The sequence below is a fragment of the Lithobates pipiens genome, unplaced genomic scaffold (genome assembly GCF_037356315.1).
Source record: "Lithobates pipiens isolate NorthernLeopardFrog02 unplaced genomic scaffold, aLitPip1_a1.2 Scaffold_13, whole genome shotgun sequence".
NCBI lineage: Eukaryota > Metazoa > Chordata > Amphibia > Anura > Ranidae > Lithobates > Lithobates pipiens.
The window spans coordinates 130,878,898-131,167,255 of NW_027507718.1; the positions used below are offsets into that span (position 1 = coordinate 130,878,898).

The 288,358-nt window shown below is 41.8% G+C and overlaps 1 protein-coding gene across 2 annotated transcripts; it reads right to left on the reverse strand.

Annotated features, from left to right (window-relative positions):
* Window positions 1-19,379: 19,379 nt before the first annotated feature.
* CELF5 (CUGBP Elav-like family member 5) lies at window positions 19,380-235,827 on the reverse strand. Of its 2 annotated transcripts, XM_077475580.1 has the most exons (13): window positions 235,504-235,826; window positions 160,987-161,069; window positions 63,961-64,009; window positions 61,329-61,457; window positions 60,810-60,889; window positions 58,414-58,560; window positions 49,147-49,291; window positions 48,459-48,605; window positions 48,298-48,363; window positions 30,487-30,564; window positions 23,137-23,280; window positions 22,757-22,920; window positions 19,380-22,612 (listed from the first exon to the last, which is right to left on the reverse strand). In XM_077475580.1, exons 1-12 carry the CDS (start codon window positions 235,763-235,765, stop codon window positions 22,793-22,795), a joined length of 1,458 nt encoding a protein of 485 aa, XP_077331706.1. In that variant the 5' UTR covers window positions 235,766-235,826; the 3' UTR covers window positions 19,380-22,612; window positions 22,757-22,792. The 2 variants fall into 2 exon arrangements, with proteins under 2 accessions (XP_077331706.1, XP_077331707.1); XM_077475581.1 differs by lacking the exon at window positions 61,329-61,457 and having other exon boundaries at window positions 235,504-235,827.
* Window positions 235,828-288,358: the final 52,531 nt, after the last annotated feature.

A 288,358-nucleotide genomic window follows, 5' to 3' on the forward strand; every position in this document is an offset into this window, starting at 1 on the left:
AGCACAGCACAGGGATGATGGGAGCCCCTCATAATAAGCAGCCCCAGGAGGATGTCAGCATAGCACAGGGATGGTGGGAGCCCCTCATAATAAGCAGCCCCAGGAGGAAGTCAGCACAGCACAGGGATGGTGGGAGCCCCTCATAATGAGCATAGCACAGGGATGGTGGGAGCCCCTCATAATGAGCATAGCACAGGGATGGTGGGAGCCCCTCATAATATGCACAGCAGAGGTACAGCCCCAGGAGGAAGTCAGCACAGCACAGGGATGGTGGGAGCCCCTCATAATAAGCAGCCCCAGGAGGAAGTCAGCACAGCACAGGGATGGTGGGAGCCCCTCATAATAAGCAGCCCCAGTAGAAATATGACACCGCTCAACCTCTTCAAACAGGAGGGTACGGGCATATAGTACGGTGTGCTTTTTTTGGACAAGGAAGTGAGCCAAATGAAGAAAGAAGGTCTGTGTGCGCGATTAAAAAAATCGTTTATAGACATATACATGGTCTACTGGTCACATGTGTTGAATTCCTCAGAGATCCATGCCTCATTCATTTTTAGAAATGTGAGGTAGTTAACACTGTCGTGAGCTAGGCGAGTACGCTTATCGGTCACGATCCCCCTTGCTGCGCTGAACATCCTTTCGGACAGGACACTGGACCAGGGGCAAGCCAACAGTTCGATTGAAAATTGGGCAAGCTCTGGCCAGAGGTCAAGCCTGCCCATCCAGTAGTCCAGGGGTTCATCACTAGTCAGAGCGTCCACATCGGCCGTTAACCCGATGTAGTTGGACACCTGACAGTCTAGGCGTTCCCTGATGCTGGATCCGGATGACACCTCTTGATGGGTCGGCTGAAAGAATGACCTCATATCAGAAGTCACCAACACATCTTCAAACCACCCTGTTCTTGCAGGCGCTGTTGGATTGGTACCCGCAACTCCTTCTCTGGGAGTGGGAATTGCTCCTCTGCCAGCGCACGCAAAAGCAGAATGCAGAATTTCTCGAAGCAAGGCCTGGAAGTGCTCCATTCTAACAGCCCTCTGTGACGGCGGTAACATTTCCACCATTTTGTGTTTGTACCGGGGGTCTAAGTACGTTGCCACCCAGTACTGGTCCTTGACCCTTATGCTTTTTATACGGGGGTCCCTATTAAAACACTGGAGCATGAAGGCCCCCATTTGCACTAAACTGGAAGCGTTGTGGTGGCCTGGCTCCTGCTCATCATCCAGGATAATGTCGTCCTCTTCATTCTCCTCTCCCCATCCACGCACAACAACAGGGATCCCAGAAAGGTTTAAAGCATGCTCTTCTTGCTCCTCCTCATCTGCCCCGGCACCATCCTCCTCTGACTCTTCTTCAGACTCCTGTTGTTCATTTGTCTCAGATAGAGTAGCCCCCCCTGGGAATTCATCCAGCATTGCGACTTCCTCATCTTCCCGCTCCTGCTCCTCCACAGCTTGATCAATGACACGACGCAATGCACGCTCCATAAAGAAGGCATAAGGTACCATGTCACTGATGGCGCCATGGCTGCGACTGACCAGTTTGGTGATCTCCTCAAATGGCCGCAGAAGTCTGCATGCGTTGCGCATGAGCAGCCACTGGCGCGGTTAAAAAAACCCCCAGCTCCCCAGAACCTGTTCTGCTGCAGAGTTCATACAGGTAGACGTTAACTGCACGTTTCTGCTGGAGCAGCCTATCAAGCATATAGAAGGTTGAGTTCCATCACGTCGGGCAATCGCAAATAAGACGTCTGACCGGCAGATTGTGTCGCCGCTGAATGTCAGCAAGGCGAGCCATGGCCGTGTAAGATCTTCTGAAATGGGCCGAGATTTTCCTTGCCGCAAGATGTCCTGGACCCCAGGGTATTTGACAACGAATCGCTGCACGACCAAGTTTAAGACGTGGCCATGCATGGCACGTGCGTAATTTTGCCCTGTTTCAATGCGCTAAGCATATTGGCACCATTGTCACACACCACTTTACCAACTGTCAAATTGAACGGTGTTAGCCACTGATCTGCCTCTGAACGCAAAGTTGAAAGGAGTGCCGGGCCAGTGTGGCTCTTGGCTTCCAGGCACAACAGACGCAACACAGCATGGCAACGTCTCACCTGGCATGTCGAATAGGTTCTGGGGAGCTTGAGCGGCGCAGCGGAAGAGACGCTAGCAGCGGAAAAGGAGGAGTCAGCCGAGGAGGAGAGGGAGGAGGATGGAGTAGGAGGAGGAGGAGAAGAAGAGCCAGGCCTGCATGCAATCCGTGGCGGTAAAACCAAATCTACACGGGTGCCATGGGTTACATGCTTGACGGCCGTCAGAAGGTTCACCCAGTGGGCAGTAAAAGTGATATACCTTCCCTGCCCGTGTTTGCTAGACCACGTGTCTGTGGTCAGATGTATCTTGGCACCGACACTGTGTGCCAGAGATACATTCACTTGCCGCTGAACATGGCCATATAGCTCTGGGATGCCCTTCTCTGAAAAATACTTCCTTCCTGGGACCTTCCATTGTGGTGTTCCAATGGTCACAAATTTTCGAAAGGCCTCCGAGTCCACCAGTTTATATGGCAGTAGTTGGCGGGCTATCAGTTCTGACAAGCCAGCCATCAACCGTTGGGCAAGAGGGTTATCCGGCGTCATCATTTTTTTATGCTCGAACATTAGGCCCACGGAAGCCTGCCTTTTTGCAGAAAAACGTGAGCTTGGCGTGATGGAAGGTGGAGTGGAGGACAATTGTGAGGAGAGAAGAGAAGGAGAAGTAGAATACGAGGCTGGACAGTGAGAGCCTGGAGTGTGGCTTTGTGTGTTCCGTTGCTCCCACTGGGCTCGGTGATGGCTGCTCATGTGCCTTCTTAAGGCGGTCGTCCCTAGGTGAGTGTTGGGCTTACCACGAATAATGCGTTGACCGCAAAGATTGCAGATGGCAACACTATTGTCAACAGCGGACACGTTAAAAAAAGCCCACACTGCGGAGCCATGTTCCAGCTACCTGGGAGCGCCAGATGTGACCGTACATGGTCGATGACTCGCTCCTGATACATTAGCAGTCTGCTTTGTCCCTCCTGTGCAATGTAAGTTATTCCTGCTTCTCCTCCCTATCTGCTGGTCCATATCTCCCTCTGAACTCCCCTCCTCTTCCTCTCTTGTGGGCACCCACGTGACATCACTAGACACGTCATCATCAACGTCACCTTCCCCACCGCTATAAGTAGAGATCTCGGAGTAGGCAGCAACACCGGGGACCAACCTCCTCCTTGGGCTGATCTGGGTACTGTCGTCAGACTGCTGAGTGGCGGTTGTTGCTACATCCTCTTCCTGATCCAATGGCAAGAGTGGCTGCGCATCAGAAATGTCTTGATATGGATCGGAAAATAATTCCTGTGACTCAAGCAGAAGGTATGTGGTGGTGGTGGTGGTGTTGGTGGTAGTGTCTTTGGGGGTGCACATAGCAGAGAGTGAAGAAGAGGGTGCAGATCGAGAGGATGAGGAGGGTGCAGAAGAGGAAGGCTGAGTGAGCCACTCAACCAAGTCTGGTGCATCCTTTAAAGTAATTGAACGCACCTTCTGCAACTTCCCACTTTGGATCAAGCCTGTTGCTCCTGCCCTACCCCTACCACCCCTGCGGAAGGGCCTGCCTCTTCCTCTGCCTGTCATTTTTTAAATGACCCTGTGACAAAACTCTCATATACAGAATAGGGCAGCAGTCAGCAGTAGTGCACCTCAACCCTATATATTGTGGACCTATACCAGTCCTTAAGGAATAGCAGACTGTACCTCACTCAACCCTATGTACTGTAGTACACTATACCTTACCAGTCCTTATAAGGACCTTTGTGGAACTAGTAGGTTGTGATTAGCAGACTGTACCTCAGTCCCTATACTGATAAAGGACTGCTGCAGAATAGGGCAGCAGTCAGCAGTAGTGCACCTCAACCCTATATATTGTGGACCTATACCAGTCCTTAAGGAATAGCAGACTGTACCTCACTCAATCCTATGTACTGTAGTACGCTATACCTTACCAGTCCTTATAAGAACCTTTGTGGAACTAGTAGGTTGTGATCAGACTGTACCTCAGTCCCTATGTACCTCAGTCCCTATAGACTACTTCAGCAGAAGGGCAGCAGTCAAGTATAATATTCTTTCTATATTTGGAAGAAAGAATATTATACGTGTACAAGCCTATTACCATACCAGTCCTGAAAAGAACCATTGTGGACCTAATAGTAACAGCTACTGATTAAACTGACTGTCCCTCACTGCCACACACAGCTTCCTGCCTGTCCCTATTTAAACTGACAAAACACAGGCTGCTGCAACAATAACTTGAATAGCACTCAAAGCTATATCCTGTACTACTTTACCATACCAGTCCTGAAAAGGACTTTTGTGGACCTAATAGTAACAGCTAATGATTAAACTGACTGTCCCTGCTGCACACAGCATCCTGTCCCTCTCTCTACACTGACAAAAGACAGGCTGCTGCAACAATGACTTGAATAGCAGTGCCTCAAACCTATATCCTGAACTACACCTAACACCTATACCATACCAGTCCTTAAAAGAACTTTTGTGAACCTAATAGCTAGCGATTTGGGTCACTGCAGTCTCTCCCTGCTCCACACAGCAACCTCTCCCTATAGTGACAGTAGAAAGAATGTAAAATGGCCGCCGGATCGGGTCTATTTATAAGTTAGGGGGAATGTCCAAGTGTCCATGTGCTGTAATGTCTCAATTGGTTGTCCTGTACCACATGATGGATGTGTCATCATAGGTCAAAGTTCTTTTACACAGTAAACACGGAAGTCCGCCGGGCGAACAGCGGCAATAGTCCGCCGATCAGGTGGACCGCGAACAGCCGAAATTCGCTGCAAAACGACCGCCAGGCGAACCGTTCGGCCATCCCTAGTGAGGAAGTGAAATGAGCAATTTACGCCCTTAGAATGCCTGAAGGCGGTGATTGGTTTTCAGGATCCTGTACGCAGCTAGACTTCCAAATAATCTCACACATGTGGTATTCCCATACCCAGGAGAATCAGCAGAATGTATTTTGGGGTGTAATTCAACATAAACCCATGGCATGTTTTGGAAATATATAATTTAAGTGACAACTTTGTGTAAAAAAATAAAATAAAAAAATAATAATTTCTTTCATCATTTTCTAGAAACTTGTGGCAATATTCCATGGACTCAACATGACTCTTAGCGAATAGCTTGGGGTGTCTACTTTCCAAAAAGAGATCATTTGGGGGGTGTTTGAACTGTCCTGGCATTTTATGCCCAACATTATAAGCTTATGCCACAATTCACCCTCTCTTCTAACCACTTGAAGTCCAAGCCTTTTCTGACACTTTTTGTTTACATAAAAATTATATTTTTTTTGCTAGAAAATTACTTTGAAACCCAAACATTATATATTTTTTTTTTAAAATCAAAAGCCCTACAGAATAAAATGGTGGGCACTGCAATTTTTTTTTATCACACAGTATATGCCCAGCCATTTTCCAAATGCAATAAAAAAAAAAAAAACTGTTTTGAATCTTAATGCACAAAAACACAATATATTGACCAATTGTATGGTAAAATTTAAAAGATGATCTTATGTCCAGTGGGCTGAATGAGAAAGAGAACAGATTCCTCCATTCACATCGATCAATGTGGATGGAGAAATCTCTACCAGAAAAAGTGTGTGGTATTCCCCCTATTAGAATACCATCCTGCATCCACCCAGTTCTAAAGATAGGCATACATGCAATATTCTCCTAACAGATTCCTCCATTTACATCAATCGATGCCAAGAAAAGTGAAAAAAAATAAATGCATAGGGTCGATCTGCCCTCTGTCAACCCCAGCACCTATGCTTCAGCATTTATGCTCTTTTTTTTAACTTTGGTGGTGAAATCACCTCCTACAGCACTGGAGTCACTGATTTATGTATGCTGAAAGCAAACCTGTTGATGTCAGAATAAACAGATCAGTGCTGAAGTTGAATGGCGTACCTGCAAAGCAAACAACCATTAAAGAGGTAGTTAAAGAGGTAGTAAATCCCCCCGCCAAAAAAAATAACTAAAACCTTTAAGACAAATACTTACCTTAGAATGCAGCCCCCACATCACACCACTGAGGCGGCTGACATCTTCCCCAGTGTTTCCTCTGGGTTCGCGGGCTCTGACAATGTAAGTGGCCGGAGCTGCGATGATGTGCGTGTCACTGGAGCCACCGGTCATGGGACACGGCTCTGAAGAAATGGCACGGGTGGCCGCTCCTTCAGAGAGCATGCACCGATGACATCATTATCGGAGTATGAAGTAAATATCGTGCAAGTTTAGGAGATATTTACAATACCTATAGGTAAGCCTTATTATAGGCTTACCTATAGGTTCAAACAAACCAGGGGAGTTTACTTCCTCTTTAACAATAAAACACAGTAACAATAAAACATTAACAACTTTTTTTATTGCAATCTGTGCCAAAAAAGAGTAAAAAATATATGTCAACGCATAGGGTCGATCCGCCCTCTGTCCACCCCAGCCCCTATGTTTGTCATATATGCTCTTTTTTTTTTATTGCAGTGGTGAAATCCCCTCATACAGTGCTGTAGTCACTGATTTACGTATGCTGAAAGCAAACCATGTTGCTGTCAGAATAAACAGATCAGTGCTGCAGCTGAATGGCGCACCTAACAATGGTTAACAATAAAACACAGTATCAACAAAACATTACAATATAGTAGTATAGTATACAGTACAGTAAAACAGTAGAATGGAGTACCTGCAAAGCAAACAATGGTTAACAATAAAACATGACATTATAGCAGTATAATATTAAGTATAGTAAAACAGAAAGAACAGAATATTAACTCAATAAAATTACAACTATTTTTGGCTGTTTTATTTTTTTATTTTGAATGGGTTTTTTGGGGTTTTTTTTACACTTTTTTTGCAACTATAAAAAAACTTTAAACGTTCCAGGCTAGGATCTTCCAAAAAGCAATAGCCATCTAAAATCTTTCGAGACACTGTGTGAATATGTGCCCTAGACTGTGCTGTACCCTAATAACAATAATCCACTAGTGTGTGGTAGTAATGGAAACAGTCCTGGATGCTGAGACCAGGTTTGCCAGGACAGGAGGGACAAAAATAGTGTGTGTCACGCCTAAATCAATGTTTGCTACAGACTTATTTTTTTTTGGGGAAAGGGTACCTGGAAGGACATCCAGAAAATACCTTTCATGCAGCAGGTTTACTGCACCTGGATTGGGAAATTGGACCACAGCGCCTTCTAGAAACAAAAGTGCTTTGATCTCTTCCTGGAATTTTAGGAAGGAGCCACTTGTTCCTGATGCTTTGTATTGTACATAAGCGTTGAACAGAGCACACTGGAATAAATATAGAGGCAATTTGTTGTACCAGGGTCTGGCCTTACGGGCACATAAATATGGCCCCATCATCTGGTCATTAAAGTCCACCCCTCCCATGTTAAGGTTGTAGTCCTGGACACAGATGGGCGTTTAAAGGACACCAGTCTCTGTTGCAGTTTGGACTGTCGTATCTGCGTGAATAGAAGACAGAACGAGGTGGGGCGTGGCCTGGTGATGTGCTAGAGCAGACGTGTGCTCTGTGAGCTCCGAGGCCGACACCGAGAAATATACATAAAATCATCCAAAAACTCATATTTTTCCTACCTGAGTGATGGGCCGGCGGACGGGCAAGTCTCTGCCCAAGAAAGGAGCCTCGACGGGGTCGATTAAGCGATTCCTTTCCGTGGAACCGGACGAGGTGGAAGAGCAGGACAACCTAGGCCGCAAGCCGCGGAGTAGAGTGGATTCCGCATCCCGCGATGGGCCGGACCGGAGGTCGCGCTCGCCCGAGTCCTCGGCGGGCTCGGGGGCCGAGGGTGAGTCACATCCTTCCGCCGGAGCGGCGCCGAGAGTGAGCGATCTCCCTACTACCTCCGATCTCGCCGCCATGCTTCTGAACCTCGAGCGGGTCATCAGGAAGGAGGTCTCCGCAGTTCGTTCGGATCTCTCGCAAGTATTGGTTCGTGTTGAAGAGTCGGAGCAACGTCTCGATCGCCACGCGAACGCTATTCGATCCCTCCAGGCGACTACACGTCAACTTGCCATTTCGCATCGTACGACCGTTTACAAGATCGAAGATCAAGAGAATCGTAACAGACGTAATAACGTTCGGATTCGGGGACTTCCCGAAGCGACTGGAGACGACGATCTGTTACCATCCGTTCGGGGCATTTTTAATAGCCTTCTGGGACGAGCACCTGACGCCCCTTTGAAGATTGACCGGGTGCACAGGGCACTCCGCCCACGCAATCTTGCTACAGACGTCCCACGGGACATTATTTGCCGGGTCCACCATTATCCTGAAAAGGAACTGATTATGCAGAAAGCTAAGGGAGCTAATCCGTTTGATTTTCATGGGGCGATGCTATCCTTTTTCCCGGATCTCGCTAAAGAAACCTTGGATCGACGCAGGGCCTTAAGGCCCCTCACGGAACTGCTCCGGGCGGCGTCCATTAAATATAGGTGGGGCTTCCCTGCGGCCTTGATCGCATCTAGAGATGGCAAAACCGCAATACTTCGATTTCCGGAGGAGCTGTCCAAATTCTGCACGGATATGTCCGTTCCTACCCCAGAACTACCTGGATGGCATGAAGGCATCCCGCCCCTGCCCGCTGGGACCGACCAGGGCTGGCAGAGAGTGAGCCGTGCCCGCCGTACTTCTGCACCTGATTGCCGCCCTTGAAAGGGCATCCTGCCCACCAACTTGTTCAGCTTGGTTACCTGTTCAGGACGTCTACTTGCATCTGTGGGGCATACCGCCTGAATGTTTCCTTTACTAAGTTTGTGCGGGGAAGCTGACCGCCTCTGGCGACAACGTGTTTTTGCAGGCCAGGGCTGAGCACCCCTAGGGGGCCCTCAGTCTGGATATGAACATCGCTGCACTTTTGCCCTTTGTCTTTTTATTGGCGTGACATTTCTTCATCTTCCTCGCTGTGCCTCTGGAGCGTATCTGACTCATGGTTCCCCTCTCCCCCCCCCATTGGGTACCCTACCGCCTCAGTTTTATACCAATATTGTTCTGTTCAGGCGCTTTAGGTTTTGGATGATGTTATTCATAGATTTTTCTGCCTGGGTGTCGGCACCGGACCGCGGGGCGCTGCCTTGGACCTTTATGGTGTGGTTTGCGCCCGGCTGCCTGCGTCCCGCCTCCCCCTTTTTGAGCGGGGGCTGCCCGGCGCGGGGCCTCGGCGTCCGTTCCCCCGTTGGGGTGGCGGGCGTGGGGGCCCTGTGGCGGTCACGCAGCCCGCTCTTGCACGGCATAGTAATGCGTGCACTAATGGCTGTTTCTCGACAGCACCTTTTTTGGTTCAATTTGTTTCTCCCACTAAGGTGGGGCCTTGTATTTTTTTGTTGCCTTTCTCTCTCCTGTCCTCTTCTCTCTCACCTTTTCTGTCTACTGCCTCCACCTCCTCTGTTCCCCTCCCCCCTCTCTGGCGGCAGACCGCCTTGGTATTGTATTGATAATGTTGTGGTGAGCGCGGTTCCTCCTCCTGAGACCCCATGGCTACTGTGAACATTGTATCTTTTAATGTACGGGGCCTATACGCCCCAGGGAAGAGACACAATTTATATAGGGAACTGGACCGTTTGCGGGGGGACGTGGTCTTCCTCCAGGAGACCCACCTCACGCAGACGACTCGAGTTAGGTTACACTCACCACAGTACCCTACGTGGTACTACAGCCTCTCGGACATCTCTAAAGCCAAGGGTGTGGCCATCGGGCTTCGTAGGGGAACCGCGTTCACGTTTGAGGAAATGTTGTGTGATCCTGCGGGACGTTTTCTGTTTCTGCGGGGCACCTTGGGCAGCATGCAGTGTACTTTGGCCACCTTATACTCCCCTAACAAAAACCAGGTGCGTTTCTTGGCTTCCACACTTAGCTCCCTGCGGAACTTTGCACGTGGATGCATTCTCCTAGCAGGCGATTTTAATGTTCCCTTGGAACCTACTCTGGACACCTCTAGGGGTGGTTCCTCGCTTTCCGGCAGGGGAATAAGGTATATACGTTCTCGACTCCATGACCTACAATTGATGGATGTCTGGAGAATTGCTCACCCACGGGAAAGGGACTTTACCTACTTTTCCCCGGTGCACCAAACCTACTCTAGAATAGATTTATGCTTCATTGACCACCAACATCTTCCGCTCGTAGTGAAGTCAAGTATTGACTCCTCCCCCATCTCGGACCATGCTCCGATATCCTTAACCATTAGCGTGGCGTCCATACCCCTGAAGGCCACTAATTGGAAATTGAACGAGGACCTTATAGCCGAAGAAGCGGATAAAAAGGTGATGGGTGATAGTTTGGAGTTTTATTTTAAGACTAATGTCAGTCCTGAAGTTTCACCGGGAGTGCTTTGGGAGGCCCACAAGGTGTATATTAGGGGAAAGTTCATAGAATTGGGTTCTAGGAAAAAGAGGGAGCGCTTAACTCAACAGACCAACTTGTTGCGGGACATTACTGACTTAGAACGCCGACATAAGTTGAACCAGACTCCAGCCCTTTTCCACGCCTTAACGGAAAAACGGGAGACCCTGAAGTCTCTCCTTCATTTAGACCACAAACGTCGCGCGCGGTTGGTAGCTCACCGTTTTTATGAGTGGGGCGATAGGCCCAGTAGACTGCTGGCTAATTCGGTGCGACAGCGGAAGAATGCAGCGTTTATTGCCAAAGTTAAGACCCCCTCGGGAGACTTGGTGTTCGAGACACCCCGTATAGCCAAGACATTCCGGGACTTTTACCAGCGCCTGTATCGGGTGCACCAGGGGGACCATGATAGAGAGGCTCGGAGACGCCTTATTGGGGACTATCTGGCCCGCGCCGCTCTCCCGAAACTCTCCGAGGAGGTTTTGGCTTCCTTGGAGGGGGAGTTGACGACTGCGGAGCTTCTGGGCGCCATGAAAGCTATGGCGCGCGGTAAGGCACCGGGTCCGGACGGCCTCACGGTATCGTATTATAGAGCGTACGCTGACATACTGATGCCGTACTTGACCAGATATGCTAACGTGACCTCGGACGGCGGGGACCTTCGCCCGGAGACCACTCATGCACATATCACGGTATTACCCAAGGAGGGCAAGGACCCTAGTGACTGCGCGAGCTACCGCCCTATCTCGCTCTTGAATATAGATGCGAAGATTTATGCTAAAGCTATAGCGAATAGGCTGCTCCCCCTGGTGCCACAATGGATTTCACGGGATCAGACAGGATTCATCCCCGGGAGGGAAGCGCGGGATAACTCTCTCCGCACACTCTCCTTGATGGCATATGTGCGGCGGACTGCCCAGCCCACCCTGTTACTCTCCACGGATGCTGAGAAGGCGTTTGACAGGGTGGACTGGGACTTCCTTATGGCTACGCTGGCGCACCTGGGCATAGGTCCCACTCTGCGCTCCCAAATAGCGGCGTTGTACCACTGCCCCACAGCTCAGATACGGATTAACGGAACCCTTAGTGACCCCTTCACCCTATACAACGGCACTCGTCAGGGGTGCCCGCTCTCGCCGATTTTATTCGCGATATCCCTAGAACCATTTTTATCCCTTGTTAGACAAAATCCGAATATACGTGGTGTTACCATTGGTACGACGGAACACAAATACGCGGCTTACGCGGACGATATTTTGTTCTACGTGCAACAGCCTCTGACCACCCTTCCAAATCTTATGTTCGAGTTTTCGGCCTACGGCGCGGTGTCAAACTTTAAAATCAATATGTCCAAATCGGAAATGTTAAACATCTCTGTACCCGCCAAACAAGTATCCCACCTGAAAAAGAACTATCCCTTTAACTGGCAGCTGAGCTCCATGAAATATTTGGGCATTTACCTAACGCCCTCATTATCGTCCCTTTTCCGCGCTAACTTTCTGCCTTTACTCAACACTCTTAGATCCGATATCCAAAAGTGGTCCCAGCTACGACATTCTTGGCTGGGAAGAATAGGCCTGGTTAAGATGAACTTGCTGCCCAGGGTGCTCTTCATGTTGCAGATGGTCCCGTTTGGAATACCGGTGGGGTTTTTTACAATTTTGACATCTATGGTATACCGGTACATATGGAATAGGAGAAGGCCCAGGCTGAATAGAACACTCCTCATCCGCCCTAAGGGTAGCGGGGGTTTAGCTGTACCAGATTTCAAACTCTACTATAGGGCCGTTGTGCTGACCAGACTCTCTGACTTAAAGTATTGCAAGGGCACGAAACTCTGGGTAAATGTGGAAACAGACCTTTGTGGAGCTGAACCTTCCACGCTGATGTGGATACCGAGGAAGTTCCGAACCCTTTTGCCTACCACGTCCCCACTTACACACTCCTCCTTGATGGTATGGGACTCTATCTGTAAGAGAAATGGCTGGCTGCATAACTCCCCCCTGATGCCCTTGGTGGGTCACAACTTTTTCCCACCGGGTAATATGGACCCTCAGATTCACCCGTGGCGGCTGGGCACTAACACCTATCTCCATCAGTTCACCGGCCCATCCGGGGTGCTACCTCTTGCTTCCATCATGGGTGACTCCTCCATTTCCTACATGGATCGCTGGAAGCATCATCAACTGTTGAACTTTGTTCGCATGCTCCCAAAACCCCTGCGCACCCTGGCGGAGCTTACACCTGTGGAAACCGCATTTGCTGAACCTGACCCGATTGAGCGGCCAGTTTCGTACTTCTATCAAGCCTTGCTGTCCCTCACCTCTATGGGTACCCCCTTTTTTCTACGGTACTGGGAAAGGGAACTACAAATGGAGCTGTCTCCGTCCCAGCAGTCACAAATCCTAACACTGGCTCATGCCTCCTCGGGATCCTCTAAGACATCAGAAATGGCGTATAAACTTTTGACCAGATGGCACTACACACCGGTTGTCTTACATAGGTTCTCTCCCCAGTCCTCCCCGCTCTGTTGGCGGGAGTGCGGGGAGGTAGCCACTCATGCCCATATATGGTGGTACTGCCCGAGGATCCGCCCATTCTGGCTGGCGATCATATACACAATTAAAGAAATCCAGGGATGGGAGGTACCTAATGACCCGTGGTATGTCCTGTTCCATTGCACGGGAAGGCCGACAGGCTCCTACAAGAGGTCGATTACACCACATCTCTTAAACGCTGCTAAAACCCTCATTCCTCAGTTTTGGAAGATGAAGACGATCCCCACCCTCCGGCGTTGGTTGCTCACTGTGGATACCACATATTACATGGAGGATATGACCCTTTCCCTCCGGGGTAAATCTGAGTTGTCAACAAAGATCTGGGCCTGTTGGGTTGCCTTCAAATATTCCTCGAGTTATGCAGCCATAATGTCTCAACCAGAGTGAAGTGAACATGACGCTTGTTTTTACTACATCTACTGTTATTTTGCAATGGGTTGTCTGACGGTGGTCTGCCCCCTCCCCGCCCCCCCCCCCCCTCTCCCTTCTTTTTCTTTCTCTCTCTCTTTCTGTTTATTTTCCTTTTCCTTTACTCCCCTTCTAATTCTGTCTACTATATTTCCTCTTTTATGATAGAAGAGGTGGGTGTATATTTATGTGCCCATGTAACTAACGTTATAATGTTGTAGATCTTGCTATAGGTTTCTATATTGATTGTTATGCTCTGTACACGCTTCTCTTCTTTAATAAACATTAATTAAAAAAAAAAAAAAAAAAAAAAAAAGAAGACAGAACGAAAACATTCCGTTTGTCCTTCCACTTCACTGCAAGCAACTCATTACATTTCAAGTAGACTCTTTCCCCCCAACTAAGTGGGGCATTTACAAGCTGTTGGGAGAAGCCCCGATGATTAGGTTGCACGGTGCCACATGTGCCAATTCCAAATAAAAAAAAAGGTGTCCACGTACAAGAGGTAACCTTTTCCGAATAAGGGTGACACCAATTCCCAAACAATCTTGCCGCTGCTCCCTATGTAGTCTGGGCAGTCAAGGGCAGTCTGGCATGCTTACTGATGAGAAACTGAAAGCAAGGCGGCCAAGAAACATAATCAGAGACTTATCTACGAAGACAGCTTGTTGGGGCATATACAAGGCTACAAATTTTTGGTTCCAGTGATTTATGAGGGGCCGAATTTTGTGGAGCTGATCATATCCAGGGTCACCCTGAGGACGACAGAGTTCATTGTCGTTGAAGTGCATAAACCGCAAGATTAGCTTGTATCTGGTCCTGGCCATGACAGCAGAGAACACAGGTATATAATGAATTGGGTCAGTGGACCAATATGACTCATTCTTTTTAGTAACGCCCATGTTGAGGGATAGGCTCAGAAAAGTCTTATAATCGGAAACTGTGATAGGTCTCCATGCAAATTGTCTGGCAAGGGACAAATTTGGGTTTGCATCGATAAATTGATTGGCATATAAATTGCTTTGGTCCACAATAGATCCATACAGATCTTCTATGAGTAACAGCTCAAAAAAAAACAAGGGGAATTAAATCTGCTGTTTCCACCTGAAATTTGGGTTTGGGGTGAATGGGGGAAGTACAGGTGCTGCAGAATTTGTGGGCTCCCAATCAGGATTTGCAAACGCAGCAGGAAGGGAGCTATCTGCTCTATGGGCTTGTGTTTTAATTCTTGGTGGCTGCAAGACATTACTTGTGCTAGCCACCTCACCAGCTTGAACTGCACTTATGGGATTCGACATGTCGCCAAGTGTTACTGCAGTGCTGGTTTGTCTACGACCGGGATGTACTTGGCCACTGGTGCTCGCTAGTTCACCAGAAGGTAGAGCGCCACTAGTACTGGCACTCTGCTGCATACAAGAATCATGCAATTGTAGCACCTCAGCAACCTGGGAATGGGGTCAGGTACGCCTGACCTTAGCAGGGACCACTACTCTATCATCAGAGCTTTCTGTCAGGGTGCCGCTGCTCTCTACAGGTTCGAATACTGAGCCTGATTCTGACAGTGAGGACTCCCCATTGCTCTCATCTGTCATGCCCAGCATCCTGTAGGCCTCTTCACTAGTGTACCTTTCTTTGGACATTTTAGCCAATAAATGTATAGGTACCTAGTGCCGCAGGTGATGGCAGGTGTTGGGGCTGATCCTGCTAACGCTGCATTTTTGGGAACACTATACTATTGGGGACGCTAGTATAGTTCTAATCTGATCAAAGATATTGATCCTTTCAGACTGTACTAGTAATGGAGGTTTATAGTGTGTGTGTTACTGGCAATCAAAGGATTAAAATGTATTAGTGAATATGTGGCGGGAAATCTGACACTGTCTGGGATTAATGTTAAATGATGCTAATGCTATCTGGCATCAACCATGACATTAATACAGTGATTAGAAAAAATCTGTACACTCTACTAATGACACTGTGACAGAGCAGTGAAAGGGTTAACTGGGGTTGATCAGGGGCTTTATCAGGGTCAGGGTACCCGCCCTATCTGGGACTGCCACTAACGCTATCTAGCATCACCAGTGACACTAAATACAGTGATCAGTAAAATATTTTACACTGTACCTAATGACACTGTGACAGGGAGTGAAAGGGTTAACTGGGGGAGTGAGGATCAAGGGGTTAAATGTGCCTAACTTTTACATCTGCCTGTAATCTGATAACCTCTGACAGTAGATGAGTGTACATGGATCTTACTGGTTTCAGCCAGTTCTGTGCTGATGGCACTGCTGGACATCTTCCAATGTTGATAGGAATAAAGCATGATGTGTCTGATGTAGAAACCTAGAAAAGTGATGGCAGAAAAAGACCAAGTAGTCCGTTGAGTTTGCCTTTTTTTGCTATCTTTGTTGAAGCCATTTACTGTTGACTGTCTCACTACCTCTGTTGGTAGTTTTTTCCAAACATCAACTACCCTTTCAGCAAAATAATACTTTCTAAGATTAGTTTTGAAGTTTACTCCAGTTAGTTTGAGGACATGTCCCCATGTCCTTAATTTTAGTTTCATATTGAAAAAAACTGCCCTCCTGAACCTTATTCACACCCCTGATGTATTTAAAGGTTTCAATCATGTCTCCTCTTTCTCTTCTTTCCCCCAAACTGTACATATTAAGTTCCTGAAGTCGCTCTCGGTATGTTTTATCCCCCAAATCTTTCACCATTTTTGTTATCCGTCTCTGGACTCGTTCTAACTTATCAATATCTTTTTGTAAGTGAGGTCTCCAGAACTGGACACAGTATTCTAAATGAGGTTTTAATAAAGATCTATTTAGGGAAATTCTGCTGGTGATCCTTCTAGTGATGCATCCTAGAATTCTATTTGTTTTTCCCACTGCCCGGTCACACTGTTTGCTCATTTTGCAATCATGTGCAATAAGTACCCCCAAATCTTTTTCTTCTATGCTGGCTAACACTGAAACCCCAATGTTGTACTCTCTCAGGGGATTCTTTTTCCCTAGGTGCATTATTTTACATTTAGAAATATTGAACTGCAGTCTCCACTACGTTGACCAATCTTCCAGCAATGCCAAGTCATGTTCAATGTTACAGACACCTCCAGGGTTATCAACCCTTTTACACCCCTTTGTATCATCAGCAAAAAGACAAACCTTGCCCAACAAACCTTTAGTTATATTACTTACGTAGAGGTTAAATAGAACAGGACCCAGTACAGAGCCTTGTGGTATCCCACTAGTGACTGGTCTCTGTTCTGAGTGAACCTCATTTACAATCACGCTCTGGTGTCTATCCTTTAGCCAACTGCATATCCATTGAACCACCCAAGGGTTAAGTCCTAGCTTGTACAACTTTTGCATTAGATCACTATGTGGAACACATAGTGCTGAAATCAAGATATGCTATGTCCACAGCACCACTCTGGTCCAAAACATTGTTAATATACTCAAATAAATCAATCAGATTAGTCTGACATGACCTGCCCTCAGTAAAGCAATGCTGTTTTGGTCCCAAAGCAGGTTGTGTATTTTTAGGTGATCAATTATCCTACTTTTCAGGAGTGATTTCATTAACTTGACTACAATTGATGTTAAACTCACTGGCCTATAATTGCCAGCTTCTACCTTGCTGTTCTTCTTCTGGATAGGAACAATATTAGCTGTCCCGCCAGTCATGGGGAACTTCTCCTGTTAGAAGAGATTGATTAAAACGATCAGTTAATGGTCCAATAACTATATCTTGAAGTTCTCTTAGAACTCCGGAATGAATACCATCAGGACCCATTGCTTTATTAAACTTTTACCGATCCAGTTCCTCTGCTACCTCTGTCTCCACAAATCCTCAAAATGAACAGTCATTACTAGAGCCAATGTGATTCCTCAACTTGTTTTTGTTAGTGGAATTTATTTCTGTGAGGAATGAACAGAAGTAATTGTTTAAATGGTTTGCTACATCCTAGTCTCCCTCAACATATGTGTTGTGCCCAGTTTTCATTTTAGTGATCCCATTGTATTTTTTCCTTCTGTCACTAATGTACCTAAAAAAGGTTTTATTTCCTTTCTTAATAGATTTAGCAATTTCCTTCTCTTTCTGTGCTTTGGCAGCACTGATAATGTGTTTGGCCTCCTTTTGTCTATTTTTATACTCCTGTCAGCTACAGCTCCTGTTTACTTGAATCTTCCAATCTTCTGTATGCTAATTTTTTCCCTTTACTAGCCTACTTACCTTTTTAGTGAACCATATTTTTTTTCTTCTGTTTATTCTTACCAACTTGCCTGACATATAATCTAGTTGCCTCCAGGATGGTAGACTTTAATAGTGCCCACTGATTACTTACACCTTTCAATTTACTCTAACCTTTCAAATAATTTTTTAAAATCTAAAACTTTTGTTTTTGTATATGATTTTTCAGTTCTTGTTTTAATTTCGTTTCAAAGACATTGGTAATCACTAGAAACCAAATTCTCTCCCACCTCAACATCAGACAGTTGATCCCCATCAGTACTATGTCTAAAATATGGTCACCTCAGGTTGGGCTTTTTATTAACTGTTTTATGGAAACCACATTCATTGCTTCCAATAGATTCCTACTCCTGGTTGTAATATCATTTTAAGAATTCCAGCTAATGTCACGCATGTTGAAGTCACCCATAATAAAAAACACTCCCTTCATTTCCATTTGAGTTATCTCGTCAATCAACAAGTTATCATAATCTTCAGTCTGTCCTGGGGGTTCTGTATACTACACCAATTCTAGGGAAGATCTCTTTCTCTCTAGTTGGAAGGCAGACCCAGAGGGTTTTCAAATATTTCATTTGTTTTTTTGAATTAATATTAGCGTTATACTATTCTTGACATATATGGCAACGCCACCTCCCCTCTTCCCTACCCTGTCATTCCTGTATAGTGTATACCCTGGTATAGTTATTTCCCAGTCCTTTGAATCAGTTTCTTTAATTGCAACAAGGTCCAAGCTGTCCCTAGCCATAAGAGCTGTCAACTCACAAAGCTTGTTGCCTAAACTATGAACATTAGTGTGCATGACATGAAAAACACTACTATCAACTTCTTTATTTTTACCACCAGAAACCAACTGAAGTGACCACCCCATCAGTCGTTAGCAATACAAACCCTCACATTTGTTTCAACCTGCTGAGGACAGAAATGCTCCTCATTAATTACATCTCTGTCCTCATTTCTCAGTTTAAAGTGATTGTAAGGTTTTTTTTTTTCTTTTTTTTTTTAATAACAAACATATACTTACCTCCACTGTGCAGCTTGTTTTGCACAGAGTGGCCCTGGACCTGCTCTTCTGGGGTCCCCTGGCGGCTCTCGCAGCTCCTCCCCACATCAGATAACCCCCTGGGAGAAGCACTCTCCCGGGAATTACCTAGCGGGCGCCAAGTCCAGCATTCGGTGTCCATAGAGGCCGAATGCAGGACCCCCGGCACCCGCGTCATTGGATTTGATTGACAGCAGCGGGAGTCAATGGCTGTGCTGCTATCATAATCCAATAAAGAGCTGAGAACCCTGGGCAAAGAGACAGTGCATCCCCGTGGGTCAAGTTCTAGGGCTCAGGTAAAACGGGGGGGCTGGGGGGGGCAGTCACTGCCAGGTGATGCATTAAGGTGAAAAAAAAGTAGGTTTACAACCCCTTTAAATGCATGTGCTGCATTAAGCTTCCTTCGCCGACCACTGTGTCTATGATCCAATTAGTGGTGTCTTCAAATATATTACTTTTGATTTCGATTTTTCTCCTGTTTGCTAACATTTTGTTATTGATAAAAATAACAATTTTTTTCTGAAAACATTTTTAATTTACAGCATTTTTTCACACCTGCCTAAAACTTTTGAACGGTACTGTATACAGTTACACACATACACACAAACACACTATATTCTGCTATCCTGGAGCATAAAATGATAACATTAAAAAAAGACAGGAAGACACTCAGCCTTAAGAATTATCTTTTAATTCTTTCGTAAATGGCAGCTGTTCTGAACACCTGGATTTTTCTGTCACAGATATAATCTTATACACACCCAGGGAATGTGCGGCCCAGGTGAAGTATGAAGAGGCTGTGATGCAGAGAAAGCACTTGCTCATATGAGCACATGAGGCACAAGTTCATGTGCTGCCCATTCCTCCGGTGCCAAATTAGCACTGAATACGATATGATAATCACTGACAGCCCTGAAGATTTCCTGCTCATGTTGGCGGCAATCTTGGAAACTCTCTGTACAAGATGAAAAAACCAATGGCAATGCGAGCTGTGGAGGTTGATGTGAGACATTTCAGTGCTAAACAATTAGCTGCTTTAACCCTTTTCCTCATCTGGCCTTAACGAGGTTAAACTGTGCTTTGTCTTTCTTATGAAAAATCCTTTATAGCTCATGTAATATATTTACTTGTATTTTGTCAAGTCAAGTTCAGAGTTAAGCCACAAGTCTCATTTTCTATATTCATGGAAAAAAAAAATCTAGTTTATAGTATTCAGTCCTAGACCCTACAGAATTTACGGTGGTATATGTCTCAAGCCTTCCTACATCAGAATGGGCTTACTCACATAACACCGCAATCTGGTTTGAACTCCAACTGGCATTAAATTTAGTAGGAGGCCTGTAATACAATAACTATAACAACACAATTGTGGCCCGTCTGACAGTGGAAAATAGGTTTTACAAGTAGTAATCTGTGTTATCCTCTGCAGCACAAATATAATCTTATGTCTATATATATACACATAGTGCCTTTCAGAGACCCTGCAACAGCGAATATGGGTAGGGGGAAGATGTTTTTCATCTACAGAAGGGTAACAGTGACATCCTTTAGGAAACCTGCACTTTGTGATGCTGCCATCTATTTAGAGAAGAGGGTAAACTGATAATTAGTGATAATTATAGACTGAAGAACCGGGAGAGGTAAAACAAGCCCAGAAGCCCCCCTTCCTTCTTGTGCTTAACCAGGCCAGGGCCTCTTCTTTTCACATCTGAGATAAGGAATGTTTGAAGTATAAAAATGGTATTTACAAGTGACCACAGATGCAACGACCCCTTGTTCTTGGGGTAGGCTGTTACCTCATTACTGCACTGAGTAGACTGAAGAAATTAGCAAAACTTTGCTGGTTTCCATTGCGTTAAAAATAACTTTTCTAATTTACCAGTGACTACTGTACCTCATGCCTTGGGGATGCTATACTACAATATCCCATCTTAATCAAACCTAACTTCTACATATTCCTAAAAACCCCAGTTGGATTTCCTCAATAAGACATTATAAATGCTTAATGTTTACATGCCCATGTGCTTTAGGCCACACTGGCCAAAAAACAAATGTATTTGTCAACTATGTAGCACAGGCAGCCATTTTATTGGCTGAATCAGTATTTTTGGAGAACAGCCAATGATTTCACAGAGTGGTGCCATCATTTTGCAGTAGGCTGATTTGAGCCCATAAAATAGCAGTCTGTGGTGCATACGGGTACAATTTCAATGTTAATCCTGCCATATTCATTACAATGTGCTTAAGACTATTCTAAATAAATTGTAAATCCTTTCTTATCAGTATACAAGTGCAACAGATTTATTTACTAATAAATGGACCTATAATGCAGAATGTCGGATATAGATGCATAATAATGGTCACCAACTGATGCTCATTTTCAGGGACAAGTTTACATGATATGTATTGAACACTACATAGTGCTTAAGACTATACCGTCCTCCTAAAAGTTATAAATCTCATGATTTTATTGTTCTTGCTTTTTTTTATTCTTTTTTTTAAGGTAATATTAACTACACTAAAATCATATGGCTTACCTAACCATGGTATCATGATAAAGATTACAATCTAGCAAGGCCCATGTAGATCATTCCATTAATGCAATTAGCCACTTATTCCATGGCAAGATGTCCCAGGAATCATTTAAAATGCTGGCAGCCATGCACTGGGCAAGAATACAAACTGGCATATAATTATATTGTATGGATTTTATGCATCTGAACAGATGTACACTGTGTTTTTTCACACCAAGCTGAAGTTTGCTATATCAGCTTAGAGTAGGATCAAACTGATGTTCTCTACTCTGACAGACTATATGTCAGCATGTAACGTCTGCCTTACTTGGCCCTTAAACTGTATTAATTAAAACAAATCTTTTATAATTCTGACAAAACCTAAACCCTCTGATAAGCAGTCATAGAAATATTCTCTAAACAGAAAAGCAGCCATGGCGGTTTGGGGAATATGATGTTGGCGAAAAACTTCGCACATCCTGACTTTCTAGTATGAAAGATGCTATGATACTCTAAGCATTCAAGCATTTTCGTTTATGAGACCATTTAGCGCCTTGTTAACACAAAGGGAAATTGGATAGGTAGCAGGTAATCTCTGCCGTAAAAATGAGGCATGGATATCAGATTCAGCTTCTCTTCTGCAGTTTCTTCGCAGAACAACATTGAATGGTTAAGTCCTCCCCAGTCCTGAAAGATGCAGAGCAGGGTTTTGGAGCAGATGCAAAAGTCCAGCCCTTTTTCTGGGGGGCCAGGCGTATGAGCAGCAGACAAATGGAAACTTCCCTGTGAGTGTGGGGGGCTGCTTTGTAAACGTGACCTTTGAACTCTGTTGAGCTCCACTCCTGCCCACCCAGAACACCCTGTCCTCCGCAAATAACCAAGAAAAAAAAATCTAGAACAAAATAAACAATGTTTTAACACCATCCCACATTGCTTGGCCCTCTGGCAGTGAAAGGGGTGTGGTATGTTGCATTGGGCCTCCCCAATAAATAAATATGTTCATATAAATACGTAAACAGTTCTTTGCACTGCAAATCAGTAGACACTCTTATGGTGGGGGGTTTGCCACCTGAAGGGCATCACCCTATACCCCCTCTTGTATTTGGTCATTTAAAGGAGGTCATCAGGTGTAAGTTTGTTCCATCAGGGGTGGTCTTTCTTGGGCGTTCAGCAGACAGACATAGAACACTCACAAGACACAACCTTGTGTTTTAGGTAGCTTGGTTCTTGCTGCTTCTCCCCATAGTCACCTTTTTATTTTTTGGTCCTTGAGTGTGGGTGAGGGACAAAGGTCATGAGGCTCAAGGGTGGGAGGGAGTGTTTAGTAGGAAAAAGTCTTCTTTTTCCCATAATCCTATAGGGAAGGATTCAGGAGTCAAAGGTCCATTGTGTACCTGTGGCATGAAAGATAAATTAGTGTCAAAGATTTTAGCTCCAAAATACCAAAATAAGACAGCACAAAGGGAAAGAAAAAAGCCAGTATCACTGCCTGGTACAATCTACTGATAACAATGGAATTAGTATAAAGGTGACAATACCTGTATGATCAGGAGGGCCTATTGGCCTGTGGGTGGTCAGTATGGTTGGCTTGTGTCCTTGGGCCTCTTTAGCTGGACCTTAAGCCTCTTCATTCCTATTTGAAATCCATTCATGGCTTGGATTGCCGTTTGAGCACTGGATGGATTATCAAAGCTGACAAATCCTGGAGAATGAGGAAGTAAGATATAAAAGTAAAAAAAAAAAAACTTTAAGTATTTAGCTTTCTTTTTTATAATCACTTGGCTTTATATTTCATAGTGACAAATTGCTATCTCCGGCTAATGCAAAGATACACAAAAAAATAATACAGTTATAATGTGCCTATTAAATAATATCAATCTAGCCTTATACTCTGGCTGATTCTATGATTAGAACTCACCAAAACATTTGCTCTGATTGGTCGCTCGATCCATGAACACTTTGGATGAAATGATGTTTCCAAAGGGCAGAAACATTTGTGTAAGCTCATTATCCCCAAACTCTTGGGGAAGGTGATAGATGAATAGGTTACAGCCCTCGGGTCCTGTGAAATGATCACAGATATATATATATTACAAAGACGGATTAAGTCCAGAGAGCATACAGCAAATGTTAAAGAAAGTGTATTTATGAATTAATGCTTTAACTTCTGTGAACCTCAAAAAATACTATACCGTTTGAGCTAAATAACCCTACAGGTATTTCATAACACCTAAATAACCTTGTTGGAAATTGCATTTAAAACCATGGTCATTATTATGGAGGTAATTCCAGCCTTCCCTTTTTGGCTATAACAGCCTTTAGTCATCCAGAAAGGCTTTCCACAAGATTTTGGCGTGTGTGACTTGGAAAGGGAGGAATTTTATGCCCATGTAGCCAAAAGATCATTTGCATGGTCAGATAAGACTGCTGGATAAGGATGTTGGATGAAAAGACCTGTTTGTGGTTGAACTGGATGGACTTGTGTCTTTTTTCAACCTGACTAACTATGTAACTCACTAATTAAGAGGTTAAACCTCTTTTCTTCTAAAAAAAAAAGTGATATCATACAATCCCATATACAAATTTGGTAAAAACTGTTGCGCACAACCTTTGCCCGGTAAGTCTAATATAAATTTTAGGAAGCTGCTCACATATAAAAGTCTTCCCTGCACTCCAAAATCTAAATAAAAAGTGTTTATGTGGCGCTACCTAGATAACGGAATAATTTCTTATAAATATGGGTTTTTAGTGAAATAAATAAATTAAGATAAATAATAATAGTGCATTAGAAAAATATATATATATGTAAAATTGCAAAGGAAATGTTGCCAGTATCAAAGGATACAAAATAAATATGGATAAATATATCAATATGTGCAAATGTGCAAAAAATATGGTTGTTAGAATCCACTAAGAAAAATTGTGTTAAACCCAATAAGGATTAAATCCAATATCGCAAACATAAAAAATTTATTAGATCTACAAAGTATTGAATATGTGTAAATGTGCAAAAGTGCAATACATACAACACACAATCACAAAAAACCTATGAAATAACTAGTGTTGCTCCAAACGAACACAAACAGCAAAGTGCATATAAATCAGACCGTACAAATGTATCCAGAATGTGCACACAGTCCAACAGGAAATGATGACCATGCAAAGTGAATAAAGGTGCAAACTATTCCGTCTCTCCACACTTCAGTGCTTAGGGTGCACCCCTTATTTCCCCCAGCCTCTCACCTCAAAGCAAGGTCCCTAGGGACCGGACAACACTTCAGGAATAATGGACAGTCTTCCACCTCCTCTTAAGTATAGTCACCAGGAATCAGCTTTGTATCTCAAAAACCTTTTTGAGAAAGTCACGTGGTATGCGACGCAATGCGTCAGGGAGGAGCTAGGTGTCGTTCGTCACTTCCGGTCGTGGCCGAGACCGGAAGTATCATTGTTTACATCCACGATTCATTGGATTTTAATGTAAGTGTGGAGATTTTTACAAATAAACGCTGTTTAAATTATACTACACATTGGAGGCCCCCCTTTATTCTCTTTCCTCATTATGGTGCAAATCAGACTGGGAGTTATGGAGATACAAAGCTGATTCCTGGTGACTATACTTAAGAGGAGGTGGAATACTGTACATTATTCCTGAAGTGTTGTCCGGTCCCTAGGGACCTTGCTTTGAGGTGAGAGGCTGGGGGAAATAAGGGGTGCACCCTAAGCACTGAAGTGTGGAGAGATGGAATAGTTTGCACCTTTATTCACTTTGCATGGTCATCATTTCCTGTTGGACTGTGTGCGCACATTCTGGATACATTTGTACGGAATGATTTATATGCACTTGCACTTTGATGTTTGTGTTCGTTTGGAGCAACACTAGTTATTTCATAGTTTTTTTGTGATTGTGTGTTGTATGTATTGCACTTTTGCACATTTACACATATTCAATACTTTGTAGATCTAATTAATTTTTTATGTTTGCGATATTGGTTTTAATCCTTATTGGGTTTAACACAACTTTTCTTAGTGATTCTAACAACCATATTTTTAGCACATTTGCACATTTGCACATATTGATATCATTATCCATATTTATTTTGTGACCTTTGATACTGGCAACATTTCCTTTGCAATTTTACATATATATATATTTTTTTTTTTCTAATGCACTATTATTATTTATCTTAATTTATTTAGTTTACTAAAAACCCATATTTATAAGAAATTATTCCGTTATCTAGGTAGCGCCACATAAACACTGTTTATATACAATCCCATATACACAATCCTATACCCACAGTTGATCCAGAGGAAGGTGAAAAACCCCCGCAAAGCATGATCAAATTTGCTACAGCAGGGGAAAAAATTCCTTCCTGATACCCCGAGAGGCAATCGGATTTTCCCTGGGTCAACTTTACCTATAAATGTCACTACACAATTATATTATGTACATTTAGGAAAAAATCCAGGCCTTTATTAAAGCAATCTACTGAGCTGGCCAGAACCACCTCTGGAGGGAGTCAATTTCACATTTTCACAGCTCTTAGCCCTTGTACACACGGTCGGACATTCCGACAACAAAACAACGGATTTTGTCCGAAACTTGTGTTGCATACACACGGTCGGACAAAGCTGTCGGAAAATCCGATCGTACATAACGTGACAACGTTATTTCATTACGACGTGACTACATTCAGGCTAGTAGCCAATAGCTTTGGTCTAGGAATTTGATCTGAGCATGCATGGTACTTAGTCCGATCGGAATTCTCTACACACAATCGGACAAAGTCCGATCGGATCATGTTGTCGGAAAGTTTTATAGCCCAGCTCTAAAACTTTGTCCGTCAGATATTCCAATGGAAACAGTCCGTTGGAGCCCACACGGATTATCCAACAACACGGCTCGATCAGACATTTTCCATCGGAATGTCCGACAGGCTTAAACTTTGCCCGTCGGATATTCCGATGGAAACAGTCCAATGGAGCCCACACACAGTCGGATTATCCGACAACGCGGTCCGATCGGACATTTTCCGTTGGAATGTCTGGCCGTGTGTACAAGGGCTTACTGTGAAGAAACCTTTCCATATTTGAAGATTAAATCTCTCTTTTCCTCTAGGCATAAAAAGTATCCCCTTGTCCTCTGTGATGACCATAAAGTGAATATTCCAGATGAGGCCTTACTAATGATTTGTATAGGGGCAAAATGATATTCTCTGGAGTCCATACCTCTATTAATACAAGAAAGGATTTTTCTCGCTTTGGAAACCGCCACCAACCAAAACCCCCAGATCCTTTTCTACTATGAATTCCCTCAATTGTACTCCCCCTAGTATGTATGATGCATGCATATTCTTAGCCCCCAAGTGCATCATTTTACATTTAGCTACATTAAATCTCATCTGCCACATAGTCGCCCAATTAAATAATAAATGTAAGTTGGAGACATCCTGTAAGGACGTTATTCCACTGCATGGTTTGGTGTCATCTGCAATGACCGAAATGGTACTTTTAATCCCAGACCCTATATCATTTATAAAGATATTAAAACTTAGGATCCCAACACTGAACTTTGGGGTACACCACTGATAACCTTATACCATTCTGAGTAAAAATCATTAACTCATTGATTACCACCATTTTTGGTCAGAAAGTCTTGGCAACAGTCAGTGGAGATATGGGCAACGGAAAAAAGATGAGCAAATCCGCCTGGGTTTGGTTTGTGAACACTTTTACAAAATTTGCTCAACGTTTGCAAACTTAGTGACAAAACCCATTGAGGTTTTAGGGGAATGAACCTTGGGAAACATGCACCATAATAAAAGTAAAAAAAATAAATCACTAAATCTACCTTCACAAAATTGCCCATTCTCCCTATCACCAGTAACACACACTGACAATATGGCTGATGTGAGTCCACTCTTTTATAGATTAGGGCATAGGTTATCCATTTCTTCAAATTTTTGGCTTGTGAACTTTACAAATCCTTGGGATTCGTCACAGTCCCATGGCAGCAGAGAACTCCAACCCACCCATAATCAGAATCACTCTCTGGAACATCATTAAGTATCTTTACATTCCTGGACAAAGAGAGATACTAAGAGCAGCAGACACTTTTTTTATGCAACCCTGACAATGCACATCAGTATGAATGTTTACATTAAATATTGGCACAAATAGAGGAGTTAGATCCTCTTTTAAATTGTTACTGTTAGCTGTGCCCCAATTGGGAAAGTTCCCCATCATTTGCATCCCACTTTACTGGGGCATACAGAGGGAGAATGATCCTCAATGGAAATAAAAACTGGCTTTAAATCAAGGTGTTTGTGTTGCTGTTTTGTGTCTTTCTTAGGAAACTTGCCCCGACCTTTTATGTCCCAACAAGCAAAGCGACAGAAGCAAAATCTGAGAGGAGATTTGACCCTAACTTCATTTGTGCTTTTAGCAACACAGTGATGTGACCTCTATGCTTTGCCCTACTGGTTGTATACTGAAGGACCAACAACATACTTAGGAGGTCATCTCTGTATTCTCTTCTTGTAAGCAGGTTTTCAGTGTTAGACTGACAGTACGGTGCAATGCAAGCCTTGCATGGTCTACAATACAGGTCTCCACCTCTGAGTGCTGTTGTACAGGTAATTACAGAAAAGCTATATTAAAACAGATTTCAAGCTGTATTTTAGAACACATTTAACATGTTTTTTACTACAAATATTTGACTGAATTAAAAATGTTGTTTCTTATGAGGAAATTCAAGCTCAACTTTAATCAGCTCAATGCTGCACATGAAAGCAACACAATACAGTCTGTAGAGGCCCATAAAGCCTCATACACACGCTTAGATTTTCAGATAACCGAACGTCCGTTTTTTTGTGGCACGCTAGTCTCATGTCGAAAAAGTGAAATTTTTCATACGACAGAATACAACGTCAGAAGTGACGTAATATGTTGAACGTTTTGCATGTATTCTTCCGTTTCTGAGCATGCATAGTCTTGCTCTCTTTTTTTTATACGAAAACCATACTAATGAAATGAAAATCGGACGTTGAGTTCTCATCCGACAAAAATTTTATAGTCTGCACATCCAGCTTTTGTCTGACAAAAAAAAGCTAAATTGGCTGTTGAAAGCACCCTACTAACGATCCGAAAATTGACAGACGGCTTGTCGTACAAATGTTTCCATTCGATTTTCATATCATGTGTACGGGCCTTAAGAGTTAATTATCTCTATTAACATAACCAGCTGCAAGATCATTCCAAAAATGAAGGGCACATAGTTACATAGTAGGCGAGGTTGAAAAAAGCCACAAGTCCATCAAGTCCAACTTATGTGTGTGATTATATGTCAGTATTACATTGTATCTCCCTGTATGTTGATGTCAATCAAGTACTTATCTAATAGTTTTTTTAAACTAACGATGCTCTACGCTGAGACCACTGCCTGTGGAAGGGGTTTCCACAACGTTGCTACTCTTACAGTAAAGAACCCTCTACGTAGTTTAAGGTTAAACCTCTTTTCTTCTAATTTTAATGAGTGGCCACGTGTCTTGTTAAACTCCCTTCCACGAAAAAGTTTAATCCCTATTGTGGGGTCACCAGTATGGTATCTATAAATTGAAGGAATTGATCATATCCCCTCTCAAGCGTCTCTTCCCCAGAAAGAATAAGTTCAGTGCTCGCAACCTTTCCTCATAACTAATATCCTCCAGACCCTTTAGTAGCTTTGTTGCCCTTCTTTGTACTTGCTCCATTTCCAGTACATTCTTCCTGAGGACTGGTGCCCAGAACTAGACAGCATACTCTAGGTGCGGCCGGACCAGAGTCTTGCTTTGTTAGGAGCAACTTGGCATCGCATGCCATTGCTGAGCCTATCATCTACTATGACCCTCAGGTCCTTTTCTATCCTAGATTGTATGTCGGGATCCTAAAGATGACAACCTGTTAAATGTACTGTCAGGGCTGGCCCAAGACATTGTGCTGCCTGAGTCCAAGAATGAAATGCCGGCCGAACCCCCTCCTCCAGTTCCACCCATTAGAAATGCAAGCCTCTGAAGCTGCGCCCGAACATTGCCCGAAATCTTGGACGTCAGTTTGCCTTCCCTCTTAAAGTGCTGCCGGGGTCCAATGAACCCAGCAGGACCCATGGTAGGGCCCGGCCTTGTGTACTGTAAATACTACATTGCAATATTCTTTGGAGTACAAAACTGTACGATATACAGTATGTATACATTCAGATATAAAATACAGTATGTAGGCACAGAGGACACAGCTATAAAAGCAAATACCCTGCTGAGTTCAGACTAACATCCTTTTTATTGAAATGCTCCATATCTTGCTGTTGCACTCTTTAAATTAGTTATTGCTTCCATGGAGATGGGCATTTTATGTATTATACCTGTCACAAAGGAAGCATTACATGTTTAGGTCTTTGAACATGAAATAAAGTAAACCAGCCACAAACCCTGGAAATTCTAAAAAACAAATCCCACAATGGAAACGCAAAGCAAACTTAAGGTAATTTTCAATAAAAATTGTTACCAAAATTATTACCAGATCCAGAGGTAAGGTTGAAGTTACATGCAAATCTTTACTTTTCCTGTAAAAGTCAATCTTGTTCCTTTGCCTCCAGAGCCTGATATGATGGATCACAACACTTACAAAAATGGCAGCATGTGAGAGGGCAGGGCCAAGTTTGCTTATTAAGCAAAACATTAAGATTTGCATATAACTTTAGCTAATCTACTGTTCAATTAAATGCAGTGTTAAGTAACCACCAATGATAGATTTGTTCCCATATGTTCATGTTAAAGCTCAAAACAAATAATACACATATAAAATACATACACAGGAGTGATATTAACTGCAAAGTAATATTGTATTTATTTACATCCAGTCCTAGGAATTATACAGTTCTGTGATACAGCACAGCCATTCCTGGCAGGTAAGGGGACCTGATCTAACTCTCCCACAGTTTAGTAACACCTACAGGTCTCTTGAGTCTGACTAAACAATGAAAAAGAGAAGCAGTAGAATAATGGGCTCATCCCTCTGTCATATTGATTTCTCCTCCTGTCATCCTTTTTATGAGCACTGATTGTTTACTTGTGATTCTTCTCCTTCTCACAGTCTGGTCTCTGCTGTAGAAAGGATTGCAAGATGATTTCTAATTTTTAGCTGCCTAGAGCTCTGCCTAAAGTGGGCAGGTTTGTGAAGGGTTTACTTTAAACTTTGGATTTAGAGGATTGAAGGTCTCCATCAGCACTCTTACCTTCACGTTGCTGCAGAATAGGAGGAGGCTGCGGGGTGCTGTGTGTGACAGGTGTAAGAGCTGCAGTGGGATAAATAGCTGTGGTGTGGAAAAGAAAAGAAAATATTAGCATAGAGGTTGTGAAAAAAGGGCATACGGTTAAATTTTTATCAAAGCAGCAGTGCAAAACATAGCTTTTTCATGCAGAAATCCACAATTACGTATCAAAGGAGAACAAGGGGAAGCAGAAAGGCACCTGCCGAGAGATCAGGGGAAATTCACTCATCCTATTAATTCTGGTGTCAGGAGACCAGCAAATCCCTGATCTATAATCCTACTCCATAGGAGACGATCTAAAGCAAAATGATGTTTTAATCCTGGAGTAGGCTAGATCACATAACAAATGTTAGCCACCTCCCATGGTATGCCCACCTAAAGCGGACCTGGCAGTAAAATTAAAGTTCTACTCACATCGCTTGAACCCCTTTCCCCTTTACAAATCACCCACTATTAGTGGTAAATTGTACTTGTAAAAAAATAAAATAACTTAACTCTGTCTTCTACTAGATAGAGTAAGTGATTTGTCAAGGGGAGGGGCAAGGGCAGTGTAAGCAAATCTTGCATTTTACGGCAAGGTCCCCTTTAACCATTTTGCAGGAAACAGATGTATGTGAAGATCAGGGCACAATTAAAGTGGAACTCAAAATGTCAAAATTTACTATTTTATAGGGAACATCTAAAAATATTAATTGCGCCTAAGCAGTAGCCTGAAAACTGTAACTGTCTTCCGTTACTCCTGAAAAATAGCAGTGCATTCTTTTACATTCAAGTTCATAGCTGTTTGTCTGCAGTGTGAGATCTAAGGCAATATTGCCTTTGACAGCTAGTCTCAGGGGATTTGGTAATTTCACTACTGTGCTGCTCACTGTTCTCCTTGCTGGAGAGAAAGCTGTACCCGATGATCTGTTGGGAAGGATCTCTCTGTTTTTGCTTCATTCATTATATGGATCTGAATGTTCTGCACTTCTACTACATCTTGAATATTCCCCATCAGTTAGCAGAACACCAGTCATCAGGGGTAGCTATTACATTAGGAATAAAAAGCTATACAAGTCTCTACAAGGCCAACTCCACACAGACAGACTGTGCAGAACAAGAAATGGCAAGTCAGTATTAGGCTTAATGTACACAGGACATTTTACAACCTCTCCTGAACGATTTAACTTGACAGACAGTAATTGACATTTAAAAATGCCAGTTTTGCGAATTACCACATTTACACGTGTTTACAAGTTGTTTCAGGTGTTTCAAATACATCTGAATATCCATCCAGATGCATTTTTTTGCTTTCCAAAAAATGCTTCTAAACTCAACTGTCTACTATAAAACGACCCTGTGTACATGTACTGATAAGTTAACATAGAGAAGAGTTCAGGGGCAGCTGAAAAAAACACCCAACTGCTCTTAAATGTCCATTTACCAGAAGCAGTGTACATGAAGCCTTAGAGAACATATTGACTCCAGGGAACCACAGGGAACATATCGACTCCAGGGAACCAATACTGGTGACTTGTCAATTGCCCTCTGCCTGTCTTTTTGGGGACCAGTTTGCACAGTGCAGGTCCTCTGTAAAATAGCTGACTTTTGCAATAATAGGTAACATTAATAGCAAGATCATGTTTGTTTTAAAAATACCTAAAACCTTTTTTTTTTTTAATACATTTTTATTCAGCAGAGACTATATACACATACAGAATATGTTAAAACATCAGATACAACAAAAAACTGCATAGTGCAGTCCGGTCCACAGAACCGCTTCCCCTGTCCAGGGAAAGTGTGCCTTTTTTTTTTAAGTAAGAAAATAACTATATACAACCGCCCCCCAGGTATGAAAAAATATATAGAGTGGAAAATTTCAGCACCTCATCTTATAATTTACAGAACCGAGTCTATACCTCCACCCTCTCATCAACTTTTGAGATATATATATAGCTCCATCTCCATACTTCTTCAGCCTTTACTCGTTCACCCCATCTGTCAGTGTCTTCTTTGAGTCAACCCACCTAAACAAAACCTTCCTAAATTTCCTAGGGGCTCCCCTGGCCTCGTACATCATGCAGTACAGAAGAATGTCAGCGTTCACAACTTTCAACCACATCTCTAACGTCAGTCGTCCCATGTGAATCCATCTCCTAGCTATAACCTTCCTAACTCCAAAGTACAATAATCTGAGGAACAGATGTGGTCAAAAATTCCCAAGAGACATCTCAAGGGAGAGCATATATTGGGAAGGTTGAAGTTGTCTGTTATAAAGTTAGTCACCATAGACCACAATGGTCTCACCTTCACATTCCCAAACCATATGAACAAAAGCACCACCTACCCCCAAACATTTATGGCAAGCAGCGGATTCTCTTCTGTTCATAAAAAATAATCTGAACGGTATATAATACATCTAGTGTAGGTATCGTAACTGTATCATCCTATCCGTTGAAGAGATGACAGAACCCAGATAAGTATCCAATACCTCCTGCCACATCTCCTCTGACAATTCCAGGATAAACATTTCCCAACGAGATCTGGCTCTCGCTTTCAACCCAGAGTCCCCTGGGCCCACTTCCCTATAGTATCTGGAAATTCTTTTGACTGGGTCAGGATCCCCCAGGACCCTTTCCAACGAGGTATTCTGTACCTGTACTTCTCCTATACCAAACTGCGCCACTACCACATGCCGCAGCTGGGCATATCGAAAATGCCAGGTTCTGGGTATCCCAAACAGTTCCTTCAGCTGAGCAAAAGTACACCCAAAAACCCACCCTTCTACTTGGCACCCCCTTCCTATATACCATATTCAGCAGAGTCTCCTGTGAAGTAGCCACCGCAGATTCCAGCAACGAAGTAGCATTAGGGATCTGAGGAAAAAATCTCCAATGCAGGAAGGACAGCTGTGCTGCAAAGAAGTAGGCTCGCAAATCCGGAAGAGCCAGTAACCCCCATTGTAACAGGCAATTTCAGTACGGCCATGGACACCCTGGGGGCTCGAGATCCCCACAAAAATCCCACCACCATAGAGTCTATGTTCTTAAAGACCTGCTTCAACACAGACAGGTGAGTTTGAGAGCATGTACAAAAACTTAGGGAGAAAAATAATTTTAAATACATTTATTTTACCCATCACTGTAAGTGGTAGCTTCTGCCATTTTTGCATCTTCTCCCAAGAGATTGTATACTTGGTATAAAGTTCAACTCCAAAAACCTATAGATGGGGAGCTGTATCTGAATCTCTAGATATTTAAAAGATCCCGACAAGGGAATGGGGCAATCAGTAGGGGCCACCAAATGTTCATCAATGGGAAATAGAGATGACTTGGCCCAGTTAATCCTGAAGCCAAAGAATTCCCCAAATTCCTGAATCAACCCAAAGGCTGGTGAGAGCGAGGGACCTGGATCCTGCAAATACAGCAACATGTCATCTGCATACAAGGATATGCGTTCCTCCAGCTGCCCCACCTGGAGGCCAAAGAAACTATCACTAGACCTCAACTTAGTCGCTAGGGGTTCTATGGCCAGGGCAAACAGGAGTGGAGACAATGGGCACCCCTGTCTAGTCCCACGGAAAATAGGGAAAGGTTTCCTAGATAATACCATTAACCCATAATCTTACTAATGGTTCAGTATGTAGAAGTTTTACCCAGGAGATGAATACAGGGCCAAACCCATAAGACTCCAGAAGCTGAAACAGGTAAGGCCACTCTACTGAGTCAAAAGCCTTCTTCGTGTCTAAGGAAGCCACCGCCCGTGTCCCAGAGTTGGCGTGTCTAGCCTGAAGGTTCAGAAATAGTCTCCTAATATTCATTTGAGCACACCTACCTGGCATAAATCCCATCTGATCCACGTGCACAAGCTTTAGTATCACCGTCTGTAACCTCCCCGCTATAATTTTGGCGAGTATTTTTGTGTCCAAATTCATTAGCGGATCGGACGGTAGGAGTCACACAGCCTAGAATCCTTCCCCCCTTTTGGGATCAGGACCACCAGAGCCTCTCTCATGGAAAGCAGCAGTCTACCTTCCGACCAGGCCGCTTCAAACACTCTCAACAAACGAGGTGCCAAACTATCCCTAAAAGTGTCATACCACTCCGAGGGGAGACCTTCCAGACCAGGAGATTTCCGGAGAGCAAAAGAGGAGATTGCCACTGCTACCTCCTCCACAGTAATATCTTTTTCCAGAATGGTACTGTCTTCGGTAGTCAGTACTGATAGATCAATATTTGATAAGTAGGTCTCCAATGCTTCCCCCTCTCAGAGGTGTACGACACATACAGTTCCCTGTAAAATTGAGCAAAGACGTGTAAAATATCTCCTGAGTCAGAGACTACCGTCCCCTGCCTGTCACATACACTTATATATATGGACATATTCCGATCGGCTAGGTACGGTACGGCAGCATTCTATTGTTCTTGTCCCCAAAATCAAATATACGTCGCCTTTGAGTAATTTCCCCTGCAAGTCCAGCAATCCCTCCCCAGTTGGGATTCTAACATATTCTGCCTCCACCAGTGATACCTCTGCTTCCTTCTCTTTCACTTCAGAGGCAAGCTGCTTTATGAACCCACTCACTTCCATCATGAAAACCCCTCTTAGAGTGGCTTTGAAGGCCTCCCACTGAAGGAAGGGGGAGCCCACCTTGTCATTCTCAAGTACATTTAATCTTCACATATTCCTCCTGTAACCACTAGTGGCATATCCCAGGTTTAGGTCCCAACCTAAGATTTAGTATAATGGGAGAATGGTCAGACAGCGCTCTAGGCAAATATGCAACTTTGCTCACTAACTCCAATCCATCCCCCTCAGCAAGGATAGTGTCTAATCTGGACATTGATTTATGAGTTTCAGAGAAGCAATAGTATTTCTTGGTGTCTGGATGATGAAACCGCCATACATCCCAGAAGCCATAGGTAGACAGCCATCCTGCCAAGGGGGCTGGACTCGTAGAGGATGCTCCCAGCCTATCCATAGCCGGATCCATCACTACATTAAAATCCCCCAAAATGAAAATCCTCCCTTCCGCTAGCTCATATGTAGCTTGTAACATATCATCTAGAAGAGAAAGCGTGAAGGGAGTAGGAACATATAAATTCACAAACGTCAGGTACTTATTCATTATTTTGACGACCAGAATAACATATCTTCCCTTAATATCCAATTTAATCGCCTGTATAGCTATGGGCATTGCTTTAGTAACCAAGGTTAGGCTATAGTTAAAGACTAAAGAGCATTTAGGAATTGAGGCCTCTGACATTCCAGGACATCACTCTAAAGCCACGTACACACAGGAAATGTTCGATGTGAGCTTGTTGTCAGAAGGTCTGACCGTGCTTATGCTGCATCGAACATTTGCTGTCAGAATTTCTGCACACAAATGCTTGAGAGCAGATTCTCAAATTTTCCAACAAGTTTTTGTCCGATCGTGTGTATACAACTCTGTCGCACAAAAGTTCATGCATGCTCTAAATCAAGTAGAAGGAGCCGCACTGGCTACTGAACTTCCTTATTCTCAGCTTGTCGTACGTGTTGTACGTCACCGTGTTCTCACGTTTGGAATTTTTGGCCAACATTTGTGTGACCATGTGTATGCAAGACAAGTTTGAGCCAACCCTTCTTCAGAAAAAAATCCACGGTTTTATTGCCGGAAAATCTGATCGCGTGTACGGGGCATTAGATTGACTTCCATTTCTAATGATTCCAGCACAGCCTGAGAGCAGGTCACCTATCCCCCCATTAATGTAGGGGAGGATACCAGGGCTTCCCTCCCACCAGGAGCCCACCAAAAACATAGGGAAAAAAAGGGAAAAGGTCTGGTGTCACCCACAAACCACCTCCATCCTATATGCAACAAAATACAGGAAATCGCCCCGGGACTTTAAATGAGGTGAATGCGGTTAGCCAACCATTGACAGATTAAATGCAGTCTCAAAATGTATCAAAACTGTTGTACAAACATAAACAACATGAATCATAGCCAAGCCACTGAAATGATACATACAGTAAAGAAAAAAGTTTTTTTTTCATTACACGTATCATGGTATAAAATGTAGATTGCAAAGTACACAGGCATGAAAAGTATCCCAATGTGTTTCACAAGACCATGCTTGCTTCATCACCCTCACTCCTGTCTTCACCTTATTACTGCACTCATCAGCTCCTGCTAATTCTGAAGCCATATACCAATAAAACTCCTTCAGTCTCCTCTCGCATTACTAACTTAATAACTGACATATCAGCATGGATGTTGCACCACTTCCTTAAACTAAATCTGTCTAAAACTGAGCTATTAATATTCCCCCCCGCCCATGCCCCCCTCCATGACTTTTCCATCAAAATCAACAATGCAACCATCAGGCCCTCCCCTCACGCCAGGATACTAGGTGTAATCCTAGACTCTGACTTATCATTTCAGCCCCAAGTCCAATCATTGTCAAAAGTTTGTAGAATTCACCTCCGTAACATCTCTAAAATTTGCCCCTTTTAACAAATTAAACCGCCAAGCTCCTCATTTACTCCCTTATTATTTCTCGCCTTGACTATTGCAACTGCCTTCTCATTGGCCTACCTCTCCATAGGCTATCCCCTCTTCAGTCTATAATGAATGCTGCTGCTAGACTTATCCACCTTGCCAACCACTCAGTGTCTGCCAACCCTTTCCTCCAATCCCTACACTGGCTCCCAATCACCCAGTGAATTTAATTCAAAATACTAACCAAAACATACAAAGCCATGCACAACTCTGTCCTGAGCTACATCACCAATCTTGTCTCCAAATATCACCCAAATTGTCCCCTCCACTCTTCTCAAGACCTCCTACTCTCAAGCTCTCTCATCTTCTCCTCCAATGCTCGTCTCCAGGATTTCTCCAGAGCCTCTCCCATCCTCTGAAACTCACTACCTCCACTGGTCCGGCTATCTCCTACTCTCACTACCTTCAGACAATCCCTGAAAACTCATCTCTTCAGGGGAGGAACCATGTCTCCAACTAATCTCCTACCACTTCCATCAGCTCATTCCCCACAGTTACAGCCTTTTGTACCACCTGCCCCACCCTATTAGATTGTAAGCTCTTCTGAGCGGGGCTCTCTTAATCCTCTTGTATTTTATTGTATTGTAACTGTATTGTCTCCTTCTATATTGTAAAGCGCTGCGTAAACTGTTGGCGCTATATAAATCCTGTATAATAATAATCAGGGGTAGATGCGTGTGTAATTGTCATGCAAACATAAACAACATGAATCATAGCCAAGCCACTGAAATGATACATACAGTAAAAAATGAGTGTATCACAGTAAATAGTGCTGCACTATCTTCCAAAGACAAAGGCAAAGTGCTAAATATATAATATATAAAAAAAAAAAAGTGAGTGCAATCAATAAGAATGTGTGTGGCTCTGCACATATTCTCTGGATTATTTATTCATTTTTATATTTAGTATTTTCTTCCTTTGTGACACAGAGGATTCATATTATAGTGTAATATATCCACTTATTTTCCTTTATAATTAGGGACATCAGTAATTATTTAATTCAACACGTATTTATCAATTTTTTATATATGTATTTATGCTGGGGTTTGGATGTGGATTGACCCCCAAAAGTATATATTTTTTATATTTTTTTTATTTACATCTTATTTCTTATAGATTATATTTTTTATTTTATTTATTTATAATATTTTTATAATTAATTTCTTATCAAGGGATTTTACCCCCCCCCCCCTTTTTTTTTTCCACCTGTTGTTTGGCACCGTTTAATTAGTACATTGCACTAGGATGCTGTTTTGGCAAGATTATAGATTGTCCACTATATGGTTGGATATGTTTTTCTTCTTTGGATGATTTAATCTAACACACATTCTTATTAATTGCACTCGCTTTTTTTTTTATATATTGTATATTTAGCACTTTGCCTTTGTCTTTGGAAGATAGCACGGCACAATTTACTGTGATACACTCATTTTTGGTTGGCTGGCCTGTTCTGAGTGCTTGCAGCTGTTTTTCTGATTTTTATTTAATTTATCTGTGGGTTGAATATTTTTTCCTATTCATTTCTTGCGCTTAAATAAGTTTCTCCTTTTTTGTTTGCTATTGCACAGTAAAAAATGTCATTACACTTATCATGGTATAAAATGTAAATTGTAAAGTACACAGGCATGAAAAGTATCCCATACGCTTTTTGCAAGACCATGCTCGCTTCATCAGGGGTAGATGTGTGTGTAGTACATCAAAGGCTGGATCAAACTAACAAATGCTGAATACCCAGAGGCGGGAGTAATGAGCGTCTGGCTGGGGAGCTGAGAAGGCATAGGAAAACCAACCCAACAGAGCACAAACAGGGGGCAGACTTGGCCGGGATTGGTGTGTTTCACCAAAGATCTCCCAGTATCCAATTATAATGTCAATTGTTGGCTTACCGTATTCACCTCATTTAAAGTCCTGGGGCGATTTCCTGTATTTTACACCGTAAACATGGAAGACATTCTGCAACATATCCAAAGATGAGATATGCCGCGTACACACAACTGGACTTTCCAGCAGACTAGGTCCGATGGACTTTCGACAGAGTTACGACGGACTTCCGAATGAATGGACTTGACCACACAAGGACTAAAGTCCGTTCATTTTAAACGTGATGAGGTACAACGGGACTAGAAAAGGAACTCAATCTCGCCGCTTTTAATCGGTGAGATTGACACCTTGCGAGCCTCGCCGCCTGGTATGGATTTTAAGGGGAACCGCTGCAAAAAACGGCGTGGGGGTCCCACCAAAGTCCATACCAGACTCTTATCTGAGCACGCAGCCTGGTCGTTCAGGAAAGGGGGTGGGGACAAGCGAGCCCCCCCCTCCTGAACCGTACCAGGCCGCATGCCCTCAACATGGGGGGGGTGGGTGCTTTGGGGAAGGGGGGGGCGCTGACGGGATCGTTCTGTCGGACCTATTCTGCTGGAAAGTCCGGTCGTGTGTACGCGGCAATACACTTTCCCCATAAACCCCTAGAAACTTGAGTCCAGGTATAAAAATCTTGCCCATGAAAATTAAAAACTCCAACACAGACATACCCACCACCCTGCACCCAGCCCCAACTTGCCAGGAACTTATATCCCATAACAGTCAATCAAAAAATTAGGTAAATGGATGTGAGGCTTATTAAAAACCCCACAGGGCAACACAACAAAAAACAAAACAAAACAGAAACCCCCCTTAAAAAATAAAAAGAGGGGTTAGCACACTTCTTGCGATGTACAGAACAGTCCCCAGATCCCATTTTGTAGAAGTGGGTTTAACGAGCAATGCAATCTAGCAAGAAGAAAAAGGAATAATTGCATAGTTTTTATCCGAATTTCAAGTCAGACAGGGCAAAGGAGTATATTCCTGAGCAAGGCATCAAGAAAAGGGGCATCATCTATCCCCGCAATCCACCACCCATGGGTCACACTCCCTCCCCCCAGCAAGCAGTAAAGCGTCAGAAGAATACTATGGAGGACGCTGTGATCCTCTTCCCCTCAGACAACCTCTGGCATCCAACCATCCGGAAGCGTCCACAGGAGTAGTGAAGAAGAAAACGTTGCCATTATCTACGATCCGCAGTTTAGCTGGGTATAGCATGCTATAGATCAATTTCAGATCCATGAGTCGCTTCCTCACAGGCTAGAAGCTGGCTTTCTGTTTTTGGGTGGCAGCCGAGAAATCAGGGTAGATCAAAATTCAGAATCCATTAATCTCCAGCTCTGGGGCAATCCTGGCCCCTCGCAGAATATTTTCCAGGTCACAGAAGTGTAGAATTTTCGCTATCATAGGGCGAGGGACTGCACCCTTCGGTGGGGGTCTGCTAGGTACACGGTGGGCCCTTTCAATAGCAAACAATTTAGTGAAAATCCCAGGCTCCATATTTGCAGTGAGCCATCCCTCCAGGAACTCCTCGGGGTGTCTCCCCTCCACGCCTTCGGGGAACCCCACTAGTCAAATATTATTCCATCTCATAATATCCCCCATGTCAGCCATTTTCAAAGCATGTTCAGACAGGGTCTTCTTTGACACCTGTACAGAAGTGTCCGTAGGCCTTTTAGTATCTTCCAAAGTAGCAATACAGTGATCAGTGGCCTTAACTTTTTCCCTTATCTTCTGCATGTCATGTTTCATGAAAGAGAATTCAAGCTTGAGCTCCCCAAAGTGATCTATAAGCTTATTCTGGCAGCCCTGTATAGCAAGCATGATCTGTGTAAGGGGTGGCTCATTCACCCCACCTTCTTCCCAGTTAGATCTGGTATGCTGATCCAGCCTGTCCAAAGATCTCCCCCTCCGCTTTAACTGTGCTTTCTGGGGTCTAGGACTCCCCTGATTGGGATCCTGCTTTCTAATAAGTTCTGTGTGCATTTTGTTGTCTCCTGAAGAGCACGCACTATGTGTTTTTGAAATTTAATGTTACACCTAAACTGCAGTTTGGTTTGGGTTTAATTACTCCAAATTTTGACCTCAGCATCAGTCTGACTAGACTACAGGATGTTCTACCTAGCCACAAGGGGGCACTGGCACTTCTGGCAGGTATGGAAACACAGTCTAGTTGGGTGCTTTAAGGTTACTTTCTTTCGGAACCAGCCCAGTGGGAGTGTCACTCTTGCTGTGCTTTCTGGAAGAGTGTACTTAAGATGCGGACGCCACATGTTTCGGTGTTCCAGTCCAGAAGTATGTTCTGACTACATGGTCCTGGTCCTCCTGACCAGCCCCCAGGACACCTATGGCCTGGGTTGCGGATCCACCCGACTTTACGTCTCGGGGCTGGCTAGCCCGAGGCAAGGAAACTAAAGAAAGGATTCGGAGGTGGTCCGGTGTCATCTCAAGTTGTGGAGAGGCCCAGCAACTTCCAAGTTATCCAGGGGAGGACTCTTCGGGAGAAGGCCACGCAAGGGTTGGCTTCTCAACAAGAGCCTGGTAAAGCTGAAGGACCTAAGTGAATCCAATCTCGTGGGTATCACTGGACCGGCTGCAAGATTCTGGTACCACACGAGTGTTCTATAAGTATTCAAGTTTCCTTGTTCCTGTACTATAACAAATTCTGTGGCAGAGACTTATTCCTACACGTGTTCTATCTTTAAAGTCTGTGGCAGAGACTTGTTCCTGATTTAAGCACCCTGTTGGCTGTTAGGCTTGGTGAGAGAAGGACTATCCAACTAGGGTGAGGATCCAGTTGTGAATGGCTATTCTCTGGATTTTACTCAAAGTAAGAAAGTTCTTTATTACTGACTTTGTCACTAAGAGTACCTGGACATTTTTCACCTAAACCCTCTGATCCTATACTGAGAGACTGTTGTTTAACTATGTTTTTTGCAAATAAAAATCCCTTTAAGCGGATCAGTCATCAGTCACTATAGTTTCTGGGCATCTACCACAGGAAACCCCTAGATGCATAGGAGGTGCAGAAGGTAGCCACTCCTTCGGGGGTCAGTGCTACACACACATATATATATACACACACACACACACACACACACACACACACACACTATATTAACAAAAGTATTGGGACACCTGCCTTTACACACACGTGAATTTTGATGGCATCCCAGTCTTAGTCCGTAGGGTTCAATATTGAGCTGGCCTGCCCTTTGCAGCTATAATAGCTTCTACTCTTCTGGGAAGGCTGCCCACATGGTTTAGGAGTGTGTCTGTGGGAATGTTTGACCATTCTTCCAGAAGTGCATTTGTGAGGTCAGGCACTGATGTGGACGAGAAGGCCGGGCTCGCAGTCTCCACTGTAATTCATCCCAAAGGTGTTCTATCGAGTTGAAGTCAGGACTCTGCGCAGGCCAGCCAAGTTCCTTCACCCTAAATCAGGGGCGGACTGATAACTCATGGGGCCCCCGGACAACAGGAGATCATGGGGCCCCCTGTGTCCTCATCCACACTCAAGCCCCACCCCCAGCTTGCACTGCGTAGATGCCTCAATTCTGGGTCGAACTTGAGATAAACAGTGCACAGGGGGCATCAGGGCAGAGCATGGGATGTCAAGCAAGCACAGTACACAGGGGGCAGCAGGGCAGAGCATGGGGAAACCATGGCAAATTATAGAAGTCAGTAGGTCAGAGCACAGGGGGTCAGCATATAGTAGGGCTCAGGACACATCCCAAGGCCCACAGGAGAGAACTGGGCATACAGTGGGGCAAATAGTAGGGCATGGGATGCAATATAGGAGACATCTTGGGGAACACCACAAGAGCACATCATATGCAGTAGGGCATATCATGGGCACACACTAGGTCATTAGACACATCACAGGGCACACAGCAGGGCATGGAGGCACACAGCAGGGCACATGGGGCACACATCAGGGCATTGGGACACACAGCAGGGCATGGGGCACACATCAGAGCATGGGGGCACAGAGCAGGGCATGGGGCAGACAACAGCGCATGGGGAAACACAGCAGGGCATGGGGAAGACAGCAGGGCATGGGTGGCACAAAGCAGGGCATGGGGCACCGAGCAGTGCATGGGGGCACAGAGCAGGGCATGGGGCAGACATCAAGGCATGGAGGCACAGAGAAGGGCATGGGGCAGACAGCAGGGCACGGGAGGCACAGAGCAAGGCATGGGGGCACAGAGCAGGGCATGGGGCACAGAGCAGGGCATGGGGCAGACATCAATGCAAAGGGGGTGCAGAGCAGGGCATGGGGCAGACAGCAGGGCATGGGGGCACAGATCAAGGCATGGAGGCACAGACTAAGGCATGGGGCAGACAGCAGGGCATGGGGGCACAGAGCAGGGCATGGGGGCACAGAGCAGGGCATGGGGCAGACATCAAGGCATGGGTCACAGAGCAGGGCATGGGGCAGACATCAAGGCATGGGGCACAGAGCAGGGCATGGGGCAGACAGCAGGGCATGAGGGCACAGAGCAGGGCATGGGGGCACAGATCAGAGCATGGAGGCAAAGAGTAGGGCATGGGGTCAAAGAGCAGGGAATGGGGGCAGACAGCAGGGCATGGGGGCAGACATCAGGGCAGGGCATGGGACACAGAGCAGGGCACGGGAAAACTATAGGGCATGGAGCAGAAATCAGGGCATTGGGGGCACAGAGCAGGATGCTGGGCACATAGAGGGGCACAGGACAGCATAGAAGCTCTTTCCTTCCTAGATGCAGAGTAGTGCAGGAAGTGGCTGCAAACAGACCTCTCGTGATGTGCTCCTCCCCGCCAGCCCCTCCTGTCTTCTCGGCCATCTGAGGTGATGACAAATAAAAGCACCTGGGGTGAACGGGAGGGAAGAAGGGGCCGGCGGGGGGGAGAGCATCACGAGAGGTCTGTTTACACTGCAGTCTCTTAGCGGGGAGCAGGGATTTGGGACCCGATCTACCCCTCAGCTAGCTGTGATTGACGAGTAGAAGTGGAAGCTGTCATGGGGCCCAATACTGGCCACAGGCCCTCGGGCAGTGCCCGATGGTCAGTCTGCCCCTGCCCTGCCCCAAACTTGCTCATCCATCTCTTTATGGACCTTGCTTTGTGCACTGGTCCAAATCAGTTGGTGGAGGGGGAATTATGCTGTGGGGTTGTTTTTTTAGGGGTTGGACATGGCCCCTTAGTTCCAGTGAAGGGAACTCTTAAGGCATCAGCATACCAAGACATTTTGGACAATTTCATGCTCCCAACTTTGTGGGAACAGTTTGGTGATGGCCTCTTCCTGTTCCAACATTACTGTGCACCAGTGCACAAAGCAAGGTCCATAAAGACATGGATGAGCGAGTTTGGGGTGGAAGAACTTGACTGGCTTGCACAGAGTCCTGACCTCAACCCGATAGAACACCTTTGGGATAAATTAGAGTGGAGACTGCGAAGAGTTGAAGCTGTTATAGCTGCAAAGGGTGGGCCAACTCAATATTGAACCCTATGGACAAAATCTCCATACACACGATCAGATTTTCTGCAGATTTTTTCCTTCAGAGTTACCAAAACCAAATAATATGAGGTCAAACCTTAGGAGTTTCAATTTGTATACAATCAGGCCGGCCCTTGCACTACATGGTTTTGGTAAATCTGAAGCCAAAAATCAGCAGAAATTCTGATGGTGTGGCTTAAGACTGGGATGCCATTAAAGTTAATGTGCATGTAACGGCAGGTGTCCGTGCTGTGAAAAGTATTTGCCCCCTGATTTTTCTTTTGCATATTTGTCACACTTAAATGATTCAGATGAGCAAACAAATTTTAATACCACACAAAGATAACCGAGTACATAAAAAAAGGCAGTTTTTAACCACTTGCCGACCAGCCACCGTCATTATACTGCAGCAAGGTGGCACGATCCCACAAATCGCTGTAGGTGTACATTGGCTCGGAAACTCGCTTTTGTGGGCGCACTCCCATTGCGGGGAAGCCAGTCACTGGGTCCGGCGGACTTGATGTCTGCCGGCCAACCGGAATCGTTCCCTGCAGTGACAGAACGGGGATCTGCCTATGTAAACAAGGCAAATCTCCATTCTGACAGTGGAGATCACACAGATCCTATCTTCCTGCTAAGCAGGAACATGGATCTGTGTGTTTCTCTAGTCACACAGTCCCCATACAGTTAGAAAAAAAACCTGCAGGGAACACATTTAACCCCTTGATCTCCCCTGATATTAACCCCTTCCTTGCCAGTGTCATTAGTACAATAATATAGCATATTTTTAGCACTGATTACTGTAATAATGTCACTGGTTTCCAAAAAAGTGTAAAAAATGTCAGCTAAGTGTTTGATCTGTCTGCCGCAATGTCGCAGCCCCGCTAAAGTTCACTGATCGCCGCCATTACTAGTAAAAAAATAAAATAAATAAAAAATGCCATAAATCAATCCTCTATTTTGTAGACACAATAACTTTTGCGCAAACCAATCAATATTGGGATTTTTTTTTACCCAAAAAATGTAGCAGAATACACATTGGCCTAAACAGATGAATACATTTTTTTTTTGGAAATGTTTGATAGCAGACATAGTATGTGCACTGCCCTACATACTAAAGACCCCTGGAAGCTGCCCTATGTATTACTGACCTCTGTACACTGCTCTACATACTACTAACCTCTGTACACTTCCCTACATGCTACTGACCTCTGTACACTGTGATACTGTGGTCTGATAATGTTGAGTTTTATATATATATATATATATATATATATAGAGAGAGAGAGAGAGAGAGAGAGAGAGAGAGAGAGAGAGAGAGAGAGAGAGACTATCACTTTAAAAATTTGTAATGCACTTTCTTGTTTTCTTTCACTTTCTGTAAACACCTACTTAACTTCTCCCTTGCTGTTAAGAAGATATGAAAGCTGATTGGACTAAGCTATATGGTCACACCTATAACACGCCTAGCCCTTATGCATATTCATAAGTATAAATTGTTAAACTTGATGTTTGTAAGTCAGAGACACTTCCTTCTTCATTCAGGCACAGTAGAGCTGGAAGTCGGTGTGTGTTGTGTCTCTCCACTGAAGTGTATGATTAAAGCACCTAATATTCTTTTACAAAGATTTGGATCTACTATATCATCTGAATGTCTTGTTTGGAGACTCCCTAACCTGATTTAACAACAGCTTTACATACCAATGACCTCTATACATTGCCTTACCTACATTCCCTATTTAACATTACCCCATTCCCAACTATGTAAGTCATCTCAGACTCTATTTACCAAACCCCCTTAAAGCCACGCTCAATATTTCACATAACTTAAACCATGCCCAATTTCACAGCATTTTCTTTTACATTCCGGTAGAGATATGTGTTTAAAATAAATGTCTGTTTAGACCTTTAATATTTCACCAAAGTCCCCCAAAATAATATTTTTTATAAAAAAAAATACTAAAGAAATAAAATTGTAAAAAAAAAAAAAGAAGAAAAAAAAAAGCTGTTGACAACATCCACTGCCCTACTGACATCAATCTGTGCCCTACTGATACCGTCTGCTGTTCTACTGACATTTTCACCTGCCCTGCTGACACTGTCACCTGTCCTACAGACACTGTCACCTGCTCTACTGACTGACACCATCCATTCTCCTACTGACACCGACCTCTGCCCTACTGACAAGTCCACTGCTCTACTGACAGACACCATCCACTCTTCTACTGACACCAACCTCTGCCCTGACATGTCCACTGGTCTACTGACAACCATCCACTGCTTTACTGATGCCTCCCATGTTTTAATACATTTTAAAATGTGTTTTTATTTATATATAAGAGTGTGTGTGTATGTATGTATGTGTGTATATATATGTATGTATATATATATATATATATATATATATATATATATATATATATATATATATATATATATATATATATATACACACACACATACATATGCATAGACACACACATGTGTGTTTGAGCTTTGAGGTGCATGTATGTATGTATAGTATATGTATAGATAGATGCATACATACATACACATAGACATGCCGCACACCCTTTGAGCCGCACACCCTAATGCAATGGGCTTCACACCCCTATGGTGTCTTGTGTACACTTCCTATGTTATCATGATTATCTCTCCCATTTTTTAAGCTTTAATATTGTGCAGAATAGGATAAAGGCAAGGTTTTGTAGTTCAGCAAAATAGAACTCTGACACCATTTAGTTCACAAATATTATATATGTTACGAGCAAAAATTCCGGCAAACGTTCTGGCAAATCAGCAGCTGATTTTCTGTACCTGCAGGGTTGTTAAAGTGATAAAACATGGAGAATGTGCATGTATTGCAAAGATGTATCATATGTGTTTTTCATTTTTTTTCATTTTGCCCTAACATACACTTTCAGATATCCCATGATTGGCCATTAACTGGTACACACACTTTATACCTGATCATCTATAGATACAGATACTTTAGAAAATGATCCATAATTGTCATAAGAATTACAAAAACTAATACTGTGAGGAAGTTAAACCCCAGTTGTCAATACCTTTGCCAGAACCAATGTGTGGACCTTAATTAAAGCGGAGGTCCACCCTAAAATGGACCTCCGCTCATCGGAACCCCCCCCCCCTCCGGCGCCACAATTGGCACCTTTCAGGGGGGAGGGGGGTGCAGTTACCTGGATAATCCAGGTAACTGCACCCACTTCCGGGATAGCTGTCTGCGGAAAGGGGCGTAGATTACGCCCCTTTCCGCAACTGCCCGTCCCTTTGCGCAAGTGCCCCGCTGCCTGCTGGGAAACACACAGTTCCCAGAGGCAGCAGGGACCGTCCGGATTGCGCCGCGCGGCTCGCGCATGCGCAGTAGGGAACCAGGAAATGAAGCCAAAAGGCTCCATTTCCTGATTCCCATACCCAAGATGGCGGCGGCAGGACCCGACAGACGACCTAGCGATCGGCTTCGGGTGCCGACATCGCGGGCGCGCTGGACAGGTAAGTGTCACTATTTTAAAAGTCAGCAGCTGCAGTATTTGTAGCTGCTGGCTTTTTAAAAAAAAAAAAAAACGCGGAGTCCCGGTGGACTCCCGCTTTAATACTAAAAGCAGAATTCTTCTACTGCCATATTAAAACATATTACAATATGAAGAGCAGATTTTTTTTTATCTACTTGTTTTATTCTACAGATGACTTATAGGGGTTATTTTAGTAAAACTGGAGAGTGTAAAATCTGGTGCAGCTTTGCATGTTAGCCAATCAGCTTCTAACTCCAGATTTTGCACTCTCCAGTTTTAGTAAATCAACTCTATGGCGTGGGAAGTGGTTAAAAATGAAATTGTCATATAATTTGTCCTGGGGAAGGAAATCTATAAACTCAGTTTGGCATACAGCAAGATACCTGAATACTGCTGTACCCCAGGGAAGGAAGGGTGCAGGCTCTCCACTGTCAGTGCTGGACTTTGGGCTATAAAGGAAAGACAAGAAGCAAATGTGAAAAACATGGTGAGTTGGCGATACAGTGGTGAGGGTTACTGCGATTTAACTAAAAGTAAAACTAACCTGGGTATGGCACAATACTATTGGTGTAAATTGTGTCCAAAGCTGGGTGACTGCTGGGAAATGGTACAAGCCCTGGAAATCCATTGGTTAGTGGAGCAACCAGGCCAGGTACTGCAGCAGTACCAATGACTGGCGGAGAATGTAGTCCTGTGGAGTAAATATAAACGGGCAAAAAATATAAATTAATAGCGTAGCTTTAATAACAGCTGTACACAGTTGCTAAGCAACACGTCAGTGTCATTAACCAATGTATTCCTCCCAATGTCACTAAGCAACTTAACTCTTCTCAATGTTACTAAGCAACACAACTCCTGATATTATAAGGCTGCTTCCAGTGTTGCTAAGCAACTGAAACCCTTCTTTATACAAAGGAACTCTGTACACTATTGCAAAACATCTCCCCCTCCCAGTGTTGCTATGCAACTCAATTGCTTTCAGTGTCAAGACGCTACTTGGATTATAACAAAAAAATATCTGTTAACCATCTAATTTTTTTATATAGATGCGGCAAGTCTGGTGATATATATTAAACGGGCAGCATTTTATACAAATGTTGCTATTCTAAAACAATATACAGTCACAGTAAAGATTTTAATTTTATCTCTTGGCACAATTAATATGAGTCATTTATGCCATCGTGGTAAATTTATAGTGTATAGCACTACAGTGCTTTTTACCTTTTTCTTACCTGATGCTGGTGTGATGGGTGTGGCTTGGAGCCCGTTCAGGTTGACAGCTCCTATTTGTTGAATATGGCATGGGGGAAACGCCACGCCAGGGCTCAGATAACTACCGTGTGATGTTGACAGAACTGTTGTCTGCTGCTGCATCAGCTATAATAGGCAAGCAATGAGAATCGGTTGGATGTTATACACACTGAACAAGCATGATCAACTCATAGTTGCAATTTTTTTTTTTAACTATGTGGTTATAAGCAGTACAAGCCATAATTAATTCGTAATCTGCTAAAATCTCCACTCTAAACTTAATTTTTCTTTAGGCAGAGAATGACGAGGGCCGCCTCTGTGGAGAATACGGCCCTTAAAAAAATTGGCTTTTTGTAATGTTAGCTTGTAAACACTAGCCTAAATAGTAGACGTACCAGTAAGCATGAAGCCCTCAAGCCACTTTGAGCTCCAGTGTGCGAGGGCTCGACACAGAGCTTTAAGGCAGTGCTGGCTCTAGTTGTAGAAAAAATGTAAGCATGATTCAAAGGATGCTTATGATTTCTGAAACCCCCTAAAGCTTGTTTAAGCAACAGTGAACACCCCCATGAAGTTCTGTATTAAACACTGTTAGAAGGGCAGATGGGCACTTTGAGAGCATTAAGATATTACTCAAATCTCATGATTACCAAGGCTTCCTTTAAGACTAGTGATTGTTTTTTTTCAAACCTAAGATCAACCAAAGCCCATGTGTTTAGGAGCTATGCTTAGATCCAGTGTAATGATAATCCTCTGGTGATCTTCTCCTTTAGGCTGGGTTCACATCTCCGTGCAGAGCGGCTTACAGCAGGGGTCCGGTGCTGTTCACTGTTTCAGGTCCAATTTCGGTCTGAATTTTGGGCTGAATTCGGACCTGAAATGGACCAGAAGACACAAAGGACTCCTGTGCAAATCGCTCTGCAGCCGCCCCAGAGCTGTGTGTCCATTGAGAGCCGATCACAGGCTCCTGACACGCGAATTGGATGCGGGAAAACCCGCATCCAATTCGAAAAAGAGTGAGTCCAGCCTTAAACATTGTTACATAGTCTGGTTGAAAAAAGACAAGTCCATCTAGTCCTTTGCTATGCTGCTACTACTTGTTAGCCCTACTGGCCTCACTGAAGAATTCTTTAACAGCAAACAATTAGGGAAAGCAGAGCAGAAACTACTGATACACATAAATGCTGCTGGAAGTATCCTGTGTGTCTGCAAATGTTTGTATAGTTGTACAACCATGCTCCTGTCACCTTTAACAAAATCAATGCAAAGCTATTTCACATTGGTAAAATACAATCAAACTCATTATAGCATCATTGGGGTAAATCTAATTCAAGTAAGAGCCTGTACTTATATACATTTTTTTTAATATATATATATATCCATATAGTGATTTTTTTTATGGCCGCTGTTTGTTAGTTTTGTTCTTAACCAAATGCACATAATAAGGAAAATGGTGGGACAAAAGTATCAAGTCAATGGCAGAAAAGGCTGATCTGTTATACACTTGTCTCAACACAAGGGGGCAATCTTTCCCAACAATTCTCAGCCAAAATGAACTCATTCACTATTAGTTGTTCGTTATCTGCCCCAGGGAAGCAGTACCGAGAATTTCTCTCTTCTAGCTGTGACGTACTATGTGTCTCTCCAGCTCTCAGCTGCATTTCCTTCCAATCCCAGCTCAGTCTCTTCCCTTTGCTAGCTGTCTATCTTTACCTCCCCAAGCTGTATATATATCTGCATTTTCTGCTTCATTTTTTCCAGTTGTGCTCCATCAATCACCAATCCATATTCCATTTCACGTTATCACAAGCCCCATCGTTCAACAGTGCAAGATTTATCACTTCTAATTTCCAGCTCCCTATCTCCAGGTCAAAGCTGTACATCTTCCATCTGTAAGTCCTTCTTTTTCACTTGCACTTTGGAATACAAATTATGACTCAATCTCATAGCTCATGTTCGGTTGCCAGTTATGTATAGCTTTTCTAACCCCCAGGATTCTGCGCTACATAAAGTCAAATATCGAAATGCTAAATTCCTATGCTTTCAAACCTAAATTTATCTACAGACCAGGCAATAAACTTGTTAATAATATGCATACCTTACTAAAGCTGTAGAAGTCATGCAGCTTCTCTTTTGGTAGAGCAGTACGGTTGTCACAAAGTGAATTTCTAATAATTAGAGTTGAGCTCCAGGTTTGAGTTGAACATGAGTTTCACCCGTATCCAGCTCGGTGAACAAACTTGCCATATCTGGCCAGTTCGCCAACCTGGGCTGCTAATTGCTGTTTTTAAACAATTATCAGCCAAAAGTCTGTCGTATTGCGACACTAGTATTACCACTGTGTTTATAAACAGACTGGTAATGTCAGGCGATGTCATGACCATATTTTGTCAGTGATGACACCTAGCTTCTTTAGTCGGTTTCTTTGCATACAGCGATTACTCTGGGTATCTGTCATTTGCAACAGGGGTAGTGGTAGATGAACATCATCCACAGGGTTTTTTTTCTCAGGGAACTCACCCCCCTCCCCTAGGCCACGCCTGTTTCCACCCCCACACAACTCCTAGAACTGACCCCTTTAGAGAACAGGTACCCAAGTATAATTTAGAGGGCTATACAAGTAATTTGCTTGGAAATTGTTAATAAAAAGCAATGTAGTAAAATGCACAAAACTCAGAGACACTTCCAGATGATTTAAACAGGCCCATATCCTGCACAGAGACAGGCCCATATCCTGCAAAGAGATAGCCCCATATTCTGCAAAGAGACAGACCCAATTCCAGAAAAGTGACATCCCCATATCCAGAAAAGAGACATCCCCATATCCAGAAAAGAGACATCCCCATATCCAGAAAAGAGACATCCCCATATCCAGCAAGAGACAGGCCCATAACCAGCAAGCGACAGGCCCATAACCAGCAAGCGACAGGCCCATATCCAGCAAAGAGATAGGCCCATATCCAGCAAGATACATCCCCATTTCCATCAAAGAGACATCCCCATATCCAGCAAAGAGACAGGCCCATATCCAGCAAAGAGAAAGGCCCATATCCAGCAAAGAGACATCCCCATCCAGCAAAGAAACAGGCCCATATCCAGAAAGAGACATCCCCATATACAGCAAGAGATATCCCCATATCGAGCAAGAGACATCTCCATATACAGTAAGAGATATCCCCATATCCAGCAAGAGACATGCCCATATCCAACAAAGAGATAGGCCCCTATCCAGCAAATAGACAGACCCAAATCCAGCAAGAGACATCCTTTATATCCAGCAAAGAGACAGGCCCATATCCAGCAAAGAGACATTCCCATATGAGCAAAAGAAATCCCCATACCCAATGTAGCCGACAGTGGACTACAAGTATCTGCATTGCAGACTTACCTTTGCATCTTTACACAGTTACTCTATCCCTGTAATGTTGGGCGTGGGTAACTGACATAACTCCCCTGTGCCAAGTGAAGAGCATTGTAGGATTTGTAGTATCCTGAACGGACATTCTGGAACTATATAACTATTCCTGGACCACATTTCCCATCAGGCCACCGGCTATCCAGGAAGGGATTCTGGGAGGGACTATAAAAAGGGCCAGCAGCCTGCGCTCTCTTCTTCCCAGGTGCCATGCGGTGCACACATCCCTGCTGCTGCTGTGAGAGGACTGTGGCCTACCCCCTGGTGGAAGTGGCAACTTCAGCATGGCCCAGGCAGATCCAACGCTGTTCTTACTCAAGGGACATCACCGCAGAGTCTCTGTATCAGCCGGACTAGCCGACCTACAGTTCCTGCAGCCAGTCAGTTATCACTGATCGTTCATCCAGGGGACGGCTACTCCGCAATCACTCTTCAGGAGGATCCTCTGTTGTTCTTCAGTTGGTGAGAGGGCTATTGCCCAGTAAATACACACCTTGCCCTACTACATTACATATGAACACTGTACACAGACATCTTACGCCTGAAATTACTTACTACCTTGCATACGAACACTGTGTACAGACATCTTACCCCATTGGAATTACATTAAAGATTATTGCTAGTCAGATTGAGTGGTTCTTATCTGCCTACACTCCATCTGCCATATTCAGGATACACTTTGCTTGAGTTCTAACTGCCTTGCACTTTGAACATTGCTGTTGCTGCTATTTAAAAGGACCCACATCCTTATACTTATGAAAACTGGTCTCTCATTAGGACTTAAGGTTAATTACGCCAGCCTGGGATCCCCTATTAATGGTATCATAAAATTACAATAATTACTAGTCCATTTCAGTACCAGTTCTGCATTTGATTGCTGTCTGTTTATGTAACCTGTTATTCAGTAACTCACAGCTCCCAACTGTCCCTGATTTCGAGCGACTGTCCCTGATTTGGAGCAATGTCCCTCTGTCCCTCATTCCTCCTCATTTTGGTCTGATCTATATAGTTGTATATAAAAGGCACATTTTTAACATTCAAAAAGTATTTCCCAGTGCTAAACCTTTCATCCAATTGCTAAATTGCTGCTAAATGTCAACATCCAGTATAAAGGAATGGTAGTGGTAGAAAAAAGCACTTGTGGGATCAACTAATATTTTTTTTTGTATAATTCTCCTTTAAGGGGGGTGTAGCAGGGGTATGTCCTATGCCTACATACGTTTTCTAATAGTTGTACCTCATCCCCATCTCAAAAAGTTGGAAGGTATATGTAACTGAGATTTCCTGCTGTAATTTAATTCTTTCAAGGATCTTCTCACCTGAGTCTTGGCCGTTCAACGAGGACTCAGTTGATATAAATCCTGTCATTTAACTCTCTTTCTGAACTAGTAAAATCAGAGGGTCACAGTATGTTGGTGCGTCATTTACTTGTGTAACCAAAATGTCTGAAACCCAAGTGTTAGGTGGGGTGGAAGGTTTGCAGGGTCATGGAGGCGCAGATGAACAGGCAACTCTAAGCAGCCCCCACAGGGGCAATGCTACACCAGCAAAGAGACATCCCCATATCCAGCAAAGAGACAGGCCTCATATCCAGCAAAGAGACAGGCCTCATATCCAGCAAAGAGACAGGCCTCATATCCTACAAAGAGATAGCCCATATCCAGCAAAGAGACAGGCCCATATCCAGCAAAGAGACATCCCCATCCAGCAAACAGACAGCCCAGTCTAGCAAAAAAGGACACAACACTTAACAGGAGGCTGAGGAGGAGGACAGGCTACCTACCCACATGATCCAATGATCATCCGCACGGCCGCACCACACCTCACTCTCACACAGCGAGTTGACTGTTGCCAAAATGAGCTTCCAGGTGGTCTGCATTGAGAGGTGGAGCAGAGTGCAGATCACTCCACCTTCTGCTCTCTCAGGCTTCAGCCGTTTGATCCCTCCATGGCCTCGCTGCTTTGTTACAGGCAGCAGGCTACACATTAAAGAAAACAGGGAGTGTTCTGGCAGGAAAAAAAGCCCTGCTCATCGGGCAGTGGTTAATTTGGTTGGTGGGTCAACCTCATTGGGTGGGTCTTCATGATTGGCGTGGATCTACATTGCTGGATGATGTGATTGATTTTGGCATTATATCGGGGGGACATATTTTTTTCATTAATAAAGGACTTTTTAATGGTGTTGGTGTTTTAATTAATTTCTTCACTTTTTTGGTGAATGAGTAACAAAGACTACTATCTACCCTGTATTCACTCACCTAGGGGGTGGAAATCTGGGGTCCTCCTCATTATAAAGGGGGCCTCTAGATTCTATGTCTGCCCCCCTCAAACCACCACATATTTTTTGGGAGACAGGATGTTGGGGGAGGCCCTTATTCCCTCCACATCGGAAAAAAGTTTTCTTGCAAGGTGGCTCCTTTTTAAAGAAGTACATCATACTGATCTGCTATTTCATATGAAGGTTTAGGGCAGGGGTCGGCAACCCTTAGATTGTGATCTACCCCTTGACTGCGGGCAGGTGATTCTTGCTGACCCCTGAAACCTGGACAAGAGGGGTGGAATACTTTACTGGAATTTAATTACCGTATTTTCCTTCTGTGGCAGCTGAAAGCTGGCTTTTTCTTTTCACCCTCTGGAATCCATTTAGCTGCCGCAGGAGGAGATTACAGGTGACTAGTTCCTGTAAATGCCGCCTCTGCCGCCCAGGTTCCCCTTCTTTCTCCTTCCGACCCCCTCCCCTCACCACAGCACCCCGGCTTCCCCATCTCTCCTGCTGACTGCTGCAAGAAAACTTCAGGGTGGAGAAGGGGGCCAGTAAATATGTCATTTACCAGATCCATGCTTTTCTAAATGAACACAGTGAATGACTGGTACCAATTACTGTGTTCATGAATAACAGCTTGTGAATGAACAGGGAGACAGTGCAGAGCTCTTCCTGTCCATTCACTCTGTGCAGAAATAGAGATTGAGTGTGTCCTCAATCTCCTTTCTCTGTCTCAAAAGTGAGAAATCAGACTCCCGATATTTCACCCCCCAACAGGGCTTCAAAAAACTGTTAAAGAAATGTAAAAAAAAATATGAAAAACTACTAACACCTCCCACTGCCCTACGGCACCATCCATTGTCCTAATGACTGACACTGTCCACTTATAAGGTAGGGGGGTTATATTTTTGCAGTGACATTTTTATAAATGATATTTTTCTATGTTTTCCATACTATTTAGTTAGGCCTTGCTAGTTAAGTTACAAAAAAAGGATGCTGTGTCCCAGTGATCTTTGATCTCTTTCATGTTGTTCAGGTGGATCTCCACTTCTCAAAGTTTGGTTTAAGGTATTCCAAAAGCATGTTATTTAAAGGATTTGTGTATTTTTTAATAGTGGCCTTTAGAACAGATTTTTTTTCTTTTTCTTATTTTTTTTTTATATTGGCATATGTCTCCCATGGCAGTGCCCAGTACTCACGCTCTTTTTTTTAAACAAAAGCCCATATGTCTTTATGTACAACCTACTTCCTCTTCTATTGCTGATTGATTTTCAGGGGTATAACCCTAAAGTTCATCTCACAGTATTCTAATATGCATTGTGACTGCATCTCCTTTGTATCAAATGGACCATTAGCAATGTGCATGCCTCTACAAATCTCTATACTCTCACTTTGATTAGTATATACAGTATTTATTCAATCCCAGGTTCTTTTTACTGATCTACAGAGGACTACTTAGCGCTCCATCTATGAGAAGTTAATACTGTCTTTAGCCTATGTTAAACATTTATAAGGATGATAAGCTTCAAGTTGTTTAATTACTACACTGTATGTTCATGTTTTGGCTAATGACTCTTATTTATTTTGCAATATAGCATTTTTGTTTATTTGTTGCCATGCGTATACAGTATCTCACAAAAGTGAGTGCACCCCTTACATTTTTCTAAATATTTTATTCTATCTTTTCCTGTGACAGCACTGAAGAAATTACACTTTGCTACACTGTAAAGTAGTGAGTGTACAGCTTGTATAACAGTGTAAAGTTGTTGTCCCCTCAAAATAACTCAACACACAGCCATTATTGTCTAAACCGCTGACAACAAAAGTGAGTACATTCCTAAGTGAAAATGTCCAAATTGGGACCAATTAGCCATTTTCCCTCCCCGGTGTCATGTGACTCATTAGTGTTACAAGGTCTCAGGTGAGAATGGGGAGCAGGTGTGTTATTATTGGTGTTAGCTCTATCACTCTCTCATACTGGTCACTGGAAGTTGAACATGGAACCTCATGGCAAAGAACTCTCTGAGGATCTGAAAAAAAAGAGAGTTCCTCTACATAAAGATGGCCTAGGCTATAAGAAGATTACCCAGACCCTGAAACTGAGCTGCAGCATGGTGGCCAAGACCATACAGCGGTTTAACAGGACAGGTTCCACTCAGAACAGGCCTCGCCATGGTCGACCAAAGAAGTTGAGTGCACGTGCTCAGCGTCATATCCAGAGCTTGTCTTTGGGAAATAGATGTATGAGTGCTGCCAGAATTGCTGCAACGGTTGAAGGGGTGGGGGAGTCAGCTTGCCAGTGCTCAGACCATACACTGCACACTGCAACAAATTGGTCTGCATGGCTGTCGTTCCAGAAGGAAGCCTCTTCTAAAGATGATACACAAGAAAGCCTGCAAACAGTTTTCTGAAGACAAGCAGACTAAAGAAATGGATTACTGGAACCGAGTCCCGTGGTCTGATGAGACCAAGATAAACTTATTTGGTTCAGATGGTGTGAAGCATGTGAGGTGGCAACAAGGTGAGGCATACAAATACAAGTGTGTCTTGCCTACAGTCAAGCATGGTGGTGGGAGTGTTATGGTCTGGGGCTGCTGGCACTGGGGAGCTACAGTGCATTGAGGGAACCATGAATGCCAACATGTACTGTGACATACCAAAGCCGAGCATGATCCCCTCCCTTTGGAGACTGGGCCGCAGGGCAGTATTCCAACATGATAACGACCCCAAACACACCTCCAAGACGACCAATGCCTTGCTAAAAATACTGAGGGTAAAGGTGATGGACTGGCCAAGCATGTCTCCAGATCTAAACCCTATTGAGCATCTGTGGGGCATCCTCAAATAGAAGGTGGAGGAGCGCAAGGTCTCTAACATCCATCAGCTCCGTGATGCCATCATGGAGGAGTAAAATAGGACTCTAGTGGCAACCTGTAAAGCTCTGGTGAACTCCATGCCCAAGAGGTTTAAGGCAGTGCTGGAAAATAATTATGGTCACAAAAAATATTGACACGTTGGGCCCAATTTGGACATTTTCACTTAGGGGTGTACTCACTTTTTGTTGCCAGTGGTTTAGACAGTAATGGCTGTGTTGAGTTATTTTGTGGGGGCAACAAATTTACACTGTTAGACAAGCTGTACACTCACTACTTTACATCATAGCAAAGAGTAATTTCTTCAGTGTTGTCACATGAAAAGATATAATAAAGTATTTACAAAAATGTGAGGGGTGCACTCACTTTTGTGAGATACTGTATTTGCCCTGAGGACACATAATTGTTTAATGTTCATATAGGCTGTAAAAATGCAGCCTACACAGATTTAGTTCAGCTCTACATGTACGTGTGCTTACACATCATACTGAGAATACAGAAAATGATTCACACTTGTAACACCGGCCTAATGCAGTTATATAATTTTTCACATAAAATGTTGCATGCCTGTGATCCATCAAGGGAATTTTTGTTTAAAACCCACTGCACATGTTAGTAGCAGCAGCAGCAATCACTAGTTCATGTTAGTTTACTACCCATACTACCTGTGTTTTCTCACAAAGCAAGTAGGAACACTTACCGCTTGTGCATATGCACTGTATGGACTTATAGGGAGTGCTAATGATGGGGTAAAGATTCCCAGCTGACCAACCATTTGTTGCATCCGGCGCAATGTTCTCTCCTTATCTGTATCCGCAAATTTAACCACAAGGCTGGATGAGGCACCCTGGTAGCATAGGGTAAAAAAGAGTATGACTGTTATTAGAGCAAAGAATGGACACATTACAAACATGTAGTTATGAACTGGTAATAAACAACTATGTTTATGTAGAATAAAAAGGTAATATAAAACAAGTATAATAAATTAGTTTACTTTAGAGTGGAACTCCAGGAATTGTCTTTATTGCCAACCTTCCTCCAACTTAGCATGATGTAACTAGCTTTATCTTATATCTGGAGGAATTCTTGAGATGCTAAAAAACACTGCACTACATACTACTTTATTTATGTATTTATGGATAAATGTAGCTGTGATTTTTCTGGGTCCTGCTCAAGCGGCTTTCCCCTCTGCACACTAAACATAAAGGGTCACTTGCTTGGCACTGCTGCAATTTATAGAACACCTTGTTCTTTCTTCAATGAATTCAATGCGTTCTCTGATTGATTGAGGTGAATATTATGAGATCGAGATCCTTTCTACTTTATCAAATTAGAAAATGCTTGGATTCACTGGAAAAATACAACATATTATTTTAATGGCAGTGGTGCCATAGGGGCCCCCCGTGTTTACTGCGCAGAGGGGAAGCTGATTGAGCAGGATCCAGAATAACGTGGTTATCACTGTATCTAATATGGGCTAGTACAGTAGTTTTCAGCACCCCCAGTGGCCCTCCAGGCATAGGGTATGGATAATTATACTGTGGGATGTCAGACTAATATAAGGTGACAATAAAGGTAAATCCTGGAGTTCGGCTTTAAGGGAAACCTGCATGGGAAGTAAGGTGAAGGCAGCCACTGCTGGCTTCTCCTTCCAACAATGCTAGATATTTTGCTGTCATGCTGACTGACCAAATGAATTACATATTTTAAGTCACCAATCTGAAACAAGTATGCAGATCAGGAGTTCTGAGTTTGTAGGTCAGTCACTCATAAGCTAAGTTACATGCAGCCGGCTAGCTAGCAATTTCAGAAGAAGGCCAGCAGTGATATCATACATATTTTTTTCAGTGTGGTTTTTTTTCAGTTGACTGAGGAGAGGTTTCTGTGTGGCCCGTAAGAAACAGCCAATCACTTTTCAATTACCTAGTGCTTGTTAGAAAAGGACCCAAGAGTTTGAATAAAATTTTGGTAAATTTGGTAATATATCTTTCTATCTTGCGATTTTTATAGACTGCTATATGTAATTGTACAATAGCTTAAAGCGGAGTTCCACCCAAAAGTGGAACTTCTGCTCATTTGTCTCCTCTCCCTCTCCTACCACAATTGCCACCTTTCGGGGGTTCCCTCCTCCTCCCTCCTCTTCTCCCTGTCGCCGGGCCGGTAGGAGAGAGGAGCGGGCCTCACGCATGCGCAGTAGGGGTTCCAACGTGAAGCTGTAAGGCTACACTGCCAGCTACCCTTACACGCAATGGTGGCAGCAGCACCCGGCAGCCGATGGAAACATCAGCTGCAGTGCCAACATCGCTGTACTCCAGGACAGGTAAGTGTCCTATTGTTAAAAGCCAGCAGCTGTAGTATGTGCAGCTGCTGGCTTTTAATTTTCTTTTTTTTTTTTGGGTGAAACACCGCTTTAACTACGTTGTTTAAGCAAGATATCGTTCTTTCTTAAAGATTTTTAGATTTTATTTTAATTTTTTTGTTAAAAGATCAGTAGTTCCATAAATAACAATTCAAATACAAACAAAATCTCTCAATTACAAAGATCAATGGCTTTCAAACATGTAGTTGGAAACATAGTTAAAAAACAATTATAGGCAAGGCAAATCAACAGAGTTTTGACATCATAGAAGCAATGTTTCACCAGCTATGCGTCTTCCTATCGTAGAGATTGTAGGTGAAGTGAAAGGCACAAGAGGCAACAACCATCATATTGGGAAAAATAGTGGAGGCTTGGCCTCCTTGTGTAGTTCTAAAAAGGTTAAATAAGTATCCATTGCAGAAATAAAAGTAAAAAACTAAGAAAAAGAGAGGGGAAACGCATCAGCCCATGCAAGACAAAGTAGAGCAAAGAAAAAAAGAAAGGGGGATAAGGAAAGAGAAAGAGAAAGTGTTGTTGGTATCGTCAGAAAAGGTGAGGAGGGCCGTCTCAGGACTTGCTAGTCAATAGATAGATATCTGATCCATGGATCTCACATCTTATCAAATTATGGAGGATGCAGGTAAGCTAAAGTAACCATAATCCAGTTAAGTTTCCTTAAAGAATTTTAAAACATTACCAGGTTGTTGCTTAGTGTGGCCTGGATATGCATAACTTACTGGCATTGTCTGACTTCCATGCAGGGCATGTATCGCTGCCTGAGCTTCAGCGTGAGACGAAAACTTTACAAAAGCACAGCCTAAAAAACAAAACAGTACAGAGTCTGCTAAGAATTCACTGTTCAAAAGTTAATATTATCATAGTTTAATGAATAAAATATGACTAACTACTTTCCACATACATACATACTGGCATAACACTGTAATCGGAGCTACGCCCTGTGTCCCTACATCCTTCCCTCAAACCTTAACTTAAAGCTGCCTCCTCAATTTCCCACCTGCTATGAAGGGTGCAGTGACTGTTTAATGTGTACAGAAGCAGTAATTTAGACAGAAAGCAGTGCTCTTCCATAGTGGTGGGGATATCAAGGAAAACACTGCATCAGAAATACCTTGCATGGCACAAAGGAATGGACATTCAAGCAAAGGCCTACAAGCCATGGGTCTTTAAAAGGTTGTGTAACCCAAGCCTTTTTTTTCTGAGATCAGCTAAAAGAACAGCCCACTTTCTGAACTTACCTTTGCTGCTTCCATCAGGCCCCCGTAGAACAGAACATTCCTCAATAGATCCAAATGCTTGAAACATGCTGGTCACCTCTTCTTCTGATTGTTGTTTGCTCAGCATCCCCACAAACAGTTTGCGGTCACCTACGGCCCAATATTAAAGTTAGTGCCAGCTGCCACATTCTATACTGGGGTTTACAGATGTATCTGACAATAATGAAAATGCCATTGGTGAAGGCGATATAAAAATATATTGGTGTTATATACTACAAGGGGCCTAGCAAGTGGGGTTTTCAAGACAGGCAGCACATTTCAATCCACCTAACAGTACTTTTCTTACCTCACATTGATTTAGCAAACAGTAATGGTGCACATATACAAGTTGATTACCTTGATAGATTAACCTGCTTTACACACAGGATTCCAATAACCATGAGATACATGTTGAAAAAATGACTCCTTCAACCAATGGATGTGTTCTGCACTGGTATAGTAGATACAGATGTGTGATGACCACCCATCTGTCAACCCCCAGTACAATCCAGATGTTCACCACTGAAGATGAATTCCAGGATCACTAATGATACATTAGGAACAAGGGTACCAAGACATTCATTGGAAAATGCAGTCATTGCACAACTGGACTTGTACATTTTGGCTTGTCACTACACAAATTTATGTCAGTTGCCCAAGCTTGTCTTTTCTAACCACTACATGGGAAATTATTTGCAGATTCTGTTACAATGGCACAAGATGATAACCGACCTGTATATGTGAAAATTTGTTGCCTGGAGGCCCATTAACAGTGGGCCTTATGTATCAACATGGTCTGACCTAGAAATTGAGTTATTCCCCAATAGCCATCAATCAGATTCAAACTTTTAAGGTAAACCTGATACTATTTGGTGGATAAAGAATAGCAATCCCAGTTTTTAGTAAGAACACTTTGATACATAGTATTTGCCCAATTCAAACACCTTAATTCACATCATGACAATCTATTTTTATGCCAATATAAAATGCCATTTATTACACTATTGACTTATATGCAGTACACTGAAAATGAACAGTAAATGACACAATATACTACACACTACACATGCAGGGTTTACTCATGCACATACAGCAACTTCACAACCACTGCAGATTGTAATACTGTGTTGAATGACATTCATATGACCAAAAAATGACAAATGTATTGACTGAACAATATGATAATCTCTCTACATATAACAGCGTGTACATATTCCTCAGGGTGATTAAAATGTATACATTTTCATGCAATTAGAATGGCATTATTACATCTACCACATGCCTGTGGACTTAACACAATAGCACGCACTCATGTGTAATTCATGCAGAGTGGCAGACAAATGTCAGCGACCCACTAAACATTCCACAATATTGTATTGACATACTACACACAGCTGATACAGACCCCCCTTTCTCCCCCACACACATGCTCCACAGAGCATCCTACTCCCTCTACCTCCCATCTTGCATGCTCTGTTGCACTCTCTCTCTCTCCACAAACCCCCTCCACACAGACACACACCAGGCCCCCCTCTCATCCCCAAGAGCCTCTCTTTTTCTTTCTCCACCCCCTGACTGGCAATTTCACATGCCGTCCAGCAACCACGAAGATGTGTGTCTGAAGCTGAAAGCATCATCTGGTTGCCATGACAATAGGCTGTGCCGCCACGCGGAGTGCCAGGATGGTAATGATGAATATTGCAAGGGTTTAAGGAGTGCTCAGCTGCTGCAGACAGTGGTGGCAAAATCAGGTCAGGGAGGCTTGGCTAAGCAGGGGGATGTTGGGACGCCTGACTATATAATGATGATGATAAGTATCCGTGCAATAATAAGAAGAATTTACCCTGTGCAATCTAGCAGTAAATGCATCTCTCTTGAACAATGCATGTTGCAAAATGTAATAGAGAATCCAGACATTCACATACACATGTATACTCATGATCACTCCTCAACTCACTTGAGTACATCAATGTTTAAAAAAAACCTCATAGCATAACTGACTACTCAGTATGCACAGTGATGCTGAGAAACATATAAAACAAGCACATCGCAACAGGCACTGACTACCGACACAATAATAATGAAAGCACTGTCCAGTATTACAATGATACACATAATGACACACACATATAATTACATCATCGTACAATAAGATGGTGCACAATAAAGACAGATTTTTAGATAATAGTGGTTCAAAACCAAGCCTTAGCTCTAATAAATCCAAATCTATAGAAAACAGCCATCTGAAATAAGAGAAAACATTGGAGAGGCCGGATTTAATCATGGATGATATTACAAATGTCTTGATTGAGAGCCACCAATCTGTCCATGAACCATGTTCAATGCTTTCAGCTATAAAATGATGATGAGTCTCCACACAGTGACAATGACCATGGCTCTCAGTATGATTCTGCAGTAATGAACATGCTGTGCTGTATAATGATACAGTGGAAATGCACATTGATGTTGAACACTCTGTGATCTAGGGTGTATAATAATCAATGTTTTACATGAACACACAGGCCCGCATGATGATGGTTCTCTGAACTCAGAGATTCAGGATTGCTTTGGAAGACACTGCTAAGCATTTTCCCAGTTCTGATTGGATACATACCTCCCCGACTTTCGCTGTCTGCGGGCTTCACCTGAATGGGCCGTGCCATCTGGAACCAGAGAACACGCGGGATAAATGACCCAGACTTTTATTTAATACTGAAAAATGTATAGTTTTTTTTTTTTTTATGCTTGTGCCACCTTGCACTAGCTCAAAAAGAAGGGTCATACTTGTCCTGCAAACATCAGACAGGCATAATTTATTCAGTGCCAAAGATATCATATATTTACAGTAATTTGGTCATTTTAAGTGATTTTTAAAACATTTGCAAAACGTGTGCAAAAAAAGTTCAGATTTTGATTTGTCATGACGATTAGAAGTAATTCCATGTCCAACATACATGTACCAAAATAAATATACCATTGTTTTTTTTTTTAAAGCGGAACCAAATTGCACCTGAGCACCACAAACTGAAAGCGCTATTTAATTCATTTTTAGTATTCAAAGCAAACTCACCCATCCATTAATATCTCCTTGCTTTAGTTTGTTGAAAAATCAATTTGAACCCTCCCATCACTGAAAGCTTTCATTTTCAATAGTCATCTTAAGTAAGGGCAGATGATTCATGTATCATTTACTTCCTGTAATCCATCTGCTCTTACCTCAGGAATGCAGGCAGGAGGGTGTGCTTAAGTGAGAAAAAAACCTCCTCCCCTCCTGGGATGTATGACATCATTTTGGCCTAGGCCAGAAACCAGGAAGTAAGTGAAAAATGCAAAAAATTTTTTTTTTTAAAACAAGTAAATGTAATAAACCTTCCTATCTATTTACTAATGCTAGCAGCATAAATAATAAATACAGTTAGTGTTGATTCAGAAAGTTTAGCTCCGCTTTAAGGCATTGTTGAATTCTGGGGTGATACACAAAGTGCAGGAATCCCTAATGTTTAGTACTATGGAGGAATTGCTTTTTGTCCCAATTCAATCTAAGATAACTAGCCCCAATAGGGTATCTGCAAATCCCACTTTGAGTCACGTTTTCCATATTTTGCACTGGAAGGCTGAAATGGTTGTGCTCAAACTACTAACTACTTACTAAAAGGAATAATTCTGTAAATTTAGGCTGTATCTGTGCTGCAAGAGAGCATTTCTGGATGAAATTAACCACAGAGGCATCCATTAATTTCCATGACCTCACCCATTATCCTAAAACAAGGGAGACAACCGTGGAATTATGTTGAAAATGATGGCATCTAAACACCTTCTGCAAATGCATACTGTACTTTACTGCCTATAGATCAGTGAAAACAAACAGATTGCTTAATGTGGATCAGTGTACTTTTGTATATTGGCTTTTTACATAAATAAATAAGGCAGTTCACACATTACCAAGTTCTACAGTATGCTACTAGAGATATGTATATGCAGGATGGATATATATTTGATGCATTCGGTGACCTGCACATTTAATATATTCTCTGTTTAGAATAGACTGATTGACAAAACACTAATCAACAGCTAAGAAAAAAAGAGTAAAATGCGGAATAAGTAATATTCATCATATTGCTGTGCTGCCCCGTGGTGCTGACCCAGAACACATCACCAATAAATAGGCTAGCTTGTCTCTCAAATACAGAATATGTATGAGCTGACTGTGCAAAACAGACAACCTACATAGCAGCTTGGAAATTCACCTGCCTAAAGTGACCTTTGACACATACCACTTTCAAAGCTTAAAGTGAACTGAAAGCTCTAAATGCTTAGTAAATGCTATTACTTGATTGTATTACATCCATAGTATGTGTTTAAGAAAATAAGCAATTATTGAACTTCATTTTGTTCATGACATCTTATTCTTCGCGTTCATGATGGAATGTTTATTGCTATTCTACATGGTTGACAGCTAAGAAATGTCATGCCAGTTCTGCTGATTGCTGCTATTCTTGGGATTGAAAGAAATATGGATAACATACCTAATACGGGCAACAGGAATACACACAATTGCAAGTTAAACATAGATTTCTGCATTGGCTCCGAATTTAATGTGTTACCTTTAATAGATTAAATAGCCCCAAGTATCCATAGGGACTGGTTAGTGTGTTTAGTCTGCATCATCTCTAGGGCTAATCACAATATTGGCTTCAGATCAGTGAGCTTGAATATGTGTAAGCCTATACCATGTGCAATTTGGATCTCATTAGAGAGCTAAAGAAAGAAAGTTCAGTGAACACATGGTTTCTACGCATGATAAAGTTAAGCAATAACAAATGCTACTGAAAAATAAATATACTTTTTTTCCTTAAATTGTATCATAAGCCAATATTTTTATTTTAGATTAGGATAGAGCAGTCATTGGTTAGAAACGTTGCCCTTTTATTGTTGTCTATATCCCCGTTGGGAGATTTATTCTCTCTCTGTTTGTCCTAAAGACCATTGTCACTCACTGGGACATAAAGTGAAGGAGAAATAAACAATTTAGCTGCCACTAGAACAAGAACATAGAAATAGGGACACAATTGGGGTTGCAATAACAGCTGTCCAAGAGGGGATTTTGCATGCCATGGAAAGATTTTTTTTCTCACTTTCCAGTTTTGTTTACAGAATAGGAAGTAAGAGTTCTCCATTGGGGTACAGATGGAAAAAAAGCACCTGATTTTGGTTTCACCATTGCCTCATTCATAATGAATAAATAGAGAAAGAGAACAAGAGCAATAATACTTTTCATGATTTATTATAACATCTCAGATTAATTCATGAACTGAAATGTCCCTCCCTCTGCTGAGAAGAAGCACTATGCCCCTGTCCAGTTTCTAGAAACCTGTTCCAAACAGCTCTGCAACAGGTGTCTGCGTGACTGTCACTTTTACCTACTCAGGACTCTAGGTGTCGCAGAGCCATCTCTAGCTGTAGCCTGATTTCCACAAGATAGAAGTCTGACTCTGTAAGCTTATTCTAAAAAACCCCCTCACAGTGCATAGGAATAAAGCATAAGAAGCCCCATCCTTAGGCTAGATTTCAGTTACTATGTGTGCTCCCCTACCTTTATGTCATGCACCATTCACTAAGACCACATCTCTCTTTACACATTTTGCATACCAATAATGTGGCAATGAAATATACATTTTTCATTCCTTTATTTAGGCTTATATAAGAATGTAAAGCAATAAATTATTGAAAAAGGGTTTGCCTACAAGCACCTTGAAGTTTTGCCAGTAAGGCCAACTAGGAACCAAACAACTACACTATTTTCTAGGTGCTGCATAGAAAAATAGGATTTTTATAACAGCTTACCTGTAAAATCCTTTTTTTTTAAGTACATCATGGGACACAGAGCCATAGTAGTTACTATGTGGGTTATAATTCACCTTCAGGTGATGGACACTGGCATGCCCTAAGACAAAGAGTGCACCTCCCTAATAACCCCTCCCACTGCTGGGAGTTCCTCAGTTTTGTAGCAAAGCATTACACGTGTATACCAAAGAAGGGAGGGACCTCTGTGTCCCATGATGTACTTCAAAGAAAAGGATTTTACAGGTAAGCTGTTATAAAAATCCTATTTTCTTATCGTATATCACGGGACATAGAGCCATAGTAGTTATGATGTGGGATTTCCCATAGCAATGCCAACTGGTGGAGTGCACTTTAACAGGAAAAGGAGGGATTTTCCTCCTTAAACCATAAGCTTGAACAATCGCTTGATGAATCCATTTAAAAATAGTACATTTTGACGCTGCCTGTCCTCTTTTAGGACTGTCAAACAAAACATCTGTTTTACTAATCTGAGCGGTCACTTTCAAATAGACCTTGACCGCTCCCACCACATCAAGAGAATGTAGCGACCTTTCTTTCACAGAATGAGGTTCTGGAAAAAATGGAGGCAGAACAATATCCTGGTTCAAATAAAAACTGGACACTACCTTTGGTAGCAAATTAGGATGAGGCCACAATACAACCTCATCCTAATGATTAATCAAATATGGCTCTTTACAAAATAGAGCAGCCAACTCTGGTGCTCTTCTAGCAGAAGATATGGCAATTAAGACAATTATTTTCCTCGTCAAGAGGACCAAGAGAATATCTTGTATTGGCTCAAAAGGCTGTTTCTGTAATGCCAACAGGACTAAATGCAAGTCCCAAAGGTTCAGGGGTGACCCAACTGGGGGATTAATCCGTGTTACCCCTTGAATAAAGTTACGAACCAGAGAGCGTGAAACAAGTGGTCGTTGAAAAAAACACTAATAAGGGCGACACCTGGCCCTTGATAGAACTCAAGGCCAGCTTAATTTCTAATCCCATTTGTAGGAATTCAAGGATCCTACCTATGACGTATTTCCTGGGGTGCCAACCCCTGGATTCACACCGGGTTACATATGCCTTCCAGACTCTATAGCATATGACTCTGAAGGCCGGCTTCGTAGCATTAACCAAAGTAGAAACTACTAAATCCGACAACTTTGAGAATGTGGGTCTCAATAGCGAAAACGTTAATTTTAGCGCTTGTAAGGTAGGATGGAATACCGGACCTTGCGAGAGAAGGTCTGGCCACAGTGGTAGGGTCAAGGGTCCCTTACCGCTATCTTTATGATCTCGGCAAACCAAGATCTCCTGGGCCACGCTGGAGCCACAAGAATCACCACCTTTCATTTTTGCTTGATCCTGCGTATTACGCATAGATCAGTGAAAACTGATCCCATAGAAAAAACCAAGGCATCTGTTCCGAATGCCATCGGATCCCCTGTCCTTGACACAAAGTAGACGATTTTGTTGCTGAACCTGGATACAAACAGATCCACACCCGGGACTCCCCATTTTTGACATATTGACAGAAAGATGTCGGGGTGAAGGAACCATTCTCCTGGGAACAATTCTTGGTGACTCAAGTAGTCTGCTTGCCAATTCTCTATCCCTGGAATGAAAATTGCTGATAAGCAAGGAATGTTGCTTTCTGCCCGAGAAAGAATATGATTCACCTCTCTGTGAGCCGCAGGACTTTTCGCGCCCCCTTGGTGATTGATATAGGCCCCTGATGTGGCATTGTTGGATTCGTTCCAGACAGGATAATTCCGCAGTCTGAGTGTCCAGGCCTATAGGGCCAGACAAACTGCCTGAATCTCTAGAATATTGATGGGCAAGGTCATCTCTGATTTGGACCATTTCTCTTGGACAGACACTTCTTCCAGGACTGCTCCCCAGCCCAAAAGGCTGGCATCTGTTGTTACCACCTTCCAGGTAACTGGTAACCAATTGAGGCTCTGACGCACTTCGAGAGATAAACGCATTGGGAAGTCCAGAGCTTGGACCTTCTTGTTCCAAGTTGACAGGATACTGTTTTGCAGCAGTCTTGAATGAAACGGCCTTGAAAGAAGCCACCATCTTCCCCAATAACTTCATGCAAAGTCGAATAGAAGGATTCTTCTTTGTTTTGACCAACTGAATCAGTTCCTTTATGGAACTGACCCTTTCCTGGGGCAAAAACACCTTGTTCTGAACTAAATCTATAATCAGCCCCAAGTACTTCAATCTCCTTGAAGGTTTTAAGGAGGATTTCTCTAGATTGAGAATCCAACCTAGGCATTCCAGGTAGCCAACTGCTTTGGTTTAAGTGAGCTACTGACTGATCTATCAAGAGTAGATCGTCTAAGTAGGCTAGTATTGTTATACCTTGAGCCCTTAGCCTGGCTAGACCAAACGAAAACTGAAAATGAAGATTTTCTACCTTGAAATTTAGAATATTCTGGTGAACAGGGAAAATGGGCACATGGAGATAAGTATCCTTGATCTCGATTGACGCCAGAAATTCTCCCCCTTGTAGGATGGAGACTACTGATCGGATTGACTCCATGCGAAAATAAGGAATATTCAAAAAACGGTTTAGATATATGAGACCTCAAATGGGTCTGACATCCCCGTTTGGTTATGGAACTGTGAAAAGTTTTGAATAAAGCACTAATCCTTGCTCTTCCAAGGGGACCACCGATATCACTCTTTGAGACAAGAGATGATCCAAAGCTAGAAAGAGAGACTTCTTTTCCACTGGATCTCTGGGAATGCTCGACCTGAGAAAACCAGGAGATGGGAACTCTAGTTTGTAACCTAGAGATATCAAGGAAGCCACCCATCTGTCTTGACATTGTTCCTGCCAGATCCTTGAAAACTGTAGAAGCCTTCTCCTCACTCGAGTGAGCGGGGGTGCCCCTTCATAAAGATGCTTTATTATTTTGTTTTGTAGGTTTCCTCCCCCAGGTCCTCTTTTAGCCCTGGGGTTTACCTCTTGCACTTGACAGAGAAGGCCGTTGTGACTGCCTGGAGGCTGATGCCCCTGGCACTGGAGAAGGAGCATGCCTAAAAGAAAAATGCTTAAACTTCTCCGGAAAAAGGGGACTTTTCCCATTAGAAATTCTTTGGATATACTTATCCAGATCGTCTTCAAATAACCATTCACCATGAAATGAGAAAATGGGCAAAAGCTTTTTGCATGTTGCTTTGGCCGACAAGGCTTCTGATATCCCGACCAAATCTTGGGCCTGCTGATCAGGAATAACCTGGAGTACCTCCATAAACTGTTCCTTTAAGGACTGAGATACTTCGATTGCTGCCAGCGCAGGCTGAACCTGTGAGCGAAATATTGTCTTTTTTAAAAGGAATTCCAACTTATCTGTTGGACCCTTTAGCATATGAGCATTGTCTACTGGACAATGTTTTTGTTTACAGAGGACATAGCAGCGTCAATTGCTGGAATTCCCCATTTCCTTATAAAACTCTTCCTCCATAGGATAAAGTATTGAAAACTTTTTTTGGAGGAATAAAACTGTTTATCTGGGTGCTCCCACTCAGAATACACAAGCTTTTTTAAACCATAAATGGATAGGAAAAGCCTGAACTGATTGGGGAGGCTTTAGTGAACCCAAACCAGAAGTGGGCTCATCGACTGACTACGCTGCTGCTAATAAAAATGTGGGGCGGACCAATTCAGTGAGAGATTGTTCCAACAACCTTTCCTGCAGACTTGATCTTTCCATATTAGGTTCTTTTGGAAGAGGAAACATCAGACTCTTCCTAGTCCCCTGAGAGAAATTCTGTATCTCTCGCTCCTTGTTCCTCAGCATGAGGGACCTGAGAAAATGGACGGGGACTTGTTACGCTTAGTCCCACTCTGGGATGTGATTAAGCATCAACTTTTTGCTCCAAACTAAAATGGTTGAAGAAAAAACCTCCTTAGTAATATACATAGGGGCTGCAGCATTAAGAGCAGCTGCAACACTTGCCCCTCCTGATGGCTCACTCTGACCAGCCATATTACTCTCAAGGGGAGGATGCCATCTTTACTGAGATGGTTCTAGGCTTCTGTGTGATTGTAGAAGTCTTTCTAGAACCCCTTTTGAAGTATTTTTATCCCCCTTCTGACCATAGCCCAATGCAAAAAGCAGAGGTACTACCAGAAGGAATGCATTCACTTGCTTGTGCAATAGTCCAGCTCCCTTGCTGCTATTAATGCCCAGCCTGATGTAGTAGTAAATGTGTCAATAGAAATGCCTGTGTCACCAAACCTTTAATATGCCAGCTTTGCTCTTGTGTCCCTCCAGAGCCTGCAACAGCAAAAATTGTACTCCTTCCCGTGCTGGAGGACGCCAATGCTGTGCTAAGCTACACCCCCCATCGCCTATGGCTCTTCTCTTTTTTTTAAAAAAAAGAGCTCTTTCCCCCATGCGAGCGCGGGCTCCGATCCTATGGGATCCGCAGGGAGGGAAGAAGGAATGGCGAGGAGGGGTCTGGAAGCCGCCGAGCAGCGTGCTGTTCATGCCATTTTATTTTTTCTATTTCTTGTAGAGCTCTTTCCCCAAGAAGAGGGGAAGAAAAAACAGCACAGGGGGGTGGGGAGAGGGAACCCCCCAGACTTACCGGAGGTCTTGCTGCTGGCTGGAGGAAGAGAAACCTGATTCTTCCTGGACACAATGTGGGCTCTCTGAGAAGCATGAGACGGTAAGTGCTCAATACAGCCCCCAGTGGTGACACATGTGCATGACAACACTTACTAAATTTAAAGGAGACATTCATAAGAAAATTTAAAAAATTTCTTAGAAAAATCCACTTACCTTTCCCACCACAGGGTTTTCTGTGGTAAACCAACAGACCCAATCTTCACCCTTCATGGTGGGTTCGGTTAAACCTTCAGGAGCTGGGGATCCTCGTAGGAAACCCACAATCCTGGACCTGTTATAGCACCACCGCCAGTAAAAACTTTATGGCCTTAATACCAAAAAGTACTGGATCCCGGTGTCCAGCTCTCTAAAGAGAAGTGTTACAGGCAAGACCTTGTTTCTTCAGATACGAGGCCCAGGTACCATTCAATCTGGCCAAAAAGACACTTTGAATGGATCCTGCTGGGTGGCTAGCCCCAGCAAGAATTGCTCCAATGGAGCTCAGCACATCTTCACTCTGACCAACACCTTAGACACTGGCGAAAAAACTGAGGAACTCCCAGCAGGGAGGGGTTATATAGTGAGTGCACTTTTTGTCTTAGGGGTTGCCAGTGTCCATCACCTGAAGGTGGCCTATAACCCACATAGTAACTACTATGGCTCTGTGTCCCGAGATGTACGATAAGAAATAATATAAGGTCAAAGCCATGTTTATACCGTTGGATTTCCGTTCTCCTCCATTAGCCCCCTCCATTTCTAGGCAGTGTATGCACTATATACATATCTGCTTCTATATTCAGCCTGATGCTCAGATTCTGGAAACTGCTTGGTACAATGTATATATATCAGAATAATACCTGCTTCTGTCTGATGAATCTGAAGTACTGTGGTCATTGAACTAAGTATACTCACGAACATCCTTTGTTTGAACTAAAATGGGAGTTCTGGAATATACTCATAGTTTTGCCCATTTGGGTCTTTTCACGAATCTAGTTATATTAAAGGCTAAGTTAGCCTTTTCCAGGAAATAGCCTATGCAGTGATGGGGACCCAGTAGATATGAAAAAAAACTGTGCAGTTTTGTAAAATTTTTATTAATTCTATCATCATACTTGTAGGCTCTTTGGGCCTCCTGGATGCAGGGCTGAAAACTTACAGTTAGCAATCCCCACATCTTGCCTCATTGCAAAGTATTGGACACTTACATACAACATTACAGAAGTAGCAACAAGGCAGGATGTGGAGATTGCTAACTGGGAGTTTTTCAGCCGGGCTTACTGGAAGGCCCAAATGGCCTACAAGTATAACAATAAAATGTAATGAACATTTTACAAAGAAGCATAGTTTTTAATACCTATTAGGGCCTTTTGACTGCATAAGCTGTTCTCTGGAAAAGGTGAACTTAGCCTTTTTTTTTTTAATCAACAAAAAGGTTTTTATTGATGGGAACACAAGGCATTACACAGTAAAAATAAAAGGAAAAAACAAAACTAAAGTAAGAAATAAACAAAGTATTAAATAATAAACCAACCATTGGCTTTTCTCCGTGGCTCAGATCCGAACTTAGCCTTTAAGGCTAGGTTCACTCTTGAGCTTCTTGAAGGGCTCTTGGAGCGATTTTTTGTATGTTTGAAATCACATTAAATTTTTCGGTGTTTTAAGGCTTGAGCTTCTTAATGTAGCCAATGTAAAGCTAGTTATTAAGAAAAGAAAGGGCATGAAGTTGCATGAATAATGTGTTACATGCATTTTCAGTGTCTTTTGGGATCTCCAATTGAAGTGTATAGCAATCCAAAACACGTGAGAAGCTCGTTACTTTTTTCAAGCTTCAGACATCAAGCTTCATCCAATCACTTCATACATTAGTCACTGATGCAGACTTGCATCTGTGGATGTGGAGGCTTAGTGGCTCAGATTATGTGGATCTCTCTTAGTATACTCTGTACTGTTCTTTGTTCGGTACACTCAAAAATAATGAATTTTTGACTTGGTCTTGTCTAGATCTCAAAATTTATTGTAACTCTACTTCCCTGTTACAGTATTATTTACACTGCCAGTTTTTGCCAGTAGCGAAAGAGACTAAGGGTCAAATTTGATTTCACACAGCTGGAATGTCATAAAAAGCTATGTGGCATAGCGCTGCGGTTTTCAATTATAGGCGATGACAACCATGGCAGTTGAATAGATTTCTTGACAGTGGGATGAGGGCTGCGTATTGTTTGAGGCAGTACAGATATAAGTTTGATATATAGACGTCTGACTGGAGAGCTGAGTTTGCAGGTGTAATATACAGGACAATGGGTGTAGTGTAATTTATATCTGTCTTCTATAGCTGCATGTAGCGATATTAGTGAACAGACAGAGTAACAAATTTTGACATGTAAGGTTAATTGGTATGTGTACGAAGGATTTGCTGTCTATAATGGAGGAACTGTGGATTATTTGGGAAGTTATAAGTATTGGGGTTGAGTATAACAAGGATGAATTCATGGTGTGAAAAGTAAGGTTTTATTTAAATTAGTAAATCTGTTCCTAGTATTGAAAAGGACAGTTAAAAGCTTAGTTTATCTTCTGACCATGTATCACACATATTTAGGGTATAACATTACGCAGCCCACCACCCATAAACTGCCCACCCACTCCACTTACCTGAACCAACTGGCTAATTAATTGGCAGATCCATTCCCAGGGGTTTGTGAATGGAAAGCCAATGCAGCAGAGGAACTCATAGATTGCACCAACACAAATGTGGTTATGTCATAGCACTTTTAGTTTATTGTTTGCTTCCACCAGCCTCATTGTGGTAGGCAGTGGTGGAATTATCAGGGTCGCAGCAGTCACATTTGTGACTGGGCCCTGCAGTTCCGCTAATTCAGGGGGCCCCCCCACCCATCAGTCTGCCAATGTGAGGGGGCCCATCTGTCTGCCAGTTCGCTCTGCCGGGGGTGGGGGGCTTTTGCCAGGGAGGGAAGAGAAGGCAGAGCTGAGACTGTGGACATGGACTGCTCCGGCCTATCCAGCGAGAATGAAGGAAGGCGGGGGCAGTCACTGAAAAAGAAAGTCAGCTGACCAGCACACACCAATCGAGTGAAGGGGGAGGAGCTCTCTCCTCTGTGACTGCCAGGGATCCCCCTGAGGCAAAGGCATCCCTGGGCTGCAGGCACCGTGTGACAGAATTCTGAGGAGGAATCGATTGCTTGACCTAAGTAAGTGACAAATTGCCAGTGCAATCGATCCCAACCTCCTCTTACTGATCCCTCAACACCACCGCTGCCACCCCCTCAATATTACTGCTGCCATCCCCCCTCAACACCACCACTACCACCCCCCCAACACTACCGCTGCCACCGCCTCAACACCACCACTGACACCCCCCAATGCTACCGCTGCCACCCCCCCTCAACACCACCACTGACACCCCCCCACCACCACTGCTGCTACCCCCCTCAACACCACCGCTGCCACCCCCCTCAACACTAATGTTGCCATCCCCCCTCAACACCACCACTGCCACTCCCCCAACACTACTGCTGCCACCCCCCTCAACACCAGCGCTGCCACCCTCCCCCAACACTATTGCTGTGATCCCCCCTCAACACCACCACTGCTACCCCCCCAACACTACTGCTGCTCTTAAACGAAAGACCACCTCTCCACCCCTCATTTTTGGATTTTTTTTCATATCCTCTTGTGCAGCGAGCCCCCTCGCTGTCTTCTGGGACCTGTGTGTGTCCCAGAAGACAGCTGGTTATTCACAAACTGCAGCGCGACTCACGCATGTGCAGTAGGAAACAGGCAGTGAGCCGCAAGGCTCCACTGCCGGTTTCCCTTAGTTAGGATGGCAGCGCCTGCAGGGGGCCGACATCACAGGCTCCATGGACAGATAAGTGTCCTTAATAAAAATCATCAGCTACAGTGTTTGTAGCTGTTGACTTTAAAAAAAAAAAAAATTTGAGTGTAGAACACCGCTTTAGGGCAAAACAAATATTTAGACTTTAGAACAATTTTAATATTCTGTATATTTACTTTATGCTTGTGTAACTGATTAAGGCCCCTATCACACACACAGACATTATGTCCGTATTTCATCCATCCGTTTGCGGATGAAATACGGACATACATGCATCCCTATGGGATAGCGGGTGTCTGCGGATGAAACTCCATTTCTAGGTTGTGTTTTCTTAGGCCCCTCTCACATGGGACGAATCAGTAATGATCCGCCCCGTGATGATCCGCTCGCTCAGCGGGGATCGCTCCATTGTCCCCGCTGAGCCGGCGGCGGACAGGGTGGTCTCCGCACACTGTGCAGGGACCGCCCTGTCAGCTCTCCGCTCTCCTCTATGGGGATCAGATGAGCACGGACCGTCTGTCCGTGTTCATCAGATCCGCTCTGCAGACGGATAGAAAAATAGGATTTTCCTCCGTCTGCAGAATCGGACAATAGCGGAGGCGGACAATAGCGGGTGTCTGCGGATGTTCATCCGCAGACACCCGCTATCCCATAGGGATGCATGTATGTCCGTATTTCATCCGCAAACGGATGGATGAAATACGGACATAATGTCCGCGTGTGTGAAAGGGGCCTTATTGTCATTGAGCAATACTCCCTTTTCCATGCTTCAGTTTTAATCAGCTCCACTGAGGTTGCAAAGAAATCATTGTAAGTGCAATGATTCTTAGTCAATGCATTAACACTGGCACAGTGGGCATGGGACCTTGGGAATCTCCCATAATTCCGTCGTATAGGTATTACTATAGATCCCAAAGAGATTATTTTGTACTGGTGCTTCTAGGTTTATCACTTCTTTTTGCCTGTGTTTATGTGTATTGTATTAGTATCTGTTTACTGTAATTGTCCATTTTGTTGGATGAATGAGTAGTAGATGGTGGATAAGTTGAAAGAATGTTTTTCCTGGTGTGTTAGCTTTGTAAATTTTGCCTAATATCTTCACTGAAAAAATAGTTTAAATAATCAAGGTCAATGACAGAAACACCTAGTCAAATGACATCTTGAAAAGACTTGTCCTTCACTCGACTTGTCCTAAAAAAATCACAATATTTTCTTTTCACTGCAGGACTCATTTGATGTGGAATAAGGTTGTTCAAAAGGGATTTGAAAAGACCTCCACAGTAATAAGAATGCACCACTCCATGCCACAACCATGGCCACAATTACAGCTTTGGTAGGTGGCAACAACTCCAGGTGTATCCCAACAATAACCAAATCCACAATAAAAACGCACAAAATGAAGACCACACACCACACCATTTCACAAAGAATAACTTTTTTAGGTTAAATGGGCACAGTCACTCAAAATGTTTTAGAGGGGGAAACCTGGTGGGGTGAGAGAAAATTCCACCTAATAAAAAGAGCATAATGTGTGGCCTGTATTTGATGGATTTTTACAGAAATTTCTGAGGGTTGAACAGGAAAAACTATTCAAGCTCCTGTGAAAATAAAGGGTTGTCTATCAATATAGGTCTCCTCTTTTGCACTTGATATCATCTTCATTCATACGTCTACTATAAGAAAAGTACTTGACAATAGCAGTGCTGGAAAAAAAAAATCAATGCTGACTGTAACATATTGGCCAGAAATATAAATTTGAAAGTTCTACAGCACTACTTGAACAATAATGACATCTAAAAAAATAAGAAATTGTTAAGTGTTTGCCAAATTTTTGGAATGGGTTTGTGTAAGCCTTCTTTGTGTCCAGCGGTGGAATGTGGACTTACTCAAGGGCCGAAGTCCAGTTTTTGGTATGGATGTCCAAAAGGAGGTTTAGACTCTACTATGTGACACTAGTAGGAAGCAGTTGAGAACAAGAAGCACTGAATCATCAGGCAAGAGTACAAACCAGAAAAACAACCACAGATAGGAATGGGGTGAAAACAAGAGCAGCAACTAGATTATACAACATTTCAAACAGTATCCACAGAGGAACTGGCTGACTGCAAGGATAACCAGTGACTGGCCATGAAAGGTTCTTTACAGTTTTACAGTTATGGATAAAACAAAACACTGCCTATCAACACAAAAACATCATCACAACTGTAAAGCATACTGTAAGGAGTTAATGATCTTGCATTACTTTGCTGCCTCAATGCCTTACAGTCATTGAAGAAGTAATGACCTCCAAGCTATCAGGAAATTCTATAGCAGAATGTCAAGGCATCTGTCTGGGATCTAAAAACTCAACAGAAGTTGGGTCATGCAGCATGACAACAGTCTACAAAGGCATAAATTACCATCGGAGTCATTAAAACAGCAGAAATGATATGCTTTAAAATGGCCCAGTCCTGACCTCAGGGTCAACGTTCTATTGTAATGCCAGGGTTCTAATCAAAGCAATGGGTCTCAAACATCTACATGAATCTAAACAGGGTTGTAGAAAAGAATGGGCCAAAAAAAAACTCCTAACTGCCAAATCTCTCTGCCTCAACAGAGAGTTATTATTTGCTTTTCCATCATTATCCTTAGTTGTCTTAACCATTAGATCAATAACAGATATGGTAATGAAATATGTGTGTGTTATCTGTTAAATAAGATTAGCTTGCATTTATTATAATGAGACAGATTGAAGATCACATCATATTGTAAGAGCCATTGATGCAGAAATCCAGAAGTTCCCAAGGGTTCACAAATATGTGCTTATATCTCAAAATGGTGTAGGTACATTTTTTTTTTTTTACAAACATGCCATATATACAGTATATATATATATATATATATATACAAACCGTATATGTATAATTTATGTAACTTATATAACTACAAATTACACAGAACTACATGCAACTCCCTGAGTATTTCAAGGCTGTCAGTCCCACTCTCTTGCTTCCTCATTTCTCTCACTGTCAAAACCTATCTCTGCCTCTTTCTGTCTGTTTGTGTATGTCTCTGTGCTCTGCCCGGGGCTTTGCATCTGTCTCTCTGTATTTCTGTGTCACTGGCTCTGTACTGTATCATTTTGGTCTTGTTCCTTTGTCACTCTGCTTGCTCTATGTATTTAGTTCATCTTAATTCTCTAGTAATTTCATCTTTCTTTTTTTTTTGTTTGTTGCATTTGCTGTTTAGATCTTTTCTTGGCTTTTCCTCTCAATTAGTCATTCTTTCAGCCTCTGGAAAGGCCGGCCTGTGCCCCTCTATGCTAGAATTATCCCTGTGTAGAGAGCTGGTCCCCAGCTGTTGTCTCCCAGGAGCACATACGGACCCCTGTAATGCTCGGAACTGTCCTTCTACCCAAGCTCTGGGAGATCCTCCAGTCTAACAGATGTATCCTTGCTTCATTGAGGGGAAAACATAGCTCACAGATGCTAGGGGTGGGCAATACAAACAGTGGGGTGACAGGAGAAATCTGGATCCCCTTACAATGAAACACAGCGGCTGTTCATTCTCGAATGTATAGAATAGGTGTCTAATCATGGTAGATAATACACAGGGGCATGCCGTGTTTTATCATACAACTACAGATACTAAAGGACATAATATAATGACCAGATGGATATATACATCCCTTAATCATATATCATACAGAAGGCTTTGCAAAATGTATAAGGCTTATGGCGTATTTGTTCCATACTTTACATATGGAAAATGCTGAGCAATGCATGTACATCTATATCTTTTGCAGAATAACAGTAAATCTGCAGATCAGTGTTTAGAACACATATATGCTCAGACAGACATATAAACTCCAGGCTACCCCATACTTTCCCCTCCCCCAGACCTGTCACTCCAGCTATAACAGCACCTCTCTGAAAAGGATGGAGTTACCATAGAAACGGCTATTCACCGCACGGAACCTGACATTTGCTGTCGTCGTGGCAACCAGCACTTAGAGGCACACGCCACTTGTACCTCGTTTTTTTTTTTCAGTTTCTGTGTGTATGCATTTGTGTGTAAAATCCACAGAAGCTGACACTCTATGACAGCGATAAACAGTGAGGGGAATCCTTAGACATGCATACACTTTTCATCAGCAAAACAGAGCCACATTTATATACACAACACCATGAAAAAAATGCACTGTCAGAGCACATTATAAACAGAATCCATGTGGAAAAATGGATAAAAGTAGCTATGTTACATAAATATTTTGCCCTATTTCCCAAAGTGTACATTGAATTTCTATACATCTTCTCTATTTGCTTTGTAAATGAGCAGCACACAACTCCCTCCCAGACAATACTTTAGATTCACAACAGCTTAAAGGAGAAATGATCCATGTTATTTTGCTGGTATAACATTGTCCAACATAATAAGAACCACAATATCATGTTTATCAAATATCAAATGCTGCTACTGGTCTCTTGCTATATGTAATTTCGCCGTCCAATAAAGAGAACTATAGGCGTAAAATAATTAGTTGCTTTTTAGTAGTATTGTTATGTTATCATGGCCATCCATGTATTTCAATAAAGCAACTGTTTCATAATAAAAATAGATTGCACTAAATTATTGAAAACTATTGCACTAAATGAGCTGAATATTTTTTTGGGGGAAAACTGTTTTGAGCAAAAGATCACAAGATACAGCTGAAGTTCTAAGTGATCCTTCTATTAATGTTCTTCAGCAATACTTGTTTTGAAAGTGCCAGGCTAAAGACATAATATAATCTTCATATTTAATACTCTTCTACTAGTAGGAGTTGTAAGGGCAGCGATCTGTGAAGGACAGTCAGTGCTTCCCTGTAGTTAGCCATGAACGAGTTCAATGTATTTTTAAAAATAATCTCTTAAATATGCTCTTGGCTTACTTTCAGACCACCGCCCTGCTAGATATACCTGAAAAAACTCCACAAGCCATCAGGGCCTAAACACTTTTCTAGACATAGCAGTTCCATGCAAGATAGTTTTGAGCCTTGTACACACAATCGGATTTTCCGCAGACAAAACCTCTGACTTTTATCCCAAGGACATTGGCCAAAAACTTGTCTTGCATACAAACGGCACACAATTTTCTGCCAACTAACACGAACGTAGTGACGTACTAGATGTACTACAAGCTGATAAAGAGGAAGTTCAATTGTCAGGCGCCACCCTTTGGGCACATTCTGCTAATTGAGTGTTAGTAGAAGTTTGGTGAATGTTGATTCGCACTTTTCATTTTGTGCTTTTCATTTCGTGTTTGTTTCTGAATGGCCATTCGTCAACCAGACATGTTGTGGAATCAGAGGAGATAACGTGTTATTTATTATTGGCCTTGGAGTTATTGCTTTGACCTAAGTCCAGTCCAGGAACAGGAGGAGGGGGATTTCTTGGACCCAAAATTGGTTGCTTTATTAATTGTGACCAATTATGTCATATGCCTTTGCTGCGGGAGCTCCAGGAGAATAATTCAGATGATTTTCGGAATTATCTCCAGATGACGGACCCCTGCTTTCACCAGCTCTTGGCATTGTTGACCCCCTATATTAAGAAGCAGGATCCCTTCAATAGAGTATTGGATTTAGCCCCCCCCCCTCCCCCCCCTCTCCCATCCTCCCTTTTGTTCTGTACCGCATTTTTGTTAGCCCTATGAGGTTAGTTTAGAGCCTTATGGCCATTAGATCCATCCAGCTATAGTCTCCTCGTATTTTTCTAGTCCTACTAGGGAGAGGATTAGTGTCCGCTCTCAATTAAGTTCTTTTTTTTCCTTTTCTTTCTTTTTTATGCCTTTAAAGATGATGCGAGACTCGTCTTGTTGTTTTATTTTGCCTTGTACACTGTACTTTACACAGAAAAAAATATATACTTGTACCTGCTGATGATGATATTATGTACTGTTCTAACTCTTTCAATAAAATTTTATTCAAAAAAAAAAAAAAAAGAAGCAGGACACATGCATGAGGCTTTTATTTTATTTTTTGGTTGAATAATAATGATTTGATTTGGTATATTTTCTATATTTTTGGATGCATAAAAAGCACTTTTTGGTTAACTTCTATTTGTAGATAGCATGTCTAATTTTATTTGTTTTCTTTCTTTTAATGCACAATAAAAACATTGTGGAGGATAATACTTGGCTATGTGTTTTACTTCAAATGACAGTTTGGGAGTAGGCAGTTACATTTAAAAGAATACAATGTTAAATTGACAAGGGACACCAACACAGTTGTATCTTTGATCTTAAAAACTATGGGATAATGGTGTTGTGGTAACTTACCCAACAAAAGAAAAAGAAAAAAAAAAAGCATAATAATATTATTCTTGATAGTGATATAAAATAAAAGCCTTTTAAAATATGTTTGCCAGAACTCCATCAGTATCACCAGCAAAGCAGCTTCATTATTATCCCATTAAAGAAGAAGAGAATGTGCGCTGTATTTTGAGATTTCATAATTTGCTGCGTCACAAATGTTAATTCTCCATTACGAACGCTAGTTTACAAGACCAACTGCTTCTGGCTTGTCCTTGCTTCCGAGCATGCGTGTTTGTACTTTGGACTTTTGTCCGACGGATTTGTGTACACACGATCGGAAAATCCAACAACAGATTGTTGTCCGTGGAAAATATAGAAATGTGCCATCCAACATTTGTCCTCGGAAAGTTGGCTAACAATTGTCTGATGGACAAGCGGTGAGATTTTCCGGCCAACAGCCTGTCATTACACAATTGCCGTCGGAAAATCCGATTGTGTGTATGAGGCTTAAAAATATCAGATTTCTTAGGCTACATTCACAGCTGTGATTTTGGGTGGAACAAATTGCAGCAGTAGGAGTCTTCTCATTTAGGCTAGTGCGAATTGCAGTGGCAGGAAGCTATTGATTCCTGCTGCGGCACCAAACATTTAGGTGCGGCCGCCGGCCCTGTTCACTGTAATGACAGGTCGCTGGCGGCTGCAGCAATTCACAGATATCCCAGGCTGTGTGCGGCTGCCAGCGACCTGCCATTATACTGAACGGGGCTGGTGGCTGCACCTAGTGGTTATTTGGCAATTTACTAGGGAGTACTACTTAGCAGGGGGTGGTGGTGAAGAACGTACTACTGAGCGGGTGGGGAACTGCTGAGCAGAGGGGGGTATAGGGAATGTACTACTGAGTTGGAAACAAGGGGGGGGGGGGGGTCGGGGGTGGTGGATAGTGTACCACCGATTGTTGGAGGGGGGTGTACTACTTAGGTGGGAATGTACTATGTGCAAGGGGTGGTACTACTGAGTGTTGGGGGAGGAAAGGGAGTACTACTGAGCTGAGAAAATTCTGAGCAGAGGACCTGCTGAGCAAGGAGACTGCAGAGTGGGGGACATACTATCCAGAGGGTACTGCAGATTGGCTGAGCAAGGGTACTAATAAGCCAAGGAACTTATGAGCAGTGAGTACTACTGAACCACCAAAAACATACAAAAAAAACCCACCAGAAACCAAATCAACACCTAACCACGCCTCACATCTAGCAACTTCCTCATAATCACTTCCCATTTGACATCACTTCCCCTTTAAAACAAATAGAAAACCAACACACGCAAAGCATTTGCCAAGCTTCATTAACATTTCAAAAACGCATCACAAAAGCACCCAAAAATGCATGTTAAGCAATAGGCACTTTATTTTGTGTTGCTAATCAATGAAAGTGCACACGAGTATTAAAACTTGTAATGTTTTATAGGGATATGTAATATCAAGGCAATTCCATGTGTACACTATAAATTTGATTGTGTTTTGCCTGCAGAGATAACCCCACAAAAGTAGAACACTTTGTAATCACTAAAGTGTTGGAAAACCAGCAAACCAGCAGTACTCCATAGATCAATCAGGTTCATAAGCTTTCAAATCAGCTGCAGGTAAATTAGTAATACGTTTTTTTTTACTTTTCTGGCAAGCAAAATTCAAATATTATATGTGGCCACAATGAAGAATTTGCCTGGACTGGACCTCCTTTTCCCTTGAGAGTATATATAGTAGAGTGGTACATGGGAAGAGCAGAACCCTGGAGAGCTCAATTATGTGGTGGTAAGATAGAGACCTGTTTCCCTTCAGTCATAGTCCTTTCCTCTATTACATGACTAAACCCAGCTTAAGCCAGGTTTAGTCATGTAATAGAGGAAAGGACTATGACAGTAGCTTTTGGCAAACTCAGAACAGAAGACATCAGAACATTCAGAACACTGACAAATATCTCATTGCAGGACAATTTGAGTCTTCTCACACATTTGTAGGCCTTATACACAGTGAGGGCACTGTTTGGAATTGTTTCCTGCAGCTATTTGGGCGTAAGTCAGAGCAAGGCGGAGGAGCCTCTGCTTTTTTTAGATATGATATGTAAGTGAGAGATACTGGTCCAGGAAGAAAAGTTCCCTTTGAGACCCCCCATTATATTTGTGTCACAGATGAACCAGTTCAGCCACCCATGGACTGTGAGGTTACAGTATATTCTGTATCAGCCATATGGTAATTCACAACCTGATAGGCCCTGTGGTTGCAGGATGACACCAAGTCTCCTAGTTGTAAAAGAGGAGTAGGTAGCCCAACCTCTTTTATTCCAAAATTTACAATAGGCCCTCTGATGCAGGAAATTACTTATTAACCACTGCTACATGCCACTGATTTAGACCACAATGACAAAAACTGGTCTACTTTGAACATTTTCAGCACTAGTTACTTGGTTTACATTTTGATGGTCTAATTGTAGATAATAGTGCTAAATATCAATTACAGAGTCAGAAGTTCCGCGGTAATGCATTGAGATAAACAACATTTTTTATACTTTAAAGCAGAACTAAATGCACTTTGCAAAAAATTTCGAACATGCGGGCAATTTATCACAGACGAGGCATGCAATGTCTCTTCTGCAATAAAATACAGCCACCTGCCTGCTAACTGTCTATAGCAGTGATGGCGAACCTTGGCACCCCAGATGTTTTGGAACTACATTTCCCATGATGCTCAGCTACACTGCAGAGTGCATGAGCATCATGGGAAATGTAGTTCCAAAACATCTGGGGTGCCAAGGTTCGCCATCACTGGTCTATAGAATGCAAACTGAGCTGTGCAATCACAGCTCTGCTGAGACCAGCCATACACAAAGCAAATTTCTTTCTTTTACCATGGGTTGCGGGAAAGAAATTTGCTTGATTCCCCCATCAACACAGACAGTGCTGACAGGGGTATACCTACTGCTGGGCCATTGTCTTCCGCCGGCGGGGGATGGGGGAAGCAGTCCCTGCTGGGAGAAGACAGTGATTATCGCTAGTGACTATAGTGGCTATAGCAGCTGCTAGTGATAATCCAGCAGGCTGGTTGTTCAGAAGTTGATCGATCAATCAGCCTGTTCATTACCAGTTCAAATCTTGTGCGGTTCCTGCTGAACTGGCTGAGATTTTAACCATGTATGGCCGGCCTTACAATGCCAGCACCGTCCATATGACTGACTCCTGCACATGTGAAGGAGCTATGTCATCTCATGCTGGCCAATGAAGATATCCCAGCACTCGGGGAAGATGCCAGTGCCAGTGAGGGAGACCTCACAGACTTCAGACCATTAGAGATGAGGTAAATATAGTGCTTTTAGTTCTGCCTTAACTGCAGCACAAAAAAAGTCAAGTCACCTGGAAGTCTGAAATGTGCAATAGGGCTGCGTAAATACCAGAACTAGATGGTGTATTTAGCTGCTTGCCAGCAACTATAAAACTGCAACAAAAAAAAAAAATACTGAAAATGTTTATGATTTCCTTTTAAATGTCTGACCACATTTTACACAACTGACATTTTCTATTTTTCTATAACATTATTCACACCAAAATATTTCCTTTGCTGTGCAGGTTGGGGATTTAAAGTACTGAAATATTGTTTTCCATGCATTACCATCGATGGTAATATCCTTGCAGGTATGCCTCAGGTCACCTTTGACTTCTGTATTTTTCAGTTCATTAGTGAGAAAGGGGACCTTATCTATCAACATTTTCAGGCATCAGATCTAGGACTGATGCAAAGTACAACTATGTATTTGCGTGTCGGGTGGGGTTCACCTTTTTTCATTTTATAGGCCTGCTGCTAGTTACCAATATTTATTCTTGTATTTATTTTTTCTGTCCTTTCTTCATTCTATAGGTTGATAATTATACAGCTATTTTTTCAAAGCTTTAAATATAATGCATAATGAAGTTCAGGCTATATGTTGCATATCAGGACTATCTGTGATACTATCCAAGGCTACCCACAAATAAGGTATTGGTCCTATGAAATATGTAGTTTTGAATCAACTGTTTGTTTATCTATGAGAGTTTATTCATATAAAGGATATTTTATTAATGAACGTCACTATAAAATTCCATTTGCTGAGCTAAAATATTTTAAGAACAATCTTCGAAGAATGTTTCTCCAAAATGTAGATAAAACCTAAAACACTAAAAACTTATATAACCTTTAACATGTTTACATAATTGCAAAAGTAATTTTCAATCTTTTAAATACACATCCTTCATTAAAATAATACCTAGTGATCCTGTCCTAAAAGTTCTTGCTCAGGTGCTTCCTGTTCCTGCCATCTCTCTCTATCTATCTTCTATGTTGTCAACCTGTCACACGTGCTTCTGGTGGAGACTATAGGTAGATGTGCCAACATTCAATGTGCAGTCAATTTCCACCATTAGCAATGACTTGCAGCCATTGCAAGTACAAACAGTAGTTATAAAGAAGACAGGGAAGATCAACAGCACCAACATACCAAAATGTAAAAAAATAGATTTTTCTAAAAGAAAAATATCATGACACTTTTTTGAGATACACAGGGGTTGCGTTACTAAAGGCTGTTCACATTGCAAGGGAAGTTGCACATTGTAAAGGAATTCTCAAAATGCAACTTCCCTTGCAAAATGATCAGCGTACTTTCCTGTAGTAAATCAACCCTAAAGTGCTAGAGCAATCTGAAGTTCATACAGTTAGGGTTTACATCTACTTTAAGATAACTGAATAACTGTATACCATAGTCACATGCCTGTATGTGGAAGAATTGGAGGAATCAGTTAAATAGTAAGCAATGAATACTGTTTAAAAAGCAATCTTTTGGTCGCAAGCCTGTTCACATGCACTGTTTTATGTTTATTAGTAGCCTTAGGCTAGCTGCTCTAGCTCCATCCCCGTTTATATGTCCTATACAACACTTAGGCATCAATTATAAAATGAGGGGGTAAGGTGCGCTATGGAAATTACAATATAGCTGAAAATGTTAAACTGACAGGATCAAGGGCGTAAAAAAATATATGTATAGAGGAAACCGTGAAAATGTAAAAAAGTAAAAAAAAAAAAAGTGTATATATATATATATATATATATATATATATATATGGAAAATGGATAAAAATGGAATGCATATCTTCATACATTCTTTATATTTATATTTTTTGTTTATATTTGTATTTCTCATGTAATTTGTAAACAATAATCTAGCATTTTGGGTGATAGGCACTTTTATTTAGTTACACATTTCTGTTTAGATTGGTTCTCATATGGCACAGGTGTGCAATTAATAGTAGGCGAGCGCCGGAACTACCACTTTAGCATTTTAGGCATCAATTAGTCTATGGTACATCCTGTGGTCAAAAAAAACCTTTGTGGGCAAAGCTGAGTTCTTTGTTAACACCTAAAGCACTTGTCTGCTCCTTTAAGAGGAGTCATATAAGTACAGTGGAAGAACCAGCACCACTGAGAACATTCCGCTCACCCTTCATTCTCAGGGAGACATCAGCCCCATCTCTGGTCACCTTTGTCAAGCCAGAATTCATTATGCCTTTTCAGCTGGGCCTGCATGTTAGCTTGAGTCCTGAGTTATTCACTGACTGATGAGAGAACATAGGAACCAACACCAGCTGGAAAACTGCAGGCTGAAAATTCCAGTAGTAGATATATAAAGCTCTCTAAAGCCCCCGGAGGCTACTTTTTCATCTACCAACTCTTTAAATCTATAAACACTCATTGATTAAACAATTGTTAAGCACAGCCAGGTTCTAATACAAAGGTATTGAAAAAAAATCAAGCTGGCTTGATAAACCAAAGAGACTGTCTTCTGCAATATTCATAAGTAATACATATAAACCAGCTGTCAAAATTGCTATAATAAACCAAAGGCTGATCCAAAAAACAAAACAAAAAACAACAACAATCCATCTATGGTCAGTTTAAAGTGATACTAAACACACACTGTCTAATTTTCATTATCCCTTCTCTTTATGTATATGATTGATGACACTGTATTCATTTTAATAAAAAAAAAACCCATCTAAGTACCATTTTCATAATCAATATACAGCTGTCATGTGACCCAACTCTTTCCCAGTTTGTCTGCAGCTAAACATCAGCGGGAGAAGCATCTAGTCCTCTTCTGCTAGTTACATGTTCAAAAAAAATACAGAGGAAAAATACATAATCATTATTAAATAAATGTTTTAAATCGTCATACAAATATGTATTTGAACTTATTTTTTCATTGTGGGGTTGACTGCTGAGAAGCATAAAAACCATGCCTTGCCCAAAAATGACAAATTGGCTGATTAAGTTAAAAAAGGCCAAGTTCACAGCTTTTTAGAAATTTTTTGCTATAACAAATAACCAGCACCAGTTACAGTTATACTGTGAGCACACATAAACAATTACCTGACATAGTCAAAGAGGCCTGTCTTTACCATCATCGCCAGACAGGCATTAAACTGACCAAAAATTCAACTTGAAGGCATAACCCATTAATGCAATGTTAATTGCTGGGAAGGTCCATATGCCAATAAAGCTGTGACAAATTAAGCAGAGTGGGCAGGTGGGTGGGCAACACTTCTGAAGGTCGAATTTCCTCAGGCCAGCGAGATGCCTCAGTGGAGTCTTTTTCTACAGTTCAGGCTCTGCCCCTTCACCTCAAGTCCTTATAGCCAATCCTGATGGAGCCACTTAACCGCCCTGTGTTAGGTCAATGGTCATTGTATAGCCATGCTTCCATCAGTCAAGGCTCCCCCTAACGGATTTGAGGGGCTTTCAATACAGGGGTAACGTTCTGCCATTCACAACCTGTTTTACACCCTTCCAGCATGTGTCTATTGTTTGTATGTGCTTAGAATTACAGGGAGGTGAGCCCTTCATCGATTAACATCCCACCCCAACAGCGCAGAACTGTTTAGTAGGCTTGGAGCAGGAGGGAGGGAGTGGGCAGTTATTTGCAAGGGTGTATACACCCACATGTGAGACTCTATAGTCAGTAGTGAACTAAAACTGGAGTATGCTGAGTAGTTGACAATAGATGGTCTACACAATCTCAGGCTGCAGTGGGGACACAGACAAGGCAGAAGGGACAGTAAACAGCAGGATCGCCCAGGTTTTTTGCAGAAACACTTAGCACTTACTGACTAATAAATCGTGTGGCCAAAAGAGAAGCATGGTGAAAAAAATATTTGGCCATACTTATCTTTTTAAGAATGGATGCACAGGGATGGGGGGAATAGTTAAAATATGTGTTTTCAAAATTGTTCCTTCCTAATGCACATTGTGTTTTTTTATTTATTTTTTACAGTGATATGTGGAGAAGTATAGTTAATACATGAATACACTTTTGCAGGACATAGGTGGACATCACTGGTACCAACTACAGAGTAATACGTAGTTACACAATACATTACAAAAAGGCAAACAGTTTCACTAGATGTTGTCAGGAGGGACTACACATAAGACAGGCTGGTTCCTTAGCAGTAGGAATAAGTGTCGTTGAGTTTATAATTTTGCTGTCATTTTGGCAAAATATAGGCAAGGTGAAATTAAATTGTATCTAAAGAGAATATAATAGTCCAGCAGCATACAGTCCTTAGATGTGGTGGCTGCATTAATTTAAAAAAAAAAAAAAAGTTTCACCCCTCCTGTCCTAGGGTGAGAATGCTTACTTGCTTGCATTTCTGTATCTATGGAGAAGCAGAATTATCGCTCTAGGACAAGAAGTGTACAAAGACTACAGAACAAATTCCCCCTAGTTATTTCTATTTCATAGCATTTCCTAATAACATTTCTTGAGAATACTGTAGAGTACTTGTAGTCATGCAAATCCTCAGATTCTGAAACTGATACCTTCAAGTTTGAAGACTGTAACTGCCACCTTTATGGACAGCGATGCAGGAGGACGTTGCGTGAGGGCACGGCACTGTGAAATGTGACATCTGGACTGCAGAAGCTTTGGCAACTGCTCTGCCGCTACACCACTAGGGCAGAGGCAGGTGAGCTGGGCGTTATTTGTTAAAAAATAATGCATCCAAAGGCAATGATTGATTTTATGTTTGCTGGCCTACCACTACACCACCAAGGAAGAGGCATAGTAAATAGGTGTAGTGAAGTAAATACGTTAAAAATAATATTTAATTATTTATTTATAACATGTTTCGTGAAATTTGAGCTTTCACAACTTTGTGACAAGCAAATAAATTTTTTTTATTTGTTTCATAATGTCTTTTGAGTTCCAGTTCTTCATAATTCTACAAAAACGTTAATAATGGACGTGCTATCCCATGCCTTTGTGATTGAATGTGCACACTGCACCCATCCGCACCACTCTCCCTCGAGGGGCCCCTCCAAGATCCCTGATTGAAAAAATCCTCAATTTTTGAGACAAAGTTGATATCCTGTGTCTTGCTAGAGAAAAAGGGCCACTCAAGTTTAATGGCAACAATATCTCCATATACCCTGACTTCTCAGCTGAAGTTCTACACCAACTCATATCCTTTGCGGTGGTGAAAGACTGATTCCGCAATGAAGGCCTACCTTATGCAATGTTCCTCCCTGCTAAGCTGAGGATCATCCATGAGGGTAAAGCTAATTTCTGCTCCTGTCCAAAAGAAGCCATGGCCTGTTTAGATGATCGCTTTGGAAAACAACCCAGATAATGCCGCAATTGATGCTGCTTTCCGAAGTTCCTTTCCTTTGCCTACCTCTCCGCTTGTCCTACCTGCTACTTACTGGAGCACCTAAGGGATGTCTCATTCCTCTGAATAGCACCTAAACCCATACTGCTGTGGATATTCTGTGGTATGCATTTTTCCTATCCATTCATACTGGATGCTCTACATTGCCCCTGCTGCAGACCTGGTAGTTGCCTTAGCCAGTTCTACCACTTATTCTCCCTAAAGTTTGCTCCTGTTTTGCCTTTCATGACTGTTGCTGTCTGTACCTTATATTACAGGTGAATCCCATATCCTACAGGATGGATGCCTACACCTTTCTCGAGAGCCTTACTGGACCTTCTACCTCCCCCATACCAGTAGGTGGTGAGGCTACAGGGTTTTTTATGTTCCCATTCATAACTGTTGCTGGGGGTTTTTTTTCTGTTCAAGGAACCAAAGCTCACTATATTTGGGATGGTTGAGCAGGGTTGGGGGGTGTTTTTTTCTCTGAGCCATTCTGACGCTCAGGTTGCTGAGAATGACTGGACCTTAAGGTTTTTCTCTGTTGTTTTTTTTTTGTTCCTATGGATGCTCCTTCTCTGATGATATTGCACTTTCACCCCACATTCTACTTAAAGCAATGTCATATATGTCATATTTAATTTATTCATGAGCCTCCCTATACTGCTATGCTGTTTATAGTTTCTTATGGCTAAAGTGTTAAAACTGGTTTCTTGGAATTTTAGGGGTCTGAACTCACCACAAAAGCGGTCCCTGGTACTCCCAATTCTTAAAAAATATAAACCCCATATTATCCATCTTCCAGAGACCCACCTCACCAATTCCAAACTGCGGTCCATTAAGCGCTAACTACTCCCGTGGGGTTTCTATCCTGCAATGAATTCCCTCCCAGCAGAAATTCTGATGTTAGGACAGACCCTGACGGGACCCCGATGGGAGATTCATTATAATTACTACCTGTATTGTTTTCACGGTTTTTATATTAGTTAATGTCCCGCCCCCATTTTCCAAAGACTTACTCTCTCACTTGTCCCTTTTATTACTATCTAGATCCCCTGGTCCCCTACAATATGTCGGGGACTTTAATGCTTTACTTGACCCGGTCATGGACCACTTGAGGGGTGGGGGCAGGCCCTATCCCTCATTTGTTGACTGGACTCAAGTGTGTGGCCTTACTGAGATATGGCGGTAGAAGCACCCAGATGAACTTCTCCTGACACTTGGACTCCTTCCACACCATGTATCACACACAGATATGGCATTTACCTCTGCTGATGTGCTCCCTATTGTTCAGGCAGTCTCCTATCTACCCAGAGGGGTATCTGATCATGCCCCTCTTTCTGTAGATCTCCTCCTCCTACAGAGCGCAGGCACTCACATCTGGCATTTTTACACTTGGCTGGAGGATCAGATTGTAGAGAATGAATGCCAGAAAGTTATTGCTGACTACTGCCATGCGAATCAGGGCACTGTTGGGTCCTCCACTGCCTGGGAGGCCTCTAAGGCTGTGCTGAGAGGCACCTTTATGTCCATTACTGGCATTTAACGCAAGAATACCCAACAGCGCACTGAGGAACTGGAAAAAACAATGGTGGTTGCAGAGGCAGCCTATGCTAAGAAACCTGGTACAGCTACGCAAACCTCGTGGCTGCATAGCCGTAGAAAGTATGAGCTCCACTGTTGGACCTTAATAAAAAATCCTGTGCTCTATGTTACCCAGAAGACATTTGAACATGGCAATAAGGCCTACTCGCCTACATAACTAGGTCGGACTGCACCCCCATCTCTATTCCCAGGATCCTGACCTCCCAAGATAAGATTAGTGATGTCCCTCAGGATATAACAGACGTCTATCTTTTTGCTATGACCTTTATACTACTAGGGCCCACTACTCTAAAACCCAAATTGACAAATACCTGACTCAAACATTGCTTCTCCAATTGTCAGACCAAGACCAAGATGACCTAGAAGAACCTCTTTCCGTAGAAAAACTCTTCCTTGCTATTTCGCAGCCACCGACTCATAAGACGCCAGGCTTAGATGGCTTTTCAGCTGAATGATATACACACTTTCGCCACCTCTTGGGTCCTATCCTATTCAACCATCTGACCAAAGTCTTTGCCAATCGACTGAATACGGTGGTTTACGAAATTGATTGAGAGTGACTAGGGGGGCTTTATAACAGGCCACTCAACCAGAATGAAAATCGGTAGACTATTTCACAACCTGAACTTCCCACATGGCTGTTCACCTACCCGTATTATTGTGTCACTAGATACTTGCAAAGCTTTCCACAGTGTAGAATGGCCTTATCTATTTTGCGTTTTACAGCTATATGGGTTTGGTCCCTGACTCATAGCATGGATACGTCTCCTCTATAAATCACCACTAGCCTGTATGAGGATTAATTCCCATGTCACTGAGACTTTCCCAATTACCAGAGGTACCAAGCAAGGATGCCCTCTATCACCCCTCCTATTTTCTTTGGTTATGAAACCCCATGCTGTTTGGATCCATAGCTATCCATCAATTAAAGGCCTTCCCATAAACGATATAGAGGAGCAAATCTCCCTATATGCAGATTATACCCTAGTCTACCTAGCAAATCCCCACAACTCCATCACCAACCTCGAAGCTGAAATTAACACGTTTGGTGACTATTCTGGATTCCGAGTGAACTGAGATAAATCAATCCTGTTTCCTCTAGACCAAGCTGCTATACCGGTCATTCAATCAGACTCTAGACTGCAAGTTGCCACCTCCTTTACTTAGGTGTCACAATTCAACTACCATTATCCCTATAAATAACCAATAATCTATGCCTTTACTGCCCCAACTACAAACACAGACAAAACAGTGAAAAGAGTTGCCCCTGGATCTCATGGGAAGAGCCAATATTCTTAAGAAGAAGAAGATTTACCAACCTAAAACTACTATATGTCATGGCCAATTCCCCTTGCAAAATTTCCGAATCCATTTTTAAAAGTATCTGTATTGCGTTCCTCTGGAATGAACAACCCCTAGAGTTGCACCAGAAACACTGCGCCTCCCATCACATCTGGCAGGACTGGCCTTCCTCAACTTCTACCTTTACTATCTGGCATCCCAGCTTGTTAATATTCATGACTGGCTTCATCCCGACTTTAATAATGCCTGTACCACTACTGAGGGAGCTATAGTCTCTTCATTTGAAACACTCCACAATATTTTCTATTGAGGATGCACACCATGTACAAGACTTTTGAGTGAACATAGGCTCCTTCATCTCTTCAGCACTGGGTCTCCCAAATATAGTCATCCCCAATAATTGTCTTCTGGGCATCTTTGGGGACCTCTCTGTTCCTTCTCAGGCCAAGAGACTGCTTAGTATCCTCTAGTTATATGCAAGGAAGCCCCTTCTACTGACATGGAAGGGATCAATGAACCCGACCCAAAATCTTTGGTTAAAATAATTTGGTCGATAATTCACTGCCTCTATATAAGCTTACTTTTGATATTTAAAAGAGGAATAAAAGGTTCCACAAAGTATGGGGGCAGGTTTACTGCCATTAATGAAGATCACACTGTGAATTTTGTACTATATTACTACCCTGAACTTTGCTATGTTTATGATGTTTGGTATGGTAGTACCTTCCTTCCATGATTGCTACCCATATCAGATATATGCTGCACTGCCTAGTGTAATGTCTGTATGATGCACAATTCCCTTTTTGTTATATGCTGGAATAGGAGCATTCTGTACTTTGTATTGTTGTTCTGTATGTGTGTTTTTTTTATCTATATGTATGTTTGTTAAAAAATGCAAAAAAAATCTTAAAAAATAAATAAATAAATAGGTATCAGTATTTGGTATCGGCGTCCTAAAAAAACTGGTATTGATGCATCCCTAGGATTAACATATTCTATAAGCCATCCTGCTTCTGTTCTGTTCTGGTTCTGCTTCTGGTTCTTTATCTGTTCTGGTGCCAAAGGATAGACCCTCATTAGCCTAACTAATTCTGCACACTCTTCAATTTCTTGTTAATTTGCATTAACACATTTCAAATATCTGGTGCTTATAGGCACTATATTTTCGACCAGCTGTTTTTTTTATATTTTTGCTCTTGTAATGGTCAGTGACAACCTGACGCATAATTTCCTTCCCCAAAAGTAGAACATAATAGTACAACAGATGCAATAGCCTAAAGCATATTTTCTATGTACATTCTGTTTATTATGGAATTCACTGGTAAAAATTCAAATACAAAGCAGATTGCATACAAAACAGGAAAAAAAAAAGATTTAAAAAACTGGAGATAAAAAAAGAAAGAAACAGAGAACACATAAGGCGACAGCTACAGATCATTATAAAGTACTGGAGATTCAGTAAATCTATCAGTCAGTGTTAATCATTTACAATCTGTGACAGTGCAGTCAAAGGCAAGGTGTACTTGAACGATTGCTCTGTCTGCCTATTTATTCATCAATACACACAGACCTTGTCTATTTGATTGTAAGCACAAGGGACCTTTGATTATGTCTCCCAGTATATAGCATAAGAGATGCTATAGGACATTTTTAAGGAATTCAATGGTGTCCTAGGGAGATAAGGAAGCTAAATGAGAAGGCTTCTGTACACAAAGCACTATGCTTGAGTGCCAAGTGTTCTCCGTTCTGCACTGACGTATCACGCCTATGTATACTGCCAGACACACTCCCCAAGGGTTTATTGAATCCTACAAGCACTCCAGCTCAGTTCAACCAACTCTGTCACAAATGTAGTCAAGAACAAATGGGGACACTAAAAGTCCCTTTTTGTCTTAACCATACAGATTTTTCTTCCACAATCTCCAATTATATGAAATAAATTCTAGATTACAGTTAACATTGGATCAATAATATTAGAAAAATATCAGAATATCTAAATCATATGTGTTGGTCATTTTTTTTCCTAATTAAGGTATAAGATAAAGAGTGCAAACATTCTGGGCATGGTAAGGAGAGCTATAGTATGCCTTAAAGTAGAACAAACATTTTTTTTCATTTTGGATAGAGCAAGGGAGAGTTATGACCCCTGTCAGATTTTTTTTTTTTGCCATTGGTGTCCTATTGCATCCCATTGCATTCACTTCCTGTCCCATAGCCAAGCAGGAAGTAAGAGGAAATCCCTGCAAATTAAGTAAATTCCCTAGGGACTCCCAGGTCACCAGCATTAGTGTTCCTATTGGAAGATTTCCCTTCTATTACTTTTCTGGGGACAACCCAAAATGTGGGTTTTTCTTTTACTTTCACTGTTAATGATAATGGTTAACAGAACAAATAGAGAGGGTGAATCTCAGGGGGCACAGACAGCAATAAAAACTTATTAGCATTCTAATCCATCTCCACTCTGTCCAAAACAAAAAAAAGGTTTTGCCTTTGGTTGTACTTTAAAGGGGTTGTAAAGGTTTGTTTTTTATTTTCTAAATAGGTTCCTTTAAGCTAGTGCATTGTTGGTTCACTTACCTTTTTCTTCGATTTCCCTTCTAAATGTTTTTTTTCTTTGTCTGAATTTCTCACTTCCTGTTTTTCCTCAGTAAACTTCACACCATCATCCGAGTGGTGTTTAGTCAGCCAGAACAGCTTACTGAACAGCTTACTGAGGAGGAACAGGAAGTGAGAAATTCAGACAAAGAAAACAAAGAAAAAAAACATTTAGAAGGGAAATCGAAGGAAAAGTAAGTGAACCAACAATGCACTAGCTTAAAGGAACCCATTTAGAAAATAAAAAACTAACCTTTACAACCCCGTTAAGTAAAATATTGTTTACAGGAGTTCCTGGTAAGATTTTATGATCATCACTATTCCTTCAAAGAACTGTCAGGCTAGGTGCAGATAACAAGTAACAGTTCAGGTGTGCTGATTATACAAAGAGTTCAAAGCACATACCATGAGCAGGTCTAAGCAGAGCAGGTCAGCTGAGACTTGTAGTACACCGCTGCAGACGAAGGTAGATGATTGCTGGACCTTGTAGTTCACTGCTGTAGGTGAGGATAGATGATTGCTGGACCTTGTAGTTCACTGCTGTAGATGAGGATAGATGATTGCTGGACCTTGTGGTTCACTGCTGCAGATGAGGGTACTAGTAGAATCAGGCAAAGCGTAGTCTAGGCAAGCTGGGTCATACACAGGTAGATCAGAATCCAAACGGTACAGAATCAGAAGCAAGCAAGGAAGGTCAAACAAGCCGGGTCAAACACGAAAGTCACAGAGCAAATATCAGCTGGATCAAACACGAGTGAACTCTAACACGAGCGCTGACTGAATGCTGATACAGGTGATTTAAACGTGAGCAGGCCAATCACTGTTGTTTCCCAGACACAGGCTGTGTCAGGTGAGTTGTGCTGGGTCCTAAAGGGATTCTAGTACTGACAGTACCCCCCCTTTCTCGAGGGGTTGCTCCTGCACCCCCAGGCTTACTTGGATAACGGAGATGGAACTTCTTCTTAAGTCGGTCAGCATGAAGATCACGAGCTGGTACCCAAGATCGATTCTCTGGACCGAACCCTTTCCAATGAACAAGATATTGTAAGGAATTGCGCACTCGTCTGGAATCAAGAATAAATGCCACTTCATATTCTTGACTGTCCAACATATCCACAGGTTCTGGTTCATTTACTAGGAGGCTGGAATGAACAGGTTTCAACAATGAAACATGAAAGACATTTGGAATGCGCATGGATGGGGGAAGTTTTAATCTGTAGGACACAGGATTAACAATCTCCGAGATTTCATAAGGCCCGATGAATTTTGGGCCAAGTTTTTTAGATGGAACATGCAGGGACAGATTCCGAGATGATAACCACACTTTGTCACCAACTTTATATTCTGGAGCTTTTAAGCGCTTCTTGTCAGCAGTTTTCTTAAAAGCCTGCACAGAGCGGGAAATAGCATGATTTACATCGGACCAGATTTTGGAGAAATGTTCAATAGTGGTGTTGGCATCTGGAACATCAGAGGGCGGAAGATCAAAGGAGCACACACGAGGATGCAACCCGTAAACACAAAAGAAAGGAGAGGTCCCTGTAGATGTGCTGGCACAATTATTAAAGGCAAACTCTGCCCATGGAAGGATGTTGACCCACTCCACCTCATCTTTGGCCATCAGACAACGTACCATCTTCTCTAGAGTCTGATTAGTCCTTTCTGTTTGGCCATTAGTCTCAGGATGATATGCTGAAGAATATGATAATTTAATCCCCAGCTGAGAGCAAAGGGCCTTCCAAAACTGGGCTATGAACTGAGAGCCACGGTCAGAGACAATGTTAACTGGTGCCCCATGGAGCCTGAAAATGTGCTTAATGAATAAAGATGCCAGTTCTTTAGCAGATGGAAGCTTCGGAAGCGGAACAAAGTGGGCCATCTTACTGAACCTGTCTACCACCACCCAGATCGTGGAACATCCCTGGGACAGAGGCAAGTCTGTGATAAAGTCCATAGATAAATGGGTCCAGGGACAGGTAGGTATTGGTAGAGGACGAAGGAGACCGGGGGGCTTAGAGGTACTGCTCTTGCTTCTGGCGCAAACTTCACAGGCCTGGACGAAGGCTAACACATCCTGCCTAAGCGATGGCCACCAGAGGTTGCGAGAGACAATCTCAAAAGTTTGTCTAAACCCTGGATGTGCTGCGGGTTTTGATGCATGTACTTGTTGCAATACCTGCAAACGAAGAGCCAGGGGCACAAAGAGCATACCAGGGGGAGTGGAGGGAGGGGCTTCAGCCTGTGCTGGTAACAAGGCCTCAGAGATGTCAGTCTGGGTAAAAGCCAAAATCCTATCCTCAGAGATAATGGGTTGAGGAGGAAGCGGAGGAGGAGACTCTGATAAAAAACTACGAGACAAGGCATCGGCCTTAATGTTTTTTGGACCTGGTAAATAAGAAATTGTAAAGTCAAATCTGGAGAAGAACAATGACCACCTGGCTTGACGCGAGTTCAGTCTTTTAGCAGAACGGATATATTCAAGGTTTTTGTGGTCAGTCAGAACTATGAATGGATAGCGAGCTCCCTCCAGCCAATGTCTCCACTCCTCTAAAGCTAGCTTTATGGCTAAAAGTTCTCTGTTGCCTATATCGTAATTGCGTTCTGCTGGGGAATATTTACGGGACAAGAAGGCACAAGGGTGGATGGCAGCGCTTACAGGATCTTTTTGTGACAAAAGCGCCCCCACTCCTACTTCAGATGCATCTACCTCTACAATAAAAGGTAGCTCAGGAACAGGATGGCGTAGAATTGGTGCAGAGGTAAAGGCTTTCTTTAACTGGGTGAAGGCTGCCTGGGCTTCAGTAGTCCATTTAAATGTACTAGGAGTCTTCCTGGTGAGAGAGGTGATGGGATGTGCAATGGTGGCAAAGTTCTTAATGAATTTTCGATAGAAATTTGCAAAGCCCAGGAAGCGTTGAACTGCCTTCAGGTCTGAAGGTGGTGCCCAGTCTAGAATGGCTTGAACTTTGGCTGGGTCCATGGTGAGGCCTGTGTCAGAAATTAGGTAGCCCAGGAAAGGTACTTGTTTAACATGGAAAATACATTTTTCAGGCTTTACAAAAAGGGAGTGAGTCTTTAGTCGGGCTAATACCGAGCAGACATGCTTCTGATGTGTTTCAAGATTGGGAGAGTAAATCAAAATATCGTCTAAATAAACAAGCATGAAGCGACCCATCATGTCACGGAAAATGTCATTCATGAAGTTCTGAAAGACGGCTGGTGCATTCCTGAGGCCGAAAGGCATGACAAGACATTCGTAATGACCATCCTTGGTGTTAAAGGCCGTCTTCCATTCATCGCCTGCACGGATTCGCACCAGATTATAGGCTCCCCTTAAATCCAGTTTGGAGAAGATTTTGGCTCCCTGGATTTGAGAGAACAACTCTGTGATGAGAGGGAGAGGATACCGATTGGGAATGGTTATTTTATTTAGACCTCTGTAATCAACACAAAGTCGCAGTCCTCCATCCTTCTTCGGGACAAAGAAGCATCCTGCTCCTGCGGGAGAAGTGGAGGGACGGATGAAACCCTTAGCTAGGTTTTCCTGGATGTATTCTTGCAAAGCAAGATTCTCTGGTTCAGACAGTGGAAAGACTCTCCCTCGAGGAGGTGTAGTGTCAGGCAAGAGGTCAATGGGACAATCATAACTGCGATGAGGAGGTAAAGTGTCAGCAATTCCTTTAGAAAACACATCCCGAAAGTCCTTATAACAAAGTGGAATCTGTTCTATTCCCACTTGACAGGTATCAAGTCGAACAAGGTGTTGGATGCAGCTCTTTTTACACTGATTGGACCAAGCCAGAATATCTCTTGTTGGCCAGTCATTTACAGGATTGTGCTTCTGAAGCCAAGGAAGGCCTAGGATCAAAGGAGTGGATGGAGAGTCAATGACAAGACAAGAAATCTTCTCCCAATGCAAAGCCCCTACTTGTAACTGGAAAGGGTTGGTGGATTTGAGCACCAGGTCTTGTGAGAGAGGCCGATTATCCACAGAGATCAGGCGGACTGGACAATCTAGAGCATGAGTTTCCAGGGACAAAGAGGTGATCAGAGTTTTATCAATAAAATTCTCAGCTGCTCCAGAATCCACCAAGGCCAGCAGTTCATGAGCCCCTGTCCCAAAGTGAATGACAGCGGGTAAAAGTATACGATTGTCCCCCTGGGGAGATGAGAGTAGACCTAAGGTGACCTCCCCGCAATCACCTAGGTCCTGGCGTTTCCCGGACGTGTAGGGCACGAACGGAGCATATGACCCTTGAGGCCACAGTATAAGCAGAGTCCCATATTACGCCTGCGTTTGTGTTCCTGGGCAGATAACCGGGTGGAGCCTAACTGCATAGGTTCTTCCTCAGATTTGGCACTGGAGATGGAATAATCAGGTGGTAAGGAAGGTATACAGTTTGCCACAGCCATTGTTTGTTCTCGCCTCCTCTCTCGCTGGCGGCGGTCAATTCTAATAGCTAGACACATAGCCTCCTCCAGTGAGGCTGGGTAGGAGAAGTTGACCAGAGCGTCTTTAATCGCATCTGAAAGGCCAATTCTAAACTGGCTGCGGAGAGCTGCATCATTCCAGCCAGATTCCGGGGCCCACCTGCGAAACTCTGAGCAATACATTTCAGCTGTGGTAGTTCCTTGTTTTAAGTTACGCAGGGTCGATTCTGCAGTAGCAGCACGATCTGGATCATCATATAGCAACCCAAGGGCTTCAAAGAAGGCATCTACTGTTAGTAAGGCTGGATGGTTAGGTTCCAGGTTAAAGGCCCAAGCCTGGGGGTCACCCTGTAGCAGAGAGATAATGATTTGAACCCTCTGAGTTTCATGGCCAGACGAGGATGGCCTCAACTTGAAATATAATTTGCAGCTGTTTTTAAAGTTGCAAAACGCTTTACGGTCACCAGAAAACCGGTCGGGCAAAGGAATTTTAGGTTCAGATGGAGTTTTAGTAATGGTGGTAGTAGAAGGAGATTGCACCTTGGTGAGCTCTGTGGCCATTTCCTGAACTTGATGTGATAAACAGCAAAGTTCTTGTGCAAACAACTGAGCCTGTTCAGGATTCATGATAGGTTTCCCTTTATGTATTGGCTCGTGTTAATGTCAGGCTAGGTGCAGATAACAAGTAACAGTTCAGGTGTGCTGATTATACAAAGAGTTCAAAGCACATACCATGAGCAGGTCTAAGCAGAGCAGGTCAGCTGAGACTTGTAGTACACCGCTGCAGACGAAGGTAGATGATTGCTGGACCTTGTAGTTCACTGCTGTAGGTGAGGATAGATGATTGCTGGACCTTGTAGTTCACTGCTGTAGATGAGGATAGATGATTGCTGGACCTTGTGGTTCACTGCTGCAGATGAGGGTACTAGTAGAATCAGGCAAAGCGTAGTCTAGGCAAGCTGGGTCATACACAGGTAGATCAGAATCCAAACGGTACAGAATCAGAAGCAAGCAAGGAAGGTCAAACAAGCCGGGTCAAACACGAAAGTCACAGAGCAAATATCAGCTGGATCAAACACGAGTGAACTCTAACACGAGCGCTGACTGAATGCTGATACAGGTGATTTAAACGTGAGCAGGCCAATCACTGTTGTTTCCCAGACACAGGCTGTGTCAGGTGAGTTGTGCTGGGTCCTAAAGGGATTCTAGTACTGACAAGAACACATTTTAAAGCTCAGCTCCAGACTTTTTTTTAATGGAAGGAAGGATTAGAGTCTCTGCCTTTTATTAATGTTGTCTTTGTCTCTCTTCCGTAGACTTCCTGTTTATTTGGAATGTCCAAATATAGGAACCTCTGACAATTTTTTAATTTTTAGCATTGTCTGCATCTTCATTTGGTAGATTTCTACTTACTTTCTGTTCATTTAATGTATTTAAAACAGAATAGGAAGTGAAGGAGAACATCCCTCTTTCCTGATTAGTTGTTGAATGTCAGAGAGAACAGGAAGTGAGGGGGATTCTCCACAACTGGAACACATATAGCAAAAAAAAAATTTAGAATGAGGATGGGTTTTGGACAGGTGTAGGCACCCTGGAGAGGTGGAAATCTACCTCTCAACAGCATGGAAGAAATCAAAGATCACCAGGGTGCAGCATGTTTTTGTTTTAAGGAGATAACCTAGCAAGGCATCTTTAAAAGTTAAGGCCAGTATAATAAATAGAGTCTACCAGTGATCATCTCACCCCACTCAGGTTACCCCACACTTCCTGATACACCCAGCCTTTCATCTTTCTGAAAGATATCCCTTCCTGCCATCCTTTTCACTTTACAGCTCATTTTGGTTACCCAGGAAGAGGTTGCCATAGCTAGGCAGTGCATTCGCAAGCAGCTACCAAGGTGGTGGTGGCTTACTCCTTTCCTTCCCTCTGACCAATCAATATCCTTCCTAGAAAAGGAGAAAGAGCAACACACACCTGCACTTCCTTCCAGTGCTCTCACCCTCCCCAGATGGCTGCTATCTGACAGGAGTACTGATTCTTCCAGCATTACAAAGCACATAAACCCAAGGTGTGCATAGTAGCAAGTCCTAGTTGCAATCTCGGAACACCCAATAAGAGGATAATATGGGACCGGTCTAAACTACGTGGCATGTTCACCAATGCCAGGAGCCTGGCGGACAAGATGGGTGGACTAGAGATACTTTTGGACGAGGAGGATTTGGATTTTGTAGGAATTTCAGAGACCTGGTTCAACAGCTCTCATGATTGGCTGGTAAACATTCAAGAGTATAGCCATCATCGCAAGGATAGAGAGGGTAAAAAAGGGGGAGGGGTATGCCTATATATCAAGAATAATGTGCAAGTGAATGTGAGAGATGACATCACTAAGGGAACTAGGGAGGAGGTGGAATCCTTTTGGATAGAGCTCCAACGGGATGAAGCTAAGGGGAAAATAATACTTGGAGTAAGCTCTAGGCAGGGAGGGAGGGAGGAAGGGGAGACAGATCTCCTATCACAAATTGGATTAGCAGCAAGGATGGGAAGTGTTATCATAATGGGGGATTTTAATTATCCAGACATAGACTGGGCAGAGGGAACCACGCATTCACCTAAGGCTCGCCAGCTCCTAAATTTCTTGCAGGACAATTTTATGGGTCAAATGGTAGATGTACCAACTAGATATAAAGTGTTACTGGATCTACTGATTACCAACAATACAGACCTGATCACGGATGTGGAAATGCGGGGCAATTTAGGTAACGGTGTTTACAGGTCAATTGGCTTCAGTATAAATCACACAAATAGGAAACATAAGGGAAATACAAAGACACTGAACTTCAAAAGAGCCAACTTCCCTAAACTACAAACCTTGCTAGAAGGTATAAATTGGAATAAAAATCTTAGGAACAAAGAACACCGAAGAGAGATGGGTTTTCTTTAAGAGTATATTAAATTAGGGCATCAGCCAATGCATCCTTTTGGGTACTAAATTACTAAATTTAAAAGAGCGAACAAAAGTCCTGGATGGCTTGGCTCCAATGTAAAAATGCATATAAAAGCAAAGGAGAAGGCCTTCAAAAAATACATGGTTGAGGGTTTATTATCAGCATTCAGACTTTATAAAGATTGCAACAAGAAATGTAAGGGTACAATAAGGATGGCTAAGATAGAACATGAAAGACACATAGCGGAGGAGAGCAAAAAAAATCCCAAGAAAGTCTTTAACCACTTCCCACCCGGCCAATGCACATATACGGCCGGGTGGGAGCCGTCTACTCCTGATAGGACGTTCAGGAACGTCCATCAGAAGTAGCGGGATCGCGCGCACGCGTGCCCGCGCAGCGGCGCGATCCCGATGCGCCCGTGTCACCCGGACACGGCACATCTCAGATCGGCAGGAGGGCTCTGTGATTGGCCCTCCTGATCACATGACGGCCGTGTCCAATCACGGCCGTCATGTGATGTAAACAAACAGCCGGTTGCTAGGCAATCGGCTCCTCCTCTCCTCACACAGAAGTCATCGCTGAGGAGAGGAGAGCAGATCGCTGCAGCCGGCTGATGATCAGTGAGTATGAGCTGTTTACAGCTTTTTACTCACTGATCACCAGTCTAGTGTACACACAAATCACCACACAGTAAACACACCACACAGTATAAACACAATGTCCCCACACATGTACCCAAAACATACATGTCCCCAAATAATAAAAACACATGTCCCTAATAATACAAACATGTCCCCCACATATGTCCCACTAAAATCACATGTTCCAATGATTATCTGCACACATATGTACATGATCATTTGCGTACATATGTCTGTGATCACACAAACCAATTATTATACACTTAACTGAATTTTTTTTACCAAAAACATGTAGCAGAATACATTTTGGCTTAAATTTATGACAAAATTAGATTTTATTGGATTTCTTTTAAAATAGAAAAAAGAAAATATTGTTTTTTTTTCCAAATTTCCGCTTTTTTGCGCTTATATCGCAAAAAATAAAAAACCGAGTCGTGAATAAATACCACCAAAATAAAGCTCTATTTGTGCGAACAAAATGATAAAAATTTCATTTCGGTACAGTGTAGCATGACTGCGCAATTGTCACTGAAAGCGCTAGAGCGCTGAAAGCTGAAAATTAGGCTGGGAAGGAAGGGGGCGAAAGTGCCCTGTATTGAAGTGGTTAAGTATGTAAACAGTTAAAAAGGGAGGAAAGACCATATTGGCCCCATAAAGAATGAGGAAGGACATCTGGTTACAAAGGATGGGAAGATGGCAAAGGTATTGCATTTATTCTTCTCCTCAGTCTTCACAAAGGAATTGGAGGCCTTCAGTAACCAAAACTGCAGTGTTTATCCTCATGACACATCACAGGAAGCACATCCATGGTTAACAGAGGACAGAATTAAAATTAGACTTGGGAAACTTAACATTAATAAATCACTGGTACCAGATGGCTTGCACCCAAGAGTACTTAGGGAACTCAGTCAAGTAATTGCCAGACCGTTGTTCCTAATTTTTACTGATTGGAATGGTACCAGCTGATTGGAGAAAAGCCAATGTAGCACCAATATTTAAAAAGGGCCCAAAATATATTCCTGGGAATTACAGACCAGTTAGCCTAACATCAATAGTATGTTAACTCTTGGAGGGGATGATAAGGGACTATACATAAGATTATCAGTATGGATTCATGAAGAATCATTCTTGCCAACCAATCTATTAATCTTATATAAGGAGGTGAGTTGCCATCTAGATAAAGGAAGGCCCATAGACATGGTGTATCTGGATTTTACAAAAGCATTTGACACAGTTCCAAATAAACGTTTACTGTACAAAATAAGGTCCGTTGGCATGGACCATAGGGTGAGTACATGGATTGAAACTGGCTACAAGGGCGAGGGTGGTGATAAATGTGGAGTACTCGGAATGGTCAGGGGTAGGTAGTAGGGTCCCCCAGTTTTCTGTGCTGGGACCAATCCTGTTTAATTTGTTCATAAATGACCTGGAGGATGGGTTAACAGTTCAATCTCTGTATTTGCAGATGATACTAAACTAAGCAGGGCAATAACTTCTCCACAGGATGTGGAAACCTTGCAAGAAGATCTGAACAAATGATGGGCAACTACATGGCAAATGAGGTTCAATGTAAAAATGTAAAATAATGCATTTGAGTGGCAAAAATATGAATGCAATCTATACACTGGGGGGAGAACCTCTGGGGGAATCTAGGATGGAAAAGGACCTGGGGGTCCTAGTAGATGATGGGCTCAGCAATGGCATGCAATGCCAAGCTGCTGCTAACAAAGCAAACAGAATATTGGCATGCATTAAAATGGGGATTAATTCCAGAGATAAAACGATAATTCTCCCGCTCTACAAGACTCTGGTCCGGCCAAACCTAGAGTATGCTGTCCAGTTCTGGGAACCAGTCCTCAGGAAGGATGTACTAGAAATGGAGCGAGTACAAAGAAGGGCAACAAAGCTAATAAAGGGTCTGGAGGATATTAGTTATGAGGAAAGGTTGCGAGCACTGAACGTATTCTCTCTGGAGAAGAGACGATTGAGAGGGGATATGATTTCAATTTACAAATACCATACTGGTGACCCCACAATAGGGATAAAACTTTTTCGCAGAAGGGAGTTTAACAAGACTCGTGGCCACTCATTAAAATTAGAAGAATAGAGGTTTAACCTTGAACTATGTAGAGGGTTCTTTACTGCAAGAGTGGCAAGGATGTGGAATTCCCTTCCACAGGCTCAGCGGGGGGCATTGATAGTTTCAAGAAACTATTAGATAGGCACCTAAACGACCACAACATACAGGGATATACAAGGTAATACTGACATATAATCACACACATAGGTTGGACTTGATAAACTTGTGTCTTTTTTCAACCTAACCTACTATGTAACTATGTAACTCCTGTCAGCATGGTGGTACAGATAGCAAAGCCCAGTGGTGATTCACCCATCACATGGCTGTGCTCAAAAGATAGATTGCAACTGACTTTTAGCTGGCTTCCAGCTTAGAACCCCTATCTAAATGTTTTTACTGTCTTTGCCCCCTTTAGACAGATCCCTGTTCACATCCCATCCAAAATATGAATGAATGAATGAATACTTGTATAGTGCACAACAAGAACTGAATTGCCTCAAGGCGCTGTGACGAGCTTTGATCAGCAGCTAGAAGAGGAAGGTCTTGAGTTTTTTCCTAAAAGCCAGGTGGTTTTCTTCCAGGCGGATGTTGATTGGTAGAGCATTCCATAGCCGAGGTCCTTGGACAGCAAATCTCTGATATGTGCGTCATACTGAACAGAAACTGGATATGGTTACTTTAGGCTTAATTTTCCATATCTTCTTGCCATTTTGTGAACACAGGGACACTGAGGTACCTGTAATGCCTCCTACACATGTGCTTCTGAACAGGTGTCCAGTTTAGATGTGTCTACCACTGCAAAAACCTTGCTCAGTGCTAGAATGGAGCTCGGACACTGCTATCTTATTTTTAGTAAAGTAAATTCTAAAAATCTCCTCTAGTGCCAGCACTGCTGGCCTGGATCCAAAGTCTATCGACCACTTGACTAAATCTTTTGCAATAAACAATACATACAAACACACACGCTAGAGAGGACGCAAACCTCCAATTTGTTACTGCCTTGAGAAAATATTAAATTTGTAATGTACAGAGCTGTACGTTTTACCATGTGTTTTGCAAAAAGGTATGGGGCCTGCTAATGAGATCTTTGCCTGGGGCTCATTGATGTTTTGAAGCTGCCCTAGTAGGCTCTCCTGCCATTGTGACTCATGATGGTGTTTGATCACAATATATCTACAATATCCCTTTTGTGTGTGAAAAAAAATTAACTGAGTTTGTCACAGGAATGTGCATGTGCATTTCCAGCGGTGTGGTGGCCATGAACAGGATTGATAATCTAGAAAGGCATGATTAGTAGGAGATTTGATAAGTAATGCAGTAAAAGATAGAGGCAGGAAGATGTAAGATAAGGTAAGGCATGCTGTCAATCTCATTTGGAAGGGTGAATTTGCCCAGAATACATAACACAGCTGGTTGGCTGCCACATCCTGCTTCTAAGTCAGCTTTTACCTGTCTTTTCTTCTCCATAAGCTGAATATATTTCTAAAAATAACTGGAGAACTGTGTATTCAACTACATTTTTTGAGATTTTAAAACCCAAAAATTACAGGTGTATTAATGTTAATCTACAATACAATATAAGGAAATTACATAATATTCAGATTTCTAATAATCTGAAAAACAATTGGTCTTATTCAACAAAGTAGTGCAAAGAGAGATCGTTAAATCTACAATTGGATTCAAATAGCCAATACCTGTTTCTGTTCCAAAAATGGCCTTTTATTAACCTCAACATTTTACTTTTTTTTTCATGTAAGGCAGAGAAAATGTAAAATAAATTTTTTAAAGCAACAGTGAAACGAATTACAATAAAAAAAAAACACTGTAAAAGGAAGAAAAAAAAACACAAATACAAAGAACAGTAAATTAAATAACCTAATCTACCATAAATACATCCTCCCCTCCAAAAAAATACTTACTAAATTAAAATAAAAAAAAACAAGTTTTTTACCTAAGTAGCTCTTTGAGCAAAACTGAGATTTCAGATACAGCCAAATTGGTAAATGTTGCAGCTAAATCACTTTGCTCAGCCCTAATTAGGATCATGAATGATTAGACCAGTAGTGGCTCATTAAGAACTTGATCACACATTCATTAATTTGTTGTGTTTTCAGTCACATTAAACTGCAGATTTGAAGAACCTTTTCCAACTGATTTGAAGCCTATTTCTAAAGTGCATGTAAAGTATCTGGTATGAACAAGTCCTGATTCTACTTTTAAGTGTATGTTGGGAAAAAAACAACATATGCAGCAGATCTCTGTAATGCATGCACATATTCCCATGTTGTATTTGACCTCTTTTGGGCCTGCCACTGGACATATACAGTCAGTCCACTTCCATATCGGTGCAAGGGGATGTACTGGTATGTCCTCCAAGAACAGTGCTCCTGTGTGTGCAAAGTCCTGTGATCACCTAGTGATTAGACATAGAGGATCACAGGCAAAAGGAACACCGTCAATGAAAGTGGCCCTGTATCATGTGATTGCTGTGTCTAATCACAGCATCACAGAGTGTAAACACAGGCTGCAGGTATCAGCTGTTTCTCAATTACTGGCCCTGATCAGCATTTATTGATTGGTGTGTGAGTTAAAGCAAAGTCTCCTGACCACTAGTCAGCATCAGTGCAATACATTACAGCACCAGCAGTATAAAAACCCATTCCTCTACTGTTATTCACCCCTCTCCTATATGTGTCAGCCTCATCCTGTCTCAGAACAGACCTGTATATTAAAAACTCACCTACCTTACTCTGCACATCTGTACATTAAATCATTCATCTCCCTACCCCCCCTCCCCCCACAGTATGGGATCTATACATTAAAGTGGTTCTAAAGGCTCAAGGTTTTTTTACTTTTATGCTATCTATGTGCAGCAGCCCCCCCACACCCTTACCTGAGCCCCACTGCGATCCAGCGATATGCATGAAAGTCTCAGCTGGCCGGGGACTCTCCCTCCTCATTGGCTGAGACAGCCAGTGAGCCAATCAGAAGAGAGAGGGGATGGGGCCAAACCGCAGGTCTGCATCTAAATGGACATGCAGAGCAGTGGCTAGGGAGAGAGCCTACTTGGATGCCTCCATAGCAAACTGTTTGCTATGGGGGCACTTGGCAGGAGGGTGGGGCCAGGATCGCCAGCAGGGGACCCGAGAAGAGGAGGATCGGGGCTGCTCTGTGAAAAACCACTGCACAGAGCAGGTAATTATAACGTTTGTTATTTAAAGTGGAAGTAAACTCCCCTATCGTTTTCAGCCAAGGAAGCTGCCATCTTTGCCTCTGTTTAATCTTCAACTGCTATGGTGCTGCACATATGATTCATTATGACACCAACCATTGGATGGTTTTATAGTTTGGCTGAGAGCACAGCCAATGTGCAGTTAGCATTCCCGGCATGCCTTTTTTTTTAACTGTTTAAATCGATGGGTTTACTTCCACTTTAAACTTTTGGCGCTGATGCCTCCCGGCCTTTTAAGAGGTTTATGATGCTGGGAGGCGGGGTGAAACTTAAGATCACATGACCGCCATGATTGGCTGTCACAGCGGTCATGTAGTCTGAAAAGCTTTCAGGTGTATTGAGGACAATTCATGCCAAGGACAAGGCGCTGAGGTGCCGCATATTTGTGTACAGTCAGCGCCAAGGGGTTAAACCTTTCATCCCCTGATTCCTTTGTGTATGATTTGTAAATTTAAATAATCCAATACACTGTTACCAATCTTCATTTCCAAAGAACGCTGGGAAAAAATTTGATCTTAAGGCGTCTACATTAAAAAAAAAAGCATGGAATTATTAGAAAAGTTTTAAAATATAAAGTAAGGTTTATAGTAAAAAATAAAAAGCACAGTGGTTTTAAATACTCCTACAAGAAAGCTCTATCTGTCTCAAAATAATTATATAAAATCCATATCGATACAGTGTTGCAGGACTGAATGTCAGTCAAAATATCACAGCGCTGAAAACAGAAAAATTACCTGGTAATGAAGGGGATGAAACATGCAAATACTGAGGTTGTTCAAATACATATAAATGCCTGTTGATCTGCTAAAAAAACACTCAGTTCCCTAATTCCTACTGTGGGCTAACAACACACAACAATTTTATGGACTTAATGGTATTGGCCCTGCCCAAATGTCTTCCGCTAAACTACTGAATCCCTCCTCCTCCTCATTTAAACAACATAGGGAAAAGAGAAAATGTTCTGTAGTTCAAAATAGGAACTGGGATGGCTAATTACCCTCCTTAAAATAACACAGGTCTGCATTTCTGACACTTTCATTGGTATATTTAACAGATCAAAAGATAGCAAATACAGTAATGCCGCATACACACGATTGGAATTCTCATTGGAAAAATTTCTGATAGTTTTCCCGATGGAATTCCAACGGAATTCGGCTCAAGCTGTCTTGCCTACACACGGTCACACCAAATTACGATCATTTATAACGCGGTGACGTACAACACGTATGACGGGACTAGAGAAAGGAAGTTCAATAGCCAGTAGCCAATAGCTTCTCTCTCCTAGTTGAATCTGAGAATGCTTGATTTTTGGCGTGTCGGAATTGCATACACACGATCGGAATTTCTGATAGAAAGTTTTTCCGACGGGAAAATTGAGAACATGCTATCAATTTTTGGCTGGCCGAAATTGGGACAGCTAAATTCCGATGGAGCATACACACGGTCGCATTTTCCGATGAAAAGCTCTCATCGGTCTTTTTCTGGCCGGAATTTTCCGATCGTGTGTACGCGGAATTAGATGAGTTAATTGTTAGAGCCGGTTCACACTGAAGCAGCACCACTTGCAGCGCGACTGCCTCAGGCAACCTGCACAACGTCAGCAGCGGCGACTTGCAAAACAACTTCTATATAGAAGTCAATGCAAGTCGCCTCAAGTCGCTCCCAAAGTAGTACAGGAACCTTTTTCTAAGTCGGAGCGACATGAGTCGCTCCTATTAGAACGCGACTTGTCAGGTGGCTAAGTCGCATGACAAGTCGTCCCAGTGTGAACCCGCTCGGGTTTACATACAGTATATTTTAAGGAAATAAATACAGTAAAGGAAAATATTTTTGGCATTAAAAATATTTACTAATATCCCAAAAATGGCATTGATGCACTAAAATAGGGTAGAAGTCATTAGTAGTGATGTGCGAATCTGCTTGGGTTCAATCCTTGGGCTTGTTCAGCAAAGACAGCCAAAAAAATGCAGATTGAAAGCATTAATGCAAAACCCATTCGAGGCAATAGGATGCAAATCTTGGAAATCAATTATCTTAATTTTTAAGGCTGATAGGCAAGGGATTTTCAAACAAAGGGCATACAAAGCTGGGCACTACCAAGGGGAACATGTACCGATCCAAAAACAAAATATTTAAAATACAGTTCAGTAGGGAGCAGCACTTTAATAAGGCTTAAAGTGTAGGGACTATAACATCTGTCAGGATTTTATTGCTGTCTCTGTTAGGGGGGATCCACCATCTTTATTTGTCCAGTTCACTGTTATCATTGTAAGCGAAAGCATAATAAAATCTGAAATTTGGGCTGATATCTGAACAGTAACAAAGGGTAAATCTACCAATAGGGATACTAGTTCTGGAGACCCCTGGGATTCCTTCACTTTAGAGAAATTTTCTTGCGCTTCCTGTTTTGGCTATGACACAGGAAGTGATGGGAAATCTCCCCTATCGGACACAGATGACAAAAAAAAAAAGAAAAGAAAACCTGACAGGAGTTTTAACCTTCCTACACTCTATCCAAAATGAAAACAAAAATGCTTTTAGTTTAAAGCAAAAACACAATTCTATTAATTCCGTGTCTTTAGGATCCCCAAGCCTGTCTGTGAAGTGGTACACCTGTATGATGTACTAAGAATGTATTAGGAAAAAAATGCCATTTGCCACTATATTACATTTCCAGGCCACCTTTGTATTGTTTGTAAACAAAGCCATTGTCAATGCTATTAGTTAAGGGATTGTCAGAGGGCAAGGTGAGATGGGTACTGCCCTGAGGGACATGTACCAATGCAAAAAAACAAAAACCGTCAGGGAGCAGTTCTTTTAATGAGACTTATAGTAAAACATATATTAGAAACGCACATTTTTTTTAAATAGCATGCTTAGGGGTTGCCTTAAACATGCACATGAAGTTGCCCACCAGTACGATGTACTAAAGCAAAAGTGAAATTTACAAAAAAATCCATTTAAATTGCTGCCAAATTATATTTCCCATTCTATTTGTTAAAAAGGTGTCTGGGATTCTCCTCAATATCCCTATCTGAGTCTGGCATAGATTGTAAGGGCAGAACCGACCAGACTCTTATCCTCGATAAGAGTAAAAAAAATCCCAAGAAATTTTTTAACACAAAAAAGGCGAGGTCGGAACACATAGGCCCCATAAAAGACTAGGAAGCTAAAATGACTTATTTCCAAAATTTTCTGACAGAAACTAAGAAAAAATGTTTTTTTTGTTTCACATTTTTCAGTCCCTTTTTGTTCTTTTAGCAAAAAATAAAAACCCAGCAGTGATTAAATACCACCAAAATAAAGCTCTATTTGTGTGAAATAAATTATAAAAATGTAATTTGGGTACAGCGTTGCATGACCACACAATTGTCATTCATAATGTGACAGCGCTAAAAGCTGAAAATTGGCTTGGGCAGGAAGGGGGTAAACGTGCCCAGTATTGAAGCAAATGAACTATTTCATATGAGCCAAGGCTGTGATAGACCCACTCTCAGCTTGTGACTGGACAGTGAAAGTAAAAGCAACACAATGATGAGCTCTGCTGTTTTCACCTATCTGCATGCTTCTTGCCTGCATATGATCGGATTAGCTCCTTGCGCTACTTCTTCCTCTCACACTTTAGCTTTGCTGTACAAGGACTGCAAAATGCTGATACCAAGTCAAATTCAGGTACTTTTTTTTTTATCTCCCAAGAGTTTAGCTGTGAATGCTATTATTAATACAAGGAAAAAGGGAAAAGTTGTTACATAGCATAGGCTACAGAAAAAATACTGCCAGTGACCTTGTGAGATTTTCAATGAATTAAACCTACAGAAAATTTCAGAGAACTGAGAAGGTAAGCTAAGCATTTAGACCCCTTTCACACTGAGGTGGTTTTCCATTCATTGCAGTGTGACTTTTCACACTCGGGCGGTGTGCTTGTGGGGCGTTCTGAAAAGTCCTGCAAACAGCATCTTTGGAGCAGTTTGGAAGCGCTGTATTTAGTGCTCCTGAAACGCCCTGCACATTGGAATGAATGGGCAGTGCTTCTGAAGCGCCTGTAAAGCGTTCTGGAATTGCGCCGCAACACGGGAGTTTTTAACCCCTCCTTTGGGGTTAAAATCACTGCGTAAACAGCGCTAAAGCACCGCTAAAATGAGCGGAGCTTTAGCGATTACATGGCCGAGGCCCCAGTGTGAAAGGGGTCTTATGATTTATGATTTTAAAACAGCTGTATAATTTGCTCAGTAGCATTATAAGCCCAGTAAATTGGCCTTTTAAGCATATTTGTTATACACATTCAAGTTGGTTTGGTACTTACTACGGTATATACCATATCTCACAAAAGTGAGCACACCCCCCACATATTTGTAAATATTTTATTATATCTTTTCATGTGACAACACTGAAGAAATGACACTTTACTACAATGTAAAGTAGTGAGTGTACAGCTTGTATAACAGTGTAAATTTGCTGCCCCTCAAAATAACTAAACACACAGCCATTAATGTCTAAACCACTGACAGCAAAAGTGAGTACACCCCTCAGTGAAAATGTCCAAATTGGGCCCAATTAGCCATTTTCCCTCCCCGCTGTCATGTGACTCATTAGTGTTACAAGGTCTAAGATGTGAATGGGGAGCAGGTGTGTTAAATTTGGTGTTATCGCTCTCACTCTCTCATACTGGTCACTGGAAGTTCAACATGGTACCTCATGGCAAAGAACTCCCTGAGCATCTGAAAAAAAAAGAATTGTTTCTCTTCATAAAGATGGCCTAGGCTATAAGAAGATTACCAAGACCCTAAAAACTGATACATCATATCATACCATACAGCAGTTTACCAGAACAGGTTCCACTCAGGACAGGCCTTGCCATGGTTGACCAAAGAAGTTGAGTGCATGTAATCAGCGTCATATCCAGAGGTTGTCTTTAGGAAATAGATGTGTGAGTGCTGCCAGCATTGCTGTAGAGGTTGAAGGCATGGGGGGGGGTCAGCCTGTCAGTGTTCAGACCATTAACATTGCACACTGCATCAAATTGGTCTGCATGGCTGTCATCCCAGAAGGAAGCCTCTTCTAAAGATGATGCACAAGAAAGCCTACAGTTTGCTAAAAACAAGCAGACTAAGGACATGGATTACTGGAACCATGTCCTGTGGTCTGATGAGACCAAGACAAAACTTATTTGGTTCAGATGGTGTCAAGCGTGGGTGGCGGCAACCAGGTGAGGAGTACAAAGACAAGTTTGTCTTGTCTACAGTCAAGCATGGTGGTGGGGGTGTCTTGGTCTGGGGCTGCATGAGTGCTGCTGACACTGGGGAGCTACAGTTCACTGAGGGAACCATGAATGGCAACATGTACTGTGGCATACTGAAGCAGAGCATGATCCCCTCTCTTCGGAGACTGGGCCACAGGGCAGTATTCCAACATGATAACGACCCCAAACACACCTCCAAGATGGCCACTGCCTTGCTAAAGAAGCTGAGGATAAAAGATCTAAACCCTATTGAGCATCCGTGGGGCATGCTCAAACGTAAGGAGGAGGAGCATAAGATCTCTAACATCCACCAGCTCCGTGATGTCATCAAAGAAGAGGACTCCAGTGGCAACCTGTGACACTCTGGTGAACTCCATGCCCAAGAGGATTAAAGCAATACTGGAAAATAATGGTGGCCACACAAAATATTGACACTTTGGACCCAATTTGGACATTTTCACTTAGGGATGTACTCACCTTTGTTGTCAGCGGTTTAGACATTAATGGCTATGTGTTGAGTTATTTTGAGGGGACAGCTAATTGACACTGTTATACAAGTTGTACACTCACTACTTTACATTGTAGTAAAGTGTAATTTCTTCAGTGTTGTCACATGAAAAGATATAATACAATATTTACAAAAATGTGAGGGGTGTACTCAATTGTGTGAGATACTGAATGTTCTCTGAAAGTACAAAAGACTTTAGTGCTTATTAATTTTGATATTGGATTCTTAGCATCAATTTATATCTGATCAGATTAATATAAGAACAAACTTTTCTCCTCATGCATCAACACAGGAAGCCAGTACTTATGCAAACACTTGAACATTAATTTGACCAACCTTGAACCAATCATATTCATATCTGTGAAATAATTGTCTATTTTAAAAAAATTGTATTTGGCAAATCTTCTCAGTTTTGGAAAAATCTTTTGTAAGGCTACACTGACACATTTTAAATGTATTACTGTTAAATTATATGGGGGTTATTTACGAAAGGCAAATCGACTTTGCACTACAAGTGCAGTCGCTGTAGATCTGAGGGGTAGATCTGAAATGAATGGAAGCTCTGCTGATTTTATCATCCAATCATGTGCAAGCTAAAATTGTTTTTTATTTTTCTTGCATGTCCTCCTCAGATCTACAGCAACTGCACTTCCAAGTGTACTTGCAGTGCAGTTATAGTGCAAAGTGGAGTTGTCTTTCGCAAATAACCCCCTATGGTTTGTTTAGATGAAAGCCAACGATTGCACTAAGCAGAATTTTTTTTTTAATGTGTTGCTCTACAACACAGCAGTGTCAATGTTAAAAAAAAGACTAATTTAAATAAAAAAATTTAAATAAACTTTAACCAGGAATCCAATGGCAGGCTAGGAAGCTGAATGCTGGGTGTTTCTTCTATATTGTCTGTTTTTTTTTTCTTTACCGATCTGTATTGATTATTGTGGTCATTCATCAGAATTGAAAGCAATAATACTATTCTGGCATCCAATACCCTCCTACAGTATTATATATATTTACAGACTGCTATAAGAAAATCCCAGTGGTCACAGTGGGGCCTATTTATGTGGTCAGAGTGAAGCTCGCCCACTGCGACAAAAACCACATCAAACACTTAATCTTCGGCGAATTAAAAAAAAATTCATTTGAGGTTACAACAAACGTGTATTATACATTTTAAGCCTTACATGTTTTAAATGTTATTTTATCCTGAGCCAGAAAGGGATAAGAATGACTGCACTGCAAACAGTGATAAGACATAAGCACCTTAGTGACATGGAGAGAAATAAAAGCAGCCTGGGGCTTTTTACTCTGTCTTTTGCTGTCTCCTAACACAAAAACTAGATTCAGTCCTGTTCCTATTCACCCGCTTTTTATGCACTTTATGTTCTATCGTTCCTCTTCTGACATTTGTTATGGGAAGAAAAAAAAAAAAATCTCTGGTCTCAGGGATGTGGGATGTAGGAACGGCTGGGATGTACTTCATTATGCTTCCTTTTGATGCTTCCGTTCTAATTTGTTGGCCTCAGTTTGCCCCAGAGCAAGTCATGTGCTTGAGCAAACCTCGCTCACCCCCTAGTTTCCATAGCAACACCATACAAAATACCCTGACGTTCCCTACACTGGCCACACATTTACATTACAGATTTCTGGACTACTTGAGTACTAGTATGATCACACAGGTGTATGGATATTTCATGAGAGCCTAAACCCCCATTACTACTCTTCGCTAATTGCTGAATATGATATGATTAGTCAGTTCTAAATGTATTTAGCAATTTTAAATAGATTCAGTGACATATTTCAAACATAATGAAACAACGGTACAAATTTTCTGAATGTACAAAGTAAAAATTAGTGACCATGCACTATGCAGATTTTACAAACTGCGCCTAACATTTGAACGCCACCTGTAGTGTTTTCAATCTGGTAGAACAGTTTATAGAGCGATAAAAAAAAAAAACAGCCCGATCAGTGGTGAAAACTAGGCATTGTTTAATTAAGGTGCATAGCTTAAAGCGAATCAGTCGCTACAGGGTCACTTTCATTTCAAAGGCCTCCTGTAAAATAAGTATGAATATACATTCATTCCAACAGACAATGCAAAGAATGGCCATTGTTTCTCCATTCCCCAGATGCTGCAAGTATTCTATATTTCTGGGCATGTACAATACTTGCTCTCCATGCCAGTTTATGTGATTCATATGGTCCATATATCCTGTAGTGACTTATGAGCATACCCAGGAACTTACTTGATTTGACCCGGCAAAATCCCAAGAAATTCTTTAAGCATATAAACAGTAAAAAAGGGAGGACAAACCATATTGGCCCCATAAAGAATGAGGAAGGGCATCTGGTTACAAAGGATGGAGAGATGGCGAAGGTATTGAATTTATTCCCCCTCAAGTACCCCTCAAGTACCAGTGCAGCCACCCCCCTCAAGTAACAATGCAGTACTACCCCCCTTCAGTACAACCACCACCACCCCCCCTCCAGTACAACCGCTACCATCCCCCCTCAAGTACCACTGCTGCCACCCCCCCCTCAAGTACCACCACTACCATCCCCCCCTCAAGTACCACCGCTACCATCCCCCCTCAAGTACCACTGCTGCCACCCCCCCTCAAGTACCACCGCTACCACCCCTCCTCCAGTACCACTGTGACCACCCCCCCTCCAGTACAACCGCTACCAACCCCCTCACGTACCACCGCTACCACCCCCCTCACGTACCACCACTACCATCCCCCCTCCAGTACAACCGCTGCCACCCCCCTCAAGTACCACCATTAAAACCCCCCTTAAATACCACCGCAGCCACCCCCCCTCAAGTACCACTGCAGCCACCCCTTCAAGTAACATCGCTGCCAGCCCCCCTCAAGTAACAACGCTGCCACCCACTTTAACACCAGCACTCCCCACCAGTACTGTTACTGATCCCATTTCCCAACTCAGATTTAATCAATCCTATGATTGCTTCATAGGATCAGCAACTGATGTATTGCTTAATTGATGTGAAATCCCTGGTGAAATTGCCAGTCCCTTTGCTTTCCTATTAAAAAACGTACCACACTAGGCCGGAGCTCACAACATGGTCAATTCTCTAGATAGGCTGGTAACTCCATTTGCTCTCCTCCAATGATCAATATTGTTCTGACACATCCCCCCGCACAGCCATACAGTGGGAAGCTCAATGTGCTATTGCTTCTCCTTTCCCCAGATCTTAACCTCCCTGGCGGTACGATTATTTCGGATTTTAGGTGCTAAAAGCGGTACCATTATTTTGCATGAAAATTTGGCGTTTTATATTGTAGTCCTGTAATTCTTATGCCGCGTACACACGAGCGGACTGTATGGCGTACTTAGTTCGTCATACAATACGACGGACAGTCCGTCGTACTTTCCACTGAACGGACTTGACCACACACGGATGCACAAACAGTCCATCGAAAGCTTGCGCGATGACGTGTACAGCACGTACGACGGGACTAGAAATAGGAAGTCCAAGACACAGCAAAGCACCCTTCCGCCGTGTAAATCCTTTCTGGGCATGCGCCATTCTTAGTCCGTCGAACTAGCATACTGACGAGCGGATTGTCCGCTGAAACCAAAGTACGACGGACAGAATTTAGAAAAATCCGAAATTCTTAGTACGCCGGACTGCACGCTGAAAAAGTCCGCTGAAGCCCACACACGAGCGGATTGTCCGCTGAAATGTGTTTCGACGGACTAAGTACGCCATACAGTCCGCTCGTGTGTACGCGGCATTAGGAATAACTCTCTTAAATCTGTCCAAACCAGAGTTTAGCAGACATCCTGGGTATAATAAAGTTTGAAAAATGAAATCATAAATTATAATATAATAAATAATTATAAATAATTGTACCAAATAATAATATAACAATAATAAAAATTATTCAATAATATAATCAAATCAAAAACACAGAAATTTGCTCAGTTGCAGAATTGTCACTGTCATTACTTTTCAATATTTGATGACGGATCTCCCCACAAATCGCTATCCCTCAATTCTGCGAGTGATTCCAATTTATTATCGCTGTTTTCTAGCTGGTCTGAAATCATTTTTGATGTAAAGGGACAGTTTTGGTTGCTATGGACAATCTCCAGTTTCCAGGCATAAAGAACAGTTTTTATAATATAAAACTGCATGCAGGACCCTGGGCAGACCACTAGGGACAAAAGGGATGTGAAATATTTACATACAGCAATGTAATCTGTAAGATTACATTATACTGTATGTATACTGTGTGTTTCACTTTTTGAATTTGGTGCCGATCTCCGTCCCCATGCGTCGCAACGCTCGCAGGGAACGGAGATCGGCGATGTGATAGATCGAGCGAGACACGGCTCGCTCGTACAGCGGGGAGACAACGCTGGATCCGAGGGAGAAGGTAAGTAAACATCCTCCTGGATCCAGCGATGCAGTCCCGAGTCTGGCTCGGGGTTACCGCTTTTGGTATAAAAATTCCACCCCGAGCCAGACTCGGGAAGACCGTCAGGGGGGTTAAAATCAGTTGAAATCAGAAACAGAAATGTTTTACTTTGCTGTAGAGTATCAAATTCATGCTTTTCGAGGGGGGTTGGAGGGCCCTTCATGATTTCTTGCACCAAGGCCCTGAAGTTTCTAGTTACGCCTCTGTTCAGGGCTGTCTTTAATATTGATTGGACCACAGGCAAAAAATTTCTTGGCCCCCCATTCAGTTTTGCTCTCCACCTGTTCTGAGACATACAATAAATAGCAGCTAGACTCAAAATCAGTTTACTGAATCAGATCAGACAGCGATTGCAATTGGTTGCCAGAGGTTACAGTGTATCATTACTGCTCACTGACTGGTTGCTAGAGGTTACAGCAAGCATTTTGGCTCACCGATTAGTTACTAGAGGTTACAGCACATGATTTCTGCTTGTTGATTGGTTGCTAGAGATTACTGTACATCAATACTGCTCATTAATTTGTTACTGTACATCATTACTGCTTACTGATTGGCTGCTAGAGGTTACAGCACATCATCTCCTCACTGCCTGCACACCTTAGACTGGAGAGGTGAGGGGACCCATTAATAGACATAAAAACTCCTAGGAATCCTAGGACTCCTGGGATCAGTGGCAGTGCCGGGGGGAGGGGAGGGTGTAATTAATGGCAATGCTGATTTTTTTTTACCGACTACCAATATAAAGAGGAGTTTCAACACTGGCCACCAATGTAATATGGGTTTACACTGACCACTAATGTAATAGGGGTTTACATTAATGTAATAGAAGCATTCACAGTAACCACCAATGTAAGGAGGGATTTACAGTGACCACTAATGTAAGGGGGACATTCACAATGGCCACTGATGTGAATGAAAGGCTTCTACACCAAGCGCCAATGTAATGAGAAGATTTACATTGACCACCAATGTAACTGAGACATTTAGCCTGCGTTCACATTTGTGTGTGTCAGGAACGCATGTAAAATCGCTTTTCTGACACCACAGAAACATGCTGCCCTTTAGCAGATATACAGCAGTGGCATTAATTGTTAATGACACCCATGCACATCTTCTGACATGTGCCTTGGCACCGTGTGATTTTTAAAAAGGGTTTTGGACTTTCTTCCACATGTGTAACTCATAGAGCAGCCCTTTGAAGTGAATGGGCTACCCTACACGTGACCTAAATCTCTACCCTGTCGGTACACCTTTGCATCCTAAAACCCATGCTAACCTCTGCACCCCAAACCTCCCCTATCCTCTCCACTCAAATCCACCTCTCTTTTAACTCTACCTGCCTCCTCTACTCATCTTTGCACCCACCTTCCTTACCTCCATGCATCCCCTCCTTGCTCCCCTGTGCACCCCAAACTGTAATTCGTTCTCTGCCTTCCTCTGCACACCCCACAGTACCCCCTTCTTCCCACTAATTAGTTTACCTTTGCCGAATAGGCCGATGGTGGGCTTAATTACCACAGTTGTAAGCAGGACTTTCAAGCATGCACCTTTATCTCCCCAGTAGGCAGCATTTAGTATAGGTGATGGTGGATATGACCTCAGGGGGGCATGATACATATAAATACCACCTCTGTTTACATAGAATGCTGCTGCTCCACCACTATTTACATAGGAGTGCTGCACCATTTACATATCAATGCCAGTATTTACATGTAAACACAGGGTCTGCAGGTGTGTCATCTGTACACAAAAATAGGGAGAGCTGGGCAGCTTTACTAACAGAACTTCATACTGAGATATCAGGACACAGCTTGAGACTAAAACCTCAAGGGACGAGGGAATTTAACCACTTCAATTCCCGGGCACTTATACACCTTCCTGCCCAGACGAATTTTGAGCTTTCAGTGCTGTCGCACTTTGAATGAAAATTGCACGGTCATGCTACACTGTACCCAAACTAAATTTTTATCATTTTGTTCCCACAAATAGAGCTTTTTTTAGTGGTATTTTATCACCTCTGGGATTTTTATTTTCTGCTAAACAAATAAAAAAAGGCAGAAAATTTTGAAAAAAACATTTTTTTTTGTTTCAGTTACAAAACTTTGTAAATAAGTAAGTTTTCTCCTTCACTGATGGGCACTGACGGGGCCGCAGTGACTGGCACTGATAAGGCGGCACTGATGGGCACTAATGATGTGGCATCAATGATAGATGGCACTGATATGCGACACAGATAGACACTGATAGGTGGCACAAATAGGCACTGATAGGTGGCACGGATTGTCATTGATAGGTGGCACGGATTGGCATGGATGGGTGGCATGGATAGGTGGCATGGATAGGCAGCACGGATGGGCATGGATGGGCACTGATAGGCGGCATGGATGGGCACTGATAGGCGGCATAGATGGGCACTGATAGGTGGCATGGATGGGCACTGATAGGCGGCACGGATGGGCATTGTAGTGTACAGTACTGTATAGGGATGGATGCCAATCAGTGCCAAACAATAATTCATGCCAATCAGTGATTCCCATTGTGGGCACTGATTGGCATCCATTATGGGCATTGATTGGCATCCATTTGGGCACTGACTGGCATCCCTGGTGGTCTAGGGGGGCATACCTGTTGCTGGGCATCCCTGGTGGTCTGGTGGCGTCCCTGGTGGTCCAGTGTGGGCATCCTCGGGGGGGCTGTGCTGATAATCGATCAGCACAAACCCCCCCCTGTCAGAGGAGCAGCCGATCGGCTCTCCTCTACTCACGTCTGACAGACGTGAGTGAGGAAAAGCCGATCACCGGCTCTTCCTATTTACACTGTGATCAGCCGTGATTGGACGCGGCTGATCACATGGTAAAGAGTCTCCGTCAGAGACTCTTTACCGAGATCGTAGTTGCGGGGTGTCAGACTGACACCCCGCAAACAACGATCGCCGCGATGCGCGCCTCTGGGGGCGCACAGCGGCTTAATATCCTGATCACGTCATATGACGTCCAGTCAGGATACTACAACCACTTTGCCACCGTCATTTTGCTATATGGCGGGCGGCAAGTGGTTAAACTAGGATAGCTGGCAAGTATGAGGCAGCTCATTTGGGCCCCACAACAATGACAGGGCCCAGGGCAGCAGCTCCTTTTGCCCTGCCTTAAAGACAGCCCTGCCTCTTTTCACAGCCAATACCCTGAAACATAATTTCTATCATTTCAGTGACACAACCTGCTCATTTACCTCCAGGCATTGTTTTCTTGTTCCATGTGGAGACAGGACTCCTAAGAGCAATCAACTGCACACCATCCCTTACAGACACTATTGTCATCCTCACCAAATCCAACCAAGCTCTATATCAGAAGCCCTATGCAACAAAATGACTGCCATAAATGGCAGTCTTACACATAAACCTCTGGACACAGGACCATTTGAAAAAGTAAACCCCACTCCATTCCTCATGCTTTTCTTCACACAAAAAGTTATCACTTTGTCCAAGAACTTTATAAACCAACACACTATTCAGACAATAAACACTTTTCTCAAAACTATGTACAACAACGTGTATCTAGTACAGGAGTAAGGAGTATGTAACATAAAACATAGCACAATGAGTGCAGCAGTCAGGGTTTGAGAGAGGGATAGAAAGCGATAGAGGAAGGAGAGAGAGGGGTAAGGAGGGAGATAGAAGGAGATGAAGAGAGAGAGAAAGCAAGGGTAATAGAACAAGAGAGCGGGATGGGGAGTGAGTTTACCTGATTTTGTCACAAAGACGAACTTCTTGTGGACTAGAGTGGTAGACAATGCTTCAGGCTTATTGTTTTTCTAATATAATTATTAGAAAAAAAAATCAAAAACAAGGATAACCAACTTCTTTGGATTATAATCAGCTTTTAAATGTATATCCTTAAAGTGACCCCGTCGCCACAAGATCATTTGTAAAAGCATAGGCTGTAAAAGAAGAGCATTTATACTTACTTTCCTGCAGTGCGTGTCCTTAAAAATCCAAGCCAGAGCATGCAATAAGGAGAGCAGGTTTTTGACAATCCGTGACCACCCTGTGGTGAAGGTCACTTTAAAAAGCAGAAGCTCGACATGGTCTGGCACAGTGTAATGAGCACTGGAGAGAGACAAACCCTGGCACTCACTTGGCTTGCCTGTTCCAATTAGGGTTGCCAACTCATCCCTTTGAAACCAAACACATATTAATTACTCAGGTTCTGTGGCTAATTAAGGTGGTACTTAAACTCATTTGGTGCCTTAGATGCATTAAATTATCCTCAAAACCTGTGTAATTCATATGTGTTCGGGTTTAAAGGGATGAGGTGGCAACCCTAGTTCCAATCCCAATAAAACTGTACTGTGCAGTTGCCACTTAAAGTTTCCAGATTTCCTGGCCACCTAAATGATGGTAAATGTGGTTGTGCCAGCGACCTGGCAAGTGAAAGCAGGGGGTTTATAGGCAGCATGATATGGAGGACAGGATACAGAGCAATTAAGGAAGTGGAACAAATTCAGATCCATGGTTCCCTCCATCTTTATCATTTACCGCATGCTAGAAAAGTATCTACCACTTGTAAACACAGAAGTAATTAGATGCTTCCTCTTCGGCTTTAACTGATGATACGACAGAATGCAATAGAAGTGAGCAGTGGAAGACTTCATCTAATGTCTTCTGTGTTTACAAGTGGTAGAGGTTGGTGAGCTGTCAGAGTGGTGCCCTCCTCACACACAAAACACTGTGCCTGGGAAAGCTGCCCCTTTCCCTTGTCTTTGCCCTTCATGCAGCTATCCTCTCTACCTCACAGAAAGGTTCACGTTTACTGCTGCCATGGTTTCACAGTGAATCCTATGTGTTTCTGGTTTGCCGAACTGGTAAATTAATGCACAAAGTCACCATAGTAACCATAATGCATTGCCTTTGGACTTAGGTCAGTTGTCTTAAAAGGGGGGATTTTGGATTAGCCAGTCTCCTCATTAAAAAAGGTTGAGTTCCCAACAGCCATAATGACCATGTGTTAGCTGAAAGCTCAGAGAGTGCTGCTAATAAAGTGCATAGTATATATCCTACAACTTCTTTGCAGCCTGTTACTGTCCAGTGGGCCTTGCATGAATATAGAAAGTCCACTCTACTGAAAGCATCCTACCTCCCAAAGTCACCTTAAAAAGCAATTTAAAAGTTAAGCTTTTTCTAAAAAAAAAAAAAAAAAAAAAAAAAAAAAAGAGAAAAAAACAAATCACCTCAGCCCTTACTTCCAATGCTGCTGGAATAGCTGGGTGCTTGAATCCTGTTAGAATATGCCCTTGAAATGAGCTGATGCACATTCTCACAGGATTTTGATTTTGAGCGCCCAACTATCTCAGGAGGTAGCTGTGAGGCAGAGTGACATCACCCTTGCCTTCAGGAGCATCAAAAGGCAGGGCGTTTTTTTTTTTTTTCAACAGTTTTATTATTAAATTGCCTTTGCAGCATGTTTGATTTTGCAGGGCTTTTAATAGTCCACTTTAAATTGTGACAACAGTGGAATATGCCTGACCAATATGCATCTTTGCAGAAGCTTACAGTTTCTTTTGGAGGGGTGGGTGACATGGTCATTTGGCAGGAGATTGTGGGAGGAATAGGCAGAGCTTTGCTGGGCCATAATACATAGTGCCAGGTGTAATTTTCATAAAATCTAGCAATTAAAACAAAAATAGATCTTTTTAATAATTTTAATATTAACATGTTAAAGTTTATATGAAATCTTAGTCGTTGGATTAACATACTATACCAAACTATGCTTGAGTTCTTTCTATTGCAATGCTGGGGTACATTTTCTTTTATGCGCCCTGCCTGTGTACACAGATCTGTACAAACCAAAAATTCTTTTAAGGATCGATATCTGTTCTCAACAACTAATTGATAGTTATCTCTTCAATTGGCCAATGTCTTAGCTACTTTTTTTCTGTTAATTTGGGGTATTTTCCCTTTTATTGGATAACAACTTTTTAGCAGCAGCTCACTGCAGCCTTTAAAAAATAAATTGTAAAAACATTGTGCCCCCAATACACTACACACTTTCACCCTAAATACACCAAATACACCACAACCTTCTGATTTTTTTCTGTTTACCCTAAGTTTTCTTAGACATTGATTTTATCTGTAACATTTATAATAAACAGTGGGTGTCCGGTAGCCCCTTATGATTCAGGGCGGATTTGTGTTATTCATAGTCAGCTTCACAGTTACGAATCCACCTCGCTGTGCTGAATGCCCTCTCTGATATGACATATGCAGCAGATCAGGCTAGTACCTTGAGTACATATTAAGCCACCTTCAGCCAGTGGTGCATCCTAAACACCCAATAGTCAATTGTTTTGTGTAAGGGATTGAGATGAGTATCCAATTAAATGTTGCGGCTCCGCAAAATCCAACTAGGCTCCCCTTTCAACCTCCTTCACAGCTACTAATATTTTTACCCAGATTGCACTGCCGGTCCAGTCTGCTTTTTTTTTTGTTAAAGTATAAAACATGTTGTAAAAATGGAAACAATGAAATAGCATGGGGGCTGGGAATAGCCAGAAGCTTTATGATAAATATAGGAGGAGTTGCGGTGAATGCTTTCTTGAGTATTCAAATCAAAACCTTTGTGAAAAGCTTTCTGCAGCAGTTCTTTGTCAAGTTTGATTCAGGGGAGCATTAGTCCCTCCAGTCACTGTACCGCCAGCAACGCTGCTATTCCCATTGATTATGCCAGTATAGCTAAAAAATTCCTCATATTCAATAAAATACAAATGGTTGGATTCCTCTGCAACCTGACACAGACAGAACATAACCTTCAGCCTATGACAGCAGATGCCTCTCATATGTTTAAATATTAACCACTTAAGGACCAGCCTCGTTTTGAGATTTAGGTGTTTACATGTTTAAAACAGTTTTTTTTCGCTAGAAAATTACTTAGAACCCCCAAACATTATATATTGTTTTTAGAGAATAATGGCAGTCATTGCAATACTTTTTTTTACACCGTATTTGAGCAGCATTCTTACAAATGCACTTTTTTTTGGAAAAAGTTCACTTTTTTAAATAAAAAAATAAGATAACAGTAAATTTAGCCCAATTTTTTTTATATTGTGAAAGATAATGTTACGCAGAGTAAATTGATACCCAACATATCATGCTTCAATATTGCACCCGCTCGTGGAATGGCGACAAACTTTTACCCTTAAAAATCTATATAGGCGACGTTTAGGAAATTCTACTGATTGCATGTTTTATGTTACAGATGAAGCCTAGGGCTAGAATTATTGCTCTCGCTCTACCGATCGCAGCGATACCTCACATGTGTAGTTTGAACACCGTTTTCATATGCGGGCACTACTCACGTATGCGTTTGCTTCTGCGCGCAAGCTCGGCGGGATGGGGGGCATTTACATTTTTTTTTATTATTATTATTTATTTTTCCTTTTATTATTTATTTTTTACACTGTTTAAAACAAAACAAAAAATTCACTTTTATTCCTATTACAAGGAATGTAAACATCCCTTATAATAGAAAAAAGCACGACAGGTCCTCTTAAATATGAGATCTGAGGTCAAAAAGTCCTAGATCTCATATTTAGACTAAAATGCATTAAGAAAAAATTCATATATTTTTTTTAAATTGGCCCTTTAAGAGCTGTGGGCAGAATTGATGTTTTGACCTCGCTTCCACCCAGCAATTGTATGGAGACGGGTGGGGGCCATCTTCCCCTCGTTTCCATACCAAGCAGGAAACAACACACGATCGCCTCCGGCACTGCCGACGGCTCTGGTAAGCGGCAGAGGGCACCGGATCATGGTGGGAGGGGGGCCCTCTCCCAGCTCCGATAACAGTGATCTCACGGTGAATCCGCCCCAGAGACCACTTTTATCTTGTAGCGGACCGCCCACTGAAGAAGGGGATACCAAGGTTATGGCAGCTAGCTGCTGCCATAACAACGATATTCTCCTTCAAACAGCCACAGTAAAACTGTGGCGGGCAGTCTGTAAGTGGTTAAATAAATATATTTAAACAAATGAGAGACTACAGAAAAACTAAAATAACAAACATGTCATACTTACCTGCTCTGTGCAATGGTTTTGCACACGACAGCCCCAATCCTGCTTTTCTGCGGTCCTCCATTGGCACGCCAAGCCCCTCCATTTTAGCAAGTGCCCCCATGTAAAGCCACTTTCCCTGGGGGGAGCCGGGGGTGCTCACTCCCGAGCCGCCCAGTCTGCATCTATTGCCACAGACCGGGAAACACGGCCCCGCTGCCTCGTCAAAGCTTTTGATTGATAGCAGTAGCAGCCAATGGCTGGATTGGATCGGGTTCAAGTAAGAATATGGGGGAGGGGCTCCTGAAGCACATAAGGTTTTTGCTTTAATGCATTGGATGCATTAAGGTTAAAAACCTTGAGTCTTTAGAAGCACTTTCTCTCACACTCTTGAAAGTTTGCCAGTGAGGGAGGAGGGATGAGTCATAGGAGGGCCAATGAGTGGTGCAGCGCTGGAGGTGTGCCTCTATGTGTCTGTGTAAATCCAGGAAGTAAACAGGCAGCAGCTTCAGCTGCCCACAGTTAAAATGAGTACAGCCAGACATAGTGGAGGGAGATTTCTGTAGCACATTTAGCAACTACAGAATCACAGTAGATATAAAATAATATGCAAAGTGGTTGGAGGGAAGCTTCAGAATGGCAAAGATGTTTTAATTACAAATTATGTGAGCAGACTGCAGTTACATAGTTACATAGTAGGCGAGGTTGAAAAAAAGTCCATCAAGTCCAACCTATGTGTGTGATTATATGTCAGTATTACATTGTATATCCCTGTATGTTGCGGTCGTTCAGGTGCTTATCTAATCGTTTCTTAAAACTATCGATGCTCCCCGTTGAGACCACTGCCTGTGGAAGGGAATTCCAGATCCTTGCCGCTCTTACAGTAAAGAACCCTCTACACAGTTTAAGGTTAAGCCTCTTTTCTTCTAATTTTAATGAGTGGCCACGTGTCTTGTTAAACTCCCTTCTGCAAAAAAGTTTTATCCCTATTGTGGGGTCACCAGTATGGTATTTGTAAATTGAAATCATATCACCTCTCAAGCATCTCTTCTCCATAGAGAATAAGTTCAGTGCTCACAACCTTTCCTCATAACTAATATCCTCCAGACCCTTTATTAGCTTTGTTGCCCTTCTTTGTACTCGCTCCATTTCCAGTACATCCTTCCTGAGGACTGGTGCCCAGAACTGGACAGCATACTTTAGATACGACTGCATCCGAGTCTTGTAGAGCGGGAGAATTATCGTTTTATCTGTGGAGTTGATCCCCTTTTTAATGCATCCAATATTCTGTTTGCTTTGTTAGCAGCAGCTTGGCATTGTATGCCATTGCTGAGCCTATCATCTACTAGGACCCCCAGGTCCTTTTCCATCCTAAATTCCTCCAGAGGTTCTCCCCTCAGTGTAAAGTTTGCATTCATATTTTTGCCACCCAAATGCATTATTTTACATTTTTCTACATTGAACCTCATTTGCCATGTATCTGCCCACCCCATTAATTTGTTCAGATCTTTTTGCAAGGTTTCCACATCCTGCGGAGAAGTTATTGCCCTGCTTAGCTTATTATTATCCACAAATACAGAGATTGAACTGTTTAACCCATCCTCTAGGTCATTTATGAACAAATTAAATAGGATTGGTCCCAGCACAGAACCCTGGGGGACCCCACTACCCACCCCTGACCATTCCGAGTACTCCCCATTTATCACCACCTTCTGAACTCGCCCTTGTAGCCAGTTTCAATCCCTGTACTCACCCTATGGTCCACAGACCTTATTTTGTACAGTAAACGTTTATGGGGAACTGTGTCAAATGCTTTTTTAAGATCCAGATACACCATGTCCATGGGCCTTCCTTTATCTAGATGCCAACTCACCTCCTCATAGAAGGATAATAGAATGGTTTGGCAAGAACGATTAGAGTCCCTTATCATCTCCTCCAAGAGCTTGCATACTATTGATGTTAGGCTAACTGGTCTGTAATTCCCAGGGATGTATTTTGGGCCCTTTTTAAATACTGGTGCTAAATTGGCTTTTCTCCAATCACCTGGTACCATTCCAGTCAGTAAAAATTAGGAACAATGGTCTGGTAATTACTTGACTGAGTTCCCTAAGTACCCTCGGATGCAAGCCATCTGGTCCCGGTGATTTATTAATGTTAAGTTTCCCAAGTCTAATTTAAATTTTGTCCTCTGTTAACCATGGAGGTGCTTCCTGTGATGTGTAATAAGGTTAAACACTGCTTTTGGTTACTGAAGCCCCCCCGATTCCCTCGTGAAGACTGAAGAGAATAATTAATTCAATACCTATGCCATCTCCCCATCCTTTGTAACCAGATGTCCTTCCTCATCCTTTTTTACTATTTACATGTTTCAAGAATTTCTTGGGATTTGTTTTGCTCTCCTCTGCTATGTGTCTTACGTGTTTTATCTAGCTGCCCTAATTGCACCCACACATTTCTTGTTGCATTCTTTATAAAGTCTGAATGCTGATGATGATCCCTCAACCTTGTATTTATTGAAGGCCTTCTCCTTTTCTTTTATATGCATTTTTACATTGGAGTTAGGCCATCCAAGACTTTTGTTTGCTCTTTTAAATTAACTACCCAATGGGATGCATTGGCTAATGCCCTGATTTAATATGCTCTTAAAGCAAACCTATCTCTCCTCCGTGTTCTTTTTTCCTAAGATTTTATCCCAATTCATGCCTTCTAACAAGGTTTGTAGTTTAGGGAAGTTGGCTCTTTTGAGTTTCCTATTTGTGTAATTTATACTGAAGCCAATTGACCTGTGATCGCTGTTACCTAAATTGCCCCGTATTTTTACATCCATGATTAGGTTTGTATTGTTGGCAATCAGTAGATACAGTAACGCTTTATTTCTAATTGCATCTACAATCTGAATCATGAAATTGTCCGGCAAGACATTTAGGAACTGGCGAGCCTTAGATGAATGCGTGGTTCCCTCCACCCAGTCTATGTCTGGATAATTAAAATCCCCATTATGATAACACTTCCCATCCTTGCTTTCTAAAAAAAAAATGTTTTTACATTTTGTTACATGTCCCCCAATGCAGTGCCCAACTTCCCATGCCATTTTTTATGATAGCTTGCTGATTAGCCTTGAAAATGGGCAGAATTTTGTATAAAGATTTGCCCGGCTTAGGGTTTCACAAATTTCAAGTATGATTTAATGAACTCCCGCAAATCAAACCTGGGCAGATTTTCTCATCCCTACTTGTTGACTAAAAATGGAAAACCGGTAGCTCAGTATATAAAGAATACTGTTTAAATATCAAGGCCCTCTTAAATTTTCACTTTTATAAGCATGTAACATTTCTTGAGCTAAAAGAAAAAGCATGGAAACTGAGTGAGAGGGCACATTACTCAAATGTGCCTAGGGCAACATCAATGTCGGATGAAGCCCTACATAAAGTGTTAGTTAGATTATAGTGTTTGCTAGAGATGAGCAAACCTTTTAAAATCAGTTCCGTCCTTGATCCGTGTACCACTGCATCCGTAAGATCTATGGAGGATCTGGATTCATACTAACTTGTCTATTCATGTGTTTACTTCTCAAAGGCCTAAAAACACAGGTTTTGTTTAATGCTGGTTTATTAAATTCGTAATAAACAATTACAGGAAAACACCACCTCCATTAAATAATTGATATAACATATAAAACTGCAGCACAACCATTTTGTAAAGTAAATTCCATCTAAAACCAATCAATAAAATTCAATATATAGCTTCATAATGAGATGTAATTTTGCAGGTTATTTGTAATCTCTATAAATCTGCAGTAGACATGTGCAGAATGAAAAAAATCATTAAATTTCATTTTGGATGGATTTGTTAAGTTAAACATTTTATTTAGTTACATTTGTTATGTTAGAATGATTAATTTTTGTAATTCGTTTCATTTTTTTAGTTTTCAGTTTGATTTTTTCATCCATACTCTAACCGAATTCGATTCAAATGTATGTTGATTTGAATCAAATATCCCAAAAGTTAGTACTGCTTGTTCATAGACTGTTTAAACATTTGTGATTTTATCAGATAAAAAAATGTTTTCACAAACTAAAAGTCTACATTATGTAACATGAATTTTTAGGTAAGTTATCATTTTAATTTATAAAAATTGTTGAATTACAAGAGTGTCAGCATGTGCTGGACCCCAAACACCTTGATTCTATTCATGAAATACCACTAAATTCTTCTATTGGAAATGATGGCAGCAACTTCGAAGATTGACGATACTATATGTATGTATACCTTAAGTCACACATGCATAGCAATTAAAGTATAACTAAAGGCAAACCTTTTTTTTTAGTTTTGGATAGAGTGGAGAGGGATTAGAATGTTTGTCAGGTTTAATTACTGTCTGTGCCTCCATTAGGGAGATTCACCTTCTCTATTTTCTCTATTTATACTATTTACCATTATCATTGAAAGTGAAAGTAAAAGAAAATCCCAAGATTTGGGTTGTCCCCAGAAAAGTACTAGAGGGGAAATCTTCCAAAGGGGACACTAGTTCTTGCGACCTGGGGGTCCCCAAGGAACTCCTTTAATATACAGGGATTTCCTCTCACTTCCTGCTTGGCTATGGGACAGGAAGTGAAGGGAAATGGTGTTATAACCTTCCCTTGCTCTATCCAAAATGACAAAAAAGTTTTGCCTATAGTTCTACTTTAAGTTGAGGATAGTCATTACAAGCATGTTATGCCTTCACTTGTGCACAACATCCACTGCTGCCAGAATAGGGTTGGGGGAAAACAAGGACCCTTAAAATGAGTATACTATACATATACAGTATACATATACAATCCCATTTAAGAAGATCCAATGAGTTAAATACTAGTAATTGTAATGTATTGAATATGTACTGTACAATAGAATCCTATTTTATATTTGTTATGAATGCACAGTAGATGCATTCCACTCAGTGGCGGCCCACCTATCAGGGACGCAGGGGCACCGCCAACCTAATCCTTGCACCTGGCTCTTAATCTACATTCAGGGTGCCAGACGCATGGATGTCAATGTGTTTTTTTTTCTGAAGCACGTGATTAGAGCCTTAGGCTCTAATTGGCTTCAAAGTTGGTGGACTCGGGCACAATATTCTTGTGGGACTTGTCACTTGTGTGACATTAGAAAAATGATATTCGCTAATGTCTTCCTGCTTCTCCTCCTGGCCAATCAGGAAGCAGGTCCTGAGACCTGATTAGCCAGGGCGTTACATAGTTACATAGTAATGGGGTCTCAGGACCTGCCCCCTGTTTAGCAACACCCCGGCTCTCACCGCACCTCTACTGCAGCAAAAGGTAAGACCATAGATCACCGCCTTCCCAATTGCTCAATCGAGCATTGGGGATGGGGGGGAGTGTAGTGCGAGCGAATGCCAGGGGAGTGGTTGGGGTGGACTCGGGCACAATATTCTTGTGGGACTTGTCACTTGTGTGACATTAGAAAAATGATATTCGCTAATGTCTTCCTGCTTCTCCTCCTGGCCAATCAGGAAGCAGGTCCTGAGACCTGATTAGCCAGGGCGTTACATAGTTACATAGTAATGGGGTCTCAGGACCTGCCCCCTGTTTAGCAACACCCCGGCTCTCACCGCACCTCTACTGCAGCAAAAGGTAAGACCATAGATCACCGCCTTCCCAATTGCTCAATCGAGCATTGGGGATGGGGGGGAGTGTAGTGCGAGCGAATGCCAGGGGAGTGGTTGGGGTTTGCCCCTCCCCCCAAAATATTGAGAACCAGCCGCCACTGGTTCCACTGCATTTAACCCTTTCACTGGCAGATCTGTATGTCGTACAAACCTGACAGCGCGCGGGGGGGGGGGGGTTTACACACATTTTACACACATCCCCAGTGGCTACCACCACAGGGATCACATTTATATCTGACAAGCAGACTCCTGCCTGTCAGATGAAAGCATTCAATTGGTTCCACACACCCCTTGCTGCTGACAGGGAAAGCAATGTGTTTGATGTCAGCTTCTCGGTGTCCCTGGCCAGCTGGAAAAGAATGTATTGCAAGGCAATCTGCATTGCATTACATTCAGTGGAACATTGGGGAGACATCCAGGGTCTTTATGATCCTGGATGTCTCATTAAAGAGAACCAGTCACCAAAAAATCGCAATCGATGAAAAAAAGTTAGCTAAAAAATGTAAGTTACCCCAATCACAAAAAAAAACCCAAAAACATTTCTGAGGCCCCCACCCCCTATATATAGCATGTATGAACATAAATGCCTGTGTCAAGGGCACCTGCACATGAAAATGTCGATTGCGCTACACATGTTACATATTGTCACACAAGCCAAAGTGAGAGCAATATTTCTAGTACCAGACCTTTTCTGTAAAACTGTAAAAGTTTTGCCTATGGAAAATATAGGGTACCGAAGTTTGTCGTCATTTCACAGGCACAACAGCATCTTTTAAACTGTATTTCCTAGACCTCTGTGGTAATATTGTGAGAAATAACAAAATTGGAACTGCCACTATTTTATTCTCTAAGGTGTCTGCTTTAAGGAAATATATAATGTTTGGGGGGGTTATTTAATCTTCAGGTCTAAAATGTTTCTTTAAGCAAGTGTGCAAAAAATGCAAAAACGGCTCTAGGAGCGAAAGGGTTAAAGGCATCATCAAGGAATGTAATCTATGAAAATAAAGATGTCAGTTTTATTTGGTAAGTTAGTGCAAGAGCTAAGAAAATCATACATACAAAGTGCATCAATAGTAATCCTAACCCGTGCCAAATCATTACATTCATTTTTTGTAGAGATAGATTAATGGAAGGTTATTTTAAGTTGATTTATATGAATAAGAATAACTTTAATTTGTAGATCATAACTGGTTCTTATTATATGCAGATACAGTATCTCACAAAAGTGAGTTTTTGGACATTTTCACTTAGAGATGTACTCACTTTTATTGCCAGTGGTTTAGACATTAATGGCTGTGTGTTGACTTATTTTGAGGGGCAGAAAATTTACACTGTTATACAAGCTGTACACTCACTACTTTACCTTGTAGCAAAGTGTAATATATTCAGTGTTGTCACATGAAAGTTATAATAAAATATTTACAAAAATGTGAGGGGTGTACTCACTTTGTGGGATACTGTATGTTCCCAAAAAAGAATGTTTTTTGGTGATTACACAAAAGCTGAGGAAGCCCTGTGAGTTAACAATGTCCCCTCCCCTTAAGGCAACAAACATGTTTTGATGGAGTTTAGCCCAAATTTGCTAAATTTGTCCCTAACAGTGTATGACCATATCTATGGAATGGTAAGTCTACCTTGCAACAGATCTGGAATCACTAATGGGGCCTACACATTATATGATAATCAGAGGGAAAACTCTGTATTTGGAACAATCGTAAGATTTTCATATAGTGAAAATTCAGAGCCAATTCAGACCTTCCAAAAGAAACTTACTAAAGGAGCAACTGCAGGAGCAAACTGCACAATTTTTCTCGTTACTCAACAGAACTTATAATTTTTTTGTAATATGTACTGGTTTCGTACAATAAAACATCACATGATTTGAAAAAAAATTACAATACAGAAGAGCATGCAACCATTCGTAATCACAAAGTAAATATCATAGGCATTATAATAATGTATAAAGATATGTATATGACAATATATATGACACGTTATCCTTTTATAATTGTGATGAGAGCCATTCAGCAACATGTTGGTCTTCTTGTTCCTGTCATCCTACAGAGCAGTATGGAGCAAAAAATTGATTCTCCCTATTTGACCAGCACTCTTGGAAGTAGCACACCCAATATTTGTTTTTTACTATCCCTCGTTGGTTTTGATGGTCTACTTTGATCCTTAAAAGTTGGCTGTACCAATTATGCACGTACATCACTGTTGCCTGTAATGCCCTGTACACACGATCGGAAATTCCGATGGAAAAAGTCCGATTGGATTATGTTTTTGGAAAAATGATCAGCCGAGATTTGAACCATCTATGCGCAGGATGATTATACCCAAGTCGATCCATGGATCACCTTGGGTACAACCAGCATGTCAAATTTTTTATCCAATTATTGCCAATGTCACTGTGAGTTCTCATGCACCACCAGCGGGAGAACACAATAGGGAGGGATTCCCCCATTAACACTGACTGGTTGTGGAAAGGAAAATCACACCATCTTTGGCTGGCTTAAACCTTTAATACAAGGATTGAAGCAGAAAAATGTACAAAGGCATATATGTTGACCTGGACACTGGATAATGCTAAAATTATTACATTCACCAGAAATACTGAGTTTGATATTTGACACGTTAGTCTTCTTTGTATTAATAAGGTTTATTCAGAATATGTGTTCTAAGTTATAAAATAAATAAATGACATTTTCCTGTCTCTTTGTACAGTACTATGTAAAATTCTAATAGCTGCTTCCTTAGCTTTAAATGAAAGGAGGGTTTAGTTGCACTTTAAAGAGGTAGTAAAATGCAGGGTTATTTATTTATTTTTTGACCTGCAAAGTTAAGGCATAATGTGCTAGTATGCATGAACGCTAGTATGTATAACTTACAGGTGGCCGTTCCTTCAGAGTGCATGCGCTGATGATTGCATTGGCTGCAAATACAGTAAATATCTCCTGAATGGTGCACGTTTAGGAGAAATTTACAGTACCTATAGGAAAGCCTTATTATAGGATAGGTTCGCCAATAGGTTCCAATAATCCAATAATCTATGGAAGTTTACAACCACTTTAAGGGTCATTTTTCCCATTTCCTGTAGGTGCAATCCACTAGATTTGTGATTGCTTCTTGGGTTTTTCAGCATCAGGCATCTGTTTCTGGGATTGGCAAGGCTTCTATCTGGTCTTCTGTTTACACATTATCCCATATTCTGCAGGTGGATGTTCAGGCCTCAGCTGATGCAAGCTTTGAACATAAGGGCCTTCTGGCAGCTCTTTGAGCTGCAAGTTGCCTCCAGTTTACCCTCTTCTTGTGGGCTTGTTGGCATTGTTCTCTGTGTTGGCCACTTTTCAGTTGGATTGCTTTTGGACATCCAATAGAGCTTTGAATTGCTTCTACTCTGTGTCCTTTTATGTTTAAGAAAACAGGATTATTGAATAAACATAAAATTATTTTCTTGGAGATCATAAGGGACACTACTGCCTTTGTACAAAACTGAATTATGATGGGGTAAGAGGGGCTATAGTGACTATATGGTTGCTACCCATCCAGAATTCACCTGCACAGTCCAGATTTTGAATCACTTGTCCAGGTCCAAACTGCCTGAAACCTGGACACATTATTCAGAGCAGACTCCCATAGGCATGTGCACAGGGTATGACAGATTCCCCCTGCTACCTGAGCCCTACACCCATGTGTCCGCCACCATCCAATCCCCCCTCCCCCCTCCCCCGTAGAGCTGGCAGCTTCATTTACTGGCCCGTTCCTTTTCTGAATAAACACAGTGAGTGATCGGTGCTTCCGTTTATGAATGAACAGGAAGCCGATTAGCACAGACCACTTCCCATTTATTCACTGTTCAGTGCAGCTGAGGCTTCAGGGAAAGGGATTGGGTGATCTCTGTCTTCAGTCCCTTTCTCTGTCTCAAAAGTGATATTTCACCAAAGTCCCCCCCCCCCCCCCATGGGATCCTAAAAAAAATGAAAAAAAAAAATGTTAAAAAGTAACATTACAAAAAAAATAATAAACAAAAAACACACTGACACCAATCTGCCTTACTGACATGTCCACAGCTCTATTGACAAAGTCCACTGCTCTACTGACTGACAATCTGACACCATCCATTATCTATTATGTGATGGCGGAACATGCAGATGCTGCTGCTAGGTGCTCTTATCTTATCTACTGTCCTATTGACACCAACCTCTTCCCTACTGAGAAGTCCACTGCTCTACTGACACCATCCACTGCTTTACTGACACTGTCCATGTTTTTTTTTTTTTTTAACCAATCTTTATTTATAGGAGATAGGGTATTACAGCTTGATATACAGTAAAAGAATGAAAAAAAATGAAAATAAACAGAGAGGATAAACATTTGCTGCAGGTAATGCTGATACGTAATACTCCAGTCGTTCCTTTTTCGTTTTTCACTTGTAGTGGGAACAAGAACATGAATAGTCAGCAGTCATAAATTAACTTCGTACTGATCAGGTTATTAAGAGAGTATTTACCAGGTGACGGGTCAGCACGGTAGGTCAACTGATTGTTGGGCTGAGTAATCCCAGTCCGCAGTCTAGTTCGTGCAGTATAGGACTGGTCTGTCCTCTTGTAAGGGGTTCTCACGCGTGATACGCTTGGTCAGCTTTAACGTTCAAGGTAACTCACGTGGGGCCGACGGCTTCCTAGACGACCGCGTGCTGGGGGAAGGGGGGCAGTCCTGCATAATCACTGTCCATGTTTTAACACATTTTAAAATGTTTGTTTACATTTATTTATAAATGTGTGTGTCTGTGTCTCAGAAAGGGGATGTGTGGGTGGGAAATTCGAAGCTCAGCAGCAGGCAGATACAATGTGGTAAAAAGGTGGCAATGCCTGAGCCTCCATCCTTGGGTAAGTGAGCTCAGCTGTCTGTGAAAAAGTCTTCCCCTCTCACCCTTCTCTCTCCTGCCTCCAAGTGATTGAGTACACCAAGCTAAGGGGGACTCAGATGTAAGTGGTGCTCTGTGGACTCTGATGTAAGGGGGAATTGGGAAACCTAATTTAAGGGGGAAAGCTGGGAACGCTGATGAAATTGGGGGCTTTGGTGAGCAGAAACCCCCTTACATCAGAGTTCCCCTTTACACCAGAGTCCACAGCGTTCTCCCTCAAAAGAAAAATTTGCTGTGCACCGCTAAAGTGTTTGGGTCTGGCTTGATGAAAATGTGATAACCCCACATGACTAACAGCTTTTGTTTGCTGATGTCCAGTTCTCCTGTAGGTGGCAGTATAACCCATACAGCTCAGAATTACTTTGACTTTGTGCCCTAATGAACTCCAAGAAAATAATTTTACGCTAACTCAAAAATGTTCTTTTTATGAAGAGAAAAATCAAATAACCATAGTTATTGCTTATTATACACACTGCTTTAGCAAACTAAATGCCACCTAGTTTGGGTTAAGATCTACTATGTTATACGTGACTTCTTCCTAAATCTGTTGCCATCTGATTTTTTTTAGAGCTGCCAAAAATTCAAACGTTGCTTCCTTTTAACCACAGAAACCATGGCAACACTGGGGTCATTTTGTACAGTGTGCACAGAAAAGCCCTAGAAATGTAACTCTGTGCTCATTTATCTGGCTTAAAAAACTCTGTAATAAAGGCTTATAAAATCCTTGCAATGGATATGTTTTATTATGTAAATGATTGTTTTTATTCTCAACATGTGGATATATACTTTAATAATCTTCAATCAGCTTTCAGGAGCTCTTAAAGTGAACGCTAAGGTCTTCATACAGCGTCAAATTTTTTATGCCTCTAAACACAGCACTATAGGAATTGATGGGGCCATACACACAGCTGCATCTACAAACAAAGTGCACCATTTTTAGCAGTTTACAAAAAAAGCAGGACACAGCTGCTTCCGGGGCTGTACACACTGCAGATTTTACACATCTACATGTGTCATTTAATATACATGTGTACAGGTAAACGCATATACAGCGTACTGTAACAAAATCACTTAATAAATTAATAATTATACCAACAAAATACTGACATACAGTGGCTTTAAAAAGTGTTCATACCCCTTGAAATTTTCCACACTTGTCATGTTACAACCAAAAACATAAATGTATTTATTGGAATTTTATGTGTTAGACCAACACAAAGTGGCACATAATTGTGAAGTGGAAGGGAAATTATAAATGGTTTCCACAATTTTTACAAATGTTGTGGGGATGCTTTTCTTCAGCAGGGATGGCGAAGCTGGTCAGAGTTGATTGGAAAATGGACGGAGAAAGCCATGTTTTAGAAGTAAACCTGTTGGAGTCTGCAAAAGACTTGACTGGGGCGGAGATTCACCTTCCAGCAGGACATCAACCCTAAACCTACAGCCAGAGCTATAATGGAATGGTTTAGATCAAAGCATATTCATGTGTTAGAATGGTCCAGTCAAAGTCCAGACCAAAATCCAACTGAGAATCTATGGACAGACTAGACAATTGTTCACAGATGCTCTCCATCCAATCTAACAGAGGTTTAGTTATTTTGCAAAGAAGAATGGGCAGAAATTTCCCTCTCTAGATGGGCAAAGTTGGTAGAGACATATCCAGTGGTGGCTGGGACACCATTCCTCAATCCATGCGCCCACCCCCTAATCTACATGCAGGGAACCAGACGCATGAATTTCAATCGTTTTTTTTTTTGGCCATAATTCCTAAGACTTGATTGGCCGCGAGTCCTAAGTCCTGATTGGCCTAAACATCTGGGACTTGGAAGGAGACACAGGGGGAAAGCCACCAAAGCCACGACCTGGATGGGGTAAGCATGGGGCTGGTGGGCGGCAGGCGAGCGAAGCGGTGATCGATCGATCGAGCATCCAGGGGTGGGGGGGAAGCGGCGATCAATCGAGCAACGAGTTTGGGGGTGGTTGGTTGGCTGGGTGGGGTCTGCCTCACCCCAAGAAAATTGAGCACTAGCCACCACTGGGCATACCCAAAAAGACTTGCAGGTGTAATTGCAGCAAAATGCGGTTCTACAAAGTATTGACTCGGGGGGGCTGAATACAAATGCACGTCACACTTTTCAGATATTTAGTTGTAAAAAAAATTGAAAAACCCTTTATCAATTTTCTTCCACTTCACAATTATGTGCCACTTTGTGTTGGTCTATCACATAAAACCCCAATGAAGAGCAAGAGCAGTACAAGGAGCCAATAGGTTGATTTGCAGTGTTCATGTGCTAACAGTGAAAATGCTGATAATGGAGAGAGCAGAGTGACAGGGATATGAGCTCATTTAGTTGCTGCTTTTTTACTGGCCAGTTGGACGCTGGAGAATGTATAAGGCCAGTTAGTGCTAGTTAACTACTGACATATTGTAGGGGACATCCAGACTTCTGCCTTGCCAAGCAGGGCTGCAATGTGTGGATGGACATAAATAGAAATTCTTTGGCAGGTAGAACAGCTCCCATATAGAGTTTGAATGGTATTTCATCTTTGTGTTAGGTTGTTTGCCTGGAGTTCAGTTTTAAAGTAGAATTCCAGGATATGCCTAACTACTCCTAAAAATGTCTCCTTCCACCTCCAACCACCTATGCTGGCTAACCTATGTAGGAAAGATCTGTATACCTATTTTCAGGCCGCTCCAGTCCTGCCACAATGACCTGGCTCTCCTGCATCAGCCAGTGGCCACTGCAGGGGAGAGAAGAGAGCAAAGAGAACGGATGGCCATACTAAGGCTATGGGTGACATCACTTTTCCCAGGCATTTACAGCCATTGTTGAGTGCTCTCTTCTCCCCTGTAGCCACTACTGGCTGACACAGCGGAGAACACATGGGTGGTGTGGCATGAAAATATGTAAGTATGGATGTTAGAAGGGGAGAGGGGGACAATTTTAGGATTAAATTAGAATTTTACTTTAAAGCTTGTACTATATATATCATGAAAGATTTGAACTTGTAATAATAGATCTTTCAGTGTTGCAGAAGACAAGGGCGTTTTCAATTAAGTCTAATGAAATGAATTTACTATAAGAAGAAGGGTACACCTGCCTTGGTACAAACTCAAACACCTCTGCAATGCCCTCTGTCTGACTGATTACAAGCAGGATTGTGAATCTCTGAAAATGTTTGATGGCCACTTGACTAGATTAAAGGACGAAAGAATAAAAGAGCTATAGCTTGACCTTTTAGCATTACAGAACTCAGGTCTTATTATAACCTATAATAGCTCTTTGTAACTGTGTGAACTATATTAAGTATGCAAGATATCTTTCTCCTGTCCCACTACTGTTTAATAACAGGGAGTATTTTATTTTTTCCAGTACATTTCACTGTAAATATAAGTATAATAATATATTTTACCAGAGTTGGGCATTAATAAAATGTAATTGAAACAAAAAAAATCAGAAAAGTGTGTTATATGCTTATATGTCTTTCCATAGGTGCAATTCTGCAAACCTTTATTAAAAAATGTATTAAAGCATAAAAGTGAATGTTGTACCTGAGAAAGATGTATAAGACATAAAAGTACAGAATATAACAAGCATAGTTTAAAGCTAATCTGCCAAATATCAGGCAAACCCCCTCAGTACTATAGAATAGGTTGACATACAGGGGGGGGGATTTACTAAAACTGTTGTACACAGAATCTGATGCAGCTGTGCATAGTAACCAATCAGCTTCTAGGTTTTTGCCCCCGTTCACATTGGCGAGATTTGACATGTCAAATCGCATGCCAAATCTCAGCCTATTGCCAGCAATGGCACTGTCCCAATTTCCAAAAATGGTTCGTGCACTCCTTTTGCGACTTGGGGGGCGATTTCAATAGACATCTGTGCATGAACCCACACAGATGTCTTTCAAATCGCCTCCAAATTCGCACCGAGATGCACTGTTTAGCTGAATTCGCACGATTTCAAACCCGCTTTTAGTGTGAACGGAAGCTTTTTTGTCACAGCTTAATTTAACAAGCTGAAGTTAGAAGCTGATTGATTACTACGCACAGCTGCACTGAATACTGTGATCATCAGTTTTAGTAAATCCCCCCCACTGTAATGATAACTTTCACTTTATAAATGAAAGCTCAACTCCAGACAAAACTTTTTTTTTTGTTTCGGACATCACAAGGAAGCCATGTATTGCCACCTATGTCACTTCCTGACAGTAAATGATGGAGATCTCTCCAACAGGACCACAGACAGATACACATTTTTTCTAGAGTGATAAAGAATTAATGACTGACAACATTTGATTGCTGCATGTGCCTTCATTTCTAAGTGATATTGTATTGGTGATACAGGAACAGGAAGAGAGAGAGAGAATCTCCTAATGGGGACCCTGAAACTTTTAAAAACCTGGCAGAATTTTTTTTCCCCCATCTACAAAAAACTGAGAGAAAAAAACTTTTGCAGATGGAGATTGGCTTGTTTCTACTGCATCAATGTGTTCTATACTTTTTAACGATATCCAATCAGCTGTACCAAATTTGCACAGCGGCTGCATAAAGTCTAGCCATTGAGAGGAATCGGAGGAAACTTTGTCGGGTGGTCCTGCCAGCTTGACATAAGTCGATTACGCAATTTACTTTTGTTAAAGGGACTATCGTCGAAGGAGCCAAGCTAAAAATTGGTAGCCAAGCAACAGCTGCATGCACTGTTCGGGTATTCTGACAGCCGGAACTAGCAGCTGTCGGGATACAAAAGCCTGGCGGAGGGGGAAGGAGGGGGGATTCATCTATCCATGCCATTTGTGTGGATGAAATAATCTCAGGGATGAGCTCAGGCGTGTTCGGATTGTGGTCCTGCTAGGAAGCTGTCACTGCACAGAGCGGCAGAGGCATTCCCCCTGCCCCACAGCCATCCGTATAGTTGTGAGGCACGTATACATGTTGCTGTGGGGTGGAGAATGCAATTACCATTGGCTCAATGCAGTGACAGCTTCCTGGCTAAATAGCTTAGGTGGGTTCAGACCTGAGCTTATCTCTATTCCTCATAGCATTCAGTACTGATGGTTCTCAGTGGGTCTAAAACAAGGGTGAAAAAAAGGAAATCTATGCATGCATGGCTAAAATGGATAAAAAATGCGGGTTCGGGAATTTCTACTGGGTCTGCCTAGTCATGCTCTGCACAGTGTAGAGCAGTGTTTCTCAATTCCAGTCCTCAAGGCGCACCAACAGGTCATGTTTTCAGGATTTCCCTCAGATGGAACGGCTGTGGTAATTACTAAGGCAGTGAAAACCTGTGCAAAATAGCGGAAATCCTGAAAACATGACATGTTGGTGCGCCTTGAGGACTGGAGTTGAGAAACCCTAATGTAGAGCATAGTGTAGAAACACCAGTTACCAGTGGTTTTATTCTGCATGTGGTCATGTTGTTATATTTTCATTTTTTCTTTTCAGTTTAAAAGGAAATGGTTTTGGGTCAATTGTATTATAAATTATATTTATTATTTACTGTAAATCGTGTTTTTCATTTTCAAATTTTTACTATGTATAAAAAAATCCTTGGTTTACAAATAAATATTTAACACAAAGTATACTGATAACACAGGATTCACAGAGTTCTAAGGGATTTATAAAGAGATCTTTTTTTTTTATTTAAGCAATGTGTTTCTCATTCAAACCTTTGATAGGGCCCTTAAAGAGGAAGTAAACCCTGATGGGTTTACTTCCTCTTTGTCTCCCTGCAAAGGTAAAGCATAATGGGCTACTATTATGTGTCACTTACCTTACACAGGAGCCAGCGATGTCACCGCTGTCCCCTGTAGCACGGAGCATCCATCTTTTTCAGGGTATCGCTGCTCTGGCCACTCACAGTGCCAGAGCAGCGATGACGTCACTCCCGCACATGCGCACGGGAGCTGCCACTAACGGCATATCGCCGTTAGCAGCGGCATGCCCAGTGCGCCTGCGTGTCGCTGACAGCGGTGCCTGTCTTTTTGTAAATATCTCTTAAACCATGTAGGTTTAGGAGATATTTCTTGGACCTACAGGTAAACTTTAATCTAGGCTTGCCTGTAGGTCAAAGTGTTTTTTGAGGTCTACAGCCTCGTACCCATGGTATTATTGTTGACCAACCGAGCGTCTGATTTTTGTAAAAAAGGGTGTTTTCCAGGATCTTGTCTTGCATACTAATGGTACACAACAGTCATGCCACAAACACAAACGTAGTGAGGTACTACGAGGAATTTCAGCTCTTGCATACCCCCCTTTCTGCCCCTTCTGCTAATTTCGTGTTGGGTGAACATTGATTCTGAGCATGTGTGTTTGTAATTTCGACTTTTGTGTGGCGGATTTGTGTACTGATCATACGAAAATCTGAAGTCAAACTGTTGTCCGCCAAAAATTTACTAGCCTGTCATCCAACATTTGTTGGCCGAAAGTTGGACAACAATTGTCAAAAGGAGCGTACTAACAGTAAGATTTTAGGACAACAGTCTGTCAACAGACAATCCCCTGCCAACAATCACACCGTGTGTATGAGGCTTAAGAGGAGCAGCGCACACAAAGAGGAACACCCAATCTGATTGCAAGATCCACACACAGATGCCTGGGCTCAGTTTGTCCTTACACACCAGAACAAGACAAATGGATGGATTGAGCCGGCAACACTGTAGTCCATATAACAATTTATTGGTGACTAGTTACAAAGGAGTGACAATAAAACAAAAAGCTAAAATGTTTGGGCGAGAGCCTTAGTTATAGCCACATTTTAAACAAAAAACTGACATGTTTCAACGAGAGCCTTATGCCGTGTACACACGACCAGTTTTTCTGTCAGAATAAACTCTGACGGTTTTTCTAAAGGAGTTCCGCTGAAACTTGCCTACACGCAATCACACCAAAATCCGAACGTTTAGAATGTGGTGACGTACAACAGGACTAGAAAAAGGAAGTACAATAGCCAGTAGCCAACAGCTGCCCTTGCGTCATGTTTGGTCTGCCGGAACAGCATACAGACGAACTGTTTTCCTGATAGAGATTGATTCTGTTGGAAAGATTTAAAACATGTTCTATTTCTAGGTCTGTCAGAATTTTCGGGGAAAAAAGTCTGCTGAAGCCCACACAATCGGAATATCTGATAAAATTTATATAATTTTGCCCCTGTACAAATCATTAGTAAGACCTCATCTGGAATTGCAGTTCAGTTTTGGGCACCAGTTCTCAAAGAGGATATCAGGTAACTGGAGAAAGTGCAGAGAAGGGCAACCAACATGATAAGAGGCATGAAAGAGCTCAGCTATGAGAAAGGATTAGAGGAACTGAATGTATTCCCTCTTGAGAAGAGGAGATTAAGGGGGGATATGATCAACTTGTATAAATACATAAGTGGTCCATATAGTGAACTTGGTGTTGAGTTATTCACTTTAAGGTCATCACAGAGGACAAGGGGGCACTCTTTACGTCTAGAGGAAAACATATTTCATCTCCAAATACGGAAACTCTTCTTCACAGTAAGAGCTGTGAAAATGTGGAATAGACTCCCTCCAGAGGTGGTTCTGTCCAGCTCAGTAGATTGCTTTAAAAAAAGGCCTGGATACTTTTCATAAATGTACATAATATAACTGGGTACTAACATTTATAGGTAAAGTTGATCCAGGGAAAATCTAATTGCCTCTCAGGGGATCAAGAAGGAATTTTTTCCCCTGCTGTAGAAAATTGGGTCATACTTTGCTGGGGTTATTCGCCTTCTTCTGAATGAACTGTGGCTGGAGGATTGTGTATATGGGATTGTAATTTTTTGTTTTTGTTGGGTGAACTAGATGGACTTGTGTCTTTTTTCAACCTGACTAACTATGAAACTATGCCTTAGGGCCCATTTACACATGTATGTTGTGCTAATGCATAGTAGAATGATACTGCAATGTGTAGTAATACCCCATATATATGTTGTTGCTCTGCATTGGGAATTTTTCTATGGAATATAAAGGACAAAGATTGTGAAACATTGCCTTAGAAATATTTACTAACACATGGAAGTAGCAGACTTTGTGTACAAAATCAGAGGCAATGTGAAAATATAAGCCATTAAAACAATTTTATACTATAAAACAGCATCATGTTTATGCATGAAGTTTGACATTGTGAATAATGTTACCATATCTAATACAAACGTAGTTACTTGAACTTAAAAAGTACACCATCAAAGCTGGGGAAATGCCATCTTAATTTTATTGTTTTATCCTTGAATATTTTCTTTCAGCTTTTTATATCAACTATTTATATATTCTGTAGGGTAGATTTCTACCCATTTCCTCAGCGTTCTCAAGGGACACAAGTGGAAACATGCAGTTTAAAATAAAATGGGGAAATTTGTTTTCCATATTGCAATCCTGGATCTGATTAATATTTAATAGACTACTAAAACCATAAAGACCTGAAGACGAAGAGAAACTGAAAGTATGTGCATACATGATAGCAACTATTTTAAAATATACTTGGAACTTTTCGAAAAATGCTTTCTAGTAAAAAGATGTCAGTACGGTGTGTTCCATAATGTGCTAACTCATACTTGCAGCTTTTCTGTAAACCCCATCGTGCCTCTGGATCCCTGGAAAGATTCTCATTCAGAAAACTTCGTTGTACTTTTACCTTTTTTTGCTGTCCTGTGAATTCCAATGACTTCATAATTTGTAATAAAAAAAAAAACAGCTAAGTGGGAGGGTCTGCCTGCTACATTACAGAATCAGTCTCTGTGTTGTAATAAGAGAAAAATTATAAGGAAGTCATTTGCATTAACAGGAAATTGCATTCCTGAGGGGGGGCGTTTGGTAAACAGAGTTGCCATGGTTACAAAGAAGCGCTAATTAACTATTTTAGCAGTTTTATTTATTTGCAGATTTTATCAGAAGGGCCTTTATAATAACATTAAATTACAAAATGGCCTGGGTAGCAATTATATATTTTATAGAATTGTTTTAAACAAAAGTAGAATTTTCCCGTAACAGTGAAAGAATATCACGCAGCAGAGATTTGCAGCTGGATTCGACAAATATATTACCAAGTTGGCAATATAGAAGGCTAATTATTACTTTTTCATTGTAAGCCAAACTGACTCATAATCCCACCTGGAGAAAATGACTTATATCACTTAAATTCATATCATTAGGTGTTTTCCTAATTTAAAGAGCAATTCCTAACAAATCTGGACATAATCAGTGAGCTACTGTAATAAAATCAGAAAGTTCACTTAATTTACCCTAACCGCTTTTATGAATAGAGGAACGCATTTAGCTGCAGTAGGGTGCATTCACACCTGCAAATGCCCCCTGCCTCCAATTAAATGCGAGAACATCAGCAGGTATTAGCTGCAGGAGGCAGCCTTATTAAAAGCAATGGGAGGCTGTAAGCTCCCGCAGCAAATCGCAGCCACTTGCATATTATCTTTTGTGCAGCGATCACATGCCTGCATCCAGAGCTGATCACTAGCATGTGATTACTGCATGAGTGATTACATGCAAGTGGCCACAATTAACTGCAGGAGCTGGCAGCCTCTGATTGCTTTCAATGATGCTGCCTCCCACACTTAATCGGAGTACAAGTACATTCGCAGATTCGCAGGTGTTAATGCACTCTCAGTTCTAGGCTGAGCTGTATGTTGCTATTATCGCGCATTTTACGTGTTTGGATGTTCTGTGGTGATCGCCTTTCTTTTTTACCACCCAATGCTGTTTTTACCATGGATACATGTAAGTGCAATACATTATTTTAAATGCAAACCTTAACAGGTTTTACACTATCCAGTGTTTTATGTTTTATTTGGATCTGACTACACAATCGTTGTTTGGGTGGAGTCCCCTGGATGCTCTGGAGCTGTTCCTGACATTGTTCTTTTGTACATCCCCTTCTGATGACCCCTACCGGGACATAGTTATCAAGCCTGTTTTACACTCTGTAATAAGGGGTCAAGGCTCTCTGGTAAGAGTCCAGCCTATTGTGGTGGTGGCGTGTTCACTTGGTGAAGGGATCGGATAACCTTATCCACGGTTGAATAATGGAGTTTGCCGTTTGACCACTATGGTCGATTTGAGAGACTGGTTTGTCTGGACTATTTATTTATAATTTATTTCAGTATTTTTAATATCAATCAATGTAGCGCAACACACCTTTATTTTGTTTCTTGTTTCTTGTGGTAATATCTCACATTTGTGGTGCTGCTTTTCTTCACATTGAATTACCTTTTCACAGGTGCAGTATTATTTTTGTATTGATAATGCACTCTTAGTATCAGTGGTCAGTTATCTCGACAATAACTCTACAGCTACTTGCCCACCTAAATATGTTTACATACTTTTTTGATGGGACATACCAACCTATTTGTATGTCTTGGTGAAATTTTTTGTCATACTATTGTTATTTTTTATAAGCTGTCAAATGGACAAATATGTTAAAATATATTTTTAGTTTGCATATAGGAGTTTTTTTTATCCAAAAGAGTTTTTATTAGTCATGAAATGGGCATAAAGTAACTAATTCAATGCTCACAAGGACATGCACCTGTGTTGTACATATTTAGTCAAAGGAATGGATAACACAAGGGGGGTTGATTTACTAAAACGAGAAACCAATCAGCTTTCATTTTTTTTTTGTCAAAGCTTAATTGAACAAGCTGAAGTTACAAGCTGATTGGCTACCATGCACAGCTACACTAGATTTTGTACTCTCCGGTTTTATTAAATCAACAGCAAGGTCTCTTGCAATATAGCATACACAGAATTAATTTATTACATAGACAATTTGCAAATCAAATCAAATTCCTTAATTAGAATTAAAGTCAGAAGAAAAATTACGAACAGGCAGGCAGGCACTTTATTGCAGAAAAGACATGCAATTCCTCCTCTATAATGAAAAAACCTACCTGCCCGTTCACAGTCTTCTGCAGAATGTACATTGAGCTGCACATGTAAAGCTTAGTTTGACAGATACCATCCTGTGCCAACCAACCAAGATGGCTGAAGACCAGCACCTGGAAAAAGCCAGCACTGGAGAGGGACCTCACGGTTGTTAGACCATTGGAGTAGAATGGGCAAACTTTAATTTAGTTCTGCTTTAAGACAAATGACAAAAGAAACCTAATAACAGACTGATAAACTTTCAACTCTTCCACAATCTCAAATGACACAAGGCAGGGATGCCTCTCCATTAGTATTCGCCCTGGGGATGGAACCTCTTGCAGCTGCCATAGGATCCCACCTTTAGATCTCAGGTTTACAAGTTGGAAACTAGGACTATATGCTGACAATGTCATCGTATTTATGACTAACCCAACCCAGTCCCTCCCATCGCTCTATGACCTTCTCAGAGACTTCAGCCAACTCTCAGGGATTCAGTTAACCACCCCCTCATGCATTACTCTCTGCAAGAATTATGATAGCACTCCTCAAGAAATTATCAGATATCTGGTCCTCTCACGGATCCACCTGGGCCGGAAAAATAGCAATAGCCAAAATGTTCCTTTTGCCTCATTTCCTGTACTTGTTCCGCACCCTCCCAGTTCCACTCCTGTCTCACCAAATTGACATGCTCCCTTAATAACTTCATATGGAATGCCCCTGAGTTAAACACTCCATCATATGCACTTCAATGCTCAAGGCGGGAATGGGGGCTCCTAATCTCGAAAACTATTACAAAGCCACTCTTCTACACCAAGTTCAACACTGGTGGACAACCAACTCTCTCACTCTCTGGGTGCAAATAGAAGAGGAGTCCCTCAAACAATTTACCAGCCCTCTACTGGCAGCTATCTGTGTGCAACGATGACCTGTACCATCCTTTCTAGGCAAAATAAATGCAGCAACCAAAATATGGAGCTCAATTCATTAACAATCTCATGGACTCTCAAAAGAAGCTGCGGAGGCCTTCCCCTTATTGGCACTAGAAATCCTTTACTCTGATTTATCTCTTGGATGACAGCAGGGGCTACCTCAATTAGAGGCATCATACAACAGATCTCAAATAAATGTAAGCCCACCTGCTGGAGTAACTGTGGAGACACCGGATCTATGGTACACATCTGGTAGTCTTGCCCCTTACCCCTCCCCTTCTGGCGATCTGTCAATGGCCTTTTCAACAACCTAACAGACAATCCCACCAATATCACACCTCAACTGGCACTACGAGGACTGGGACTAGAAGCCCGGGACTCTTCTAATCACACCGTTCTCACCCATATCCTAATTTCGGCCAGACTCGCCATTACAAGACAATGGAATAGTACCTCTCTGCCGTCTATTCAGATAGTCCAATGATAGCTCAACCAACATTTCCTAATGGAACTTATGTTTGCCAGAGCAAACCTGGGCCAACGGAAAATAAAAAAAGAGTGGACATCAGGGTTAACCTTCTCCAATCTAGATATCTCATCCTAAGCTTGCTAATGGCGCTTTCTAGATACAAAATCCTCTGACACTTGCTTCCCTTACTTTTTCTCCTGGGTTCTTTAGGAACGTTCTCCTGGTCTGCGATTTAGAGCATGTTAAAACTACTATGATTTGTTTGTACCAGCTCCTCTTTATGTTATACAGCAACTTACATGATCTAGTGCCTTATCTACATGTAAAAAAAATATTCAAGTCAGCAGGTACAAATACTGTAGCTGCTGACTTTTAATATAAGGACACTTTCCTGTACAGGGAGCCGGTGATGTCGGCACCTGAAGCTGATCTTCAGATCAACTCCCAGTTGCTGCCGCTGCCATTTCTAGTAAGGGAACCAGGCAGTGAAGACTTTCAGCTTCACTCCTGGTTCTCTACTGCACATCTGCGAGTCACGCTGCACATTCTAATTGGTCCCTGCTGTCTTCTGGGACCTGTGTGTCTCCCATAAGACAGCGGGGGGAAGGAGGATTTGCCCTGGAAGTGGGAGCAAATACCTGGATTTGACAGGTATCTGCTCCCCCCTCCCCCCTTAAAGGTGCCAAATGTGACACCTGAGGGGGGGATCTGAGCAGTGGAAGTTTGATTTCTGGGTGGAACTCTGCTTTCAGTGGAAAAAAAGAATTGTCACAACAAAGAGAAACTAACAAAAATATAGATGTGACGTAGAAGGCATCCTAGGGCAAATTTACAACTAGCTAGGTTTCATCTTTCAAACAGAATCTGGTTGCTACAAGTCTAGCTTTAGTTGTGCCCTGGTTTTATTATCTTGTTTTTGCCACATTTTCTAAGGGGTTTATGAATAGATACAAGAGTTCAAGCAGAACCCAGAGAAGGACATGGTTGTTGATATAGGGAGAGTTCCATAGCAGTATCCATAACTGTGCTAGTTAGCTCTCTTTGTGTTATGAACTACAAGTCAGACATTGCCAAGGTATGACCAGTAATTCTGCAGCCACTAGCAGCTACAGATTTTCTATCTTTCCTAATTCTTCGAGTCCCATGAGCAACCATGGCTATGTTCAGGTCTCTGAGCACAGGAGATGGCACACATCATTGCATCCTTAACAAGGGAGAGTCAAAAAGCTGTGGACTAAACAAGTATGGAAGAAAGGCAATTTGGGGATAATATTAATCACTGATAGTTGCACAGAGTTTGTATTTTTAAAGTGTATGAGGGAATAAAGTCCCTGTTAACATGATTCTATATATGGGTCTTTACCTTCCTCCCAACCCCTCAACAATGCATAGGCCTCCAGATGCTCAAAACCCTTCTAAGAACCTTGCTAAGTTGTTAGCACTTCCACCTGGCAGCAGTAGGGTGCTTGGATCAAATCCCAACCATGGCGCTACCTGCCTGAAATTTACATGTTCTCCCTGTGCCTGCATGGGTTTCCTCTGGGTTTCCTCCCACACTCCAAAGACATGCTGGTAGGTTAAACCGATATTAAAGGCTATCATTTTCTTTTTAAAATAACAAATATGTCATACTTATTTGCTGGGCACAATAGTTTTGCATGAAGCAGCCTTAATACTTATTTTCTTGGGTCCTCCACCCCGTACTCCTGGCCCCTCCCTCCTTCCTCAGTTTGAAAGGGGTTTTAATCTTCTTAAAAGGGAACTTATTTATTAATGTTTATTCAGCATGTCTCACAGCATAGTATTCTTTCATTCATTTGGGTGCTTGCAGAAACAATTGTAAGTACCCCTGACAATGCTATAGATTGTCTCAACCCCTGTTTCTGTCACTTTTGTTGCACAGCTTAGTCTGCAGGTACAAGTGAAGTAAAATACAAAGGCTTGTAATAATTAAAAAGGAATAAAAGTAACACTAAACAATATCCTTATTTTCCAAAAATAATCCTTACACATCCATTTTGTCTAGGCCCTGAAATAAATTTCTTGAAATAATGTATCAATGTTCTCTGCCTCCTTCTATTATGCTCCAAGAGCCCCACGACCTCTTCTTTTCTACTACATCATTGTTTGACCCCACAGACCATATAGTGGAACCATGGGGAGCAAATGTAGCTACCCTCTAACATGAAAGTTAGAGGTTTTAGTTTAACTTTTTAAAGTTAAAGCGGACCTTCAGTCTTTTTTTCAACTTTCTATCTATTAAATCTTCTGCCCTTGTTGTTTTAACTTTGGATAGTAATTATTATTATTTTTCTGCCAGTAAATACCTTATACAGCCCACTTCCTGTTTCTTGTCTGGTCATTAGCCTAGGCTTATAACATCATACACAGCTCTCTCTCTCTCACTCTCGTGAGAGTTTGCTAGGAAGGGAAGGGGGATGAGTCATACGCGGGCCAATGAAAGCTGTGCCTCTGTGTGGCTGTGTAAATACAGGAAGTGAACAGGCAGCAGCTTCAGCTGCCCACAGTTAAAATGACTGCAGCCAGACTTAGTAGAGGGAGATTTCTGCCACATATTTGGCAATTACAGAATCACAGTATATATAAAATAATATGAAAAGTGGTTGGAGGGAAGCTTCAGAATGGCAAAGAAGGTTTATTATAAATTATGTGAGTAGACTGCAGTTCCTCTTTAAGAACATGTACTTGAATAGAATTTGAGTTTTAAACCAGATTTCAATGTCACTTTAATATACAGAGTACTAATACTACATATATTACCTGCATATAGTTACCAGAATACAACATTTTTGAGTCAGTGATCAAAAATATACATACAGTGCTCAGCATAAATGAGTACACCCCTTTTGAAAAGTAAGATTTTAATTAATATCTCAATGAACACAAGAACAATTTCCAAAATATTGACAAAACTGAGTTTTATAAAGCATTTGTCAGCTCCATTACATGAAAGTAAGGTTAATAGTATATTTTAGATTACAAAATCTTCAGTTTTACTCAAATTAGTTGATGCAAAAATGAATACACCCCACAACAAAAACTACTACATCTAGTATTTTGTATGACCTCCATGATTTGTAAGGACAGCACGAAGTCTTCTAGGCATGGAATGAACAAGTTGGTGACATATTGCAACATCTATCTTTTTCTATTCTTCAAGAGCAACCTCTTTTAGAGCCTGGATGCTGGATTGGGAGCGATGCTCAATTTGTCTCTTCAGAATTCCCCATAGGTGTTTAATTGGGTTCAGATCAGGAGACATATTTGGCCACTGGATCACTTTCACCCTGTTCTTTTTCAGAAATGCAACAGTGGCCTTAGATGTGTGTTTTGGATAATTGTCATGTTCAAAAAGTGCACAATAACAAAGGGCACAGAGTGATGGTAGCATCTTCTCTTTCAATATAGAGTATTCATTTGGATTTTCGGACGAATGCAATTTTTAACGAAAAACTAAATAAATAAGAACGAATTTCAGGAGTAACTAAATAAATGTATTTTTCGGACGAAAACAAAATTTCTGAAACAAAATATTTCAGTGTACTGAAATATTGTATTTATATACTGTTAAAAATTGCATTCGTCCAAAAATCCAAATTAATTAAGGTCGAATCTGTCATTGAAGGCTTATGGTGTCTGTGGAATGTTCAAAGAAGATTCAATGGAGCAGCTAAACTGTATGACTCTGTATAGTTTAGCTGCTTCGTCGAATCTTCTTAGAACTTTCGACAGACATCATAAGCCAAAGATTCAACGTTTGTATGTTTTTCTCTGTTTTGTCGAATCTTTGTCGTTCATGTTGAAGGTATATAGTTCAAACAGAAAATGGACTGGTGATAGTGATCACTGATCAGACAGGTAACAAGATAGGATATATAGAATATCAATCTATAATATAGAATATATAATAATAAATCCCCCCACAACATGGGCAGTCTCTGAGGCTATCACAACACTAGCAACACTAGTATCACTATCAAGTTCACAACACTAACACAATAGCAGCAGATTATTATGAAAAAGTTAAGTTGAACTGTAGCTTGCATCACTATTGTTCTGCTGCTGTGCTTATGCTTAATTGCTAAATAATTCAGGTTCTCTGACAAATGGACCAGCTAAGATTGATTATCTTCTGAAATGATTCAGTGTCTGTGTCTCTCTCTGCTAGCAATCGTAAGTAAAGGTAAGCTGGCAGTACGTGTGTACTTAGTTTTTTTTTTTTACTGCTCCTCTTCTTTGGTTACAGTCAGCCAATAACATTCATCATCATCATTATTTTTATTTTACTTCCCCCACCCAATTCCAGCAGTGATCTTTTCTCTCTCTGTCGAAACTTTTCTCTCTGTCAAATCTTTTCTCTTTATGTCAAATCTTTTCTCTCTGTGTAGAATAATCCTGGACTAATAGACCTAAGGTTAGGCACATTCGACCACAGGTTAGATAGACATGGATTGTTATGGTCAGCATCATGTTGAATCTCCTATCTATATCGAACTTTTGTCACAACGAAAACAAAAATAAAGCATTTATTTATGTTGGATCTTTTGTTTTTTTCGGATTCTGCACTTTCGTTATCGTTTGTTAGAACTATAACTAAAATACCTGAAATTCGGACGAAAATGCATTCGGACGAAAACGAATGCATATGTCTAATATAGAGCAGTACATCTGTGAAGTCATGATACCATCAATCAAATGCAGCTCCCTGACAACAGCAGCACTCATGCAGCCCCACAGAAGAACACAGCCACAACCATGTTTCACTGTAGGCACCATGCATTTTTTTTGTACTCTTACCTTTGTGACACCATACAGTTTTGAAGCCATCATATTCAAAAACATTTATCTTGGTCTCATCACAGAGTCCCAGCAGTCTTTTTCTTTTTCAGTATGGGCCCTGGCAAATTCTAGGTGGGCTTTTTTGTGCACGGGCTTTAGGAGAAGCTTCCTTTGTGGACGACACCAGGGCATGCCATTTCTCTGCAGTGTACGCCGTATTGTGTCAACATAATACACCCCAGTTTGGCTTACTACTACTTTTGTTAACTGCAGTGAACTTGCATGGCGATTTTCTTCAACCCTCCTCATCAGAAGATGCTTCTGTCCAGATGTTGACTTTCGTGGACAGCCTGGACATCTCTGTTAGAGGTTTGCAGTTCCATCTTTGTTAAATTTTGCTACACTTTTGCTACAGTATTCTGATTGATAAGTAAAGCTTTGCTGATCTTCTTGTAGCCTTCAACTTTCTTGTGTAAAGCAATTATTTTCTTTCTCAGTCCTTGTGACATTTCTCTCACATGTTGTGCCATTGCTGACAACATGAAATAGAAAGGGGTTTTCTTTGTTAAAGCGGAGTTCCATCCGTAATATAATCTTTACATGAATCAGCAGCTTTGAGCATGAACAACAACATTTGGGCAACAATTTTTTTTTTACTTACTCTGTCTGCATTGTTGCTACGGGGTCCCCTCTAATCTGCAACTTCCGGGCTGCAGCAATTTACGTCATATCCCATGGCGCCTGTGCTCCTGGTAGATGTGTGTCATCATCTCCTAGGAGTCAGTGAGCAGCGCCGAAGGCTAGCATCGCGTTCTTTCACGCTGTCAGCGCTACTCCCGACTTATAATACACATGCGCGAGATTGGAAGGTGCATGCTGGGTAGCCAGCATGCACTTATCCTGGTAGAGAGTCCTAGTGGGCTTTACATGCCCACAATCAAGATGGAATCACTCAGGAACACGAAAATAAGGTAAGTAAATTATTAAACAAATACACTGGGAACATGATTTAAATATATACATGCATAAATGTATATTAATGAATACAAGCAGAGGGAATGACTAAAAGAAAAAAAAATATGTGGACGGAACTCCGCTTTAAGTAACGCCCTTTTATTTATCAACTGTCTGCTGGACACCTGTTTAATGTATAATTAAACTCACCTGTAGTTGAATTCTTGTTGATTAGGATTTTGCTTTCTAAAATTTGGCTTTGCTCTTAAGACTTTCATTGGGGTGTATTCATTTTTGCAACATGGTCTTGAACAAATTTGTTAGGAAAAATACTATTTTGTGTGTGCAAATTAACAATCTTGTTTGCAATCAATGGCCAGAAATTGTGGGAGTATTTTGTAGTATAGTATCCCAAAGAAAATGTTGATTCCGAAAGGAAAGTAAGGCTGGTTTGGATGTGGATTTGCCCGCATTCAAAGCGCATGGTAGGAGATTGTGACCTATGGAGCCAGTTCCCATACCTCCGCTGCGGCTCTGGTGATAATTTTTACAGGGGCCCTGTGTGTTTTTTGGTCCATTTCAGGTCTGAATTCAGCCAAAAATTTGGGCTGAAATCGGACCTGAAACAGAGGAATGCACCAATCTCCTGCTGTGAGCTATTCGTCAATGGTATGAACCCAACCTAACATTTTTCTGACAAATCTTTTGGGGTGTACTGTTTTTATGCTGTGCACTGTACTGTAAGCAATGTCTGAACCAACTTAGAGATGTTGAAGCCTATGAAGAAAGACTGTCATGTAACCGTGACAATGGATCATTCCGGTTGCAATGGAAAAATGATGCATTGTTCAATTTCTCCTTGGGTGTGTCATAGCAAACTTTTGACATCAATCACCAGTGGGATATAAAGACAATTTACCTGTTACATTTTCGTGAATTATACAAAAATAATTGGAGCCCAGCTCCAGCCAAACCTTTTTTATCTCTTTTAGTCTTGGAATAATAGGGAAGAGCGAGAAACCCTGTCAGGATTTATATGCCGTTTGTTTCCCCAGTGAGATTTCCTTGACTTGCTGCTAAGTCTGATACTTGTTACCTAGACAGGATGTAAGGGGAAATCTCCTCAATAGGGAAACAGACAGCAATAACATCAGAGACAGGTTTTAATGCTTCTTCACTCTGCTGGGAAAAACTGTTTTTATCTTTGCTCCTGTCAAGCTTACTTCATCCCTGATCCAGTGCTGGGTCCTCTGTCTAGTGTGCAGGTGCTGCAAATTTCACCTGGAGTGCTGGCATCATATCCAATCAGCAACCAAGTGCCAGAAAAGTAAATTAATGCATCACTATGCCCAAGCTCAACCCCCTGTGCTTCCAGTGTCTACTCTGCTTCAAAATATTGTGCCTCTAAATGCAGAGTGCAATGATGGGGGCTACTTGTGCCCAGTCGTAGGCGACAGGTACATCGATGACATTCTATTGTTTTGGATTGCTTCAATCGATATTCTCAATAAATTCAAACAGCTAATGACAGTAAACCAATGGCAGGAAATACCATTCTCCATGCCAGCGATGGTCATCCTAAATTTTGATACTGAGTATTTCTTTTGGTCAGTATCCCCCAGTTTCCTTCAGCTACACTAAGGATATACATTTTCAGAGGGAGAATGATGCCCTAGATTTGAGCAATGCCCTACATTAAAAGAATGGAGTTTTAAGGATCAAGTTTTACAGGCAGCCTTTTATAGTCTTGGAAAATAGAAAAAATTAGTTTTAGGAGGAGAGTCCAAGAAAGAATTGATACATTTTTGAGACTTATCACAAAATGTTCACAACAACATGAGATTATACAACACATTTTGACTTTGGCATTGGTTGTGAGTGCAGATTGTGAGATATGTTTCCCCATCACCTAAAACTACACCTACACTTGCCACGTCAATTAGAGATCATCTAGCACAAAATGAATTTGCTTTCTAAGTTTGTACAGTATGTGAAAGTAATATCCACTGTTATTATGTTACATTATTAGGTAATTATGGTCTATTAATAAAACAGGGGTTCTAAGCCTTACCCACTCTATTCAAAACTTAAAAATAAATAAATGTTGCCTCTTAACGTGGTAGTAAAGTCTACTTTTGAACTTGTACCTACAGGTACATGATAAGGCTTACCTGTAGGTACAGGGAATATCTTCTAAATTTGCACTGTTTAGGAGATATTCACACAGAATGCAGCCTGCAACGTTACCAGTGCATGCACTCTAAAGGGATGACATACCCGTTCTGTACCTTCAGAGCTCCATGCCAGGGCTGTGACTCCCACACGCATGGGCAGGAGTGATGTTGTCGTGGCTCGGCCATTCGTATAGCCGTAGCCTGCAAAGGAAGATTGGGTGAAGAGGGGAAACCTGTCAGTGGTGACAACATGCTGCTGGAGGGGTTTGTTCTAAGATAAGTATCTCATAATGAGCTAGCATGCCAGGTATACTAGCACATTATGCCATTGTCTTGCAGGGGATTTAATTTTAATTTTTTTAATGCTCAAGTTTACTATCTACTTTAAATGGACACTGTCAAAACCTTTTTTTTAAATGCAGGTAAAAGCACAGAAATATCAAGTATTTTAAATTCAGTGGTTTTCCTTTCCATAAATGATCTTTTATTCAATTGCAATGTGCTTTTAAACTTGCTAATAAGTTTAACTGCTCCAGGAATAGTCAGTTCCCTAGTAGAGCACCGTTAACCCCTTACTCCTAACATGTCATAACCCTCTCCTCTTCTAGGAGTGTCTAATCACTGTCTGTGCTTGCCCAGCTCCTTCCCCCTCCCCTTCACATTTCCGCATAAAAGTTTATGTAGATGATGGAGGAGGGGGCAAAGATGAACAGTATAGAGCAGCCATTCTCAACCAGGGTTCCTCTAGCGATAGCTAGGGGTTTCTTGATTTGTGGCCAGCTGATCTCCCATCTGATCATGCCTGTATAGTTGCAGGTTCAACAGCACTTGGCAAAACCAGTGGCATGACTGCAAGGGTGTATTCTGACCAGCCCTGCATGGGAGGCATTCTTCCCACTTCCCACCACCAATGTAAGAGGAATTTTACCAATGACCCTCAGTAGACTAATCTCTCAATTGGTTCCCTGAGACCTGATAGACATTTCAAAGGTTCCTCTGAGGTAAACAGGTTGAAAAGGCCATTCTAGAGTATTACTTGAGTGGCAGCTTTGTGTCTGCTGGGGCTTGGGAAGTTAAATCAAAGATGGTGGCACCCAACAGCAGTCTCATGTCTTTTGGATGTCTACACAAGGGAATATTCTGATGAATGGCCAGGCCCCTGGGTCTCTAAGATTTAACTGCAAACATACTTGACCAAATATGACTAGGTTTGTTTATGCCTGGTTTATATTTTTGCATCATTTAATTATACAATATTAGTACAAAGCACATATTTCCAGGATGAACATCATAGTGCAACCTAAAACAGGACAAGACAATTAGAGGCAATAACCTTTACTGCACACAAATGGTACTGTAGGTGTCTAAAAAAAAAAAACTGAAAAGATGCCAAACCTTGCATTACAGACATAATAATGAACATAAAAGAAGGTGAAAAGGATAGTCTGCATTGCCCACAGGAACCAAACATGTTTGATTTCCAATTCTCTAACCTGCACTAGAAAGCTGAAATCATAAAAATGTTTGTTAGCAAAAGCAAGCATCCTTTGAGTCATCGAGTTTATACAAATGAGCTTAGTTTTCTACACCCACCACATCTGTTTGCCTACATCTGCTTGCACTAACCCATGCTCCTGCACCAACCCAATATACTGGTCAAAACAGTCCTGGGATCGGTGTTTTTGCAACAAGCATTGAGGGTGACAGAGGGCAGTATAAGAAAAGCTCATTTTAATTTATGTACCGGTAAGTTATATGGCTAAAAACACATTTGCTTGTAAATTGCAGCTGACATTTCTTCCAATTCTGGTATTTTCTCACCTACAAAAGCCTGATAAAGGTTATGATACCCCTTAAGCTAATAAGGAAGAAACTTTCCATTGCACAATGTGTACAGAAAATGAGCTAAGTGCCAAAGCTGATTAATGAGTTTTATGGATAGATAAACCTCATATACTGTTGTTTAAAAAGGGTGCTTATGAACAGCCTATATTTTTTCTGAATGAAATACAGTCAAAGAAGAATATTTTAAACAAATTCATTGTATCATTCTCTTGCAATTCCAATGGGAAGTAGTTCCATTAATCCAGCAACCTTTGTGCAACCCATTTATTTTTCAGCTCTTTCTTGAAACTGCAACCATTCAATACGAGCTATATAGTACATATCACTTTCCTCCCATGACACGCTTGGTTGAACACCTTAATGTTTATAAAATGTTCTGTTCACATGAAACCTTTGAATGGTATAGCCCAGCGTTTTATACATTTCTATGGAAACACAACCATTATGTAAATGAAACAGAAGGCTCCCACATCATAAATGGAAGCCATTTAAACATGTTCTGTTTTTTTTTCCGTTTTTTATTTCTATCATATGTATTATATATGGGGTCAAGAGCTGCCTATGAATTCTGTATATCATTTTTTTCACATTAGAACATTCAACTCACCCCAGGAAGTGTCTTCTGCTCATGCAGGGCTGTTTGTGCTTTGATGGCAGAGTCTCTGGCACAGTATGTGAGGAAGGCACAGCCTGGAGTAGAAATTACACAGACATGTAAAAAATAAATATCCAGACTACGGAACCTGTTACACGTTTTTTATCTGGATAGCCTGCCAGTGAAAACACTTTCTGTTGTTTCTGCTGTGTGTGCTTCTTCAGTTGGCCATTCAGCTGCCAACCAGATCTATCAGATAGGTAGCCTATTGATCAACTAAGTGAGTCTATGTGGCAGATTGGCAACATCATCACTGCTTATTGCAAACTAATGGCAGGCTCTCCAGGTAAGAAACATGGTTCCCAAAAAAAAAACTATTTGCTAAACTAAACTGTATACAATGAGGTATGATTCCAAACATACTAAAAAATACATTCTGAGTTTTATATACACTTTAAAACAATTTATATAGCGGACACATGTATATCAATAAGGCAAGTCTAAATGGGTAGCTATCTAAGATTAGGAGAGTATCATAATTCATATAACATACAGAAGCAGTCCATACATGCAATGCAGGAATAGCTACAACATTCTAAAAGCAAAATATAACCAATTAGAATCTGGTGTCTTTCTGAGGAAAGGATGGCACTGCCACCATCTGTAGAACAGGGAGAGTCTAGAGGGCCTTAAAGGTCAGCAGTCGAGTGGGAGCAGTTTGTGCTTCACTGATAACTGATCCTTTTCATCTGCATTACATGGGCTCTGCTATGAGCAGCTAGAAGCTTTTGGGAAAAAAAGCAAAAGGTACCATATATACTATAAGCGGGGTTCTGCTGTTGATGGACTGCCAAATGCCTCTTAGCATCATTGAAACAAATATGAAAGCGCACCCACAAATACATATTATTTTTATAATTCTTGTACTGTGTTGAAAAAGTATGGAAAACTTAAACAAATATGGTCTTTTTACACCACCATGCATTAATACAAATATATAATATATAATAGAGTATCATGTAAATAATGGCTAAAAATATCATGCAAATACACAGGGTTATTGATAATAGAAGCCAAGCATTTACAAAGAATAGTGCAGTAATGGATAAGTGAAAACCAGGAATAGTAAGGTCATAAGAATAGATTATTTGGCATAACATCTAACCCCTACTTCATGAAGGACCTTACTGAAGAAGAGATTAGATGTTAGTTATCCACATGTAACATCTAATATAACCCATTATTTCACATGGCAGCTAAATTACCTCTCCAAATAAAATTAAGCTTGTAGGTTTCTGCATGTGGCACTATTTATCGCTTAACACATTAATAATATAGAGTTTTATTTGTTTCTATTTAATTTAACCATCCCCGGAAGATTTAGCTGCTTAATGACCAGGCCATTTTTTGCGATACGGCACTGCTTCGCTTTAACTAACAATTGCACGGTCATGCAATGTTTTACCCTAGCAAAGTTAACGTCCTTTTTTCCCCACAAATAGAGCTTTCTTTTGGTGGTATTTGATCACCTCTGCAGTTTTTATTTTTTGTGCTATAAACAAAAGAATAGCGACAGCTTTGAAAAAAACACAATGGGGGTTATTTACGAAAGGCAAATCCACTTTTCACTGCAAGTGCACTTGGAAGTGCAGTCGCTCTAAATCTAAGGGGTAGATCTGAAATGAGTGGAAGCTCTGTTGATTTTATCATCCAATCATGTGCAAGCTAAAATGCTTTGATATCCTCAACCTTTCTAAGCCACATTTGGATAGACGGAGGGTCAGGTTTCTTCCATCGTAAAGTGATGCAATGTTTGGCAGAGTTAAGTAAATGACATAGCACTGATTTTTATGTGATGTGGTGGGAATGTCAAAGCAATGAAGAAAAAAAGTGTCCTCTGGAACTGGATAATCCGTAATGTTGCGTGTGTCTGCGCACTTCCTTCCAAAAGGTCTCTAGACCTGGGCAAGCAGTGATTCTTAAAATACATGCAAAGCCAAAAACGCTTTTCTCAGTTTTGAATAGACTATCAAAGTGTTAAAACCTCTATAATATATTTTTTTTGCTGCCTTTGTCCTGCTGGGGAGATTTCCCTTTCTTTCATGTCCACCTTAAACAAGAGGGAATCGCTATAGTGTTCTGTGAATGAGAGAACTACAACTACTGTCAGTCTTTGCAGCTGACAACTTGAACTACAAAGGTGCTTATGAGCGTTTTCGTAGTTTATTGATTCTTTCTGCCGTTCAGTAACTGCCTGCCCAAAGAAGGTATGGGCAAGACAGCTACAATGACAGTCTGTAGGAGCCTGACACTGCACCTGCGATCTGCTGACCATAGGTGCAATGCTTTATAGGCCCCTAATAATAAAAAAATAATAATTGCACATTTTTCCCTGCAAAAAGATATGTATATTGTTTTTTTTAAAGGTGAACTTATTGTGACAGAACCAACTGGGACAGGGGCTTTTGGAGGGGACTAGGGGCTAGCCTTTTACCCACTGATTATGGCCCATGGAGGAGACCGGGGATTTTTGTCTACTTCTCCTGGTCAGAGCATGGAAAAGAGCTCAGTTCAGCCTCTGATCGCATGAAGAGAGCAGATAATTCTCTAATGATGGACAACGTTGTGATGAACACTGAGAGTGAAGCTTGTATTGGAGTAATTCTCTGAATAAAGACAATAAAGCTTCCCTTCTGGAGTGGAAAGAAAAGTGTAATATTGATATTGTACAGGTAATGGTCAGAGAAAATATGGTGGCAGGCTTGGTTGGAGAAGCGCCTCCACTTGGGACAGAAATATTTATTAACAATTTCCGTCAAGAAATCTATGAGGATAAATTAACTCCACTTTTTCAGAATGCTGAAATATTGTATGACTTTTGTCTTATGATGACTTGTCTAGTGGACAGTATACACAAGTGAAAGCTGGTTAATGAGATTTGGACAGCTCTGGGTCTTCTTTCTATTAGCATGTTATTGAATCATGTGCTGGAACCGTGTATGCAGAGTATACCTTTACTTGGAGGATATCAAAGCATGTCTTACAGCAATAGAAACGTGAAACAGTAACATGGAGCAAACAACTACACACACTTAGGAACAAAGGTACTTCCTCTAAATATATTACCATAGAATACACATTATAACACTGCCGCGCCACCTACTGGTATAGATAGGTATAATGCATAAAATATTGTTCACATTACTTTACATTACTTGCTGTTGTTCTTTTAACACTTTCTGGGGAACTGGTGTTGAGCTGTCTGGGTGGGCACTGACCTGAGTCACCTAGGTTTGTCTAGGTCACTAGTTGTTAATTAGCTTACTGTCTTATTAAGGACACTGTAAGTTGTTAGCTGTTAATTAGATTGCTGTTTGAAGTTTGCATTGTCAAGTTAATATCTCCAACAGGGGAATGTCCTCCTTGGGGTATAAAGTATGTGTCTGTGTTTTAATAAAAAGTATTTACTTTGGATTTTACCTCATCTTGTCTGTGTACGATGCTTGGGGTAAAGGGCTGGTATTAGCTCTCGGTCTGCTGGAAGGGTTTGGAGGCACTTTTGGCGGAAGCAACCAGGCGGGGTACCAGGTGATCCATCACACTTATCTTTTAAAGTAAGTGGAAATTCCCATCTTAGAGATTTGTCATTGGAATATTTCCCAATTGGAGGATTTTCCCTCACTTCTTGCACTGGTGACAGCTCAAAAATATTGGATTTCTCATCACTTTCTGTCTCAGTGATAATGGCCACCAGAACAGACAGAGATGATAAACCTCCCAAGAGAGGGCACAAAAGGCAATACAAATCTGATTGAATCTGACCCTTCCCCACTCTATCCAAAAATTAAAAATGATTACCTTTACATAAATTTTCATGCATTATTTACCAATAAGCTCAACTGTGGCAACAAGAGTCTTACTGACACACCAAATCTCTTTATAGTTGCACATCCTCATAACAGGCACGCAGAACATGCAACCAAGAGAAACTTTCCCAAGAACCTTTACTTGGTAAAGATGGGCTTTTCTCAGTCTTTTTTTTTATTTTATTTTTTAGAGATCTAGATATCTTTTTTTCTCAGACTAATTGTAAAAGTTGTCAAGTATAATAATAATAATATCATGGTAAATATCCCCTTTTTTGAATATTGAACATATATCCGGGATGGAGGCTTGCTGCTGCTACTAATAGGTTGTGTCAGGTCGCATCACTTTTTAATCGCTAAATAGGGTAGAAGATACCCAATCCCCTTATGACCTGCCATACCCCAACTTTAATAGTTAATTACCCATCCATTTTTATATTCCTCTCAAAAGGCCATTTGCTTGCTCTAGAAACTTATTTTTGAATTAATATTATATATATCTGTATGGTCTTATATTGCTGATATATAGATCTATGTAATATAACATATGGGATGTAATTTGATTAGTGCACTTCTATCAGCCATGGGTGAACCTGTCTGTTGTTTGGAGAGTTGGGGGGTGTTGGGGTGTTCTTCTGACCCCGGGGCTGCGATGCATGGCAGTCTCGCCCCCTCCCCCCATTGTTTCCCTTGGTGGTTGGGGATGGGGGGCCTGCCTCCTGTGCATTGGTGTCATGATTGTTTGCTCTGCTCGGTGAGATTATACACCTGAGCATGGAGCTCTTTTCCTTCTTTCTCCACCAATTGGAGCTTCATGACGCTGGTGGGGACCCGCCCTTTGCTGGGGATTTAAGCTCTCTGTGTTAGCCAGCTGACCATTTCACCTTGTTCATCCACACAAGCAGGATTCCAGGCATATCTGCAGCCATAGAATCATACACAAGGTAACTGAGATTTACTTACATTCTTCAGATCACCTTTATATGGGGGGTCTGATTTATGGTGACCCATAGTGGGTACATATTGCATACTTTCTCTTACTGTAGTTTAATTATTACATTTAAAATGATTGCATTAATTGCATATTATTCATTTATTTTATTTACCTACAAGTATGGATTTGTTCCATCAATAGCAAATAATCCCAATAGGTTTTATCTCTATATTTTTGCAGTACGGCCTGGTAAGCACACATCATATACTATCATGGTAACCCGGGCTTTACACAGCTGCTATCCTCATTTTGGGTGCGATTCCTCACCTCAGCCCCGGGGGAGATTGATCTCCCTGTCCTCTGTATCTCCTGGACAGATGTTTGGTATCGCCTTTGGGCCGGACAGTAAGTTATAGCCCCCCTTTTTCTTGAGAGATGGTTCTCCGTTTAAAGGTTATCCCATATTTATAGATACTCTTGATCTAATTTCAGAGCATTTGTACTCCTGATAATTGGCAAGAGCCATGAAACGTGCGTCGAGTATATATCCAACTGATGCCCAGATCATTTCTACTTACTATGAGCAATTGCTAATGTTTATTGGTTTTATGAATGGATGAGTATGTCTACACATCTGTATTGCTAATGATGTTGTATTGTACTTTGCAAAATGACTGTATATCTAAACAAATGTATTTAAAGAAATGTACCAAAGTAAATTGTGTCCTATATCTTAGTTTGACACTTTTTGTGATATGGTTTTTACGTAATAAATAAATATATTTTTTATTCAGCAACACGCCTCATTTAAAGTCCCATTTCCTCTTTTTTGAATATTGAACATATATCCAGGATGGAGGCTTGCTGCTGCTACTAATAGGTTGTGTCAGGTCGCATCACTTTTTAATAATATCATGGTAGTTTATCATGACTATATGTGGGGAGATAAGTGCCATATTTATTGGCATATAACACGCACAGGCGTATAACACACACCCCAACTTTGGGAGGGACGTTTAAGGGAAAAAACTTACATTTTAAATAATGAACTTTGAAGCAAAATGAGGGTCACAGCTCATCAATGCACCCTGCTCAGTGGCCATATGCAGCCTCTAAATTGCCCATCAATGCAGCCTGTTCAGTGCCCATCTGTAGCCATTAAATTGCCCAAAAATGCAGCCTGTTCAGTACCCATCTGTAACCTATAAATTGACCAACAATGCAGCCTGTTCAGTGCCCATCTGTGGCCTCACCTTTACCATCATTGCAGCCTCGCCAATGTTGGATTATCCCTGCTGTCTTGGTGGGAAGAGGAGGAGCGAGCACCGCTGAATTACACAGAACCACGATCTCCTGTATACCCAACACTCTGTCACCCACAACCACGTCTCCTGATACTGCTCATATGATAGACAGAACAATGGCTCAATGTGAGGGTAGGAGGCGTTGCTGTGTGTGACGGAGCGCCAGGTACATAGGGGATTGTGGCTTTATGTACTACAGCGGCGCTCGCTCCTTTTCCCTCAGAGACAGCAGGGGTCAGCTTATAACAGGCAGCCAAGATTTCCCCCTGATTTTAACCTCCCTGGCGGTATGATTATTTCAGATTTTTGATGCTTAAAGCAGTACAATTATTTTGCATGGAAATTTGGCGTTTTATATTGTAGGTCTGTAATTCTTAGGAATAACTCACTTAAATCTGTCCAAACCAGAGTCTAGTAGACATCCCGGGTATGATAAAAATGTGAAAAACAAAATCATAAATTAAAATATAATAAATAACTATAAATAATTATAACAAATAATAATATAATAATAGTAAAAATTATTCAATAATGTAATCAAATCAAAAACACTGAAATTTGCTCAGTAGCAGAATTGTCAATGTTATTACTTTTCAGTGATTGATGATGGATCTCCCCACAAATCGCTATTGCTCAATTCTGCGAGTGATTGTAATTTATTATCGCTGTTTTCTAGCTGGTCTAAAAACCACTTTTGATGTAAAGGGACAGTTTTGGTTGCTATGGACAATCTCCAGTTTCCAGGCATAAAGAACAGTTTTTATATTATAAAACTGCATGCAGGGCACTAGACAGACCACTAGGGACAAAAGGGATGTGAAATAATTTCATACAGAATGTAATCTGTAAGATTACATTATACTGTATGTAATGTGTGTGTTTCACTTTTTGAATTTGGCGCCGTTCTCCGTTGCAATGCTCGCAGGGAACGGAGCTCGGCTCCGTGATAGATCGAGCGGAGGACGAGCTGCTCACACAGCAGGGGAACATCGCTGGACCAATGGGGATAAGGTAACCACACTCTTCCTGGATCCTGTGATGCGATCCCGAGTCTGGCTTGGGGTTACCGCTTTTGGTTCTGAAATTCCACCCTGAGTCAGACTTGGGAATACCGCCGTTGATGTTAAAGAGGAAGTAAACCCTGATGAGTTTACTTCCTCTTTGATTCCCTGCAAAGGTAAAGCATAATGGACTACTATGCATCGCATAGTAGTCCATTATGTGTCACTTACCTGACACAGGAGCCAGCAAAGTCACCGCTGTCCCCTGTAGTCCAGAGCATCCATCTTCTCGGTGGGTCTCGCTGCTCCGCCGCTGTCATTCGACAAAGCCACAATGACGTCACTCCCACGCATGCGCACGGGAGCCGCCACTCGCGGCATATCGCCGTTAACAGCGGCGTGCTCAGTGCACCTGCATGCCGCTGTCTACGGCGCATACGCCGTAGACAGCGGTGCCTGTATTTTGGCAAATATCTCCTAAACCACACGGTTTAGGAGATATTTCTTGGACCTACAGGTAAGCCTTAATCTAGGCTTACCTGTAGTTCAAAGTGGTTTGTAAGAGTTTACAACCACTTTAAGGGGAAAAAGGTGCGTGTTATACGCCGATAAATACGGTATATAAAATTCTTAAAATCACTGCAGGACCCTTAAGCACTTCGGCCATGATAAATTAACACTGCATACTTATTGCTTTCATAGCAATTTGATAGAGGTGCTAAAACCATATACACATTTATTTTATTCAAAATAATTTGCCATATGTGATTGATGCTCAGAAAAATCATTATGGAGCTACACAGAAATTGTCCCCCTGTGCTTAACTGTAGTACTTGGATGATCTGCTATGGCTACAGTTATGCCTTTGGCTGTGAGGGTGAAAGATTATAAATGCATTTACAGCCTCACTGAAACTAAAAAATACTAGCAGAATGGAATGTGCCAGTTATCTTTTACATATATTAAGAAAACTTTAGTCTTTCATCAAAGCCCAACCAAACTTCAATTTTAAATCAACTAAAAAAGGTGTACTAAAACAAAAGGCGTGCAAAATCTTAAAGTTTGCTTTCTTTAAAGAGCAGCCACAGCCTAAGCAGAAAAGTATGTGTCCTGCCAGCATGCTGTAGAGAAGGACACTTGCTATCAGTGTGAAAACAGTGGTCTCTGCAGAGGTCCTACATGCCCGCGAGTCTAATTACAGACTCTGTAATTAGCAAATCACATTCTCTGTAACATCTCCAAAATATGCTCCTTTTTCACCAGTGAAACCACCAAGCAACTCATCCTTGTTATTTCTCGCCCTGACTATTGCAACTCCCTCCTCATAGGTCTACCTATATGTAGGCTATCCTGCCTTCAGTCTATCATGAATGCTGCTGCCAGACTCATCCATCTTATAAACTGCTCAGTGTCTGCCATATCTCTCTGCAAATCCCTTTGCTGGCTTCCAACTGCCCAATGAATAAAATTTAAAATACTAACAACAACATATAGAGCTATTTACAACTCTGCCACAAGCAAGATCACTAATCTTGTCTCAATATACAGTATCTAACAAATGATTGCACCCATCATATTTTTGTAAATATTTAATTATATCTTTTCATGTGACAACACTGAAGAAATTACACTTTGCTACAATGTAAAGTGGTGAGTGTACAGCTTGTATAACAGTGTTCGTTTACTATCTCCTCAAAATAACACACAGCCATTAATGTCTAAACCGCTGGCAACAAAAGTGAGTGCACCTCTAAGGCCCCTTTCACACTGGGGCGTTTTTCAGGCGCTACAGCTCTAAAAATAGCGCCTGTATAGCACTTGAAAAAATCTGGCCCCTTTCACTCCAGTGTGAAAGCCGGAGAAAGAAAGCACACAAACAGTTTGCTGAAGACAAGCAGACTAAGGACATGAATTACTGAAACCATGTCCTGTGGTCTGATGAGACCAAGATAAACTTACTTGGTTCAGATGGTGTCAAGCGTGTGTGGAGGCAACCAGGTGAGGCGTACAAAGGGAAGTGTGTCTTACCTACAGTCAAGCATGGTGGTTATGGTCTGGGGTTGCATGAGTGCTGCTACAGCAGCTACAGTTCATTTAGGGAACCATGAATGCCAACATGTACCGTGACATACTGAAGCAGAGCACAATCCCCTCTCTTCGGAGACTGTGCCGCAAGGCAGTATTCCAACATGATAACGACCCCAAGCACACCTCCAAGACGACCACTGCCTTGCTAAAGAAGCTGAGGTGATGGACTAGCCAAGCATATCTACAGACCTAAACCCTATTGAGCATCTGTGGGGCATCCTCAGATGGAAGGTGGAGGAGCGCAAGGTCTCTAACATCCACCAGCTCTGTGATGTCATCATGGAGGAGTGGGAAAGAACTCCAGCGGCAACCTGTGAAGCTCTGGTGAACACCATGCCTAAGAGGGTTAAGGTAGTGCTAGAAATAATGGTGGCCACACAAAATATTGACACCTTGGGACATTTTCACTTAGGGGTATACTCACTTTTGTTGCCAGTGGATTTAGACTTTAATGGCTGTGTGTTGAGTTATTTTGAGGGGACAGCAAATTTACACTTATGCAAGCTGTAACACTCACCACTTTACATTGTAGCAAAGTGTCATTTCTTCAGTGTTGTCACATGAAAGGATAAAATAAAATATTTAGAAAAAAGTGAGGGGTGTACTCACTATTGTGAGATACTGTATCACCTCCCAAGACCTCCTGCTCTCTAGTTCCCATGTCTCCTGTGTTGATGCTCATCTTCAGGACTTCTCCAGAGTCTCTCCTATCCTCTGAAACTCTCTACCCAATTCTGTCTGTCTATCTCCTATTCTGTGCACTTTTGACTCATCTCTACAGGGAAGCCTATCCCACCTCCACCTCAGTAAAGTGCAGAGAGTGGAGAGTGGAGCAAGAAGGACCTATAGCCCTTTAAATGTTTTTAATTTCTATATGTGAAATGATCAGGTCCATTAAAGTAATCCCATTACTGTACTCATGTACTCATGTTTTGTTTCTGCGTATAATTTGTTATTATCCTGTACATGTACATCGAGGCAGCCATGTTTTCTTGTTACGTAAGCAGGGTCCTCTTCCCTTTATCCCACTGACAAGTTCTTTTGTAAGGAAAACAATACTCTGCAGTCTGTAATGATATCAAACATTCATGATGCGCCATGTAGCTAGAGACATATTTGCCGTGAGGCTGTAAGTGACATCATAGAGCTCGGAACAGAATTGTTTTATTCACAACAAGAAAAAAGGTCATATCTGTACCAAAAAATATCTATATCTATCTATCTATATATATATATATATCTATCTATATATCTATCTATATATCTATCTATATATATATATATATATATATATATATATATATATATATATATATATATATATATATATATATATATATATATATCTATATATATTTCTCTATATGTGTGTGTGTGTGTGCGTGTGCGTTCGTTTTATATGTCTATGTGTAAAAGTAGTTGCAGCAATATGAAGCAGTTGGTTGAATGTGACAGCTTACATGACCTGAAAACAACCTAAACGCCTGCAAATCTTCATAGCCAGTAGCTACAAAACATGCTGGCATATGCCACTTTTTATTAAGGATATTTGCCAGCTTATTAATAAACATTTGTTCAAAGACTGAATAAAATATATATATATATTATTAATATATAATATTAATAATATGTATATTATTAATAGTACCTTAACGTAACCCCTTTTGGTTTCTAAAACAATGTTTACTTTTATCTTTTAATCTCTAATCTGACATTAACCTGAATCACTGTTACTAAATGAGATGACAGAGTTAAAAAAAAAAAAAAAAGATTCCATCCCCTAAGCTGGCAATAAGAACAGATTACATGTGACTTAAAAATTGGGAACCCCTTCGCAGCATGAGACAACATTCCTTTGCCTTGAACGTATCTAGAAAATCCACAAACGGATTTCTGAACTGAGCTCTTTATTGCCACCTTGGAAAGCTTGGTCTCTTGGTGTGCCCCCTTCAAGGCTGTATATTTGGAGGATAAATAGGGGGCGGGGGAGGTAAAGGGGATTTTTCTGTCTTTATCACAAGCATCTTCATTACATGGGAAGGATATGTTACCATGGCAACGCCTGAAATACCATCTCCTCCAGGTAACAAAAAAAACAAAAAACAATTAAATGGAAAAAATTGGGAGTAAGAAAAAAAAAAAAAAAGCAAACATAGAAAAAAAGAAAACCACCCTCCTTTCCAAAGCATCTTGTTAACCCATTCCCTTGTAGGGACGGCACATGATATCCACATGAATGTGTGAGTGTGTGTGTGTGTGTGTGCACTGCCATCCAGGCATACTTTCAGAGGTCTGAACACAAGGGGGATTTCCCTCACAGCAATAAACCAGCTGGGGACCTGCGAGAAGAAAGGGAGGGGTGACAAAGACAGAGATATGAAGAAAGGCACCGAAAAATTGACACACAGAAATATAGCAGAATGCCGGATGCGAAACAGACTGTTAGCGGACAATGCGTGGCCACAAACACAACGAGCAAAAAAAAAATAAAATGGCAGCATAAAATAAAACAATGTAAACAGGAGGGAGGCTGCGGGAGAAGAGAAAAAGGAAGGGAATAAACAATAAATAAGGAGACAGAGGAGGTCATACACAAAGATTAGGGTGAAATGATGTAAAAGACAGGCACAGCCATAGAGAAAAAGAAAAAAAAGGAGAAAAAATGGATATTAAGGGGAGATAGATATATCAGAAGTACAGATAGACACAGAACAATGTTGCCAATTAATCTATAGAGGCGGGACATAGTATTGTGACTGCTGTCCTCCTCCCTACAATGTTATACAACTATAAATGCACTCCTTCATTTTCTGAAATAGTCACAGCATGTAAAAGACAGAGGGAACATGCAAGAAACAAGAGAAAAAGAAGACAAGAGAGAGTATGGGCAGTCAGAGAGTGCTTTTCTCAACAAGGGTTCCTCCAGAGGCTCCTTAAGCTATGGCTGATTGACCCCCCTCCCCCCCCCCCCCCCATCTTATGGTGCCTTCATAGTTCCAGGACCCAGTGCCACTTGGTAGAGCCATCTGCATAATACCAAAATAGAAAGGTGGAATTCTGACCACCAATGTAAGGGGGATTGGGGGCATTTTTCTCACTTTCAGGACATTTTTTCCCGATTCCCCAAAAAATTGGTTTTAGCAGATGTTTCCTAAGACCTGAAATTTATTTCAAGACTTCCTCTCGAGTCATTAAGGTTATGTAAGGCTGATAGAGAGAGAACACGATGGAGTACAACACACAGGGCTGAAGAAGATAGCACTCTCTAACTTTGGATGTGCACAATGGCAGGAACAGGAGATCATGCACACAACAGGATAGATGCCTTTAAACTTGTAGGTTTAGAAGTAATTTAATATTGTAACTAGGATATGCGACTTACTAAATGGTATGTCAACTGCTGTGTTTACAGTATATAGAAAAATATCAACATGTGTTTTTTTTCTTACTCTAATCACCATCTACAAGAAAATCCTAACAATGCATTTTTGCTTTTTTATTTTTTCAATTTGTTTTAGGGTAAGGATTTCATGGGTATATCACTATCAGTGCAGTGCATGTCAATCTACTTATATTATCAAAGGATGGTTTAAACTGTGATGAAGCAAATTTATTCTCACAGCAGGCAGTGCAAAGAAAAATATTCCAAATGGCATGGCGCTATTTGCTTACATCCGTGTCCTTACTTGTCCAATATTATGTGTTAGACATTATATCCCTAACACATGTAGGAACTGTCAATGCTTACTAAGCTCTTGATACATGATTAGGTAACTATGTAATAGTCTAAAGTTGGCCATTGTTGGATCGAAATTTGGCCAGTTAACCAGCGTCTGACCAAATTTCGATTTACATGTTGGCGTCCCTGTTCAAAAGAAGATGATTGTTAGATTGACCTCTGTTGAACAGGAATGTTGGAAAACATTTGTCTTTCAGCAGATGCAGCCGCTGATCAGTGTATTCTGACAGAGGGGTAGACCCGTTATTAGAATATAAATTTGCCCCTTTGAGGGGATTCCTTCAACCACCTTGCTTGGAGGAATCTGCTGGCTGAACGAAACAAAAAACAAACCATGTATGGCCTGCTGAAGAGTAATAACTACACACACATGCATTATAATCTGACTGTACAATTTCCTTTAGCTTTACTAAAGTTGAGCAACCAGGTGGCTGATCAAAAAAAAACATACAGATTCCCCATCTACAAATTTGAAGTGAAAGAGGGAATCCCCATGCTGCGCTTTTGTATTCTGGCAGTGGGACTCCTCTGCTGCCAGATTACACTGATCAGCGCTGCAGCTGGAAGGCTGCAAGTGCTGATCGAGCAAAGATATAACAACAGTCCCATTCAGGAGGAGCCAACCATTAGATCAACACCTCTTGAATGAGAATGGCCATTCATGGACTGAAATTCGGCTGGTTCCTGCTGAACCAGCTGAATTTTGATCCATGTATGACCATTTTAACACCTATATAGTACAAGGCCCAGCTGGATTGAGTATAAATTAACTTGATTGTTTAATTCAGTCCCTGCATTACATAGTTGAAGGTGAATTTAAAGATTGTATAAATCAGACCATAATAATTGTGTGGCCATCTTAATAATGCTTATAGTAACTGTTACCAAATATCACTTTTTTATATTAAATCAAAATATATTTATTAAATATAATCAAAAAATATAAATGATGTAACTACAAACACACATTATGACCTGCTTATACTTGTAGTGTCGCTTAAAACAAAAAAGGGCGATATATACATGGTTTTGCTGGTGTTTAGGACTGGGGTGCTGCCTGAAAACCATCCAGTAGTGTGTAGTATGCTTAGAAAAATTGCCACTCACCCAGTCCAGTCTATGTTGTATAAGATGTCCTTACACCTCTCCCCAAGCCAATCCCCTCCTGTCATGTTTAGCCCCATCCACGGGGCTTTGTCATAGAGGTCACCCCCGGGGGGGTGGGTTGAAACATGTGAGAGGATGTGGCTTGTGGAGTAGTGTAAGGCTGAGGCCATTTCACACATGCTAACAACATAGACTGTGTAATTTTTTTTGTATATATATGCGCTTACCCAAAAACAAAATAAAAAATTATTAAAAAGGTGCTGCTCACTATTATCACTTGTAAACACAGAACTCCGGCTTCTGTGTTTACAAGTGTTTACAAGACATGGACCATCTGTCTCCGGGATTTCTCAGACACCTGGGCAGCCGTCCAGGGGCGGGGCTCCCACTCTGATCTCTGGGCATTGTTTGGAGGAGTCGGAGGAGTGTTCAGAGATATCTGATCTCCTTAAGCGGCTCCCACTGAGTGTAGGATGGGGACAAGGGAGATGCAGGTGCCACCCTACACAGCCAGGTGCATGAATTTTCCATACACTCTGGAGTAAAGAAGCAGTCCTTGCCGCTTTGTTTTTTCTTTTTAAGGGGGATTAGAACTTGGATGGGGAAGGGTTAATACGGCATGCCCACTTAATCAGCAGATCTCTTCAGGGTCTCAACCTATATACATCCGGTATATACACACTCCTTTCTTCTACCTCCAGCATACACTTGCTTGTAGAACTTCAATTCCCAGGACCAGATAGCACTTTGGATTTGATCCAACACTGACTCAGTCAGATCCTTGTAATTGCCCTTTGCAGACAGGGACCGGGGGGCCCCTTTTAGTGTAGAAAAAATAAAGAGGTCTTTGATGCTAGCTTTCCTTTTCTGTGGCTACTGCTCCCAGTACCACCTCTGCCTGGCTGCAGATGCCCCTTTCTCTAGCCCTCCTGGCTACTTCTCCGCAGTCCTCCAAGACTGACTCTGCATCCACCCCAGACTGCTTGCAATCAGTCCCTTCAGGTATGCCTCTCAGTCCTCTGACTGAAACACTCACACGGCTGTCTTGCCCCCTGAAGATTTGCCAGGCAGTCTTCTCCTGTTGTCCTCTCCTTGCTCCGTGCCTCCTGGTCAGAATCCCCCTGTGTGTCATGAAGAGGGGCCCCTTCTGAACCTGAGCCCATGCCTGAGTTCAACCCCCACCCCCAGACTAGGGAGCTACTCCCAAAGGCCCTGACAGCCTAACACTCTATCTCCATCTTCCAACCGAACTCCACACTGCTCCAGCTGGGCTTACCCAGAGTATTAAGGGGGCCTGCCCCCGGCCAACCCTTCTTCTGGGGATTGGTCAGGGCCCTCAGAATACTCCAGGCAGCTCCCCCTTACTTTCCCTCCCATTCTTCTAGAAGGTTCCAGTATATTAGGGGAGGTCTCAGTGATGCTGCCTGTGATTCATACAGCTCTCCCAGAGTCAATCAAACCCTGATACAGGAAAACATACATGGAGATTTACCTACACTAACACATAAACTCTATCACTCTAGCAACACAGCTAGGGGATGCTACAAGTAAGACATGTGCAAGATGACAAAGATGTTAAGGAGGGAGCGAGAAGATGGGGGCAGTGGAGGAGAAGGGTTGCATGTAGAGTTGCATGTAGAGTTCAGAGCTGAAGAGGGCTGAAAGTGATATGTAGTGATATGTAGATAGGGGATGCATAGGTATGTAGCTGTGGAAGAATGCAGAACTCTGAACTCTACGGGTTGGAGGGTGTGTGTGTAGGGGGATGAGGGTTTTGGGGAGTCGTGGTTGAGTTCCTGCACCTATTTTCTGAGAAAAAAGCCCTGGCCTGAACACTTTAGCTAATAATATGTGTAGAAAAAGTATATAAGCGTACAATCCAAATATGAATCATAAAATACAAATTATGCGAATTCAAAAATGTTAAATCATTAAGTGTCCATACATAAGTGGGAACCAAAAATACAAATGAATGACCATGTAAAGTCCAACAAGTGCTCCAAAAAGTGAAAATGAATGAACGCAGTGTTTACCAAATGCTCCTCTTTCATATAAAATCAGCGCCGCTTACCAGAACAATTGGATGTCAAATTATAGAGATCAATTGTGCTCATGCAAATGTTAGCCAACACAGATAATCCACTCCTCGCACTACACCAAACAATGCTCCTCTCCAGTATGAACGGACCATTTAATTTAAGGATCTCTCATGGACATGGACCATCTGTCTCCGGGATTTCTCAGACACCTGGGCAGCCGTCCAGGGGCAGGGCTCCCACTCTGATCTCTGGGCATTGTTTGGAGGAGTCGGAGGAGTGTTGACTGACATTTGCATGAACGCAACTGAACACTATAATTTGAGATCCAACTGTTCTGGTAAGAGCCGCATCGGGTGAACACTGTGTTCATTAATTTGCACTTGTTGGACTATACATGATCATTCATTTGTATTTATGTTTCTGATTTATGTACGAACACTTATTGATTTAGAATTTTTGAATTCACATTATTTGTATTTTATGATTCATATTTGGATTGCGCACTTATATATTCTTTCAACAACATAGACTGGACTGGAAGAGCGGCGATTTTTCGAAGCATACAAACACATATTATATATCTAATAATATATACAGTGGGGGCATGGCCAGGAACGGCATGTGAGCAGCCGCTTATCACAGAGCTCCCACCAATTACCCTGTGTTTGATCTTGTTTCCGGCTCTGCAGGACCAATTCTTTGGTGCCTGAGGGTTCCGGATCTCCTGCTGACTTACCTGCTCTGTTTGGAGTCCTGCTGAGATGATGGTTACCCGCCACAACAAAGAGGGAAAAGAGTGGCCCGAGATCCAACATGGTGCCGCTGCTGCCCTTCAGAAGTGTGGCTCTCGCGGCACGATGAAGACACAGTGAGTAAGTGACCCAAAACCGCAAAAACAGCTGCTGGTAACAAACTCAGGGACATGAGATACTATGACCAGAAGCTCTCTGGGCTAGTAGACTTGGCTGATGCAGCAGAGCCAGAGGCTTTGGCTGAGAGGGAGGGCACAGTGCAGGAGGAGGTGGAGACCTGGCACAGGCAGCCATTTCAGCACAGTCTGAGGCACACACTTCTGAGGCTGAGGATGAGTAGATAGAAGGAGAAGAGGAGACTGAACAGCCGACCCTGGCTGCTATACTGTGGGCAGTTAATAAATGTACTGCTTCAGTCATTTTGGTGGCCTGAAAGAGGAAATTACCCTGATAAGACAAGACCTGCAAAAAATCAGGGAAAGAGCAACTTTAGCTGAAAGCAGGATCAGGGAAGACAAGCTCCCTCCTCTAGTCAGGGAAACACAAGCTAACACCAGGCTGATTAAAACAGTTGATATACTGCTCAAAATAGAATGAGGCGTGACAATGTGCGCATTGTAGGTCTCCCTGAGAAAGTGGAAGGTAGCAACCTTACGGACCTTGGTGAAGCTGTGACCAATTGAGATATTGGGGAAGAAGGCCTTTACCACGTTGTATGCAATTGAAAGAACTCAGAGTTTCCCTGTGGCTCCTTCCACCTGGCCATCCACCAAGACCAATGTTGGCTCGGCTCCTACACTACAGAGATAGGGAGATTATTTTGTGACTGGCACGGGAAAAGCAAAACATCTAGTTTAATGGAGAGTGGATCTCCTTCTACCCTGACTTTTCTTCGGATGTGCAGAAACGCAGGGCCCACTTTACCGAAGTCAAAAGGAGTCTACAAAAATTGCAGGACCCATATGCTATGCTTTACCTGGCCAGGCTCTGTATCACAGCATGAGGACAAGCACATGTCTTTGAAAATGCATTGGATGCATCAGCATGGTTTGATGCCAACGAGAATGCTTTCAATCGGGCTAGGAGGGCGGCGGTGGAAGACGACTGAGCCCATTTTATGCACTTTTATGCACTTTGGAGTTCCACATGAAGGCTTTCTCCGCCTCATCACACACAAAGAGCGTTTTCTACAAAAGTTTTCTACGTAGTGATTTTTTCACTCTTCATTATGGTCGGAATTGGGTCCCTGTTGGATCTTACTCAGCATATGAAGATGAGGACCGGTTGTCCTACCAAAGTTTGGGACGTGCCCAAAACTGTGACAGGTACTGATCGCTGAGCCCTCCGGACCAGGCTGGAGGCCAGTGCACGGCAGCTTCTGATTTTTGGTCTGCCTTTTGGGCACAACAAGGGCTGAACTACCTGAGTTTGTAGTGGCGTACCGCTCTTATGTTTTGTTCATTTTATCTCATTTCTTTAGAGCGTTACCTCCTTTACAGGAAAATTTTCCAGAGTTAAAATTTGAATCTGTGCATATACATGGCCATGCTTTTAGGGGATACCACAACTGGACTAAATCCTCACTTATGTTTCTTGATAAGAGTCCAGACCAGCAACTAACAACGATCCTTGATATTCCGTATCTAGGAACATTAAATGCTTAGGTATACAGGTCACTCCAGACTCTTTGGACTATCTTAGGTTGAACCTCACCTTTAGACTTAATCTAGACTTAATTTAGACTTAATCATAGTCGCGATCAGATTAAGGTATGGTCCAGATTGAAAATGTCACCAGTAGGCAGGATCAACCTTATAAAAATGATTCTTATGCCCCAAATTTTATGTGTGTCACTGCCAAATGCATGGCTGTACTACCTGACTTCCCAGCTGCAACATATAGCCAGTGATTAACCCAGCCCCTGCCCCTGCCCTGGAGATGAACTTAGCGGCCTCAACTACTAAACTCTTTAAATTTACGATCGGGACAGGAGTTGCTGAGGGATTGGAAGTCTTGCAGTTCGGTAAATCAAACAAATTATACCCCACGTATAACCTAATGCAAAAAATCTGGAATAAAGTCAGAACACTACAATAGGTCACTGGGTTTACTAAGTTTAGTCCTATATGGCACAACGACCAGTACACTGATATAGGGAAATTGCAATATAGTAAAAAATGGCAGAAATATGGGGTGAAATACTTATATCAAATATTCTGTATTGGAGAGCTGAGTGCCTTTGCTGCTCTTCAGGCAGATTTTAAGCTCCCTATGTCCCTGCAGTTCTACTACTTCCAGCTCCAGCATGTGATAAAGGCCCAAAATGATGTAGATGCATGGGTACAAAACACTACTTCTATTTTTATTTACATGTCAGAGTTATTGTCCTATAAGGGTTTCTGCAGTTAAGATATTCTACTCAATCCGTCCTTACCGGATTCTACCCAAAAAGTGATATCCCAATGAGAGCGGGATGTTGGGCCTTTTGAACAATGGGATGAGGTGCTAGTGGCAGTTTCACAGCGTTCTTTAAATGTTGCCTAGCGCCTATCCCAATTGTATATACTCCTACAGGTGCATTACACTCCTGCTAAGTTGGTTAGAATGGGAGTGCGCAACGATCCATCATGTACTCGCTGCGTGCAGGATCACAGCAATCTGATACATCTTTTGTGGCGTTGCCCCAAATTACATGTTTACTGGACAGAGGTTATAAGGGTTATTAACCGGGTTTTCCAGGTTCCGATTAAAAAGGATCCCAAACAATGTCTATTAGGTATTAAAGACGATGGCATGGTAGAGGAGGTCCCTAGGCAGGTGATAGCTAGGGCCCTTTTTCAGGCCTGGAAGCTTATTCTACGGCACTGGAAATCAACAGAACCTCCTACGATGCGGGAGTGGATAGAAAAAATGGGTAACACCGTAAGGCTAAAAAAATATATCTACTAACATAGTGGCAGCACAGCAAAGTTTGCCAAGCTATGGGAACCGTGGCTGAGCGTTCCCAGGTTGGCCCCAGTAGAACTTGTTTTGGACCGTTTGCTATAAACAATATGACATGGCTCCTAGCACACGCTGAAGGGGGGAGATGTATTATGCATGTTTATTAAAATAGTTTTGAGATAAAAAATAATAATATATAATATAATAATATATACAGTATCCCACAAAAGGTAGTACACCCCTCACATTTTTTGTAAATATTTTATTATATCTTTTTATGTGAGAACACTGAAGAAACAACACTTTGCTACAATGTAAAGTAGTGAGTGTACAGCTTGCATAAGGCTCCTTTCACACTGTGGCGGTGTGGGCGTCGGCAGTAAAGTGACGCTATTTTTAGTGGCGCTTTACCAAAGTTTTAGCGGCAGTATGCAGCCACTAGCGGGGCGGTTTTAACGGCGCTTTGCCAGCGGCGCTTTGCCGGCGGTGCTGCAAATCAGTTTCAGGGTCTTGGCAATCTTCTTATAGCCTATAGGCCATCTTTATTTAGAGAAACCATTCTTTTTTTCAGATCCTCAGAGAGTTCTTTGCCATGAGGTGCCATGTTGAACTTCCACTGATCAGTATGAGAGAGTGAGAGCGATAACACCAAATTGAACACACCTGCTCCCCATTCACACTTGAGACCTTGTAACACTAATGAGTCACATGACATTGGGGAAGGAAAATGGCTAATTGGGCCTAATTTGGACATTTTTACTTAGGGGTGTACTCTCTTTTGCTGCCAACGGTTTAGACATTAATGGTTGTGTGTTGAGTTATTTTGAGGGGACAGAAAATTTACATTGTTATACCAGCTGTACACTCACTACTTTACATTGTAGCAAAGTGTTATTTCTTCAGTGTTGTCACATGAAAAGATATAACAGAATATTTACAAAAATGTGAGGGGTGTACTCACTTTTGTGAGATGCTGTATCTAATAATGATAACAGTAATACGATTAGCTTCATTACCAGTAAAAACAATTCCCTAACCCAATAGCTGAAACACTGGAAATATATCCCTATATTTGACCCACAGACATTCAAAATACTTGGTTTCCACTGCCCCACAAAATTTCCCTGCCAAAAACTTAGAGATCTAAGTTATAAAATGTATTTATTCTGCGTAATATTTTCTCCATCCACTTTCTAAGAAATTCCTTTAATGTAATAGATATAACCAATGTCAAAAGATTAATGGAACCAAGATATTACTAAATTTCGTAACATCATTAGACTATACCAAAATGCTGGACATTTTTGTGCTGTTTGAAAGTTGGGGATATCATCTATCTAAAGGGTAATTGCGCTACACAGTGAATATTTTCTACACCGAAAACAGAAAATATGTCAAATCTTTCTGGGAAAATACAAAACATTACATACAGGTAGATTGTATACTGATATTATACTAACATTTAATACTGAGTACTGTGGATGCTGAAGTGCTAAAATGATTGTGAATACCGCAGGGTTAAATGCTATCAATCCAGAAAAGAATAATAAAATGCACAGACATGACATGGCTGTCTCCAGTACATGGACCAGTGCTGCAGTGACAGGATTAATACTCTGGTGGATGTTTCTGAGAGGAAATTGCACAAGGAATAAAAGATAATGTGAACGCATACATAGATCTGGATAATATGCTCCGAAAAATGAAGGGAAATGAATAAGAAACACTACTGGGAAATATTGTATGTTACGGTATCAAGAGTGATACATCAGGATACAGTCAACAATTGTCTGAAAAGGATAGAGTTTCCTCTAGCCTTGGCTAACTTCAGTTTCAGAGCCTTTTGCTTTTTTTTGCGTGCCCTAACATACTGTATTACACTTTGTTTTGGGACCAGATAGGGCTTTAGGTAGTAGACATACATATATGGATACATATTTTTTGTCTATATTTAGGAAGGAAAATTGGGTTAAAATGCATTTTCCTGTTGCTGGTTTTCCTAGCACAACTTTTATGTTATTTGTGCAGCCCCAGAAATGTATCTGAAAAATATTTCACATAGCCTTCTGACCAAAAAGGCCATGGTGTTTTGTTTTCTGCAGGGGAGGAAGCTTGGACCTGCCCAAAGATGGCTGTTGACATCACAGCACTTCCTATTTAAACCTACTGCAGAAGCATTATGTTGCACTGTGCTACAGAATACACTTGTTAAAGGAGTTCTATGGTCACAGCCTACTCTTTCATTTTATAACATCGGTATTGTAATAACAATATAACTATTGTTGTCCAATATCATTTTACTTGAAAAATTTCCTTTCATGTTGTAAGTGCTGTCTGTCTGCTGGTCATCTCTTTCCACAACTTCTTGGACTCCCTGCATGCTTTGCAGCTTCTCCTCTGCGGTTTATTTTCATTTTCTATGGACTACATATCCCATGGTACCTAGCTACCTGCAAGCAGTAATCCCTGTACTCATGAAACTCCTCCTCTCAGCACCTCTGTAGTTCAGAAGGCAGGCTCTGTGAAATGTGCGACACAACAATGCCTATTCACAGGGTATAGTGACTACGTGTCACAGAATTTAAGGAATTAAATGTGTGAGGATCTTCACAAAGTAAGTTTAGAAACTTCAAAATTATTCAGGTTATTAGAAGTAGGCTAGAAATAATGTGGAAATTAATATATATGATTTTATATTTTCACCACTGAAACTCTAAAGTGCTCTATCAAGCAGGATACAAACTCCACTCTTATAAGCCCTTGTACACACGATCGGAGATTCCGACAACCAAATCCGTCTGAGTAATTCTGACGGATTCATTCCGGAAGAGGTCCGGAAGTGATGTTGCATACACATGGTCGGACTAAGTTGTCGGAAAATCCGATTGTACATAATGTGATGACGTTATTTCGTTACGACGGGACTACGTTCAAGCTAGTAGCCAATAGCTTTGGTCTAGGAATTTGATCTGAGCATGCGTGGCACTTTGTCCATCGGAGTAGGCTACACATGATCGGAGTATGTCCGATCGGAGCATTTTGTCTGAAAATTTTACCGGCAAGTTGGAAAACTTGGTCCGTTGGATATTCCGACGGAAACAGTCCGATGCAGACCACACACAGTCAGAATATCCGACAAAACGGTCCGATAGGACACATTCCGTCGGAATCTCCGACCGTGTGTACAAGGGCTTAGAACACAAGTTACCACCAATCTCTAAGCGATATTTCAAACAGATTAAGAAAAAAATGTATGCTGTTTTGTACTCATATAATAATAAAATGCAACTAGTGTATGTATTTTAATTTGTCTTCAAAGCAGTCTCTTGTACCCCCTGTACAGAAGCAATTAGACGGGGGGGGGGGGGGGGGGTGGTATTGGGTGCCAAGAAGGTATCTTGCATCTTACATGCACATGTGCTGACAATGATCATGCAGATAGAGATGAGAGAAAAGAGAGCAGATGGATGAGATTATTTTTCTACTGCTGATTCTTCAGTGATCACAGACTGGAAGTAGAGAAATGTCCTGGCTGTGTTGCTCAGAAACATGTAGGGAGAAGTCCGGTCAACAACCTGGCTCTGCATTATTGCAGGGCTGTGTTAATGTCAGAACTGGATGGACAGCTATGCAAATCTTTGGCAGGTAAGAAAGCTATTGCATATGTATTTCAAATGCATATTTAGCTATAAGCCTAGAGTTGATCTTTAAAGTACACCCGGCAATGTTAACATATTAAACAAACTATACATAAAAACATTAAAAGGATTCCCTTACTTGCTCTTCACATTCACTCTCCCAACCTAATGTGACACCTGTCAGTGGCTGTCTGCAGAACTCTGCTTGTTACTGCAGGGCACAGCGCATGTCAGAGCAGGTTTGCAAAACAGTGTGCTAGAAATGCACAAAACTGCATTCTTGGTCCACTGATCTGCAGACCTGCCTATGACACACAGCATGCCCTGTGGTAAACTACATTCATCTTAGAAATTAACAGAGGTCCCTGGACAGCTTCTAATTATTGTCGGTCACTTCAGGACAGTGCTCATTAAATATATATTTTTATACTTGTGCAACAGCACCCCTAAAGTAGAATTATATGCAATATTTATTTTAGTTTGGATAAAGTAAGGGAGGATTATAACCCCTGTCAGTGTTTTTTTTTTTTTTTGGCAACTGTGTACCAACTGAGGCCCATACACACGATCAGACTTTTTGACAACAAACATGCAAATTTGCTGTTTTAAGGTAACATCGTATCTACGCTCAATTGGACAAAATTTTCCGGTTTTCATATGACTTTTGTTGGCTGTGCGAACGGACAAACTTTCCAGCACCAAAAGTCCAGCACCAAAACACACATGCTCAGAACCAATGCAAAAGATCAGACAACAATACAGAAGTTGACCAAAGGTGGCGGTAAAGAGCAGAAAAACCACATGATTTGGTGAAAGTTGGCTGAAAAAGTCCTGCCGTGTGTATGCAATACAAGTTCAGGGCCGACGCCCTTTGTACAAAAATCCAAGGGAACGTTTGTACAAAGTCCGATCGTGTGTATGAGGCTTTAGAGAGATTTCTCCTCACTTCCTGTCCCATAGCCAAAGTGAGAGAAAAACTCTCCAAAGTGAGGGGATCTCTGGCTGTCACCAGAATAAGTGTCCCTAGTAAACGTTTTCCCCTCTTTTGCTCTACTACAACCCAAAAATGTGGGATTTTTAAAATATGATTTTATAGAATGCATCTTCTGGTGCCTGCGTGGCTGTTAATTAATGTTCCCACTGCCTGGGAATCTAAAAAACTTGGGTCCCTCTTTTATATTCTATGATTGCCCCTTTTAGTTACTCCCAACTGCCCTAATGAATCTTGAGGTTGTCCCTCTTATTGTGGCCAAAATGGAGGCAAGGGGAGACAAGGCATAAGGAGACTATGACAGATGTAGTTGCATTTTTGCATTATACAGTGACCTGGGTTTTCAGGGTCCCAGGCTGTGCTGGAACAATAACTAAAGATTGCCAAAGATGGAGCAAAATTCCTCCGGTTCAGCAGAGACCAGCTGAATTTCGATCAGTGTTTAGCCATCCACGTTCGACAGAGGACAAAAGTCGGATTGTTTCAGCCCACTGGCTGTTAGTTCAGTTCAAAAAGAACTATACTGTATATAGCCAGCAGTAGAGACAGCCTAGGTTCACACTAGTGCTGTATAATGTGTTTTTCAGTAGGTTTTTGTAGCATGTATTTGCACATTTTACACATATTTTGTTATGTGTTTTCATGCTTGCAGCTTTTTATTGTTTTGAGGAAGAGACTAGATTTTACACACAAAACTGCCAAACATGCACTGAGGCTGGATTCACACCTATGCAGTTTTAGTGCTTTTTGCATTTTGCAGATTTGTGCTACAGTCCATTTATCATGGTTTTCTATGGAACACGTTCTGTAGTGCAAATCTGCAAAATGCAAAAAGCACTAAAACTGCATCGGTGTCAATCCAGCCTTAGAATGCATGCACATGCATTGCATGCATTGTACATGTGCTTTCCCATTGATGTCTATGGGGCCAAAACACACACTGCGCTTCACCAAAAGAAGGACCTGCACCTTTTAAAAAACCCACCCTTGTTGCCTCAATCAACCTTCATGTGAATGGGAACCATAGAGAATAATGTTATTTCCATGTTTCCATTATCGTGCATAGCAGCGCGAAGGCAGATGCAGGAAAAATCACCCTAGCATGAACAGGGCCTAAAATGATTCTGATTTAGACCCCTTTCACACTGGGGGCGCTTTTCAGGTGTTTTAGTGCTAAAAATAGTGCCTATAAAGCGTCTGAAAAGCACCTCTCATGCCTCCCCACAGTGAAAGCCGGAGTGCTTTCACACTGGGTTGGTGCACTTGCAGGACGGGGAAAAAAGTCCTGCAAGCAGCATCTTTGGGGCGATGGATACACCACTCCCAAAACGCCCTGCCCTATGAAGTGAATGGGCAGCGCTGCTGAAGCGCCTACAAAGCACTTCAGCAGCGCTGCAACACGAGCACTTTTAACCCTTTCTTTTTTTATAAAATTCTTTTTATTCTTTTAACCCTTTCTTCAGCTGCTAGCAGGGGTTAAAAGCGCCCCTCTAGCGGCCGAAAAAAGTGCCGTTATAAGAGCAGTAAAGTGCCACTAAAACTACCACCACTTTACCGCTAGCGCCGGTCCAGTGCGAAAGTGCTCTTAGGACATTGCTGACTTTCACAGTATTGTTTTAATATGTACACCTGTTCATATTATGCACACTGGGAATGCCCCATTTTTTACACATATTGTGACCCACATCCTTGGGGAAGGGAGATTCCATTGAATATAATAAAATAACACACATAAAGATGTGGCAATCCCATCCAAAGTTACATAAATAAAAAATGAAAGCAACTTGTGTTTTGCCAATGCAAGGCAATGCAACAGTTTCACTGTAATTTTTACTCCCTAGTAGTACATACTTACCCAGGGGCTATTCATTGTGATGTTTTCTCTGCCTACATCACTTCGGGTCTGTGGAACACATGCAGGAAGTAAACGGGAAGTTGGTTCGGCAGCACCCATCTTTGATTCATTGCATGTAGTAACCATATTGAATGTTGGCATTTGTTTTTTTAATGGTGCAAATATCAGAAGCTGGAAGGAGGTGACTTGGAAGGCTCGAAGGCTGCTTTGATAGACAGAGTTAATCCAAGCTATTCAGGGCCCACTTATTAAGTTAAGAAGGTCATGGCGGTCTGGTGTTTACAAAATTTGAGTGTGAGTACCAGGAGAGAATGGAATTTATGTTTTGTTCCGGAGGTTTATTGCTTGGTTTTCTGGCACATCTATTGAGATTTGGATATAGAATCCCCGGATTTTTTTAGAGACATTTATTTGTGGTTATATAATTTATTTAAAGGAGAAGTATGACCAAAGCTTTTTTGTCCATACTTCTATGGATCACAGGAGTGCAATTCATTCTGTGATCTGTTTTCAGCCAAAGCCGGCTGTCGGCTGAGGCCAATCCAGGCTCTGGAAACATCCCGAATTTACAGTCATGATCCACCCACCTATCTAGACCGATAGCTGACTCAGCTTCTCAGATGTGCTACTGGGATATGGAGCCAGCTGCTCCCGCTCCTCCCAAGTCCAGCACACCCATGGGTGCTGGAGGGGCAGAGCAGAGAGCTGGTCACTACCAGTCACTGCTCTCTGTTCAGAGCAGAGGGGAAGAACTGAGTGATCACCGCAGATTTAAAAAAAAAAAACCTCATACTTCTCTTTTAAGTATAAAGGACACATTGCATGGACTTTGATTTCACTTGGATACATATACATTACATTTGTTTTTCATTGGATACATATTACGGTAAATTAATTGATAATTTATCAAATTTTTTTTTTTAATGTTTTACGTGGATTATAAGACCACAGTATTTATATTTATAAAGTCAGTGCAGCACATTATTCTGTTTGTCACAAAATATCCATAAGTAGTTTGCCTGGTTTATACTACTATAGAGCGTGCCAAAATATCAGTCTCCCTGGGACACAGTTGAAAAACAAATTCTGCTATGCATTCCATTGGGGCAATGGGCATGACTAGATTGCGCCTAATAATGGGAGTAGCGTAAAAGAAGATGATTAAATTGAGCTGCCCCCCGACCACCTACCTCTAAATGAACATAGCAGCTGCTTGAGCGAGTATACATTGCCATGCTTAGCTTCATAGTGCATCAGTTCTAACTTCACATGTTAAGTTTCATAGGCAGTACTACCTATCAAACTTGACAACTGAGGTCAATGGGACTGCGCCACAGTTACAGGCCAAATGCTTGGCTTGCAGTTGTAACACAATACTTCAATACAAAATTTCAATTTGGCTGGAAATAAACACACATTCAGGAGGTAACAGTATCACCTCCCTAATGCCTGAATATTACCTCTGCAAAGCTATTCACCGTGGATCACTTAATAAAGGGGTGGTAGGTAGGGACTGAAGAACAGGCAAAAGACAACTTTGTGGTGAAAGATCCACTTTAAGCCACAAAGGGCTTGTTCTGACTCTCATACACTCCATTTATTTTGTGGACATATAGCTTGGTTTAAGACTGCATCCCAGTGGTAGTCAACTGCTAAGATTTTGATGGCCTCAACTAAAGCTCCTGACACACAGGATTGTACATATTATTTAGTGCAACGCAGACTGCAGACATACTACAGGAGACTGCCAGAGACTGCAGACATGGTACAGCAAATGGTCAGAGAATGCAGACATGCTACAAGAGATGGTCAGAGACTACAGACATACTACAAGAGATGGTCAGAGACTACAGACATATTACAAGAGATGGTCAGAGACTACAGGTATACTACAAGAGATGGTCAGAGACTGCAGACATGCTGCAGCAAATGGTCAGAGACTGCAGACATACTATAGGAGATCTAAACAACCGCATCAGGGTAAAAATATAATATATAAATATTATTGGTGGAGGGTTCACATTTACCCACGGAGTTACCTGCATGCTACATATATATATATCATCACTGAAGATCACATGGCTATTGTTTTAACTTTTAGATTGTGTGATATGTGGACTGGATTTTAGCGCTGCACCATTTATTTTATGAAAATATTAAGTATTGGTAAAATTATTAAATTATACTCAGGATGCAGTTTTTGCTTCAAGATAATCTATTTCACAAGGGAAGAGTAAAAATGGATTTAATTGCACTAAGGGCACTTTGTCACTAGTAAATGTAAAAATGACATTTTGTTATAGCAAGAATCAGTGCAGGGTTCAGGAGTTTACTACATACAGTATAGCGTGCAGGATTCAGAAGTGCACTATGTACAGGCATACCCCACTTTTAATTACACAATGGGGTTTATTTACTAAAGCTGGACAGTGCAAAATCACGCACACTTCTGCATAGAAACCAATGAGCTTCTAGCCTCGGTTTGCTCAATTAAGCTTTGATGATAAAACCTTTAAGATCATTGATTTCTATGCAGAAGTGAGCCTGATTTTGCACTTTCCAGCTTTAGTAAATAAACCCCATTGTGTACTTAAAAGTAAGGTATGTCTGTACAGAGATCAGGAGTGTGCTACATACAGAGGGCAGGGTTCAGGGGAGAGTTATGTACAGAGTGTAGGGTTCAGGAGTTAGCTACATACAGAGTGCACTAATAGCTCATTTCTGAACTCTGTACGTGGTGCATTCCTGAACTTTGCACTCTCTACATAGTGCAGTGCTATGTAGAGGGTGCAGAGTCCAGTAATGCGCTATGATAAGAGTGCAGAGTTAGCTGTGTGCTACATGAAGGGCAGGATCTCTGTGTGACATCCCCCAGATGGTCACACCTCATGGCTATACAAGACATGGCAGACACCGGAGACCTGACATAACAGCGAGAGTCAGTGTCGGAGGAAGACCGGGTCAGCAGAGGAAAAAGTAATCGGCAGAGGGAGAAGAAGCAGGGGGAAGAAGCAGATGGAGAAGAACCAGGAGAAGAAGTGGAGGGAGAAGATATGTAGCTACGACGAGGAACATTCTTCATTTTTAATAAAGGACTTTTCCAAAACCATCTCTTGTTTTTTGTAACACTACACTTTTTTTGGCTGAATGGGTTGGGGTAACCTATACTCATTCACATGGTGGGGGGGTGGGATCTGGGGGTCCCCTTATTAAAGGGAGCTTCCAGAGTCTGGTAAGCTTCCGCCCGCAGACCCCCATCACCACCAGCCAGGGTTGTCGGGAAGAGGCCCTTGTTCCCTTCAACATTGGACAAGGTGCTTTGAAGTGGAGGGTTCCTCTTCGGACTTAAGGGTCTGGTATGGTCTTGGGAGGGACACCATTTTTTTATTTTTGTTTTGGCATGGGGTTCTCCCTCAAGATCCATATCAGACTCAAAGGCCTGGGGGGGGGACCCCACTCAGTTTTTTTTCTTTATAAATTTGGTGTGGGGTTTCCCCTCAACATGTATACCACATTCAAAGTCGGATCCCATTCATTGAAGTCGTATGGAAGTCGGACATGAAGTCACAGGACAAAGTCGGATCAGAAGTCGTGCAACTTCCGTGTCAGAACAGTGTGAACATAGCCTCAGTTATAACGGTAGAGGGTAAATAGAGAAAAGGTTAATCTCCCTAACAGGACCACTGACAACAATAAAAGTTGTTGCAATCCCAACACAAACAAAAAAAACAAAGTCTATATTTGTACTTTAGGAATAGCACTATTTAAAGAGGAGAAAAACCATAAATATGCGCTGGCCACTGGACTAACACAGCTTTGTGATTCAGGGGTTTATAAAGTCAATGCAACCATTTTTAAACATAACTGACACTGCAAATCGCTTGGATTAGAAAATATATTAATCTACTCTAATTATATTCCTTCACTGAACAAGCCCGAGCAAAGCTTTTTTCATTATCGTACAGTGAATGTCAACTTTTTTGGAACAAAAAGATAACATAGGAAATGGCGTTATATAAAGAGCCTTTGGGAATTAGAGAAAAAAAACAAAAAAAACAAACTGGATTTACATGACATACTGTAAAAAAATATTTAGTGCAATGACAAAAATGATACTGACCTGAGGAAAAATAGCAAAACCCCTAAGGAAAAGAATCTGAATATAATAAATTCCCTAATAAGCTCTTCTGTCTTCCAGCTAAATGCAAGCAAGTAGAACACTCTCTTTGTCAAGAAAAATATTTTGTTTAATATAGCAACTTTTTCTCACAAATACAGTATACTGTATACAAAATTAATAAGCATAGTCACTCTTGAAAACTTGACTTTAAAGAAAATTTTGATGTTTTAAAGCAAAATTGAAGTCAGACAAACAGTGCACTAAAAAAGTGCATTTCCATAGTCTTACTTCCACTTTTCCAACTGTACAAGTTGTCTAAAATGATAATGCACCAGAGTTAAACTGGCTATACACCAGTAGAATTTTGTTCGAAAATTTTTGTTTTTGGAACTATTTTCTAATAGGTAATGTGACCCCCAACCGATGATCGCTTACAACCACAATAAAATAGAAAGTCGAAGGGGAAGGATGGAAAATTTTTATTGAGCGATTGTGTAAAGTCCTAATGGTGACCTCCAGAGTCAGGGAGAGCTGACATTCTTCTTGGTAGAGTGGGTTACAAGACATGGTGGGTGTAATACAAGCTGAAGTGATGGGCGCCAGACACTTTTTAAATGCAGAGAGAACTGTGGGAGAGAGGGTTAGGGCCACGACACCCTTTAGTAGATGCAATGATAACTGGCAGACTCCGAGACTTCTACAGGTAGACAGCTATACAGTGGAAGGCCTCCAGCTGGATACCACTTCTGTGTAGGTAGGACTGCTGTCTCCTATGGCAACAAATCTTGTAACAGTCACTAACGATAATTGTACTTAACTATTAGTACCACAGAATGGTTCTTCTTACACGCTACAGTTGCTCACTGTAGGTCTTCACTCACTGAGCTCCCAGTCTCTCATTAGACTCTCAGACCCAATCGCCACTGGATCTCCTGAGCTCTTCCACTTCCATTGTTCAGCATCTTCCTCAAGCGTCACCCCTGTTTCCCTGCTAGGTCCCTGAATTGGCACTCACAGATACTCCTCAAGAGTCACCCCTGCTGACCTCCTAGGTCCCTGGCTTGGCACTCACTGATGCTCCTCAAGCGTCACCTTTGCTGTACTGCTGGGTCCCTGACTTGGCACTTGCTGAAGTTTTCCCACTTCTTCACTGTTCCAGGCTGGTAAGAAGGCTGCTGTGGTACTGGCTCCAGCTTACTCACAATGGTATCTGGTAACAAGCTGGATGGTCCCTTAGTGGCGTTAGCTTCCCCTTTACCTCCGACCTCAACTGATTCCCCATCCAGCTGAACCATTACTCTCAGTTGGACTCCAATCCTGCAGTCCCAAACCTAAGCTGCTTCTCCTTCTTCTGGATAGGCCCTCAGACAGCCTAGTAGCCAGATGTCCCCGGGATAGGCCTCAGGCTTCCGGCCTAGCAGCCCAGGGTGGCAGAACACACATCCACCCAGACAGCCATCCAGGTGGCACAGAACCCCGATCACCTGACTCCACCCAAATAAATAGGCTCTCCCAGCAGGCCAAGGGACTAAAGAAACCCCTGCCAATTTGCGGAGACACTCCATCCATTCATAACTTGACCTTGCTAAGCCCTTGTCTATCTAATGTCACCAGCATAACGCCACCCAATGACAGAAGAGGGAAGGTGCAGCAAGTCCAGAACTAGAGAGGAATCAGTGGATCTGCTAACAATTAACCAGAGAAACTACTGCCTGGCAAACTAAATTTACTAGCAACCTTGCCTAAACACCAGGGTGCTACATCTGAAATTCTAAGTGTGATTGTGGTTTTCATTCTGGATAAATCATACTTACTGCAATGCTCATGTGCACCCTGAAATCCAACTTAGAATTCAAAACACTGACATGGAAATAAAATAAAAAAAATAATTGTATGAATATATCAATTTTGTCGTCCATAATGGTACTCTTGATTGCTATGATAAATACCTTTTTTTTAATTTTCATATGAACATTTAAACAAAATTCTGCTGGTGTATGGCTAGTTTTGAAGCCAGTGCTCTCACTCATTAGCATTTTTCTCCCCCATCCTTTATCTGCTATACAAGTTAGCATGAGTATACTTGTACTGACGGGTGTGGCAGTTAAACAACTATGTCAGAATAGAGTGGGGTTTTTGACCCTTTCGGCGCCAGGTCCGTACGTCATACAGACTTGACAGTGAGGGTTTTTCACACATTCCCGGTGGCTGCAGAAATGTGTGTAAGTCTGACAAGCAGACTCCTGCCTGTCAGGTGGAAGCATTCCGGTGGCTGCTCTGATGCGCGATTGCTTCCACACAACCCCCCTCCCCCCCAGTAACGTACCCCCACCATGTATCCCGGGCTCCATTTACTTGTCTTTGAGCCCGGGATCAGCATAGCAGATGCCACTGGGTAGAGGGTAGAGAGCAGTCCTCTGACCTCCCCTTCTTGTTGCTGACCTAGAAGCAAAGTGTAAAATGTCACTTCTGGGTCTGCCTGTCTATTTCCGCGGGCAGCATGGCAAAGAATCTATTGCAGTGCGATATGCTTTGCATTACATTCAGTGGAGCACAGGGGAGACATGCAGGGTCTTTTAGATCCTGGATGTCCCATTAAAGAGAACCTGTCACCACAAAATCATCACATAGGGGACTTTTTTGACCACTATGTGATGGAAAAAAAAGTTAAAAACCCTTTTTTAACCACTTGTCGACCACTGCACACCGATATACGTCGGCATAATGGCATAGTGGGCAAAGCGGTGGGTGTACCTGTACGTCCCCTTTAATTGCCAGGGCTAGTGTGCGCATGTGCAACCGCCGTGTACAGCATGACCGTGCCCCTGGGATCGGCGGAACAAGACCGTTCTCCCGGCGATCCTGTCACGGAGCCGCAGAACAGGGAAGTGCCTATGTAAACAATTTTCCCCTTGTCATCGAGATTAGTGATCGCTGTCATGTGAGTTGAAGCCCACCCCTCACAGTTAGATGAGATATCAATTTAGTTTGTCAATTGTCAGTTAAAGCAAGACAGTGCCGAATTACAAAAAGTGCTCTGGTCAGGAAGAGGGTAAAATCTTCTGGGGCTGAAGCAGTTAAATTGAAAAAAAATTAAAGTTACACCCAAGCACACATAATCCCCCCCAATAAATTTTCAGGGCCCCCACTCCCACATATACGCACATACGAACATAAACACATGCGTCTGGAGTGCCAACGCATGAAGGCCTCAATTGCGATACACATATTATATATCATCACGCACACCAAAGTGAGAGCAATATGTCTAGCACCAGACCTCCTCTGTAACGCTAAACTGATAAACTACAGGGGGACCTTGAAAGCATTGCCTATGGAATATATAGGATACTGAAGTTTGTTGTCATTTTACAGGCACATGCAAATTTAAGGTTTGACAAGTTCGGTTTGATGGAACCTGAGCATCTCAAGGGGCTCCCCACCTCCCCTCACATGAAAAGAAACTGTCATCTGAACTGCAGGCAGTCGCTAGCCCATGCGGTGCCTTCAAAAGAGAACAAGAGAACAAACCTCAGCCTGGGCTCCTTCCACCAGCTAGTTGCTGCTGCTAGATTGCAATCACATTGGCCAGTAATAGGGGGCGAGGTGCATGCAGATACGTGAGAGTGGCGTGGAGGGTAAGTCACAGAAAAATTGTGTGTACTGCTTTCCCCCTCGCTTAGTCACTCACTTAATCCAATAGATGAAACACGGACACCTGAAGCTGACTATCTGGCATGTTTGGAGTGGATGATGCTGGGTGAAGGTGGGGATATATTGAGAGGGATGGATGATGCTGGGCGGAGGTGGGGATATATTGTAGAGAGTGTTAAAATAAAAGTGGGTGCACCGAAGGACTCAGAGGGATGGCCGGTGGGACGGCCAGTGGGTGGGCCCTGGGGAATGTTGATGGTCAGGCCCTGGGTGTGCCAAGGCCTGAAGCTGTATAAGGGGCCCCAAAATGTCTGATGGCTGCCCTGACAAACAGCGATCTACCCCCTCCTCAGCCTATCTAGTAGACAACAGGAGACCCAGGGCTTTCCAGATCTTATTAACCAGCTTTATGTTCACATACATCTGTTCACCGAGTCCCAAGCTGGCAGAGACCATCATGGCCTCCTTAATAATGTCCTTTTGCATTACATAACAGGACATCTTCCTAAATGCTTCTAGCTCCCTCAAATGCCAGGGTCCATAGTCCATAGGCTAGCATTCAGTCCCCTCCAAAAGCCCCTGTCCCGAGTGAGTATGTCACATTGGGCATCTATTTATTTGGTGCAACATCATCTTTTACAAAAACTGTGTAATTTGTTGCGTTTGTGTGCCCTAAAATTAACTTTAGTGTATTTTTTATTGAAATTTTATCGGTAATATTATGTGGCATAAAAAAATTGGAACGACCACTATTTTATTCTCTGCTTTCCAAAAATATAAAATGGTTTGGGATTTCAAGCCAACAATCATTTTTTTAAGTATGTGTGCAAAAAATGCAAAAACAGCTCTGACAGCGAAAGGTTTAAATCTTCATACGAATATATGAAAACAATTCCTTAAAATGTATACTGATATCTGTGCCCTGCTAGGTAGACATTTTGTAGAGATTTCCTTTCATTTCCCGTTGCGTGTTTGAGACACTCCAAACCCCTAACCTTTCCCTACTCCGTTCAAAACTAATAGGAAACATCTTGGCTTTACATACACTTACAGTAGGCTGGGTTCACACATATGCGAATTGAAGGTGGCTTTTCCCACCTCCAATTCGCATGGCATGTGAGTGTGACCGCCTCTCTCTGGAGCCGGTTCACACATCTCGAGGACGGCCGCAGTCCAGATTGAAAAAGGGTCCTGTTTGTGTTTGGGTCTGGTTCAGCTGCGAATTCAGGCAAAAATTTGGACCTGAATTGCACGAACCCGCCTCCGCACATATGTGCACTCAGCCTTATGGGGCTAATGAACCCCTAGATAGCGGCAGTACATTTATGACTATTGGCTACCGTGAGCTGTGTAATATGTGGGACATGGGTTTGTATAAATATTCAATCTATTCAGTAAAAGTGATATCACCCACTGGGGTCAATTGATTCCCTTAAAAAATTACTAAATCAAACTCATGTATGCCCCCCAATAAAGAGAAATCCCAGCAGGTATTACATTAACCAGTAAGTAAATATCTGTACAGAAAATAAAGATCAAAGTTTATTTCAGCAAAATCTAATATAAACATATTTTTGATTCTGTTGAAATACATTTTGATTTGTGTAATTACATTTGTTTGCAGATATCTGCTTAAAAGTTATAGTTACCCCTGCTGGGGTATCACTTTTTTGGCACATAAATAAGTTTAATTTATGTTATAATTTTTGGTGATGATGTGATGTACAGTATATACACAGCTTCAACATATCCTTATGCAAATGTCTATGATATTCTATTTAGATCTTCTGAAAGCTCTTTTGATCTGGCTATATTGTATGTCAACAAAACTGAGTTACTAAGTGGTTCCTACAGCCCCTATGTCTTCTCTGTGGGCAACAAACAGGCACCTTCTTTCACCTTATTTGGTCCTGTCTAATAGTTCAGATGTTTTGGGTCCCTGTTTGCTCAATCTGTTCCCAGATAGTGACCTGCACAAATTTTTTTATATATTTATGCACGAAACACTTTTCGTGGTCCGAAAAGTGATTGCACGCAACTGGATGCAGGCAATCCCACCAAAGTCTGAGACCTGGGAACCGGAGGTAAACACCACCCTTCCTTACAAGAAACTGATTTATATGCATATAAGATGTCCCATCAAATACAATAAAGTATGGGATAGATGGATAGCGCAACCTGATACGTGTTTGAAGGATGAGTCTTGAATTCCATGTTACATACCAGCTCATGTAAATTATGGTTTTGTGTTCCAAAGTACTGGTTTCTCGACACATGTCTGCTTTGATCTACTGCACTGGTATAGATTGCTGCACTGGTATAGAGCTATTATACACCATTGTACGGTTTATTGGTCACATGCTTGGCATGATTGATTTTCTTTTGTATTATGATGACGCTTACATTGTCTGTAAAATTCTTTATTTACCTTAATAAAGTTGTTTTTTTGAATGTGGCATTACTAACTGGAATATCTGATTCCAATTTCCCACTTTTCAGGATGTGTCTAAGTCAAATATTTTTTTTCTATTTATAGAGCAAATGTACTGTGCACTGCAAGTGCACTTGCTCTAGATCTGAGCGGAAGGTCTGAAATGAGGGAAGCTCTGCTGATTTCTATCATCCAATCATGTACAAGCAAAAATGCTGTTTTTTTTTCCTTGCATGTGATTGAGTATTCTTTGCAAAGCGGAGCAAGTGCACTTGCAGTGCACAGTATATTTGCATTTAGTAAACCCCTTTGTGTCATCTCAAAACCAATCAAGACATGGTAACGTCTACATTTTTATTGTTTAAACTTAATTATAATGCTGGCCATACATTATACAATTTTTTGTTAAAATTTTCCTTTAGATTTACCAAAACCATAAAATATGAAGTCAAACCTAAAGACTTGCAATTTGTATGAAATCAGGCACACCCTTGCACTACCCAGTTGAAGATAAATCTAAAGGAAATTGAACAATACAAGTGTATAATGTTTGGCCAGATGAACTCTTTTCTAAGACTAATTGGATTTTTTACTTTGGTTGTCAAAGATCAAAATATTTTTTAATGGTAATGCAACCTGTCCAAGCATGGTAAGGCAGCCCATAGATCCGTAGCTTTAGCAGGTTGAATGAAAATGTCAGAATTCCCCAATTCACGCATTGATGTGGATGAGAGAATCCTCCCCCACTGAGTTATTGTATTTTGACAGTGGGGTGACACCCCTGCCATCAGAATACACTGAGCAGCACTGCAGGTAGTGCCAGCTGGTGCTCAATATTTTGGGGTGGGGGCAGCGAACAAATGCCACCCTACATCCCCCTCCTGTCCGTCCCCAGGAGACAAATGGAAAGGCGGTGACCCCCTACACGGGAGACGGACCTGAAGGCGGTGACCAGAGGCCTTCCTACCTTATGAGGCAGATGACAAGGACCCGGGGTAGGGCTACTGCTCCTCTTTCTGGGGCCATTGCTTCTCCTCCCGGCTGAACAGAAAGTGGGTCCTGAGACCTGATTGGCCAGGAGTCCTAAGACTCCCTGGCCAATCGGGACTCAGGACCCTCTTCCAGCTTGGCCGGAAGGAGAATCAGGAAGACAATAGTGAATATTAATTCACTATTGTCACAGAACTGGGTGGCCTCAGGGAGCAGTGCCCTGTGCCTAAGCCCACCCTTTTTTGAAGCTAATTAGAGCCTCAGGCTCTAATCATGTGCTTCAAAAAAAAATCCATGTGTCCAGCGCCCTGCATGTAGATTAGGGGCTAGGCGCAGGGATTAGGGGGACTGCACCCCTGCGCCCCATATGGAGGGGCCACCACTGATTGTGGGTTATAGCCTGCAGCACTGATCAAGTGGGGAAAATCCGACAGGTTGACTTCTGTACAAACTCCCTGCTTATACATGGATCGAAATGTTGATCCAGACAGACGCCGGCTTTAGCAATAATTTGGTAGTGTAAGAGTTAACAAAGGAGTAAAAAAATATGTGCCTGTGGGTGACAAAAGTTTCTGGCATCAGTTGTAGAGATGATCAAGCATGCTGGAAAATCTCTAAGGAAAATCATTCAAGTCATTGTTTGAACTTGCATCTCCGATTATCCTAATGAAAATCTGATCCTTTGTCACATCCAACAAAGCTCTGTTTGCATATGGCCTGCTTTAAAGAAGGGGAAAAAGTAAGCTGTCAAAAAATGCCCTTTTTATAAACTGTGTAAACTTTATATGTGCCATGCTAGTTAGTTCCTGCTGTTTTCCATCGAATACACTATAAATTACTTGACTACTCATAGAAAATACTTCCCAAAATTTTTATAGAAATCTAGGGAGTAGGAGAGCAGGTCTGCCTGGGTCTGTCCTAAGTTTTCCACAGCTGAATTTACTGAGAGGTAAGGGCAATCTTAGCACCATATCCAAGTCTAATAAGAAAGGGGAGTCATGGATGGGCTTACATTTAACTGACGCTGAAGGGTAGCGAGGCATCTATCTGTCTTCATATTTGCTGGAACAGGCCATAATGTGCCTTGTGACTAGGGATGGGCTTCATGTTTAAGTCGAACATGAGTTCGACTCGAACATTGGCTGTTCGTCAGTTTGCCAAACTGCAAACAATTTTGGGTGTTCGCGGCAAATTCTAAAGCCGCGGAACACCATTTAAAAGTCTATGGGAGAAATCATGTATTATCATAAAAAGTGTTTGTGGACCTGGGTCCTGCCTCAGGGGACATGTATCAATGCAAAAAAAAGTTTTAAAAACTGACTTTTTTTGGGAGAAGTGATTTTAATAATGCTCAAAGGGAAACAATAAAAGTGTAATATTCCTTTAAATTTCATACCTGGGGGTTGTCTATAGTATGCCTGTAAAGGGGCGCATGCTTCCCTTGTTTAGAACTGTCTGACAGCAAAATTACATTTCTAAAGGAAAAAAAGTCATTTAAAACTACTCGCGGCTATAATGAAATGTCGTTCCAACAATACACATAAAAGTTCATTGATTAAAAAAGGCATGGAATTTCCCCGCAGGGCAACACCATACCAAAAAAAATATATATATCACGGGGTCCCCCAAAAAATCCATACCAGACCCTTATCCGAGCACGCAACCTGGTAGGCCACAGGAAAAGAGGGGGAGGGGGTGAGAGAGCCACAAGGTGGGGACAAGGTGCTTTGGGGGGGCGCTACCGCAAAGCACCCTCCCAATGTTGAGGGCATGTGGCCTGGTATGGTTCAGGAAGGGGGAGCTCTCTCGTCCCCCCTTCCCCCTGTCCCCCCTCTTTTCCTGCGGCCTGCCAGGTTGCGTGCTCGGATAAGAGTCTGGTATGGATTTTTGGGGGGACCCAACACCGTTTTTTTTACATTTTGGAGCAGGGTTCCCCTTAATATCCATACCAGACCTGAAGGGCCTGGTATGGAATTTAGGGGGACCCCCATGCATTTTTTCTTTTTAATTTTGGTTCGGGATTCCCCTGTGGGGAAATTCCATGCCGTTTTTATCAATTAACTTTTATGTGTATTGTTGGACCGAAAATTCATTATAGCCGCGAGTAGTTTTAAATTACTTGTTTTCCTTTAGAAATTTTGCTGTCAGACTATTCTAAACATGGAAAACATGCGCCCCTTCACAGGCATACTATAGACAACCCCCAAGTACGAAATTCAAAGGAATATTAAATTTTTATTGTTTCACTTTCAGCATTATTAAAATCACTGCTCCCGAAAAAAAATGCAGTTTTTTAAACTTTTGTTTGCATTGATACATGTCCCATGGGGCAGGACCCAGGTCCCCAAACACTTTTTATGACAATACCATCCATATAAGCCTTTAAAATTAGCACTTTTGATTATTCATGTTCGTGTCCCATAGACTTTAACAGTGTTCGCGTGTTTGAACAAATTTTTTGCCTGTTCACATGCTCTGGATGCAAACCGAACAGGGGGCTGGTCGGCTCATCCCTAATTGTGACCTGGCTGTTGAGCAGTAGCTATGCACATGTATTCAACATCTTCCCTCAAGAAACTGTAAAAGTGTGCTGCTATAAAATGAAAATGCCATTTACAGGACTGAACTATGCATGGCTAGTCAATTATCCGTACAATAATGCTCTGACAGGCAGATAATGCAGGTTATTGCAGAAGTGCAAAGTTGCATGCCTACATTTTGCATTTTTTTCACATACATGTTAAATTCTGCATTTTTTGCTAATTTATTTCATAGAACTACCAAACATTATATATTTTCTGAAAGAAAAGGCCCTGGTGAATAAAATGGTGGTTGTTGCCATTTAACAAACACGCATATTCAGGAAAAAATAAACAAATAATTTTTAGTGTACACAAACACACCATTTTTTTTTGTAAAATATAACACATGATGTTGCGTCAAGAAAACATGTCAAAATTTGCATATGCTTGTGATATGGTCGCAGACCATAAAATGTCCATAGATGAAGATTGAAAGCCTTTACAGGTTATAGGTTTAGAATTAAACATGAGCTTTTGCACTAGATTTACTGCTCTCACTCTGACATTTGAGGCAATACCTCACATGTGTGGTGCAATCGCTATTTACCTATACATGCAGGACCTATGTGGGCATTTGCATGTGAGCACAGGGGGAGGGGGTTTAATTATCTTTACTTATTTTATTTCCTTTTTTTATACATTTTTACAATTCTTTTTAATTTAAAGAGTAGTCCACTTTTGTGTGGAAAGAAATAGCAAATAAAGAAAAAATAATATATTGTATACGACTGCAACACAAGTCATATTGTAATTGAATGTTATTAAAAATGACCTTTCCTTTTCAATCTGCAGCACTGTAATTTTCGGAAAATGCAATACAATATGGCTACCTGGAGGCGTTCTGTACACAGAATATGTACAGAACGGTCCCCAGAAACATAATTTCCTGCTTGTGTGATTGGCTCACTGATTTTTCCAAAAGTCTGCACTAAGATACAAGTCAGATTTCATGCATCTCCTGCAACAAAAATTTAATTTTGTGGTGAGATACTTTTAATAGGAAATCACAGATAAAGTGATTCAGGCCCAGCGGCTTTCCTCATTAGAGCGCAGCAGGTGCACAGCTGATTGATAATTATGAAACCACTCCCATTAGACTCATTGAGCATAGGGGCAAAGAGGAACGAACAGTGATTTCTTCAGAATAGCAAAGGGTAGGAATCTACAACGTTTGTTAAAATCCTTGTTATATACATAGATCACCTGGAGGAGAATGTGTTTTTTTCAACAAAAGTGGAGTTATGCAGGCCATACACGGTCGAATTTCAAACTAATTTTCTTTTCAAAATCAGAAAATTCTTTTTTTGTGATCCGATGATGCCACCATTGATTTTCGAAATTCGGCCGACCAAGCCTTCACTTTTATCTCATGTTGCTACAGAAAAGAATTTTCTTGGCTGGGAATCTTCTTTTCTCTCCGTAAATTTTTGTTTATCTCCGTACATTTTCTTTTCTTATTACGTTTCTCGCACGATTCTCCCATCATTGATTAGAAAATCGTTCGTTTTTCTAAAAATTTCAAACATGTCCGATTCCTCAAATTTTATTTCCACACGAAAATCGGCTGTTGCTGCAGTCCATTAATGGTGCGAAATTCATACGAAAATTCTTAGATACGATTTTCAAAAGAAAATTCTTTCGAAATTCGAACCGTGTATGGCCGGCATTACTCTTTAACTTTATTGCTATCACAAAGGGGCGAACAAGCCCCCTTGTAATAGCTTTGGGCAGTGACCAGTACTGTCTCCCTTGCCCTCCAAGGAAGGCTGATCCAACTCAGACTGTGTTTGATCATCTGCTTCCCTGGCTGTACTGGCCAGGGAATGACAGCACTGAAACCAGAAATGACAAAATCTTTGTTGCTTACGGCTTAATTTTTCAGATGTTCCTCCATCTCCCCTCTGGGCAGTTGATCTAACTGCTTACCATGATCCTGGGCTCCTTGGTGGAAGAGGAGAAGCTGGGAATGGCAGCAGGCAGCAGTGGGAGGGGGGCCTCTTCCAAGTGATGTTAAAGTGATCAAGTGGCTGTAAAGCCACTCGGATCACTTTTACAGGAGAGCAGATCCCTGGCTCTACAAAAAAGTACCAGGAGCATGGCTGCAGCCATGACCCTCATATAACTGCTTGCTTCCCAGGCCATGGGCATTAAACAGTTAAAACGAATATAAATCCAACAACAAAATTTATATTTTTTGCAATGTATCAGTCCATAGATGCCATGGCTGTATTTGTTTTTTTCTTTCTTTTCTTTTCTTTACTTTCACGGGGTGATGCTCTCAGTAACACATTTCCTGTCCAAAAGTGAGCATTGTCATCCTAGGCTCATCTTCTGCTTTGGATTACAGACATATGTACCTCTTTTCATCTCCATTACATAGGTGGTGGAGGAATTTGTAGTGTGGCACCTACTACCTTAGGTAGGTAGGTTGCTAGAGTAGTGTGTTTTTGTTACAGCCAGTGCAGGTAAATTTAGGCAGGCCTATCTGTGAGTTAGGACTGCTTGTCTTTGATCTGGGGGCTAGGCAGTGGTTTAGTGAAGCAGCGGGTGACTGACATGTACTTCATAACCCTGGTGCCTCCTCTGTTTCCAGAGCGTTCTGGAAAAGAGGCAGGGCAGAGGATGGGAGTGGCATGGAGTGTATCCCCAACTAGTATTGGCAGGGGGCAGGCCTCCTATATATGCTCACGATCAGACTGTTGTGGGATGAAAGAACTGAGTGATGGAGTGTTAGACTGCATTGGCCCTTGAGGGAACTCCCTTTCTGGGGGGGAGACGTCGGGTCTGGAGCTCGGGAGCTTCTCTTTACACGGTCATTGCGAGGTGTCCTGAATGGGAGCAGAAGGAGGACAGTGGGGAGCACTGGGAGGGAAATCATTCAGGAGGGATCCATTCCGGGGTCGATGAGTGAGAAGCACAGTGAGAAGCTCTGGGAGGGACATGCTAGGATTGGATGTGAAGCCAGAGGGAGAGACTGTGGTGTCGTTGAAGTCGAATTGCTGCAGCCAAGTGGGTTGGCAGGATTTGCACCAGACATTCTGGATCCCACCAAGTTTCAGTTAACACAAATGTCCTTTTCCATCGCTATTTGGTTGCTACACCAAAGGGGACTGCAGTCCCCTGCCAACAAATGCTATTATTGAACTGTTATTGGACGTATTCAGTCCAATATTCAGGCCAAACCATGTGCTGACGGTGACAGGAATCTAGGATTGTGCAGTAGAGAAAGCAAAGTGACCTCAAGTAGTGTGTTGGAGGAGTGTGGAGCTCCAGAGACTGTCAATATAGGTTCAACTATCTTTGTTCAAACAAGCAAGATTCATTATTTGGGCATCCCATGTCCCTTTTCCCCATCCAAGTTTAATCCCCTAAATAAACTAACAAAAGAAAAAAAAACAAGCTAAAGGACTGTTCATTGACTGGCAAAGTGTGTCTGAAGTGAATGCCTGGCCAAGCAGGGTGACGTGTAGAACTACTACACGCAGCGACTCCACGGGGGGCACCGCTACAGTAGTGTACAGAAGACAACTTCAAAAGAAGATAACATTGTTTGTAATTTCAGTTCATTTTACAGGAATTGGCAAGAACAATACATTTCTGACAAGATCAGCAGGTATTTTTTGTACTTGCTGAAAATGTTCATAAGTAAAATGAAAACTACTTCAGCCACCACATCTATAGACTGGCAGGCTGAAATTTATTAAAATGTTTGTTCTTGGATTTAAATATCCTTTATGAATTATTTGACATTATTTAAAATGGAATTTAGGCCAGACAGCTAATTGCTCTGTTAAAATACATTATTTTAAACTGCCTTACCTTTAAACATAGTATTTTTGTTCAGCTACTTTTGCTCTTCACACATCCCTTTCAAGTTGCATGGCCAGGAGGACAATACCACATTCCCTGTTACAGTAATGTCATCTGGTCCTAGGATACTCATTGGAAATCAAGGGACTGTAGCAAACTGAGGAGGTCATATGCCTTTACTGTCTCATCTTGTATGTTCCCTATATTAGACTGAGAGCACTATGCAATGCACTGCTGGCTCTTGCTCTCTCTATCTCAGTCCTTCTTTGAGTGAGATTTTAGGAAGCAGCTATTATTATTATTATTATTCAGGATTTTTATATAGCGCCAGCAATTTACGCAGCGCTTTACAATATAAAAAGGAGACAATACAGTTACAATACAATAAAATACAAAAGGATTAAGAGGGTCCTGCTCAGAAGAGCTTACAATATAATAGGGATAGCTATAAAGACAAATGTAGATACTTTTACCAGGGCTATTTAAAAATACATTGAATATTTTTTTAAGGAAAAAAAAATATATATATATTTTTTTTTTGTTTAAGCTGCCTGGAGTTTCATTTAAATAGAAACAATGAGAACTATATTCCAAATAAAGATGGCAAGTTCTGTAAAAAAGGATATTATTTAGAAAAATGAATATTAATATTTTATACAACAGGGACATGCTACGCCACAAGACAGTATTTTCCACTAAAACCGACATGAACTAAAAAAAATAAAAATATGTGAAAAAGGAAAGGAGTAAGAAAAAGGAAGAGCTAAAAGCCACACAGCCTTGGTGCATAGTCTGAACAGAAAGGGAAGCTCTTACATACAATGCGAGACCTTTGAAGGTTCTGTTCACCCACTCAACTGTAAATTTTGTTAAAAGAAATGGGAGTACAATTTAAAGAGAAAGCATAGTGCATAGTTAGATTTGTAGATATGCCACTGGAGTTAGGGTCATAGCTGCTGATAGAAATCACAGGGCCCCGTTCAGACTACCTGACAATCTAAATCTAAAAGATAAAACTGAGTTATTAAACAAAAATGAAGATGACATGAAAAAAAATACAGGCTGGGCAGTTGGGATTAGAGAGAAAGAGGGAGAGAATTAAAGTTACAGAAATAAACTGAGGAACAAGGCTAACAATAGAGCCCGCACAAGGAGGGGGATTATCAGTGAGGGATGACTGTCTCTTTCTCAGCAGGGAGAGGGGGAGAGACCAGCTTTCAGCTGCTGAAGGAAGAGTTCTGCAATTGTCGTCCATCACTAATCCCCCTACCTGTGTGGGTCCCCCTGTGTGCTCAGGCCCCCTACAATAGGACCGGTGGTGCCCCCCCTATCAGCGGCCCTGGGTAGGGTAGATTAGCTACTAGCATTAGGCTAGCCCTACACATTAAGATTTATAAGCAATCAATTATGAAATATGAAATATGATTTTATTAGGAAAGTCATTCAATTCCCCCATCCATGCTAAACAGTTATAATTTTGGCTTGGTGTTCTGGCTTTAAAATGTATGTATAGCAAATGAAATATGTATCAAATCTATGATCTTCTAACTAATAAACCAATGAATCTAAACACCTAAACAGACCTTCTTGAGATTACATCTACTTTAGAAAGGAGCTTAATTCAATATAAAAAAAACAACTTGCAAGCGAGCAGGATCTTTATTGCAGAAAAGACATGCACATTTACTCCCACCATGTATAGTGCAGGATTAATTACCCTGCTTTCTACATGGTGACATTAAAGTGGAAGTAAACCCATCGATTTAAACAGTTTCAAAAAACGGCATGCTGGGAATGCTAACTGCACATTGGCTGTGCTCTCAACCAAACTGTCAAACCACCCAATGGCTGGTGTCATAACGGATCACATGTGTAGCACCGTGGCAGCTGAAGTTTAAACAGAGGCAAACATGGCAGCTTCCATGGATGAAAACAATAGGGGAGTTTACTTCCACTTTAAGGTACTGCCCACTGACTAGAGCTTTGGGGAGAAGAGGCAGCCAAAATGAGGGATAGGGTAAGTAATAATACCTGTTCCTTTGCTCTCTAGACATAACGGGCATTTCATCCTTCTAGCACAGAGGGGTATCCCCCTAAAAGGGTAGATTTCTTTTATTTCCTGCAGTTGAGCTTTAAACTAAAGTCTTACCTGTTCAACAGTCCTGCACCGGTGCCAGCATCTTCTCAGAGTGCTGGTCTTCAGCCCTCTTCACTGCAACACACAGGAGGCCGTTAGCACTCGGAGACCAGCCTGGCACTTTAAGCTGAGCTGCGCATGCTCAGCTCAGTCAACAGTACCTGAGGAGATGGTGAGCATGCCCCTTCTTTAATAAAATCCTGCCTGCTCACAGTTTTTTTACAGTGGAACCTCAGCTCTGCTTTAGGAAAATTGTATGTAGCGAGGCAGGATGCCAAACACACTGAAAAATAGAATTAGAGTTTAACACTGTAATGCATAAAAGAGGAAGTGTTGTAGAGCAACACAATTCCATTTACTTATGAACACTTTCTGGTATACGATAAAGTGTTGTTTTTTGCCTTCCTCTGGATCAGTTGAGGTTATAGAATTCTGTGGGTTTTCTGTTTATTTATTTGTTTCTATTGGTTGAACTAGATGGACTTTTTTCAACCAGACTAAGGCTGGGTTCAGAGTGAAGCACGGAGCGGCTCACAGCAGGGGTCCGGTGAGTCTCCATTCACTGTTTCAGGTCCGACTTCAGCCAGAATTTTGGGCTAAATTTTTACCTGAAACCGACCAAAAGATGCACAGCACTCCTGTGCAATTGGCACCGGAGCCGCTCCAAAGATGTGTGAACCGGCTCCATAGAGAGCGGGTCACAATCTCCTGCTATGCGAATTGGATGCAGGGAAACCCGCATCCAATTCACAATAGTGTGAACCCAGCCTGAAACTATCTTAGAAACAGGGCAGCAAAAGTATCACAAATCACTACATATCTGCCACAGATGCTCCATCTATGTATCAAGAAACAATACTGAAGGACAGCATCAGGAGATCATAGAGTGATAAAAAATTGGATTACTAGGTTAGCTAGAAGTCAAATGCGACCTATCTCTGCTGATTATGTAAGTGTTAGGCCTTCTTCACACCATGTGCAGAGATGTCAGCTTTCCTGCATGCATTCTACAAGGGCTCAAAGAAAACAATTGTTCTCTACGTGCCCTATTCATACCACAACATGCAGAGTTATCTGTGCAGGAATTTGCAACATAAATGCAGTTTTCTGCGTGGAAAAAAAACTGACGTGATATTAATATTGTGGGGAACAGGGCACATAAAAGACCCACATGAAAACTGATGCCAATAGGCATAAAAACTCACTGAAACACGCATGAAAACTAATGTACACAATTTTTTTCCATCAGTTGTTATGCATGTATAGTGAGAACAAGGCCCTAGTGGACTTCAAACACCGGGATATATATTTAGTTGCCATGGTAACTAGTACATAGTCAGGCCTGCATTGATGTGGGTCAAGTGAACACTACAAATGCACAAATCTATAACATTTATATTTAATGGGTCAAAATGTTCCCATTATTATTGTCTGGAGGTGTGGCCAGAGATGTATTTTCAGTTTATAAGACACAATAGGCATGAAAAAATATTAGTTATTTATGGTGACAGAGATAGAAGTATGCTATACTAGCTAAATAGAGTTCAATTAAAGCAGAACTAAAGGCTAAAAAAAAAAAAAATTGCGAGCAGGGTCTTTACTGGAGAAGAGACATGCAATGCCTCTTCTACAATAAAATACATATACTTGTCTGTTCTCAATCCTCTGAAAAATGGACGTGGGGTTCCATTTGCTTTTCAGGCGCAGTGCTAGTATAGCGTGGTTATTGAGTCCTGTGCATGTGCCGGACTAACATCAGCCCGCACTGGCCAATCAAGACAGACAAAGACTGGCACTTGGAATCAGCCAGATGGGAGATACCGGTGCTAGCAAGTAAACACTCAGGCATCAGACCACTGGAGAAAAGTGAGTATTCCTGACTTTGTTTCCACTATAAATTATATTAGAGTGGAACTAAATCAACCAATTTAACTGTTTCACAAAACATGCCTCGAATGATAAATGATAGTCTGGCCATATAGATTATTCCTATTTTAAATGGACCTGGTTCCCCCATCCACACATCCATTGTGGATGGGGGGAACCTTCACAGCTGTCTTTGTATTCTGACAGTGGCTAAATCCAACAGGGATATATAATAGGGATGGAAATGTATGACCCTACCCGCCCATAATTTCACTCAAAGTCCCAAGGGATGGAAGAATTGACCTTACCAGGTCATGTCTTCACTCACAGTCCCTAAAAAACAATTTGTACTTTAATATTTGTCTATTAAAAGTATATTTTTAGCCAAAGCTTTTTTTTATCTAGCTTTGGAAAGAACAGCAAATGGTTAACACCTCTGCCAGGTTTTTTATTTGCTATTCAATTTAGGAAGATTTCTTTTCCGTTCTTGTTCCAGATACACAGCAGGAAAAGAGAGGAAATTTCCTAAAGTGAGGGGAATTGGAAGATTTCTATCATTCTTTGGACAGCTGTGAAATATTGCATTTCCCCTTACTTTATATAGGTCCTAACCTTCTCCACTTTATCCACAAAAATAAAAAGGTTTTCCCAAGAGATACACTATAACTGCATCCTGATGACCACAATGAGAAATGGAGACCACAATACAAGAAAACTGGTGACTTTATCGATATCATTTCCAATAATATAAAATAAAAGGAGGAATCATTTAAAATTATCAGTCGGTTAAAAAGAATCCATGATTATTTTTTTTCTGTATTTAATTTTTCCAGCAATATACTAATCTAGAGTAAACCCACCACACTTTAAATATTAAAAAATGCAATAAACCAAAAAGTGCACAAACCTTAAATTTTAAACCATCACATAAACCCAACTTTTCCAGATGGGATCGAGGGACATCTATTAGCAAAATTACATAGGCATAGAACACACCCCCCATCATACCCCCTTAACCACTTCAGCCTTGGAAGGATTTTCCCCCTTAATCACTAGGCCATTTTTGCGATACGGCACTCGTGCGATGTTGTACCCAAACAAAATGTATGTCCTTTTTTTCCAACAAATAGAGCTTTCTTTTGATGTTATTTGATCACCTCTGCGGTTTCTATTTTTTGCACTTTAAACAAAAAAAAACTGACTATTTTGAAAAAAGAACAATATTTTTTACTTTTTGCTATAATAAATATCCAAAAAATAAAAAATAAAAAAACAATTCCATCGGTTTAGGTCAATATGTATTCTTCTACATATTTTAGGTAAACAAAATTGCAATAAGCGTATATTGATTGGTTTGCACAAGAGTTATAGGGGGTTATATACTAAAGGCAAATCCACTTTGCACTACCAGTGCATGTGGAAGTAAAGTCACTGTAGATCCAAGGGGGACATGCAAGGAAAATAAAAGACAGCATTTTAGCTTGCACATGATTGGATGATAAAATCAGCAGAGCTTCCACTCATTTCAGATCTACCCCATAGATTTAGAGTGGCTGCACTTCCAAGTACACTTGCAGTGCACTTGTTGTGGAAAGTGGATTTACCTGGAATAACCCCCCATAGTGTCTACATAATAGGGAATCGATTTATGGTATTTTTATTATTATTTTTATTTTTACTAGTATTAGCGATTTTTAGCAGGTCTGCGACATTGCGGCAGACAGATCGGACACTTTTTGGGACCAGTGACATTTATACAGCGATTAGTGATATAAAAATGCACTGATTACTGTATAAATGACACTGGCAGGGAAGGGGTTAAAAAACGAGGGGGTGAGCAAGGGTTTAAATGTATTCCCACACAGAGTGTGCCCACTCTATTGCACGAAGTGACTTACACCTACGGCGATTCGCAGCAATAGAGCCGACCTGCCACAGTATAACTACGGCGGATGGTCAGCAAGTGGTTTAAGGAGAATTATATAAAAAAATACAAAATATTAGTGAAACCCACAAGTGATTTTATTTTTACCACTAATATTCCTAGATATTGGCTTTTGAAATTTACAAATGCAGCAATTTAGAAATTGGATGAAAGGTTTAGCATTGGGAAACACTTTTTGAAAGCTAAATAGTACATTTTATATAGATCAGACCAAAATGAGGGACAAATGAGGAGGAAAGAGGGACAGAGTGACTTTGTTCCAAATCAGGGACAATTGGGAGCTATGCATAAACCCAAACTACTGTAATGCAGCTGCAGTATTTCTCCACTCAAAATTTCACTATATGATAAATGCCTATATTATTTACCACTGTGCAGCTCTATAGATACAACTAATCTCATAAAACTCAACAAACAAAATCATATATGAAAATACATGGTTTGAATCCACTGTTGAACCGGCCGAGATTAAAACCATTAGGCCCGGTTCACACCGCTGCGGGGGGAGATCCGGATGTGATTCTCACAGCAAATCACATCCGATCTCCGTAGCGATGCGAGTTCAGCCATACAGATAGTATGGCTGAATTCGCAGCGCTCCCGCAGCAAACTCGCACGGGACCCTTTTTTGGGTCCGCAACAGAATCGGATCGCATGGGTGTTCACACCATGCGATCCGATTCCTGTGCGAGTCGGCAGATCGCACTGCGATATGCGGACGGATCTGGGGGTGTCATTAACATAACATTGACACTCCCAGCCGTCCGCATAGGGCAGTGTGAACTGCCGGCGGGAGTAATGCGATGCGGGAAAACGCCGTGGATTCGCGGCGTTCCCGCATCGCAGCGGTGTGAACCCAGCCTTAATGGGCAGGCTGAATGTAACAAGTTGATCGATGGATCAACTTGGGGACAACCAGCCTGCCAGATTCTCTTACGATTATTGCTAGTGGCTTCTATAGGCACTAGCTATAATCACTGTCTTCTCCTGGGGGGACGGCTTCCCCCGCCCAGTTTTATTAAGGTGGTCATCAATTAATTTCTTCTAGCTCTCTCCAATCAGCTCCATTTAAAGCCCAGAATTTTAGTATGCAAAGAAAAAACACTCAATAGTGTACCATACACACAATTATATTTATCAAAACATAAAGCCACTCACAAACTCAGGAGGGTAAAAAGCATATCTTGAAAGTCACTGGATCTCTGCTGCTGCCACCGAATTAAATTCCTGGCTAATCAAAGTGATTCTCACAGACAGGGTTTCCTCCAAACTTTTTTTCTCTGACAGACAGCTTGCACACACAACATTTAGGCCACTCCTCAATAGGTTTTGTCCACCAGGGACTTAATCACCTTTCAGGTTTTGCCCTGTGGCCCCGTCCAGCCAATGGCATCAACAGACCCCACCCCTTTGTGATGTCATTGCCCTCACCCCCTCATTTACTTAAGCGGCGGCGGGAAGCAGTGCATCAGTTGACTGGACCCAAGTGCAAGGAGCTGTGTGTTTTTTTTTCTGTGTAGGCAGCATTCATCGTGATTGATGATGGATCTGCATTGGCGGATATTGTTTTTATTTTTTTTCAATAAAGGACTTGCTAAAAATTGTCTTATTTACACTAGTAATGTTTTGGTGAATGAGTAGGAGCACTATTCACCCCATACTCATTTACATAGGGTGGGAGCCAGGATCTTTCAGATTCTGATGAGTCATACTCCACGTGCCAGGGTTGTAGGGAAGAGGCTTTTGGAGGGGGTGATTTAAGGATACCAATGGGTGCTGTCTCCTTAACAACCAGCAGTATTGGTTAAATAGGGTGTGGCAAGACCATTACTTTTTTAACAAATGCTTTTGTTTACATTTTCTTTTTTAGTGAAATGACTTTTACCTAGGTTTATGCAGTATCAACTGAACGTTTCTTATTTTTGTGTTAAATAGTAGAAAAACATATAGTGAATTGAGCTTTTCAATATTGCATGCGATATTTGGATACATTATCTAAATATCACATGCAATCTCCTTTAGTGGATTGAGCCCTGTTTTAAAAAAAAATCTTTTTTTAATGTATAGTTTGTAATTATTTATATAAATGAGGGTGAACATACAGTATTTGAACAAAGGTTGTGTTCCCTTTGCCCTGTTGAGTCTTATCTTGAATGTATATTTTTCAGAGAGAGCTTTCTGACAGAATATAACGGACTCTCTGCAATCTCTAATGAATGATGGCTAGAGACCAGGTTGCCTAGGCTGATAGACAGGAAAGAGCAATTTTTTGTTTATGGCATATTTAAACTCAAAATAATTGTGCGACTTTTTAAACCTGACACATGCCCTATTAAGTTGTGTGAAATGTGAACTTTAATGATAGGCCTGCTTAATTGGAGCAGTTAGAGTTTACCGCAAGAAATTATTTTTCACCTTCCTAAATCATTATCACTGAACATCAAGTTGCCAAAAACAGCCTTACGCCTCTACATTTATGGGCTGCTCATAAAAAAATTGTGAAGACTTGAAAAAAGTCTCAGAGCCTGAAATGGGGTTATACAGCCTTTTCCGGAGAACTAAGCTTTAAATGTATCACAGATATATTTTTTAAATAGAGAGAGCTTAGTAGGTATGGCATTATGGCCAGTAGAGGAAAACCTTTTTCTCTCATGATTATCACACAATTACATTATATTTCTGGGTAACAAGTCTGGCTTATTTCCTATTTGTATGCTCTTCAGGTATGTTTAAAAATCCAACTCTATGCTATTTTTTTATTTTTTGTTATGAAAAGGTCTCTTAGGAGGTTAAAAAACGCAGCTCATGATGCAATACTTTCCTCCTCTCTCGCACTCAGAGAGAGGCAATTATACAGCGAAAAGTGCTATAAAATGCACTGATGCACTGAAAATGCACTGATTACGGTATAAACGTCACTGGCAGGGAAGGGGTTAACACCAGGGGGTGATCAAGGGGTTAACTGTGTTCCCTGGGTGTGTTCTAACTGTGGGGGGGGTGGGACTGACTAGGAGAAGAGAGAGATTGGTGTTCATACTTTGTATGAACACATGATCTGTCTCCTCTCCCCTGAAAGAACCGGGATTTGTGTGCTTACACACACAGATCCCTGTTCTTGTTCTGTCACCAGCGATCACGGGTGCCCGGCGGTCATCATGCCCGCTGGGCACTTGCATCTCTCTGGATACACGCTGCGGGCGTGAGCCCCCCGGTGGCGTGCGCCCCTAGTGGCCAAAAGGCAAAGCTCAAGGTAACGTTGTTTCGCCCAGCCGTGCCATTCTGACACAGTGAAACTGCGGCAGCTGGTCAGCAAGCAGTTAACCATGCTCTAGTCTGAAGCAAAAGTGCTCAGCTGGAGTGATAAACATCTGGGACAGATTTTGTACAGCACATTATAAATAATTGAAATATTGATCTTGACTAAGATCTAGTAACTAAAATAATTAGGCTACAACATAAATTAGTAATAGAACTAAATCTACCTGAAATCATCTTTAAAGTGTATATATACCCAAACTATGAACTTTGCTTATCTGCTCGCTTGTGATCTATTAAACATACCAGTGAAACATTTTGTTTACTGTTTGATGGCTGTCGATACCGCCAGAAATCCAGCAGGCTGGTGTCTTAGGCTGGCATGAATCTCATGAATACATGAATCTTTTTTTTTTCACTCGGGGTGGAAGGAAAAAAAAAATGACTCGATTTCCCCATCCACACACTTGATATGGATGAGGGAATCCCTCCCGTTGCGCTATTGTATTCTGACAGTAGAGAGACTTTCCTACTGTCAGATAACACCGATCAGCATCGCCGGCTATAGCTGGCAGCGCTAATTAAGAGAAAAAATTTCAACAGGCTGGTTATACACAATATGATTAATCAATTGACTTGTGTATAATCAACCTGCCCATACATAGATCGAAATTGGTCTGGTCCCTGCTGAACCAGCCGAATTTTAATCCTTGTATCACCGGATTTACTGTACTCTCTGCCTATGCTGCCTTTTATCAGATAGCATTTTTCTCCACTCTCTCTGCAGACTACAAAGTACTGCTATGAAGAAAAGGAGGTGTTCTGTAATCCTAATATGCTTCTTGTTTTAGGGTGACAACACTACTCCTCCTTAGATGAGGAGTGAGGGTTGTCAGCCCAGGACAGGAATAGGAAAAAAGCCTTGAGAGAGAAAATTAATATAGCCACCACATCTAAAGACTGCTATATATTACATAATATATTACATTTTTGGTCTTTGGTTTGGATACTGTACACTTTATTGAAGACTCTTTCCCTTGGAAAAGCCAGAGTTTCCTTTACTACCTACCCTGGACTCTGTGGAATTCAAGCAATGGCCAGGGCCATCTTTAATAATAATTTTCTTGCCCCCCCCATGCAATTTCACTCTCCACCTGCTCTGAGACATACAATAAATAGCAGCTAGACTTAAAATAAGTTTACTGTATCAGATCAGGCAGCGATTGCGATTGGTTGTCATTGGTTACAGCATATCATTACTGCTTAATGTCTGGTTGTTAGAGGTTACCGTACATATTACGGTTCACTGATTAGTTGCTAGAGGTTACAGCAAATGATTTCTCCTTGTTAATTGGTTTCTAGAGATTAATGTGCAGTAATACTGCTCACTGATTGGTTGCTAGAGGTTACAGCACATCATCTCCTCACTGCAGCGGAGCATGATACACATATGAATGCCACCTTTATTTACATATCAATGCCGCCGGCCACAGCTATTTACTTAGTAATGCCACCGCTATTTACATATGAATGCCAGTTATTTACATGTAAACACAGGGTCTGCAGGTGAGTCGTCTGTACACAATAATAGGGCAGAACTGTGCAGCATTAGTACCAGCACTTTACACTGAGATATCGGGACACAGAATAGGACTAAAACTTCAAGGGACAAGGGAATTTAAACTGGGATAGTTGGCAAGTATGAGGCAGCTGCTTTGGGCCCCACAACAATGACAGGGCCCAGGGCAGCTGCCCCTTTTGCCCTGCCTTAAAGACGGCCCTGGCAATGGCCCCTAGTATTACACATCTGAACCCCTAACATAACCTTTAATCTACTATGACTCAATATTGCTCCCAACAATGTAGGATTTATGATGCTCTAGGTTACATATAGTAGTTCTGATTCATTTGAGCTCATTCACATGTGCATTAGACCTAGCCACACCTTTGAAAAGCAATCTACAGTGCAGTGGATTGCTTTCACAAGTAATCTGACAGGTGATGAGGAGGCCCCCCCACTGCCTGATTAAACCCTGTAAACAGTGCCAGATTTAGACCTTGGGGTGGCCCGGGGCACTTCGAGTTCGGGGTACTCTCAACACAAAAATTAAGTTATAAGACAAATAAAAAGTGAACTGAAATGAATGATAATAAACCACTTTCATTCTAAAAAAAAAATGTTAGGTTCCGAAGAAGACACTTGTCTAATTTTTTATTGACTGTAAGAATACACATTACACAGGTAATTGGAACTGGCAAGACACATCACAGGTACACAGGTATGCATTACACTACAATATTTACAAGAAGTCCTTTTTCCTGCACCTAGCATCTGCAAAATCTTTAACTAACTCATCAAACTGTATCATCTTGAGGACACTGCTCTCAACAGCCAGAAAGCACGGTGCGCTTAGTCTTTCATGGGTCATCGTGATTCTCACATAATTCTTTATCAGTGCCAATTTGCTGAATGACCTTTCTCCTGAAACAACTAGTGACCATCATGCTCAAACATATTCTAAGAGCTACATTAACACCTGGAAAAATAACAGCGAGCCCTTCATCATGTAATAAAACTGCCTGTTGAGATTGCGTGAGACATGACCGGAGCTTGGCAAAGGCTGAAAACTGGACATTTTCCTCAACGAACACACTACTAAAATCTCCCGGGAAAATATGTTTCATTTTTTTTTAAACGGAAGTTAGGGGCCTGGTGGCAATTTCCTATTTTGCCCCCTTAGAGATTCAGCACCACTTACAAATGCTGCACCACTAAGCAGCAAACACATGCTTTGCAGATGTGGGCCCATAGACTTGCATTGGTTGTGCTCGGCAGTGGTAACATCCCCTGAATTTGACATACTGTTTAATTTGCTGCATGCCCTGGTTAAGGCAGGCAGTTTGGGGATAGTAAAACCATGGCTCAACTGCCCGGTTTTACCAACACCAAGCTGCACTTGTGCATAAAGTCTTTCGTATAGTAAATGTCATCTCCAACAAATGATGTGTAGACAATTATTAACTCCATGGCATAGATTATAACTTTAAAATTGGGTAAACTTAACCTCTTAAATTGTTCAAAGATAGAATGCTCCCAGTCCAATTCCTGCTGCGTCCTAATTCCTACTCATTTTCAGAGTGTATGAATAAAATACACATATTACTCATTTTGCAGGAGTGTCACCATTTCAATTACTAGACATTTTAATAATCTCAGTGTAATCAAGACAGAGCATACACATGTGAGGGAGGCAGCCTGGCAGTTGATTAATATTTGCTAGTACTGCATAACCCCTTGTGTAACCTCATTTGCTTAAGGCTCCAATAGAAGATTTTGATTTTAGTTTGCTATAGAGGAAAGTGTTGAGCACCAAACTAAACTTAATAGAATCCAAACTAATCTACTAAGTAAAGGACAGAGTTTACTCAAGCCTGCCAAAATTGTAATTAGACATTTATCAACTATATCTATACAAAATTTAAAGTGACCTGCCATGGACCAATTTTTAATCTGAGAACAATGGGACAGAAAAAAGAAAAATGTGGTTCACCCCTGCCCTGTGCAGCCTCTTGCCACCTGTCATGTTTGCTGCTGAGCCATTTAACCCCAGCTACCCCCTTTTTTCCACCACTGGTCAGTCCTCTCCTTGATGACTGCAGTACGGGTAGGTGCACCGCTTCATTATCTCTCTGTTCTGATTATGTACCAGCCACCTTTCAGACTTGTAATACTCAGGCTTGGCATTTTTCAAAATGTCCAAGTTTGCTCAGGTAGGTGCACTGCTTCTTTACATTTCTGCTCTGATTGAGCACCACCTACCTTTCTGCTTCCAAACTGGTAATGCTCAGGTCTGGCATTTGTCAGAATGTCTGAGTTTGCTCAAGCTGGTGAAACACCTTACTCTAAAAGCTACCGTAGTTATAAATTGGGGTAGTTTTCATTTAGCTTGCTTTCGTTTAGCTTGCTGTTTTTCCAGACACATTGGATGTTTTCAACTTGAATTGTGCTGTGGTGGGGTTCCAGAGTCCCTGTGCCTTTAAGAAGAAACAGGCTCCCTTTAGACATACCTTTCTTCAATGTAGCCATTCCTATATATGCCACAACATGGAGATTTCTATAGAGTTAGGGTTCAAGCTCTACAGAGGACCCTTGATGAGGCACTGCAGCTTCGACATTTACTGTATGTGTTAATGTGGTTGTAAAGGCAGAACATTTTTTATCTTAGTGCATTCTATACAATAAAATAAAAAGCCTTCTGTGTGCAGCAGCCCACCTAATACCTGAGGTCCAGCTAGATCCAGCAATGTTGCAGGAGTGTCTTGGTTGTCCAGGACTCCCCTCCTCATTGTGACACAAGGGGCAGTGACTCGATTCAGGTGCCCCCATAGCAAGCTGCTTGTTGTGGGAGCACTCAATAGGAGGGAGAGGCCAGGAGCACCGAAGAGGGATGTGAGAAACAGAGGATCTGGGCTGCTGTGTGCAGTGGTATCACTAGGGTTGGTGTCACCCGGTGCCACAAAAATTGGTGTTACCCCCCCTCCACCAACTATAGTCCCACCCTCACTGTAGACCCTCTCCACTAACTACAGATGCCCCTCTCTCAGTATAGATCCCCCTCACTAAGTACAGACCCCTTCCTCAGTACAGACCCGCCTTCTAAGTATAGACCCCCCCACTATGTACAGACACCCCTCCCTCCGTGCAGACCCCCCATCAGTATAAACACCCCCCTCAGTGCAGATCCCCCATCAGTATAGACATCCCCCACATTACAGACCCCCCATCATTATAGAATACCCCCTCTTAGTGCAGACCCCCATCAGTATAGAATCCCCCCCTTAATCAAGCCCCCATCAGTATAGCATCTCCCCTTATATAGTTACATAGTTACATAGTTAGTAAGGTTGAATAAAGACACCAGTCCATCCAGCTCAACCTGAGTGAGTGTCTACAATTGTCCCTTTCCCTGTACATTGCACACTCACATCAGTCCCTACCCTCAAGGAGCCCCCCTTCCAAGGTCCCCATTCATATACCAGGGCCAATTTTGGACAGAAGCCAATTAACCTACCTGCATGTCTTTGGATTGTGGGAGGAAACCGGAGTACCCGGAGGAAACCCACGCACAGGGAGAACATGCAAACTCCAGGCAGGTAGTGTAGTGGTTGGGATTTGAACCAGCAACCCTTCTTACTGCTAGGTGAGAGTGCTAACCACTACACCACTGTGCCGCCCATGAATTGCAGACCCCCCATCAGTATAGAACCCCCATCAGTATAGAACCCCCCCTTAGTGTAGACCCCCTCATCAGTTTAGAACCCCCTTAGTGCAGACCCCCCCATCAGTATAGAATCCCCCTTAGTGCAGACCCCCTATCAGTATAGAACCCCTTCTTAGTGCAGACCCCCATCAGTATAGACACCCCTCTCCCCTGCTGCACTTGCCCATCTACATATACAGTAGTAAAGTGTACAGACCTCAGAACAGCATGGATGGATACACACAGTGGTGTGTCCCCCAGACTCCTCCTGTATGGATGTAAACAGAGAGAATGGGAAGGAGGCTTCAGTCCGCTGCGCTGAGGGACTCAGCGCAAGACCTGAAAGGTGCAGATCAGGGCAGTGGGCGATGTTAGTGATGCTGCTATCCACAGGTGTCACCCCTCTGGCGGGTGTCACCCCTCTGGCAGGTGTCACCCGCACCCCCTGCCCCCCCCCCCCATGACACCACTGGCTGTGTGCAAAACCACTGGACAGGGCTGGTAAGTATAACTACTTAACAACCGTGCCATAGACGAATGATGGCTACAGCGCGGCTCGATAACTCTGGGAGGACATACATTGATGTAGTCCCAGAATAGCACTCTGGCGCAACCCCCTGGGGCGTGCACCTGGAAAAATCCGTGACCGGACCCATGCATCAAGGTAAATGGGCGCTGACATTTGACACTTGTAAACGAACCAACGTCATGTCCGGTTCCTCTCTTCCCTTTCTGTACAGATCTGCATGGAGAGGGGAGAGAGGAGAGATCAGATGCTGTTGCAGCTCTGTGGGCTGGATGTGTAGTACCCACAGCGCTGATATGTGGCCACTCCAGCCATTCATCCATCCATGCTCAGCCAGCCATCCATCCATCCATGCTCAGTCAGCCATCCATGCTCAGCCAGCCATCCATCCATCCATGCTAAGCCAGCCATCCATCCATCCATACTCAGCCAGCCATCTATACTCAGCAATACTCATCCATACTCAACCATCCATCCCTAATTAGCAATACTCATCCATGCTCAGCCATCCATCCCTAATCAGTAATACTCATTCATGCTCATCCATACTCAGCAATACTCATTCATCCATCCATGCTCAGCCATCCCATCCACCCCCATCCATATTCAGCCATACCCAGCCACCCCATCCGTACCCAGCCGTACTCAGCCATACCAAGCCATCCCATCCATACCCAGCTATCCCATCCGTACTCAGCCGTACCCAGCCATCCCATCCATACCCAGTTATCCCAGCCATACCCAGCCATCCCATCCATACCCAGCCATACTCAACTGTACCCAGCCATCCCATCTGTACCCAGCCGTACCCACCCGTACTCATGCATGCTCATCTATGCCACATCAGTTCTCATCCATGCCACATCCATGCCACTAGAGTGCCTCAGAAACGTGTAATAGGTAGTCAAATTAGATTTGACATTTATGCCCCTAGAACGCCTGATGGCGATCCCTTCATGTTGGGCCTCTCTATGTGGCCAGGCTGTATAAAAGTCTCACACTTGGTATTGCCATACTCAGGAGGAGTAGGAGAATCTATTTTGGGGTGTAATATTTGGTACGTACATGTTAGAAATATTGTATAATTGGACAACTTTGTGTAAAAAAAATAAATGCGTTTTCATTTTCTTTACACATTTTCCAGAAACTTGTAGAAAAAAATGACACATTCAAAAGACTCATTATGCTTCATAGATTATACGTTGGGTTGTTTTCTTTCCAAAATGGGGTAATTTTTGGGGAGTTTCCATTGTCCTAGTGCTCCAGGGCCTTCAAAATTGTAAAGCTCCATACACACTATCAGATTTTCTGCTGATTTTTGTCTTCAGATTTACCAAAACCTTGTAGTGCAAGAGCCTGTCTGATTGCATACAAATTGAAACTCCTAAGGTTCGACCTCATATTATATGGTTTTGATAAATCTGAAGGAAAAAATCAGCAGAAAATCTGATAGTGTGCATGGGGCTTAAGAGGTAGTCAAGACATGATATGTGTAATTTATGCTCCAAGAACACCTGATGGTGCTCCCTGCATGTTGGGCCTCTGTATGTGGCCACGCTGTGTAAAAGTCTCACACATGTGGTATTGCTGTACCCAGGAGGAGTAGGAGAATGTGTTTTGGGGTGTAATTTGTAGTATGCATATGCTGTGTGTGAGAAATAACCTGCTAATAAAACAATTTTGTGAAAAAAAATCTTGATTTTGCAAAGAACTATGGGAAAAAATTACAACTTCAAAAAACTCACCATGCCTCTTACTAAATACCTTGGAATGTCTACTTTCCAAAAATGGTTATTGGGGGTATTTGTAGTTTCCTGGCTTGCTAGGGTCTCAAGAAATGAGATAGGCCAGTCAGTACTTCAGGTTTGATCAATTTTCAGAGATTGGCACCATAGCTTGTGGACTCTCTAAGTTTCACAAAGACCAAATAATTTACACTGATTTGGGTTATTTTAACCAAAGATATGTAGCAGTATACATTTTGGCCAAAATGTATGAAGAAAAATTACTAAATTGCAAAATTTTATAACGGAAACAAAGAAAAGTGCATTTTTTTTTTACAGAATTTACGACTTTTTTCTTTTATAGCACAAAAAAAACCCCAAAAACCCAGAGGTGATTAAATACCATCAAAAGAAAGCTCTATTTGTTAGAAAAAAGGACAAAAATGTACTATAGGTACAGTGTTGCATGACTGAGTAATTGTCATTTAAAATGTGAGAGCACCGAAAGCTTAAAATTGGTCTGGTTAGTAAGGGGGTTTAGGTGCTCAGTGGTCAAGTGGTTACCCTGTTTGTTATTTTTAACTAAAAAAAACAAGACTTTAGTATCACTTTAAATGTTGTGCAATTAAAACCTCTGTTTTTAACGCAATTTGATAGTGTCATTTGTTCTTTTTTTGTTGGCTTTCTGGTAAGTGTTCTAGGAAATACATGTTTTTTTGTTTATTCTGTGCAAACCCCTTCCATGTGCACCTTTCTTTAAGGTTATAAATTGGGACCAGTGCCCTTTTCATTTAGCAGGCTGGTGATGGTCTCTGTAGACTGTAAAGCAGCTCGCACACTTACCTGTCTGCCAGTGGCCCCCACTGTCTTCTTATAGCTCTTCTGCTACCCTTCTCCAAAGTGCGTAGTTGCTGCCGCCCTATACTTCACCTGGCTCCCTTGGCAGATGCTGAACCATGTGTCGCAGCACACACCCCCGGCTCTCAGATTTGCTACTAGAGCAGGAGGAGCAATATTTAAACCTCTTCGCTTGACTTCTGTCTACTCCTTAGATTATGTCTACTGTCTGCCACCTTCCCTGACCCCTGCTATGTTCATGAATTAGGCTGGCTGGACATGATACAATTTTTGTGTACAATTTTCTTTTAGATTTACCAAAACCATATAATATGAGATCAAACCTAAACACTTTAAATTTGTATACAATCAGGCAGGCCCTTGCACTACATAGTTGAAGGTAACTCTAAAGAAAATTGAATAAGAAAATTGTATAATGTATGGCCAGCTTTACACCTGCTGTTTTCCACCTGGCCTGACCTTTGCTACAAGCCCTGAAATGTCATCTTTCTGCCACTTTTCCTGACTAAACGGTGTCCACAGAGTGCCCGGTCAACTGAAACATCAAGGTTTTTACTTTAGCAGGGGGCTGCTTGTGATGTTATACAGTCAGAGTATATATCTTTGTGTCCTAAGCTAATACCAGTAGACCTGCTTGTGTTAAAGGCACAGAGATACGGGGCAGACACTCCACATACCATCAGAGCTTTTTCAGGGCACATGGAGTCAGGGAATAATGGTCTTTACCCTCTAACTTAGCAGCTCCATTTGAGGCTCTGGCTAGCTCCTTTTCCTATTGCCCTTTAAAGCACTTATGGTCCACATCCAAAATCCAGTTGCTGTCACACACCTGTTATTATACCGATGTGGGAACTGATTTCCTCTCAAGCTAACAGTGCACTTTGGGCTGGCATCCACTCCCCTTCCTGACACTTGATTCTTCTTGCTCTTTATATGGAATCACTCCAATTAAGCTAAAAAAAAAAATATTTGACTATACTCCACTCTCCACCCCTGACGAAGGTGTAAAAAACTGGAAACGTGTTGGGTATTAGGGTACATCACCCACCGGAGAGTTTAAGTGTCATTTTATATTTTATGCTAGTTTGGTTTTTGTGTTTTGTTATGTTTGTTATATGTACATCTTTTAGACGGTACACTTCTTTTTATACTTTCTTACTTATCTAAATTTGTAACCATTGAATAAAATCTTTTTTACATAAATACAGTGTTGGTGGCCTTTCAAAGTCCCAATAAGGGGGTTATTTTTTGTTGTTCTATCTAACCAGGGATGGGACCACCACACTTTTTTCTTGACATGGTGGAAGCCTCTTCTTTTTCTGCTTCTGTTAAAGTGGTTCCAAAGCTAAAACTTTTTTCACCTTAAAGTATAACTAAAGGCAAAACTTTTTTATTTGTTTTGGATAGAGTGGGGAGGGATTAGAGTTCCTGTCAGTTTTTATTGCTGTCTGTGCCCCCTTTAAGGAGATTCACCCTCTCTATGTGTCCTATTTACAATTTTTATTGAAAGTAAAAGAAAACCCCACATTTTGGGTTATCCCCAGAAAAGTAATAGATGAGAAATCTTCCAATAAGGACACTAGTTCTGTTGATCCGGGGGTCCCCAAGAAATTCCATTAAATTGCAGTGATTTCCTCTCACTTCTGTTTGGCTATGGGACAGAAAGTGAAGGGAAATCTCCGGAATGGGACAGAAATGGTGAAAAAAAAAATCTAACAGGGGTTATAACCTTCCCTTGATCTATCCAGAATGAAAATAAAGTTTTTCCCATAGTTCTACTTTTATGCATTCCCTGCATTAATGTACAAAAATGTTTTGCCATTTGCTCTGCCCTCCCCCCACCCCCAAAAACTTACCTCAGTCCTAGATCGATCCAGTGTTGATCACCTCTCTCTGCTCACCCTACACTACACTACACTGAGAGCAGTGGGAGCCCTTGGCTTCAGTCAAATCCTGGGAGCAGAGAGAGGGGGTGGGTCCGATTCGTGCTGTGTGTGTTTATGGATGCATACAGCCCGACTCCGGATTGCATCTGCACGTATGCCTCTAAAACAAGCAGCTTGATATTGGCTCATACAGAGAAGAGGAGGAGCTGAAAGCGCCGGCAGGGGACCGCAGAAGAAGAGGTTTGGGGCTGCTCTGTGCAATACCAGGTGAGTTTATTATTTTATTAAAAAAACCTTTAGAAATGCTTTATCCTAAAAACCACAGCAAAGGCACCTTTAGAAAGGTTTAATAATGGCAGTCTACAAACAGATACTTAAGATAATTGCTGGGCTTTTATTCTCTGCATACATTGTTTTTCTTTTCCTCTGCCTTATATTCAATATGACCATTTTCACTAGGGGCAGATGAGTCTATTGTTTTTTATATGCCTGGAGCTCTGGGTCTGCCTCCTGGAACATGTGACAGTGCACATCATATGAAGGGGAAGGCACTGACGATGTAGCCTTCCTAGGAAGCAGCCGTGAGGCCCTGGTTACATCAATAGTGCCTCACTCAACCAGGAAGTGGAAAAACAGAAACTGTAAATAAAAGCAAAAGATGTTTGTTTAACTAATGAGTGTAATGATTTCATATCAGCATGCAGAGCTGCATTCTGGTGTGAAAGGTCTGCTTTAGATGCCCCGGGACTCCCCTCCTCATTGGCTGAGACAGCAGCACAGCACCATTGGCTCAGTCAGCCCATGAGGAGAGAAAGGCGGTAGGGTAGGCCACAGCTTTGTGTCTGAATGGACACAGGGAGCTGTGACTCGGCTCAGGTGCCCCCATAGCAAGCTGCTTGCTGTGGGGGCACTCAACAGGGAAGAGGAGGATCTGGGCTGCTCTGTGCATAACCACTGCACAGGGCAGGTAAGTAGACATGTTTGTTATTTTCAACAAAACCTTTAACAGACAATGTAAACTGTATGTCAAGCCTAACAATAAACTTCTCTTATTTGCTCCCTTTTGCCGTGTTAAATTTATAATTCAAAGAGTTGTGTCATATCTGTTCCATTACTGCAAAAACCACCCCATTGATCCCACCAGAAATGTTATATCCTGTGCACTCTGTAGTGTTTTCTCAAGCAGTATTATCCAGTCTTTCCTTCTTTTACTAGAGAACAGTCTCCCCCCCCCCCCCCCTTTGTTATGAAGATGAGGAGAGGGGGAAAAGATGAAGGAATAGCCTAGCAAGCAGAAAAGGCTGCCCTTCCATTGTTAGTGGTATATTGTAAGTGCTGCTACTTTTGTACTTATTGTGTGGTCATCAGTGCACCTGCAGACAGTAGTCTGTGTTTTCCTTGGCTAGGTTCTTACTGAGACCAATGAATGAAAAATATTCTTTAGACTGGAATTTAGAAGTTAATTGGCTTAGTTTATTTCTTTCACATATTGGTCCAGCTTGGCACAATGTAGTTATCCATATCTTATACCTGTAGGGCCACTGTAGTAGTCCATGCTTCAAACAGCGCTTACCTGAATCTTTCATGTCCTGCTTGAGCAGCTTCTCCTATGCACAAAGAACATAGGGAGTCACTCACACGGCATTGTTGCCATTTAGAAGATGCCTTGTATTATTTCTATCAATACAAATTGTTTTATAATTGAATGAGGTGTAGAGGAGGAACAGACTTGATGTCATGATCTACCCTATCCAATCGGATAATGCCTTGTATTCATTTTAAAAAATATGATGCATTCTGTAAATGGCGACGATGCACCGTGAGCAACCCTGTGTCGTTATGTAGCCTGGACTACTACAGTGGTTTTAGCATCTCCAGTGGCCCTCCAGATATCCCTGTTATGCACTGTTGCTACAACACTTTCTACAATACTTTAGCTGACTCTCCAGCCTTTCACGCTCACTTCCACCATCACAAAAACCTGTTCTCTCTCATTTTCAAAACCCTACGTTGCTTCTCTGCCATCTGTTGCAGTAGCTGTGAGCTCAATGTCCCTGTAGCTGGGTAGATAGCTTACTGTAAATGTGCGGTGTTTGAACCCAAGTGAGAGTGTGTTTTTTTTTTTATGGTGGTGGTGAACATCAACGGCTGGAGCGTTGGCTGAAATATCATAGCAATGTTCTAGCAACAGGGCAGAACGGGAGTATACTAGCTATGGGAATGTTTCAGACAGGCTCCTGGAGGGGTGTATATGGCCAACAGCAATAGCAGTTACATTATTCAATATTGCTTATAGCAGCATATTTTGTTTTTATCTACTGGTGGTGGCCCTATAGTGCACTGGCATTGTTATTTTGCAAAGGTGAAATAACCCTTTAACTGTTGCAAGAAACCAAGAGAACTTCCCTTTTGGAGTGATTTATTGATAAGAAGGTAAGGTTTACGTTTGCCAGGCTCACTTTAACATCGTGGAAAATAACCAACTACTTATGAAGTTGAAAAGGTGAAGTTCAAATTACACACAAAGCTTGCTCATTTCCCATATCTCTGCTCTTTACAGCTGTGTATTGCATTTCAGATTTATTCTCTTCAGTAAAACCCAGGGTGCTCTTGCAAAGCCATGTTCGCCCTATATTGTATGTCCAAAGTAAAGAATGTATCTAAATTATAGAAAACCTGATTAAAGCTTTTAAACTTAACCATATAATTGCCTCCTAATCCTAAGAGCATTTAGACTATTTGCTGTTTGCATGTGAGTAAATGCATCTTGTTATTGCGCATTATGGTACACTTCATTAAGGCAGTCTATTCATTTTAAATGGATTAATGGTGGGTACCATAAGCCACAAAAAATGGACAAGGCCCTTTTCCCTGTTGCAGCACACTGCAAAACATTGCAGGTACATTAATTGTTAGGCCCCTTTTTACACCAGCGGTCAGACTGTTCATTTTTCAGGTGAACCCGATCTGACCACCCATTGTTCTCTGTGGATGTCAGTGGACATGTGCCTGTTGTCACCTGCCAGAATCCGATCCCATCCGGTCCGCTAAAAGCAGATGTATTGGGATAATATTGCCATCCATCAGGTGCAGTCTGCAGTCCGTTTCCATCTGACCACCCCATGCAGAACAGCAGACTGTGTCCAAGTCTGATCTACATAGCGGAGCAGACAAGGACCTGTAATCCACCTGCTCAGCGAGGATAAGTGGAGAGAACTCCCGTTGAGCAGGCGGATCCACATGGATGGATTCCGCCCTGTGTGAACAGGGCCTTAATTGCATGAAGTGCAAAGATAGCAGTGTCATTGCTCAGAGTGACAGGAGAAGGGGTAATGTGGAGATTAACCACTTCAGCCCCGGAAGATTTGGCTGCTCAATGACCAGGCCATTTTTTGCTATGTGGCACTGAGTAGCTTTAACTGACAATTGTGCGGTCGTGCGACACTGTATCAAAAATAAATTTGATGTCCCTTTTTTCCCATAAATATAGCTTTCTTTTGGTGGTATTTGATCGCCTCTGTGTTTTTTATTTTTTGCGCAATAAACAAAAGAAGAGTGACAATTTTGAAAAAAAAAGAAAAATACTTTTTGCTATAATAAATGTCCCACATTTTTTTTATCAAAAAAATATTTTTTTCCTCAGTTTAGGCCAATATGTATTCATCTACATATTTTTGGTAAAAACAAAATTGCAATAAGCGTATATTGATTGGTTTGCGCAAAAATTATAGCGTCTACAAAATAGGGGATAGATTTATAGCATTTTTTTAAAAATTTTACTAGTAATGGCAGCTATCTGCAATTTTTATCAGGACTGCGATATTACAACAAACACATCGGACACTTTTGACATATTTTTGGGACCATAGACAATTATACAGTGATATAAAAATGCACTGATTACTGTATAAATGTCACTGGCAGGGAAGGGGTTAACATTAGGGGATGATCAAGGGGTTAACGGTGTTCCCTCACTGTGTTCTAACTGTGGGGGGATGGGGCTGTCTATGAGGAGAGAGAGATCGGTGTTCATACATAGTATGAACACACAATCTGTCTCCTCACCCCTGAAAGAATGGGAATTTGTGTGCTTACACACACAGATCCCGGTTCTCGCTCTGTCACGAGCAATCGTGCGAGCCCGCCGGGCACTCACATTGGCTTTGGCCCCTAGTGGCCAAAAGGCGAATCAACATAAGGTAACATCGTTGTACCCAGCCATGCCATTCTGCCACAGTAAAACTGCGGTGGCTGGTCGGCAAGCGGTAAACATATGCATTAAAGTGGTGGAACCAATGTTTACTGTGGCAATAATAAACAATATTACAATCTTGGCAATGTTCCTTACAATGTGACATCGGCTACATGTATTTGTAAAAAGACTGGCTGTTTCCACTATGAAATGTTTACTGACTTAAAGCGTACCCAGGCCCAAAAGCAAAAATGTAATAGATCACAGATTACCAATCCTTTAATGTTGTGACTGCATTCATTTTCTTTTTTTAGGCTTTTTCTCTCTTTATTTTTACCTAGTGATCCGGACAGTGAGTCTTGTATTTTTCAGCATCGTCCTATCTTTTACAGTCAAGAAAGCTGCCATCTTGGCCTCTGTATGATCTGTATTGTCATGGTGCTGCACATGTGATCAGATATGACATTTGATGACTTGACAGTTCAGTTGAGAGCTGACATAAGCACGCAAATAACTAGAATTGATATTATTCAAGGCATACCTTGAATTTAAAGTAGAAGCAAACCCCTGTGTACTTTACAGCAAAAAAGATGCTGCCTTCTTAGCCTCTTTTGGATCTGAAGCTGCCATGGTGCTGCACAAGTGATTAGTTATGACACCAGCCATTTGATAAATAGACAGTTTGGTTGGAAACTGTGAAAGTTTCATGGTATGCCTCTAATATAACTGTTTGGAGAACTGTTAAATTGGTGTGTTCAGTCCTACTTCAAAAGACCAAGCTGTCTAGTAAAACTAGCAGCTAGAGTATTCAGACAAACCATTTAACACTGACAGGGGGCTTACAATGAGCAGCTTTTATTCATTTACAGTATGTAAAACCTTTATCCCAAAAAACTGTTGCTGTTACTATTGATACTGATAAAGTGTCAGCTGGAGTAAGTGTTGGTTCACACTGAGGCTGGATTCAGACCTATGCATTTTTGGTGCTTTTTGCATTTTGCAGATTTGCACTACAGTCCATTTAACATGGTTTCCTATGGAACACTTTCTGTAGTGCAAATCTGAAAAATACAAAAAGCACTAAAAATGCATAGGTGTGAATCCAACCTGAGTCAGCACGACTTGCAGTGTGACTGCCTCTGGCGACCTGGGCACGACCGCTGCGGCGACTTGCAAAATGACTTCTCTATAGAAGTCAATGCAAATCGCCTCAAGTCGCCCCCAAAGTCGTACAGGAACCTTTTTGTTGCTCCGATTAGAACGGTTCCATTGTACAGAATGGGATGTGACTTGTGTGAACCGACCCTAAGGCTTCAATCTGTTATGTAATGCCCATTGGTCATCTAAATCTACTAGTCCATCCAACATCACTCTCTCCAGACAATGCTGCTTTCCATGCTTGCTCCTTCAGAAATACAGGAGCCCCCTAAATGCTCTTTCAGACAGGAGGCCAGGAAGGATGGAAATAATGGGCAGCTGAGCCACGGTTTTACCGGTCGCCTACATTATCTGTCTCAATACAGTTGTACAGATGCCGTGGCCATAAAGCAAAACACAGCGGCCCAGGCATTTTTCATTCAGGGTACAGAGTTTGACAGGCGGTGCTGCCTGTCAAATCCTCACATTAGATTTATCAGGGCCATGCCGCAACCGTGTGCAATGCGCACGATTGGGCATTACGGAGTTAAATCAGACGGTGAAGAGGTGTTATAACCAACATCTCACAAAGAGGTGGAGATACTCATGACATCATTGCTATTGACCCAATATGGCAATGTAGCAATATTTAATGAATGATGTGACAAGCAGCTGTGAGAGAGTGGAGGGGGAGATGTCCCAGCCACAGCTCATTGGCCTGGCACTCACAGCTGACTTGCCATGGGTTTGAACCAAGTCCAAACCTAAGCTCATCCTTACTGTTTAGCTTGTTTTGGGGCTTAGATATGCTTTAATTTACTGTTATACTGATAGAACAAATATCCTTTAGCTATACAGGACATCTACTACTATAAAAAAAAAAATCCAGCATCCATGGTCTACATTTCCTGTTTTGTAATAGATACATACATTGGTTGCAATTTCATTACCTTCATTTAACAATTTGCAATTATTGGTACCTAATGTGAATTGCATTCTGGGACTTTATGTAACGTCATGAAGATATGCACAGGCGACATACAAGGGTGCAGTTATCCACAACCACCAATCAAAAAATTGCCTCTTAATGGCTATGCCTTCAGCAAGCTGAGATCTGCACTTGGCATTTCATTTAAGGTGCCTTACTGAATAAGCAGAAAAACAGAGTAGCACCGGTCCTAATTAGAGCATTTGGAGACGATGATGTGATGAAAGTGAGCTGATAATTAGAGTGTTGGGGAGTGAGAGAGTAGTCGGGGTACTGAGGAACTGTAACATTCAAAATGGATGATAAAGTAAATAAAGAGAATACGATACATGATGTTAGTATAGCTATAAAATTGGCATAGCTGTAAAGTTGCAGTATGAAGAAAGTGAGAAAATAAAAAAAATGGTATAATAAAGGAAAGGAGATGGTAGTCCTAGGGGTAAGGCACTACAATGAATGACAATTTGACAGTAATGATACGGGAAAAGGAGTATAGTAGAAGTCAGAGGAAGGTGTGACAAACAGCAGGTGGTGTGTGAGAGATGAAGGATGAAAGGATGGTGGGGAGCCTGTGACACGATCACTATAAAGCATAAGATGTGTGTGTATACCATAAGGGTACATAATAAGAGAAAACTATTCAGATAGGATCAGGCACTAAGAAAATAGAAAAAAGTGACGCCGTATAAGATAATGATAATAATGTAGATTATATATATATATATATATATATATATATATATATATATATATATATATATATATATCACATATACCAAGCAAACATTTACCCATTTGAACTACTTTGTATCTCCTGCCTCCATTTCCCCATTACAGATTTTTTTCAACCTAATTGCCTTTTTTTTATTATTAAAATCTTTATTTTCTTTATCTTCAGAGATAACCAGCTGCCCCATGATATATCTACATCACACATCCCAAAAGGCAGTCCACAAGATCCTGCGCATGCGCAATTACGACATGGGTTTTCGGTCAGGTCTAGGAGACCTGGCAGAAAGCTGCAGTGTTTCTGCGCATACATGGATCTCGTTTTAAGATGGCACTGCAGGAGCAGAGTGGTGGATGGAGAATCTTACCCATGAAGAAGACAATGCTGGACGTCATGAACTAGTAAGTATGCTTTTTTTGTTTTTTGTACAGGTTCAAGTGTTAAGTATAGTTAATTTAACTTTGGCTAGGTAGGGTGTAGTTCCTCTTTCAGAGCTGCTTATAACAGATGCAGCAGTTCACAGTGCAAAGAGCAAAGCTGATGTTTTAGAACCCAAACACATTCTAGACAAATCAAGACAAAAGTCTTACAGTCTGTTTTCTGTAGAAAGTAGCCCCAGCCTGACCAAACAAGCCTGTCCTCTGCCAGTATACTGTGGAAAAGGTCCCTTTGTCTCTTTGTGGAAGCAGTGCTCCCATACGCCCACTGCTGAGTCAAAGATAGGGCTATCCAATCAGCAGGGAGCTTGAGCTTTACAGACTGGAGAGCTCTTGTTCTGGCTCAGCAGGGGACCTGTTGGACCTCTGCAGAGAAACCGCTCCACATAAAGAGCATGGGTCCCGCTCTGCACAATGCTGGCAGGGGATAGGCTATTCTACTCAAGTTGGAGCTCTGTTCTAAAGAAAACAAACATCGCATTTTGTGTTTTAATGCACCTGAAATGTATTTGGCTGAAAGCACAAGTGGGCTTTGAGTAAAGCAACACCAAAAAATCAATCAAATTCCGGAGTACAAGTTAGCAAACAATGACTTCTGATTGGTGCCTACATCTACATACACTTTGTACATCACCAATCTTCACACAGCATTATGGCATATCCAAATCATTCAGAAATATCCATCCAATCAGAAAAGCTCAAGGAAGAAGATGGGGAAGATGAAAAGCTCAAGGTGAGAAGATAAAATCTATGTATGCATGCACACATTTACATATCTAAGTATTTATTAAAATTATCTTTAAATAACCTGAAATAACTTATTATTAATGAGCATAATTTTATTTTCCTGAGTTCATCTTTTATCGCTTTGACCTGACTTTTATAAATTGGCAGTTATGGTTTACTGTATGTCCACCTTATTACACACTTTACACTACCTTATAAACCAGTTTGCCCCTAATCTGGCCTTCATGGTGTTTTGCCCGTTTCCTATTCAAATAGATATGAGCACTGGAAAGCACATTCATTGATCTGACACTTTACTATTTTAATATCATCCGAGTCAAATAGAGTGGCCCATAATGTTGAGAAATGGGGAACCAGTTGAACATTTCCAACATTGATTCCTTTCCTCCAAATTTTCAATTAGAATTCCCCTGGCAGGATATCCACTGATATAAAAAAAAAAAAAGTGTATACCTTTCTTGCACTAGACAAACTACATTTGTTCATATGGGTGGCTTAAGCTTCAGTGACACTAGTATGGATAAATAAATACGTTATGGAGAAATAAATTAGGTTAGAGAAAGCAGTAGCAGAGCATGAAGGCATAAAACAAAGTATGACAAGCAGAAATTGGCACATTAACAGAACATAATAATGAATGAGTCTGGAAAAAAACAATGAAATAAGTGTCTGGAAAGGGCACAAGAGATGTATTGCTACTGCAAAACTGCATTTTATTCAGGCTCATTTTTTTAGACAATATTAACCAAACCAATATGACAGATTGCACTACACAAATCACAAGTATTGAATATCTAGAACTACATATTTCAAAACATAATATTAATAATAATATTATGTATGCATGTGGACAATTGTGCTTAGAGAATACGTATAACTTTCTAGATAGAAAATATATGACTTGTGGATATGATGGTAAAATATAGACTATTTACAAACGAACATTGAAAATAATAATAATATTGATATGCATGCTTGTGTGTATATTCATTTGTGTGTACAATTGTACCCATAGTATAACAGTATATCTCAAACTCTCTATGTAAGAAATGTGCCTTATATCTATGATGGTAATATGTAGATTATTTACAATATATATATATATATATATATAAATATATAAAAAAATAAGACACATGTTAATACATAATACATATATGTGTGTGCTCCTGTATACCTTTATGACATCTCAGACTTTCTAGATAGGAAATATATGCCCTGTAGCTAGGATGGTGATAAATAATATATACAACTATATACTGAAAACAATATGTGTGTTCAATTGTACCCAAGGTATAACTTATGGTATCTCTTAACTTTCTATAAAGAAATGATGTGTCGTATAAAACTATGATGGTAATATATAGACTATCTACAACCATATATTGAAAAAAAAAAAAAAATATATATATATATATATATATATATATATATATATGTGTGTGTGTGTGTGTGTGCAATTGTACATATACCTTTATGATATCTCCAACTTTATATATAGGAAATATGTACCTTGTAGTCATAGGTGTGCGCAGCCTATTGCATTAGGGTGTGCACCTCAAACACACATGCATGTGAATATATATATTTATATATATATTTATTTATATATAGCAGAAGGGAAATGAACAGTGTCAGTAGAGCAGGGGACGGTGTTATTAGGGTGGAGTTTGGTGTCAGTAGTTTTTTTTTTATTATTTATTTATTTTTACAATTTTTTTATTTATTTTTTATTGGGAGGGGGGGGGGGGGCTTTGGTGAAATATCAGGGGTCTAAACAGACCCCTGATGTCTCATTTTTGAGAGGGAAAGGGACTGAGGATAGAGATTCCCCAATCCCTTTCTCTGCAGCAAAGGAGCAGGGGCAATCTGCACAGCATAGGGTGATTAGGGTGTGCCCAGGCACACCTGGCACATGCCTATGCTTGTAGCTATGGTAATATATAGAGTATTTAGAAATATAGATTGCAAAATATATATATATATATATATATATATATATATATATATATATATATATATATATATATATATATATATACGTGTGCATGTGTGTGTGTGTGTGTACATGTGTGTCCACAGAAAATTCTATGTTATAATAGCAAAATTGGCCCTAGTATATGAATGGGGACCTTGGATTGTGGTCTTTATTCAACCTTACTAACTATGTAACTATGTAACCTTTATGATATACCTATACCCATAGTATACCTGTATGATAGCTCTAACTTTCCAACTTCCTAGGAAATATGTGCCTTGTAGCTATGGTAATATATAGATACCTAGATATAGTACCTATGATGGCAATATATAGTAATAATATGTAAATGATATATATATACACACACATATTTTATATATATATATATATATATATATATATATATATATATATATATATATATATATATATATATATATATATATATATATATATACACACACACATACACAGTATATGTGTGTGTAAATTGGTAAATTGTACCCATGGTAGACCTTTATGATATCTCAAAGTTTCTATATAGAAAATCTGTCCTTGTAGCTATATGTGTGTAATTGAAGGCACTGAAAACCTTTTGTGATAGGTTGTAGTTTGTATATAGGAAAGGTGTGATTTGTATATAGTGTAGTGTAGGGTGATCAGAATGGAGCATGTATGACAGTGTGTAATGTGACAGTGACGCACACTGCTAGGCATGAATGTCCATGTCACCTTAGTGGGGTCTCCTAGAACTGGGGGTCCATTTCTGGGACTTTCCTGTAGGGTGGCATGATAGAGGTAGGTACCACCATGCCTTGATTCTGTATTATAGGAGATAAGTTGGACAAATCAATTGAGTAAGAATGAAAAGCAAACGGTGTAAATGGGGGGAGGGAGTTTTTGGGGATGCTGTAGGTGGGGGTCCCTTGCTTGGTGAATGAATGAATGAGTGTGAGGGGTTGAGCTGAGTGCTGGTCCATGGATGATGGGACAGAGGTAGGTAGGTCGGGCTCACCCTTGTGCATGCCTGTATAGCGGTCCTTGAGCACGGTGAGCTCATAGATCTTGCCGAACTGCTCGAAGAGAGGCTTGAGGTCCTTCTCCTCCAGGTTACGAGGGATCTGCCCCACGAACAATTTGATGGCGTCCAGGTCCTTCATGCTGTCTGATTGCTGAGCAGGGGGCTCGGGGCCGCTCATGGGGCAGGCTCGGGGCTGCTGCTGCGGGGGATGCTGCTGCTGTTGCCTCCTCGCCTCTCTCTCCGTCAGTCTGGCCATCTCCAGCCCCTCGGTAGGCTGGATCAATCACACAGGCAGAGCTCTCAGCTGGAAACTGAGCCCCGGCAGCAGCATCAGCACCGCTCAGCGCTGCTCGCGGGCGAACCCTGCTGGCCGCTCACGGCTGCTACACCTTTCCAATTGGAGAAAGGGGTGTGGAGCTGTGAGTGGGAGGGTGACAATGGGAGACACTGGATCTCTACATCACAAATGGATCGAGACACCTACACTACATGTACACATCACATATCACTGTGCTGGCAACTGATCCATTCATTCTTAGCTATACAAGTAATCATGTGACTACAGGCATGAAATGATGTCTTAGGGTGGTGGTGAAAGTCTTCATAATGGTGGAGACATACATGCTTCAGTTTTATAATCCGATGATCAAATCAGCAAACGATCATATAGCCATAACCTCCCTTCTGATCGATTTAGACTCAATTTAGATCACATTTGATCCAATTGGGTCAATCAGCCAAGGAGGAAAATCATCAATTGCGTTGCATTGATTGGCAGCGCTAAGATGCTTTGCTCGTGAATTTGATCATATTCTGAGATGAGATCAATACATTACTGTATCTTCCAACGATCGATCAAAATCCACTTTCCCATCTGTGTCATATCATTCGAATGGGCTAGTGACTAGAAGTCCATTATACCTATTGGGAGAGATTGATTGGAAAATAAATTGATCATTTATCAAAGCGTGTATGGCAGCCATTAGGGTCACATACACATTACAATCTTTTCACAATCCACTCCAGATTTATCAAAGCTATGTAATGAGAGGACATACCTAAAGTATCCAGTCAATTAGTATCCAATCAGGGAGGTTCGTGCACTGCATAGTTATTGGCAAATCTAAAGGAAGTTGTACAATCAGATTGAAAGTGGTTATAAACCCTTACAAACCACTTTGACCTACAGGTAAGCCTAGATTAAGGCTTACCTGTAGGTCCAAGAAATATCTCCTAAACCTACACAGTTTAGGAGATATTTACAAAAAGACAGGCACCGCTGTCTACGGCGAATGTGCCATAGACAGCGGCATGCAGGTGCACTGGGCATGCCGCTGCTAACGGCGATATTCCATTAGTGGCGGCTGCCGTGCGCATGCGCGGGAGTGACGTCATCGCTGCTCCAGCACTGTGAGTGGCCGGAGCAGCGATACCTGGAAGAAGATGGACGCTCCGTGTGACAGGGGACAGCGGTGACATCGCTGGCTGTTGTGCCAGGTAAGTGACACATAATGGGCTACTATGCAATGCATAGTAGCCCATTATGCTTTACCTCTGCAGGGAGACAAAGAGGAAGTAAACCCATCAAGGTTTACTTCCTCTTTAAGGTCGAGCTATAACCGTAACATTGACTATAATGTCCCCTTCCAAAAGGAAGGGGCAAAACCTTTCTGATCCTCGTCGTCTTCTGCCCACTAATGATGCATCCTCTATTCCTTTTATAGGTTGAGACTCGTGTCAGAGGACCATTTTTTGGGGCAACTGTCAACTCATGAACCAATCTCTGGTAAGTATATATATATATATATATATATATATATATATATATATATATATATATATATATTTTTTTTTTTTTTTTAATTGCCTTAACTGACTTTAATTAAATTATAGGTCTGCCACAATCCCACAGGTGGTGGGGGCGGGGACATTTCATGCCCTGCCCTTCACCTTTATTTTATTTACTATTTACATTTTTTGAAATCCAGGAGCACAGAACTCCAAAAAGAAAAGCGTGTGCATTTACAATCATTTCACAAGATGGATATGGTAAATGAACACCATTATACTTAGACTCCAAATGGCACAGGAATAAAATGGCTCTACAAATTGTACCTTTGCCAATATCGTCTCTCTGAATTATTTTAACCTAATTTCATTCTCTGCATTTTTGTAAAAAACCTTCTGTGCAACTACAACCCCTTATACTCATGTAGCCAGGAGGTGGCTATTGTGCCTTCAATTTAGTGACATTATGCAGTGTTATTAATGTGGAGCTGTCTCCCTCTAGTGTTGGCTTGGACTCCGTGTGTCACTTCCTAAAAACAGAACTTAGAGCAGAGCAAAGCATTGTGGGATGTGTAGTTCAGAATGCTGGGGTTTCAATTTCAGTAGGACTGGCCTGAACTGCAACTACAAGATTGCTGAGGAGAAGAGAACAGAATACTGGGAGAGGATATAAAAAGGCTGGTTCTGGCCTATGTCGCTCTCTTGGGACGTCGGCTTGGATTGGTCAGCAGGAGCTCTGTGCCAGTGTGAGCTGCAGCCAAGTCATGGCCTGCATAGCAGAGAGCCATCTACAGCTCCATACAGAAGGACAGCAATGCTTCCTATCTACCGCAGTTTGGAGGCTGTTCCTGATCCTTCAGCATTACCTGCACTTCAGATCCGGGTAGGCTGCAGCGTGGTGTGACGGAGGTCAGACGCCATCCCCTGAGCCAGGATCCAGAGGGAGTTCCTGAAAGAATCTTCATCATCATCTGCATCGCTACCAGCAACATCTGTTGTGCTGTGGGTGAGTGGGCATCTGCCCATTAATACTATAGACACTCCATATAGACATCATTGTCTGTGCTCATATTCCTGGTGCTTGTAGTTCTACTGGATAGAAGTTCAGTCAATCCCATAGACACTGTATGCAGACATCTGTGCTTTGCTCACATCCCTGTCATCAATAGTCCTACTGGATACAATACTAGTGAAACAACCTACATGGTGACCACTTGTGTCAAGGTCACATAGGAAAATTCTTCATTCTTAAAGGGGCCAATCACATACCAGTTAAAGTTGCTTTGCTCTAACATCAGGGATTATCCCCTTCATCATACTTTAAGTGCTAGCTGAAAATGTGCTGGATTCTGCGGAGTTCATTAACCCCTTTTATCCTCTCCTTAGTGTCACAAGTGAATAAGTGTTGTCTAACACAAGGGAACCTGCTCTCATCCTCTGGAACACCACTTAAAGGAGCCAGCCAATTTAACCACTCGTTTAACCATCGTTATACAGCGACAGGTTGTCTCTCTCTGCGCAAATCACCTTAGCTGTATGGTGGCTCGTGCTGGTGCAACAGTGGGTGGGCATGTGCTGGCGCTCGCCTGCCTGCTGCGGGAGCGTGCCCGCGTGTTGGGCGGACTTGATGTTTGCCGGCGAGCCGCAATCGCCTACTACAGAGGCAGAATGGGGATCTGCCTTTGTAAAAAAGGCGGATCCCCCTTCTGATAGGTGACATGACAGAGATCTACTGTTCCCAGTGATCAGAAATAGTGATCTCTGTCATGTCCCTGCCAGCTCACCCTTTACAGTTAGAACACACCCAGGGAACATATTTAACCCCTTGATGATCCCCTACTGTTAACCCCTTCCCTGTCAGTGTCATTTTTAAATTGATCAATGCATTTTTATAGCACTGATGATGTAATAATGTCACTAGTCCCCAAAAAGTGTAATTTGGGGTCAGATTTGTCTGCTGCAAATTCGCAGTTCTGTAAAAATCGCAGATCACTGCCATTACTAGTAAAAACAATTAAAACAAATAAAAGTCCATAAATCTATCCCATAGTTTGTAGACGCGATAGGTTTTGCACAAACCAACCAATATACACCTATTGCTATTTTTTTATTAAAGATATGTAGAAGAATATATATCAGCCTAAACTGATGAATACATTTGTTTTTTATATATCAGGATAAGTGTTATAGCAAAAAGTAAAAAACATTTATTTGTCTTCAAAATTGTCTTTCTTTGTTTATAGCACTAAAAATAAAAGCGTCAGAGGTGATTAAATACCACCAAAAGAAAGCTCTATTTGTGGGAAAAAAAGAACATCAATTTCGTTTGGCTAGGTGTCGCATGACCCTGCAATTTTCAGTTAAAGTGACGCAGTGCTGCATCACAAAAAATGGCCAGGTCATTAAGGGGGTAAATCCTTCCGGGGCTGAAGTGGTTAATAACAACAGTTTGCTAATGTTTGTTAATTGTTTGATGTTAATTGCTTGTGGGCTGAGGAGATAGAGGGGAGTGGCCTGACATAGTTCTATTAAGTGTCAGTCCCCTGCCAGTGCTAGTCCTGTTCACATAGGCTTCTGCAATTAAACTTAGTTGCGCTGTGTCCTTTGCATTTTATGTTGTTAGCCTAGGTTTCTAAACTGCAAAATAGCATTTCATATTAGTGCTATATTGTTCAGATAAAATGTCTTCTTTACCTATAGTGTTATGTTGTGGATTTCTTTTTGTCACAGTAAACAAACCTGCACTGCTTCACTAATACTGTGTAGGTTTCTTGTTATTGGTATCAATGGTAACAAAAATGACTGAACCTAGGGTGTCAGAGGTATTGGAGGACTTGCAGAGTTGGGGCAACCAGTGGGGTACAGATTCTGAGGCTGAGCCATGCTCTGTGTGTCAATGGACACACAGAGCATCGCTCAGGACCGAGCCTGCATGGATCTCGCATCTAGGGTTAGAGAAAACCCTGCATCTAGGGTTAGGGAAAAGCTGTAATACCTTATTTCTGATTCCCCTAGCTCACCTCATCCTTCTGACAGTGAAGGTTGTGGGCAGGCCCTCAGAGACCTTACAAGCAGTGCAGCACTAGTGGTTCTGCATTGTATGCAATGATGTCAGTGTGGAGCTATAAGGGACTGATCACAAAGCGTGGAGGAAGGCTGCTGGAGAAAGGAATCAAGCATTTAACCTTAGCAGACCAAACAAAAACTTACATGGTTTCTAATGGTAGAACGTGGAGAACTTTGAACTGTCAATATCAATATGTAAAGTAAATGAATGTGTTGTCTGCATCTGTCCTGTGTTAAGATCCTTACGAGTCAGTGGTTGCTATGCTTTATACTGTGGTTTCTGAAATTGCCCTCGCATTTGTTAGGAAATGGTAGCAGCTTAGTAACTTGTTCCCCCTCCCCTCTTCCTTACTGACCACATCATCAGGACCAACAGACTCCCTCCAAGCATAGAAATGTACCAGGCAAAATGCTGCCATCAATACTGCAGCCTGTATGTTTGAGGGACACAAGACATGACTCGGTCGGGAGGGTTTTTTCATGGACACTTTTAGCACTAATACCTTGGTAATGGCTCTCATGGCTCACATGGCATGAATGTAACGCTAACAATAACTGTTTGCCCCACCAGTTGACATGTGATACCCCTTTGCACTAGAATGACACCCTTTCCATGCTGCAAAGGTTGTACCAGAAGCAACAAGCAATAAACAAACACCTCTTTGAATATATTACAAGGGTCTTGGGTTTTTTAACCCCTCCCTGCAGTGGCGGCATGCAGTGTCCAGGAGATCTGCACCATTTTGGCCCTTTTTGACTAGGCGACTAAAATGGTGTGTCACAACAAGGTGTGAATAAGTGACACCATACCCCTTATTTTCCTCCTAGAACACAGGCTACACAGCCTCAACGACTGTGAAATACACAGCAGCAGGAAGAGAAGGAGAATTTGATTTTATCCAGGAGCCAACAGGAAGCTTCTATCTCTGGGACACAGAGGCATCATGATAAAGAGGACTATCATGAGGGTTGGGTGCTGAATGAGAGAAAGAAAGCTATCAGGTTTTCAGGGGGGGCTTTTCACCTTTCCCATACCCCAGGCATTTTACATGGGTGGGTTGAGCAGTTGGAGGACAATGTTGTCCTTGGTGATATTTAGGACTCTGTATACTCTTCCACAGGCAATTTAAGGCATATTGGATCCTTCATACTACAATGACTGTACAAGGACCCTTGCATTCGTGTGATCAATTTGAAGGACCACTATTGGTTGCCCACACTACTGAATTTCTGGTACAAGGATAAAATGGCCAGTCTTTTTCCATCATCTCATAGGTAGCCTGACTATGCATCACTTTGAGGATGTGCCTTGTAAGGTTTTTTAGCTTTTTTACAAAGGAGTCAAGTCTCCCTATACTGTACGATATGTCCCCATTGTTGATCTTCCTGAAGGACCATCAGCAGCAGCAGTGGCTGTCTCACTGTTGCTTCTCTTTTATATGCTGCAACAGGTAGGCCCAGATATGTCCACCAATCACAGGCAGCACCAGAACCTAGGGTTGACACATAAACAATGAGAAGTAGGGACCCCAGAGAATACTGAGTGACCTGGATGGACCACTGGCCAGAGCTAGCACAATATGCATATGACATTGTTACTGGCCTGCTCTGCTTCAATTATGATAACTAAAAGCCTGTTTGAATTAAAAAAAAATTCCTGCAGGGAAACCTCTGCCATATGAGTCCAACTATGTTGCCGATTCACTTCCTCATATACTCCTGCCACTGTAGAGTTTTCTTTGTCTAATGTGTCCATATAGTTCACTATTTTTTTTTCACAAGTATACACTTAAATTGTAATGGCCAAAGAACACCTGTCTTATTTCCCCTTGTCTGGGGCCTGATCAAGTGCTCACTGTCATTTTGCTGGTCAATATATTGAATACTAAGTCTCATGTATTACACTTTCATTTTTTTTCTGGATAATTCCATAACCAAACCACTGCCAGAGATTTGTGTCGACGAGGCTGCCTGTGAAAATATACATAGTTTACAGGTTCAAAATAGAAAACGTAGATTTTGCAGTAACAAACCACATCCCCTAATAAAGTCACACTACTCTTCTTGGAAAATAACCAAACCGCTCTTTTGGTTGATGAATGGTTTTGAACTTTAAAACAAAAGGCAACCCTACTACCCTAGCATCTTGCTTCTTTACAAGGATTTCTGCATAACCCTTAACCATAATGAAAGGTATTTACCCCCCAACTACTTCTCAAATTCAGAGGAGTTTTCTTGAGCTCACATATTCCAGGGAAAGTCAATTTCTCACAAAACAGACATTACCTGTTGCATGCACAGAATTATTGGCTGGTCTGAAGTTACTAAGTGCTCCAAGTGATAAGGCATGCATTTCTCAAACACGTACCCCTCATTCTCATGGGTTCAGGGGCGGACTGACCATTGGGGCACTCGGGCACTGCCCGAGGGCCCCATGCCACTAGGGGGCCCCATCATGGTTGCCAGCCTCAATAAAACCAGGGACAGTATGTAAAAATCTGTGTTTTTTTAGAAAAATCCCAAGATTATAGCTGCCCCACCTCTCCAGTACCTTTTCAGTGTGTGTATGTGTATTCTGTGTGTATACTTTGTGTCTGTGTGTGTATACTGTATGTGTGTGTGTGTGTGTTTACTATGTGGCCCCATAATCTTCTATTTCCCGGGGCCCCATAATCTCCTATTACCCGGGGGCCCCATGAGTTGTCAGTCCGCCCCTGCATGGGTTCACCCTGAACTATCACTCTTACATGTTTTTTATAGGTGACATGAATAATTTGAGGATCACACTTGAACTTTACTCCATCATAAACAGTTCATTATCTAACTGGGGGGAGGGTCTTTCATAGCATGGTGATGTGTCTGGCCTAGCTGTCATCTCAGTAGTATTCATCTCTCCCATCACAAGGAGCCTTTAAATCAAAGATACCCTGAGGAGCATCTGCTACTCAGATGGTTCTCTGAAGGCCCCAACAGAGCCTACTTAAAGGGAGCCCCACTTGCTGTTGTAGAAAAGAATAGCCACGGGAACCTTCCTAACATATTGAACACTGAGCATTTGACATCTGCTTTATCTTTTTCTCCCTGGATGTCAGAGTCTAACTTCATTTTTTTATTAAAGCGGGACGTTCCTGTCCCTGTGACGCTTGTACAAGAAATAGGGGGTGCAGGTATCATTAGGGCAGGCATGCATAGAAAGCAAGGAGTTGTCAGAAGTTCTTATCCTTCCTTACCTTACTTACATTTTTTTTACTTTATCTATTCCCTTGTTGGGGATATTTCACTTTGGAAAACGCCCTAATAGGGAGTCAGATGGCAAAAAAAATTTTAAAATCCTTACAAAGGCTCTAACCCTTGCCCATTCTTTCCTAAACAAAAGAAAAATCTTTCCGATCGGTTAGGAGAACATTGCTGCATATGTAATAAATAAATCTTTTGTTCAGCCATAGTTGTAAAATGAGGTAGGAAAAGTTCAATGGGGATCAGTAAACCCGAAAACACTGGAGAAGCGTACAAGAAGGGAAAAAAGTATCCATGCCCTTGTGAAACATACGTAAATAAAGCAGAGAAAATAAGTAAACAGGAGAGGTAAAAAGACATAAAAGAAGAAGAATGAGAGTTCAGGAAAGGAAGGTTGAGGAAGGGAGGGGTGAACAGTGTGAATCAGGTGGGGTAAACTGACAGTGAAGGTCTTTAAAAGTGTTACAGTATCTTTTATCAGGTCAATTATGCCATGTTAAATGATTTGACATTATCTGTGCAGGTAAATTCTAACCACTAAAACCAAGTGGACATGAATCTAGAGCAGGGATATGCAATTAGTCCCATGAGGCATAGTAAGACTCGACAGCCACAAGCATGACACCCAGAGGCAGAGGCATGATGGGATTTGTAGTTTTGCTACAGCTGGAATTCCACCAATTGAATATTCCTGGTCTAGAGCGTATATTTTAAGGGGCTGGTCAAACCTTCCATTAGCCTGATGTCCACTCATTTAATCTATTGCTGAATTGAGAAAGGGGAGGGAGATTTTTCACATTGTAGGAATACATGATTGGGGGCTTTGACCAAGTTGTGAAGTACAGGTGCATCTCCTAAAATTAGAAGATCATCAAAAAGATAATTTATTTCAGTAATTCCATTCAAAAAGTGAAACTCATATTTTATATAGATGCATTGCATACAGAGTGATAGATTTCAAGCATTTTTTCTTTTTAATTTTGATGATTATGGCTTACAGCCAGTGAAAGCCCCGAAATTCTATATCTCAAAAAATTAGAATATTACATTAGACCAACAAAAAAAAGGATATTTAATACAGAAATGTTGGCTTACTGAAAAGTGTGTCAATGTACAGTATAGTACGCACTCAATACTTGCTCGAGGCTCCTTTTGCATGAATTACTGCATCAATCCCAACCACGACACTACCTGCCTGGAGTTTGCATGTTCTCCCTGTGCCTGCGTGGGTTTCCTCCGGGTACTCCGGTTTCCTCCCACACTCCAAAGACATGCAGGTAGGTTAATTGGCTTCTGTCCAAAAATTGTCACTAGTATATGAATGGGGACCTTAGATTGTGGGCTCCTTGATGGTAGGGATCAATGTGAGTGTGCAATGTACAGGGATAGGGGTAGACACTCACTCAGGTTGAACTGGATGGACTAGTGTCTTTATTCAACCTTACTAACTATGAAACTATGAATGCATCGTGGCATGGAGATGATCAGCCTGTGGCATTGCTGAGGTGTTATGGAAGCCCAAGTTGCTTTGATAGCGACCTTCAGCTTGTCTGCATTGTTGGGTCTGGTGTCTCTCATCTTCCTCTTGACAATACCCCACAGATTCTCTATGGGGTTTAGGTCAGGCAAATTTTCAGGCCTATCAAGCACAGTAATACCATGATACCAAGGTATTGGTACTTTTGGGAGTGTGGGCAGGTGTCAAGTCTTTCTGGAAAATGAAATCAGAATCTCCATAAAACTGGTCAGCAGATGCTGATTTCATTTTCCAGTAGGACTTGACACCTGCCCACACTGCCAAAAGTACCAATACCTTGGTATCATGGTATTACTGTGCTTGATGGGCCTGAAAATTTGCCTGACCTAAACCCCATAGAGAATCTGTGGGGTATTGTCAAGAGGAAGATGAGAGACACCAGACCCAACAATGCAGACAAGCTGAAGGTCGCTATCAAAGCAACTTGGGCTTCCATAACACCTCAGCAATGCCACAGGCTGATCGTCTCCATGCCACGATGCATTGATGCAGTAATTCATGCAAAAGGAGCCTCGAGCAAGTATTGAGTGCGTACTATACCTGGTTTAATGACCATGTATCACTGTGCTTGATTGACCAGCAAACTTGCCTGACCTAAACCCCTTAGAGAATCTGTGGGGTATTGTTAAGAGGAAGATGAAAGACACTAGACCCAACAATGCAGGTGAACTGAAAGCCACTATCAAAGAAACCTGGGCATCCATAACACCTCAGCAGTGCCACAGGCTGATTGCCTCCATGCCACTTCACATTGATGCAGTAATTTATGCAAAAGGAGCCCCTGGACCAAATATTGAGTGCATACTATACTGTACATTGACATACTTTTCAGTAAGCCAACATTTATATATTAAAAATCCTTTTTTTTATTGGTCTCTTATGATATTCTAATTTTCTAAGATCCTGAATTCTGGGTTTTCACCAACTATAAGCCATAATCATCAAAATTAAAGGAAAAAAATGCTTGAACTATATTACTATGTGTGTAACGTATCTATATAAAATATGAGTTTCACTTTTTGAATTGAAGTACTGAAATAAATTAACTTTTTGATGATATTCTAATTTTAGGAGATGCACCTGTATAGAGTTTTTATATGCCTTAATGGGAATTTTAATGCAAAAGGAAAAAGTCTGGAGATTTGTCAGTTGTCAGTGAATGTTTATCTTATGGATTTGGGTTCAGAAATTATCTAAGATCAGCCAATCTCCAGGCTTTTGTCTGCATCTCCAGCACATGGTCGGTAGCTCAGGGTACATAGCATGCAGTATTGTTGGAGTGCAGTACCAGTGGTAGATAAGCTTGTATCCTGATTTTTGATAGTAGCTATTGATGGAGAATTTTTACAACATAACAAATAATTTAGATAATTTGGTCATCTGGGGAGAGTGAGACACCCAGGTTCCCAATAGGAAATGTAGGGGAGACTTAGATGCTTTTGTCAACATTAGTTTGTAGGACAAAGTAAGCACATGGTAGAGTGGCGTAGTGTCAGAAACCATGAAATCAGACCGAGGCAGAAGTACAGTTAAATCACACTTGTTTTAATAATAAAAGTAAAAAGAACAAATGTAGTGAAAACATAGGCAAAGTTCAATAACCAGATCAGATAGTCAGCCAAGCAGAAGTCAGGGATCAAGGTAGTAGAACAGCAAGAGGCATCTGGAGCCAGAAGGGATGTCAGCAAAGCCAGTCTTTAAACAGGAACGCAGGCAATAGTTTCTTTTGATGTGACCAAGGTGAAGGCAGAGCTCCTCAGGACTGGATGGCTTAAGTAGGCAGGACTGACAAGCAGGATCATCAACAGCTGGGTAACTGTGGAGAGGGATGGGAGCTGGCAATTAGCCAACAGCTGAGCGGCCAGCTCAGAGAAGGAAGGGCTGAGCCCAGCCCTGACAGTATCCCCTCCTCAATGACCCCTCTTCCTCAGAGTACCACCAGGCTTAAGGGGAAAAAATCTATGGAAATCCCAGAGGAGGATAGGGGCATGTACGTCCGAGGATGAGACCCAGGAGCGCTCCTGGACTGTACCCTTTCCAATGCACCAGGTACTGTATGCGCCCACGGAACCTACGGAAGTCAACATTGGACTGTACTTCATACTCCTCGTGGTTCTCAACCTGTACGGGGTGAGGGTGTGGCACCGAGGTAGTAAAGCAGTTGCAGACCAAAGGTTTTAATAAGGAGACATGAAATGCATTTGAAATACGCAGGAAGGTCTAATGCCTAATGCGTAAGCCACTGGGTTAATCCTGCGAAAAATATGGAAAGGCCCAATAAACCAAGGTGAAAACTTCAGTGAGGGAACATGAAGTCGGAGGTTGCGAGATGACAGCCAGACCATGTCCCCAACCTGGTAGGAAGGCGCAGGCAGGCATCTGCGGTCAGCATGGAGTCTGTACCTATCATTAGCATGATGCAAAGCCTCCTGGACTTGTGCCCAAGTGGAACAAAGACAATGGTCCTCTAATGCAGGAATAGTCTGCGGAACATACGAGTCGGGCAACATGGAAGGTTGGAAACCATAATTCGCCATAAACGGGGACAATCGGGAAGCAGAATTCAAGGCACTGTTGTGAGCAAACTTCCCACGGTAATAGGTCTGACCAGTTGTTATGATGGTCAGAAATATAGCAACGTAGGAATTGCTCCAAGGACTGATTGGCTCGTTCTGCAGCCCCATTAGACTGCAGGTGATACGCAGAGGAGAAAGTAAGCTCAATCCCCAACTGGGCACAAAAGGCTTACCAGAACTAGGACATAAACTGACTAACCCTGTCCGAGACAATCACCTTGGGTAGCCAACGTAAGTGAAAGATCTCCCGAGCAAAAATGGAATCCAGTTCCTTAGAAGTGGGCAACTTCTTAAGTGGAATACAATGACACATCTTTGACAACCGGTCAACCACCATAAGGATAACTGTGTTGCCTTGGGTGCACAGTGACTCACCTGGTGATCATATCCTGCTCATTAACAAGCCCTGCTGCCCATTTAAGCTGTATGGATAAGATCTTCTGGGACATTGCCTTGGTCAACATATCTAGAGAATCTCTGCTGTGTTCCTGTTGAAGACTTGCCTGGCTGACGTCCCTTATGGGTCCTGATCCTGTCTGCTGCTCTGACTACGCTGAGCTCTGGCTCCCTGATTTCCTGGCTTGTTCTGACTACCCAATTTGGTTACTGAACCCTGGCTATGTTTTGACTACGTTTACTATTTGTAAAATTTTTACCACTATATTAAATGGTGTAATTTTTATTGCATTTTCTGTCTCTGCCCGATTCATGGTTCCTGACAGGAACAGGCTCCCTTCAGGCATATCCGCTCTAAATGTATCCATGCTATACATGCTCAAACATAGAGGCTATCTTACACTATTAGGAGCTGCACTATAGAGAGGGGCCCTGGTGAAGCAATGCAGCTTCCACATATCTTGGCAAGTGTGGCGCAGCTGAAACCTTTTTTAATGCAAAGTGTTAGACAGTGTAAGACATTTAGAGCAAATAAAGTAATATAGTAAAAATATATATATATTAAACAAATTATTTTGTAGAGAAGTCAGCTCCAGTTGCCTGCATATCTGGTACGATTTTCCGCATAACATCCAGTAATACTGTCACGAGGATCCTGCCAGCAGTGGTCAGTCCGGACCTTCCACCGCGCGTCCGCGGGTGTGCACGTGTGTGCTTGCTGGCGCCAGGCGGGCTATTTAACTCAGTTGGTCACATCCAGTTCTTGCTGTCTGATCTACAGCGTGCGAGTACCCTGATTCTGAGAACCTGCCTTCTGTGAACTGTTGACCCGGCTTGTTTACCTACTACTCCTGCTATCCGCCTGCATCTGACCCCGGCCTGCCTGACTTCCTCTCTGCTTGATCCTTCGGTGCTTTTGCTGCCTGCCCGTTTACCGACCCGGCTCGTCCGATCATCCACCTGCTTGATCCTTGGTACCTCCGCTGACCGCCTGACCTCCGACCCGGCTTGTCTGACTGCTCTGCTTCCAGCCTCCTGTTCCGGTGCCGTCTGCTGCTCTACCTCCAGTAGTGGTTCCAGCACCTGCCTGAAGTCCTGCCTCTGCCAGAGTTCCTGCATTGGTGTCCTGGTCCAGCCTCTCCGCCTGCCGCTCTGCTTCAGCTTCCTGCACCTGCCTGCTGATCCTGTTTCCCTCCGATTCCAGCCATCCCCTGATCCAGCTGTTGATCCTGCCGGACACTCGTGCCACTCTTGACTCTTGTGTTACCTGTATACACTACCAGGGCCCTTGAGTTGGAGCCGCAAGAGAGGTCTCCTCCTGCAAGTCGGGCTCTACCACCAGGTACGTGACAAATACCTTAATACTAGGGAGCTCTGATATGCAAGATTTACTACTTAATGTGGTCACCAATTCTACCTGCAATCCAAATCTTACTAGTGGCTCAACACTATAATGGGCAGCCTTGCTAACCAATAGTAAAGTTGGGAGCCAGGAGCATAGAACAGTCAACCATGGAAACTGGTTTGCATATCAGAGCACACGTTTAACTGAGGCTCACAGAAATCTGCATTAAATCTGAACAAAAATTCAGTATGTACTAAGTCACAGTAATTTTTTTTTATTTTTTTTATGGAAACTCTGAGCTTTAATGATATAAAAAGTATTGAAATACTGAAAAAAGGTACAAATGAAAGGCATTTAATTTAAAAATGAAAGTACAAATGAAAGGAAAAGGAATACCAAAATAAAGATGATAATCAGTACCTATACTTACATCCGCATACTAGTTGTCTGCTTTTAGTACTGTCATGCATTGCCTGGACCCCCTCACCCATTATCCAACCAACTACCCTGCAAAAATACACTAGCTGGTGTGAAAATTAGACATTAAATAAATGAATACTAAAACTTAGTCCAATGGGACCATATCTTCTGGAATTTGGCCAGATAATACTGGCTATGATATGTAAGTTAGTATAAAAGTAGGACAATGTTATTAAGTTGAAAGATGCTCCTCTAATGCAGGAATGCTCTGAGGAACAAATGAGTCAGGCAACATAAATGGTTGGAACCCATAATTTACCATGACTAGGGACAATCGGGAAGCGAAATTAATGGCACCATTTTCTATAGTTATTCATAGGTAACACACCACAAAGACTCTGGAGCATCAGCTTGGGCTTGAGATATGGAACAAGCAAGTGTTTAGATACACTAATAGCAAGAATTTTAATATCACTTCAGAAATCTGCATTTTTAGAGCACAAGCAAAACACTGGTGGCAAAAAAATTCTTATTCCAGCATTACATTAGGGATGAAGACTCAGTCTGCAAGGGTCTGTTTTTGGAACGTTAATGGAAGTTATATACTGTAAATTATGTGGAGGAAACTGATTTATTTAATTTTTATTCTAGCAAAATCTAGTATAAATTCCTCTAGAATTTCCAGCTAGTGGTATTTTGTTGGTTCAAGCATATTAGCTTGCCATTGGTTAAAACTACAGGAAATTTTAGGGATCTACTTGGGAAGCAAGTGTTCACGGAGGCTTTAAGCTGGCCATACTCATGTCAATTTTCAGTCAACTTCAACCACTTTTGTGCCCATGGAAACCATAAGTATAGCCACAAGTAAACCTAAAAAAACTAGGCAATCTACTACCCATGAGTTGTTTCGATCACCAACATTTGGTAGATTGTGAAGTTGAAACTAAACAATACATTGACAGTTTCAATACAGTTTATTAAAGTTCAAATTGAAAATGAAAAAACCACAGGACTTTGAAAGCAGTTGGATTTTTCTTATGGGTTTGAGGCTCCGTTCACACTACATTGATTTCAAATCGCAGGAGAGTGGAAATCACATCCATGCAAATCAGCACAACATGATTTTGGAAAAGGTTTCTCTACTACTTGTATACAATTCCAGTGCAATTTGGTCCAACAGCATCCAAGTTGCACTACATAATCGTACTCAAAACTGGATCAAAATCTGATTGCAGCAGTGTGAACCTAGCCTAAATGAGCAATTAAACAGAACTTATTATTTCATCACTCCATCAAATTGACACTAAGGATTTTTGGGGGTCCCTACATCATTTTTTTTTTATTTGGTGCAGGGTTCCCCTTAATATCCATACCAGACCTGAAGGGCCCGGTATGGATTTTGCAGGGACCCCCACGTAATTTAAAAAAAAAATTAGTTTGGGGTACCTCTTAATATTCATACTAGACCCAAAGGGCCTGGTAATATCCTGGGGGGAACCCATGCCGTTTTTTTCAACGAGTTTTATCTATATTACAGAGACCCGACAATTCATTACAGCTGTGATTTTAAATGACTTTCTTCCTTTAGAGATGTACTTTTGCTGTGGTACTGTTCTAAACATGGGAAAACTGAACCACTTTACAGGCATACTATAGACACACCTCAGGCACGATATTTAAAAGGAATATTGAATTTTTTGTTTCACTTTAAGCATTATTAAAATCACAGCTCCCAAAAAAACGTCTGTTTTCTGGATTGGTACATATCCCCTGGGGCAGGACCCGTGTCCCCAAACACTTTTCATGGCAATAAATTGCATTTAAGCCTTTAGAATGAGCACTTTTAGTTTTTCATGTTAATGTCCCATAGACTTTAACAGTTTTCGGCGGCTTTCGAATTTGCCGTGAACACCGCATAATATTCGCTGTTTGGCGAACATCAGGCTCATCCCTAATTGACACGTTGGTCAGCTAAGTGAGGCTTAATCAGAACTACCTTGATAATTAGAGATTCCACCTTTTCTGATTTACGGATCATGTGTTTTGGATTATTCTGTCCCTGTTCAACATGTCTCAGAAAGAGATAGCAGAAACATATTTTATTATCTAGAGTAAATTGTCTTTTTAGCTCGTTAAAGGTGAGATACACACCCTGGGGAGCTGTATCTCGGTGCATTTTAATGCCTTTACAGGTCCAAAAGTAATCATTTCAGATAGAGGGAAAATGTGAGTGTCTAAATTGCCCCAAAGGGGGTACACAGAGATCACTTGCCTGGTTGCAAAAAGCTTTTTCTCACCATGTCCCAAATATGAAGTGTGGCTTTTATAATTGGAGTAACACTACTATCATATCAGGAAAGTTGGTCTGGGCTGTGTAAGAGCCCAGAACAGTCATTCCAGGTTTAAAAATGGGTTGTGTTACATTTGGTGTGAATCATCACTGTACAGTAACTGGCATAGTAGCCAGTAGTAGTTTTCTATGGAACTGCCCCTTCTCACCAGGCAGGCTTGGGGACCTACACACTTACAAAAGGAATGAGAGAAGGAACTTAGGGGGAACATTAATATTAATATTATCCTGCACATTGCAATACAAAATAAAGGGCAATGATACAAATATAAAACTGTTCAAGGCAAGATGGTTAAGAGGGCCCTGCTTACAAAATAAAAGTAAGTTAAAATAAACTGATCCTGCCAGTTGACATAAACCACACGAATGTGTTTCACACATTCACCACAGGAATTATATTGAACAAAGTAATTTGACAAAGTGCATGTGAACGAAACATGTAAGTCACGGCAACAGAACAGTGGACGCTTACACAACTGACTTCAGGAAACCTTTCCCCTTCACCTCAGGCACAGCAGTGACGTCACAGAAGGGACATAGGCGTGCTGAGAATATCGACCCTGCTCGGCTTGGTTGTTCCCTCTGGGGCCGTTTACATCAGAGAGGTGGCATTCAGCTTGAGCTAACAGGTTTTGCCAGCAGCCAGTACGCTTCCCCTCTGGGAACTGAATTTTCTCCCCCCCATTTACTTGAATGGTGATTGATGTTCAAACCATCTCCAGGCTATATGATTGTTTCCCCCTTATTCACTCTGAGGTCACTGGTAACGTTCACTACCATTTATAATAAAAATCACATGACCTGTTTGGACCCCAATGCAACATAAGCATGCCTCCATCCCTATATTGATAAAAGAAAATGAAAGTGGATTGTGGGACTTTATATGAGGCATGGATATGTGTTTGAAATGGTCTAGGATACCTAAAATGTTATTCATTGTCACTGTCCCTGCGGGGAAAATCTGTATACCCATAAAGAGTTGAGTTGAGTTGAGTTTATTTTAATTTATTGGGTTTATTTTAATTTATTGGATTGATTAGCAACTCTTTATGGGCATACAGATTTTCCCCGCAGGGACAGTGACAATGAATAACATTTTAGGTATCCTAGGCCATTTCAAACACATATCCATGCCTCATTTAAAGTCTCACAATCCACTTTCATTTTCTTTGTTCACTACCATTTACTTTAAACTTTGACTGTTCAACCATTTTTTTACTTTATGGAATAAATAGCATTGTTTATGCATACAGTACTACTGTGGAGTTGATTTGATCATTCTTCAGATCTGACAAATTTGGAGTATTTTTACAAAGAAGAGTGGGCCAATATTGCCAAGTCAAGATGTGCCATGCTGATAGACTCATACCCAAAAAGAATGAGTGCTGTAATACAATCAAAAGGTGCTTAAATAAAGTATTAGTTTAAGAGTGTGCAGACTTATGCAACCATATTATTTTAGTTTTTTATTTTTACTTCCCTCCACCTATAATTTCAGTTTGTTGTTCAGCTGAGTTGTACAGTTTGTAAGTCACATTAAAAGGTGGAAAAAGTTCTAAAATTATTTATCTTTGTCTAATTTTTTTAACATCACAAAACCTGACATTTTAACACAGACTTTTTATATTCACTGTACAGCGAGGAAAAAAAGTATTTGATCCCCTGCTGATTTTTGTACGTTTGCCCACTGACAAAGAAATGATCAGTCTATAATTTTAATGGTAGGTTTATTTTAATAGTGAAAGACAGAATAATAACATATCTATAAAAACGCATTTCAAAAAAGTTATAAATTCATTTGCATTTTATTGAGTGAAATAAGGATTTGATTCCCTATCAATCAGTAAAATTTCTGGCTCTCAGGTGTCTTCTATACAGGTAACGAGCTGAGATTAGGAGCACGTTCTTAAGATCCGGTTCACACAGAGGAGACGCGACTTCCAGGACGAATTTGTGAGGCAACTTGGAGACAACTTCAACACGACTTAGACACGACCTGGGGCGACTTACAACACGACTTTAAGTCGCCCCAGGCCAGGCGACTTTTGCCGTGGCCAATCAGAGAATGAGCTCTGAAGGGGGAACTCCACACCAAATTAAAAAAAAAAATTGGCGTGGGTTCCCCCTCCGAGAGCATACCAGGCCTTTAGGTCTGGTATGGATTCTAAGAGGAACCCCCTACGCCGAAAAAAACAGCGTGGGGTCCCCCCTAGATCCATACCAGACCCTTATCCGAGCATGCTACCCGCCCGGCCAGAAAAGGGGGTGGGGACGAGCGAGCCCCCCCCTCCTGAGCCGTACCAGGCCGCGGCCATGTTGAGGGCACGCGGCCTGGTATGGCTCGGGGGGGGGGGGCGCTCGCTCGTCCCCACCCCCTTTCCTGGCCGGCCGGGTAGCGTGCTTGGATAAGGGTCTGGTATGCATCTGGGGGGACCCCATGCCGTTTTTTCAGCGTAGGGGGCCCTTAGAATCCATACCAGACCTAAGGGCCTGGTATGCTCTAGGAGATTTATTAAAAAAATTTGGCGTGGAGTTCCCTCTTGAGAGCTGATAATTCTGTCAGAGTCGCCTCCGTATAGACGGAGATCCGACTTGGAGGCGACCTCCATTGAAATTAATGGGTACCAGTCGCCTACAAGTCGGATTGAAGTAGTACAGGAACCTTTTCTGAAGTCGGAGCGACTTCAGTAGCGTGCATTAAGACGGCTCTCATTCACTTATATTGATTTTTAAATGTCGGATCTGAGTCGCCCCTGTGTGAACCAGCTCTAAAGGGAGTTCTACTAATCTCAGCTTGTTACCTGTATAAGGCTGGATTCACACCTATGCAGTTTTAGTACTTTTTGCATTTTGCAGATTTGCACTTCAGTCCATTTAACATTGTTTCCTATGGAACACACTAAAACTGCATAGGTCTGAAGCCAGCCTAAAAGATACCTGTCAGCAGAAGCAATCAGATTCCAATCTCTCCATCATGGCCATTACCCAAGGAGCTGTCAAAGGATGTCAGGGACAAGATTGTAGACCTACATATGGCTGGAATGGGCTACAAGACCATCGCCAAGCAGCTTGGTGAGAGGGTGACAACAGGTGGGGGGATTTTTCGCAAATGGAAGAAACACAAAATAACTGTCAATCTCCCTTGGTCTGGGGCTCTATGCAAGATCTCACTAGACATGTGCAGAGTAAAATATTTCGTTTCGGAATTTCGTTTTCGTCCGAAAACTTAATTTATTTAGTTACTCCCGAAATTCCTTTTTATTTATTTCGTTTTTCGTTCAAAAATTGCATTCGTCCGAAAATCCACATGAATTATGGTCGAATCTGTCTTTAACCACTTGCCGACCGCCGCACGACGATGTACGTCGACAGAATGGCACGGGCAGGCATATGGGCGTACCTGTACGTCCCTGCCTTCCTGCGGGTGGGGGGCCCGATCAGGCCCCCCCCCCGGTGCCAGCGGCGGTCGGTATCCGTGCAGGAGCGATCCGGGATGATGGGGCGGCCATTCATTCATGGCCACCCCCTCGCGATCGCTCCTGACGAATGGGAGTGAAGCATTGCATCACTTCCTCTCCTGTAATGTAAACACAGGAGAGGAAGTGATGTAATCTCTCCTCCGTGTCGGTATTTTTCGTTCTGGCACCGAGGAGAGAGGATCGGTGAGTTGCACCAACACGACACTTCACAGTAGAACATGCCAGGCACACTCACACCCCCCTTTACCCCCCGATCACCCCCCAATTACCCCTGCCCCCCCCCAGTCACAGTGACACCAATTGCATTTTTTTTTTTTTTTTTTTGCATTGGTGTCATTTGTGACTGTAATAACTGTTAGGGCAGTTAGGGTTAGCCCCCTTTAGTTCTAATGTACCCCCCTAACCCCCCCAATAAAGGTTTAACCCCGTGATCACCCCCCGTCGCCAGTGTCACTAAGGCTGGGTTCACATTGCAGCGGTTTATGAGAACGGATGTGATTCGCACCGCACTGCAGTGCAAATCACATCCGATCTCTGTGCGATTCGAGTTCAGCCATTCGCCGCACCCGCCGCACCCACCGCAAATTCGCACGGGACCCTTTTTTTGGTCCGCAGCAGAATCGGATCGCATGGGTCTTCACACCATGCGATCCGAGTTTGCAGATCGCACTGCGATATTCAAACTGATCTGGGGGTGTCATTAACATTTCACTGACACTCCCAGCAGTTCGCATAGGGCAGTGTGAACTGCCGCCGGGAGGCATGCGATGCGGGAACCCGCCGCGGATTCGTGGCGTTCCTGCATCGCTCCAGTGTGAACCCAGCCTAATAAGCGATCATTTTTCTGATCGCTGTATTAGTGTCACAGGTGACGCTAGTTAGGCAGGTAGGTATTTAGGTTCGCCGCAGCTTTTTATAGCGCCAGGGACCCCCATATACTATCGCATAAAGCCCCCTGATTGCCCCCTAGTTAACCCTTTCACCAGTGATCACCATATAACTGTTACAGGTGACGCTGGTTGGTTAGTTATTTTTTTATAGTTTCAGGGCACCCGCCATTTATTATCTAGTCTCACTAGTGTACCCCTAAATTTAGGGGTGTCTACTTTCCAAAATGGGGTCATTTGGGGGGTTTGTGCCATCTTGGCATTTTATGGCCTTCAAAACTGTAACGCCCTTAGAAAGCCTGAAGGCGGTGCTTGGTTTTCGGGGCCCCGTACGCGGCTAGGCTCCCAAAAAGTCCCACATATGTGGTATCCCCATACTCAGGAGAAGCAGCAGAATTTATTTTGGGGTGTCATTTCACATATGCCCATAGCATGTGTGAGCAATATATCATTTAGTGACAACTTTGTGTAAAAAAAAAAAAAAAAAAAAAAAGTTTGTAATTTTCCCGCAACTTGTGGCAAAATATAAAATATTCCATGGACTCAACATGCCTCTCAGCAAATAGCTTGGGGTGTCTACTTTCTAAAATGGGGTCATTTGTGGGGGTTTTGTGCCATCTTGGCATTTTATGGCCTTCAAAACTGTAATAGGTAGTGAGAAGTGAAATCAAAAATTTACGCCCTTAGAAAGCCTGAAGGCGGTGCTTGGTTTTGGGGCCCCGTACGCGGCTAGGCTCCCAAAAAGTACCACATATGTGGTATCCCCGTACTCAGGAGAAGCAGCAGAATTTATTTTGGGGTGTCATTTCACATATGCCCATAGCATGTGTGAGCAATATATCATTTAGTGACAACTTTGTGTAAAAAAAAAAAAAAAAATTTTTTTTTGTCATTATTCAATCGCTTGAGGCAAAAAAATAAAATATTCAATGGGCTCAACATGCCACTTATCAATTTCCTTAGGGGGTCTACTTTCCAAAATGGGGTCATTTGGGGGGTTTTGTACTGCCCTGCCATTTCAGCACCTCAAGAAATGAGATAGGCAGTCGTAAACTAAAAGCTGCGTAAATTCCAGAAAACGTACCTTAGTTTGTAGATGTGACAACTTTTGCGCAAACCAATAAATATACAGTTATTGACTTTTTTTTTACCAAAGACATGTGGCTGAATACATTTGGCCTAAATGTATGACTAAAATTGAGTTTATTGGATTTTTCTAATAACAAAAAGTAGAAAATATAATTTTTTTTCAAAATTTGCGGTCTTTTTACGTTTATATCGCAAAAAATAAAAATCGCAGAGGCAATCAAATACCATCAAAAGAAAGCTCTATTTGTGGAAGAAAAGGACGCAAATTTTGTTTGGGTACAACATTGCATGACCGCGCAATTACCAGTTAAAGCAGCGCAGTGCCAAATTGTAAAAAGACCTCTGGTCATTGACCAGCAAAATGGTCCGGTCTGAAAGTGGTTAAGGCTTATGGTGTCTGTCGAATGTATAAAGAAGATTCGACAGAGCTAGTATATAGTATACTTTAGAACCCCTGTTAAAGTCTATAGGACTCCAACATTCAAAATCGAAAGTGCTAATTTTAAAGACTAATTTGCAAGTTACTGTCCTAAAAAGTGTTTGGGGACCCGGGTCCTGCCCCAGGGAACATGTATCAATGCAAAAAAAAGTTTTAAAAATGGCCGTTTTTTCAGGAGCAGTGATTTTAATAATGATTAAAGTGAAACAATAAAAGTGTAATATTCCTTTAAATTTCGTAGTGGGGGGGGGTGTGTCTATAGTATGCCTGTGAAGGGGCGCATGATTCTGGTGCTTAGAACTGTCCCTGCACAAAGTGTCATTTATGCAGGAAAAAAAGTCCTTTAAAATCACTCGCAGCTATTATGAATAGTCGGCTCCGTAATACAGAGAACACTCATTGAAAGTCATTGATTAAAAAAATTAAAAAAAAATTAAAAAAAAAGCGTGGGGGTCCCCCAAATTCAATTACCAGGCCCTTCAGGTCTGGTATGGATATTAAGGGGAACCCTGCCTCAAATTTAAGAAAAAAATTGACGTGGGGTTCCCCCTAAATATCCATAACCAGACCCTTCAGGTCTGGTATGGATATTAAGGGGAACCCCGCGTCAAATTTTAAAAAAAATTGACGTGGGGTCCCCCTAAAAATCCATACCAGACCCTTTATCCGAGCACGCAACCTGGCAGGCCGCAGGAAAAGAGGGGGACGAGAGAGCGGCCCCCACTCCCTCCTGAACCGTACCAGGCCACATGCCCTCAACATTGGGAGGATGCTTTGGGGGTCTGTGACCCCTCAAAGCACCTTGTCCCCATGTTGATGAGGACAAGGGCCTCATCCCCACAACCGTGCCCGGTGGTTGTGGAGGTCTGCGGGCGGGGGGCTTATCAGAATCTGGAAGCCCCCTTTAACAAGGGGACCCCCAGATCCCGGCCCCCCCCCTGTTTGAAATGGTAAGGGGGTACAAAAGTACCCCTACCATTTCACAAAGAAAGTGTAAAAAATAGTTAAATAAGACAAACACGCTTTTGAAAAATATCTTTATTAAAAATAAAAAAAAATAAAAAAAAGATCCAGCGGTGGTAATCCACTCTTGCTATCCAGCGACGGACGGTCATCTCTCCAGCGATGGCTCATCTCATCCAGCGCAGCGAATCCATCCTTCTTCTGTCTCCGCAGAGGAGACACTGCAAGGATTCCGGCGGCCTGACGTTTCTTATATATGGAGGGCGGGGCCACCCCGTCACCTGACCCCGCCCCCCTCTGACGCAAGGGGAAACCCGGGGTTCCCCGTGACGTATGGGTGACCCCGCCACCTCTGATGTAACGGAAACCTGCCTGTGTTACATCAAAGGGGTGCGGGGTCACCCATACGTCACAGGGAACCCCGGGTTTCCCCTTGCGTCAGAGGGGGGCGGGGTCAGGTGACGGGTGGCCCCGCCCTCCATATATAAGAAACGTCAGGCCGCCGGAATCCTTGCAGTGTCTCCTCTGCAGAGACAGAAGAAGGATGGATTCGCTGCGCTGGATGAGATGAGCCATCGCTGGAGAGATGACCATCCGTCGCTGGATAGCAAGAGTGGATTACCACCGCTGGAATCTTTTTTTTTTTTTTTTTAAAGATATTTTTCAAAAGTGTCTTTGTTTTATTTAACTATTTTTTACACTTTCTTTGTGAAATGGTAGGGGTGCTTTTGTACCCCCTTACCATTTCAAACAGGGGGGGCCGGGATCTGGGGGTCCCCTTGTTAAAGGGGGCTTCCAGATTCTGATAAGCCCCCCGCTCGCAGACCTCCACAACCACCGGGCACGGTTGTGGGGATGAGGCCCTTGTCCTCATCAACATGGGGACAAGGTGCTTTGAGGGGTCACAGACCCCCAAAGCATCCTCCCAATGTTGAGGGCATGTGGCCTGGTACGGTTCAGGAGGGAGGGGGCCGCTCTCTCGTCCCCCCCTTTTTTCCTGCGGCCTGCCAGGTTGCGTGCTCGGATAAAGGGTCTGGTATGGATTTTTAGGGGGACCCCCATGTCAATTTTTTTTTTAATTTGACGCGGGGTTCCCCTTAATATCCATACCAGATCTGAAGCGTCTGGTTATGGATATTTAGGGGGAACCCCACGTAAATTTTTTTCTTAAATTTGAGGCAGGGTTCCCCTTAATATCCATACCAGACCTGAAGGGCCTGGTAATTGAATTTGGGGGACCCCCACGATTTTTTATTTATTTATTTATTTATTTTTTTATCAATGACTTTCAATGAGTGTTCTCTGTATTACGGAGCCGACAATTCATAATAGCTGCGAGTGATTTTAAAGGACTTTTTTTCCTGCATAAATGACACTTTGTGCAGGGACAGTTCTAAGCACCAGAAACATGAGCCCCTTCACAGGCATACTATAGACAACCCCCCCCCCCCCCTACGAAATTTAAAGGAATATTACACTTTTATTGTTTCACTTTAATCATTATTAAAATCACTGCTCCCGAAAAAACTGCTGTTTTAAAACTTTTTTTTGCATTGATCCATGTCCCCTGGGGCAGGACCCGGGTCCCCAAACACTTTTTAGGACAGTAACTTGCAGAATCTTTTCTCTCTGTCAAATCTTTTTTCTCTGTCGAATATTTTCTCTATATAATCTTGGACTAATAGAGGTAAGGTTAGGCACATTCGACCACAGGTTCTATAGACAGATTGTTATTGTCAGAGTCATGTCGAATCTCCTATTTTATATCGAACTGTTGTAACAATGAAAACGAAAATAAAGCATTTATTTATGTCGGATCTTTCGTTTTTCGGATTTTGTGCTTTCATTATCGTTTGTCAAAACGAAAACGAAAATAGCTGAAATTCGGACGAAAATGCATTCGGACGAAAACGAATGCACATGTCTAGATCTCACCTCGTGGAGTTTCAATGATTATGAACAGTGATAAATCAGTAAAGAAATACACAGGAGAATCTTGTCAATGATCTCAAGGCAGCTGGGACCATTGGAATTTGGAATATGGAATTTGCAATATGGAACACGGAATTTGAAATTTGGAGCACAGAATTTGGAATATGAAATTTGGAACATAGAATTTGAAACATGGAATTTGGAATATGGAATTTGGATTCCGGAACATGGAACATGGTATTTGGAAATTAGAATTTGGAACATGGAATTTGTCATTCGGAAAACACAGAATTTGGAACACGGAATTCGGAAACATGGAACTTGGAATTCGGAACACGGAATTTGGAACACAGAATTTTGAATTCGGAACACGGAATTTGGAATTCGAAACACAGAATTTGGAACATGGAATTTGGAATTCGGAACATGGAACATAAAATTTGGAATATGGAATTTGGGAACATGGAATATGGATTACAGAATGTGGAATATGGACTTTAGAACATGGAATATGGAATTTGGAATACAGAACATGGAACATGGAACATAGAACACGGAATTTGGAACACGGAACTTGGAATTTGGAAATCGGAACACAGAAACACGGAACTTGGAACATGGAACACGGAATTTGAAATATGGAATTCAGAACACGGAACACAGAATTTGTAATATGGAATTTGGTATTTGGAATATGGAACATGGAATTTGAAATATGGAATACAGAATTTGGTATTTGGAATACGGAATTTGGAATATGGAATTCAGAACATGGAATTTGGAATATGGAATTCAGAACATGGAATTTGGAATATGAAATTTGGAAATTGGAATACTGAATTTGGTATTTGGAACATGGAATTTGGAATACAGAACACGGAATTTGGTATACGGAACAGTGGGCGGCACAGTGGTGTAGTGGTTAGTACTCTCGTCTAGCAGTAAGAAGGGTTGCTCGTTCAAATCCCAACCACGACACTACCTGCCTGGAGTTTGCATGTTCTCCCTGTACCTGCGTGGGTTTCCTCCAGGTACTCTGGTTTCCTCCCACAATCCAAAGACATGCAGGTAGGTTAATTGGCTTCTGTCCAAAATTGGCCCTAGCATATGAAAGGGAACTTTAGATTGTGAGCTCCTTGAGGGTAGGTACCAATGTGAGTGTACAATGTACAGGGATGGGGCAATTGTAGACACTAACTCAGGTTGAACTGGATGGACTGGTGCCTTTATTCAACCTTACTAACTATGAAACTATGAAACACTCGATATGGAATTTGGAATTCAGAACACGGACCGTGGAATTTAGAACTTGGAATATGGAATTTGAAATTCTTAAAATGGAACACGGAATTTGGAATATGGGATTCTGAATACGGTACGTGGAACTTTGGAATTTTGCATTTGGAATACAGAACAGAATTTGGAACATGTAATTTGGAATATAGACTACAGAACTTGCATATCCCTGCAGTAATCCATATCCTTAGTCTGCTTGTCTTCAGCAAACTGAAGGCTTTCTTGTGCATCATCTTTAGAAGAGGCTTCCTTCTGGGACGACAACCATGCAGACCAATTTTATGCGGCAGTGGTGGCTGGTGCTCAAAATTTTTTTGGGGGGGCATACAAAAGGAAAAATACTAAACCCCCCATCATATGCAGCCACCTGTGCCCATGATATGCAGCTACTTGTGCCCATCAAAACGCAGCCATTTGTACCCAAATGTAGCCACTTGTGCCCATCAAATGCAGCCACCTGTGCCCATCAAAAGCAGCCACCTGTGCCCATCAAAATGCAGCCACTTGTACCTATCATATGCAGCCACTTGTGCCCATCATATGCAGCCACTTGTGCCCATCATATGCAGCCACTGTGTTCCCAAACACAGCCACTTGTGCCAATCAAATGCAGCCACTTTTGCCCATCATATACAGCCACCTGTGCCCATATGCCACCACCTGTGCCCAAACGCCGCCACTTGTGCCCAGCAAATGCAGCCACTTGTGCCCACCAAATGCAGCCACTTGTGCCCATCAAATGCAGCCACTTGTGTTCATAAAATGCATCACCTGTGCCCATCAAATGCAGCCACTTGTGCCCATCATATGCAGCCACTTGTTCCCAAACGCAGCCACCTGAGCCCATCAAATGCAGCCATCTGTGCCCATCAAATGCCGCCACTTGTGCCCATCAAATTTGAAATTCGGAACATGAAATTTGCCATTCGGAACACAGAATTTGTAATTTGGAACATGGAACTTCAAATTCTGCATTACATGTTCCGATTTCCAAATTTCATCTTCCAAATACCAAATTCCATGTTCGGAATTCCAAATTCCATGTTGTGTGTTCTGTATTCCAAATTCCATATTCCAAATTCCATGTTCCGAATTCCATATTCCAAATTCCGTGTTCCAAATCCCAAGTTTGGTCACCAGTATGGTATTTGTAGATTGAAATCATATCCCCTCTCAAGCATCTCTTCTCCAGAGAGAATCAGTTCAGTGCTCGCAACCTTTTCTCATAACTAATATCCTCCAGACCCTTTATTAGCTTTGTTGCCCTTCTTTGTACTTGCTCCATTTCCAGTACATCCTTCCTGAGGACTGGTGCCCAGAACTGGACAGTATACTTTAGGTGCGGCCGGACCAGAGTCTTGTAGAGCGGGAGAATTATTGTTTTATCTCTGGAGTTGATCCCCTTTTTAACCACTTCAGCCCCGGACCATTTTGCTGGTCAAAGACCAGACCACTTTTTGCGATTCGGCACTGCATCGCTTTAACTGACAATTGCGCGGTCATGCGACGTGGCTCCCAAACAAAATTGACGTCCTTTTTTTATCACAAATAGAGCTTTCTTTTGGTGGTATTTGATCACCCCTGCGTTTTTTATTTTTTGCGCTATAAACAAAAATAGAGCGACAATTTTGAAAAAAACTCTTTTTACTTTTTGTTATAATAAATATCCCCCAAAAATATATAAAAAAACATTTTTTTCCCTCAGTTTAGGCCGATACATATTCTTTTACATATTTTTGGTAAAAAAAATCGCAATAAGCGATTATTGATTGGTTTGCGCAAAAGTTATAGCGTTTACAAAATAGGGGATAGTTTTATGGCATGTTTATTAATAATTTTTTTTTACTAGTAATGGCGGCGATCAGCGATTTTTATTGTGACTGCGACATTATGGCAGACACATCGGACATTTTTGGGATCATTGTCATTTATACAGCAATCACTGCTATATAAATGCAGTGATTCCTGTGTAAATGACACTGGCAGTTAAGGGGTTAACCAGTGGGTGGCAGTGTAGGGGTTAAGTGTTCCTAGGGGTGTGTTACTAACTGTTGGGGACTGGGCTTTCATTTAGTGAACACTGATCTCTGCTCCAATCACATGGAGCAGAGATCAGCGTCACTAGCTGCTAGGCAGAACAGTGAAATGCTGTTTACAACGGCATCTCTCCGTTCAGCCGCCCCATGAGACGATAGCGGGTATGCCCGCGGTGATCGAGTCCACGGGACACGCGACCAGACTCACGGAGGTCTTGACCAGCATGCGAGGGTGCTGCCCGCGGCGCGCTCACGATGGCAGTGCGGCATTAGAGATTGGACGTACCTGTACACCAATATGCCTGCCCATGCCATTCTGCCAACGTACATCGGCGTGCGCTGGTCGGAAACCGGTTAATGCATGCCAATATTCTGTTTTCTTTGTTAGCAGCAGCTTGACATTGCATGCTATTGATGAGCCTATCATCTACTAGGACCCCCAGGTCCTTTTGCATCCTAAATTCCCCCAGAGGTTCTCCCCCCAGTGTATAGATTGCATTCATATTTTTTCCACCCAAATACATTATTTTACAATTTATTTCCATATTCCAAACTCCAAACTCCGTGTTCCAAATTCCAAACTGTGTTCCGAATTCCAAATTCCAAACTCTGTGTTCCATGTTTCGAATTCCAATATGTGTTCCAAATTCCACATTCTGTATTCCGTTTTCCGTGTCCCAAATTCCATGTTCTACGTTCCATATTCTAAATTCCATATTCTGTGTTCTATATTTTGAATTCCAAATTCCATATTCCATTTTCTATGTTTTCAATTCCAAATTCCATATTCCATGTTCTATGTTTTCAATTCCAAATTCCATATTCCGTGTTCTGTGTTCCGAATTCCAGATTCCAGATTCCAGGTTCCAAATTCCATATCCCATACTCCAAATTCGATGTTCAGTTTTCCAAATTCCATATTCCAAATTCCGTGGTGCGTGTTCCATATTAGAAATTCCGTGCTCTGAATTCAAACTTTCAAATTCCATTGCGTGTTCCAAATTCCAAGTTCCGTGTTCCAAATTCCATATTCCGTGTTGTGTGTTCCATATTTCAAATCCCAAATTCTGTGTTCTGAATTCCAAATTTCATATTAAAATTTCCTTGATCTGAAATTTCATGTTCCATATTACAAATACCATATTCCAAATTTCAAACTTCATATTCCAATTTCCAAGTTACATGTTCTAAATTTCAACTTCCGTGTTCTGAATTCCAAATTTCATATTCCAAATTCCAAGTTCTGTGTTCTGAATTCCATATTCCAAATTCCATATTCCATGTTTCGTATTCCAAATTCCATATTCCATGTTTCGTATTCCAAATTCCATATTTCAAATTCCGTGTTCCATTTTACAAATTCCATATTGCATGTTCCGTAATCCATATTCCGTGTTCCAAATGACATATTCCAAAATCCATTTTCCATATTCCACATTCCAAATTTCGTGTTCTGAATTCCAAATTCCAAAACTCCTCCATAATGACATTATGGAGCTGGTGGGTGTTGGAGACCTTGCGCTGCTCCACCTTCCATTTGAGGATACCCCATAGATGCTCATTAGGTTTTAGGTGTGGAAACATTCTTGGTCAGTCCATCGCCTTTACCCTCAGCTTCTTTAGCAAGGCAGTGGTGTGTTTGAGGTTGTTATGTTGGAATACTGCCCTGTGGCTCAGTCTCTGAAGGGATGAGATCATTCTTTGCTTCAGTATGTCATGGTACATGTTGGCATTCATGGTTCCCTCAATGAACTGTAGCTCCCCAGTGCCAGCTTCCACCATCTTCCACCACCATGCTTGACTGTAGGCAAGACACACTTGTTTTTGTGCTTCTCACCTAGGTGCTGCCACACACGCTTGATACCATCTGAACCAAATAAATGTATCTTGGTCTCATCAGACCACAGGGCATGGTTCCAGTAAATCAATGTCCTTTGTATGCGTGTTTTCAGCAAACTGTTTGTGGGCTTTCTTGTGCATCATCTTTAGAAGAGGCTTCCTTCTGGGACAAAAGCCACGCAGACCAATTTAATGCAGTGTGCAACGTATGGTCTGAGCACTGACAGTCTGACCCCCCAATTCAACCTCTGCAGCACTCATATGTCTATTTCCCAAAGACAACCTCTGGATATGACGATGAGCACTCAACTTCTTTGGTCGATCATGGCGAGGCCTGTTCTGAGTGGAACCTGGGCTGTTTAACTGCTGTATGGTCTCGGCCACCATGCTGAAGTTCAGATTCAGGATTTTCTTATAGCCTAGGCCAGTAATGGCAAACCTTGGCACCCCAGATGTTTTGGAACTACATTTCCCATGATGCTCATGTACTCTGCAGTGTAGTTGGGCATCATGGGAAATGTAGTTCCAAAACATCTGGGGTGCCAAGGTTTGCCATCACTGGCCTAGGCCATCTTTATGTAGAGCAACAATTCTTTTTTGCAGATCCTCAGTTCTTTGCCATGAGGTGCCATGTTGAACTTCCATTGACCAGTAAGAATTAGAGCGATAACACCAAATTTAACACACCTGCTCCCCCATTCACACCTGAGACCTTGAAACGCTAACGAGTCACATGACACCGGGGACGGAAAATGGCTAATTGGGCCCAATTTAGACTTATTCACTTAGGGGTGTACTCACTTTTGTTAAGACATTAATGGCTGTGTGTTGAGTCATTTTGAGGGGACAGCAAATTTACATTGTTATACAAGCTGTACACTCACTACTTTACATTGTAGCAAAGTTTCATTTCTTCAGTGTTGTCACATGATAAGATATAATATCATATTTACAAAAATGTGAGGGGTGTACTCACTTTGTGAGATACTGTATGTAATTTGGCATTTGGAATTCAGAACATGGAATTTGGATTTTGGAATGTGGAAAACGGAATATGGAATTTGGAATATGAAATTCGGCATTTCAAATTAAGAAGACAGAATATGGAATGTGGAATATGACATTTGGAACACAGAACTTGGAATTTGGGATTCGGAACACGGAACTTGGAATACTGAATTTGGAATTCAGAACACAGAATTTGGAATATGGAACACACAACATGGAATTTGGAATATGGAATTTAGAACACAGAACATGGAGTTCGGAACACTGAATTTGGAAAATGAAATTTGGAATTCAGAACACGGAATTTGGAATATGGAATTTGGAACACAGAACATGGAGTTCGGAACACTGAATTTGGAATATGAAATTTGGAATTCAGAACACGGAATTTGGAACACGGAATTTGGAATATGAAATTTGGAATTCAGAACACAGAATTTGGAATATGGAATTTGGAACATGGAACTTGGAATTTGAAATTCCGAATTTGGAACATGAAAGTTGGAATACAGAACATGGAACATAGAACACGGATTTAGGAATTTGGAATGCGGAACTTAGAATTTGGAAAGTGACATTTGGGATTCGGAACACGGAAACACGGAACTTGGAACATGGAACACAGAATTTGAAATATGGAATTCAGAACATGGAATTTGGAATATGGAATTTGGTATTTGGAACACGAAATTTGGATTAGGGAATTTGGAATATGGAACACGGAATTTGGAATTCGGAACACGGAATTTGATATTTTGAATACAGAATTTGGAATATGGAATTTGGAATATGGAACACGCAACACGGAAGTTGGAATCTGGAAATAGGAACTCAGGAACACTGAATATGAAATATGGAATTTGTAATTCAGAACATGGACCATGGAATATTGAATTTGGAATGTGGAATTTAGAATTCGGATCATGGAACTTGGAATTTGGAAAAGGGCACTTGGAATTTGGAACACAAAATATGGAATTTTGAATACGGTACACAGAACTTTGGAATTTTTCATTTGAAATACAGAACACGGAATTTGGAATATGGAACATGAAACTTGGAATATGGAATTTGGAATTCGGAATATGGAACTTGGAATTTGGAATATGGCATTTGGAATATGGTATTTGGAACACAGAACTTGGAATTTGGAGTATGGTAAAACAGAACACAGAATTTGGAATACAGTATCTCACAAAAGTGAGTACACCCCTCAAATTTTTGTAAATATTTTATTATATCTTTTCATGTGACAACACTGAAGAAATTACACTTTGCTACAGCGTAGCTGTAGTTCCCCAGTGTAACTGTAGCTCCCCAGTTTTGGAAAAACTCATGCAGCCCCAAACCATGACACTTCCACCACCATGGTTGACTGTAGGCAAAACACTTGTCTTTGTACTCCTCACCTGGCTGCTGCCACACTTGCTTGACACCATCTGAACCAAATAAGTGTATCTTGATTTCATCAGACCACAGGACATGGTTTGAGTAATCCATGTTCTTAGTCTGCTTGTCTTCAGCAAACTGTTTGTGGGCTTTCTTGTGCATCGTCTTTAGAAGAGGCTTCCTTCTGGGATGACAGTCATGCAGACCAATTTGATGCAGTGTGCAGCGTATGGTCTGAGCACTGACAGGCTGACCCCATCCCTTTAACCTCTGCAGCAACACTGGCAGCAATCATGTATATTTCCCAAAGACAACCTCTGGCTATGATGCTGAGCGTGTGCACTCCTTTGGTCGACCATGGCGAGGCTTGTTCTGAGTGGAACCTGTGCTGTTTAACTGCTGTATGTTCTTGGCCACCATGCTACAGCTCAGTTTCAGGGTCTTGGCAATCTTCTTATAGCCTAGGTCATCTTTATGTAGAGCAACAATTATTTTTTTCAGATCCTCAGAGAGTTCTTTGCCATGAGGTGCCATATTGAACTTCCAGTGACCAGTATGAGAGAGTGAGAGCGATAACACCAAATTTAACACACCTGTTCCTCATTCACACCTGAGAGCATGTAACACTAACTAGTCACGTGACACCGGGGAGGGAAAATGGCTAATTGGGCCCAATCTGGATGTTTTCACTTAGGGGTGTACTCACTTTTGTTGCCAGTGGTTTAGACATTAATGGCTATGTGTTATGAGTTATTTTGACAGGACAGCAAATTTACACTGTCATACAAGCTGTACACTCACTACTTTACATTGTAGCAAAGTGTAATTTCTTCAGTGTTGTCACACTTGGGCATCTGGATACATATTTTTGATATCTCTGGAAGGGATGTTCAGCTTTTGGTAACACCTTTAGTAACAGGTAAAACAAGAAGTGGTATGTTATAAAAACAACTGCAGTGAACCCTGACTCTATCCCACGTTCATTTACTAAGGCAGCCATAACTGCTTGTGACTAATGACACGGTCCATGTGTCAAGCTGGAGGGAAAAGAGTGGCTGGCAGACATACAGTAAATGATCACCTTTTCCAAAGTCTTGTTGCCCCCTGCGGACCACTTGTTCTTCTTGTTCCGGGGTCCTTAAAGTTGAATTATTAATCCCAGCTATACTGGGCCAGAACTAGGGTGGAATCTGTAAGTTGCACAGACCCAACAAGTGTCGGGGCCTGTAAATGCAGCATCGTTAGTGGCCTGGTCTGCTTCCATATGCAAGTTGTTGTTTTTTTTTTTACAAGGAACAACACGATTTTATTGAAATCGGTACATGACAGTGCATAACAAACAATGGCAGTACAACGGTGTGAGGTGTACAGTATACATATTGCAGGGTACATTTTCTAGCAGAGTAGCAGGGAGGTGCAAACATACATTTCGATAATAGTCACAATGGGCTGCCTAGATCAGGTACATGGGTGTTAATTACTCGAGGAGTTCCAAACCACGTCTCCCTACCCCCCAGCAACCCCCCCGACAGCAGAGGGGAGGGCGGCCAGGCCCCCGAAATACCAGCCACTATTGCCCTCCATCGCAAATGGCAGCAGTTCCCATCCAGGTACCCCAGACTTTGTCAAATTTAGCCTCACAACCTCTATGGATGTATATCTCTTTTTTTGTAGAGCAACACCTGGTTAATCGCAGCTAGACACTCCTGCAGGGTGGGTGGCAGAGCTTGTAGCCAATGCCTTGCTATCAGAAGCCTAGCCATATAAAGCGTCTCCTGGAGGAATATCATGTGAAATTTGTCTGAATCAGGATCGGGAAAAATACCCAGTAGGCATTGCTTGGGGCATACCGTCAGGGGGGAGCCCATCTCATCGTGAATGAACTTCACCACTTGGGACCATTAGGCCTGTATCACAGGGCATAGCCAAAGAATGTGGAAAAAGGTGCTTTGTGGACTACTACATCTGGGGCATAGGGGATTGTAGTGCGGTTTGTACTTCGCGATGCGGAGCGGTGTCAGGTAAGTTTCTATGCAGAATGTATAATTGGGTAAGACGGTCGGATAGCTTAGTCGAGACCTTTTTACTGGTAGCTAGAGCATCCTCCCACTCATCCTCCTCCAGCTCCCCCACATTCCCGGCCCAACGCTCTTTCACCTGGTGTACCAGGGTCAGCGCCTGTGGTCTAAGGAGTATGTTGTATTATTGTCGAAATTCATTTTTGATTATCTTGACCTGTAAGAATGCCGAGAACATCCAGGCAATCCACATTGGGGGGGGGGGGGGCTGCTAGAAATTGAGTCTGTAGAGCGTGGCGGAGCTGGAGGTAGTCATAGTGCATAGAATTGGGGAGACCAAATCCCTCCTTAAGTTGTTGAAATGATTTTACGGCCTCCCCCTGGTAGACATCAGGCAAGTACCTGACCCCCCGAGCTAACCATAGATTTTTGGCCGGCAGCCGAAGGAGTTCCTGTAGCCCAGGATTGTCCCATAATGGAGTGTGGTTATGCGTGGGCGACAGCCCGAGCCTTCTCCCCACCACCTCCCAGACTCTACGGTGATGGTACAGCAGCCCCGTCCTGCCCTCCTGTCGCTCCCTAGTGGTAGAATCCCGAAGCAATAATTGGAACGGGTGAGTTATTCCCTTATGTCGATTGGGACAGATCAACGTCAGATATCGCTACCTGTCACTTTTATCCAGGTGGAAGAAATGGGATAGCTGTGCCGCTAGGTAATATAAGTTAAAGTCGGGTAAGGCCACCCTGCCGAGGTCGGATGGGTTTTTGAGGACTTGCCAGGACAATTTATGCCGACTAGTGCCCCAGACATAAGAATTTAATAAGGCTTCAATAGACTTGAAAAGGCTGAGAGGCAAACTTATAGGGGCATGCCAAAGGGCATATAAAAATCCAGGGAGGAGAATCATCTTGATCAAGTTTATGCGCCCCATTACTCCCAACGGCAACTTGGCCCACGTCTGGATTTTAAGCTTCATTTTCGCAACCAGGGGCTCTATATTGGCCCTAACAAAGTCTTACGGTAATCGGGACCCCCAGATACTTCATCGAGCTGACTCTAATGAGCGGGGATGAAGCCTGCACTAGAGTTGGAGCTCCTACATCGATTGGGAGCAACAGGGATTTATCCCAATTAACCCGCAGGCCAGAGTGTTCCCCAATAGTCTGGAGAGTGTGGAGGGCAGCCTGCAGAGATGGACCAGCATCGGCCAAATATAGCAGCATGTCATCTGCATACAAGCTGACCCTCTCCTCCAGACTACCGCAGGGCAGGCCCCTAATTCCTGGATCGGTTCTGAGGGCAGATGCGAGGGGTTCCACAGCTAGGGCATACAGTAATGGGGAGAGGGGACATCCCTGACGCGTGCCCCTAGCGAGAGCGAATGGATCCGAGATCCTCCCATTGATCAAGATCCTGGCACAAGGGCTCTGATAAAGGAGACTAATCCATTTGATGTAACGGGGCCCAAACCCAAAGCGTCTCAGGCACTCCCACAAGTATCCCCACTCAACTGAATCAAAAGCTTTGGCGGCGTCAAGAGACGCCACCACTCTGGATCCCAGTTGTTCATGGGATGCCTGCAGGTTCATATGGAGCCTCCTAAGGTTGTAGGCCGTATTTTTACCGGGCATGAACCCAGTTTGATCCGGATGGATCAGCGTGGGAATCACTGTGTTGAGGCGCAGTGCTAGAACCTTGGCCAGGATCTTGATATCCAGTTGCAGCAGCGAAATATGGCGGTAGGACTCAGGGAGCTCAGGGTTTTTGTCTGGCTCAAGGATAAGGACAATGTAAGCTTCACACATGGAAGGGGGTATTGTCCCTGTCCATCCCGAATATGTGAGAAAACAGATCGTGCAGCTTCGGGACTAAAACATCAGGATAGGTAGTATAAAATTCCAGAGGGAGGCCATCAGAGCCGGGCTCCTTGGAGGTATTAAGTAAGGACATTGCCTTACTGATCTCATCCACCGTAATGGGGGCCTCGAGTAACTCCACCTGGGACTGCGTGAGGACTGGCACCTCAATGTTAGTGAGGAGAGTCGCCGTTGCCTCACCAGAGCAGTGGGCCGTGGAGGAGTACAAGGAGGCGTAGAACGAGTGGAACCCAGCCGCCACCTCATCCGGTCCCATGAGCAGGGTCCCGTCTGTGTCGTGGAGCGACACCACCACAGGTGGTTTGTGATTCAGGTGAGCCAAATAGGCCAACAAGCGTCCCGCCCGCTCCCCCCTCATAGGACCTCTGCCTAATATAGAATTCCATATGAGAGTTTTAAAGTTAGTATGGCCACCTCAGCAAGAACCTGGAAGGCTGAAAAACAGCTGATCAAATTAACTTGCCATGCTTGATTGGTTTCAAATGGAACCAAAAGCTCTCTATATCTTGACTAGCTATATAAATATATACTCTTTTTATATCTCGCAGGCTTTGCTAAAACATGTAGCTCTGCTTCTTTAGCTGGGGGGGAAAAGGATCCAATGACTCTAAATACAGAGTATCCTTCTGGGTGATAAACTGCATACTCAGTATGGGTATTGCCATACTCAGTATAAACCGGGAATAACTCTACAAAAAATTAAATACTTGGGTCTTCAGGGAGTGTGTCCTGCACTGGGTTCACAGAAGCCTATTTCTGCATCATCAATTTAAAATATGTGGTTTTTCTTTGTCTCCAGCCTTCTCCAATAGAGACAATAAGGTGGCTGGATTCAAATGTACACATCTTTCATTGTTAGATTTGTACATAAACAAACAAATTAATATTTTGAACCTTTCATTAGACAAACATTTAGTTAGCTATATATTTGCTGCGCAGAATGTCAGACCATTAAAAATATTTGACCAAAATAATGTCAGTAACTGTCTAATAGCACCTTTGCATAAAAGCTACAGCTCTGATATATTGGGGTGAACCCTTCATTACTGGGTCCAGCTTGCATAAATATAACAATTGCTTGTTTTCTATCATGCTGTTTGTGTAAGAACTTCAGTTTCATGTTTCAAAAAGATAACTTTTTCCTGGAAATAGTATAATAAATGATAACAATACCCTGCGGTCATGCAGAGATGTCCATAAATCTAAAATATTCTTCTGCTTATACCCACTGCACTTACAAGTAGACATGTGCATTTGTTTTCGTCCGAATGCATTTTCGTCCGAATTTCAGGTATTTTCGTTTTTGTTTTGACAAACGATAACGAAAGCACAGAATCAGAAAAACGAAAGATCCGACATAAATAAATGCTTTATTTTCATTTTCGTTGTTACAACAGTTCGATATAGAATAGGAGATTCAACGTGACTCTGACAATAACAATCTGTGTCTATAGAACCTGTGGTCGAATGTGCCTAACCTTACCTCTATTAGTCCAAGATTATATAGAGAAAATATTCGACAGAGAAAAAAGATTTGACAGAGAGAAAAGATTCTGCAAGTTACTGTCCTAAAAAGTGTTTGAGGACCTGGGTCCTGCCCCAGGGGACATGTATCAATGCAAAAAAAAGTTTTAAAAACGGGCGTTTTTTTCGGGAGCAGTGATTTTAATAATGATTAAAGTGAAACAATAAAAGTGTAATATTCCTTTAAATTTCGTACCTGGGGGGTCTCTATAGTATGCCTCTGAAGGGGGCGCATGTTTCTGGTGCTTAGAACTGTCCCTGCACAAAGTGTCATTTATGCAGGAAAAAAAGTCCTTTAAAATCACTCGCAGCTATTATGAATTGTCGGCTTCGTAATACAGAGAACATTCATTGAAAGTCATTGATAATAAATAAATAAATAAATAAAAAGCGTGGGTGTCCCCCAAATTCAATTACCAGGCCCTTCTGGTCTGGTATGGATATTAAGGGGAACCCTGCGTCAAATTAAAAAAAAAATGACGTGGGGTTCCCCCTAAATATCCATATCAGACCCTTCAGGTCTGGTATGGATATTAAGGGGAACCCCGCATCAAATTTTAAAAAATTGACGTGGGGGCCCCCCTAAAAATCCATACCAGACCCTTTATTCTAGCACGCAACCTGGCAGGCCGCAGGAAAAGGGGGGGGACGAGAGAGTGCCCCCCTCCCTCCTGAACCGTACCCAGCCACATGCCCTCAAGATTGGGAGGATGCTTTGGGGGTCTGTGACCCCTCAAAGCACCTTGTCCCCATGTTGATGAGGACAAGGGCCTTTTGGGGGTCTGCGGGCGGGGGGCTTATCAGAATCTGGAAGCCCCCTTTAACAAGGGGACCCCCAGATCCCACCCCCTAGTTTGAAATGGTAAGGGGGTACAAAAGTACCCCTACCATTTCACAAAGAAAGTGTAAAAAATAGTTAAATAAGACAAACACACTTTTGAAAAATTCCTTTATTAATAATAAAAAAAAATAAAAAAAAGATTCCAGTGGTGGTAATCCACTCTTGCTATCCAGCGATGGATGATCATCTCTCCAGCGATGGCTGATCTGATCCAGCGCAGAGAATCCATCCATCTTCTGTCTCCACGGAGGAGACACTTCGGGGATCCCGGCGGCCTGACGTTTGTTATATGCGGAGGGCGGGGCCACCCATCACCTGACCCCGTCCCCCTCTGACGCAAGGGGAAACCCGGGCTTCCCCAGTGACGTATGGGTGACCCCGCCCCCCTCTGATGTAACGGAAACCTGCAGTTGTTACATCAGAGGGGGGCGGGGTCACCCACCCCAATTACAAAATTGTTATCTTAATCTAAACTAATCCCATTTTTACCAATTTCCGTATTAACCTGGATTTCATTTTCAACCAAAGGTTGTCTAAACCAGTTTCAACATATCTATATTTATTGATAAAATTGTTAAACTCATATTAGAAATGAATACTCATATGATAATTTCAATATCACACACTAATATATATGCACAGATAAATGTCCTTAAAGGGGAACATATTGCTTAATTTTACTTAACCACTTAAAGACCGCCGTATTGGCAATGTACGTCATTACAATGGCACCGGCAGGCACAAGCACGTACATGTACGTGCTTGCCTTCCAGCGGGTGAGGGGTCCGAACGGACCCCCTCCCGCTGGATACGGCGGTCCATTTCGCTTCAGGAACGATCCGGGATGAGGGGATGGCCGTTGGTTTCTGGCCATCCCCTCTCGATCGCTCCTGGCGAATGAGAAACATCCTCCCACTGTGTATTGTATACACAGGCAGGGAGGAAGTGATGTCATTCTCCTCGGGGCGGTCTTTTTGACCGGACTACGAGGAGAAGACAGAAAGTAAGTGTGCACCAACACTACACTGACATGTAGGCACACACAGGCACACAACCCCCCCCCCAGTCACAGTGTCACTGATTGCAGTGATCATTTATTTACTGATCACTGCATTCAGTGTCAGTTGTAAAAGTAAAAACTGTCAGGGCAGTTAGTGTTAGGTCCAGGGTAGCCCCCTACCACCCCCCAATAAAGGTTTAACCCCCTGATTGCCCCTAGAGTTAACCCTTTCACCCCCTTTTGCCAGTGTCACTAAGCGATCATTTTTCTGATCGCTGCATTAGTGTCGCTAGTGTCGCTAGGTAGCTAGTTATTTTTTTAGGTTCACCGCCAGGTTTTTATAGCGCTAGGTACCCCGATATACTACCCAATAATGGTTTTAACCCCCTGATTGCCCCTAGTTAACCCTTTCACCCCCTTTTGCCAGTGTCACTAAGCGATCATTTTTCTGATCGCTGCATTAGTGTCGCTAGTGTCGCTAGGTAGCTAGTTATTTTTTTAGGTTCACCGCCAGGTTTTTATAGCGCTAGGTACCCCGATATACTACCCAATAATGGTTTTAACCCCCTGATTGCCCCTAGTTAACCCTTTCACCCCCTTTTGCCAGTGTCACTAAGCGATCATTTTTCTGATTGCTGCATTAGTGTCGCTAGGTAGCTAGTTTTTTTTTAGGTTCACCGCCAGGTTTTTATAGTGCTAGGTACCCCGATATACTACCCAATAATGGTTTTAACCCCCTGATTGCCCCTAGTTAACCCTTTCACCAGCGATCACAGTATAAGTGTCACTGGTGACGCTGGTTAGCCAGTTAGTTATTTAGGTTCCCCGTCAGGTTTTTATATAGCGCCAGGGACCCCCATATACTACCTAATAAAAATTTGAACCCCCTGATTGCCCCTAGTTAACCCTTTCACCAGTGATCACCGTATAAGTGTTACGGGTGACTCTGGTTAGTTTGCTTTTTATAGCATCAGGGCACCCACCATTTATTACCCAATAAAGGTTTAACCCCCTGATCACCCGGCGGGTGATATCAATTAGGTTTTAGGGTCAGGGTCTGCGTCCCCCCAGGCAGCGCTAGGTTAGTGCCAGTACCGCTAACACCCACACGCAAAGCATAAACCTCCCGTAGTGGTATAGAATCTGAACAGATCAATATCTGATCTGATCAGATCTATACTAGCATCCCCAGCAGTTTAGGGTTCCAAAAAAACGCATTGTTCGCGGGATCAGCCCAGATACCTGCTGGCACCTGCGTTTTGCCCCTCTGCCCAGCCCACCCAAGTGCAGTATCGATCGATCACTGTCACTTACAAAACACTAAACACATAACTGCAGTGATCGCAGAGTCAGGCCTGATCCCTGTGATCGCTAACAGTTTTTTTGGTAGCATTTTATATTTAAATCCGGAAGGCGGTGCTTGGTTTTTGGGGTCCCGTACGTGGCTAGGCTCCCAAAAAGTCCCCCACATGTGGTATCCCCATACTCGGGAGAAGCAGCAGAATTTATTTTGGGGTGTAATTTGACTTATGCCCATAGCATGTGTGAGCAATATATCATTTAGTGACAACTTTGTGCAAAAAAAAAAATTGTAAAATTCCTGCAACTTGTGGCAAAATATAAAATATTTCATGGACTCAACATGCCTCTCAGTAAATAGCTTGGGGTGTCTACTTTCCAAAATGGGTTCATTTGGGGGGGGGGTTGTGCTATTTTGGCATTTTATGGCCTTCGAAACTGTGATAGGTAGTGAGGAGTGAAATCAAAAATTTGCACCCTTAGAAACCCTGAAGGCAGTGATTGGTTTTCGGGGTGCAGTACGCAGCTAGACTCCCAAAAAGTCCCATATATGTGGTATCCTCGTACTCAGGAGAAGCAGCAGAATATATTTTGGGGTGCAATTCCACATATAACTATGGCATGTGTGAGCAATATATCATTTAGTGACAACTTTTTGTAAACTTTTTTTTTTTTGTGTCATTATTCAATCACTTGGGACAAAAAAAAATATTCAATGGGCTCAACATGCCTCTCCACAACTTTCTTGGGGTGTCTACTTTCCAAAATGGGGTCATTTGGGGGGGTTTGTGTTATTTTGGCATTTTATGGCCTTCGAAACTGTGATAGGTAGTGAGGAGTGAAATCAAAAATTTGCACCCTTAGAAATCCTGAAGGCAGTGATTGGTTTTCGGGGTGCAGTACGCGGCTAGACTCCCAAAAAGTCCCACATATGTGGTATCCCCGTACTCAGGAGAAGCAGCAGAATATATTTTGGGGTGCAATTCCACATATAACTATGGCATGTGTGAGCAATATATCATTTAGTGACAACTTTTAGTAAACTTTTTTTTTTTTGTGTCATTATTCAATCACTTGGGACAAAAACAAAATATTCAATGGACTCAACATGCTTCTCCACAACTTCCTTGGGGTGTCTACTTTCCAAAATGGGGTCATTTGGGGGGGGTTTGTACTGCCCTGCCATTTTAGCACCTCAAGGGATGAGATAGGCAGTCGTAAATTAAAAGCTGTGTAAATTCCAGAAAATGTACTCTAGTTTGTAGACGCTATAACTTTTGCGCAAACCAATAAATATACGCTTATTGACATTTTTTTTTACTAAAGACATGTGGCTGAATAAATTTTGCCCTAAATGTATGACTAAAATTGAGTTTATTCGCGTTTTTCTTATAACAAAAAGTAGAAAATATCATTTTTTCTCAAAAATTTCGGTCTTTTTCCATTTATATCGCAAAAAATAAAAATTGCAGAGGCAATCAAATACCATCAAAAGAAAGCTCTATTTGTGGGAAGAAAAGGACGCAAATTTCGTTTGGGTACAACATTGCATGACCGCGCAATTACCAGTTAAAGCAGTGCAGTTAGGCTGTTAATTGGTCCGGGGCTGAAGTGGTTAATTTCCCTTTTTTAAATGCACTGTTTCCACTATCAAAGGATATTCAATTTGTGTAAGACACGGTTAAATGTAACCTTCATTTTACCATGTTTGGAAAACAGATTCAAAAATAATTGTGGTCGCATTGTTTATCATTAGATTCGTTAACCTGGCACATTTTGTTATAAATGTTTTGTCTAAAAAACAGAAATTGGCATGGTGTCCTTCCAGCTTATCCCTGACCTCTCATCCCAGCCACATCCTTTCATGAGAGCACAAAGGAGGGGGTCACATCTGCGTACATGACACACACAAGCGATAGAACTAAAGGTTCCAGCATTCACACACATACATGAATATCTCTCTAAAATCGCTTACATTTTTCCCATTTTTACACAACACATGCATATCATGCTCTCACTTTCTTTTAACTTTTTAAATATTTCCATGCTTAACTAATGATTTCTTTATTTTGTTCTGATATCCTTTGCATCCAATGTATTGTAATACCATACTTCACATACTGTACCTTCTATGATCAGAAGATACAACATATAAAGTATTCTGTTTTAACTCTCATTACTGTTTCTTGACTTTACTAGTTGTAGTGCCTGACCCCAAATTCATCCCACAACTTAACATCAAAATGTCCCTTTCTGTCTCGTGTTAATTGCCACCCTTGATCCATCCTGCTCACATAGATAGCTGTTTCTCTAACTGTTTACTCTGCATGATTCTTAGTCCCTGTGGACTTTGGTGGTTCCCTGTCCACTCTAACCATTAATCTAGGGGCTCAGTATAGGCAGAACCGCACCTTCGGTTCATATATAGCGCTCCTCTTGTGCTGGGCATTTTTGAGGGTCTCTTACCCTTCATCCGCTTACTTAATTTAATGCCCATAATGACTGGCCAGTCTTCTCTACGTGTGCCTATCCCCTTTTGCCTCTAAATTACTTTATCTAGCAGATGTACCACATATACCTGTGAGCAGCACTATTCTTCCCTTTCTTATCTATAACACTCCGATGGACAGTAGACAGTGACAACATAAAATATAACCACCAATCAATACAGTTCGATTAAGGGGAGTAAAATAGGTACCCTTTGTCCCGAAAATGCCTTATCGATCAAGGAAGTCTGATAACTCAAATGTAAGCAAAAGTCTTACCTCGCTGGCTGATTATCAGAAATTCCCGGATCGTCTCAAGCTCCTCGTTTCGGATACTCAGGGCCACCTGGAAACCCCTCCTCGGCAAATCTTGCCACCTGAAATAGATATTTTATAGATAGGCAACTCCTATCCTCATATTGATTAGTGGTTCCAAATTAATAATAACTACTGCAGTAGGAAACAGACACAAAAGATACGCTCAGCATCTTTCCAAATAACTGTTCTCCTTTATTATGATGCATTTGAAGGTTATTATACACATGATTACGTATATTAATATTACAATTGTACGTTTATGGTAACAAGGGGAGTTACATAGGCAGGCTAATTCTAATCAAGACGCGAAAGAATGCCAAACTTGTCCTGAAAACATTATTAATGCCGTGTGCACAGTGAGGGCAGTGTGCAATACATACAAAATAAAATACAATCATATACAGAACTTACAAATTTCCATTACACATGAAAAAATATAGTAAAATATTTACAAAAATGTAAGGGGTGTACTTTTATGAGAAACTGTATTCCAAATGGCATGTTCTGAGTTCCATATTCCAAATTCCAAGTTCCGTGTACCATGTTCCGAATTCCATATCCCAAATTCCATGTTCCATGTTCCGAATTTCAAATTCCAGATTCCACATTTTAAATTCCATGTTCCGTATTCTAAAATCCAAATGCAAAATTCCAAAGTTCTTTGTTCCAAATGCCAAATTCCATGTTCCATATTCTGTGTTTTGTGTTCCGAATTCCAAATTCCATATTCCAAATTTCCTGTTCCGAATTCTAAATTCCACATTCCAAATTCCATATTCCGTGGTCCGTATTCCAAATTCCATATTCCGTGTTCCTGAATTCCAAATTCTTAATTCCATACTCCAAATTCCACGTAGCATGTTTTCTGAATTCCAAATTGCATACTCCAAATTCTGTGTTCTGTATTCCAAATACCAAATTCTGTGTTCTATAAAAGGAGAAAACACTACGCTAAACCAAAAAAGAAAACTATGTGTAAAACAAAATGTGAGAAAATATATGTAAACACCGATCTGTGAATAAACACAGCAAAGCTGCTGACCCACAAACAAACCAAGTTCAATATAAGTGTAGATATAAAGTACAGCGCTAAGGTACAACAACACTTAGAATTAGTGTAAAATAGAAATGTGAGAAAAATATAACAATGAATAAAAGTCCGAACAGTAAAAATGAATGTCCACTGGTATATATTCAAATCCAGAGGGTCTAGTCATCCAGCATCCAAAAACACGGTCAATCTTGCATCAAACTGTTATAGCATATCAAACAGAAGATGGGTACTCTTACCATGTATGTTGGACATATCTACCCTATGGCAATGTGCAAGCTCAAAACTGCTTTGGTAGCCAAGGCCACTGGGCATCCAGCTGAATCCTATCCCTCTCCAAATGGATCAGATCCTTGTCCACTACCATCAGAGGTCCACAGTTCCAACTTGCGGGTGTATCAGCAGCCTGGGACTCCGGGTTTCCAGGCTTGGTCTGGGATAACTCAGCCAAACCATAAAAACACGAATTCTAAGTGTTGTTGTACCTTAGCGCTGCACTTTATATCTACACAAATTCTGTGTTCTGAATTCCAAATTCCATGTTGTTTGTTCCGTATTCCAAATTACATATTCCAAATTCCATGTTCCATATTCCAAATTACATATTCCGTATTCTGAATTCCAAACTCTGCGTTCTGTGTTCCAAATTCCAAATTTGATATTCTGTGTTCTGAATTCCAAATTCCAAACTCCGTGTTTCATGTTCCAAATCCCAAATTCTGTGTTCCGTATTCCAAATTCCATGTACCGTGTTTCAAATTCTATATTCCATGTTCTGAATTCCAACTTCTATGTACCGTGTTCCGAATTCCAAATTCTGTGTACCGTGTTTCGTAACCCAAATTCCACTTTCCATGTTCCAAATTCCAAATTTCGTGCTCCAAATTCCAAATTCCGTGTTATGTTTTCCGTATTCCAAATTCCGTATTTCGAATTCCAAATTTCATATTCCAAATTCCGTGTTCCGAATTCCAATTTCCGCGCTCCATTTTCAAAAATTCCAAATTTCGTGTTCCAAATTCTGTTATGTTTTCCATATTCCAAATTCCATATTTCGAAATCCAAATTTCATATTCCAAATTCCGTGTTCGGAATTCTAAATTCCATATTCCAAATTCCATATTCCAAATTCCATATTCCAAATTCCATATTCCAAATTCCATATTCCAAATTCCGTGTTGCATGTTCCGTATTCCAAATTCCATGTTCCAAATACCATATTCCAAATTCCAAGTTCGTGTTCCGAATTTCATATTCCAAATTCCAAGTTCCATGTTTTAAATTCCAACTTCCGTATTCCAAATTTAAAATTCCATATTCCAAATTCCATGTTCTGTGTTATGAATTCCATATTCCAAATTCCATATTCTGTGTTCCAAATTCCAAATTCCATGTCCCGTGTTCTGTATTCCAGATATTTTGTTCCGTATTCCAAATTCCATGTTCCGTGTTCCAAATTCCATATTCCAAATTCCATGTTGCATGTTCCGTATTCCAAATTCCATATTCCAAATTCTGTGTTGTGTGTTCTGCATTCTAAATTCTGTGTTCTGAATTTCAACTTCCATTTTCCAATTCCGTGTTCCCAATTCCAAATTCTGTATTCCGTGTTCTGAATTCCATATTCCAAATTCTGTGCTGTGAATTCCAAATTCCATATGCCAAATTCCGTGTTCTGAATACCAGATTCCAAGTTCCGAATTCCAAATTCCAAGTTCCGAATTCCAAATTCCGCGTTCCGAATTACACATCCCAAATTCTCTGTTCTGTGTTTCAAATTCCATGTTCCGAATTCCAAATTTCATATTCCAAATTCTGTTTTCCAAATTTCAAATGCCAAATTCAAAAATCCAAGTTCAGCGTTCAAATTCCAAATTCCATACTCCAAATTCCGTGTTTCGTATTCCAAATTTCTCATTCCAGGTTTTAAATTCCAACTTCCATGTTCCATATTCCAAATTCCATATTCCAAGTTTTGTGTTCTGTGTTCCCAATTCCATATTCCGTGTGCTCTGTATTCTAAATTCCGCATTCCAAATTCCATATTCTGTGTTCCGAATTCCAAATTCCACATTCTGTGTTCCCAATTCCAAATTCTATGTTCCGAATTCCAAATTCCGTTTTCCAAATTCCATTTTCTAATTTCTGTGTTCTGAATTCCAAATTCCATGTTCCAAATTCTGTGTTCCAAATTCCACATTCCAAATTCTGTGTTCCAAATTCCATTTTCCGTGTTTTGAATTCCAAATTCCAAAATCCGAGTTCCGAATTACAAATTAGGTGTTCTGAATTCCAAATTCCAATTTCCAAATTCCATATTCCAATTCCATGTTCTGTATTCCAAATTTCTAATTCCATGTTCCGCTATCCATAATCCCATATTCCAAATTCTATTTTCCATGTTCTGTTTTTCGAATTCCAAATTCCATATTCCATGTTCCGAATTTCAAATGCCAAATTCCATATTACAACTTCTGTGTACCTAATTCCAAATTAGAATTTCCGTGTTCTGAATACCAAATTCCATATTCCATGCTCCGTGTTCCGAATTCCAAGTTCTGTGTTCCGATTTCCAAATTCCATATTTCAAATTCCAAGTTCCACATTCCAAATTTTGTGTTACGAATTACAAATTACAAACAGTATCTCACAAAAGTGAGTACACCCTTCACATTTTTGTATTCCTAATTCCATATTCCAAATTGCAAATTCCATATTCCAGATTCCATGTTCTGAATTCCATATTCCATGTTCTGTATTCCAAATACCAAATTCTGTGTTCCAAATTCCGTGTTGTGCGTTCCGTATTCCAAATTCCATATTACAAATTCCGTGTTTCGTGTTCCATGGTCCAAATTCCGTGTTCCATGTTCCAGATCCCAAGTTCTGTGTTCCGAATTCCAAATTCCAATTTCTGTGTTCTATGTTTCATGTTCCAAATTTCATATTCCAAGTTCCATGTTCCGAATTCCAATTTCTGTGTTCCATGTTCCGAATTCCAAATTCCACATTCCATGTTTCCAATTCCAAATTCCCCTTCAATTCCATATTCTGTGTTCCAAATTCCATATTCCAAATTCTGTGTTGCGTGTTCCGTATTCCAAATTCCATGTTCCATATTCCAATTCCAAGTTCCATGTTTTAAATTCCAACTTCCGTGTTTAGAATTTCAAATTTCAAATTCCATATTCTAAGTTCCATGTTATGAATTCCATATTCCAAATTCCATATTCCGTGTTTTGAATTCTAAATTCCATATTCCAAATTCCATGTTCCAAATTCTGTGTTGCGTGTTCCATATTCCAAATTCTATGTTCTGAATTCCAAATTCCATGTTCCGAATTTCAAATTCCGTGTTCCACATTCCATATTCCAAATTTCATTTTGTGTGTTCCAAATTGGTCCCTCCACATATGCAAGGGTCCTGGGTGTAATCCTTGACTCTGACCTCTCCTTCAGCCCCCATATCCAATCACTGGCTAAATCCTGCCGCCTTAACCTCCGCAACATCTCCAGAATTCGACCCTTCCTAATTCCTGACTAATGACACTACAAAGCAACTTATTCACTCCTTGATTATTTCCCGCCTTGACTACTGCAAATTCTCTCCTTAATGGCCTACCCTTAAGCAGGCTATCCCCCCTTCAGTCTATTATGAATTCTGCTGCTAAACTAATACACCTCACTAACCGATCAATGACTGCTGCTCCTCTCTGCCAATCCCTTCACTGGCTCCCATTACCCTACCGTGTAAAATTCAAAATGCTAACCATAACATACAAGGCCATTCACAACATTGCCCCCATCTACATCACCAACCTCATCTGCAGATATCGCCCAAATCGTCCCCTCTGCTCCTCCCAGGACCTCCTACTCTCTAGATCCCTTGTTACTTCCTCCCATGTTTGCCTTCAAGACTTCTTCAGAGCCTCTCCCATCTTCTGGAAATCCCTGCCCAAGTATATCCGATCAGCCCCTACCCTGTCCACCTTTAGGAGATCCCTGAAAACTCATTTATTCAGGGAAGCCTATCCCACACCCACCTAACTGTCCCCGAGCCATCCCCATCAAATCATTCTCTGCAGCTATTACCTTTTGTACCACCCCTCCCTTTAGAATGTAAGCTCTACGAGCAGGGCCCTCCCGTACCTTTTGTATTAAACTTTACTGTAGTTGCGTTGCCCCCCTATACATTGTAAAGCGCTGCGTAAACTGTTGGCACAATATAAATCGTGTATAATAATAATAATATTCCAAATTCTGTGCTCCGCATTCCAAATTCCGTGTTCTGAATTCCAAATTTCGTATATTTCAAATTCTGTTTCCCAATTCCAAATTTCGTGTTCCAAATTCCATACTCCAAATTCCATACTCCAAATGCCGTGTTCCAAATTCCAAATTTCTCGTCCCATGTTTTAAATTCCAATTTCTATGTTCCGAGTTCCAAACTCCATATAACAGAGAAGTTGGAATATGGAATTTGGAATTCGGAAAACGGAAGTTGGAATTTAAAACATGGGATGAGAAATTTGGAATATAGAACACGGAATTTGGAGGATGTTCTGTGTTCCAAATTTCATTTTCAAATTTCTGTGTTCCAAATTCCATGTTCCAAATTCCATATTCTGTGTTCTGTGTCCCAAATTCCATGTTATGTGTTCCATATTACATGTACCATGTTTCAAATTCTATATTCCATGCTCCGAATTCCAAATTCCATGTTGTGTGTTCTACTTTTCAAATTCCAAATAACATATTCCGAATTTCAAATTTCATATTCCAAGTTCCGTGTTCCGAATCCCATATTCCAAATTCCCCATTCCATGTTTCAAATTCCAAATTCTGTATTCCAAATTTCGTGCTCCAAATTCAAAGTTCCGCATTCCAAATTCCATATTCCAAATCTCATGTTGTGTGTTCCGTGTTCCAAATTCCATATTCCAAATTCCGTGTTATGTATTCCAAATTTTGTGTTCCGTATTCCAAATTCCAAGCTCCGTGTTCCAAATTCAATGTTCCGTGTTCCAAATGTCAAATTCAATGTTCTGTGTTCCAAATGTCAAATTCAATGTTCTGTATTCCAAATTTCTCATCCCATGTTTTAAATTCCAACTTCCGTGTTTGGAACACGGAATTTGGAATTCGGAACATGGAATTTGCAACACGGAACACAAAATTTGGAATGTGTAATTCGGAAGACAGAACATGGAATTTGGAATTCGGAACTTGGAATCTGGAATTCAGAACACGGATTTGGAATATGGAATTCGGAATTTGGAACATAGAATTTGGAATTCGGAACACGGAATTTGGAATATGAAAGTTTGTAATTCAGAACACAGAATTTGGAGTGAAAAACAACAAACAACACAGAATTTAGAATACGGAATTTGGAACTCGGAACACGGAATTTGGAATTCAGAACACGGAATTTGGAATACGGAAGAAGAAACACGGAATTTGGAACATGGAATTAGGAATATGGAATTTGGAATTCAGAACACAGAATATGGAATTTGGAATATGAAATTCGGAACACGGAATTTGGAATATGGAATATGGTATTTGGAATAGGGAACATGGAATTTGGAATATGGCACACGCAACAAGGAATTTGGAACTTGGAATATGAAATTTGGAATTCAAAATACGGAATTTGGAATATGGAAAACACAACATGGAATTTGGAATATGGAACTTTGAATTTGGAGCACAGAATTTGGAATTTGAGACATGGAATTTGGAACATGGAACATGGAAATTGGAATTCGGAACATGGAACTTGGAACAAATTTGAAATTCGGAATATGGAATTAGAAAAATAGAACATGTAACATGGAATTTGAAATTCGGAACACAGAATATAGAATTTGAAACGAGGCACATGGAATTTGGAAGACGGAATACAGAATTTGGAATATGGAACACAGTACACGGAATATGAAATTTGGAACACAGAAATTGGGAAATGGAATTTGGAACACGTTCTGAATTCCAAATTCTGTGTTCCGTGTTCCGAATTCCATATTCCATATTCCAAATTCTGGATTCCAAGTTCCGTATTCCAAATTCCATGTTCTGTTTTCCTAAAGTACATATTCCAAATCCTGTGTTTTGTGTTCCAAATTCCATGTTCCCAAATTCAAAATTTTGTTTTCCGAATTCCAAATTCCATGTTACCAAATTCAAAATGTTGTTTTCCGAATTCAAAATTCAGTGTTCCAAATTCATTGTTCCATGTTCCAAATTCTATATTCCAAATTCCATGTTCTGAATTCCAAATTCCATACTCAAATTCCGTGTTCCGTATTCCAAATTTATTCTTACATTTTAAATTCCAACTTCCGTGTTCCGAGTTCCAAATTCCATATTCCAAATTCCGTGCTCTGAATTCCAAATTCCATATTCCAAATTCCGTGTTCTGAATCCCAGATTCCAAGTTCTGAAATCCAAATTCCGCGTTCCGAATTATACATTCCAAATTCTCTGTTCTGTGTTCCAAATTCCATGTTCCGAATTCCAAATTTCGTATTCCAAATTCTGTTTTCCAAATTTCAAATGCCAAATTCAAAAATCCAAGTTCATCGTTCGAATTCCAAATTCCATACTCCAAGTTTTGTGTTCTGTGTTCCCAATTCCATATTCCGCGTGCTCTGTATTCTAAATTCCGCATTCCAAATTCCATATTCTGTGTTCTGAATTCCAAATTCCACATTCTGTGTTCCCAATTCCATGTTCCGAATTCCAAATTCCGTGTTCCAAATTCCATTTTCTAATTTCTGTGTTCTGAATTCCAAATTCCATATTCCAAATTCTGTGTTCCGAATTCCACATTCCAAATTCTGTGTTCCAAATTCCATTTTCCGTGTTCTGAATTCCAAATTCCAAAATCCGAGTTCCGAATTACAAATTAGGTGTTCTGAATTCCAAATTTCAATTTTCAAATTCCATATTCCAATTCCATGTTCTGTATTCCAAATTTCTAATTTCATGTTCCGCTATCCATAATCCCATATTCCAAATTCTATTTTCCATGTTCTGTTTTTTGAATTCCAAATTCCATATTCCATGTTCCGAATTTCAAATGCCAAATTCCATATTACAACTTCTGTGTACCTTATTCCAAATTTGAAGTTCCGTGTTCTGAATACCAAATTCCAAATTCCATATTAAATGCTCCGTGTTCCGAATTCCAAGTTCTGTGTTCCGATTTCCAAATTCCATATTTCAAATTCCAAGTTCCACATTCCAAATTTTGTGTTACGAATTACAAATTACAAACAGTATCTCACAAAAGTGAGTACACCCTTCACATTTTTGAATTCCTAATTCCATATTCCAAATTCCATGTTCTGAATTCCA

Bases quoted from the DNA above. Each gene is read 5' to 3' on its own strand.
- CELF5 (XM_077475580.1), bottom strand. From the start codon at position 235,765: ATGGCCAGACTGACGGAGAGAGAGGCGAGGAGGCAACAGCAGCAGCAT. The intron at 58,561-60,809 runs GTAAGTTATGCA...CTATGCTACCAG, and splicing joins ATGGAAGTCAGACAATGCCA to GGTGCCTCATCCAGCCTTGT. The intron at 49,292-58,413 runs GTAAGTGTTCCT...TGCCTATTATAG, and splicing joins ACAGTGCATATGCACAAGCG to CTGATGCAGCAGCAGACAAC.